This window comes from Panthera leo, chromosome D2 (assembly GCF_018350215.1).
Source record: "Panthera leo isolate Ple1 chromosome D2, P.leo_Ple1_pat1.1, whole genome shotgun sequence".
In the NCBI taxonomy this organism is placed as follows: Eukaryota; Metazoa; Chordata; class Mammalia; order Carnivora; family Felidae; genus Panthera; species Panthera leo.
Window position 1 is genome coordinate 67,043,207 of NC_056689.1, and position 288,358 is coordinate 67,331,564.

Below are 288,358 nucleotides of genomic sequence, written 5' to 3' on the forward strand. Positions count from 1 at the left end.
CTAATGGAGACAGATGGTCAATGCAATTATCACTTGAAAAACAGGTTTGTCCTTCAAAAATGGCAACAGCGGTGGACTCTCAATGGCAGGTGAAATTTGGAAAAGGATTAAGAAAGGATTACCTTAGAGAAAAAGAACAGGTGTATCCAAGGTGTTCCAGTTTGGGGGTGGGAACCTTCAGCTTTTGAATGACACCCTCAAAATGGCCCCTTCACATTTCAATTGCATTTGGCAATGCAATGGTCAGTGTTGGTTACCTTAAATAAGGAAAAAAGATAAAGTGAAAGCAAAAGTTTCCTTCCATTCTTTGAAGGGAAAACATAACTTAAAGGGGAGGGTATGTTGCACTTTTTAGCAAAACAGAAGAGTATACTTACCTGAAGGGAAGAGGAAACCCAAAAGTCTCAAAGCTCTCCACTCTGCATGAACACTGATGTTCCACTTTATAGCCCTGGGAATAGGTGGAAAAAGAATCAATTCTCTGGGGAGAGTGTCTGTGGAGTCAAGGCTGGAATTTCTACAAGTGAGCTGATCACAGAGTATTATGAATAGAAGTGACCGTCTGCCCTATATCCATTTTATAGGTAAAGAAATTTAGCCCAGAGAAGTGGCAATGATCTGCCTAAGATCATGACCGGTTAGTGACAGAGTCACAACTGGAATTTAGTCCATTTCCTTTGTACTATGAGTCATCCTACTTTACAAGACTTGGTCAAGGGCTCAAAGACAGAAAGGTGAGAACAAGGAGGTCTGAGCCCACGTTCTGTCCAACGGAGGGACTCTTTGGGGGGGCTCCAGGTTGTACTGCTGCCCCACCCATGTTGTCTATTTTACTGCCAAGCCTTGGGAGAGGAAGATCTGCAGGGGGGATCTGGGAAAGGTAGCAGCGATGGAATAATAATAACAGCTACTTATTGGATGTGTCGTCCATGCTAGGCACCGTGCTAAGCTCTTTACAGGCATTAATCCATTGGATCCTCGTAATAACCTTGTGAAGTGAGTATTCCAGAGATTCTAATTTAATCGCACTTCATCTCCCAAACTAAAGTTGTCAGATAAATACAGGATGATCATTTAAATTTGCATATCAGATGAACAACAAAAAATTTTTAGCCTAAGTACGTCCCAAATATTACAAGGGTCATACTTATACTAAAACATTATTCCTTGTTTACCTGAAATTCAAATTTAACTGGGCGTCTTGCATTTTCATTTGATAAATCTGGCGATCCCATCCCTAAGGGCACAGGCTGAGACCCTCTGTCGTATGTGACCAACAGTCTTTCCAAATGCACTACATGTTGTTCCCAGCTTCACAACCTTTGGCCAAGGCAGCAGATACATGTGGTTTCTCAGCACCTTCTGTGTGTCCTCTACCTCAGCCATGGAGTTAATTGTGTAAAAGGAAGGACAGAGCATGAGAGGCACTTGGTGTCAACGGTAGATCGGTGATGTCTGATAAATGACACGAAAGGTACTTTTCTATTTTCTGAGTTGGTCCCACCTGCTGAGCTCCAGTTTTCAAACAATGTCTACTGAACAGGTTTTCTGGGCATGGCATTTGTTAGGCCCTGCTGGAGACACCACGGAGGCTCTGGAAGAACTCACAGCCTGGGAAGGGAGGACCCAAGTTTCCTCTATTGGAGAAATTTTCAGTCTATAATCGAATAAGGAATTGGAACAAGCACCCTTGTAATGCACGTAAACCCAATTAGCAAGACCGCATAAACTCATACCCACCAAACGTGCGGCTGGACCGAAGTGAATGAAGGTAAGCGGGTTATGAACAGGAGGAAGGGATGTTCCACTGTGCCAGGCTGGAGGCCTTGGAGTGCCCAGCTCTGCCACTTGCTAGCTGCGCCATCTGGGGCAAGGCACTTATTTTTCCCCAGTCTCCATGTCTTCACCTGTCACATGGGGGTGAGAATAATCGCTCATGGAATGACTGCGAAGCTGAAATAAAATTGTGGTTGGAAAATGGGGCCTGGAATGTTACAAGCATTCTATGAATACTAGCTCTTGTGCCTACCGTGTCTCTAAGATACTCTGGGACTACATCACACGTTTTATAATAAACTCAAAAACCCTCATGCCCAAAGGATGTAAAATTAAAACTAATGGGATGAGAAAACATTTCCCTTAACATCAATTCAGCCTAAGAATTGATAGAGCCCAGTTCTTCCAAGGCTTTAAAAAGTACACAGGAAATGCCTGGGTGGCTCGGTCAGTGAAACGTCCGACTTCACCTCAGGTCATGATCTCCCGTGTCGTGGGTTTGAGCCCCGCGCCAGGCTCTGTGCGGACAGCTGGAAGCCCTTCTTCAGATTTTGTGTCTCCCTCTCTCTCTGCCCCTCCCCCACTCACATTCTGTCTCTCTCTCCCTCTCTCAAAAATAAAATAAATATTAAAAAAAAAATTTTTAAGGACACAGGAAATGCAGACCAATTTCCCAGTTCCAGCGTTTCTGCTGGGGATATTCTACTCAATTCAACTTTAACAATGATGCAATTAAGTATCAAAAGTCTAAGACAGATTCTGGCAACTGTATACCAACATGTCATTCTCCTGTGCTGGCCTGTCTGGGATGGGTGTTTTTAGGGTGTAGTTATATGGAAATAGCCTCTGATTACATTTCTGACTTTTCCAGGTAGGTTATAATTTTAGACAGCTGTTTTGACGTGACTCTTTGGCAGGCCACACATATCTGCGAGAGCTTCAGAACTCTGAAATAGGATGACATAAAATTAAAAAAAAATTAACTCTTCTGAGACATAATGCAGTATTTCTTACTATGTGGAAACATGCAAAGGTTCATTTGTACACAAACAAAAATGAATGTCCAATGTAAGCAAGAAGCTAGAGAAAGGGAGATATGAAGGTAAACCCTTCCTCACTCTCGTTTATGACTGTTTCTTTGATGTGTAGAGGATGTAATAGTCTCTCGGTATGAATCCCATATTCTGGCTCCACCTTAAGGTTTACATTTCATTTTCTGAAAGACACAGGAGTAAAGAGGCCTGTCTCTGCGTGCATGTATGTGACTATATGTATATCTGTATATGTACGACTGGTCCTATGTCTTCTATATTTATACCTGGGGTAAGAGATGAGTCCCGTGTGGGTAGAGGTTTTGGCCCTTTCCTCACTGCTGAGTCCCTATAACCAGAACAAGCCTGACATATGGAAGACTATGTCTTCTGATGGAATGAATTAATCTGCATGTTAAGTATGTGCTCATATATCCATTATCCCTGATAAATGTACCCACTCCTTTGCTCATCAACCTTTTCACCCATGAGAACTGAGTTCTGGAGCAGGAAAGAGAGAGGGCAACTTGCAAGCCTCAGTTAGAGATGGAAAAGGGAGAAAGAGAAAATAGGCTTCAGAAGGAAAGAAGGGGTGAGTAGTGGGCAGGTATCCGGGCGGAAGTTCAGAAACTAAAAGCAGCACCATTCTGGGCTGCTTCCTTCTGTAGATCTTGTATCTTCTTCAGTGTGGGGGTGGGGGTGGGGGGCTGCCTCCTTGATTACTGAGTCCAGTGATTCACAGACCGGGGTCCTGGGCCTTCAGACCTCATTGAAGACAGAAAGGGGCTCCTCTGACTTTTTGTTGATTTGTGTTCAAAACAAAAAACAAAGCAAACAAAAAAAACAAGAAACAAAAAACAGTGGGAAGCAGGCTTTTCTCAGAGATAAGTCGGATTGGGATATCCAAGATTCCAGTTTCTTTGCTTTGGGCTAGAATTTTCCTAGCTTAGTGTGGTCATACTTGTTCTCCCTGCTGACTGCAAACAGGCATCCCAGTAGCATCCCAGTAGATCCCAGTAGGATCCCAGTAGCATCCCAGCATTAATGAACCTGGGGGAGATGAATTAATGATGCTTTTTGGAATGGGGAAGAGCGGAAGACAGTGCCACAGAACTCACCCTTCAGAGGAGAGGACACAGATGCTGCAAATGATGGGATTTTTATCCAAAATTACCTGGTCATGCAGCGGAAGAGCTGGCCCAAAACCCCGGGCTTGTATCTCTTTCTCCCATCTTTTTGTCATTGGTTTTGTTTTCCCTGAAAATCTTCCAGGACTCTTGAGACTAATACTATGCTGACATGTGCACAGCACCTAACAGTTTCCAAAGTCCCTTTATATATATCCCATCAGTAAGGTAAACATCGTTCTTCCCATTGAGCACGTGAAAATACTGAGGTTCTAAAAGGTTAAGCAAATTACACAAGTTCAACCAGCTAATAATCAGAAGGAAGATCCTTCGCTGCCTAAATACTACCTTCTCCTTCCATCTCCTGATGCCTAAGATTTCACCATTGGAACTTTAGTTCTTTAGCTTAAAGCACTGGCCATGTTTTAATTCCAAGTGCCTCTGGGAATGATCCTCTTTAAGCTACTGTCAATCACTGTTACCTTAATGTACGTGAATTTCGAATCTTTGCTGAATGCATTTTTAATTTTTTTTTTAATTTTTTTTTAACGTTTATTTATTTTTGGGACAGAGAGCGACAGAGCATGAACAAGGGAGGGGCAGAGAGAGAGGGAGACACAGAATGGGAAGCAGGCTCCAGGCTCTGAGCCATCAGCCCACAGCCCGACGCGGGGCTCGAACTCATGGACCGCAAGATCGTGACCTGAGCTGAAGTCGGACGCTTAACCGACTGAGCCACCCAGGCGCCCCTGAATGCATTTTTTAAAATATGGGGATGTTAAAGAAAATAGGGGCCGGAAGGACTGCTCTCAGCTAGTAGAAACCCTACAATGAGAATACAATGAAAAAAAAAAAAAAAGCTCCATATGACTCCCACTTTGGTCTCAGGCCATTGCTTTCATCATCTGGTAATGCTTCCATCAGAAGCATCTTATTACAGAGGAGACCCATCTTGTCACAAGAGATATAGAGCAGTAAGGACAGGGGAAAGGGTGATTGAACCTCTGCACTTTTGGGGAAGGGAACCTCAACCATCTGGCTCAATGGTTTTCTGGCTTCTTGACAGACAGTATTTTGATATTTAAACTTTAATACGAGTGACTCAGGAATAGTTTTGCAGACAGTGTCAAATGCCTCTTCTTGCCATGCTGGAGCAAGGAAGCCATGAAGGGCCAGCACCAAGGTTCCAACCGGGCAGGAAGGAGCATTCATGACTTTGACCCTTATGCCTTAAGTGCCTGTCATGTGCCATGTATGTGCTGTGCTAGGTGCCACGGGCTGGGGATGCCAGGGGGAGCAAGGCATGCTCCATGCCCTTAATGAGCTCATAATCTAATGAACCCTGTAAGTACTGGGCGTTGCATAGGAGAAGCCCAGGAGTTGGTTGAGACAGGAAGAGCCTGGCAGCTTGGAGGTCCAGGAGAAGGGAGGGCAGAGTCCAGAAGAGCAGAGATAATGCCCCAGGAGCAGGTGACACCCGGGTGAGCTCCAATGTAGGGTGGAGGCTATTTATCCTCTGTCCTTGTCTACACCCACTGGTGAATGTGTGGGTGGGGGTGGGGGTATGGGGAGTGGTTGATGGAGGCCTGGTCAGCACTTTTAAGGCTGTTCCAGGAGCCAGTGGGAGAGGTAGTCACACAGTTCTCCTTGTTCCTGTCATTCTGCTTGCATCTAACCAGTCCCCAAACCTCTACTCCCGGGCTTTCCTTGAAGCCAGTTCTCCCTCCTAGTAGATGAAGTCTCCTCCCTTCATCTCCCTTCATCACTTCCTAGTAGGTGAGGGCTCCCAAGGAAAGAAGAAGTCAACTCCTCAGGTCTTTGCTGGACAATCCCTTTCCAAAGGGAAAGGTGCTCAGGAAAAACTTGGCTAGGAAAGCTCTGGGGAATTAGGACTCGAGTGACAATATTGGGGACAGGAGATCTCTTGATGGTGTTTATCAAGCCTAAGTACAAAGACCACAGGTCAAAGAACAGGGAAGAACCTGATCTGGCCATGCTGGCAAGGTCCAAGGAAAAGCTAGATGGTGGAGTAGTGGACTTAGGCAGAAAGGTCTAGGGAGGGAAGGATGGATAAAGAGGAAGAGTAAGGCTAAGGAACCTAGGAGAACCAAAATGGCCCAGGACAGGAAAGGGCATCCCATCCACATGTAGAATGGGGAGCTCTGGGGGCCACTCTCCTTGGGTCTTAGTAATTAACCGGCCTCTGTGTACCTGAAGACATAATTAACAAGCAAAACAAACTCCTTTGATGTGAGAATGTAGAATGAGGGGGGGGGGGGGAGGGAGGGGAAAGGGGGCAAATACATGAGAGAGTGATCTGGCTTTAAAATGCAAACAAGGTTGACGGAAAAATATTACCAACAGGCAAATAGGCCAAACAAAGAAACAGAAATTTGGGGAAACAAGACCCTGACTGAATAGGCATCCAAGGTATCTTGGGCCTTTGGGAACATCTTGGCTGGCCTCACTGGGCACTGCAAAAAGCCACTACTTTTCTTTCAAAGGGTTCACATGTTTTTATCAGGCCAGCTGCCTTCTCATCCACTACCTGTTCTCTGCAAAAATTGCCAGCAAGTTTCCAAAGAAGCCGTTTATTTATGGAGTCAAAGCCCCGGAGAAAGTGAGGTGCAAAGGGCTTGAATAGCTCCTCCTGGGAAGCAAAGCTAATCGGGAATGGAGCTGAGCTTGTAACCCAGCATCCTGGATGCCTGTCCTGTGATATAACCCCTGAAACACCACTCTTTCTGTGGGGGCCAATGTTATTAGAGGAGTCTGTGAATTGGGGAATAGTGTGGGAGGAGGGAGAGAGCAGTATGATGCTCTCAATTTAACACTTGATGGGCTCGGGGGAAAAAATAAGGAAGGGGCTTAGAGCTTTAGGTTGGCACATTCATCATTCCACACACATGTTACCAAAATGCATACATGCAACTGTACTATATGTGGGCTAGAGTCTGGGGCACAATAGCACAGACTTTGTGAAACAAAAAGGCATTTCTCCTGCCTCCACTGTGTCTCTTGTGGTGCCATTGTCTGATGCTAAGAACTCACATAATAACAAAAAACAATGCCCCTATGAAGGGGGGGAAACTTGATTTGGCACCAGCAGTGGTGTTTTCCATGGGAATGATGGTGGGGGCTGTGGCGGACTGTGGGAATAGTGCAAATCAGCACTTTTTTGTAGATTTTCTTCAAGCCATTGTTTATTTTGGCTTTGGTCAGATCCGTGGCCCAGCTTGAAGATTCCCACTGGGCTTTCTGAAGCTCGCAGACCTATGAGAGATGAAACAGGGATAAATAAATAATTACAAAACACCCTACCCCTGCCCAGGCACTCATGTGTGGGGTGTGCCTACCTCGGTGGGTGTGGGTAGACAGACATGTAGGTCACAGTACTGCATATGTACACATTTGGCACCCACTGGGGAATTAGAGACTAAGGTTTTCTTGGGGCTTAGCTGGTTCATTGTCTCACTATCATCTTTCAACTGGGGCAAGGGAGATCGGGGCTGTCTTACACACGTGCCAGGTTTTGCAAAATGGCATTAGATAAAAGCTGTTTGAAAATATACCTTCCTAAAGTCCTCAGACACTTAGGGACTTTTAAACATGAGCGACTCAGGTTGTGGTCCCAGCAGGAACAAAAAGTCAGTAGTCAGTCTGATCATGGAAGGTGAACTTTTATTTCACAGCTCCTAGGATCTTCTACTCTCCCCTAGCTAAAGGATGCAAAGACCAATCATGCAAAATTTGTCACAGGATGAAAAATGAACGGACAGTATGTGTAGTATGATTGTATCCAAATGTGAATTGGAAATGTGAATACATTTGCTTTAAAATGCCAATTACTGGGGCGCCTGGGTGGCTCGGTCAGTTAAACGTCCCACTTCAGCTCAAGTCATAATCTGCGGTTTGTGGGTTCGAGCGCCCGTCAGGGTCTGTGCTGACAGCTCAGAGCCTGGAGCCTGCCTCAGATCCTGTGTCTCCCTCTCTCTCCATGCCCCTCCCCCGCTCATGCTCTGTCTCTCTCAAAAATGAATAAACATTAGAAAAAATTAAAATGCCACTGATTGGTGCCATCATCTCAGCAGCAGGTTATTATATTCTAAAAGTACACAAGACTTTAGTGAATGTTTTACAAAGAAATGTACTTTCTCTCCTTTTTAAAAAAAAGTTTCCATTTCCAGTAAGAGTCTTCTGGACAAATGTGCGTGAGGCAACTCTGAGTTTTAGGGTGGCTGGGTTGCTCAACTGCAGGGGGCAGTATTCCATGTGTCTTCTGCCTAAGTGGTTCCCTGGCAGCGGGTGGGGGGGGCTGGAGGGGGGAGGAATTCCAGTTGGCTTTGCAAGGTGACAATATTTGGATGGGTTTGTTGCAGAGATGTTTTCCAACAAAGTGCAGAACAGTCTTGTTTCCTGTAGCTTGTTCCCTCCACCCCTTAGATACAAGTAGGGGACCCAGGTTCTCATCTGGGTCTGGATTGAAAGAAAAAGATCTTACTAGGGGCCAGGTAGTGTGCTAAGTGCAGATATGATTTAATCAGCACAAGAATCTTTATTGGAGTTTCATGGATGGAGAACAGGCCAAGAGAGGTTGGGGGACTTGCCCAAACTCACACAGTCTATGTGCTTCAGAGCTGGACTTGAACTCTTCTCTGTGACACTCCCCAATGGCCTTCAACTATCCCTCTGACTCCCACTGTACCTCCCAGGCCTGGAAAGCATCCATGGTTCCGGCAGACCCTGAGTGGGTGGGTGACAGCAGCAGCAGCAGCAGCAAAGACAACATCGTCGACTTCGACTTCAGTCTTCAGAGCCAAAAGGTGGAGTTCAGCTGGGGTGGGGTGGGGGTCGGTCCTGGGCTGCCATTTTTCTCGGCTCTGTCAAATAAAAGGATGCCAGGTGTGGAGGCACCCTAGTGTGAGCTTTGCACAGCTGGACCAAGGCCGGGAAGAGGAGTGTGGAGAGAGATGCTTACATCTCCTCCCCTTCCTGGAAAATAGCTTTGCATTTGAAGGGAGAAAGAAAGAGTTGAGTAAATTTGTAACTGGGATTTGGTGGCTTGGGGATTTCATTTGACCCGGTGAAGGCACATGCTTATGCCTGTCTGTGTGTGGGGGTGTGTGAACTGGGGGGAGGAAACTCCAGGCTACATATGATGGGTTTTTTGGATTGGGCTTTTATTTTTTTTTAAAAAAGTCACACCAGCTACCATTTATTGGGGATCCACTCACCATGTGCGAGGCATTGTCCTGGACCCTTTACCAGGTATTATTTTTATGTGAAGAAAAAAAATAGCTCACTAGTTTGTTTTCCTGCAGGTGCACTCGGAGGCATCGAGTATTTTTTCCATTTGTGTTAAAATACAGTGCTCTGCTCTGAGGTAAGATTTGGGGAGAGGCGGGGAAGGGTGCAGGGACGGGCAGAGGGCGTCCCTGTCTCGCTTTTCTCCACCTTTTATTTTGACCGGTCCGATGGTGACAGGCTCGCACTAGGACCCAGGCGCCAGAGCGCCTCCGTCTGTCCTGTAGGTTCATTCAATCTCCCATACACACAGACCCACTGCGAGACAGACACACACTCACACACACTCACACACACAACTGCACGCAGCGAGGCTCGGGAAGTCAGGTCGCCTCCTCGCCTCGGCCCCTCCTCCGCTCCGGCCAGCCGGGTCTTCTCCAGGGACCGGAGCTCGGCGGGGCCGCGCAGCCCCAAAAGAGGACGAGCTCGGCGGACCCCGGTTCCTCCATGGGCAAACGCGGGCGGCCGCGCAAGGAAGCGCGCTGTGAGGGCGCGGGGCTGGCCCCCGCCGCGCCCCCGGCGGTGGCCGCGCCCCAGCCCCCGGCCCAGCCCGAGGAGCCCGCGGGGGCCAAGCTCAGGTGCCCCTTCTCGGACATTTTCAACACCAGCGAGAACTCGATGGAGAAGCACATCAACACTTTTCTGCAGAACGTGCAGATTCTGCTCGAGGCCGCCAGCTACCTGGAGCAGATCGAGAAAGAAAACAAAAGTAAGTTTAGGGGCCCCTGCTCCTCCTCGGCGCCCGGCTCTTTCTTCCTCAACCACTTGGGCGACCCCTGTCGCCTGCTCGGCCCGCGCCCCCCTTCCCCCAACACACATCCAGCCCTCGGCAGTAAAGCCGATGACACCGGAGAAAGGACACGCACGCACAAAGCTGCTAAAGATGTAACAAAGACGAGCGGGGGCGGGGGGTGGATGGCGAGGGGGGCCTGTCGGTGCGTCCGTCTGTCCGTCTCCGGGAGGCTGGGAGGACCGCCGGATGGACAAGCGGGGGAGTGTTGTTTGCTGACAACTGAGCCGAGAGCTCATCTCTTCGAGGTCGCCTTTCTTCCTTTTTCTCCCCCCCCCCCCCACCCCGGAGCCTTCTCGGGCAGACAAGTGTTGTTTTTCTGTCGCTCGTTCCTGGGTGGGGTGGGGATTAGAAGCCGAAAGTTGGAAATCGTAGGCAGAGCTCAGCGGCTAGAGAAAAAACACACGCAGACACACACGACAACAATAACAACAACAACCAAACAGCCCTCCACGGCATGGGCTTGGTCTGGCTGGCTCGGCTCTGCTTCTCCCTTCTGTCTACTGTGCTTCTTCCTCCCCTCTCGTAGCAGGGCTCAGGCCATCGCTTCCACGGATACAGTCCCCCAGCACCTCTGTTGCCCTAGGGTGCCACCTCCCCCCCCCCCCCCCCTCCACCAAACAGGCCGGCTGGGCCGGGCAGCGCCAGCAGCTTGCCCCGGACCCGCCGTCCTGCGCCCGGGAAACTTGGCGAGGGGGACACAGCTAAAAGGAAACTTTGGGATCTCGCAGGAAACAATAGTTGGGGAAGAAGGTGTGGGCTGTTGTGTGAGGGTTCTTTATTTTCCGGGAGACGACTTACGAGTGAGCGCGCCTGGCTGGGAAGGCAAACGCCTGCCTTGTCGATTTCTACTGTCGTCTCCCCCCCCCCCCCCCCGGGCCGATTCAGGTGGAGAGCAGTGCTGGGGAGAGGGGTGCTGGGAGCCCCACCCCGGCCTGGCCTCCTTTTTGTATTTGTTTGTTTCATTTTTGCCTCTGCCTGCTGGGTCCCCCAATCCTCCCAGGCAGTCGACTCAGCGTCCTAACGGGGGCACGCGTGTGCGGTGTCTCCAGCCCAGTCCTCACAAATAATAGCTGCGAGAAGGGGGAAAGGGCCAAGGCAGAAAAACCGATAGACTAGGGAAAACCAGGCTGTTTAATCTGTCCGAACAAGTAGGAAGATCAATGAGACGAGAGAGCGAGGGGAAAAAAAAAAAAATGGTCCGATTGCAACGTGTCAGATCTTGCAACCTCCTCCCCCAAAACACAACAACAACAGTCCTCAAACACAAAAACACCTTAGCTGACCAACACCCCAGGCCTCCGTGGTGAAAGTAACCGTGTGTTGCCTGCGCAATTGTGCAGTGGCTGAAGGCAAAAACAAGGATTTGTGTTGGGAGGACGGTTGTGTGCGTTCTTTTCTTTCTCTTCTCTCCTGTTTTCTCGGAGTGCCTGGGTTGCGAGAAAGGCGCATCGCTGGCTGTGTAGCCGAAGCAGTTTGCGATTATTCATCCGGGCGGGAGGCGGGGGGGCGAGGTGCATTTGTCAGGAGGGTAGTTTCTGAAAAGCTAGAGCTGGTAGGGAGCTGGGTGAAGACGTGGTTTTGTTTGGTGTGTTTGCTTTTGTTGGAGGGGGGAGGGGCGCGATTTCTTTAGCTACCCCCCACCCCTGTCCGGGGTTCTCTGGAGTCTGTCCCGTGGTACCGACTCTGGTGGGGGTGCACTAAAAGAGGGCACCTTGGCAGTGTGTGGCAAACCTGGGACCCCCACCCCCAGCATGGTGTACGAAGAAGGCGTTTGGAGCTTCCACCGCGTCCCGCCCCCCCCCTCACCCGCAGACAATCGGAGACCTCCGCCCCCCCTTGCCGCCTCCCCCACCCTCCCCCGCCGCCCTGGCCGCCGCCACCTCCTAGTTTACCCCGTGCCGGGGCTCCGGCGTGGCCACCAGTCACGTAAGCAGAGGGCCGGGCGCGCCGGGCCGGGCTACCCCTCACGGGGCGGGCCAGCGGCAGCCGACTGGGGCTCCTGTGGCGGAGGAAGCCAGGGGGCTTCCTCCTGGTCCCTTTCCCGAGCGTCCGCGCTGCAAGCCCAGCAGCCCCCGAAGAGGGGTTCAGGAACCTCAGCGCCCCAGTCAAAGTCAACTTCGTGTGCGTAATCAGCCCCTCGGCCCCACTGCCCCCCCTCCGGCCGGCTCCCCGCGGGAGTATTTTTAGCTCTGTTGCCTCTATTTGCTGCCGCTGTTTGGCTCTGCATGACGTGATGCCAACGGCCCCCAGATTTCCCCGAGAGCGTGGGGGCGCTGCGCCTTGCCCAGCTTGGCTGCGGGGACCCTGCTCCAGGCCCTCGTCCCTTCCCCAACAGCTCACGCAGGCGAGGGTGACCTCCAGCAAACTAAGGGCTACCATCGCCAGGCCCTTTATTATGTCCCCTGCAAACAGGAGCGGCCCACGGGGGTTGCTTTATCCTCCCCACTTTCGACTCCCCCCCCCCCCAACCTCCCACCGGGGCTGGGTTTCCTAGTACGGAAAACGGCGGGCCCTACATCTGCCTCAATTTATTGGGGGCGCTTCTTCGCGCTGGCGGCGCTCGCCGTTGTTTTCTGTTCGCTGCACACAATGCCCGCGCGTCACGGCGGTCCGCGTGTGCACAGCAATAACGCGAGTTGGGGGGCGGGTCGTGCGTGCGCCGGGCTCGGGCACTGCGGGTCGCTCCGCGCGCGCGGGGCTTGTTTTGCTTCAGAGCCCCGCTTTCCGAAACGCTTACATCATTCAGTCGTTGGGGGAGGGAGGAGGATCTGGGCGTTCCGATAGGACTCCAGCATTTCTCAGGTCCCTGGTTTTTGGAAGGAAGCAGGGATCCTAGCTGTTTATGATGTTCATTATGATAGGAGGGGGCTCAAGTTTTGTTTGTTGGGCAAGTTTTGTGTTTTTTTTTTTTTCTTTTTAGGTCACTACTGCAAAGGGCACTGCTGGCCGGCTCAGGTGCACAACCTCCCCGCCTTCATTTCAGCCAGTTCCCCTGTAATCACTTGATCTCAGTTTCTCCGCCTCCTCCTCCTCCCCCTCCCAGCTAGAGACACATGGTTTCCACATGGAGACAAACTTCTTTCCTCTGACTGGACTTGACCTAGCTGCGTTGTTCAGCCTATCGGCAGCTTCAGCTTTCTCTGACATCACGCGTTGCTGAGGCCTGAAACTGGTGGGTGGAGCCAGGAGGCAAGCCAGGAAATCTCTGGGAGCTGTAGTGTGGCCAGCTGCTACAATCCCTTCTTAAAGGGACGCTCTTCTCCCCTGAGACGGGTGTCAGCTTTGATTCTTCATTTCGGGTTCGGTGAGACCTTCCCGAAATGCTCCAGTAGACCCTGGTCACGAGTTCACACGTTTCGTTTTTACTGTTGTTTGCAAAGTACTTACTTGGCAGCCGCTTGCCTTATTTTCCATTGTTGCCAGAACTGCTTTTCATTGCCTCTTTGAGGTTTCCGTAGTAGGAGGAGTGCTCACCAAGTTGTGGCCACAATGTTGAATTATTCCCAGTAGGTATGGTGAGCCTCCTCAGGAGGAAGGGGTTCAAATTAAGTCACCCAGTATTGACTGTTCTGTGCAAGGCAAGGATTCCCAAGGATATGTGGGTACATTCTCCTGAAGTTCCAACTGATGCGAATCCTTAAGGATCTCAAGTTAAAGGTCTCCAGAAATATTAATCATGGAGACAGTGACCCGTTATCACAAAATCAGAAGTTATATATAAATCATCTCTGGCATCACCTATATCCATTTGGGGTACAGTGAAGGGGTGGCAATTTAGGACCAAGTGATAATTAGAAAAATATTTACTTCCTGTTTTGGAAAAGGTTAAACTGAAAGGGAGGAAGAATGAGATTCACAAAGCAGTGTTATGTGCAGAAAAGCTGTTCCGTGGTCAAGTAAAAGCTACTGTAGTGTAACGTCTAGAGGGTTAGAAATGGGCTTCCCAGTGTCTGGGGAGGGTCACTTTGGGGGCAGTGCTTAAGATAGAGAAGAATGATTACATGGGAGTAGAAGCCATAGATCACCCTCTGGAGTGGATTATCTGGGTTTAGAGTGAGGTGCTTTTCTGGACCAGGCATGGACAGGCCAAGGGGCAGCCTCTTCTTCCTGATGGAGAAAAGCTGCTGCTGTGTGGGCATGGGGCCCCACCCTGCCTTCCCCACGTAATCGCCTCTGCTCCTGTCCAGCAGGTCCACCAGCAAGCAGGCTTCGCAGTCATGCCTCTCTGCTTGACTCAGACTCTTCCTTCTGTCTAGAATGGCCTCATTCTCTTACTCCACTGGGGTTATCTGTTTCTTACTCACCCTTCAAGACCTAGGTAAGTTCCTACCTCCTCTAGGAAGCCTCCTCTGGCTATTTCTTAATTCAGGGTAGTTGATAGAATGAAAACTTTACAGTTACCCAGAGTAGGGCCCAAATTCCTCCGTCGCTGCTTACTGGCTTTGTGACTGTGTGTGCAAGTTACCTAAGCTCTGAGGTTCCATTTCTTTTTTGTAAAATGAGGATAACGATAACACCAGCCTCACATCACTGTTGAACAACTAAATGAGGTACTCCCTTTAAACATTTAAAATACCTGGAATATAGTAGGTGCTCAATAAATAGTCTCTGAGCCTTGAGAATCAGTACTATGCAATTTTCCACTTGCTTCCTGTGTATTAGCTTTATCCTCACAGGGAGATGATTAGCATCCTAAGGGAAAAGATCACCAATAATATTTCAGTATATGTCACCATTGCATATAGCATACCACTGGGCATATAGAAGACATTTAGTGTACATTCTTTGATTGGTTGGATTTGTCATTTACTGGCTATGGCACAGTGATCAGGTTTGAAGGCCAGGGGACACAGAATAGACTTTCTGGAGACTTGGAGAAGAATTGGAAATACTGATCTCTTCCAAGGAGAGGGGAAGTTTCATGTAATCACCATAGAGTGCCCTTGGGCTACAAAGACCAGGGGCTGCAAAGAAATGGTAGTTCAGGCCTGGAGAGCTGAAAGTGCCCACTGTCATCAACTGTGACCCTGAAAATGAATGTTACTAGCTTAGAGAGCAGGAGACTAGGGCAAGTTATGCTAAAATTAAGGGGTTTGATGGCAACTAATGTTCAAGCAGGTCACATTTCTGCATAGCAGGCATCTTACAATTCATTCATTCATTCCGCAAATATGTATTGAACATGTACTATGTGCACTTGCTTTTTTCCTGAAAATTCTGTGGGTTCATTTATGGTGGGAGTGGAATGGGACATTTGGTTTTTGGGGAGTTGTGTAAAGAACACTTTTTTAATGTTTATTTATTTATTGTTGGGGGGGCAGAGAGAGAGAGAGAGAGAGGGAGAGAGAGAGAATCCTGAGCAGGCTTCATGCTGTCAGCGCAGAGCCCAACATGGGCTCTCGAACTCACAAACTGTGAGATCCTGACCTGAGTTGAAATGAAGAGTCGGACACTTAACCAACTGAGCCACCCAGGAGCCCTGTGTAAAGAACATTCGTAAATCAAGTTTTTGTTTTTGCTGTATCCTAAATTATGTTTCTCAGATTCAGCTTTTTTCTTCCAGTTTTAAATATGATCTCTGCCCACTGGTAAATGCCAGAAGTCGACTTTGAGGATAGTTGTGGCTTTCAGAGTCCCAGAGCTCCCAGGGACTAGGCACCCTACAGAGGATGCCCAGGGAAAGGGAACAGAGCCTTCGAATTTCGGAGAAGTTGAATTGAACCATTCCTGGTTTGTGGGGGGAAAGGAAGTTCCTTCCGTCAGCTCCAAGGCAAGACAGCATGTTCACTGACCTTCCCTTGCTGATGAAAATGCTGTACCATTGACATACCCAGAAATGGGAATTTTCATCTGAGGATGGCTGGGCAAAAGTTTGGAGGCAAAACTGAGGGAAATGAAGAAGATTCTAGCATGTCGCAGCAGCAACTAATTGCATTACATGCTGTGAATACTGGTTACCATTTTTTGAGCACTGACTATATACCAAGTATGGGGCTAAACATGCATTATCTCCTCCAGTCTTCACAACAACGCCATGATGTGTGCAATTTTATTGCCCCATTTTATAGAGGGGGTAACCAAGGTGCAGGGATGTTGAGTAACTTGCCCAAAGGTCATATGGTTTAGTAAGTGGCAAAGCTAATTTTTGGAACCTAGGCCTCTGATTCCCGAATGAGCCTGCAGTCTTAACCATATATGCATGTACACGTTTTCCAGTCAAGGAATGAAGTCCAGAGAGGTAAAATGACTTGCCCAAGGTCACCCAGCAACCTAAAGCAGAGCTGGTATTTGAAACACTCTGTTGATTGTTCAAGGTCTTCCTGTACACACCCTGCTTAGAAAAGGCTTAGAAGTAAGGCCGAGGACAGAATAGCCAACCAGAGAGGGTTTTTTGTTTTGTTTTGTTTTTGTTTTTCAGACTTGTTCAACTCTCCTGGCCCTAACTCAAGTTTAGGCTCCTAGGAAACACCACCCCCTCCTGCTGCCTTTCCCAAGTCCGTCCTCTGGGCATATCAGAGGACTTGGGCTGTTGCTATGGTACTGGGGCCAACAGCAGGTTCATCAAAAGCCGGGTCTTTTGCCTTTAAAAAAAGCCTGGCCCTGCAGAAACGAATTGGCCACAAAGATTTGCATCAGTCATTGTGGCTTGTTCTGTTTTAGATCCCCCCTGCCTCCCTACCCCACCCCCTCCTCCCTACCACCACCACTTTCTATAAATACAGTTGGATAAATATTGATTTAAACCGGGTTTCTGGAGGAGAAGCACATGGCTGCCCTGGCCTGGTCTTCACTTAGATACCACCAGCATGCCAGGCCTGACACACCTAACCCCCGACAGCTCTGGCTTCCAAATGACCCGTTTTGGGGAGGTAAGTTGTGGTTTTGTGGCTTTGATTAAAAGAGAGAGAGAGAGAGAGAGAGAGGAGAGAGAGAGAGGAGAGAGAGAGAGAGAGAGAGAGAGAGAGAGAAGGAGTGAAAAAGCAACAACCCAGCAAGAAATGGGAATCTTCTTGCAGAATGAAGAAAGCAATTCTCAGCAGGCAGAAATGGGGAGCGGGAGGCCGTATTGCAGACTGGCCTTCTGAACCATTCTCTTGCCTTTCCCATTCTTCCTTCCACTCCATTTTGGGTTTTGTTTTTAAAGGAGGCAGGTGGTAAGACAGAGTGTCAGGGCCAGAAGGAGCCCCAGAGGTCACAGAGCATCCATCATCCTATTACAGATGGGGAAGCTGAAGCCCAGAGAGGGACAGTGGCTTGCCCAAGATGACACAGCAGAAGCAGAACTAGATTCTTCTGGGCCTCTTGCCTGGTGTGAGAATGGGTTACAAGCAGAGCCCCAAACTGGGCTTTTGTTTTACAGGTCAGGTGCTTATAAAGTCAGCAGTTCTCAAACCTGGTTTACTGATCCTAGGGTGTGGCCGGTTGGTTATTGCAAAGGCCATTGCAACATTCACAATAGTCTTTCAAAATGAAGCTAATTTGAATTTGCCATTTAGAAAAAAAATATTTTCTTTTACACTGGGGCTGGGGGAAGTAGGAGGAGTCCAAAGGCAGTGACAGTGACAGGATGGCTACCCAAGCCTTATCTGAGGAGGAGAAACACAAGTCTTCCCAGAGGGGCCTCCTCTGGGGGCGGTGGGTGGAGCTCTGGGCTCACACTGAAGAGTGGCTTCAATTCCACAGGGACAGACACCTGCTCTCTGGCTCTTCTGCTACTAAAGGGAAGTAATTGTCTCTGATATCATTGTCCCTGAGTGGCCTGGCTGGAGGTGTTAAAGCTGTCAACAGCTGACTTGATCTCTCTGGCCAAAAATAATGGGAATTTGCCACCATCCCCTCCAGAACTTGAGCCTCCTTCTTTGCTTCCTCATCTTTGCAGAGTTGCGCTAGGCCCCTTGCTTGTGAAACATTTTGAAAGTTCAGGTGACCCTTGTTTTGAGCAATACATCTCCAGGAAATATATGTAAATAAGATCTCTTTTTTTAAAACAAATTTAAATTAGAGAAACTCTCTTTAAAAGGCCCTTGTGGCAAATACTTTTATTTGGAATTATGTTTCTTGCCAGGAGTTCTCCCTAAATTTGTTCCCTGAATGTCTTCCTTCCTTCCTTCCTTCCCTCAGACTGATGTTTAAGGAGCACATACTGTTTTATGTCAGGCACTGTGCTAGGTCCTAGAGATAACAGTCCCTGCCCTCATGGAGTGTATACTCTATTCCAGTGCCGGTTTTTAGAAATTCGTTTGTCTTAAACCCCAACAGTGTAGAATTACACCTGACTTGGATTTTGTGTCTTCAGTTCTAGACATCATTACGGACAGAACAAAATTTATCCTCCTCTCCCTGCACCCCCTACCCCCACCTCCATGTTTAAAGTCTTTTGTGTTTGTCCTTGTAATTTTTCCAGATCTGACGTTGTTGTTGTTGTTGTTGTTGTTGTTGTTGTTGTTGTTGTTGTTTTACTACCTGAGCTTAGGAACTAAGTACCCCGTGAGCAGCCTTGTAAATAAACACATTCCACTCTCAGTTCTCTCCAGAACGGGGCATTCTGTACTTGGAGGACTGTCCATACCACTGTTCTTACCAAGTGCACCCTCCTATATAACATGCCCTTGGCTACATATCTCTAGTACCCAACTCCAGCATCTGCTAAGGAAATTTAAACACAGCAAAATTAGAAAGATAAACATAGTGTCCTGAGGGAGATTAGGAAATTCAAACTAAAGCCAATAAAAAGGGATTTGGATTACCTCCTATTTGAGATATTTTACTCTTGTATGTTTAGGGCCATTAGCAAGAATACTTGAATAAAGATGATTTGGGACAGTTTTAATACTGTTGTATTAAAATGGAGGGCATGCCCAGGGCTGCTTTGTTCGTGGCCATGGGTGGCGAAGCGTGAGCTGGGATGGCCTTTGTTTTTCTTTCTACGGTGGCCCAGACTGCCTTATGGCATCCCTGTGTTATCTCCCTCTTACCTCCACCACACCTGACCTCCCATACCATATTTCTTGACTCTTTTAAGGCCCTGAGTGCCTTGCATATGACCCTCTTTCATTCTTTTCACCAGCTGTGAAATGTAGCTCAATTCAACAGATAATTTCTAAGACCTGCCAGGAGCCAAGCACTGTGCTTGGTCCTTTCAAAGTGCAGGAGGTGTGGAACTAGAGAGTTCCAGCTCAGATTCCAGTGCAAATGACAGACAAATAAAGACCAATAAAGAATTCTTGTCTGTCTCCTAGGAGTCTGATAACCTGTCCCCAAGGGGACTGCTGACAGGTGCAATGTTTTCTCTATTTTCCAGAGGAATAGTGATCATGACTCCCTTTACTGAGCAGTTACTATGTACGAGCACAATGCTAAGTGCTTTGTGTTAAATCCTCACAACCACTGAATAGGAGGGTGCTAGGATTATCCTCATTATAAGTGAGGAAAGCCTTAGCCTTAGCAGGGCTAGCTAACTTTCCTAAAGTCACATGTTAACATTGAGCGGAGCTGAGACTCAAACCTAGGTTTTTCTTTCTTCCTAGGAGAACTTAGGCCTCAGGGGGCAAGAGGCAAGAGATGGAATCTGGACTGTTTGAATTCCGAGCTGAGGGTCCCCTTGGGGATGCCTCCCTGGAGTGACTTCCTTTACTTCCCACTCATCCTGGGACAGAGAGAGGGCAGCCAAAACCTTCCAGGGCTCTTTGGGTATTGACAGTAAAGTCTGACTAGGGCCCTTTTCCTGAAGGGCAATGGTCTAGGGTGTTGCTACTTGCATGTGTAGCACCACCTTGCCCAGCACCCCCTGGGGAACTCACCCAACCAGTAGAGCTCCTGTGGTTCTGCACACTAGGGTGGCAAGGGTGTGAATCCATACACTATGAGGCTATACTAGGTTTCCTGAAGCGTTCAAGCTTGTAGGGGAACTGGTCTGGCCATGCTTGGAGCCAAGGGCTTCTGCCACAGAAGCCAGAGGGGCGAGAGGCACGTGTGAGCTGCGGAGATGAGCTATAGACCCTGACTGCCACCGTGACAGTGTGGGCAGGCTGGCTCTGGTCAGTCGGCATAGGTCCAACCTCTTCTCCTCAGTGAAGATTGAGGAAGCAAGAGTGATCTTAAATATAACTGGGTTCATGTCACTTGTTTAAGCCTTTCAAGAGTTTATCTCGCCCTGACTATGTAGAGTGAGTGTGGTCCAAGGATGGACAGCCTTGGCATCTGTTGCGACTTTGTCAGAAATGGGACTCCCAGGCTCCACCCCAGACCTGCTGGATCTGAATCTGTATTTTGCCACAATTTCCGGGTGATTTTTTTTGCTCATTTAAGTTTGAGAAGCCAGCCTAGACAGCCCTTGTGATTGCCCTGATGCTTCTACCCACCTAAAGCAACCCCCCATTTATCATTTATCCTTTATCCTATGTATCACAATTTGCAATGATTTTACTTGTTTATCATCAGTCTCTCCGGCTAGAATACAAGCACCTGGAGCACAGGGACCATTAAGTAGTTTCGTTAATTATTCGATCTTCAGCATCTAGCTTAGTGCCCAACACATAATAGATGCTTAAGGAATATCTGTTGAATGAATGATGAGTTCTCTGTCTTTAATATTCTGACCTAGTGCTTCTCAACAAGGGAGCTAGTTGAGATAGTTCTCAACTATCTCAAGGGAGCAAGGTGAGATAGTTCTTCTTGTGAAGATTAGTGTAGAATAATGCAGGTTGTAACATCCTTGGTTCCCACTCAGTAAATGCCAACAGGACCCTCTAGTCATTGTGACCCTCAAGAAAGCCACTCCTACTTATTTCCAAAGCCTCCTGGGGGTTGGTATTACCCCTGGCTGAGACCATTGCCCTAACCAATTTTGTCTGTTTTGTCTGATTGAACATACCTTGATGAATGCTGTGGGGTCCCAGAATTAGAAAATCTAAGTCTGAATCCAGTCACTACCTAGGTGACATTGAGCAAATCCCTTAAGCTTTCTGGGCCTCATCTGTGAAACAGGGAATCTCAGAGGTGTGCTGAGAATTACATGAACTGACTGTATGAGCAGCACAGTCATGTACACAGTTGGTTCTCATTTCATGCAAGCTGGTATGCAAATGGAGGCATAGTGTTCTAGGGTCTCTGGGGAATCCCAGAATCCCAGAATCAGAATGCTGGGGCTGGGAGAGATGGCGAGATCACTGATGTCCTTGGGCAGGCAAGGGCCTGGTGTTTTTATTCTAAATGGTGCACCCGAGGCTGAGAACTCAGCCCCAAGGCAGCAGGCTAGGTGTGTGATTTAATTAATAGTGTCCAGGGCCTAGCTGAGCCTAAGAGTGACCTCTACAAGTTTCTGCTGCCTGGAAGGGAGTGGTGATGCCAATGGGTGGGGGCAGGGCAGCTCTAGCCAGACTCCTGGCAGAGGAGGGAGGGTTACCCAGGACTGTGGCAAGAATGTGGGGCATCCTCTTAGCAGCAAGGAAGGCCTCTGGCGATCTTTTTTTTTTTAAGGCTTTAAAATCAAGTTGCATCTATGTTTGAAAGAACTGCTCATTGCATCCAAGACCTGATACGTGCAACAAAAAAATAGTATATTCTTGCTTTTGAATACAGATACAAACATTCTAAAGAAAATATTAACTCATGGAATGAGTGCTGTTTCAAAAGAATAACATACTGTGGCTGACCAGGCTATATGCCAGGGATGGCTGAAACTCACAACATCTACCAGTATAGATGATTACAACCACAAACTAAAGGAGAATAATAGGTGACTGAAACAACAAATGATGAAATGTCATTTGAAAAAAGTATTTGGGAGGCATTCCTGATGAAGAAAACTACTTCCATACAATAAAGATTATTTACCTGTGGTGGTCTTTTAATTATAGCAGTGTAATGAGGTTAGGCCCACGGCTCTGTGGTCATCACCAGCAAAGGAGTTGATTCTGAGGCCACCGCTTTCCTTAGAGAACAATGAACCTTAAACAGAAAACAAAAGCAGGCTGTGGATCCCTTTGGAATGTAACTTGATATTTAAAGGTTTGGGGGTCCACAAATTTAAAAGATCACAATACTTATATATTTATTTATTGTTAAGAACACGAATCAACCAAAAAAAAAAAAAAAAAAAAAACCAAAAGAGAATATAAAGATGAGTTGAGAGCACAGGATGAGAGCCTGTAGGTCTGAATCCTAATCCTTGCTCCATCGGATTTGATAGATAGCTCTGTGGCCTTGGGTAAGTTACCCTACCTCTCTGACCCCTCAGTTTTCTCATCTGAAAAATGGAAAATGGGGACTGGATTGAGGAATAAGCTTACTGATATAAACTTCTATGAAATAAACCATGAAATGATATTTGGGGGGGACATTAGTGTGGCATGTCCCTGGCAAGATCCTGTTCCAAAATCCAGAATACTTGATCAGTTGCACCCCAAGTGGGATGTTCCAGGGTCAGCAAGTGGCTTAGATGTGCATATTAACTGAGTCCTGCAATGCAGATTTCTTCTTGGATCCAAGTTAATGCAAAAAAGAAGAAAAAGCACATTCAAGAAATTAACGCATCCATTATAATCACCGAAATAGGCTGCTGTAATAAGGGCCATTTAATAAAATTGTAAAAAGCCCTTTTCTAAGGGGAAAGAGATAGGCCAGGATGGAAGTCAAGTGCAGCTGTTTGAGCCTCTGCCAGTGGCCTGATCTCACCAGAAAACTGAAGTTAAAAAACAACAAACTTCCAGATTCAGCGATCTCAGATGAGCACTGCCTCCCCCTACCGTTTCCTCCCACCCCCATGTCCTTTCTTTCCCTGTCTCCCCAGTTCAGGCACCTGGGTGGCTTGGTGCTTTTCCGTGTGGTTGGGATGTCAGCCGGCAGCCCTGGCGACTGGAGCCCTGGGAGGCGGCAGCTACCTCTCGGGTTTAGCATTACGTCATCCCTTCTAGACCCAAATTTATCTCGGCTGCACACAGACCCGCAGTTCTGAGCTGCCGCTGACTTGAGGAGAGCTTACGCATGAAGTTAGGCAAGGCTGACTCACTGGGCAGAAGGAAAGGTTTTCTGCTGCTCTTCACGTTTTTGGGCCCTGAGGGGAGAGGTAGGAAGGAGGCTGCGGTTGCCATTTCTGGGTGGAGGATGGAAAGATGTATAGCTATTACGGTTTTCATTTAAGAGCTCAGGACTCACCCTTCCTCCATCTTCAACCTTCATTATTTGAAAACTCCCCATCCTTAAAGATAATTGCAGAAAACAGTGCCCTTCACAGTAAGCATGTTGCACTTTCAGGGAAGTACTCTTATTAAGTGCCAGGCGTCACCAACACAGTGACTTTGGACTTGTAGCTTAATCTCATGGTCCCTTCCCTTCTTTCTATCTCTCCTGTCTGCAGAAAAGATACAATACAGACCAGCCTCCTCCATTGTTCATGAATCTGCAATAAGTCATTTGGAAATTTGCACTGAGTAAACTGTGACGGAAAGGACCCCAAAGAACGGAGAGCTTTGCCTGTTTACTCTGAAGGGCAGATTTTCCCCATCTGGGCTGTGTTTGTTACAGGTCTGGGGGATTCAGGGGGACTTTTTCCATCTTCAAATGAGGCTTCCCTTAGAGAGATTATTTTAGGGACAGGACAGAACCAGAGACTGTGGGTAAGATTCCAGGTTCTTTTGTCAGAAGGCAAAAGCCTTCTGGAAGCCTTGCTTTTCCTCAGTTTCCACATTTGCATTTGTAGTGCAAACTGGATTCATCTGAGCAAAAGAAAGGCCATGGCTGCCTTTGGGTTCCTCCAGGCTGGGACTGGTGCTGAGGGATGGTTTGTGGGGAGCATTACTCTCCTGAGGCTAGAGCCCCAAGCTTTGTGCTGTGGGAGGCCCTTGTGGCCAATGTCAAAGCAAGACCTCAGGGAGCCCGAGCAGGGAGAAGGAAATGGCACCTTCAATTGCTATCAGAAAAGACTGAATAATCCTGCACATAAATCCATCCTTAACACTGCCCCACTGCCCACCGTCACCATCACCTCTACTATTCTTTAACATATGCAGGTGGCCTTTTTGGTGACTCTTGCCCTACTTTCCATTTCCTCATCTCCCTCTTGGCCATGGCTCTAAAAGAAGGGCTGGTTAGTTCATCTGGAGGTCAACTGTGAAAGGTCAGGCACGTGCACCAAGTATCTTGCTTTCCCTTAATAACCTGCTAGGGCTTATGATCTATGGATTTAATCCCAAGTGCATTTTCAGTTGGTACTTTTTTTTCTTGACTGCATGTCACATGGTTTACCTCCCATTGGGGAGACTTTTATTTGTCATAAATTTACCTCTTTTAAATCCCGGAGTAGCCCTTAGCAATTTGGGATCTAAAGATTAAGAGTCTACAAGTGGTAGAAACTAACTTTCAACCAATAATTTTTGCCCTCAACCAACAGGTCTTCTTGTTGAATAGCTATTTTCTTTTAAATAATTCCATTCTTCCCCTTACCCAATGTATCCCTTGTTGAGAGTTATTGATATCCGGTGGGAAAGCCCGTATCTGAAGTGACCTAACCAACAGCAGAAGAAGCAAATTCCCTGTTTCAAAGTCTTTGCAAAATTAACTCTCCTGTGGCTTGTGAACACCTTCACTTTTGGGTCTCCATGCATTTGATGGAACACCTATTTGGTTCTTAAATGTGGTGCCAAATGTAATATTTAAAAGGGCCGACATAATTTTGCAGCTTTTGACCTCATTGGGAATCTTGTTCACTTTGAAAAAAAAGAGTGGAAGAGAGAGGGCATTAAAATGCAGCATGAATCTCATAACATTTTTGAGAGTAAGATTTTCATTCTGAGATGGTATTTTCTGCAGTAGCCACTGGAATAACCACAGGGAAGGGGAAATTCTCCCCTCACCAAGAGCTTCCTGTTATTTTGGATGTCCACAAGCAGGTTAAAATAATCAGGGTGGGAAAAAGTTATGGATGTTTACACAATTCCCAGCTTGCTCCTAGAGCATTCAACAGTTTTGACCCTCTTGCCCTTCCTCTCCCTAGACCAATGGTTCTCAACTGGAAGTGATTTTGTGCCCCGGCAGACATTTGGCAATGTCTGGAGACCTTCTTGGTTGGTAGTGTGCTACTGGCATCTAGTGGGTAGAGGCCAGGAATGCTGCTGAACATCCTACAAAGCACAAGTCCACCCCCGCCCCAACCCTCCTGAATTATTTGTCCAAAATGTGAATAATGCAGAGGTTGAGAAACTCTGGTCTAGACTTCGAGGGCTTGTTAGACTGAGGACTTGGAAAGAGAATGACAGTGAGGGTAGCCATTGGCAGTCCTTTATTATGGTACCTGCTCTCCTTAGCCACTGCTTTCAGTTCCCTCTCTATGGAGGAGAACAAGAGTGGAAACAGTCATCACAGCTTCCATTAATTGAGTATTATGTACTAAGTGCTGTAATTTTTTCATTGAATCTTCACAATAAGCCCTACTGGTTATAGACTCCTTGAGAGTAGGATCCATGTCTGTTTCTCTCCTTACACATTATGTCTGGTACAGTGCCTGGCACATGACAGGCCCTCAATGTTTGGATAAATGGAGTAACCGTATCCATTTTATACATGAGTAAATGAGGCCTTAAGGGTCCAGGCAGCTAGTGTAAGTAGCAGAGTCAGGATCTGAACTGAGCCCTGTGTGACTTCGGCACCAAATCACTTACCCACTGAATTATATCCTTCACTTGCAGCACCAGAGAGGCTTTCGAGCCTCTAAAGTCACTAGTGAGGGGTTTGAGGAGAAAGAAGTTTTTAAAAATAAGATTTTAAAAAACCCATGAAAAACAAAACTACTGTGTGGAAACTAAGGGGGGAAGAAGGGCCTTATGGAAGCCCTCTCTGGCTCTGACGGGATCAGATCCCTTGTTTCTGAACAGTGATCTTGGTTTTTCAAATGCTTCTGTATGTGCTGGCCGAACAGCACATTTTGCGATGGGTAAACTGAGGCATGGAAGTTACTGGAAACAGTAGTACTAGACAGAGGGCTGGAACATGGCGCTTCAGATAAAGAATGCTTTAGCTTCTGGGCACCCGCTGGGAGTCGCTAAGAAAGAAGCTTCCTGGGACCTCGCTCAGATTCTTACTTCCCAGAAGTAAAGCCCCATAACTTCTAAGTCCTTACACCCTGAAGACAGAGGCTAAGCGGGACTACGTCTCCCAGCGGCCATTGCGGAATTCGGCAGGGCGCAGGCGCACTGAAGTGGTCGGCATACTACCACTCCCGGCGTGCAGTAAGAGGGGCGGGACTACATTTCCCAGGAGGCAGAGGAAGGGGCGGGACGGGGCGGGCCTCGATGCTGCGCCCGCCCCTCCCCCGTGCTCGCGCGGAGAGGTAAACAAACCGCGCGCGGGCTGCCGGCGGCGGCGGCGGGCGAGGCGGGCGAGGCGGGCGCGGCGGGGGCGGCAAGGGCGGCGGAGAGCGCGCCGAGCCGCGGCCGGGCTGGCCCGCCCGCCCGCCGCACATGTCCCGGGGCGGCACCGGCCTGTAGCCGCCCGCGGCGCCTCCTGTCGGCCGGGGAAGGGAACGCGGAGAGGCCCCGGTCGCCACCAGCGGTGCCCATGGAGCGGGTGCGGATGATCAACGTGCAGCGCCTGCTTGAGGCGGCCGAGTTTTTGGAGCGCCGGGACCGAGGTAACGGCTGGGCGCCGCCGCCGCCTCCGCTACCACCTGAGCCCGCGCTCTCCTCCGAGTGCGGTGCGGCGTGTGAGGGGAGGGAGGGTGGCGTGTGTGAGGACCGGAGTCCGTGCGTGAGGAGTGGAGTGAGTGTGAGGGGAGAGGTGCGTGTGTGAGCAGGGATGTGTGAGGGGAGGAAGGGGTGCGTGTGTAAGGACGGGTGTGTGAGGAGGGGTGCGCGTGTGAGGGGAGGCGGGGGTGGGTGCGTGTGAGGGGAGGCAGGGATGCGTGCGTGAGGGGAGACGGGTTAGAGTGAGGAGGGGTGCGTGCGTGAGGGGTGCGTGCGAGGGGAGGCAGGGGTGTGTGTGAGGAGGGGAGGACGCGTGAGGGGAGGGAGAGGTGCGTGTGAGGGGAAGCAGGGGTGCGTGTGAGGAGGGGAGTGCCTGTGAGAGGAGGCAGGAGTGCATGTGAGGGGAGACGGGGGTGCGTGTGAGGGGAGGCGAGGCAGGGGTGCAATGTGAGCAGGGGTGCGAGGGGAGGGTGCGGTGATGGTAAGCACCTGGAGCCCGTGAGGGGGCGGTGCGGGAGCGGCCGCGCGTGCGTGTGTGTGAGGGTGGCACGTGTGCGCGGGGAGGGTGAGGCGAGGCGGGTGAGGGGGATCTGGGGGCGGGGGGGGGGCGGGAGCAGCGGGAGGGAGTGTGCTGAGAGTGGGCGTGAACCCGAGGACTTGGGGAGGAGAGAGGGCAGGACGCCCTGCAGGGAGGGGGGCGGCAGCAGCGCGGGCAGGGGTAGGGGAGCCCCGGCCCGGGGCGTCGGAAGCGAGGCCAACTGGAGAGCGAGTGGGGAGGAGGCTGGCCACCCGTGGGGGAGGGGCCCCTGAGAAGCTGAGGCTTGAGGAGATGGGACCCCATCAGGGACAGGTGTCAGGACACGGGGGAGGGAAGGGCAGGACCTCTGAAACTGGTGGCAGGAGAGAAAATGTCCTCTGAGACAAGGCGATCGAATTGTTTGAAGTACGTGAAAATGTGGCGCTTGGGGAGGAGACACCTGGGATGGGGAGAGTTAAAGGGGGATTTTGAGGCCAGCGAGATAACTGAAGTGAATGGTAACTAGTCTCCCAAAGCAGCGTGTTTGAGTCAAGAATTCTTGGCGAAGAGGATTTTGGAGGGCATGGAGAATTTACTTGGTTGAGGAGGTGGTATCTGTACACCTTTCAGGTGACGGGCTGGGTCTGTATATAATGCCACAGGTTTGGTGTCCTGGCAAGGACTGAGAATTTTGTCTTCCAAAAACTGGAAAAATTTTTACCTCTTTTCCTGCAGCTGCTTTCAGCAGCGTGTGACTGCAGGGACTTCCGATCTGTGGGTCCATGGATTTGGGTCCATTCCCGTTACATCTTTTTTTCTTGCTGTCTCTTTAGAGTGTGAACATGGCTATGCCTCAACGTTCCCCTCCATGCCGAGCCCGCGGCTGCAGCATTCAAAGCCCCCGAGGAGATTGACCCGGGCACAGAAACACAGCAACGGGAGCAGCAACACCAGCACTGCCAACAGGTAGCAAGCTATGGGAGAAGGTTTAGAAAGGGTTGCTGGTGGGAGGGAGCACACGCTCAGGCAAACATGCAGGCCCTGGTGACCTCAGTTCTCTAATACCAAGTCTCGAGCAGCACTGAATAATAGCCAAATGAGTTCCTTTGCGACCGTCCTTGGAGATTTGGCCCTTTTAAAATAATAGACTCTGGATATCCTAACCTGACTTTGTGTGGAAGGGAAGAAGTGGAATCCGAAAGACCACTAAAGAGTTCTTGCTGGGATTAAGCCAGGGGGTCTGTGACGGATGGAGGGGGACAATAAGTTGAGGGACTTCACAGCATGTGTCCATGCATGCAACCGAGTGCTAAAAGTAATCTTGGGCCAGCCTTAAACTTGGATGATCCAAGAATTTCTAAAGCCCAGAAATAGCTCAGGCAGGATATAAAGCAGAATCAAGGGTTTTGTTAAAGGAATAAAAATATTTAGAGTAGGAAGTTAGCGGGCATGGTCTATTTGTTGTTTATGGATGAAAGGGAAGACCATGCTATGAAAGTGTAGTCTCTTATTGGGTAAGATTGAATTGGTAAGGGAGATTTTAAATTAAAAACAACAAATGACACAAAGAATATGCTTATTTTTCAGTCCAAACAGGTCCCTAGAAAATGCTTGTCTGGGTGTATTCAGACACAGTTGACTTCCATTTTTTGAAAACTTTTGGTAGTGTCTGGCTGTCTCTTCAGTGTTTTGTCCCAGAGGGCCAGCAAATTCTAAGGATTCATCTCATAGGAAGTTTTCAAAAGGCCATCTTAAAATCAACAGATGTTGTCTTTTCCATCAGTAAGAGGGATTAAATGAGACCTTTTTTCCTGATTCCCAAAGAGAATACAAGCATTTTTTTTGGAGAGGTACAGAGCAATCTCTCAGTAACTAAGTTTGCTTGAAGAGTTTGGAGAACTCTGGACAAGTAGTTGGGTTGTCACTTGAAGAAGCAGGTTGGGAAGAGAGCAGGAGTAGGGGCTCTTACTAATTGATGCAGGAAACCTGAGGCTCCTATAGATAATAATTAAGCTTAAAAGGTTGGATCTTCCCACTCTGTATTTTTGACATTGCTGAGGCAAACCTAGGATTCACTCTTCTCCCTTTGACTAATCGTTTAAGCTGTGTTTTCTTTTCTGGCTTCGTCATTAAGACTATTTTGTATCTTTTAAACTTAATTTTTAAAATTGTAAAACTAATTACCCATGAACTTGATATGTTATATTTTTATGTGTGGGCCTAGAGGGTTTGCTATAGTATGATGGGTTTGGGATGAAAATATGTAACATGATATACAGTATTAAAACAATAAATACAAATTTTCTTGTTCACAGTTTCTCTGGTTAATGTCTCAGCAATTAGGATCTATATTCAAGAATTCATGGGTTTTTCAATCCACGTGTAGGTTAAAAAAATTTTTTTTTTTAATTTAGAGATGTGCAGAGAGTACCAGATAGGAAACCAGGCCTGGGTTTTGTTATGCTACAAGTATTTATTGAGTTTTTCCTATTTTATAGAAATCAGGTAAATGATATCGTTACATTTTCTCTTCATCTCTGTTCTCATCCGTAAAATGAAGGGATGGTCTACATATTCACCAAGGTCCCTACCTCCCCTGAAGTTCTATGACACTGATTTATTGATACTTTTAGAGATCAGTTACTATATTATTCAATATACCACTTCCATCATTGCAGATGTGACATTTTTACTAACAATTCAAGGATTATAGAGGCATTAATTAGACATTCATTTCTAGATTTTACCAGTTATGTTGCAGGTCATGAATAAGTCTTTGTCATCTGTTGATTTACACTTTGCTCAGCTTGGAGTTTTGACTCAGTGCTGTTTCTCTTTTGTGGTAGTGTTCCTTTTAGGATTCTGTGATTGTGTGTAGGACCACAGTGCTAATTACCATATGTTTTAACATATCAGAAAAATTTTAAAACTACAGGCATGCCATGTTGTTCTTACAGTACCCATGGGAAAATAATTGTGTATATACTGGACCACCCAAGGCTAAGGAAGATAATTTTTCATGGAAATGTAAGTAATAAGAAGGAAAGAGAAAGAGAAAGAAATAGAGTTCAGAATGTATTAAGGTCCACCCATGGGTAGGGTTTAGGCCGGGCCCTATAGATGAGAACTAGTATGTTAAGTGGAACATTAGAAATTATTTTTCCTTACATTCATTTAAAATTTCTGCTTCATGGACTAGAGGAGCCAAGGATCAATTTCCAGTGCCAGGGTATGTGGAAATGGGGTTGTTAGTCCATTTGAAGGAGACCTTATAGACTTCTGTTAACCTTAAGCCTATTACTGGACTTAAAAGAAATTTTATTATATTGGTTACATAGAGCAGAAAGAATACTTGTAAAAATTTCCACTTGTAGTCATCTGAAACAAGGAAAGGAATAGAGTTATGAGTATATTTGTTTTATTTTCGGGAACAAAAAGCACTTGTGTCGAAGTTGTTACTGTTATGCATCTTGGATGTTGGGTATGTTGTATGTCATACAATGACATTCATTTCTCTGACATTGTAGGATCTTTTAGATATAATGTTGGTTGATTTTTCCCCCCTAATATTGTCAGGTATAATATGGTCTTCCTGATATAAAATGTTATTTTATAAATTTATGGGTGAATGTTAACTCCTAATATTATAAGTCTTGAAATCTTATTTTCACACAAGTACAAAGGAGAGAAAATAAGTGATGTAATGTGGTATTACAAGCATGTACCTTGAAAATCTCAGTAATATCATCTTTTGGTATCCTTCTAACTGACAATTCAGAAGTGGGATCTATAATATGTAATTATTTTTTAAATACCTGGTTGACTTTACTGTAGTCTTGGTCATGGCCTTCTGGCACATTTCTTGAAATTACCCTTCCTGAGATGTTACTGGTATTAGAAAACCTGGCTGCAACTGCTATCTGGCTCATTGAGGAGCATCAGATAAGCTTAAATTCCCATCGTTTTAACTCTTTGGTCTCACAACTGAAACATTTCAAGATCTGTCAGCTTTAGAACTCTACTAACACTAGTCTGCCTGGCTTCACTGTAATGCTGATTTTCTCCTAAATACTTCATGAATTTATCTTCTTTTCTCTTATCTTCATTACGACCCTCCTGATGAGATACCATCCATCTATCTCATTGTAACCTCCTAACTTGTATCTGTGCAACCACTCCTGCCCCATATACAATTCTGATTAATTATATTGGCTAGCTGCCTTTCAGTTCCTTCAGTACACCATGTTTCCTCCTGCTTCACCGTCTTTGCACATATTCTGTTCTTTCCCCTTTTGCCAAATTGTGTCTGTCTAATAACACTCATTTCCACTCAGTCATAACTTCTGGGAAGCTTTTCTTCATCTGCCAAAGTAGATAAGGTAGTCACGTACCTGATGGCACGTTTGTGAATATACAGTTTGTAGATACATACAGTTCTCTGATTGAAGAATTCATGTCTCATTCATTGGACTAGAAGCTATATGAAAGCAGAAATTGAATCTCTACTGCTTAAGGATTTATCCCCAGTAACTATTACAGTGCTTTGTACATCATAGGTATTTCTTAAAGAATGGAAGGTTTTCAAACTCCAGGTAGCCTGCCTTCTTTAGGAATTGAGTTTCTCTTTTGTGCTGAGTATCATATTCAACTCTGGAAGGAAAAATTATGCAATTCCTGCTTTGGCAAACTCTGAATACTTTTTTTTTTTAAGTTATTTATTTATTTTGAGAGAGATAGAGACAGCACAAGTAGGGGAGGGGGGAGAAAGAGAGAGAGAGGGAGGGAGGGAGGGAGAAACCGAATCCCAAGCAGGCTCCATGCTGCCAGGACAGAGCCCAGTGCAGGGCTTGAACTCCCAAAGCCACAAAATCATGACCTGTTCTGAAACCAAGAGTCAGATGCTTAACCAGCTGAGCCACCCAGGCACCCCTGATTACTTTGTATCCTAAAGGACGTTAACAATAATACATCTGGAAGGGAAAATAATATGTAGTATTTGAAGAGTAAAAAACTCAAACTGCTATAATATACTGAGTGTATATTATAGTATACTATAATATAGTCTGTAAGTATATTATAGTAGACTGTAGAATGTTGCACTTAATTTTAAAGAACATTCATTGTCATCTTGTCACGAAAAATATTAAAACTTGTATATGTAAGAACCATAAGTCTATCAAATATTGGCAGTAAATGTTGGTATGAGCTTATGACACATAGCAATTGCATTGTTTTAAGATGATGTAGGAAGTGGTAGTAACTACCAATTTATGCTTGAATTTTAAGTTGAGAAAAATTTATTCTATTTGGTATTTTTTGGATATTAAAGAATCTCACAATAGCAGCTATATTTCAGTTCCACCTGCTTAGGATTGAGGACATCGAAAAACAAAACAACTTTCCTTTTGCTTGTAAGGCTTTAGTTTAACTTTTCTTAAAACTACAGAATAATTAAATATGTCAGTCTTAGAATGATTGTAGTGTTATGTTTTCAGGTTTGTAGCCTTTTGAGCTGCCTTTGTGCATTATTAGTTTTTTGGGGGAATAGTGGTGGATTCTTTTTTTAGGATAGTTGTAGAGGATTTTTTCCAGTAGAAGTAATTTGAAATTTGTTATATCTTCTGTTTTTATTTTTAAACATGTACCTATTTGTTCACTAAATAGTTGAATGAAACTATATAGTTATTGTGAAATTTCTTTTTACTATTCTGTGCTTTTCAAATTTTCTGTATCAAGAAATAGTTTCTGAGTCTCTGTTGAGTAGAAAATTCCCAAAGTTTCAGGACAAAAGTAGAGATTAGTAGCAGTTAAATTCTTTGTGATATTAGTATTGTTCTTCGGTATTTTCCAAACATTGAGTGATTAACACAGCCTATGTAATGTTTTCTGTGATATTCTGTCTTTGACTAAAACCAAGTTTAAATGAAAAATTCTCAAGAATTATTTATATGCCTCACTCTAAACAAACTCAGACTTTCCATTAAATGCTTCATTGAAACAGAAGTTTACTGTTGCAGAGTTTCTAAAGGACATACTCCCTGTGGAAGTATTGTTTCAAGGAGACATGATGATCATGACTTATAAGTCAGTAGGACAGCTGCTTATGTTCCTATTTGATGAGCAGCCTTTTGCCAGAATATTGAATACATGATGTAGAAGATCACAAATTTTAGAAAGGGAATCTAGGATTTCATTTGGTATAGTTCTCTGCTTTATGAAGGTAAGATATTAACACTCATTTTGTGATTAAAACTCATGTGTCCTAGAGATGGTAAGAGATACCTATTTAACTATAAGTGGTGGTTGGTTTAAGATCAGTCTGGATTTTAAGCAGAATATGCATCATTCCAACCAGATGAGACTGTTGGCCTGAAGAAAGCTTTTTCCTTCTAGATTTCTCCTTACAAATGAAACAGTGTTACCTCCTTTTGGGTATAGTATGATATCTTAAGTGAAGCTGTTTTCCAAACAGAAATCTAATCAAACCGGTTTGATGATATGGTTTGACCAAGTATATTTCTGGGTCCCAATTTTGATCAGTAATGCCAATGTAATTTAAGTGTGCATATTTTTTGTTAGATTATTTTTATTTTTCATTTGGCTTCCTACATTTTAAAGTACTGGCAGCCTTCCCCCATCCCCACGCTCTCCCCGCACCCCCCCCCCCCCCCCCCCCCCCCCCCCGCCCCTGGCTGTGTATGTGTGTCTACACACCATCTTCGTTACCGTTTAATGAAGGAAACACATGTTGTCAAGTAAATATATAAATATATTATTTCAAACTGTGATGAATTTAATATGAGGGAAATATAGGATTCCATGGGGGGCATAACAGAGGACCTGATTAAGTTTGATAGATGAAGGCAGGCATCTCAAGAATTGAACCTTTTGCAGTCTTGCTTTCTCTTATCTTGAATGTTTTTTCATGTTCATACACATCTGTTAAATCATTTTTAATCATAGTATGATACTCTGATTCATGTGTATACCATAATTCGTTAACCCAGTCATCCATTGATTATTTTTAGATTATTTTTTTTCATTTGAAACAGGGCACTATGAACAGACAACTTTGTGCAGATACCTCTGTGCATTTGTCCACCTAGATCCTTCAGTAAACATGAAGAATTAGAATTGTTGGGTCAAAGAGTAGAATCCATCTTTAATAATAATGAATAGTAACCCCTTACATTTAATATACTACTTATGCATAAATACCTGTAATGTACATTATTACCTCATTTGAATTTCATAACAGTTCTGTGAGGTAAAATGAAAATATTTTCCCTATTTTTTTGATGAGGAAACTGGACTGGCATGCAATGCAAGGTAACTTGCACAGGTAGAACTAGGAGATGAGACAGATCCCTGGATTTGTTTCTCTAGGATCAGCAAATAATCCTCAGTAATAATTTACTTAAAGGGGTTCCTGAGTGGCTCAGTCTGTTAAGTGTCCGACTTCAGCTCAGGTCATGATCTCACAGTTTGTGAGTTCAAGCCCCGCGTCGGTCTCTGTGCTGACAGCTGACAGCCTGGAGCCTGCTTCAGATTCTGTGTCTCCCTCTCTCTCTGCCCCTCACCTGCTTGCTCACTCGCTCTTTCTCTCTCTCTCTCTCTCAAAAATAAATAAAACATTAAAAAAAAAACAAAACAACTAAGACTCAGTGACTGAACCCTGAAATTTTTGTGTTAGTGCTCTCCTCTTCCGCTCTGCCAAATGCTTGAAACATGTGGTCAGCATCTGCTACTTTAATGCCTTCCCACCAATATTTTTCAACTTTTGTAATTTGCTTCCTTTTTCACTATAGCTACTGAGACTGCTTTCTTAAAGGTAATTAGTAACCAAATGTATTGAGCTGACACTATATATATATATATATATATATATATATATATATATATACACACACATGTTATATATAATATATATATATATATATATATATATATATATATATATATATATATATATATATATATATAACTGTTGCTATACAGCTTCCCTACAATAGAGTTTATGGTATGTTTGGAAATATATGTATATAATAAAATGGTAAATAATACAAGTCAGTAAGATGTCATAAACATGGCTGTTTTTATTTATCAGATGACAGTATACAGATTAAATTATTTAGATTTATAGAAAAGATTACAATAGGTTCTTGTAGAAATGCTGTAGACTCCTAGTATATACTTATTCATTGATTAACATACATTCAGGGAGATATAGGGATTCCATAACTTAATGTAAGTGAAATTCCTTGCATTTTATCTAAGTAACTAATTTCTTAGAAAATATTTGGTTTGCTAGATAATTTTGTTATTAACGTTGTTTCATACATTTCAGGGAAAAGTCTTGTGGATTTTCTTTTTATTTAGTTTTATGACATTGGATAAAAGGGTTTCTGTGCGGTATTTATTTCCTTATGTTTGTTTATCATGGGAAATATTTTTGATAGTCTTTTGAGAACACTATGTAAACACCATTTGTGGAGGCCACATGATGAGAGCTTTGAAGCCATTTGAAATGGGCATTTTTAAATTATAGAAGAATATAATTTTAAATACAGAAGAACATAATTTTTAACATAGAACATAAATTTGTCACATATTTTGACAAAACAACTGATTTTCCTTTATTCTTATTTTGATTAATTAGACATGGACAATTTAGGATTCTCTTTGAGGAACTGTAAAGAACCTTTCTTTTTATGTAATGAGAGACTAGCGGGTAAAAGGTAAGTTTGTTTTGGTATTAGAGGAAATGTAAATTTTGAGGTTTTAAGTTTTGATTACCATAGACTTGTGTGATAGTATCTATCTTCTATATGAATACCAGGAAAAAAGTGATTTTCAGACTCCACAAAACTCTGGGCGATATATTGTTTTTAATATGGAACGTGTTAGGATTGGTTTCTGTAGTCTTTGTTGGTAACAGTCCGCAGAAGTTGCAATTTAAAATTTAAAACTAGTCTGGTTCTAAAACCATTTGATGTTCTTAACATTATCATTTTAACATGTTATCCAGTCCATTGTCCTTTGGAAGGCAGGTTACATTCCTGGAAATAGTACAGTATGCCAAAAAGAAGTATTTGAATCTCATTTTTCTATAGAATCATGGTTTTTTAGGGAGGTTACCAAAAACCCAAAGTCTAATATTTTTATGGAATTTATCACAAATGCCACATTTCATCCATTTAAAGAAACAAAACAATTTATCTACATAAAAGTTAAACATCTTTAAGTATATATAAATTAATTAAATAGAATTACATGGTGGTTACTTAACTATTGTAAGGATATAATGCCAAAGTCATAGTGTATGTTATATAGTTGTAATTTTTTTAATGAATTATGCCTTATTTATTTATTCGCAAAAAGTGGATGATGGAACGTGAATTATACGAGGGCAGAGACTTTGTAATTTTACAGTATTTATATTCCTAGTGTAGGTGCTACTCATTAAATACTAAATGAATAGCTGAATACTTTGAGCATGATCATGTAGCTCTGAAGGTATTTTTGAATGAAATGTTCACATATTTTTGACAAGACTTTTAGAGAGACTTAGGCACAATTGATGGCTTTGTATGAAATATAGGGGTGTTTAATGTCATTATTCTCATTGTAATTTTGTGACAGGTATCCTTATTGCAGACAAAGTTATGTTTGTGTTTTTAACATTGAAGTTGAAGCCCATATTATCAGAATTGCTGAGTAACGTTTCTTTTGTTCTTTAAACAAACATTTAAGTATTAGTAGGAATTTAATATTAACTTACTAAGTACCAGTAAGTGTTTCATACTGTTGGCCTTTTTCATAGATGTGGTAAATAACTTGGATGTTAATGATAGAGTGTAACAAGTGTGAAACACTGTCCTATGAGATGAAGGTCTCCTATTCTACATGTCCACAGGAATACTTGAGTGTGAATGGTCATAGCATTATTCATAATCACCAAAAACTGGAAACAAAATATCCATAAGCTGGTGAATGAATGGACAAACAAAATGCAGTATATTCATACAATGGAAATACTTTGAGCAATAAAAATAAACTACTCATATGTATAACAAAGTGGATGAACCTCAAAAACATTAAATGAAGTCAGATACTTAATAGTACATATTTCACATGATTCCATCATGTGAAATTTATAAAAAAGGGAAAACTATAGAAATTAGAAAGCAGATCAGTGGTGGTCTAGGAAATGGGAGTGGAAATTGACTGCAAATGGGCATGAGGAAACTTTTGGGGGTGATAGAGGTGTCCTAAAACTAGGTTGTGATAAAGGTTATGCAACTGTATAAATTTACTGAATCTCACTGAACTGTATACTTAAAATGGGTGAATTTTATATAGTATGCATATTATACCTCAGTAGAAGTGTAAAAGAAAAAGAAAATTGCCCATTCCTGTTTATTGCACTAAGATGAGTCTTGAACATGTGACAGATGCTAAAAAGAACTAAAGGTGTAGTGAATGAATGAATGAATGCATAAATATTAAGCAATGAAGCCTTCAAAACTTGAAATAAACCAATAAGAGGTTAGAAGTAGGGAGTGTAGCCAGTTGGAAAAAGGTACCTCCATTCTCCTACAGCTACCAAAGCAAGGAGATTCAGCTGTCCTGCCAGCCTCTCTTCTACTACTCTCTTTGAGAATCACTTTTCTGTGTGATGTACTTCTCTTAGTAAGATTCTTTGAAATAGATGCATAACATCTAGTACTATAGAGAAGAATGTAATATATTAACAATAAAATTTAGGATCAATTTAAAAAAAATGGGCTTTATATTATAAGTAATGCTGTTAATTATGGTTCCATTCATTTCTTTTCCCACCAAAGTAACTACTGAATGTCTATTTCACGCCCAACTCTATCCTAAAATATCAAATTACAATTTTGAAGTCAAGGGATTTAGGAAATCACCTATATTTTCTCCATTTTTTTTTTTTAATTTTTTTTTTTTTTTTTTTTTACATTTATTTTTGAGAAACAGAGTGAGACAAAGCGTGAACGGGGGAGGGGCAGAGAGCATAGGAGACAGAATCTGAAGCAGGCTTCAGGCTCTGAGCAAGCAGTCAGCACAGAACCTGATGCGGGGCTCGAACCCACAAACTGTGAGATCATGACCTGAGCCGAAGTCGGACGCTCAACCGACTGAGCCACCCAGGTGCCCCTATTTTCTCCATTTTTTAAATGTTTGTTTATTTTTGAGAAAGACAGAGCACAAGCAGGGGAGGGGCAGAGAGAGAGGGAGACACAGAATCCGAAGCAGACTCCAGGCTCTGAGCTGTCAGCATGGAGCCTGATGTGGGGCTTGAACTCCAGGACCATGAGGTCATGACACAAGCCAAAGTCAGATGCTTAACCGACAGAGCTACCCAAGCCCCCTGATATTTTCTCCATTTTTAAACGTTTTTAGAATGTTGCTCTGTAATAGAATGTGTTATCACATTCTATCCTGTTTTAACTTTTGGAAGTGTGCTTAAGAGCAATAATTTTAATTTCAAAATTCCCTGTGCTTCTTTTAAAAATTAAAAAAAAAATTTTAATTTTATTTTTGAGAGAAACAGATAAGAGTGTGAGCGGAGGAGGGGCAGAGAGAGAGACACACACAGAATCTGAAGCAGGATCCAGGCTCTGAGCATCAGCACGGAGCCTGATGCAGGGTTTGAACCCATGAACTGTGAGATCATGATCTGAGCCCAACTTGGACGCTTAGCCGACTAAGCCATCCAGGCGCTTCTATCTGTAGTTTTTAATATTGCTCTCTCACCTAAGAAGTGATTATTTCATAAATAATGTGTAACTTTAGTATGTATTAGATACTTCTTAATTTCTGTCACTGCTAAGAATAGAAAGTGAGGTAGTTATCTTTTATTTTAAATTCATAACATGTTTAAAAAGTAATAGTTGTATATAGTAGCAATGAGTCCATTAATACCAAGTGGCTTATAAAGAAGAATAACATTTCCCTGCCTTATCTTTCCCCTTCCATTTTCTACTTCCTAGACGCTACCACTTCCAACGATATAACAATTTCTTCGGCTGTTTGCTTTCTTATTTATTTATTTTTTTAAGCTTTCATTTATTAAGTAATCTCTACTCCCAGTGTGGGGCTTGAACTAATAATCCCACCATCAAGAGTTGCATGCTCTTCCAACCAAGCCAGCCAGGTGCCCCTGCTTTATTTCTAAATAAGAAGCAGGGAGCCTAGGTGGCTTAGTCAATTAAGTATCTGACTCTTGACTTCGGGCTTAAGTCATGATCTCAGGGTTCATGAGATCAAACCCCCTTTTGGTTTCTGGGCTCTATGCTGACAGGGGCAGAGCTGGCTTGGGATTCTCTCTCTCCCTCTGTCTGCCACTCCCCTGTGCTATCTCTCAAAAATAAATAAATATTTAAATAAATAAACGAGAAGCTTGTCCTGCTTATTATCTATTGATTTCCTGTTACAGAAGATGAAGACTTGACTGTCTATACTCTTAACTAACAGCAGATTAACTGTATGCCAGAAATGAAAATTTTTTTAAGTGGACATAAATATAGATATTTCCCAAAGGAATGATGTTTTTAAATGATGTACTTTCTAGGAATTTATATTATTAGTCTCCCACAATAAGGAATTAATATTTTACTCTCATTTTTTAGTACTTTGTGGTACATTAGATTATTGCCTCAATTTCTGGATGAGGCTTACTACTTTTTTTAAAAAATAAGTTTTGTTTGGATATAATTTCTATACAATAAAAACCCCCAGTTTTTAGTATATACTTCAGTGGCTTGACATATGTATACAATCATACAATCTCCAGCAAAATTATGATATAGAACATTTTCATCACCTCAAAATATTATCTCATGCTTCTTGACAGTTTCCTATCTGTACCTCTTGTTCCTGGCAACTTCTGAACTGTTCTGTCACTGCAGTTTTGCCATTTTTACAGTTTTATATAAATAAAATCATATACATACTCTTTTGTGTCAGATTTCTTTCACTTAGCATAGGGTTTTGGTTTTTTTTTTTTTTAATGTTTATTTTTGAGAGAGAGGAAGAGCACAAGTAGGGAAGAGGCAGAGAGAGAGAGAGGGAGACACAGAATTCAAAGCAGGCTCCAGGCTCTGAGTTGTCAGTGCAGCGTTCGAAGTGGGGCTTGAACCCATGAACCATGAGGTCATGACCTGAGCTGAAGTCGGACACTTAACTGAGCCACTCAGGCGCGCTTAGCATAGTGTTTTTTGAGATTCATTCATGGTGTTCTGTATTTCAACAGTTCAGTTCTCTATATTGCTGAGTAATAGTCCATTGTATGAATCTACCACAATTTGTTTATCCATTCACCAGTTGATAGACATTTAGGTTGCATATAGTTTTTAGCTATTATAAGTAAAGATGCCATGTACTTTCACGAACAGCTCTTTGTGTATATATGTACCTAGGAGTGAAATTACTGAGTCATGGAGTAAGTGTATATTTAACTTTATAAAGAAATTGCCAAACCATTCTCCAAAGTGTCTGTACCCATTTTACATTCTGACTAGCAGCGTAAGAGACTTTCAGTAGCTCCACAACCTGGATGGCCCTTGGTACTGTCAGTCTTTGTAAATTTTAGCCATTCTAGCAGGTGGGTCATGATAGCTTCTGGTTTACTTTGCATTTTCCTTATAACTGATAATCATGGGCATCTTTATATATGCTTGTTTGGTATTGATATATCTTCTTTGGTGAAGTGTCTGATTATATTTTCTGCATTTCTTCTCTTGAGTTGTTTGTTTTCTTGTTGAGCTGTAAAGTATTCTTTGCGAATTCTGGATACAAGTTCTTTACTGTGTATGTGTTTTGCAAATGTTTTCTCCTACTCAGTGGTTTACCTTTATCATTTTTTTAAAATGCTTATTTATTTTTGAGAGAGAGACAGGGTGCCAGCAGGGAAGGGGCAGAGAGATGGAGACACAGAATCTGAAGCAGGCTCCAGGCTCTGAGCTGTCAGCACAGAGCCCAGTTCAGGGCACAAACTCATAGTGAGATCATGACCTGAGTCAGAGTTGGACACTTAACCGACTAAGCCACCCAGGTGCCCCAGCCTTTATCATTTTCTTAACAGTGTCTTTTGAAGACCAAAGTTGCATATTTTGATGAAGTCCAGTTGATATTTGTCATTTATTGTTCATGCTCCTTATGTCCTAAGAAATCTTTTCATAATCCAAGATCATGAGTATTTTCTCTTGTTTTCTTCTAGCAGTCTTACAGTTTTAGGTTTTACATTTAGATCTAAGCTTTATTTAGAGTTAATTTTTGTAGAAGGTGTGAGGCAAGGGCTAAATACCATTTTTTGGCAAATAGACATCTGGTTGTTCTAGTACTATTTTTTGAAAAGACTATATTTTCTACATTGAATTACCTTAGCATCTTTGTAAAAAATCATTTGACCATATATGTGCAAATCTATGATTGATCCATTGATCAAAATATTTATTTTATTTCAAAACCATAGTGTCTTCATTACTATATATATATTTTTTTTAATAAGTCATGGAATCAGGTAGTGTAAGTCTTCCAATGTGCTCCTTTTTTCAAAAGTTCCTTTGACTATTTTAGGTCTTTTGCAATTTAAGATACATTATAAAATCTGCTTGTCAGTTTCTATAATAAAGCCTACTAGAATTTTGATGGGGATTGCATTGACTCTATAGATTAATTTGGGGAGACCTGACACATGTGAACGATATTGTATCTTTCTATTAATGAATATGGTATGTCTCTTCATTTTGTCAATTATTTAGATGTTTTTTATGTTTTATTTTTTAAATGTTTATTTATTTTTGAGAGAGAGAGCACAAGTGAGAGAGGGGCAGAGAGACAGGGGGAGACACAGAATCCAAAGCAGGCTCCAAGCTCTGAGCTGTCGGCACAGAGCCTGATGCAAGGCTCAAACTCACGAACCATAGATCGTGACCTGAGCCGAAGTCGGGTGCCCCTAGATGTTTTTAAAGTTCAGCAATATTTTGTAGTTTTTCAGAATGTGAGTAATGTATGTATTTGTTAAATTTATCCTTAAGTATTTATTATTCTTTGATGCTATTATTGTAAATGGCAGTTGAATTTGGTATATTTTAATAATTTGTATATTCCTTAGGGTTTTCTAAATAGATGATAAATGATGTTGTTTACAGTAAAGATATTTTTACTTCTTCCTTTCCATTCTATATATTTCTTTTTCCTGCCTTATTTTACTGGTGAGGACCTCTAATACAGTGCTACATAGAAGTAGTGAGAGTGAACATCCTTACCTTGTTCCTCATCTTGAGAAAACATGCATCCTTTCACCATGGAGTATGATAATTTTTTGTAGATGCCTTTTCACAGGTTCAGGAAATTCTTAATTTATGAGGTGTGTGTGTGTGTGTGTGTGTGTGTGTGTGTGTGTGTGTGTTTTAAATCTTTAATAGATGCTGAATTTTGTCAAATGCTTTTTCTTCACTTATTGAGATTATACTATACTGTATTTTTTTATTCTGTTAATGTGGTCAGTTACAGTGATTGATATTTTTGTTGAATCTTAAATCAGTCTTGCATTCCTGGAGTAAACTCTACTTGGTCATGGTGTAGTTTGCAATACTGATGCCAACACCCTGCAGTTAACACAGCGTCCACAAGTCTAAGGTGCAGTCCTCAACATGACTGCCCTCACTACAGATGCCAGCTGTAAGTTCAGGAGTCTCTAGGCCACCTACCCTTCTGACTATCTGGCTACCAATTTGGGGGTTCTCACAATCCCCTCGAGTTTGTTAATTCACTAGAACTACTCAAAGAACTCAAGAGAACACTATACTTATTACAGATTTTATTATAAATGATACAAATCAAGACTAGCCAAATGAAGAGATATATAGGGCAAAGTTTGGGAGAGTTGGGAACATGGAGCTTTTGTGTTTTTTCTCTGTAGAATCAAGATGCATTGCTTTCCTGGCACACGGATGTATTTACCAACCAAGAAGCTCACCTGAGCCTCAGATTTCAGAGTTTTTATTTCATTATGTAGTCATAATTGATTGAATCATTGGCCACATGATTGAACTCAATCTCTAGTGACCATTCTCTCCCTGGAAGTTAGGAGGTCAGGTGATATCAGTGTCTTACAGCCTCAACCCTCTAATCACACAGTTCATCTTTCTGTCAAGACCAGCCCCCGATTTGAGTCATCTCTTCAGCATAAATTCAAGCGTGGTCCAAGGCTCCACCATGAATAATGTAGACACTCCTATAACTTGAAAATTCCAAGGTTTCAGGAAGTCAGAACAAAGGCCAGACACATTTTTTTTATTGTAAAACTCATACTTTCTATTTGCTGTTGGATTCAGTTCGCTAAGAATTTTTGTGTCTATGTTCATAAAGGATAGTAATCTGGTTTTTAGGTTTTTCCCCCCCAGTGTAATTTCTTTGTCAGAGTTTGCTATCAGGATAATACTGGCCTCAAAATGAGTTGGGAAGTGTTTCTTCTTCCTTTATTTTTTGAAAGATTTTATGCTTAGTAACATTTGCCAACGAAAACTTCTGGGCCTAGACTTTTCTTTATGGGAAGGTTTTTTATTATGGATTCAGTTTCTTTAATAGATGCAAGAATATTCAGGGTTTCTAATTATTCTTGAGTCAGTTTTGATAATTTTTATCTTTCAAGAAATTTATCCATTTTATCTAAGTTGTTTGAATATATTGGCATAAAGTTGTTCATCATATTCTCTTACCATTCTTGTAATGTGTGTCATCCATAGTGATGTGTGCTCTTTCATCCTGGTGGCTTTTTGTTTTTTTTTTTTTTATTGGTAGTTTTTGTCTCTTTCATCAGTCTTAGAAGTTTATCAGTTTTGCTGACCTTTTTAAAGTCAGCTTTTAGTTTTGTTTTTTTTTCCCCCCTAAGTTTATTTATGTTGAGAGAGAGAGCAAGAATCCCAAGCAGGCTCTGCACTGTCAGTGCAGAGTCTAATGTGAGATTTGAACTCACCAGTCCTGAGATAATGAAATCAAGAGTTTGGGCCACCCAGGTGCCCCAGTCAGCTTTTGGTTTTATGGCTATTCTCCGTTGTTTCCTGTTTCTTATTTTGGTCATTCTTGTTCTTGTCTTTATTTTTCTCCTGTACTTCATAGTTTATCAGCCTCAGCACTTGACAGTTTGGGCCAGATAATTCTGTTTTGAGCATCATAAGGTGTTTAGCAGCATCCCTGACCTCTCCTTACAAAATGCCAGTGGATCTCCCTAGTTGTAATAACAGAATGTCTCCAGACATTGCCAAATATCTTCTGGTGAGCAAAATAGCCCACACTTGACAACCATTGCCCAACTTCTTTCAGTTTAGTGTGCTTCTTTTTCTAGCTTCTAAATGTGGAATCTCAGATCATTGATTTTGGACTCCACCCCCAACAAAAATATTTAAAGCTAAACATTTGTCTCAAAGCACTGCTTTAGCTGTATTGAGCAAATTTTGATTATGTTGCATTTTCTTTATTATCCAGTTGAAGGGGTGTGTGTGTGTGTGTGTGTGTGTATACATATATACACACACACACACACACGTATATATATATATATATACATATATATATATATATAAACACACACACACATATATATATACACACACACACACCCCTTCAACTGGATACACACACACACACATATATTTTTTAAAAATTTTATTTTTTTAAGTAACGTGGGACTCAAACTTACAACACTGAGATCAAGTGTTGCATGCTCTACCAACTGAGCCAGCTGGGCACCCTTATTTTCTAATTTCTTTGTGATTTGTTCTTTAACCTGTAACTTCTTATTTCCTTCCTCTATTTCTTTGAGTTTAATTTGCTCTTCTTTTCATAGCTTCTTAAGGTAAAAGAATTTACTCTGTATAATTTTAGTAGTGAAAATTATACTTTACAAAGTGTATAACTTAGGGATATTTATGTAGTGAGCTAGAAGATTTATCGGAGGCTTAAATTAGGGTGTTTGCTATATTTGAAATAAGAATTGCTTTTTACTGAATTCATTTCATATGTAATTAAAATTTTTCCCTGTTTATTGAAAGTGAACATGCAGAAAAACAAATCCTAAGTGTACAGTTTGATGAATTTTCACAAAGGTAAAGAAATAAAATATTACAGACTCTCTTAGAAGCCCTTCCCTTTGACTCTTTCCAGTGAGTGTTACCCTCTCCCTGAGGCAACCACTATTCTAACTTTTGATACTTTAATTTGGCCAGGTTTGAGCTTGTATGGGTGGAGTTATACAGTATATGTTTTTGTGTCTGCCTTTTTTCATTCAACATTATGTTGAAATTAGAAGATTCATCCATGTTATTGAATAAAAGGTGTTCATTTTCAATGCTCTGTAGTATTGTATGAGTATTTCACAATTTGTTTATTCTACTATTGATGGACATTTGTTTCTAATTTTTGGCTAGTATGAAAAGAATAAGCATTGCTTTGTATGTTCTTTGATGAACATATATATTATTTTGGTATATGCCTATGTGTGGAGATGCTGAGTCCATGTAAGGATTGCATATATTCAGCTTTCATATGTAAGTTTTAAGGGAAATTTAATTGATTGTAGTTATTGTTACACATTCTTTTTAGACACTTGCTTTTTTTGTGACCTTAGTTATTACGGTAGTTATGCTTTTGTCATTGTTAAGGAAGAAGCAATATGTTTCTTACAAGGCATTTTTCCTAAAAGCCTGCAATATTCAAGTTTTAGTGTTTTTATGGTTTTTAAAATGTAACTTTGATAGGAACAAATATACAAAATTACCTTCTTGAAAGAATTACTTTAATAAATAAGTCCTGGAGGTAAAAAGTATGACATAGGGAATATCGTCCATAAAATTGTAATAACATTGTTTGGTGACAGATGGTGACTACACTTACTAAGTGAGCACTGAGTAATGTATGGAATTGTTGAATCATTATGTTGTGTACCTGAAACTAGTTTAATACTGTATGTTAATTATACTTCAATAAAATTTAATTTAAAAAAGGAATAATTACTTTATCGCCAGTTAGCATGGTTTTCTTCTTTTACAGTGTTTTTCAAACTATCTCAGCACTAATGTGGCTGAAGTTTTGTGTTTTTCTTCTCCTTTAAATATATGTATATGAAATTACAAACCTTAAGATACAATTAGTAGATATTTGTTTAGCTTCAGAGAATGTGTTCTTTTCATTGTGTGGAGGGTAACATCCATAAGACATTTTAGGATTACAAAGCAAATAAAACAAAAATGTTAACAAATTTGGGGTTGGCTCATCAGTTCAACAAAGGTGGTGAGATCTTTCCTTTTGCTAAAAGAGAATATTAATTCTGGGAATGGCTGCTTTTATTTTTTTCCACGGTGGCACTACTCGAGCCAAACTGTTTTGTTCAGTTTCAGTCCTGTGCTTCATTTCATTGACTGCCACCAAACTACAATCTAAAGAATTAAAAGTTTATGTATTAGAGCTCTGTTTTAGTCAATGAAAAGTCACAGATCTGGTTGAGATAATGATTCCCATTCAGACAGGGAATTCATTAGCATGTCTCTCTTAAAGGGATATTATTTGTGAAAAAGATTACCTGTGATTCAATGATAGAATGATAGAAATGTCTTTTCTCTGTCCTTGAAAGTTAAGCATTCAGAGTAAGGGTATCTGAAAGGCATACAATTCATTAGTGTTTGCTTTCAGAGGTGCATTTTATTTGGAGAAGAGAAGTGGGCTAACCCAATGGATTATTAGAACATCTCAGTTTTATAGAGAATTTATCATAATTGAGTATTTCAGTGGCACATTATTGGTAGGATTTGTTTGGACACATAGGCTCAGAGAAGCAAAAAGAGGTTGTTCCTAGTATGTGATACTCATTTCTTGCCAACAGTATTTAGATCATTAGTTTCTCTCTGTACACATAATTAGTCATCTTTCTCTCTGTCATAACCTAAACCTTGTACTATCTTCACAGCTGACTAAATGACCAAAATACTTATATTTTCTTTCAGTTTCTTTTTTCATCATTATGGTTGTTTATTTCCAGGCTCATTCTGAGTATATTGAGAACTTATTGATTTATTGCCCCATGTAGTATACTCAGTTGTTTTAGGTAGTATGTTTTTAGTTTTGTTAAAAATAATAAGTGTAGTTGCAATGGCTGACATTTACTGAATATTTATTATGGTTACATGCTTTTACATATTTTTCTCTAATTCTCACAGTAACCCAGCCAAGCCACGTGTTATTATTCCAGTTTTACAAACGAGGAAACTTAATCAGAGAGGTTAAATAATTTGTTTAAAGTTACACAGCTAGTGTGAATGATCGAGTTAATAGACTCAGGACTTTTGTCCTGTAACACCAGAGGTCTTTATGACCTATTAGTTGCTGTTCTCTGGTTTTGCTTTGGACATTACAGCTCTGCTTATTTTATTATTTTATTTTAATTTTAATTTTAATTTTTTCTTCCAAGTTCTTATTTAAATTCCAGTTAACATACAGTGTAATACTAGTTTCTGGTGTAGGATTTAGTGATTTATCACTTACATACAACACCCAGTGCTCATCACAAGTGCCCTCTTTAATGCCCATCACCCATTTAACCTTCCCCCTGCCATCTTCCCTCCAGCAACCCTCAGTTCTCTATGGTTACGAATCTGTTTTATGGTTTGTGTGTCTGTCTTCACACCGCCCCATACTCATTGTTTTGTTTTTTCCAGTTCCACATATGAGTGAAATCATACAGTATTTGTCTTTCTCTGGCTTATTTCACTTAGCGTAATACTCTCTAGCTCCATCCATGTCACTGCAAATGGCAAGATTTCATTCTTTTTTATTGCTGAGTAATGGTCCATTATATTACATACGACAACTTCTTTATCCATTCATCAGTGGATGGACATTTGGACTCTTTCCGTACTTTGGCTATTGTTGGTGAGGCTGCTATAAACATCGGGGTGCATGTATCTCTTCAAATTAGTATTTTTGTATCCTTTGGGTAAGTACCTAGTAGTATAAATTTCTGGATCATAGAATAGTTCTATTTTTAACTTTTTGAGAAACCTCCATACTGTTTTCCAGAGTGGCTGCACCAGTTTGCATTCCTATCAGCAGTATAAGAGGGTTCCTCTTTCTTTCTCCACATCCTTGCCAACATCTATTGTTTCCTGTGTTGTTAATTTTAGCCATTCTGACAGGTGTGAGGTGATACCTCATTGTAGTTTTGATTTGTATTTCCCTGATGATGAGTGATGTTGAGCATCTTTTCATGTATGTGTTAGCCATCTGTATGTCTTCTTGGAAAAATGTTTATTCATTGCTTCTTGGCCTTTTGGCTAAGATCAAGTGTGGAAAAATGTTTATTTATGTCGTCTGCCCATTTTTAACTGGATTATTTGGGGTTTTTTTGGGTGTTGAGTTTTATAAGTTCCTTATATATTTTAAGTTACTAACGCTTTATCAGATATGTCATTTACAAATATCTTCTGCCATTCTGAAGGTTGCCTTTTAGTTTTATTGATTGTTGCCTTGCTCTGCAGAAGCTTTTATCTTGATGAAGTCCCAATAGTTTATTTTTGCTTTTGTTTCCCTTGCCTCAGGAGACGTAAGAAGTTGCTACGGCCAATGCTGGAGAGGTTTTCCTCTAGGATTATGATGGTTTCCTATCTCACATTTATTTTGAATTTTGAATCCATTTTGAATTTATTTTTGTGTGTGGTATAAAACAGTGGTCTAGTTTCATTCTTTTGCATGTTGCTGTCCAGTTTTCCCAACACCATTTCTTGAAGAAACTCTTTCCTTGGATGTTCTTTCCTGCTTTGTTGAAGATTAGTTAGCCATATAGTTGTGGGACAGCTCTGCTTGTTTACTTATGCTCCTTTCCACTTGGTATGTCCTCTCCCTATCAGGTCCAGCCTCTACTAGTAGCAAATAGTCCATCATTTAAGATCCATACCAAATGCCACCTTTTTCTGAAGTTTACCCTGATAGCCATATTTGGGAAGTAAATTCTGCCTTGTTTGTTTGTGTTTGTTTATTTTGGTGGGGGAGGGTCAGAAGGAGAGGGAGAATCTCAAGCAGACTCCATGCCCAGCACAGCCTGACATAGGACTCCATCTCACAATCATGAGATCATGACCTGAGCCAAAATCAAGAATCAGATGTTTAACCGACAGAGCCACCCAGGCGCCTCAAATCTGCCTACTTTAAACTCCCATAACACTTTGTACCTTTCTTTATATATTTATTTCGCCTTGAGTTATAATTATTAGTATACATGTCTTAAATTTACCAGAGACGGTCTTTGATTCCCTGTAGTCTAAGACAGTCTTAAAGATACACATTATTTGTTTACTTGATATTACAGGCAAAAAAGCCGTGAAAACAGAAGTAACTACTGATAAGATTTTTTTTTTTAAAGTGTAAGAACATGACAATATGGTAAAGATTAGTACACACACAATCATTTTTGTTTCTTGATATTTGGAAATATTGTTAAATGCTACTAGTGTATAACTAGTATGATGTTCATTTCTTGGTTTGATGAAAAAGTTCATATTCTTAGCTGTCATTTTATATTTTTTTAGAAACAAGACAAATAAAAGTCTGAGAGAGGTGGGAAGAACCTGCTGTTTTAATTTTGTTCACAGCAGTGGGTCAGATTATGTTCTTTTGGTGCTAGCTTTGATAATAGGTTCAATACAATATTGGAATTCAACAATTGGTTATCTTTGGGTATATATTATTTTGCATTTATGGCCATATGTGGGATCTCTAGACTGTTTAGATTAAGTTTATGGTAAGTAATCTACTTCTGTCTAAATAGGTTGTTTCCATTTATTATTTACTTTACTATTTCATTGTTTTTATTTTACTTGTTCTAGGTTTTCTTCTCGGATAAAGGCAGTTAAACCAAAACTTACTACAAGGGGGTGGGGAATTTCATTATTGATTACCCATTCAAATTTTGAACAAATTTTTTGTTTTAAATCTCTCTAAAATATGTCTTATTCCTCTTTTGACTTACTGATTCACTTTGACAAAAAACTTAAAACTTTTTGTAAATACTTATTATAGTGATAGAGATTTGGCTATAATTTACTTGTTGGGTTTTGAACTCTTAAGTCTGTTAAACGAAAGGTTCTATGTTTTTATAATTTCTTCCATCTGAATTGTACGTATCCTTGCTGTTAATTTGACTGAACTCTTGAAGCATCTTAAGATTTTTTTTTTAACCTCTTTTGAAGGAGAAGTCCTTTTATTAAGATAATCTTTTGAAAATGAACATTAGTCTTTTTTATCCTGTGTCACTTGGACCTTGTGATACTGCTAAGAAAGCAGAGGGTGGACAGGAGACAGTAACTCAAAAAAGCCTTTGGCTCTTGAACTAAGACAGTGGGTAAAATTTCTACAAATTATGAGATTGACGACAACACTCCTATTTATTTGTTTTATTATTTAGTTAAAAAAATTTTTAACATTTATTCATTTTTGAGAGACAGCATGAGCAGGGGAGGAACAGAGGGAGAGGAAGACAGAGAATCCCAAGCAGGATCCATGCTATCCTGTTAGTGCAGAGCCTGATGTGGAGCTTGAACCCATGAACCATGAGATCACGACCCAAGCTGAAATCAAGAGTTGGATGCTTAACCGACTGAGCTAGCCAGATGCCCCTAAAGTTTAGAAATGTAATTGTTAAATATCCATTGGAATGACAAATCAGATTAAGGTAATCAGTAATATTCTGAAAACAGTTGACATTAACCAGAATATGTTAAATGATTAAAGTATTAGTTTCTGTGACAGGAACTTGAACTCTACTTTATAAAATTCTTGTTATTGCTAATGTTAAATTATTGTAAAAGTAATATATATTCATTCAAGAGAACTAGTAAGAACTAGTATAACATAATTCTAATAATAGCTAACTTTAGAGTTTGTTATATTTTGCTATTCAGTGTAAACTATTTATTCCTCCTAACAATCACATGAGGCAAGTACTGTTACTTTTCCTATTTCATAGATGAGGAAACTGAGCACAAAGAAATGAAGACTTTAACTAGACCAAACAGTACTTGAACCCAGGAGATCTGGCCTAGAGTCTGGCCCTTAACCTCTCTTTCCAGGTAGTTAAGAACTTGAGTTTTGGGATAAGAAAGACCTGGGCTTAAATCCTGGTTACTACTTACACTCTTGGGACGAGAGCATGTCTCTTGACCTGAGGTTCAGTATTCTTGTTTATAAAACAAGGGTATTTGGGGGAGAAAATGAAATAATATATGGACTGCTTAGCACACTGTTTAGCAGACACTGTACTTGTTCAGTAGGTGATAAGTATTATAACAAATATTGGTAAGCAAAATGAAAAAAAAGGCCCAAAAAGAAAACAACCATTGTTAGCATTTTGAGGTATATCCTCCCAGTCTTTTAAAAGTGTGTTTCTTGGGGTGCCTAGTGGCTCAGCTGGTTAAGCATCTTACTTTGGCTCAGGTCATGATCTCAGGGTTTGTGAGTTCAAGCCCCTCATCATACTCACTGCTGTCTGCCCAGAGCCTGCTTCACATCCTCTGTTCCCCTCTCTCTGCCCCTCCCACTCCCTTAAAAATGAATAAACTCTTGAAAAAATAAAATCACTTAGCAGTAAGGCAAACCTTATACAGCTTCTGTGCTAGCCAAAACATTTTTTCTGTGTTTAGGAGTGACTAAGTGGAGATGGAAGAGGACATAGAAGTACATTTTTCTTTTTAAACAAAAATGGATTATATGTGAATTAAAAATCTACAGATCAGGGCTCCTGGGTGGCTTAGTTAAGTGTCTGTCTCTTGATTTTGGCTCAGGTCATCATCTCAGGGTTCGAGGACCCTGTGTCAGCTGTGCTGTCAGCCTTGAGTCTGCTTGGGATTCTTTTTACCCCCCTCTTTCTGCCCCTCCCCCTGACTCATGCACATGCACATTCTCTCTGTCTCAAATAAATAAACTTAAAAAAATTTTTTTTTTCAATCTACAAATCAACAAAATGTAGGATAGGGGTAGGCAAGAAAACACGTGCTAGCATTAATTTTATTAAGATAACAGTGAGGGGCACCTGGGTAGCTCAGTCAGTTAAGCATTTGATTTAGGCTGAGGTCATAATCTCACGTTCTAGAATTTGAGCCCCACATGGGGCTCACTGCTGTCAGTGCATAGCCCACTTTGGAGTCTCTGTATCCCTCTCTCTCTGCTCCTTCCCTGTTCACACTCTCTCCTCTCTCAAATATAAATGAACATTAAAAAAAAGTAACAGTGAAACACCAGTTTCAGAATATTTAGTTGTTAACTGAAGACACTATATCTGAATGAATAATTCTAACGAACGTAGGCTATTTCTTCTTGATGAGTGTGATTGTAGAAGTCTGACTATATATTGCATTGTTAAAGAAATTCTCTGGGTGTGGTACAGCAGTAACTAATCCCCCTTTCCATAACCTTAGCAACAAATGGCTAATGGTCTTTTTTGTTTTCCTTTTAGGTCTACACACAATGAGCTGGAAAAGAACCGGTGAGTCAGTGATGAACGCAGCTTTCATTTTTGTTAAAAAGCAAACTCAGTGTTTTATCTGTGAAAATAATGTAATAGTACATATGTAGTTATAATTTTAAAATGTATAGCATATCATGAATCTGATATGTATGTATTCTTTCCACAAAAAATGACCTTAAGTAGTAAATTTATACCATCTAAACTGGAGGACCTCAGTAAATTTTTAAGCTCATTTGAATTTTGAGTTTATGGTGTAGCCTTCTTTCTTTCTGTTTCTAAAAACAGGTTAATTGTAATAGGCTATGGCTTAAATATGGTCATGCTATAGTATTAGGTTTCTGTAGTGTAGCTAATAAATATTATGACAAATTGTAGGCCATTGAATTTCTCTTTTTTTGCAGTTTGTTTATTTGTTCATTTATTCATGCATTCAGCAATCTTTATCAAGCATGAACTATATGTCAGTGCCAGGCAGGCATAATGCTTTAGATAGAAAATATAAGAATGTGTGAGATAGTTTTTGTCTTTAAAGAACTTACAGCTTTCTGAGGGAAACAGGTAATTAAAATACTGTATAGTGTGGTAAGTATAGTAATGGAGTAGAGCATACTGAAAAATCACTTGGGAAAGTCATCTGATTTTCTTTTGAGGGAGTCTTAGAAGGCTCTAGAGACGATGGTGAGTGAGTACTTTGTGTTGAAGAAACTATAAGAGGTTCAGTATGAGTACTGTATAAAAGATTATAGCAAGAGGCAAGCCAGGCTAGTTATTGACACCTATGCTAAAGAGTTTGGGTATCTTCTGAGAGCAGTAGGGAGCAGTTGGATGATTTTAAGGTGAGTTGTCATGTGATCAGATCTGTGTTTTGGAAAATCACTTTGGCCATAGTGTGAAGAACTGGTTGATTGGAAGAAGGGATCTCAGACAAGAAAACTCTTTTGGAAGCTGTTGGAAGCTTCCAATGTAGGAGATAGAAGTAGCCAGAGTAAAGAGACTATATGGAGTAGAATCAGTAGAAATTGGTGGTTTGTTGACTATGGAAGTATTACTATTTACCAAGAAAAAGAAAGCAGGACGAGGAATTGTTTGGGAGAGAAGATGAGATTGTATGAGCAAAATATTGTTTTTGATACAGAGACTAGATTAATAACAACAAACTGGAATAATCTGCATCAGCCATTTCTGACAAATAAGATTTCCATGACCTTCAACTTTTTGTCCTTTTTTTTTTTTTTTTGTAAATTTTTAAAAATGTTTTTATTTATATTTGACAGAGAGAGAGAGACAGACAGAGCATGAGTGGGGGTGGGGAGCAGAGAGAGGGAGACAGAATCTGAAGCAGGCTCCACGCTCTGAGCTGTCAGCACAGAGCTCGATGCAGGACTAGAACTCATGAACCATGAGATCATGACCGGAGCTGAAGTCTGATGCTTTACCAACTGAGCCACCCAGGCACCCCTTGGTCCTTTTTTTTAAATAGAAGGGGCTTTGTGCTTGCTTCGGCAGCACATATACTAAATAGAAGGGGCTTTATAGATTGACTAACCTAACTGCCTCATTGTAGATGAATTTAAATGTCAAATCCTCTTGAACAGGCTTAGCATAGTCCTCCAGGCTGACTTAGTGGCTTTTACCACTTTGCACAATGCTCTGTTCGTATCTCCTGTTGTAAAACTTAATCAGGTAGTATTGTAATTACCTGTTCATGTCTCTTTCTGCCAAATGACTACAACTGCCTCAAAGGCAGGGATTCTGTTTTGTTCAATTTTGTAACCTCAGTACTTAGTATTTGATGCATTTATAGTAAGTGATGGCTTTAATATTGATGGATAAAACTGGAGCAAAGTTCGGTGGTCTAGTCCAAAACTGCTTTGTGGGAAAGATTTATGGCTAGATTAAACATGACAAAAACACCAAGAAATGACAGCTCTGAGGATTCTAAAATTAAAAACTTATATTGTACTTTAAATTAGAGCATCAAGACTGTATTTTGGATCACATTTTAAAATACTGGTAAACACCTAGGGACATCTCGGTGGCTCAGTCGGTTAAGTGTCCAACTCTTGATCTCGGCTCAGGTCATGATCTCAGGGTTTGTGAGTTCGAGCCCTGCATTGGGCTCTGCACTGCTCAGAGCCTGCTTGGGATTCTCTTTCTTTCTCTCTCTCTCTCTCTCTCTCTCTCTCTCTCTCTCTCTCTCTCTCTCTTTTTCCCCCACTTGTACTCTCTCTCAAAATAAATAAACTTAAAAAAATTAAAAAATAGAATAGTGGTAAGCATCCAAATGTAGTCCTTGGGAGACCTTCATTGGAAACCTGGTAAAAGCCTTTAACACTGAAGTGAAGAGACTCTTTAGTAAACTATTTGAAATGGAGCTTTTTAAACCTTTGAGTAAATTTTGTTTAATGCATTTCATGTACCAATTCTGACTTATTGATAACTTTATCACCCATATTATTACTTTGATGTATCCTAAAGTTGTTTAATCTAGTATCTGTCTGTGGCACTGGTGTAACATGTGTAGCTTTTGATTACCTGGTCCTTATGTGATCTCCAGTATCTCCAGTGAAGGTTTTTGTTTTCATTTTATTTACTTAGGCCTAAGACTCTCTAGCTGATTTCCTACCCTACCTCACTTAAGACATGATTCCCTCATCCTCTATCGTCTTCTTCTTTCTCCCTTCTCTCCTTCTTTTCTTTCTCCTTTCCTCTCTTCCCTGAGGCTTAATTGAAAGGTAATATAAACTTAACCTTTCCAAGATGTATTTGTTCTTTCTTTTTTTAAATTTTTTAAATTTTATTTATTTTTGAGAGAGAGACGAGCATGAGCAGGGGAGGGGCAGAGAGAGAGAGAGAGAGACAGAATCTGAAGCAGGCTCCAGGCTCTGAGCTGTCAGCACAGAGCCCGACGCAGGGCTCGAACCCACAAACCGTGAGATCATGACCTGAGCCAAAGTCAGACGCTTAACTGACTGAGCCACCCAGGCGCCCCTGTATTTGGTGTTTTAGAAAATATTTATTTTTGAGAGAGAAAGAGAGCTGGCAAGCAAAGGAGGGGCAGAGAGAGAGGGAGACAGAGGATCTGAAACAGGCTCCGTGCTGTCAGTGCAGAGCCCAACACAGGGCTTGAACCCATGAAGCATGAGATTATGACCTGAGCTGAAGTCAGATGCCCAACTGACTGAGCAACCCAGGCACCCCAAGATGTATTTGTTTTTAAAAGGGGTAGTTATCAATATAAATAAATCTCTAATTTAATGGATGTGTCAGAGGGTGAGTAATAAAGAAGAATCCATTTTAATCAATCCATTTTAATAATCTATACTCCATTTACGAAAAGTTAGAGGCTGGTGATCTAGTGAAAACCAAAAATATTGGTAAGCACAGGATAATTTAAAGGGAGAGAGGTATTTTAGCCAAATAGCAACAAGGCAACACAAGAATATTTTTAAAATCTAAGCCTGTTTTGTTACTAAGTTTTTAAGCCCTTGCTCATTTTATTTAACAGCTCTTTCTTTTCCCCAAGGCACCATTTTTATTTGATACATTAAAGAAAAAAAGTTAACCTAGCTTTGGCTTCCTTTAAAATAAATAGAATTTTGACTTTGCCTTTCATTTGCTTTTGAGTGTGATTTTACATGAGGAAAGTAATTCACTATCAAAAGGGTAATTTGATTTTGTCTTCATTCTGAGAAGATGTTCCTAAAGTAATTCATATTCTTGAAATTTTTCCACTTTACATGTGATATATTTATGTCAGGAATGGTTTTTTTTTTTTTTTAACGTGGTTTAAAATCTTGCATATAAAGCTTCTCTGAGTTAGTCTTTTTTTTTTTTTTTTTTTTTTTTTTTACTGGGGCAAAGCAGTGAGAATTAATGTAGATGATTTTGAAGTGTTAGCGAATAACAGAGGAATTCCAGATGGCTATCTTGAAGCCCTAAGATTGTTGAAGCTCTGGGTCTGGCCTTGAGGAGACAGTAGCCAGCAAATGTTGAGTTTCATACTCCCATATCTCAGAGGAAAGCCTAATGGTTGACATTTGGAGTCTGGCAGGCCCTGTGTAGTTTGCTCTGACCTGCAGTTACCCCAATATACGGAGCTTGAAGTAGTTTCAAGACTGATAAAGGGATTCAGGTTTTCTGGATAGGTCCTGGGGGCTTATTTCTGCCTAAAACCTGATGGTTACACAGAGCCTACTCTAGACAGTTCAGAGCATTTATTACTTGTATCCTTACCTTGTCTCCCTAGACCTATACATTTATTATTTGTATCCTTACCTTATCCCCCTAGACCTATAATAACTTGTAACTGGCTCCAGAGGTGGAAGTAAAAGGGATGCAAAGTACCTTTAGATGTAGATGTTCTACATTCTTCAGGAATCTATGTGAATCCTCTCATGGTAAAATTAATGAATCTTTGAGATTTAAGAATTAAGAAGTTCACGTTGTCCATTGGCTTATCTTATGAGTTGTAGCCTTAGCAGAGAAAAAAACCCCATCCCGTGCAGATGTTAGATCACTTCATTGCTTTTTCATTTTCTTAATTCAGATTATTGGTGATGTTTTTGAAAGCATCATGAGGCGCTTGGGTGGCTCAGTCGATTGAGCATCTGGCTTTGGCTCAGGTCATGATCTTGCAGTTTGTGGGTTCGAGCCCCGCATCGGGCTCTGTGCTGACAGCTCAGAGCCTGGAGCCTGTTTCTGATTCCATGTCTCCTCCTCTCTCTACCTGCCACCCGCCCCTCCCACCCCCCCCCCCCCCCCGCCCATGCTCATGCTCTGTCTCTCAATAATAAATAAATGTTAAAAAAAAAATTAAAAAAAAGTGTCAACAACTTTAACAGGACTTTAATGGTCAAGAACCTTAGAAGAGGCCATTCAACCCTGATAGCTGTTATTCCTTTGAAACAAAAGGCTTATCTTTATTGCAATTTTGGCAAAGCCTAGTAGGGCCAAATGAGGATACTGGCAGAGCAGAAGTGCCTGAGTATTTGGGATAAAAGAGAAGCAGGTCCAATGAATGGTAATAGGTGTCTTCCATATAGAGACTTCCTCATATTTCTGAGGGAAAGATAAAAATGACATTTATGGAGTACTTACTGTATTCCCCCACTATGCAAGACTGTTATGTAATCTTGTATGGTAGGAAGGCAGAAAGTGTAGGTCAAAGTGTTACTGAAAACTAGCCATTTTGACCATCATAACTACAATTTGAAACAAGATGATGGAAACACAAAAACAGTCCTAACCATGATTCTATCTGATCATAAATATGATAGCTGTATTTCATATCAATCTTCAGTAATGATTAATAAATATTCTTTGTGGCATTGTGGTGGACAAAATGAAGTATAAGATCGTGACTCTATCCTATCTTTAAGATTTAGGTCATTATAGTTTGGTAATTATGGGTTTCATCTTTCAGTACCAGGATCTAGTTTAGTTATCAGTGAATGTCTAGAAAGATGCATTAAAGGTGTTTTTGAAGTTGAAGGTTGAAACCCCCTAGTAGTCTTATGCAATCATTTAGTGAGTCATTTTGAAAAAGAAATAGAAAAGACTAGAAAATACCAAAGTGCGTTGCTTGAAGTAAAGTTAAATGTAGAATTATGAGACTTGTGTATACTGGGTTATGATATAAAATATTGTGGTCATAGTCAAAAAGCCACTGCTCTGGATAGTGAAGGAGAATGTATGCTGAGACATGAAGAAAGACATAGAATTTGAATCTATGGAAAAAAATAGGGAAAGAGGTCAGTGTAAGTAGAGCCATGGAAGCCATGGAAGGTGACATCATAAAGGAAAGACTGAGTAGACTATATTGAATGGAAGAGCAGAGTCTATCGAAATGGGTAATGAAGCTAGAAAGGTGTTTTAGTATTCAGTTGTGGAATGTTATTGAATGTTACGGAATTTGGATTTTATTTTGTTGGTAGTAGTGAGTTTTTGAGGCTTTTGAAGCAAAATGATAGGTGTGATCAAAGTATTTATATAAAAAAAAAAGCACAGACTAGTTTGGATGCTTTTGAAGGACCTCATCTAGTAGTAGGATATAGGAACCAGCACTCAGGTAATGGAATTGGGAACAGAAAGGAAGACAGAGGACTAAGCAACACCATAAAGAAAGAATATTATTTTCTGTTAACTGCTACCATTCATTTTTCCTTATATTTCATTATTTGCATAGCAACAGTGATGTTCCTAAAGGGCATATCAAATCATGTCATTTCTGCTTGAGTCCTCCACAGCTTCCTTTTGCAATTAGGTAAAATCTATGACCTACAAAGTCCTACTACCCTATCTCTTGTCTCCTATGGTCCAGCTGACACTGCTTTCTTTCTTTTCCACATGATAATTTTCATCTTACGGCTTTTGCACTTCTTTCCTCTGCTTGGAAAACCCTTGCTCTACTAGCTCTTGTTATTATTTAGTTGTCAGGTCATCTCCTTAGAGAACAGTAATTGCTCCCCAGTCACTCTCTATCCTATTGCCTTTTCTGTCATCTTAACATTCAATCTGTCTGAATTATTTATGCTTGAGTTATGGGACTTCTTTTATAGAATGTAAGTTTCAGAAAGGCAGGGACTTTGCTTTATTTACCCTTAGCACATAGCAGTCATTCAGTAAATATTCATTGAATGAAAAAATGATTATATGTGTTATTGAGTATACCCATCACAAACAATATATGCACTTGAATTATAATGGCTTCAGTGAAAAATGACAATTACAAAATACTCGAGTTCAACAGACATATTTTCATAATAAAATAATTTTATAGGATGTATATGGAAAACTTAATGAATTCTTAAAACATAAATAAATTATATGAAAAAGCTTCATAATTGGGAACATCTTAAAAGGTTTTTACCATGAAGGACATTATCTTGCTTATAAGAAGAGAATCAGTAACTAATTGATTCTTTCAGTTCATTAGGATATCATATAGTGCACTAAGACAAAGGTAATTTTGTAGAGAAATAGTTTACCTGATGGAATTCATGCTTCACTTGTGAGATCTTCATTTCTTTTTCATTCTATGAGTTGAAAATGGCAAGCATTTTTACAAGGTAAAGATTTATATATACTTGGAGACTAGAATATCATAAATAGTTTCAACTTTTTTGTGTTAGAATTTTTGATGTATTAGTTATCTTTATCCCAATGATTTTTACATGATAAAGAATACAATATTTTTTTCTAGACTATCAACATAGCCAGTCTCCATTTGACATGGACATTTTGACAGAGTGATTATTTTGGTCTACTTTATCTTAGAACAAAACAGAAGACTAAATCTTTGTGACCATGGGTTAAGGCAGTGGTATCTTAGTATATTACCTGACTATTTAGGATTCCTTGGAAGGAGGAGCATATCTTGACTGGTTTTAGCTGCCTGTTTTGGGTGCTTGTATAACATTTGTTTAAAAAGAATATGCACTTTGAAAAAAATATTTTTTAAGTAATCCGTACACCCAAAATGGGGCTTGAACTCACAACTCTGAGATCAAGGGTTGCATGCTCCACTGACTGAGCCAGCCAGGCGCCCCAAGAACATGCATTTTGTTTTAATGTTTCAGGTTTATTTATTTACTTTGAGAGAGACAGAGACAGCACAAGTGGGGAAGGGGTGGAGAGAGAATCCCAAGCAGATTCCCTGCTGCCAGCACAGAGCCCGATGTGCGGCTCAAACTCAAAAAACCATGAGATCATGACCTGAGCTGAACCAAGAGTCGGAGGCTTAACAAACTGAGCCACCCAGGCACCCCAGGAATGTACATTTTTATATATAGTGTGCACATTTTAGAAAAAAATGTACATTTGTTAGGAGGAAAAAATAAATTACAAGATTGGTTTGGCAGAACTTTCACTGAAACTTTTACCTCAACTAATAGCACTCAAAAGATACTTGCTTGCATTAAAGACAAGTTATGGGATTAGTGAAACTAAACTTTTATTGTAGGTTTGAAATATATGACTGTAGCTGGATCAGAAGTCCACAGTTTGGGATTGGTTCAATAATTTTGGGAAGTTTAATCAAAAGCTCTTCCTAGCCTTGGTTCATTACTAAGATGTAAATCTCAGTATGAAAATACCTTATAGTAACTTCCTTAGCCTGATAAAGGGCATTTCTGAAAAATCCACAATTAACATCATACTTAATGGTGAAAGACTAAATGCTTTCCCCTAAAATCAAGACTAAGACAAGGATGTCTGTTCTTATGGCTTCTATTCAACATTGTTCTAGAGGCTCTAGCCAGGGAAATTAGGTGAGAGAAAAATAAAAGGCATCAAGATTGGAAGGCAAGAGGAACCATTTTTACTTGCAGATATTATAGTCTTATGTATAGAAAATCCTTACGAATCCACATATGCAAAAAAAAACCTATTAGAGCATGTAAACAAATTTAGCAAAGTTGCAGAGTTCAGGATTGACACACAAAAACTAGTTGTATTTCTGTACACTAGTCTGAAAATGAATTTATGACAATAATTCCACTTCTGTTGGCATCCAAAAGAATAAAATACCAGGAATAAATTTAACCGAGGCAAAATATTTGAATACTGGAAAGTACTACTTAACATTGTTCAAGTGATAGTACTCTCTATATTGATGTACAGATTCAATGCAAGCCCTGTTAAAATCCCAGCTTCTTTTTTAACAGGAATTGACAACTGATTTTAAAGTTCAGATAAGCAAACCAGATAAGCAAAACAATCTTGAAAAAAAAAATTGAAAGATTCTTACTTCCTAATTTCAAAACTTACTACCAAGCTACATAATCAAGGTAATGTGGTATTGGCCAAAGAATAGACTTACAGATTAATAGAATGAAGTCCAGAGATAATCACTCACATTTGTGTTGTGCCAAAGACATTTTTTCAACAAAGATATCAAGACAGTTCAGTGTCTTTTCAACAAGTGGTAGCTGATACAACTGGATATCTACAATGCAAAATAATGAAGTTAGATTGTTACCTCACACCACGTATAATAATTATCTTAAATGGATCATAGACCTGAATTTAAGAGGAAAACTATAAAATTCTTAGAACATTAGAGTAAATCTTTATGAATTTGTGCTAGGCAATCGTTTCTTACCATATGACACCAAAGTACAAGCAACAAAATAAAAAATTAGATACATTGAACTTTATCAAAATTAAAAACATTTGTGCTTCACAGGATACCATTAAGAAAATGAAGACAAATTACAGAATGGGAGAAAATACTTGTAACATGTATCCACTAATAGCCCTGTATTCAGAATATAGAAAGAACTCTTAGAAGTAAACAATAAAAAGACAACCCAATATAAAAACAGGCAAAAGATTTGAATATCTATTTCTCCAAAGAAAATATACAAATAGCACATGAAAAGATGTTCAACATCAGTGGTCATTAGGGAAATGCAAATCAAAACTATGTGATACTACTTCACACTCACTAACGGCTAACTTAAAAAAAACTCACCAACTTTTGTGGTCATCCATTCATTGTATCAGTCACTATTGATTGCTAGAAATGTCCTAAAAAGTTGACTGACCTCATAGTTTGGCACTTAAAAAGTAGTGATGTCATCATCATCTGATGGCACTACTCAAATGACTCAACACTTTATAGTTACTTAAGACCTGTAATTAAACACAGATAAGTTTCCAATATAATATATAGTGCTACTACCTAATATGGCTTGAGTACTTGATAATGAGTAAAGTTTGAGCTCCATTGCATATAAGAAGGGTATATTTAAGGATCTTTAATAACCTCTAATTAACAGTGAAATCTAACAGAATTAAGACCATAATGCATAATACATTGAAAGGTTGTACTAATTGTGCAAGTTTCTCTTAAGGTGTAATAAAATACAGCCTGATTGTATTTGTTAGGGCTTGAACAACAAAGTTTAAAAGTATAGTTGTGGAGGGAAGGAGAAATATCATTGTCCAGAGACCAGGAAAGAACTACCAATCTAATTTTCTGGTTGACAAATAAAATGAAGCTACTTCCCTTTTTTAGTCTGAAGATGGAGAACTGACACCTTTATTTTTAATTCATGTAAAAGTCCTGAATAAGATAATTTTATTCTTTGTACTTCTTTAGATAATAGGAGTCCAGTTACAGTACTGAGTTACTGAGAGTAACTATAGAACACAAAAAAGTATTTATGCATTGGAAAGTAGAGGATACTTATTTAACAGAGTTTTTCTATTTATAAAGCTATAGAACCAGATAAATGTGGATGCTAACATTATCAAACAGTATGTAGAGTACCATGTTGTTTGTCATGGAGACATATATCTGATACATTTATTCTTGTATGCAAGAAAATGAATATTTTAACAGTATTTTTATAAAGGGATAGGAATGCTGAAAACTGCAGACAAACTAAAAATAACTGTCAGAGTGCAGAGATGGGCACCTGTTAGAATTAAATGTTATATGAGATAGAGATGAAGTAATTGGTGGGTTTTGAAGATAAAATTTATGGTTAATAAAGGAAGCATAGCCAAGATAAAATTACACATCTAAAATGCAGTCTATGCAGTGAAGTCACTGCATTGCTATCTAGATAGATTCACAGTTTCTGAATTGACCTTTGTCAGAAATAGCTCATTAAGGTTAAGCTTTCTACTCCCAGACCCAGGCTGCAAGGTGACAGAGGCAGACTTAGACAAGAATTACATGCTAGAAATCAAGTGTTCTCAGAACTATAGCTGTATAGTTCCTAAAGTTGAAATCACTTCTACAACCAATAAGATGGGAGGAGAGGAGATCAGTAGGTCTTAAAAATAGCCCAGAAATGTTAAAACTTGAAACTCTAAAATTTTGTCTACAAAAAAATAATTGTTAGACTTTAAATAATTGACATGGTGAATATCTTAACATGGTGAAGGTGTAGTATCTTTTTATCCAAGTGATTGCAGAGTGTGTATCTCTGTGCAGCTATAACTTGGTTAAGAAAACACTTCCTCTCAAACTGTGAATTTGTAATTTTAAAAAGGGAATAGTTTAATTACTAGACTTTTCTGATACATTTTAGATGATACAGTGTACTGTATCACTTTTTACTTTATATGCATCTTTGAGGAATATGTTTGATCCATAAAACTAGCCATACTTTTTATACTGATGCTCATAGTAATTGTATAGCAGCAGGATTCTACTAGACTTTTTTTTAAATATTTATTTTGAGAGAGAGAGAGAGAGAGAGAGAGAGAGAGAGCGCACATGCAGGGGCAGGGCATAGAGAGAGAGAGGGAGGGAGGGAGGGAGGGAGGGAGGGGGAGAGAGAGAGAGAGAGAGAGAGAGAGAGAGAGAGAGAGAGAGAGAGAGAGAGAGAATCCCAAGCAGGATCTATGCTCCTGGCACAGAATCTGAGGCAGGGCTCGAACTCATGAACCACACTGTGAGATCAAGACCTAAGCATAAATCAAGAGCCAGACACTGAACAAACTGAGCCAAGCTGGCACCCAGAATTCTAGACTTTAAGGGCAATATGCTATTTTGCTAAATTCCTTTGCCACATATAATACTTAGTATAGTGTAAATGCTCTGATAAATATTGGTTTAATAATAATAACTGCAATTCAAGTACTTTTTCTTAAGCACCTTCTTCATTTAAAGAAATTTCTGTTTTGGTAGAAATTTTGGCAATTAAAGCATGCATGCCAAGAGGTACATCAGTAAGAAATCTTTTTATTACATGAAGAGATTTCTTTGGTATCTTGCATTTTTTAACCTTTAAAAATGAAGAAATTCAGATCTGTTTGATACAGTTTAGCTTTTGCAGAGAAGAGAAGTTCTTTTGTACTTCTATTTTTCTATGTATTCTAGTGAATAATGCCAATTGAAAGTCCCGTGGGTGTTACTAGTGGAAAAACCACAGATCTAAAGGAGAACTCAGTAATGAGAATAGAATTTTCTAATATAGTTACTTGCTAACCAGTTCTTGAAGACAAATTTGCTTAGAAAATAATTAACAGCCCTGGGATAAACACATGACATGTTGCTTATACTCATATTTTCGAACTCAAGAAAAGTTGAAACTTAATAAGCTCATAAGTATATGATTTCCTTGTTTTGTTACTTTGGGGAAAGCTAATGGAGAAAGGTAGACTTTAATACTAAACATGGCTTGAGGGCTAAGTTGTTGAAAAGGATACCTGGAATCCAAAACAGCTTTTTTGTGGATTTGTAATCTGTTAATGTGAGAATTGTACCAGAAGTCAGAAGATATTTTCTTTTCATCTCTACTACTGGTAGGCTGTGGATGTTATATAAATTATCTGGTTTCTTTGAGTCTTGCTTTTCCTTGGCAGTAAAAGGAAGAGACATAGATGATTTCTGAATTCCCTTCCTACATGAAGTTTTAGAGTTCTGTGAATTTTAAGTTCGGTAATCATAGGCATATTAGAAACTTTATTCTTTTTAGAAACTTTATTATTATTCTGTTGTCTGCAAAGCATTTTCCTAATATAAATACATGTGCAACATATGTATTTACAAATACATACATAAATGCAAATGCATGCAACCCCTCCTCCCAACACACACACAAAATGAAAAAAAACAGCTGGAAAAATGAGTTTAGAATCTCTCATCTTTTAACCTTTGGGACTTTGTAAAATATCTAAAGATTATTGTAATACATGGTGCCATAGTTACAATAATAAAAGCCTATTTTGTAAGTAGTTATTTTATAATGATAAAAAAGTACTTATTTTAAAATGATAATATTTTATAATTCTATAAAACTAGAATTTACCTTGGGAAGCATATGTGTCTGTGTGTATATAAATAATATAAACACATTCCTCAAAGCTGTATACATGCACACACACACACACACACAGGTAGATATGAATTCTGAAATTTAAATACTACTGAGTATTTAGGACCTTGTACCTTTTGGAAAAATACTTACCACTGACTTCTAAGGAAATGTAACAAGTTAATCTATAAATATTACTGTGCTAAATCCTAGTCACTTTTTTTTTTTAATTCTGTAACTAGTTTATATTTTCTCAGGCTCCAGAAATTCTGTTTTGTGATTGTAACTGTATTGTATTGCTGTATCAAATCAGTCATTTTAATAGGCCCCTGTGATCACTAGATGAAGTATGTCATACCAGGAGGGAAAAGCACGTTGCTGTTACACAGAACTTTGAGGAAGGATGGTTTAGCTTGTTTGAAACATTTTATCTATAAACAATCTGAAGAGAAAGTAGCTGTAGGTCAATGTATTAGAATCTCTCTTCCTTACCATTTGAAGAATCAAAGTAGTTTTTCAATAATGTCCTCATTACTTTGATAGTCTGCCAAGCCCTAATTTTGGGACATCTCCACTGTCCCTTACCCCCACCCCATTTAGAGTTCTTAAGGCTTCTTGGGAACCAGAGTTGTGCTAAGTCCACTGGAATTTATACTGTCTTTAACTGAAACCTCCTTAGGAGTCAGTCATTCCCATTTATTGTCTCCCTATAGCATTTAGCATTTAGCACTTAGCACAGTGACTGTTCAACTTTTTTTTAAATCCCCCCCAGAGAGTGTGAGGCAAAATCACATTCTAGTTTACGGATACGGCTTCACTTTCTCTAAAATTAAGCATAGAATTGAATGATCCTCAAGATCTCTTCTAGTCCAGAAAATTCTGAGATTTCAAGTACCCAATCCCACTTTTTACTCTCAGATGTAGTTTTTGGACCAAGGGCTAGGATCCATTATCTCCTAACTCTTAAAGGCATTTCTAGTATATTATTATGACTTCCACTTCCTCATTTGCTGAAACTGTGGACACCAGGTTCAAACTTCATCTTCTCTATTTTCTGCTTTTATACTTTTGGCTCAAATTCTTTGACTCTTCCCACCCCAGCTTCTCTTTTGAACATCTAATGCACAGGGTGGTATGAACAAGAATAACGAAAGTTTTTACAATAACCTAAATGAAGAAGTAACCTGAATTTCCACTGATACGGGAATGGTGTAATATAGTCATAACTTGCAGCAGGTAAAAAGAATGATACAGACTTCCATGTGTGTTTATGGAGAGATTTCCAGGCACATTAAGTAGAAAAGCAAATAGAAAAATAGTATTTTCAATATGATCTCATTATGTTAAAAAGTACCACAGTCATCTGTGTAAATACATTAGAAAATTTCTGGAAAGATAAATGTCAGATTGATACACTTGTTACCTCCAGGAAAGGGAGTGGGAGTCAAATAGAAACTATTATGTTGATTTTATTGTTAGAGTTTTTGTAATAAAAGTGTATATAGTGAATATTATATATATTGTGTATATTAAAAAGGTAATACATATGATCCTATTAATACATTTCCATGGATAATAAAGCTGGAAGGGGCCTTAGAAAATCATCTAGTCTGGTATCCTTATTTTATGGATAAGGAAACCTAAGCCCATCTAAGTTATATTCTCCACCAAGTTGATTAATGACAAAGTCAAGATAAGAATCTAGATTTTCTGATACCCAAAACCAGAACTTTTTCCACACTGCCTTCTAGGTACAGCTAAAATAAATGTTTTTCATGAAGTGTTTCCTGATTGTACAAAGGGATATCTTCTCTAAATTCCTATCTGTACATTGTTTGTATCACTTACATGAATTTCACCTACACTACCTTATAATACAACGTCCTTCCCTTCTGGATCATATATATCACGTGAGGGAAAAAACTTTAACTTGCTCGTTTTTATATCTGACACACATTTTTTGGATAACAGGTGCTCAGTGAATTAATAATTAATATTTTTGTTTGATTTTTGTGGCAAGCTGTGCACCTCATGTTAGATTAAGAGGGGAAAGTTAAATGCCAAACCAAATAAACAGCTGTGGGGATTTTTTTGTTTTTGTTTTTTGCTATTTTGTGAAGCCAGCAACTTCAAGATAGAAAGTATTTTAGGAAGGCACATAGTGAGATATTTACTACCCTGCAAATATCTTCCCTTTCCAAGGAAAATACTTTGTTCTCCACTCGTGCTTCAGAGAGAACAGTTTGTCCCCATAGGATATTCTAGGTAATATGACCCACTTAGGAAATATGTGGTGATTGTGCTTCATAATAGGACCTCTGCTAAAGTTGTTGTACCATGGGAAAATGCCTCTTGAGTGTGATGGTTTTACAGATGAAAGTACATTTTTCTCTGTATTTGAATTGGTACAGCAGACCAAGAAACTCAATTATGACTTAAAGTTTTACTATAAATAGCATAGAAGATGTGATAGATCTTTGTGTTGTTGTGAAAACATTTCCTCAAAATGTTTTGGAGTTTATATAAGCATATTGCCCTTGATGTATTGTCACCCTGTTCTGTCTAAATAGCTCTATAACTTGATATTAGCATCTTACTAAATTTCAGCTTGCTTTTTGAGTTATAGTCTTCTTCTATGATTTTTATCTGCAGTTGTTTTGTTTTTGATTTTTTGGTAACTTGGTTTATTCTGTTAGCTGTTTAATTTGACATCATTAAAAGCCTGCAGAATTTTTTAAACAGATTCTTTCATGAAAGTTCCCATTATCAGCTAGAACATTGTGCTTGGGAAGATTCTTAGGAAGACTTTTTTTTTTTTTGAAAGGCTAATGTTTCTCTTAGTTTAGAATTAATAACCTTAGGACAAAATCACAGAATGCTGAATATTTCCATAAATGCTTCTAGCCAAAGAGATTGTTATTGAAGGGGCCAATTGGTGCTCATAGGTTTTCATCTAGTCATGCTTACTATACCAGAATTCAAAAGTGTATGTGTGTGTGTGTGTGCACACGTGTGCCTGTAGTTTTATTTTTATTTATTTATTTATTTATTTAATTTTTTTTAACGTTTATTTATTTTTGAGACAGAGAGAGACAGAGCATGAACGGGGGAGGGTCAGAGAGAGGGAGACACAGAATCTGAAACAGGCTCCAGGCTCTGAGCTGTCAGCACAGAGCCCGACGCGGGGCTCGAACTCACGGACCGCGAGATTGTGACCTGAGCCGAAGTCAGCCGCTCAACCGACTGAGCCACCCAGGCGCCCCTGTAGTTTTATTTTAAAGTGCAGTTATGAGTTTGGCTCATTTGAAAACTATGAAGTAATTAAAATAGAGATAAGCTTTACTAAATAGTTACTAAATCTGTAACTAGTGAATTTCAAATATGGTATATTGAAACTTGTTCTTGCTTTGTTGAGCATTTTATTAGAAATTTTAAAAATTATATTTAGCACATTTTGATCTGCTATGCTTGGAAGAAAAGATTTTAGAGGTTAGTTTTTCACTGTTCTTGTTCATAGTTTTTTTTAACTTTCATAGAAATAAAGATTGTAGATTAATTTACTCATAAAATTAATAGGCCTTTGTCATTTTCTAAGTTTTTAATTGGCTGTAGAATTTGCTATAAGAAAATTCCTTTTATTTTAAAATTGTAGTCAACAGTGCTTAGTTTAGTAATATTTGAATGGAATGGAAAAAATGATTTTTGTTTTTTAATTCAGGTATAATATATAGTGTTATATTAGTTTCAGGTGTACAATATAATGATTCAGCAATTATATATATTAGTGTTTATCATGACATATATACTCTTAACCCTTCACCTGTCTCGCCCATTCTCTCCCCACCCCCCTCTAGCAGCCACTAGTTTGTTCTCTATATTTAAACATCTGTTTTGAAAAAACAGATTTTTAAACATTAGCTTGAGGGCATTTTCTGGTTAGTGCTTTAATTTAAAAACAGGTTTTTTTTCAAATGGTAGTTCTTTATGGAGAAACATTTTTAGAAATGATATAAAGAACTGTATTCTATTTGTGATTTCATAGTTCCAGCATAGCAAAGCTGGAGCTCAAACAGGTGTTTGAACTTGGCAGCTTTAATTTGCAAAGTGGCTCTACCTCTCTTGGTAAACGAAGGTTAATTAGAGGTTTCTCAACCTATTTCATCGAGCTTTTAGTACTGTAGTACAGAGGGGTTGTATGCTAGTACAGGTCCAACAGACAGAGGTTAGAAATAAACAATTGTTAAGAATCATTCATCTTTTAGCTTTAGTTTTACTTTTTCCACCAAAGTACAATTTGACCTCTTTCTCTCTACCCCCTTCCCACCCTTTTGTACTTTTACGTGAGATAACTAGGAAATATGTTGGAAGTTTTGTTTTAGGAATTGTTTCAAATTTCCTTGATCCTTAAAATTTAGCATTTGTTTTGAACACCAATCTAAGATGACTTGAGTATCAGTCTAAGATGACTTCCGCCTGATGGTTAAATGTCTATGCTAATGTCTCTTTAAGAATCTTATACACCATTAACCCCAACATCATGTTTTCTAATTTAAAATCTTTGGTGGAAATGAGAGTTCATTTGAAGTGGCTTCATTTCTGGCACTGACAAAGGACCCCTAAAGAGAATTACAAACAACTGATAAGCACTTACTTACTAGGTATTGACTGTGTGCTAGGTACTGGGGATAGGATAAAAGGAGAAGTTCTGGATTCTGCTTTTGAGGATTTATAGTCTAACTAGATAGAAGACAAAATATATATATTATAAAGCCCCCATAAGCAATATAATAATTAAGTGCTAACTTGTGTGTATCCCAGATGGGAGTTGAGTTAACCTCATAGCAGCAGGTTATCATAGGCTAAAACTAGCATAAACAACTTAGTTACGAGTGCTTGACTTGTGTGCTTCTGTCTAGGCATTTGCCAAAATTGGTTTTATCATATTTTCAATATGTTTGAAAGGGCTTTCAGGAAAAATGCTGCATCTGAAGCTTTTTTGCTCTTTTAATCATTAAAATATAGTTTGTCACTTATTCTGGAATGAAAGTGAACTTTCAGCTATTCAGCATGTATAAGATTCATATAGACCTGGGACTACATTTAAAGACTGTGATAAAGTCTTCTTAATCTATAGTTGCTTTCCTGATATGCTGTGACATATCATGTCACAGCTAAAATACAGAAGTCATTTTTAGTGGCTGTTTTTCTTACTGAGGGGTGTCTACTATGGTTTTCCCTCTTTTGTAGTTGCAGTGTTGGTGAATACCCAAGTGTCTTGTGAAAAAAGCTTTAACTGGGACATGGGACAGTTAAATCTGCTATAGCTCTGGGTAAATAAGGAAAACTGAAAGCCCATTTCCTTAGCTCTCCAGAATCTCTTCTATGTCATTTTGGTTTGGAGTACTATTGAAGATGTTCCTTTTATTTTAGTAAGCCCTATATGATGAAGTCTTAGAAACTTCTGTGATTATGTTTTTCCCTTTGTGACTTACATTTCTTCTGAGTGCTTCACAATTTATCCTTTAATAGATAACCCCAAACAAGATGTTTCTGTGGGAAATATGTGCTTCTGTAAACTTTTTTCTAGTACGTCAACTTTAGATTACTGATTTCTAAAAATTTCAACATGCAGCCTATCTCTTAAGTTTGCATAAAAACTGATACTGGAGGTTTATATGGCATTTTATGCCATTACAAAAAAATCTATTTTTCATAATATGCTTTATTTTCTAATATTTTTACCCAAAAGTAATTAGAACAATATCAACCCTTTAAACTACTCTAAAATTAAACGAGAAAATTTGGGTTTTCTAATTTGAAAAAGAAGGGAGAAATCTGGAAATGAAGAAAGGATACACCAAGATTTTTTTCACCAAAATCATAATGACTAGAATTACGAAGTATAGTCCCTTGAAGCTTAAAAGAGGGATTTTTGAATTTAAAAAAGAAAATGGATAGTCCTGCTTTACACAGTGAAATTCTTACAGGGATTTATTACACTAATAAAAAATGGAAATAAAATCAAACCACTTTAGATCAGTTCTTTAATAAAATATTGCTACTGTTTATATATATATAAATATATATATACTTATATATATATTTATATATATATACTTATATATATATTTATATATATATTTATATATATTAATATATATATATTTATATATATATAGTCATGGAAGACAACCATCATAGTTTTCCTGAGCCATCTGTTGGTGTCACTGACAAATATGTACTCTTTGGTATTTGGATCATTGGTGTGACCAATTACGGCATTTTTCTCTAGGGTTGTAATGTCTGTATGGTTTTTCTTTCTTGATTCACTTTATTCCAGTCTGATTCACAATTATCCCTTTACAGAACAGCTTGTATTTGGCATAGCTGTAAAAAAAAAAAAAAAAAAAAAAAAAAAAAAAAAATCCAGTCTTTTCTAAATAAGGTTCTTTTTCAATCGGAAATTCCATCTTTGTAGTTAAAACATTTGTAAACATAACACAATTTAGATAGAGTTGAATGACTTTGCAAGACTGCTATTTTTGTAATGCAGGAGGCTTTTCCTAAAGAGCAATTTGGTGATACTGGGCTCCTAGAACTCCCTTGAAAGCAGTTGGAATTTACTGCTGTATGTATTGGGTCAGATGAAGGAGGAAACATGCATTTTCTGGCTTGCAATGTTCAGGAAATATTGGTATGTTTAGAAGAAATTACTGAATACGTTTTGGGTGTTATTTTTCATCATTTCAAAGGATCCTTCACATATCTTTTGTCCCCTGAGATTAGAGATGTTGGTGATCCCAAAGATATTTCAGGACTTTCTTCCTGTTATATCTCTAGTATCTGAAAGGAAATACAGCCAAGTTGGGCAAACTTATTCTCCAAATTCTGTCACCTTCTTTGGTTGGAGCAACAATTTTTATATTCTTATTGGAATATACTTAGGCGAGCCATACAAACTGCCCTGCAGAACAGCCAGGATTTTGATTGGCAGTGGTAACAAAATGGAACATGTTCCCTCAGACCGGCTTCTTCTTCTTTTCATATTCATAGAACAGTCTAGATTTGTTCTATAATCAAAGTGTAATGGCACTTGTGCAGCAATCATTCTTGGACAGAAGGCTATGTTGGTATTGAGTTAAGGCTGGAATCATACAAAATAAGTATTAGATTTCTGATTTTTCTCTCATTGAATTTTTTTCCTGGGCTTATCCAGAGGAGAGTCAAACTAAGATTTAGACAGATACAAATAGAAACAAGTCATAAATTTGAACACAGTTTTTTACTGATAAAATTTGTCTTTTAGGAGACATTGTAATTGTTTTTACTCTGCTGAATACTTTTTCCTTTTCAGAAGGGTTTTAAGAAGTAAAGTAGTTCTTATGACATGTTCATATTTTACCTGCTAAAAATGCTCAGTGCCCTAATATAACACTGAAAATATTTCTGTTTATCAGAAGAGAGCATGCCCAGAATTGCAGCCAGGTGTTTTGTGAAGCTGCCTCTGAAAGAAACTTTCAAAAACTACACTTCAGTTGGGCGCTTTGTGATCGGAAAAAAATATGATACAGTATAATAAAAGAGAAAGATGGGAAGGGTTATGTAACTTTGAAATAAAGATAAGCCAAAACATTAATTCTCTGTCATTGTCAGGACTGTGGCATATTTAACATTCTGTGTATCTTATTTTTTTAGGGATTTTCAATGCCCAATAAATACCTCAGGATTATTATTATTTTTTTAATCATACATTAGTCAACAGTTGCTCTTTGTTATTACCCTTTTCCTGCCCTAAATTTCACTCTCCCAAACAAAACAAAACAAAAAACAGCCCCACATTTCAATTTCAGGGAAATTTTTCTAAAATGGGACTTTAAAAATAATCCCTGGCTAACTTGACTGAATTGGCAGATATTCCGCAATGCCAGGCCCATTTGCCCTCTGCCAATAGTAAGCATGGTCGCTATTTTTAATCATTTAGCTTCGTATTTCAGGTTACTTATATTCAGTACAAATTATGGATATTCATCTTCCAGGGATGTGTTCCTTCTTAGGCCAGAGTATTTCTTTTCCATTTAAATAAAATGTGTCTTTCTTCTAAGTGAGTACACTTCCTTAAAATGAACTATTATACTAATCACATCTTGTTATAAAAGCATTGTGCTATTTTCATTTTATAATTCTAAATGAACATTTGTATTCCAAAGCATTCTTCAAGCATGTTGTTTGTGCTGTGTAGAATCATCATTTTATTAAAGATAAGTAACAGTATTTCTTCATTTCCCTCTACAACCCTGGACTATAATTTGGTATAATAAAATAGTTGCACTGGGCTTGTGGGTAGGAGTGGGGCTGTGAGTGTTAGAATTACACTCTTATAGAAGAGTAGACTAATGCTTGCTGTGTACATTTTGTGTGTAAAACTAGGGCAGTATCTTACAGAACGTTATCACTGTGTCTCAAATCTGACTTGCCAGCACGTAGGAAGTTTGTTTTGGTTTCAAAATGTACTTTACCCCATGGTGGCTGGCAGGGTACAATACTATTGACATCACTGTGTTTCAAATAGAAAATTAACAAGTAGCTACTGTTGTGATTGCAGATTGCCTTCCCAGTCCCTGTGAGAGAATGCTTTTTCTTTGGACAGCAACACTTCTCAGCCCCTTGGTACCATTAAATCAGCCAATGGGGGCTGCCAGAATAGGGATGAACACCAACAAAAAGCTGAAGAATAGAAAAACTGTTAATAATGCAAAAATCTTTAATCAGTTTCCAAATTGATGTGAAAGATAAATAATTGTTAAAAATTTCTCTCCCACCCACAGCTAAGTTTTGACAGTAGGCCAGGTTCAGAGCCTGATCTCTCCAGAGAGGAGAATCCTTTCCCTCCACCCAAACCCCTGGAGAGTTGCCAAAGGAAAATAAGCTATTTTGTATTTAGAACAAATTGCCACTGTTTTCTCCAGTGATGTAGCCCTATTTCCCAGACTTTGAAACTTGGAATACAGAAAGTTCTTGTGTGACCAAAGAAGAAATATGGTGAATGAATGATCAAGTTTTTTGTTTTTTTTTATAACCAAATACTCATAAGCAGATAAGGGGGCTAGGGGGATGAGATGTATACATGGAAGCTAAATTCAGTGCAGAATGGATGTCAAATGAACAATTTTTGTTAAATCACTTTGGAGATTTGGTTCCTTGTGGAGGTTTTCAGTGAAGAACATATGCCTCTACAACCAGATTTTAATTATTTTTTTTTCAAATGAGGCTGTCAAAAATCAAGTTTTCCTTATAGATGAATGCAGGACAGTTTTTAAAAATTGTTTATGTGTCTGTACTATAGGCTTTAACTGATCAGCAGTCCTGTGATTTTGTAAAACTGCATTTGCTAGTTTCTCATGTTATCAGATGGGATAAAACTGTTCATTTAATTTTTTTTTCTCTCTTGCATTGTAGAGTATTTCTTTTTAGACTTTTCCCTCTCTTACCTTGGTTTTCTTAGCTTTATGTCTTTTCTGTTTTTTTTTCTTAGTAATTGCCTTCCTGCCATTATACTTGTTGTTGTTACTATTTCTTGAACAACAGCTGGAACAAAGGCCAAACTTAAATTGAATTTTCTGTTTGCTAGGAGGCTTATTAATAAGGTTAGAAAGTTGAAATTGGTGACCAAAAAACTGGATTAAAAAAAAATGATCTGTGGGGGCTCCTGGGTAGCTCAGTCGGTTGAGTGTCCCACTCTTGATCTCAGCTTAGGTCTTGATCTCAGGGTTGTGAGTTCAAGCCCCATATTGGGCTCCACGCTGCTCAGGGAACCTACCAAAAAAAAAAAAAAAAATCTGTGAAGTTCATTTTACATTGTCTTAGTCCCCCATCCCTGTAAATGCATCGATAAATCAGTCTAATGGCTGTAATTCTTAATCCTGTTTCACTATTAAAAGAGATGCTGACCCTAGAGTTAGATTGGAGATTGTCAGGAACTCTACAAGTAGTCATCTTTGGTGGCAACTTCAGTGGCACACAAATTTCTAGTGTACAGTTCTGGCATCCATAAGCAGATCTCTCATGAATGTCGACCTGGCATCTGAATATACTGTTTGGAGGCCCCAGTATTGTTACCTCAACTTTGTGAGTTAGAGAGTCCCAGAAATATCCACTAGAAATTATGTTACGTTCCTCCTTCCCACTGTGTGCCAGTTATTCTGTTTGTTATTGGAAAAACTGAAATGACTAAAAATATGGACTCAGTCTTATCTAGAAAGTAACAAAAATATAGTATGATTAGTATGAAAACCAACTATTAATTTTCTGAGGAAGGATGTAGCAAGGAAGGTGTCATAGAAGAAATAGTAGTTTGGCTGTGGTCTGATAAATGAGTTAGATACGCACTAGGTAGATAGTAAAGAGGAGGACATTCCGGGTAGAGAAATGGGTAAGTATAAAAGCACATTTGGTTTGTGGAAGAGGTTTGCAAGGGTATGGGCAATAGAAAGTGTGGCTAGAAAAGTGGTAGGCAGAAGTCCAAATTATAGCATCTTCAAACAGATAAAAATTACTACTGGCATCACAGCATCTTGGTTCAGTGTCATAATAAGGTGCCACTGATTGTTTACTGATAATCATTGTTATTGACTGAATGGCACTTCGTCCTCTTCATATCTGAGATGTAAAGACTAAATAAAACTTCAACCCATATTGAATCTGTGCAGTTTGAGAAAGAATGTGTCACTATTTTGTCCTCATTAATTTATTGAGTACTCACGTCTCCCCGTCTCTTCTCCCCAACTCTTTTCTCCCTCACTCTCTCAACCTTTGAAAAACATAATCCTAGCTATGATTCAGAAGTGATATTCTGAATTCTAAAGTTCTAATACTGATCTGTAGCAATTTGCTCTAGTAGTTTGAACATAGATTCCTGGAGGTCTTGAGATACAGTGTAAAATAGTGCAAGATTTATTTGAAGTCTTCTTTTGTCTTAAAAGTGTACTTTGCATTTGTGTTTATTTTCCTATAAAATGGTGTTTTCTTCCAAATCTTTGAGGAAAAGTAGGACTTCAGAAGGCATATTACTGTATGTTTAACCTTCTGCCTTTAAATATTCTGGCTTTCTACCCTAAGAACTACTTAGATTTTATTTGGAGAAAGTGATTTTAAAAAGTCTTCCAAGAGTGAATAACATGTATCTCAGCCTTAACTGATTTTATTCAGTTGTATAGAGATGAGCCCTTCAGTACTAAGATGGACAGTGTGACTGTGGAATAATTTATATTAATATAATATTATATAGTATATATAATTTACAGTTTCATTATAACACTTGTTGATATTTCTATCTGGTTATTTGATAAGATATCAATTGAATTACGATGAATATTAAAGCAGCTTTTTTTTTTTTAATAGAGTCCCAGCTATTCAACTAAGTTTTTATTTTGTTGTCATTAAGCCTCACAACACCATCATCAGTTCTGATGCTAGGGAAATGCCATTTACCAAGTTACTACCTGGGAGCACTTAATAGTCTGTTTATTTTTTGTGAGGCAGATAATAAGTAAGTTGTAAGTGAAAACATATAATTAGCACATGCCATTTTATGAGAATCGCTTGTCTAAGTTTTCTTATTTCACAGACAGAATAAGCTGAACAGAATATGATCATATTTGTTTTTGTAAATAAGATCCATGACTTTATATCTGGATCCATTTTTAATGTCATTTTTCATAAGAAAAAGAGGTAGGCAGATTTTTTTTTGTAACTTTAGAGATTTTTGAAGCTTTTCAACACTAAATTTTAGAGAAACATTGAAATAAAAATGTATAGGATAAGCAGCTAGTTGCTGTCATGTGCAGAAGTGTTGTGTAGGGAGTTGGGAAACCTGGCCACAAGCCACTGCAGTTTTGAAGAATGTGGCTCAAGGGAGGACTCTCAGCCCGTTGCGTAACTTTCAGCAGAGAGGAAAGTACAAAAACTGTCCCTATCACTTGACTTGTTTTCCATTTTGATTTAGTTACTTGGCACAGTCTTGGTATCCTGTAGTGGGGGAATGAAAGACAAGCAAGTTCCAATGAAGGACCGTGCCTCCGAGGGCATCAGCCAATGGATGGTTTGTGAGACCTGGCAGGTGTTAAATTTCATATTGTTTTGGGGCAGAAGGATTAGAGTTTCAAGAGACGGCTTGAAAAAACATCATCCTATAGTACTTGCAATTTTTTTTTTCTAAAAGAGAATTCTTTCCTCTCTTTTCCCTCAACACTTGTGCTTCTTGTGTATATACCTCTGCTTTAAAATATCACAGCTACTAGGTAAGAGGGGCCATTTTATAGCAAAATCATTTCTCCTCATGTTCTGTGATATTTCAGTTTGGCAGTAGAGTTTACAAGGTTTGAAATCAAAAGCAGTGTTGGTTCCTTCAGGGAAAAATGATCCCAATCTACCAAAATAAAAGCCAAACAGACTCTAATTGTTCCTTTTCCCGCTGGGGGCTTGTCCTTTTTGAAGGTATGGGTTAGTTTGATAGGACCTTCTCTCTAACAAGGTTAGTCACTGGGAATTGCCTCTTTCCCTGGATAAAACCCACTTTTAAATCTATTTTAAAACAGACCTCAAAGAGTATTTGAAAATAAAAGTACTTTGGTATCTCTCCATTCTCTTGCCCCCTCCCTCAGCAAGGAGACTCCAGTTTTCTTACAGGGCACCCTTGCTGCAGTGTCTAATCCTCATGCTAAATTAGGAAGGATTTATGTTTTCATAGTTTTTATTGAACTATCCATGTGTTGTGAAAACTTAAGTAAATGCTAACCAGGGGGCTAAATTTTTTTCTCATTTTCTGTCAAGGCTAGTTCCATAAATTTTACAATGTCAGGCTTTTTCTGTTGGTTGCTAGTCTGGTGTTCATCAGAATATTCAGAGCAGCAGCCTTAACTTTCCCCAGCCTTCTTAACCTGCTTTGACTAAAGGTGCAGTATATGCCTTTCATGAATCCTATGTCAGCTCTTTCACAACTTGGAGACTTGAAAAATACCATTTTATGTTATGGGCAAATTTTTTTCTCAGTGCATAAGGATTTTCAAATCAAACCAAGGGTTTGTTTTGTTTTTTTTGTTTTTTTGTTTTTTTTTTCCTTCTGTCTCTTGTCCTCTTTCTTCCTCCAGTGTCTTGCAGCCCATGATTTGGCAACCCCTTACAGGAGGCTCCTGAGCCACCAGTCACATGAGAATGAAGGCAAGAAAAGAAAGGACCAGATGGCATCAAAAGATATGCCTTTCTAGGTCGTTGGTGGTTAAGCTTGCAATCTGGTTACCAGCAGGGAGACCGTGGGGGAAAGGGTGAGAACAGCACAGCACCACTGTAAGGGAAGAAGAATTTTGCCGTACGGTTTGTTTCAATAATTTGCTGGAGAAAAAAAATTTATACATGAAGGTGAATGAATTTTCTGATTTAACTTTCCAGTTTACAGTCACAGGGTATCACATTGCTCTTGGAAGGGTGAATTTACCTAAAACTGGCATAACAAGCATGTGGAAGACTGTGTGCAGTATTTGGATGGCAGCTTTGAAAAGTGTGCCTCCCACTTGGTCAGTTGCTGTCCTTCAACTGCCATTAACCTTTTGTTACTTTATTCTCTATAAATTCCTGACTCACAAGTATAAAAACTGAAGGAAATGACATTTGGCTCTCACAGATAGACCTTTCCCCACGGGAGAGCAGAGGACATCATTTACCACTCCTTCATACTCATATCTGTTTTGGAGATTGTATTTACAAGACATGGAAAATGGCATCACTGGCCTTTGTGAGACATGATAACTCAGAGTATCTTTTCTTAAGCTGTAACTTGGAGCACATTTATAATTATTTGAAGAAATGTTCGATAGTGGCTAATAAAAAGTATTTTAGAGGGCAGTCTGACCTCCCTGTTCATCAGCCATCTTACACATTGACTCCCTAGGCCTGGGCAAATTCTGATTTGATAGTGCTATTGCAGCAGACCAGACTGCTGAACTTGGCTGATATTTCCTTACAAAATTCCAACTTAGTTGTTTTCCCCTGAAAGAAAAAAGTTAAGATATTTTTAATTTTAGGTTCAAACTTGATTTCAATATATGAACTTGAGTCCTGTACTCTTTTAATTACCTTGAGAAGTGTTGCTTTCTCATAGATGAATTCAATATCTCTCAAGTCCAAAGTCAAATTTCAGCTTCTCTTGTAAGTCTTCTTTCTCCAATTACAATCTCTCCTTTTATTCAGATTCTGTTGCCCTTGATTTCTGTATGACTCATTTCATTATGAACCAAATGAACAAAACAATATGTTTCATTCTGTAGTTTAGATTATAAACTCTTAAAGTTTCTGTTTCTGCTTCTGCCATTCAAGCAAGTGTGTGGAATATTGCTGAATAAACAAAAGGTAGTAAAAAAAATCCCTCGATAATAAGGAGAAAGAAAAAACATAGATATTTTAATATTATGTTAGTTGATTTCTGCCTAGATTTTAATGTGACTGTAGATTTCACGAAACAGTAAACTGACCCACCCATTTTTTCCTTGACGTAAAAGTAAGGAATCATTCTGAAGTTCCTTAAACTCTGTAAAAGATACTTCCTATGTAGTTCTGGGGTTAAGTAATTTAAACAAAATTGACAAGTTATTCTTATCATTTATGTTAACTTTACTAGTTGCTCTATTAACTTTTTTAGATGACTGAATTCAGAGCCCCCCTTGACAGCCTCTAATTAGCTAGACAACCACCAGTCTTTCTCTCTACCCTCCAGTAATATCATGAGTACAGTTGTTAAGCATATGCTGTAATAATCCTAATGAAGAGGTTAAAGGATTTTTTAGTATGGATTTTTTTGGTGGTTTTTGTTTTTGTTTTTTGCTTGCTTTGGTTTTTTGATGTTTTAGTCTACTCAGCAAGAGCACTTTGTGATCATGTGAATCCTCCCTTAAGAGGTTTCCTAGTTAAAAATGAGAATTTTGCTAAAGGTTCTGTGATTTGGGGTAGCACAGCAGGGGAGCGGAGTGACTTTAAAATTGTTAAATTTGAAATTGAAGTTGGAGCACCTGGGTGGCTCAGTCCGTTAAGCAACCAGGTCATGATCTTGCAGGTCGTGGGTTTGAGCCCTTTATCAGGCTTTATGCTAATAGCTTGGAGCCTGTAGCCTCCTTCAGATTTTTTCTCCCTGTCTCTCTACTCCTCCTCCCTCTTCACACTCTATTTCTCAAAAATAAATACTCATTAAAAAATTTTTAAAAAATTGTTAAATCTCTTTAAGGGGAATCCATTGATATACTTTTAATTTAGGGAAATTTTTAAAATTCCTTTATCTACGTCAGGTATGACAGATTTCATCTTGGAGCCAACTATTAGATTTGAGTTAATGGGCTCAGTAAAGAGATTTGGAATGGAAATACTAATGGACCTCTAACTATAGCCGGGGTAGTGGGTACTGTAAGAATCTTGACAGTTCATCACCAAACCTCTGATCTCATTCCCCTGAATCATCTTGCTTATCTGTGACATAATTGGTTGCTTATTGCCTTCTCCTACCCCTCTTTCAAATTGCTAGCATTTGAGAATTTCACTTGTCATTATATCTTGTGTATTAAGACAGAAGCATAGTTTGGTGGGTGAACTAGTAAAACCATTTTGGCCCTCCTTGAGAAGATGATGTGTTTTGTTCCTGGTGCAACTGAGACAGTTGCTATAAATATTCAGTTATAGCTCTTTAAGGAATAAGGATGAACTGTAAATACATACTTGGATTTTCTTTTCAGATATACTTTTAATTGCTGAATTATATTATGCCTATGAAGCACAGAACCAGAGATTGTTTTAGGGTACAATTATGTACCTAGAACCCTCATCATGGGTCATCATGATCATAGTATCTTAAGGATATGGGGAAGGTAAATCTGTGAGACTCTGTGCTAGCATTTTCAGGAGAAAATTTTCCTAACTTGCCCAAAGGATGGGTGGATTAAATAAATGGAATGACTTTTAGTAAAGAATTTTGTCACCTAGCTTTTTGTCATGTGTAGAAAATTCGAGGTGGGGTAATGAGAGAGAGAGGAGAGGGAGAAAGAAATAAAAATTAAAAACTAATGAGCTGGTACATTTAGATATTAGGAAGTAGGTTGTTGTTTCAGTGGCTGAAACAACCTGTCCCTGTGGGGACAGGTATGTGTGTGGGTGTGTGCAAAAGATGGGAGGGAGGAAATGGAAATTTGTGAGCCTTTTCTACCCCCTGGGGGTACTCCAGCTGAAGACCGCTAGGTCTCTAGCCTGTGGTTCTAGGCATTCGAAATGAAATACAATTAATTGCCCTGTATGCTTTCCTACTTACACATTAATACAGCTGGAGACAGTTGGGAAGGGTTAAAAATTAAATCATCTCTGACAGATTACCATTGGGGATAATAATCTGAAGTGACCATGTCTACAGAGCACAACAGAAATGGCAGAGACTGAAAACCAGTAGTCATGCCTATACTTGCAGATACTAAGAAACTGAAGAATAAGGGGTGTAACATGAGTATAGACTAAATAATGTGTGAATTATTATTTGTCTTAAAATAGATTTTAGGATGTTTCTAGTAGAATATTCAAGCTGTGCTGATTTGATTTTCTTCTTTTTTTTTTTTTTTTTGGTCTTTCTTAGACGAGCTCATCTGCGCCTGTGTTTAGAACGCTTAAAAGTTCTGATTCCACTAGGACCAGACTGTACCAGGCACACAACACTTGGTTTGCTCAACAAAGCCAAAGCACACATCAAGGTGAGAATTTCTGCTTTCATATTTGTACATGTCTCGGCCCTTGTTTCATTATAAGCAGTGATTCCTATTCATAAACATCAGCTAGCCCCCTGTGCCCTCCTTAATCACTGACCTCAAGAGAAATCTTTCTGAAAACCTACCAACTAATCTGATGGGAGCAACATAAACTGATTAAACTAAACTGTTTTGACAGCATGGCCATTTGAGGAGCTGGAAATACTAGGAAAAAACAATTACTCTGCTGATCCCTAGAAGGAAGGCAGTTGTGCCCTCTGGTGGAGCTGAGTTTATTTGGCTCCGTGTCTCAGTATTTTTCCATCAAACTACAGTGCAGAGCAAGTTTCTCTTTCATGGAGATAACTTTACAGACTTTGAGAATTCCATACTGTTCTTGTAATGTAGCATTCATTACACACACAAAAAGTGAAAAAAGAAGTATTCTTGATGTTTAAAAGTATGTATTTATGTATGTTTTTATACGTACACACACACATATATACTTGTATTTTCATATTTTCTCTGCCAAAGAAGAAATGTTTTAAGATATTAGGTAGAAATCAGTTTTATTGTTTGTACTGGACTGTGCACAAACTAAAATATCATTTTATCATTTTATCATTTTAGAAACTTGAAGAAGCTGAAAGGAAGAGCCAGCACCAGCTAGAGAACTTGGAACGAGAACAGAGATTTTTAAAGCGGCGACTGGAACAGCTGCAGGGTCCTCAGGAGATGGAACGAATACGAATGGACAGCATTGGATCAACTATTTCTTCAGATCGTTCTGATTCAGAGCGAGGTAGGCAGTGTACTTCTTCCCTAATGAAATACTAAGCATCCTTGTATCTAAATTTAGGCAGGATAAGTTGGAAAGCACTCTATTTTCTTCTATTTGCTTTCTTCTTTCTTCAGCTAATACTGTAATGTTCTAGATTTTTGTGCAATCACAACGTTGTCTAGCAACCCCTATATGAACTATAGAACTTTTTTCCTTGATTATATACATAATGTATTAACTTTCCACTTTGAAACAATTTTAGACTGACATAAAAGTGTTTTCTATAGAAAATTGTAGAGTTCTCATATGCTCTTCCCCCAGGTTTCCCTAATGTTAACATCTTATGTAGCCATAATATAGTTATTATAACCAGAAAATTAATATTCATGTAATACTTTACTGTAGACCTTATTCAAATTTCATCAGTTTTCCCACTAATGTCCTTTGTCTGATCTAGGATCCTGTGCAGGATCCAACATTGCATTAGATAGTTCCTCAGTCTTTTGTAATCATGACACTTCTTTTTTTTTTTAAATTTTTTTTAAGTTTATTCATTTTTTTGAGAGCATGAGTGGGGGAGGAACAGAGAGAAAGAGACACAGGATCTGAAGCAGGCTCCAGGCTCTAAGCTGTCAGCACAGAGCCTGACTCAGGGCTTGAACCATGAACCACAAGATCATGACCTGAGCCAAATTCAGCCACTTAACTGACTGAACCATTCAGGCGCCCCCCAACCATGACACTTCTGAAGAGTATTGGTCAGTTATTTTAGACAGGGTCTCTCTAGTGTCTTATGTTCTCCCATTATTAAATTGAGGTTATACATTTGGGGGGAAGAAATATCACAGAAGTGATGTGCCCTTCTCAATTCATTCTATCAGGAAGATATGTGATGTTGATATGTTTTGTTACTGGTGATATAAATTTTTATGTCTGTATTTTAAAGCACCACACCCTTCATTTCTCTCTTCCCATCTGTCCCATAACATTTGTCTTTGGCAGAATGAAAGAACAAGAATTAATCAAAAATTTGTTTGAATTTTACTGATCTCTTTATAACTCCCACCTCATCAGGCCTATAGCACATTAAAAGATCCCAGAGGTGAACTTCACCCTCATGATTTTAAGCTTTACATTTGGGAAAACAGCTCATGAGGATTCTAAAACAAAAAAGGAAATGTTTGTAAAATACCTTTTGACTTTTTATTATGGAAATTTTCAAACATACACAAAAGTAAAATCGAATATTGTCATGTACCCATCATCCAATTTGAACAGCTATCAATATTCTGCCATTCTTGTTTCATCTGTTATCCCCTCATCCTCACCATTTTTTCTGGAATATTTTAAATCAAATCCCAGATAACATTAATAATTTTGTCCCTAAATAGTTCAGTATTTATCTTTAATAAATGGCACTTAAAAAAATCATAATGCTATTATAGCCCACAAAATCAGTGAAATCAGATAATCTTATTTAATGTCTGATAATCCAGTTTCTGATAGATTTTCTCAAAGATAGCATTTTACCTTTCATTAGAGCCCCAAATCCATATTGCATTTGTTTTTGCTTTTTAAGATACTTTTAATCTATAATAGTTTTCCCTTCCCCATTTCTTTGTTGTAGAAACTGAGTCATTTTTCTTATAGAATTCCCACATTTTAGATTTGGCTGATGGAATCCTCATGATGTCATTTAACATGTTCTTCTGTCCTTATTTCCTGTAAACTGGTTGGTGGATCTAGTGACTTGATTAAATTCAGGTTCTTTTTTGAGGCAAGAATACTTCATAGGTGATACTGATACATTTATGCAAATGCTCAACCTTTCACTTAATAGTTTTAGTAATCATTAGTGATTGCCCCAATTTGTTATTTTTTTAGATATTACAAATAGTACTTCCTAATTCTACCATTCTTCTTGCATTTATTAAATTTTTTATAAAGAAGAAATTTTGGGGGGTGCCTGAGTGGCTCGGTTTGTTAAGTGTCTGACTTTGGCTCAGGTCATGATCTTGAGGTTCATGAGTTTGAGCCCCATGTTGGGCTCTCTGCTGTCAGCACAGAGCCTCCTTCAAATCCTCTGTTTCCCTCTCTGTCTGCCCCTCCTCACCCTCTTTCTCGCTCTCAAAATAAATAAAAACATTGAAGAAACAAAAGAACGTTTCTTCATCAACTTTTTTGGCTACCCTGAAATAAAGTCCATATAGGGAAAATGGGATAGATTCTTTTTTTAAACTTAGGTGTTTTTGGTTTTTTAGTCAATTTTGTGAATAATGAATCATCAGTGTCTTAGCAACCTCCAGAGGTAACAGGGTTTTTTGTTTTGCCTTTTGTTTTTTATTATCTTATGAATTCCTCATAGGTTTTCATGTATTGAATATGTTCTAATCCATGAAGTCATTCTTTTTGTCCTTTTTTAATTTTTTTATTTTAGAAAGAGCATGAGCAGGGGAGAGGGGCAGAGAGAGTGAGAGACTCTTAAGCAGACTCCACACTCAGTGCAGAGTCCAACACGGGGCTCAATTCCACAACCCCAGGATCATAACCTGAGCCAAAATCAAGAGTCAGACGCTCAACCAGCTGAGCCACCCAGGCGAACCTTTATTCTTTTTAATAATCAAATTTCCCACATTCCATAGAAGCATTTCAAATTGATTTTTGATCCCTTTTAACACAACCCTGGGAGTCCTGGGTTTATTGTTTTTGTTGTTGTTTTGCTGTGTAAGTTTATTTTTACATGGCACTCAGTTTCAGAGAACAAAAGTTTACCAGAGACAACAGCAAGAACCTCAAGGACATGCCACATTTATGAATGACACTGAGGTGTAGCAGAAATAACCCTGAATTAGGAGGCAGACCTTGATGCTAGTCTTTTTTTCTACTGGTTACTAGCTGTGTGACTTTGTCAGGTGTTCAGCTTTAGCTGCCCTTCCTGATGTTCACTCCTCTTTGTACCCATCCCACCTCCAAATTTGACTAATGGTATATCTTCATTATAGTGTTCATTTTTTTTAGTAGTGCTAGTGTAGTACCTCTCTTCCCTATTCTTATCTGGAAGCCCTGTTTCCCAGTATTACAGGGGACTTTTAGTAATATCTCTAGTCCATTTGACTAGAGCAGTCTCTCATTTTACTTTGTTATGATTGAGTGCAGCATGCTCTGTTGGATAGGGTGTCTTGATTTTATTTTCCAGTTGTAGGTTGGATGAGTATTCTGTGATACCGGGAAACACTAAATAGCCTGTGAAGCATTGTGGATGTAAAACAAATAGTTATGAATTCATAGGATTGTTTGGACAGCTTATTTGGATAGATGCCTGCATTTTAGAAACAGATTTCTAAAACTTTTTGAAGCAACAAGTCCTTTTGAAAATTATACTCTTTGAAATAACTTACTCTGTCTTCTTGGGCTCAGCAAGAATCCACTTTTCCTAAAGCAATTGTGATCAGTGTGAACCCTTAGAATCAGTGCCAAATCTAAAACATTAGGCTTTGAGTTTAAAAGAATTGAATAATCCTGAGTTCATTCTAGCTGTTATGGGAGAGAACAATTTTTCAAGTGCTTTTTTTTTTTTTTAAATGTATGTTGCATTTTATGTATTATTGGTGATTGTATATGTAATGCTTAACAAACTACCTGTTGATAGCTGGTCATATATGTATTTAGGGATTTTTTTTTAAATCATGTTTGATATTTGAAGTAAACTTAAATATCACCATTGAAATATCTTTACTATAATCTTTACTGTAGATCTCCCTATAATCCAGAGACCTTTCAGGCTCATACCCTCATTTCAAGCTATGTTTGATGCAAGAAAATTAAATTGAATTGAAGGCAAATCCCTCAGAGTTCACTTTGTAATGACTGGCTTAGTTTGGCTATTGAATACACAGAGGTCTTTATGATGAATTCTAGAAGTCTGTAGATCTGTCTGTAGAATGATATTACCAAAGGCAAGAATTAATGGATAAATTTTCTCGTTCACCTATACTAAGTTTATGCTTTTTTTCCTCTTTAAGGCAACTCTGATTAATAAACAGCACTGAGAATTAGTTTCTAGTTTAATGCAAAACAGATGTTGTTAAACCAGTTGGGGTTGGGATCTTTTAATATTAAGCACTAATTCCCAAATAGGCCAAGTGCTTTTGGTGGGAGGTCCAGACGGACTGGCGTCAAAGGCTTTAGAAAACTTGCTGCCTAAATTGAGACCACCGCTGGATACCAGACATTCCCCTTTGCAAAAATATATCCGTGTCTCTTCACCTTTCATTACTTCTGTCCTCCAGGGTTCACCGATAATAAGCTCGTATAACAATTATTTAAGAAAAATTATTTCATACTACCCAAAGTAATCACTTTTCTTATGCCCTTTCCTCATTAATTTTTGAAAGTGCATGTATACTAGATTACTGATGCTCTTCCTTTTTTCTCTTTGGCAGAGGAGATTGAAGTGGATGTTGAAAGCACAGAGTTCTCCCATGGAGAAGTGGACAATATCAGTACCACCAGCATCAGTGACATTGATGACCACAGCAGCCTGCAGAGTATTGGGAGTGACGAGGGTTACTCCAGTGCCAGTGTCAAACTTTCATTCACTTCCTAGAACCCAGCATGACATAACAGTGCAGGGCAAAATATTCACTGGGCCAATTCAATCCAAACAATCTCTTAAATTGGGTTCATGATGCAGTCTCCTCTTTAAAACTAAACAAAACTATACTTGAACAAAAGGGTCAAAAGACCTCTATTTAAGCAAATACTTAGCAAAAAGTGGGGCAGAGCCTCCCCAGCAGAACAAATACTCATTCGTATTTGAAAATCACAGCTTCTAATGGCAGCAGAAAACTTCTGTGAAATTTTCTTGATTTAGTTTATTTGAAAGAGGACATTGGAGATTCTGTCCTCTATCTTCTCTAGTTTGCTCATACTACAATGAGTAGACACATTTAAGGATGGGGTTATGAACCCTTCCCGAGTTTTAATGGTCCTAAAAAACAAAATCAAACCTATAGTAATGAGAAGACAAGATAATCAGGCATTAATCTTGGATAGCTAAAGAGCTATTAAAACTCAGCCTGGGACAGCTTATCATGAAGCCTGTGGATGATCAATTCTTGAAAAAACAAACAAAAAAACAAAAAAAAAAAGCAAGCTCATTTCATGCTCTGCAAAAGGAGAGACTCCCATGAAGCCTTTTGAAAGGGATCATCATGCAGCTCAGCTTTCTGTTGGATTCCATGCTAAGCAAGCTAACCTTATCCTGCATTGTTAGCAGTAGGGCACCCAACCGCCAGCTCAACAGTCAGCCGCCCTTAGGCCCTTGGGCAGCGTGGGGGCAGTCTGTATGACAGCCTCTACCACACAGGGCCTATAATTCGGATTGAGGGGCCAGAAGGAAAAAGCTCTCCATGCCTCTGTGTCTGCGTAGGCCAGAAGAGTTGTGCAACGCAGATTAGCAGGTCAAGGTCTGAGCCACGGCAGCATTTTTATTTCAGATTTTGATAACTGTTTGTATGTGTTGAAAACCAAAATGACATCTTTTTAAAGCTTGTCCATAAAAAACATAGATGTCTTTTATAGTGGAAAAACACATGGGAAAAAATCATCTATTTTGATGCAGCATTTGATAATGATAAAACACCTCACACCTCACTCTTTATAGTGCACAAAACGAATGAGGTCTGGGCTAGGTAGAAAAAGGTCAATGCTGTTTTTGTTTTCTTTTAGAATCATTACCTTTACCAGCTTTTAACCATCTGATATCTATAGTAGACACATTATAATACTTAACATAGTTAAGTTTGGCACTTGTCTCATTTTATTGTAAAGGTTTGCTTCCATTTTCTTACAGGCAGTCTCTCTCCTTCCTCACAGTCCCACTGTGCAGGTGCTATTGTTGCTCTTCTCAATATTTTCAGAAATGTTTTCTTTTAAGTGAAATTTCTTTTCTAACCTGCACTTTGATGTCATGTGTTCCCTTTGTCTTTCAAAATCCAAGGTTCCCCCTGGCCCTCTCCTTTACCCCAGGAAGCCTTCTTGGACACCTTATCCCTGGCTCTTTGAACTTTGTATACTTTAAATAATTTAACTACCCTTAATTACTTAAAAAAAAAAAAAGCTTTATGATTTTCATAACTTATTGCTGATTTTAATGGGTTGTTAATTTCAGTCCTGTAGTTTTATTTTGTTTAGATAGGGCTGGGCAAGGAAAAAGAAAATAAAGACAACCATATTTAGCAGTGCAGTTGAGTTGTGTGTGTAATGTTAGACTATCCTTTGTAAGTAGCACTTTAACAGCTTTCACTGCTTCTCTGTATGAAGTGTACCATCTTGGCCATACACAAGGCCTCAGCATATACTTACTTGTTTTTTGTGCTTTTCCTGTGCCTCCCAAAATATTTTATCCTTGATTGTGCTATGTTTGAGTGGAAGAAATTCTTTGAAGTAGATGTGTGAAAAACTGCATGCCTTTAGAAGCCCATTATTAGAACTTGCTAATAACTTCAGGTGCTGGGGACTTAATGAAAAACATGGCAAATTCATTTCTCTGGCCCAGGTAAATTACTTCTGGTTTTACTTATAATTACTCCTGGCTGGGTCAAAATGTTGCTCTATATATTTGCTTTCTTTTGACTTTCCCAAGGGAGACAGTTTAAAGACTCTGCTAACTACCATGGAAAGAAAATGGAAGCCAGTGATTCAGCTTCCATTTTGTTACTCCCATGGCATTCACTTACATCACTTGCCTAGGGCTGGAATTTCGGTCTTCATTCAGGAGAACTCGAGGTGCTGCCATTTTGTTGTATATGTACAAGTTGGTGGGCTGGGAAGCCTTTGTCACGAATCTATAATACCTATTTCAACTGCCCCCTAAATTACTCCTTCCCCGGGTTTGTTTTCCTTGCGGGAGGGGAATGGATTGTATGATGAGTGAAAAGTATTAATTTTTTAAAAGACAAATCGACTTTGAAGATATAAAAGTTAATTGCAAGAAATAAAAATTGTGAATGAAGAACACCCGAGTGCTTTTTGTACACCCTTCTCTATGAAGGAAAAAAATATGAATGAGCATCCACACCTTGAAAAGCAACTATCTCCTAAGCTGATACTACTTCAGTAGTCCAGAATTAATGGCAATTTGAATCATTGCCATTTCCTGTTCTGTAATTTAAACAGGTGCCTTCTTGACTGATGTGATAACTCCATGTAACCTAACTGCAGATGGTTTAATGTACCCGATAATCTTAACTGCTTCAGGTAGGACACAAAGCCATTTGTTATTATCTGTTCTTAATAACTTTTTAGAGGAATCACTTTGTACTGTCATTTAAATTGAAAATAAGTCTGGAAGTTATTTAGTCCCCACCCACTAACCTGAGTTAAAGTACCCTTTGTGTAAAATGCCTAAGTAATATATTAATAGATAGAGGTAAAGTCCTGTTTCAGTGCATATTTGTTACCAAAGAAGATTCTGATGAAGTCAAACTGTAGTTTCTGATTAGAATAGGTATGAGAATTCTGGTAGAAATGCCTTTTCCAGTCCCCATGACAGTGATAGCTTTTAGCATTATGAAGGGATTTCAAAAGGCAGGATTATTGAGGCAAATCTTCTAACCTAAGGCCACACTACTTCCTGGGTCATTTCTCATGAGAAAATTGTTTAACCTCTTAGGTAAGTTTCTTTGGGAAGTTTGTTTTCTTCCACTTGAAGCAACTAGCTGCCTTTTCCCTTTCTTCTTTCATTATCCTTCCACCTCAAAAATTCCATACTTCCTACCAACAACAGCATAATGTGGGAAGAATAGAGTTTTTTGGGTCACATTTAAATCTCAGTTCTAATATTTGCTAAGGACTCTGGGCAAGTTACTTAACTTCTTCATGGAGCCTGTTTCCTCCTGAAAAGTTGTAAATACTACCTCTATCTTGAAAGATTGTAAGACTCAGTCTAGGAATTTGTAGCACCAAAAGGAAAGTAAGAGGTATGTACTTCTCAGCTTTCTCTGATGAATGCAACCTTCTAATTTTTTCATCTTTAATCTTGAATTTTAGTTATTCTGACTCTGGGTCTTACAGAAAAAGACTATTTCTATTAAATAAAATGGTTCATTTTCACAAAATTCCATGACAGGCTATACTTTGTAAGAAGTCAATTTTGATGTCCTATAGAATTTTTTAAATAAAGACTTTATAAGATTGATGTATCAGCGGTTTTAGTGATTACCTGGTCTTTCTAAAAAAAAAGACTAACCTGAGCTTGAGTATGTTAAACACTAATAGTAACCATTGCATAATGCCCTAGTTAATATTTAGTGTTGGCCTTGCCAAGAAAAAAATCTTGGCTCATGTACTAGATCTAATAGGAAACTGGTTTTCTTGTGGAATACATCTGAGTCTTTTAAATAATAAGTGTAGCTCAAGATACATGTACTGGCTGACAACCTCACTTCTTGGTTCTGTTTTACCTTTCTATACAGTCATAAATTGTTAGGGGAAATGGCTTAGATGAAGCTCTTTTAAAGTATTGCCAACTAACTTCCTATAATTTTGAAATTTTTTCCATTTCCTCAAGCTCTTAACTCTTTGTTATGGAGGGAATGCTTCAAGTCTTTACTGGTAGGGCAATAACTGCCATATTTATCTTAGATTTTCACATCAGGGCATCAGACAGCATTGTAGAATGTAAAAGCCATAAAATATCTCTAAAATATATGTCAAAAATACAGATTTAAGAGGTCAGTTCCTTCTAAATTAGCACTATCACACTCTGAAAGCTATGTCAACTAAACCTGACAGTGCTTTTTTGGAAGGAAAAACTTGGCAAAAGAACCAAAGGGATATTTACTCCTTCCTGCATACTTCTGAGCAATGAATGAACAATTGGGCAATTACCATCTATTAAAGACTAGCCTAGCTGCAGGTCTCGGGCTTCAACTCTAGTTTTCCCAGGATATAGAATCAAGTGTTTCCTCCAAGCCTGAATTCTTTCTTTGGTTAGAAATGCATCGCATCTTGCTAAAGTCAGTTCAGGGCTTGAAAGGGGAAAAAATAAAAGCACATCCAGTTTCACCAAGAAAAGGAAATCATGAGCCAGCAAAATAATAAATACGACTTTGGGCCTAAGGTTGACACAGTAGCTCTTCAAACAAAAAGCAACCTTTTCTCCTAATGCGTGTTAACTACGGTTTCTTTAGCTGTGATCTTAAATAACTGGGAAAACAAATTACAATTGTAGTAATTGCAGTAGCTTGAGTCTGTACTGGTTTTGTAAAAATGAATGGGTGAAATGCTTGGTGTAAGTAAATTGTCAATTTTTATTTCCTAGGAACTAGAAGATTATCCAAAGTTCGGTATTTTTAGCTAGTTCAGCTGTCAACTACCAAAGGCCCAGTATTATTTTCAGATCTTCTTTACCCCCTCAAGTCCACAAAAGAACCACTTTTATATATACATAAGCTGAAAGGCAGAAAAGGCAATTGAAGAACCTCACAGAACTCTTAACACCTTCATCTTGTTTTCTTTTACTACTTTCTTTTGGCTAGTCCAAAACAAATTCTTAGAATGTCAATATTGGTCTCTGTGCCTCTTAAGGTATTTTTTTAAGAACATGACTGTACACACACAGTATTAGGGGATTCAATTACTTGGGTTTGTGTTTAAACTGTGGTATTACCTATTACATTGTCTGCTATGCTCTTCCTCTCCACTATAGTAAAAATTCAGTTTAACTTGCAACTCAAAAATCCTAGATATAAAGCATGTTTACATTTACTGTTGAACAGGTAAATTACCACTTATAGTAACTGGTTGCTTCATAGTAAAATACAAATATTACGATTCAGCAGATATTTATTGAACTCTTTAAAGATTTTAACAAATATAAAAACTAGTTTTAAGATTTTTTCCCCCCTTCATCTTTCAGTTAATATCCAAGTTGAGGCAAAAAGCCAAACCAGAGCTTTAAAAATATTTTTTGGTTAAACTTGCAGAAGTGAGGTTTTTCACCTTTTGTAATTACAACCTACAGACACATGATTTATAAAACTATGATTTTTGTTGGTTAACCTGACGGTTTTCCCTTATTTTTTTTAAAGTTCATTTATTTTGAGAGGGTGAGAGTGAGCACGCATGAGTGTGGGGGGTGGAGGTGGGGGAGGGGGGACAGATCTCAAGCCGGCTCTGTTCTGTCAGTGCAGATACCTTACAAGGGACCCAAACCCAGGAACCATGAGATCATGACCTGAGCCAAAACCAAGTCTGGACACTTAATAGACTGAGCCAGCCAGGCACCATCCCCCTTGCTATTTTAAAAGGCAGATTCACTCAGCATTAAAACTGCATTGTAATGGAAACACACCCTGTGCACATACACACATGCACACCCTTCATTGTGACAGAGCATTTAAAATAAGGAGTTATAATAAATGAACGCACTTCATTTTGGTTTGATGTCTAATCTTCATACTCTTCAGAAAATTGCCAGTTACTAATGTAACTTTTCCTTCATTTCAAAAATCAAACTTTACATTTAACGTACAACATGGTTATAGGCCAGGGATGCACACCAATCACCTGTGGTGTTTGTCTCGAAACAGATATACTTTGGCCTAAATAGCTCTGGAATAGGACCCAGATCCAGGAATTCCTCTAATTTTAAGCAAGCATTAGAGGTAACTATTATAAACTTGTAACCTCTTCCCATTACAGATATGCGCTAAAATATTCTAACACAAAAACTTCTATAGCATGTACTTAATACAGAACTTTGGTAATTTGATAGCACTTCAGTAATACATTTGTAACTCAAGGCTTCAAATTGTAAGTAATGGGCATTATAATCCATTATAATGTGAATTTTTTTTTTTAATATTTATTATTTAGAGGGTGGGGAGGGGCAGAGAGGGAGAGATAATCCCAAACAGACTTAAGCTGTGAGCGTGGAGCCTGACTGCAGAGGTTGAACCATGAGATCATGACCTAAGCTGAAATCAAGACTCCGATGCTTAACCGAGCCAACCAGGTGCCCCTGAATTGTCATTGTTAAGGTTAGGAAAAAAAAGATCTTCACCATTACTGCTTGCACAGTAATAGCAAACACTTCTACAGTGTTTACCAGATGTCAGGTATTCTAAGCACTTTACACATAATAACTCACTCATCCTTACAACCTAATGAAACACACTCTCATATTCTACAGCTGAGAAAACTAAGGCAAAGAAGAGTTATGCACACAGGTTACAAATGGGCCAGGATTCAATCAGCAGTCTGGCTCCTGAGTCCTCTATGGCCTTTCTACATGTTAATTAAAAAAGCATTTGTTATCTGTGACATTAAAATTTTAAATGTAATTATTTGCGTTTTTCTGGGGGGAGGGGGTCGGGACTGTTCTTTCCTTGAAATAGTCAATAACAAAGTCAAATGTCAAGTTTTGAGAAGATCCATGACAGCTACTTGGGGGCTGTACATGACAAATGGTTTATTCAGTTTCATCAGAGCTTCAAGACTCCTTTCTTGACAGAGGGGAAATTACATTTTATAACAGAGCTCCATACGACAGTGTCATATTTGATTTTAAGAGTATTGAACTTAGCCACCTTCATTTGTAAAATACCACTGGTATCACGCTTCTCATTAAAACCTCACACTAGGAGACAGGTACTCCATGTCCCTAGGGATCCTTTTAGTTTAGTCCAGAAACACTGTTATCATCTTGACACCAGGACTTTCAAAGGGCCGTATCTAGGTCTTTGACACAAAGACTCCTGTGCTATACACTTTTTTTTTTAATGTTTTATATAGTATGGTCACCTTTATTCCTTTTCTCTCCTGCAAAGCCCCTCCAGAATTAAATGTGCAGAAATTAAATGTGACTCTTTGGGTCAAAGGAGATACAAGTCTCAACACAAGAGTCTTGCCTACACAAACACCAGGTGAAATTACTATTCCAACAAACATGCCAAGGTAATCTCACCAAAATCCATTTTGTGTGGTGACACAATTATACCAAATTTCCCTCCAAGTGCTTTTTAGAGTTTCCTTGCAATCCTTCAAAGATACCATTATTAGTTCTTAAGATGCTTGTTACACCGGTTACAAGAACAGTGTATTTTTAGGAATTCTTCAGGCTAAGTAGCCCCTTTCTGTTGTAATTTGTGCCATGTATTTAAGAAAGACTTCACCTTTCATTCTGTCCTACAAGTTCTACCCTGTGGCCATAAATTATAGAAAGGAAAACAGTGATCCTCCTGGGTTGGGAGGGAGGAGAAGGGGCAATATAAATAATTCTACTTCTCACCACTGTCCTCTTAAGTTTCAATTTGCCAAAATAATTAAAATTCATTAAATTAAAATTTTTATTTTCCCCCTTACCAAAAATTTACAAACACCTCTATACACAGCACAAACCCTTAAAATAAAAATAGTTTGTCCTTTAGGATCCAATTTCTTATATCTAATGGAAGAAGTACATAAGGATTTATTGAAACCTTTATCACACACTCAATATTCTCTTTTCTGTGGAAATGATGAATGCACGTACACTGAAGCTTAATCACTAGATCAAAGCTGCCAGCTAGGACTTCACCACCCTTCTGTTAACACATCCTGGAGATTTTAAAAACACTTTATTTAATAAAAGTTAAACATACAAAAAACTGAAATTAACACATATCCTAAAAATCACCATCTTCCAGTAATAGGAAGACATTTTACTATGCATATTATTTGGCTTAAACTCAACTCAGGATAACTGTGATGTTCACTTAAACCAACAAATGCTGACAACTTGATCTAGTTAACAAAAATTACAAACTCAGCTACATGAACATAATATACAGGGAAATTATGGTCAGATTAATGCACAAGAAATACAGTAAATTTTTAATGATGAAACATTCAGTATTCTTGTTCATTAATTTAGCCTTGGTTTTTTTGTTTTTTGTTTTTTTACAAAAATAGTATCTACACTGTATACAGGGCTATACATCAGCTTTTTGTTTTCTTATATAAACATTACACATCCAAAAAATGGTACCACTACCATAAGGGAAAAATCAACACAGGAAAAGAGCAAACATTAAAAAAAAAAAAAACACCACCTTAGAAAAGGTAGCAGGTCCTAAACATGGTTTCTTATTACATAAAATTAAAACTCAGTGGAAAGAATGTAAAAGCTGAATCAATTTTAGAGATAGCCTAATAGGCTTAGCAAACAAATTATTGAAGGAAAAACCTCAAAACAATGTTTGCCATTTACAAATTAACATATTTCTAGGCTTAATTAGGCAATAGCTAGGTTTACATTGAAGATAAAAGAGCTCTTTAACAGGTTGGTATTTTGCCTTGATGTTCCAGTGAATTGCTACAATATGTGGCAAGTTCAAAGATCTGAGTATTCCAAGTTAGGACTTCACAAAATGTATACACCATCCATTAAGTAAGGGCCTGATATTAGGAAGATCAACAATTCATCTAAGTGCTGTATTTATGCAGCATCTATCTAGAAAAGTTGCTTTATTCAACAAACTTTGAGGAAACTGTGGTAGTAGTAACAAAAGTTAAATGAATAGCAGTTATCAAATGCAATTTCTTCAAGTTTCATTCTATTGAAGTCAAACAAGGACGACAATGGTATCTTCCTTACTCATCTAACAAATAATTTACCTTTAGAAAAATATAAGGATAAAAAGGTAAATGTAAAGCCCTGCAGAGATGAAATCCAACAGTTTTTCTGATTATTGAGGCATCAAATGCCTGACATTGTATTTAGAGGTATCTTGATATTGTGTCATAGGTTTATCAGCAATTCCACAAGTTCCTACTCCAACTTTGCCTGTTACACTCTCAGGTGAAGCAAAAATACTCCTTTTAACCTAGTGGAAATAAAACAGAAACCATTTTGATTAGTTTTGGGGGAACAAAATTTCTATGATACACTTAACTACATCAAGAGAACTGGAGTGCTCTTTTAAATAAAATCTACCAGAGATCCCCAGCATATAAAGCAGGTTAACAAACAGGTAGGATTCACCACACTCCCTCTAAGGGTATGTTAGGTACCAAACAGTTTTTCAAATTTTAATTTATAGAAGGGTAAACAATCTAGATCTTTTGTAATTCCTGATATAAACTCTCTCATAGTGTTTCTATTGCAGAGACCATGGCTAATGGAGATATATTGCAATAAGCCAAATGGAAGATTGAAGAGGATGATGATAACAAGACCCAGCTATGATCTTTTGAACCTATGTACCACATTTTTTCATTTATTTTTTAATGTTTATTTATTTTTGAGAGAGAGAGACAGAGCATGAGTGGGGGGGGGAGAGAGAGAGAGGGAGACAGAATCTGAAGCAGGCTCCAGGCTCCAAGCTGTCAGCACACAGCCTGACACAGGGCTCGAACCCACAAACTGTGAGATCATTACCTGAGCCAAAGTTGGATGCTTAACTGACTGAGCCACCGCAGGTGCACCCCCCCCCCCCCCCCCGCCACCTTTTTCATTTTAAAGTTATTTTAATGATAGTTACACTTTTCAAGTTTATGAAGTATGATGAAAGGGTTTACTAACCTGGCCTTTTTTGTTTTTAGAATAGGCTCTATTGTTAAACTGTTGCCATTTCACCTTCTGGTCCTCTCTTTCCTGCTCAAGTTCTTTTATTCTCTGTGCTTTTTTCAAAGCTTTCTTCTTTTTATATTCACGCTGCTGGGCAATCATTTCTTTTCTGTGTGGATATAACAGCTAAATGTCAACTCTTAAGATTTAATAGATGATTTCTTTAGAGATATTTAGCAGTGCAAAAAACAAAAACAAAACCCCAGAACAACAGTAACAACAACAACAACAAAAACCCATAATAAACCTACACATTCCATGAATAGAAGCACTAAACATCAACAGTGCCAATCACCCAGTATTACTACGTAAGGTTATTTGAGATACACAGCATCCTTGGAAGCTTTCAAACCATATCTATAATCTATTACCCATTCAAATCAAATATTTAAACTCGGACTTTCTGAAATTTACATCACTTTTCCCAGATGTGTTTTAGAATGAGTTTTAATGTTAATAGAGGTCTAAACCTTTATCCTTTTCTAAATGGATAGCAAGTTTATGCTGCATTTTGCAAAACTATATAAAGAGATGCAATGCAGATAAAACTATTTCATCTAGACTAGGAGAGTACAGAACAAAGGAAAATGACAGCTTAAAATTCTTAAAAACAAAAACTGGGGTTTTCAAAAACACTCCTCTATCTAGGATCAGAGCCTAAAGCTCTCTCAATAATTTCTGCTCAGTTTACATACTGACTTCTCACCAACAGGATGATGAGGTCTTTAAAAAAGAGGCAATACAATCTAGAGGTCTTTGTATCATGTAATCATCACTATGAAGCTAAGGGTGGCTTTTTTACACAGATGTCAAAGACTAAAAATAGAGCGATGTTACATTGTTCTACGGTCTGATTTTTTACTTTTTTTTAATGTTTGTTTATTTTTGGGAGAGAGAGAAAAGAGTACGAGTGGGGAAGGGGCAGAGAGAGACAGCAACCCAAGCAGGCTCCAGGCTCTGAGCTGTCAGCACAGAGGCCGATGCAGGGCTCGAACCCACAAACCGCAAGATCATGACCTAAGCTGAAGTCGTACGTTTAACTGAATGAGCCACCCAGGCGCCCCTACAGTCTGATTTTCTTATTGGGATACTTAGGTGATCTAGTTTCCCCAAGCTCAAATATATTTACTTATGTAGCAACTTTTTAAAGTCTTGAGGGGCGCCTGGGTGGCTCAGTTAGTTAAGTGTCCAACCCAGGTCTTAAATTTCAGGGCCCTGAGTTCAAGCCTCACGTTGCTCCATGCTGGTCATGGAGCCTACTTAAAACAACAAAACTGTTGAAAAATCCAGAAAGAGAAAACTGTGGAAAATGTGTGTAAGTTTATTAAAATGTTAATTCTACCTCATATACAGGTCAAGCCATACACTTCTCTATCCTCCCACTGCTGCTCCCTGAGTTCAGGACACCATTACCTCACACCTGATCACTGCACTAGCTGCTTTCCCTCGGCTGTCAGGGATTATTTGAAAGCTCAACTATGATATTATCTCCTCTATTTGAAATACATCAGTGGCTGTCAAGCTCTTTGTGATTTGGCCTCAACCTCTAAGCTCTTGTCAAACCACCCATCTTCAAGCCCTATTTTCACTATAGGAATTTGTTTCCGTTACCTCTATGTTCCCACCTTGTTTTCTTTAAGTAAACATTTACTAAACTCTTACTACATTATCAAGAACTGTACCACATGCTTTATTAATGCTAACACTTAATCCTTAGAACCCTACAAAGTAGATATTATCAACCCTGTTTTACAAATGAGGAAAGAAGTTAAAAAGTTTGCCCAAGGTCATACCTTCAAGTTCATTACCTAGCTAACTCCTTTTCTTTTCAAATCTCAGTTTAGATGTCATTTTCTCAAAGAAATTTGCCCTGATGACTGAAGTACAGTTTAGGTATCTTTCCTCTGTTCCCTTAAAGTACCCATTATGTTCCCGTAGTAACTTCTATAATTTACTATTAAAATTCTCCTTTAATTTTGTGTTTTCTTCTCTAGACTATAAACTCAATCAGGACAAGGTCCAAGTTGGTTGGTTGTCTTCACTATGGTATAACTCCAGCACATGGTTCAGTGAGAGGTACATATTATCTTCTTAATAAATGTTTACTGAATGCCTAAGTGGGAACCAAAATGTCTTCACTTTACCTAGGTATACACATACAATGCTGACCCTATACAGTTAATCTTCAAAACAACGATAAGGAGTATTTTAACATTCTCACCCTAATCTAGCCTGCGTGAATTCCACAGACTACCTCAAATACCAAAATGGGGAAGATTACATTTAAACTGCTAAAGTCAAAGTCACTTACTTTGACATGGGCTTGTTGCCACTGTCCTCCTTTGCCTTCCTTCCTTCTTCTACAGGTTTGAGGTTCAACAGTGGAGTCACTTCAGCATTGCCATAGCCAGCAAAGGTGATTGCAGCGGTGCCATTTTCTTCATCTATCTCCTCAATCTCGGCTTCATAACACCTGTAAAGATATCATGACTGTAAGCAGGTGAGTAAAGGTTTAGTACTCAACCTATAAGACTTACACTGCAGTGATTCAACTATTACATGTGTCTAAAATGGAACTTCTGTAATCAGTTGGCTCTTTGGTAAAGATAATACAAACAGTAGTTGGAGTTAGCCATCTACTATCAAAAAAAAAAGGGGTTCCTAATCAAAATATTGTCAGGAAAGTCTCCTACATGTCTATTAAATGTGCTTTAGTCTATCTCTTTGAGAAAAGATATTTTGTATAGGAATAACTTCAGTGTATGTGCTTCACGTAAGTCTAAGATAGCCAACCATTCACTCAATTTTCAATCTGAGGAAGAAATGAGGATTATTTTTTAACTATCCATTCATTTTCCTCTGCTTTGATTTTTCTGTCCTTTAGGATCCAAGCCCACCACTGCCCCAAAATTTATTCTAAAGCTAAAAACTAAACTGTATTATAGTGGTAACCACCCAAGAATCAAATTGACTTTACAAATCATATTGGCTATACAGAAAGATTAAAACAGGGTAGTTCAAACTGAATAAAAACTTCTTACCATTGTATTTTATTATTTCATGTTATAGTTAGAGTTTTTTTCTACACTTACTGTCCATCTTCACTCCAGATTGCCATACACTTGTCTCCTACTTTCCATGAATGAGTGGGCTGAGTAGAAGCAAAACTGTCTGAACTTGCAAGAGTTTCAGAAGGCTGAGTTGACAGAAGGTCTTTGGTTAGTTCTATAACTTCCTAAAAAGAAAAAACAAAAACCATAGCATTATTTTTATAATTTGCTTATCACCTTTCAACAGGTTTTTATTTTGATGACTTTAGCTCTCCACCATAAAGCACTTATTAAGTACACTACATAAATCTACTTGCAGTTCGTAACGATACTATGATGTAGGTACTACGATTATCCTCATGTAGAAACTAAGATACAATATTTTATACAGTGGTGGAACTGGGATTTAAACCCACAGTTGCCTTTCAATTAACCTCAAAAACTAACAGAAAGCGGCAGACTTGAGCTTATACCATTCTTCCTTTCTTTCTTCCTCTCTCTTTCTCTTTTCTTTTTTTAAGTAAGCTCTACACCCAACATGGGGTTTGAACTCCTGACCCTATTATCAGGAGTCACTTGTTCTACTGACTAAGCCAGCAAGGTGCCCCTACCATGGCATTATTTCTAAGTGCCTATTTTAGCTAAAGACATCTAATATGAGAAACAATCAATTATGAGGGACTGAACTAGATTCAAGATCACTTTTATCTTCTATCTTTTTCACATGTATTTCATGCAACTGGATTGTTTTACAGGGCATTATTGGCAGTAGTATTAACTCTCTAGCCAACATGTTCCCCACCCCCATCAAAAAAAAAAAAAAAAACCAAACCCAAAACACTTGAAGCAACCTTATTAGTAATACATATTTCTACTAAAGTATTATAGGCATATAGAAAAAGCCAGTAGTCTTCCTAGTCACTTATTATAAAACTTACCCCATCCAGATAAGCAAATTACCAGGTCAGATTTAAAATATTCTAAAAAGCACATTAGCACAGCTTCATTTAAAAGGAAAAAATAAATGTAACACACATAGGCAGGCAATACCTGCCTGTGTGGCAAATGTTTTCTCTATTTCAGGCTTACACTTATTGGCTTCATTCAAGGGTGTTTGGTAGGGTTAGTTAAAAAACTTAAAAGATACAGTACAAATGGCCAGATTTTGCTACCTATCTGCTTTTTTCACTCCAATGAAGATCTAGGTTATGTATTACCTTATATGATTTATTTTAAAAACTTACATACCTGTTCCCCCACTGTTGCATATAAAATACCTTAAAACATCACAGTGTTTTGGGAGAAAAAGTAGCAAAGTTAAACTCTATACTGAGTTTATGTCTCCCACTGAAGTTTTATAATAGTAGCTCTGGTTCAGTAGCCAAGAAGTTATATATTACCTCTTTCCTAAAGATTCTAAATCTTCCTGGCTATTTCTGAAAAACTAATATTTGAGCCTTCAAAAAAAAGGGGGGGGGGGGAGTAAGCCCTTGGAGAAAGGCCTGTTTTGTAAATAGAAAAACTAGGCTAACTCAGATTTGAATTAAAAATTCAGTACAGTATCTTAAATGACATTTTATTAGGTACCAAATAGCCATTCAGATGCCTTTTAATTAGATAATCCTTTGCAAATAAGGCAAAGAATTTCCAAATAAATAGATCAGGTACCATACAAAGAAGAATAAACTGTCCAGTCTTGTTTTTAATCAATTACTATTAAGGCCAGGAATATAATCCTTGACTCAAGAGCCAATACAATCCTTATCACTAAATAATTCCACTTAACTAAAACACAAACATGATTTCTGCATTTGTAGGTCTCTGATTTAGATTCTACCTCTCTTAAGACAGAGCATCTTGCCATTTTATTTTCCTAAGGAAATTACAGTTTCACCAAAGGGTCCTGAAAAGCTGTGCATGTTACAATAATTTTCAGAGCCCTGCACTGAAGTGACACTTTAAAAAAAATCCAGGGCTTATCCCTAGTTGTCCTTTCATTTTGCCATGTTTTACATACCCCTCCCAACAAACTATGAAGACCCTTTCAATGTTTTCTTTACATGTGCATATGGACCAAAGTATTAGAGAAACTATTTTATGTATGAGGGGGTTCTTAAAGGTACATACCATTAATTACTTTTCCTCCCCCAAGTCTGAGTTCTGAAACTGCTCCTTCATCGACAGATGGGCAGCAGTTACAGTAATCGGCAATTCCAGGAAGCATCAGATGTTGTGATCTACATATCAGCAGGTCAAAGGGTGCACTCAAGCACTCTGCTTACTGAAGGAAGGCGTTTCGGGGATGCAGAGAGCCACTGTAATATATGAGACAAGTGACTTGACCCCTGCCTCCTTTAGAACCAGTTTATTCAGCAAAACAGCCTAATAAATTGACTATTTTTGTGATTATCACAGACTGCCTCGGGAGCTAGTAAAAGCTAGCCTAGATTTTACTATACCTACTTTTTTAAGTGAAAAAAGGCAATTAGGACTTCAGTAGATTAATGTGCTGCCTGCTGAGTAACTGTATTCTATATGAAAGACAGTACATATAAATGTGGAAGCCTTACTGGCAAAATGAAGTCAATGAAAAAATGTAGGAAAGCACTTTGTCATAAATGAAAGGGGAAACAAATTCAAAACCAGGATAAAGACATTCCACTAAAGGAACACAAAATAAAGAAGGCCACAAACTCAGTCATCAGTCTGAACAACTTTTCAGCAAATATAAAAGGCAGAATTAAATATCCAAGGTATGAGGTATGGGATATCCCAGAAAATAGAGAAGAGAAAGAAAGGAAAATTATTTTTAAAAAACCCACGACAAAACAGGAGCTATAACTATAGTCAGTGGAGACAATTACTAGGTGGAAGCAGATATGTAAACACTTTTCAGAACTTTAATCTTCAATGACGCCTTCCATCTCTGAGTAATTTTCAGTTCAAAACAGACCTGTATCTAGTAAACCAAAATGAAAAATTTGTTTTCATGACAAAATAAGAGCAAAAGAAATCGTGATCACATCTGGACAGGAAAAATGTACTATATTCCTACTATCTGAAGTTTTAGAACTTAAGCTTCTAAATCTGTGCTAGCCAATATGGTACTCACATGTGGCTACTAAAATAAAATTAAGAATTCAGTTCTTCAGCTATCCTAGCTACAGTTCAAATATTTAATTGTCCCTAGTGGCTCCAGTACTACAGTAGATATAGAACGTTTCCATCATCACAGAAAGTTCTACTGTAAACAGTGCTGTTCTAAATGGGTATTTTACGGATAAATAACCATTACTAACTGAACCCTACATAAGCCATTTATGTGCTTACCACAATGCCTACCACAATGGTCTCTCTCCCTATAATACTTCCACTATAGATCATGTCATAGCAAGGCAATTCTGCCTGGACCCTGACAATTCATTCCAGAAACATTAAAAAGACCTCACAATAATGTTGTTTCAACCTTCACTCCCAACTCCCCCTCCACCAGTTCCACATATATCCCTCCTCCAACTGCCCAGGAAGCAATACACACAATATTGACAATAGTTTATTTTCTTCAAAGAAAAAAAGGACTGCTTTTAAGTTGGTAAAACAAGATGCATGCCAGGATTCTTCTTTGAAGCAAGCAGAAAGCTGGCCTAGGAATGGGAGAAACTGCTCCCAAAACATCTTTTTATTATTGACTGGCACTCTGAAATTCAGTGGCCTGACTTCTACATACTGAAGATGGGTCTTGTTTTCTGTGTTTTTAAAAACCACATACTATTGCAACTCAGGCAAGTTTATCCTAAATCTACAATTTAAACCTGAAAATATTCAACTCATTTTAATTATGTCCAGATAAATCCTTTCAAAGTCCTGTATCTGGACACCATTTCAAATAAGTTTCATTCATTTGCAGTTCTAATATCCCTAAAATATTAATTTTAATGGGCAAGAGGATGATAAAGGGAGGGAAAGAATTTAGATAGGATAAAGATGATTCAAGTTTTGTACTGAATCAGTAAAGACCATCTAACCAAAATACCTTTTAAAATTTTCAAAATAATCAGGTTCAAAATTTTAAGTTCTCAAAATTTTTTAAAATGAATACACATGTACATACATACAGTATTTTTATTAATCAACATAATGTTCTAAAAAACAACAGATATTTACTATAATGGTTTTGTCTGTCTTGAAACCCCAGTGCAAATTTTAAAAAGCAAGTTTCATACCTACGGAACTCTTCCATGACAAAACAAATTAAGATATCCCTTCCACATCAATTTAACCTCAACAAGCGCCAACAACTACACTGTAAAATCTACCCTTAAATTCAAGCATTATGTAACATTTATGCAGAAAACAAGTATCTCCTTAAATATTTTTATAATGTGTTTTCAATATAAGATGTTTACCTGCTAGCTTTGAAACGCACATACCCTCTTATTTCATGTTCAAGAACCTTGTGACATTAAAAAGAGCCCTAATCATATTACATTTTTCTCATTTTTTTAGTCATTTATAAAATTCTTCCACATTTGTTTTCATTCCAGTACAATTAACATTTTTAATTCCACATTATTTTTGTCCTTTTAGTTACCTTTGGAACTAAATTTCTTTTGCCAGATCTTTAAAAATAAAAGTACTTTCCACTGTAAAGTTAAATCAACTCTGATTTTCAAAAAATTATATGAGCATATAAAATTTACACAACAAAGAACAATGCTTTACTCATTTCGCTGTATACAACTGAGGAAGCGGCAACCCTACTTCTGTGAGCAATATACACCTATGTGCATATACACGTTTACACACAAGGGAGGATAGCGGGAGAAACACTCCGAGTTGTGCTTTGGATTCTATACAAGAAATCATCTGAAAAACACAAATACTTTTTTTCAAACAATATAACTATTAGCGTCCTCTGATACTTACTTGTAAATCTTTCTTTAATTTCAGCAAATCTTCATTTTCTCCATTTCCAGACAATGCAGCTTCAACTTGCTGGAGTTGAGCTTTGTAGCTTGCCAGCTGTTTTGCTAGATCCTCTGACATCTAGAGAAAGTAAAAAGGGTAAGACCGTGAAAACTGAACAAAAAACACCATAAAAAATAACTTCCCTGTCTGCCTGACTTAATCTTTACCAGTTTTGCTCCCAACTCCTTCATAGAAGTCATTGCTGCAGCTCCTCACCATTACCTTTACACTTAGTTCTGAGAAAAGCTGTGAGCCAAACCCAAACATCAAGGCAATGAATTCTGCAGAGTATAAACTTGTCAGATAAGTTCCACACAGAAACAGAAAATAAGAGCTAAGATAAAAGGGAAAAGGAGAATTTCTATTTTTTAAACTTGTGTTAACAAGGAAGACACTGTATTTGGCTGAGTTGTTACAGCTTCACCAAAAAAAAAAGGGGGGGGGCAGCACTAATCGGTTGGAAGAGTCAAAGACTGCCGACAAAAATATTTTGAAGCACTAGAGAAAACTTCCAGAACAAAATACAAATAGCTTTTGGATTAACTACATAAAAAATTCTCTGTACACGAGCTCTTCAGTTAGCGTGTTTAGAACCTCTTCCCCACAGCAAACCAACCAACCAACCCCCCAAAAAAACCCAAGTCACTTAAATACTGTCGATGCAGCGTCTCCATCAGAGAAACCGCACAAATACTATCCCAGTTAGGCATTCTAAGGAGCGTGCCTTTCACCAAATCTGGCTCATTCTTCTCCGGAAAGTAAGATAAAAGAATCCTTTCTCGATTTACAAAGCAAACACGCCGGGTTTCCGAGGATCCTCCTCTGTGTTTACGATTCCCGTCCAACGACAGCCTGGAAGCTTGGAAGGGCTCCAAGGGGGCTACGGCGAGCCTGCCTGCTCTCCTCCCAGTCACCCAACACCTCGGGGCCCGCCACAACTGGTCCATTATTTCAGACCTCGACATGCAAACACAATCTCCAGGGAAACCGAAAACACAAACGGAGCGGACCCCAGCGGGGCCAGAGCCTCACACCCCCCCCCCCCACACCCCAAACACGCTTGGCACAGAACGGCCGAGGGCGTCCTAAAGAGGCCTCCCGCGTCCCCACCCCACCCGACGACGGGTTTCCGGGGTTAGCCTCGTTCGCCGCCACGACACCGAGGCCCGAGCCCCACCCGGGGCAGCTCAGGGCCCAAAACCCTGGCTGGGAGAGGTGGCCGGGCTCCCAACGTCCCTGCCGGCGCCCAGGCCTCTCCAGGGCGGCCCACTCCTCGGCCTCAGGCCTCCGCTTCAACTCGAGAGAGGCCGAGGCCTAGCGAGGCCCTGCGGTCTGCCTCACCCGGTTCGTTACCTTGTGTGGGGTTGGGGGCAGGGCGGCAAGAAGGGGTCGGGACGGCGACAGCGGCGGCAGCAAAAGGAAAAAAAAAAATCTCCGCGGCAACAACAGGGCGACTAGATCTGAAACAGAACTTGCTCGGCGATGAGGGGGAGGGGAAAAAAGCTGGAGACTGGAAGGAGGAAAAGACAGAAGCGGGTGAAATCTCGCGAACGTTGAAAGCCTCGCGAAAGGTCGCCCTACTCACGCGATTCCCAGCGTTCTCTGGGCGGCCCAGCCTTACTGGCGTTAGGGACGCGGACTGGGCGGAGCTTCGTTGGAAGGAAATGGCGTAGGTGGGCCGCGCCAGGCGCCGGATGTAGGTCTGGCTTATCTCAATTTCTGCTCAGAGTCGAGAGACGTTACCTTTCGTAGGAGTTGGTGCTTTTGGGCCATTCCTTAAGTTCCCGAGGGAGTAATCGCGTGTGCCTTCTTAGACTAGTGGTGCTGGGAGTTGGGAGGAACGGCGTTTAGTGCAGCGTTTATACTAGTGTTGGTTCGCAAAATGTGGTCCCGGCAACCTAGTTCCTGGTAATTTATTACAAATGCAAATTCTCAGCACCCATCCCACACCTACTGAATCAGAATCTCGAGGTGGCTCAGCAGCCTAGTTTAACGAGCGCTCCAGGTGATACCAATGTCAGCCCAAATTTGACAGCCATCGCTTTACCAAAAGCCAATTAAATTGTAGCAGAACCTGTTGGAGAAGAGGTTGATTTATTTAAAACCTATTTTGTTACAACCTACTTGGTTTTAATAAAGTAAATTGTATATAGGTTAATCTCGCCTGATAGGGAACAATCTCCAAGTTACAGCCTTAAATGATGAGCAGAATGATGTGAATACTTGCATTTATGTTTAAAAAGAAATGCGTATTGTCTATGTTTCTAATAATATATACTCTTTCTAGACGGATACATAAACCTATCTAGAGGTTTGGAATGGAAGCCAAATATTTTCACTGATTATCTTTTTTACTGTTTATCCTTTTAAAATTTTTTCCATACGTATACCGTTTGTTTGTTTTTTTCCAGTTAAAAAGAAAATCCTGTGACAAAGAGGCTATATGAATGTCAGGAAGGAACCTTCCCAGGCGAATTGGGGTCTTTTGCTGGACAGTTCAAGAAGGTCCTCCTCTCAGATGGGCTCTTTTGGACTGTGACATCTTGCTTTAATGCCTTCTTGCTTTTTTGAAGGGGTCTTCTCTTTTCTTCTCTACATACACAGACATTTATCCCTCTTATTTAGTCAGATAACCTTATAGAGATGGAAACTAGATTTGTGATAATTGAGTGGCAATTTGTAAGAATTGAAAATGCTGCAGAGGGCAGCAGTGTGTTGCTAGAATTAAGAGGGAAGACGAGAAAGGATGTAATTCCTTAACATAATAGAAATTTGTTTAAAATATAATGTAGTTTTTAACAACTGCTTTTATTCTAATTGTGTACTTTAAGAACTAATGCCAGGAGGATCTTCCCAGAGTATAAAGTAAACTTTACAGTTGTGTAAAAATCTCTCAAATAAGAGAACTCTTAATGGAAACCACCCCCCCCCCCCCCATCAGAAAATAGGAAAGTATTTATTAGAAGGTCCTATATGGATTTCTGGATCATCTTGATAGCTTTTGTTTTCAGTATTGTTTTTAATCTCTCCCTCCTCTGTGCAACATAGATTATATTTCGGCGGGGGGAGCAATATAGTTTTAATTTTAGTTCCCACAAAGAGATAGCAGTTGTATGTACCAGGCGTCATTCTAAGCACTTTACATGTACCCATTTAATTTTCACAATGGTTCAATAGAAACAAAACTGGAGCAAATATAAACTTTGACTAAGAGTGATACTTCAAATAAGGGTTCAGAATTACCATCTCAATTGAAGTGTGAAATCTACTTTCCTTATCTAACGTTCTCATTCAAATCTGATCATGTTTATTCTTCAAAAACAGCTGTATCTAAAACTTCTAGTTCTTTATTTTTTTCTTTTTAATTTTCATTTAACTTATTTTTTAAATTTATATCTAAGTTAGCATATAGTGCATCAATGATTTCAGGAGTAGATTCCTTAATGCCCCTTACCCATTTAGCCCATCCCCCCTCCTACAACCCCTCCAGTAACCCTCTGTTTGTTCTCCATATTAAAGAGTCTCTTATGGTTTTGTCCTCCTCCCTGTTTTTATATTATTTTTGCTTCCCTTCCCTTATGTTCATCTGTTTTGTATCTTAAAGTCCTCATATGAGTGAAGTCCTATGATATTTGTCTTTCTCTAATTTCACTTAGCGTAATATTAACCCTCTACTTCCATCCGCATAGTTGTGAATGGCAAGATTTCTTTCTTTTTGATTGCCGAGTAATACTCCTTTGTGTATATATATACCACATCTTCTTTATCCATTCATCCGTCTATGGACATTTGGGCTCTTTCCATATTTTGGCTATTGTTGATAGTACTGCTATAAACATTGGGGTGCATGTGCCCCTTCGAAACAGCACACCTGTATCCCTTGGATAAATACCTAGTAGTGTAATTGCTGGGTTGTAGGTTCTATTTTTAATTTTTTGAGGAACCTCCATACTGTTTTCCTGAGTGGCTGCACCAGTTTTCATTCCCACCAGCAGTGCAAAAGAGATCCGTTTTCTCTGCATCCTCACCAACATCTGTTGTTGCTTGAATTGTTAATGTTAGTCATTCTGACAGGTGTGAGGTGGTATCTCATTGTGGTTTTGATTTGTATTTCCCTGATGATGAGTGATGTTGAGCATTTTTTCATGTGTCAGTTGGCCATCTGGATGTATTCTTTGGAGAAGTTCTATTCATGTCTTTTGTCCATTTCTTCACTGGATTATTTGTTTTTTGGGTGTTGAATTTGAGAAGTTCTTTATAGATTTTGGATTCCAACCCTTTATCTGATATGTCATTTACAAATATCTTCTCCCATTCTGTCGGTTGCCTTTTAGTTTTGCTGATTGTTTCCTTTGCTGTGCAGAAGTTTTTATTTTGATGAGGTCCCAATAGTTCATTTTTGCTTTTGTTTCCCTTGCCTCCGGAAACGTGTTGAGTAAGAAGTTGCTGCGGCCAAGGTCAAAGAGGTCTTTGCTTTCTCCTGGAGGATTTTGATGGCTTCCTGTCTTACATTTAGGTCTTTCATCCATTTTGAGTTTATTTTTGTGTATGGTGTAAGAAGGTGGTCCAGGTTCATTTTTCTGCATGTCGCTGTCCAGTTTTCCCAGCACCACTTGCTAAAGAGACTGTCTTTATTCCATTGGATATTCTTTCCTGCTTTGTCGAAGATTAATTGGCCATATGTTTGTGGGTCTGTTTCTGGGTTCTCTATTCTGTTTCATTGACCTGAGTGTCTATTCTTGTGCCAGTACCATACTGTCTTGATGATTACAGCTTTGTAATACAGCTTGAAGTCTGTAAAACTTCCAGTTCTTTAAACCTGATATTTATTTTATTGAAACCTAGTAAGTAGGAGCACCTGGGTATTTCAGCTGGTTAATTGTTCAACTCTTGATTTCGTCTTAGGTCATGAACTTTTGGTTGGTGAGTTGGAGCCCCCTCATCAGGCTCCGCACTGACAGTGTGGAAATCTGCTTGGGATTCTCTCTTCCTCTCTCTCTGCCCCTCTCCCACGTGGGATGACAAAATAGACATTAAAAAAATAGATATTAAAAAAAAACTTAGGGGGCGCCTGGGTGGCTCAGTCGGTTGGGCATCCGACTTCTGCTCAGGTCATGATCTCGCGGTCCGTGAGTTCGAGCCCCGCGTCGGGCTCTGTGCTGACAGCTCAGAGCCTGGAGCCTATTTCAGATTCTGCGTCTCCCTCTCTCTCTGACCCTCCCCCGTTCATGCTCTGTCTCTCTCTGTCTCAAAAATAAATAAAAACGTTAAAAAAAATTTTTTTTTAAAACTTAGTAGGTAGATAACATTTGAAGACTCCAAATTGTCATTAGAATATACAACTATTTCCTTTCACTACTAAAGAAAATTAAAGTATAGCAGCTGCCTTTGGAAATGTACCAACCCACTGCAGAGCACAAGAGTATGCAACAAACTGTTGGTTAACTGAGAGACTGTATTCTTTAGCTTAGCTTTTACTGCATCCCTCCCTGACAAAAGGTAGCCTCAGATTTGCTCACATTTTTTACTATCTTGACAAATGCCTAAAGGGATGAAGTAGAGACATGTACATAGACATAATAGCTGCTTGTGCCCTTTGCCTTCTTTAGTCATAATAGATGTTTTGAATGTTTGCCTGGAGATTTGCTGCAGGGCAAGCTACTGGCTTGCCTATTATGTATATATATATATATATATAATGGATATATTGATATATATATCTATATATACATGACATATATATTATATATATCTGTATATATTATACATATCTATTATATGTATCTTCTTAGAAGTATGTATTATATGTATATAAGTACTTCTTAGAAGTACTTAGTAAGTACTTCTTAGGAGTATGTATTATATGTATATATTATATATATCTCTCTATATATTATACATATCTATTATATATATCATCTTAGAAGTATACATAGGGGTACCTGGGTGGCTCAGTCGGTTAGAGCTGAACTCTTGATTTCAGCTCAGGTCATGATCTCACAGGTCGTGAGTTCTAGCCCCAAGTCAGGCTCTGCACTCTCTGTGCAGAACCTGCTTGGGATTCTCTCTCTTTCTGCCCCTCCCCTGCTCATTCTATCTCTACCAGTCTGTCTGACTCTCTCTCTCTCTCTCTCTCAAAATAAAATTTAAAAACCTTTTAAAAATACTAATTTTTGGGGCGCCTGGGTGGCGCAGTCGGTTAAGCGTCCGACTTCAGCCAGGTCACGATCTCGCGGTCCGTGAGTTCGAGCCCCGCGTCAGGCTCTGGGCTGATGGCTCGGAGCCTGGAGCCTGTTTCCGATTCTGTGTCTCCCTCTCTCTCTGCCCCTCCCCCGTTCATGCTCTGTCTCTCTCTGTCCCAAAAATAAATAAAAAAAAATGTAAAAAAAAAAAAATACTAATTTTTAAAAAAAGGGATATAATTTCTCCCAGTGGAGAGTGCCCGTATCTTGACATCTAGATACATTTATCCATAAAGAGACAGCATTCCTTGGAAAAATGGCTGTTTTTAGGTCTCAGGCACAGAAAGTACAAAAGTATTTAGGTGAGCCTAGAGCACCTTGCCAGAAAGCGAGGAAGTATCCCAAAACTAATAAGATCACGTCAAAAGCTCATAGAACCCAATTTGACTCCAGTGGCCAAATGTGAGTCAAGTTGGGCTAAACAGAATAATGACTGTGATAGATTATCAGAGCACTGAATGCATTTTTAGAATCCCTGAGTCAGGCACCTGGGTGGCTCAGTTGGTTAAGCATCTGACTTTGGCTCAGGTCATGATCTCATGGTTGGTGAGTTCAAGCCCCACATCTGACTCTGTACTGACAACTCAGAGCCTGGAGCCTGCTTTGGATCTGTGTCCCTCTCTCTATACACCTCTCCCACTCACGTTTCTCTCTCTCTCTCTCTCTCTCTCTCTCTCTCTCTCTCAAAAATAAATAAACATTAAAATCCCTAAGTCTAGAGTGATACTCAGAATCAAGGGTGAGGGAAGGGCCTTTTTTCTTTGTAGGAGAATGCTGGCCAATACCTATAGATGGAATAATAGAATTGGAAAAATCGTTATGTGCAGTCCCCAATAATTGAGGCAAAGATCATCAATAGAAGCTAAAACCCATCTTGTAAAGAAGTAGGAGAAAGGGGGATGTTTGCAAAGTGGCAGAATATCACGCCATAGATTACTTAATTACAAAGGGAGAGTAAGGAAATTCAGCAGTCACCAACTTAACCTAGTGATCACATTGAGCATGACCAATGGTGGGACAACCTGACTTTATAGTCCTCTTGACTTGATGCAACATGAAATAACAGCATCACCAATGAAAAGTCTGCCAAAAATGCTTAACCTGACTATAATCAATCCTTTTGACCCAAATTTCAATTTACAGGAAATATGGAGTTAGAGGAACCGATAAAATGACCCTGATGGAAGAATCAGATCCAGAATGTGAGACATTCCATAAGAAAACGCCTAAATTCTTCAAAAGGTCAGTGTCGTTAAAAAGAGTGTGGAACTGTTCTAGATTAAGATACAAAAGACCTAACAATAAATGCAATGGATAAATCTTGATTGGGTCTTGGTTTGAAAAAGCTATAACAGAAATTTTAGGGTACTTTGGGAAATTTGAATATGGACTGGGTATTAGATGATATTGAATTACTATTAACTGAGTGTGAAATTTACTTTGGTTACTTAGGAAAATGGCCCATTCAGATATTTAGGGATGAAATACCATAACATCTGTAATTTATCTTTAAATGGTTCAGCAAAAAAAAATTGTATGGAATTTCATAAAATCATGTGGGTGTGTGCATGAATATATGTATACTTGTGTGTATTTACACAGTAGTAGCCACTTATCCACGGGCAATATGTTCCAAGACCCCCAGAGGATGCCTGAAACCATAAATAATGCCAAACCCTATATATACTGTGTTTTTTCCCATACATAACATACTTATAATAAGGTTTAATTTATAAATGAGGCACAGTAAGAGATTAACAATAATAAATAATAAAATAGAACAATTATAACAATATTATAACAATATACTGTAACAAAAGTTATGTGACTGTGGTCTCTCTCTCTCAAAATATCTTCTTGTACTGTACTCACCCTTCTTGTGATGATGTGAGATGATAAAATGCCTATGCAATGAGATGAAGTGAGGTGAATGACGTAGGTGTTGTGACATAGTGTCAGGTTTCTATTGACTTTCTGACTGTATATCAGAAGAGGATTATCTGCTTGTAGACTGCAGTTGACCATGGGTAACTGAAACCGTGGAAAGTGAAACTGCAGATAAGGGGGGACTACTGTGTGTGTGTGTGTGTGTGTGTGTGTGTGTGTGTGTGTACACATATATGTATACGTGTATGAATATAGAGAGAGAGAGAGAGGAAGAAAGAATTAAAATGTGTTAGATGTTAAGATGTTAATGGTTATTGTGGAGGATATGTGACTTCATTGTACTAATCTTTCAACTTTTCTGTATGTTTCAAATTTTTCAAAATAAAAAGAGAAAAGTATTTGTAAACTAGCTAGTATGGTTTTAGGTGATCTTTGTCTGTGTGTGTGTGTGTGTGTGTGTGTGTGTGTGTGTGTGTGTGTGTTTAGGGAATGGTGGGGGAATCTCAGCAGATTGAGAAGATCTCTAGGAGCTAGAAGTAGTTTAACAAGCTTAGAAGTAATATGAGAGATTACAAAAGCTTATGTGATTGTCAGAAACAAAAGGCCATAGAAAGCCTATGGGTCAAGGTCTAGCAGGAAGATGTGGGCAGTGGAGGCTGAAGCAGTCACAGGAGCTCTTTGAAGGCCAGGAAGGAAAGCATGAGAATGAATTACTTTGACTTCCCCACATGCAGGAGAGAGTCCAATGGGCCTTGCCCTCTGATGTGGTGATAGGAATTTTTTTTTTTTTTTTTTGGCCCTATCTGGCTTTCTCATATAACAGCCTCCAGAGGTAGTCTTAAGATGGTCTTTTAAACTCGGGAGTTAATTGGATTCATCTGCATCACAGCCCTTGAAAATACCCTCTTTATCTGAGTGTTTCCCACCCCCATGTTCATGTTGACTATTTATTTAACTTAGAAAATTTATTTAACTTAGAAAATAACTTAGTTATTGCAGAAACAGCCTGGAACATTCCATATCACTATTATTGTACAATGAATAATAGAGCATAATAGAGCAACCTTTTTTTTTTTTTTTTTTTTAGGATACTTACACCAGACAACCTGAGTAGCCGGGGATATATGTACCCAAATGTAAAGAGGAAAAAGGAGACAGTGAACACAACTTCTTTCCAGAAGCCAAAATAAGCCCCAGATTTTTGCCCCATGAAAACTAATGCACATAGTTTGATACGGTCACATTTAACCATTTTATTGATAATAGTGTCGGCAGTTGCAAAGAACTGTACAATGGAGGCCTCAATGCTCAAAGAACCCATCAGGTGGCAGTGGGGACACAGGCATCTTTTGATGTCTGATTACAGCCCGCCCCCGCCCATGCTTCCTCCAGTTATGGAGCCTTAGGGAAGTGACATCGTGAGGCAGCTTTTCAGGGGAGGAGATAGGGGAGGCAAACAACCAGAGAAAACAAAACAAACAAAAGTTATGGCCTATAGTATCCAACAGACGAGGAACTGTTGGTCATCTGGACTCAACTCCTGTTCTTGATTTTAACATGTTTTTATTTGTCCTTGTTATGATTCTTTCAGTAAAATAACTTTATACCTAAGTTCTTTAGATGACTTGTGTGCTGTTTACAATATCTCTGTGTTGTCAGTTTTTGAACATAAGCTAGAACGTGAGTAGGGAGTATGGCTCATTTTGCTTGGGACACAGTACATTTAATACGTACATTTACAGTGACACTCTCATTCTCTGTAATGAGTGCTCATGAAAGGCTTTTTGTGGTCCTGGTACATGCTGTACATTGAGATTCCTGGGAAAAGGACTCTGACATTTCTTTGCAAGAAGTTTATTGGGGAGTGCCTTTAGGAACATCCCCTGTGAGAGTGACAGGAGCAGGGCTGGGCGGAGGGAGAAGAAGCTGCCACACGTGTGCAGCCCATCCTGTAGGAGCTCCAGAGCTGGATGGCTCCTCAGAGACCCCCTTGGGACTTTATACCTACCCAACCCCAAATGATCAGCCAATACATGTGGGCTGCCCCTGTGAAGGGGGCAGAAAAATAATTCGGCTGGACACTGTCAGCCACCAACACTCCCTCATTATGGGTGAATGAGCACCTCAGTCCCAAAAGAGGAATCTGGGCCACACACCAGAGTATCTACAGCAGGGGAGAAGGCCTACTTTCTCTGCATCACCCTTATTTTTAGGTCCCTCTGATGCTGCCTCTCCCACAGACGCTACCTGTATTAGAAACTGTGAAACAGGGGCACCTGGGTGGCTCAGTCGGTTAAGCGGCTGACTTTGGCTCAGGTCATGATCTCGCGGTCCGTGAGTTCGAGCCCCGCGTCGGGCTCTGCGCTGACAGCTCAGAGCCTGGAGCCTGTTTCAGATTCTGTGTCTCCCTCTCTCTCTGACCCTCCCCTGTTCATGCTCTGTCTCTCCCTGTCTCAAAAATAAATAAAAAAAACGTTAAAAAAATTAAAAAAAAAAAAAAAGAAACTATGAAACAGGCAGGCCCGAGTGCCGGAGTCCATCTGGGCACCCTCTGGAGGGATGCAGTGCAGGGTCACCATGGCAGACCTGCAGCAGCTCCAGGTGCAGAAGGCAGTAGACTCTGCGGTGAAGAGTCTGGAGAGAGAGAACATCCAGAAGATGCTCATGTTCTGGTACAGCTGTTGTGAGGATAGTCGGGAGGCCATGCGGCAGGTGCACCAATGCATTGAGCGCTGCCATGCGCCTCTGGCTCAAACCCAGTTGAAGAAATTCCAGGGCTGCCTGGCCCAGTGCACCATGCACTGCAGTGACAAAGCCAAAGATTCAATAGATGCAGGAAATAGAGGGTTTCAGGTGAAGTGGCAGCTGGAGACTTGTGTGACCAAGTATGTGGATGACCACATGCACCTCATCCCAACCATGACTGAGAAGATCTCTTATCCACTGGGAAATTGAAGTCTTTGTAATTGGCCATCAAGGCTGACAGCAGTAATCCATTTAATTTTTTTAAATGTTTATTTTACTTTTGAGAGATACAGAGCATGAGTGGAGGTAGGGCAGAGAGCAAGAGGGAGACACAGAATCTGAAGCAGGCTCCAGGTTCCAAACTGTCAGCATAGAACCCGACATGGGACTCGAATCCATGAATCCTCAGATGGTGACCTGAGCCGATGCGGGAGGCTTAACCGACTGAGCCACCCAGTGCTCCAGCAGGAATCCATTTAAAAAGCAAAATGAATTTTGGTCTTTGAAGTTTATGAAGAAATTAAGGATAGCAGGCAAGTTTGAGGCATGTGTCACTTGCCTCTACACACTGGTTCCTTTGTGTTTCAACCCTAGAAAGTGAAATGGAAAAAACTGGTGCTAAAATTTGGGTCTGAGATAGCACAGGAGAATTTTTGGTAACCTAAATTTCACATGCACTGGCACTAGGGATCTCCCTTGTACCAAGCCAGAGGCTTTAAGGTACAAGATTCTTCTTAGTATACAGGTACAAACAGGTTGCTAGGTTCCCCTAACCTGCCTATGATCTGGTGGAGTACAAGCAGAGATGTTTCTGTTGTTGCCAACCTCCTGTTTACCAGAAGGATCACCAAATCATTTTCTATAAGCTGTAAAGCAAAGTCCATGAGGTCGCTAATTTAGAAGGGAAAAAAGCTTTCTGGGTCTTCGTTTTGCTTGGTTTTGTTTTATATACAATGTTTTGTTTTATATATATGAAGTTGATTTAAGGTGCGGAGGTGGGAGAGGTAGTTTGGGTAAGAACTTTGAACAGTTCCTCGTGGGTATCTATTTCTGGCCATCAAGATGTGGATATGCATTTCTTGAAATACGTATTACATCTTTCAGCTAAGAGACCCTGCAGAAACAAGAGAAGGGATGTTACACTGGGTATGGGAAGCAGATCTCCCCTCTCACTGGCTGTCATGATGGGCCCTGAGCCTATCTGCAGCAGAACAACTGAACAATCTTGCTGTAACACTTTCCCTTGAAGGGAAAGGGGGTTTTGATTGCACTATGTACCAGTATCCAGGAGTGAACATTGAAGGAGAAACTGTTGCCTTCTTAATTAAGAGAGTTATTAGGTACTGAATTTGGAAAAACCTGGTTTTTATAGAAGAGAAGGAATGAAAGCCTAAACTCAGTATTGCTTATTTAGCCCCCTGAAATAAAAGAGCCCTATTGAGACAATCCCTTGGCAACAGGAAGGCTGAAGGAGAAAAAGTAAGCAACTCGGGTGAGCTGTGATTCCTTTAAAGCAAAAGATGGACAGCCACCCCCTCATTACCAAATAACACTTTTGCCTGTGGCCGTTGCAGTAAACAGTGTTCTGCCCTTTATCATTTCATTATTTTTTTTTCACCAATTTATTATTTGAAATGATAACATAGCCAATATTTGGTGTTTCAAGGTTGTAATATATGTTCCTAGTGGTTCAGCTTAAAAAAAAAAAGGTATAGTTTTTCCTCAAAAAAGAAAAAAAGAAACTGTGAAACAATGTCACCTTCTCATTTTGTTTTCCCAACATTAAAAGCTAATAGAAAATGTCTTGGTACTTCCTGCAGATGATGTCATGTTTGTTTTAAATCGATTTCTGAGTGTGTGTGTGTGTGTGTGTGTGTGTAGAGAAATTAATATATAAATGCTAATATATATATATATATAATATATATATATATAATGCTATAGGAGAGCTTGCTTATGCATAAGCAACTCAGATATACAGATTAAGTATTTCTTCCGTTGAAAAATTTTCCAAAAAATTTTGGCACAATTGGTAATTATTTACTCCAGCACATCAAAATCCAATAGGGTAAAATTTATAAACAGAAAAGCCATTAGGGTAAATTTTATTTTTTACAAAAAAGGAATACGTAATTTTTTCCCTTAAAATAGCCTCTTCATGGGTAGAAAACGATCAACTATTTATATAGAAGTTTTAAAATCTTTTAAATTTTATATTTTTGCCTGATTTTGTCTTCTTTTGTATTCTATGACACTGATGCTTACTAACTTTTTTCCAGTTTCAGCTAGAAGAATTACTTTCTTTCCCTTATAGTCATTTGACTAATTTGACCCCCAAATGTCTTTTGGATGTATTTCCCTTTCTCCATCCTAGTGCTATACAGACCAAGCTGTCATCATTTTCTCTCCTAGCCTGATGTAATAGTCCCTAAGAATGGGGTTCCTTCCCTGAGATTCATCTTCCACACTTGGCTCCCAGATTGATCTTCTGGAAACACCAGTCTAAGCATACCCACACCTACTTGTGAAATCCCAACCTGTTAGCCCACCATATAAGGCCACTGGTGATATGGTCACAGCCTGCTTCACGTCCTGAGCACTGACCACACGTTCCAGGTACAAACTTACCTTGCTCTTTCATGCCTTACTGCTTTGCTCCTAGGTTCTGTTCTATGTCGCATGCTTTTCCTCACTTCCCTGTTTGGAAGAATATCTTTTTTTTTTTTTAATTTTTTTAATGTTTATCCTTGAGAGAGAGACAGAGCACGAGCAGGGGAGGGGCAGAGAGAAAGGGAGACACAGAATCCAAAAGTAGGCTCCAAGCTCTGGGTGGCTCAGCTGGTTGAGCGTCTGACCTCCGCTCAAGTCATGATCTCTCAGTCCATGAGTTTGAGCCCCATGTCAGGCTCTGTGCTGACAGCTCAGAACCTGGAGCCTGCTTCAGATTCTGTATTTCCCCCTCTGTCTGCTCCTCCCCCACTCGTGCTCTGTCTCTCTCTGACTCTCAAAAATAAATAAGCATTAAAAAAATTATATATATAAAAAAAGATCCAGTTTCGAAGGGGCATTGTGACTGCTCACCACCTTTCTCAGACAGGGCTTCTTGCTTCCCTCATCTGCTTCCTTTAGTATTTTTACATATAGTAAGAACACCCTAGACTACTGGTGTTTAGAGTAGAGCTCCTTGGGGCATCTGGGTGGCTCAGTTGATTAAACATCCGACTCTTAGTTTCTGTTCAGGTCATGATCTCGCAGATCTGTGGGTTCAAGCTCCGCATTGGGCTCTATGCTGACTGCGCAGAGGCTGCTTGGGATTCTCTGTCTCACTCTCTATCTCTCTAACCCTTCCCTACTTGTGCTGTCTCTGTCTCTCTCAAAATAGATAAATAAATAAAACTTAAAAAAAAAAAAAAGAACAGCTCCTTTAGGAATCATATGGAAGGGGCAAGGTGTGTCTGGCACTAATAGAATTCCATCTCCTTGAGAACATAGAAGAAGCAAACTTTTGACAGCAGTGAACATTATATTTGACTTTGGAGAATATTCTAAAGATTTCTTGTAATTAGCATTATGATATTTCTCTGACATGGGCATATAACCACATGACACTAGTTTCTTCATAAGGCTATTACTACTAAGGAATCAAGGTTTTGAAGCATTTTCTGGTTGGAGAGAACTTTTAATTGATCCTAATTAATGGTGTGTCTGCAGGCAATTGAAAGTGATTTTTACATTCACGTTTGCTGATAAGGATATAGATAGGAAAAAACAGGACTGTAATAGCTTGATGATGAGCAATTTAATCCATGTATCTCTGGTTTATTTTTTTAGCGTTACTGATTAGCTGCCTAATTTGTTGCTTTCTCCACAGGCAGAGGGAATTAGAACCAGTTAACCTGATAGTCAATGGAAGAATAAAACTAATGTAAGTATGACAAGAAAGGGACTATAATTTACAGATATATGTGGCCATTCATCTTGTGGTTTAGGAAGGCAGAAGTATTGAATGTGGAGCCCATGTTTTTTGACTTTCTTTTGCTATGACTTGTAAAGTGCCCAGGTTAGGTCACTTTTTCTGTCCCAACGTAAAAAAAAAAAAAAAAAAAAAAAAGGATACATAGCTCCCTGCATCATCATGAGACAAACAAGTTGTGTGACTATAATAGCTGCCTGTAACAGTTTGTGAGCCCAGATTAAATGGTCTTGGGCCTCTTCTGGCTGTAATTGAATTTGTTTCGTTTTACTTGGCTTTTGCTTTGCATCACTCTCCGACCCCTGTTTTATGATCCAAAGAAGGCATGTCAACATGCTTGACTGGCAGGTGGAATAGTACATTGGACCCAGGATCTGTAGTTCTAGTGTGCATTCTGCCTCTCACTAGCTCAGAGACCTTAACTTGGGTCAGCCTGCATTTCCTTATCTATGTTTCCTTGTGGCCCTGAGACTTTGTGCTTCTTAGGTTTATGGGGAGTCAAGAAAGTTGACATATATGGGATGCCTGGGTGGATCAGTCAGTTCAGAGTCCGACTTCGGCTTGGGTCATGATCAAACAGTTCATGTGTTCAAGCCCTGCGTCAGGCTGTGGGCTGATAGTTCAGAGCCTAGAGCCTGCTTCAGATTCTGGGCCTCCCTCTCTGCCCCTTCCCAACTCACACTCTGTCTCTGTCTCTGTCTCTCTCTTTCTCAAAAATAAATGTTAAAAAAAAAAAAGAAAGAAAGTTGACATATGGTCTTTCCTGATTAATCCAGTCCATAGACAATTAACTTGATCCTACCCCCATCTCTCCTTTCTCTGAGTTTTTAAGGAAGTATACCTGGGTTACACAGTCTAACCTGTATTAGTCCTCTGATGGTAAGCTCCTGTAAAGCAGAATTCCATGCATGAAATCCCATCTCATCCCCTCTCCCCACCCCCCCTCAGTCAACTCCTAGATCTAGGCATTTGTTGTGGATTCAATTAATACATGTCAGCTATAGGAGGAACCTCAGGGACTCCAGTTTTATCTCTTCAAAATTGACTTCTTTTACTTTGCAGAGAAAAGAAAGGTCATCTAGCATAAATTTCCTTTGATAGCTCCCCCCTCCAGCACATACACCTAAAAATTATTTGTGTTGACTCATCCTTGGAAAGATTGAAAAAATATGACTGTATTAAAATATAAATAATGTATATAACCAAAAAATTAGGCAAGCCACAAAGCACAAGAAGATATTTGCATTTAAGAATCCGTAACCAGATGGGGCGCCTGAGTGGCTCAGTCGGTTGAGCGTCCGACTTCGGCTCAGGTCACGATCTCGCGGTCCGTGAGTTCGAGCCCCGAGTCAGGCTCTGGGCTGATGGCTCAGAGCCTGGAGCCTGTTTCAGATTCTGTGTCTCCCTCTCTCTCTGCCCCTCCCCCGTTCATGCTCTGTCTCTCTCTGTCTCAAAAATAAATAAATGTTAAAAAAAAATTTTTTTTAAATAAAATAAATAAATAAATAAAAGAATCAGTAACCAGAATTTAAAAAACAAAACAAAAACAAAAACCACACTATACATGATACATAATCATTAAGAAAACAGCCTAATGGAATGGTGAAAATAATGAGGAGAAGAAGATAGAGGAAAAGATACGAACAAACAATTTACAAAAGAAAGAATCCCAAATTACCAATAAACATATGGGAGATACTCAAACTTATGCATAATCAGGGTCAGGCGTATGTCAACAACAACTGTAACCCATTAAGTGGGAGAAAATTTAAAAGACTGGAAAAAGCCCAGACAGTGGTAACACTATGCACAGCTGATGGGAGTACATGTGGTTCTATCCATGTGGAGAGTGAATGGGCACCTCTCCCAAGCCAGCGATTCCACTCCCTGAGAAGCTCTCGATATGTAATAAGGAGACACATAAAATGTATTACAGCTTTGATTTTAAAAACAGAAACCTTAAACATAACAATCTGAATGTCCACTAACAAAGAAATGGAGAAAAAAAATTAGGGGATGAATAAATATTCATGAAATTAGTAAAAACAAACTAGAGGTACATGTATCAACATGGATAAATGTCAAAAACAATGTTCAGCAAAAATAAATTACAGAGTAATATGTATAGCAGGAGGCCACTTACACAAATTTTAAAGTCATGCAAAAATATGTTGTTTACGGGAACACATGTATAGTAAAAGTGTAAGACCATGCATGGGAATGAAAACTACCAAATTCAGGATGGTGTTTTTATCTGGGGAAGAAGAAAGGGCCATTGGGATCAGAGAGTAGTACGCAGGAGGCTTTCCACTACATCTGTAATATTTAACATATACATTTATTTATTTTAAAATATGTAAGTTCTCTCAAGGCCTCCTTTGTAAACCTTAGGAAAATGTACCCAACACCTCACAGGTGTGGCTTGGATACCACATTACTAGAAGATGCCAACACAGCCCCACATCAGGGCTTATAACTTTGGAGCCAAATGCCCCCCTTCAGTCAGTGGTCCTCATACGGGACATAATCTGTATGACTGTGGGTGTATGTACCAGCCTGACAACATCAAACAAACAAACCCATCTTCTCCTCCTTCCTTGCATCTCAGAGTCAAAGGGTGAGATCTTTCTTCTGCCGGAGGCAAATCCCTCCAGCTGGGCTGAGCTGGGCTCATTTCTCCTCAGCTTCCCTCTGTCATTTAACCCCTCATCCCTGCAGCTCCAGCCTTGCTTCCCTACATGCTCTTTCTCCCAGCCTTTGACCCTGTGTTTCTATTTGCTGCTACTCCATCCCACTGTGGTCTGGTTTTCTCTTTCACCACATCACTGAAATCACTCTTATCCATAAAGTCACCAAGGCCCTGTAATCCTCAAAGAGAGGGAGCCACTCAGCAGTTCTTGCCTCACTTGATCTTTGCAATATTTGGCACCTTCCTTGGAAAACTCCTCTTTTGCCTTCTGTGACATTATTGTCTCTTGCATTTCCTTCCTTTGGCTGCTAGTCTGTTTTCATGGCTCTTGTTCTACCTCCCAGCTTGTGAATGCTAGTGTTCCTAATTCACCTCTGCTTCTTCTCAGTCTCAACATTTACTTAACAAATATTTATTGAACCCCTACTGGATGCTAGGCGCTTTTCTCAGTGCTAGGGATTCAGCAGTGATAAGGCCTTGCCCTCACGGAGCTAACATTCCCGTGAGGGGAGACTGACAGCAACGGTTTAAAAAATAGAACTAGGGATGCCTGGGTGGCTCAGTCGGTTAAGCGGCCGACTTCAGCTCAGGTCATGATCTTGCGGTCCGTGAGTTCGAGCCCCGCGTCGGGCTCTGTGCTGACAGCTCAAAGCCTGGAGCCTGTTTCAGATTCTGTGTCTCCCTCTCTCTTTGACCCTCCCCCATTCATGCTCTGTCTCTCTCTGTCTCAAAAATAAATAAACGTTAAAAAATTTAAAATAATAATAATAATAAAAATAAAAAATAGAACTATAATATTTACATGGTGATAAATTCCATGGAGGAAAATAAAGGAAAGTAAGGGGATACATGTGCCAAAGGAAGGGACCAGTTGTATTTGTTGTATAGCGAAAGGTCAGGAGAGCCTCAATTAAAAATTGACTTTGGGGCTGACACATGAAGGGAGTAAGAATTGTGAGCCTGTGGATATTTGGTGGAAGATCATTACATGCAGAAGGAACAGCAAGTGCAGAGGCTCTGGAGTGAGAGTGTTCCAGTTTGGGACATATTGAGTTTGAAAGGCCTATTATACATTTAAGTGGAAATGCCAGGAAGGATATAGATATAGATATAGATATAGATATAGATATAGATATAGATATAGATATATCCTTTCTAGAACATAAGCTCCATTCGAACAAGAGCTTGTAAAATAGACCAAGGTCCCACCAGCTAAAGGGAGGAAATCCAAGAGAAAATAATGTCATAAGGAAGGTGTCAAATGTTGCAAAGATTGAGTAGAGGGACTGCAGAGTGGCTCTGTCTTTAAAATTTAGAGGACCTTTCTGACTTTATGGATGATAGTCATTTCATATATATATATATATATATATATATATATATATATATATATACATATATATATGCACATATATACATATATATACCTATGTGTATACATATATATATATATATATATATATATATATATATATATATACACACATTTGTATACATATATATAAAATAAAGTAGCTTTGGGCAGGAGCAGGTTTGTTAGAAGTGTGAGAGAGTGAACCAAGAGTTTAATTTGGACTAGGTTAAGTGATAGTATTTTAAAGATCAACATGGAGATGTAAGTAGGGACTTGAATTTATTTAAGAAATTGTTTTGTTTTGAGAGAGGGCACAAGTAAGCAAGGGGCAGAGAGAAAGGGTGAGAGAGAATTCCACAAGTTGCAGAGAGAGAGAGAGAGATAAGCGGGGCTTACCTGAAGCGGGGCTTGTGCTCACCCGAAATGGGGCTCGGGCTCACCTGATTCTGAACTTGAGCTCACCCAAAGCAGGGCTCAAACTCACAAACTGTTAAATCATGGCCTGAGCAGGGCTCAAGCCCATGCAATGTGGGGCTTGTGCTCACCCAAAGTGGGGCTTGAGCTCACCTGACGTGGGGCTCGAACTCACAAACCTTGAGATCATGACCTGAACGAAAGTCCGATGCTTAATTGAGTGAGCCACGCTGCTGCCCCTATTTAAGAAATATTTGTTGGGCACCTGGAATTTCACGTCTGTTAATAGCAGAATAGTTTATATTGGATTAACCCTTTTGCAAATAGGAATTATAAACTCTGGATGAAAAAAAATTACCTAAAGGCATTAAAGAGAAACCAAACTAGAAACTAGAGAAGAGTTGACACTTAGGAGAAGAGAATGGCACTAGATGAGTTACTGTTTGTTTGTTTTTTAAATAGCTTTTTGCCTCAGGGCAAGCACCAGAAAATGTCATGCTGGGGCACTTAGAATATGGATAGAAACCCACAGTTTTGATGAATTTATTTGAGGAATTAGCAGACAGAGTTTGAGGCTATCACAGCAACTGGAAAATGGCAGTGGTAGTGGAATACCCTAGAAAGGAGAGAATTGCAGAGGAGAGGTTCCAGATTCTGTGCATTAAGTTTTCCCAAGCTCTGGCTGATCTCTGAACTACACACATGTGGGGGCAGACTTCAGTCAGTCCAACAAATGACGAAAGAACTGAATGGAAATTTTAATCATAGAGGAGAAAATTTAGTAACCAAGTTAGCACTTTAGTAAAATAAAAAATTCAAAGCTTAGCATAACAAAAACCATAGTCTCTATAATGTGCCATTTACAATGTGCAAGCACAATACAAAATTACTAGATAAGCAAAAAAGCAGAAAAATGTGACCCATAATCAAGAGAAAAGACAATAGATGGAAATTGATCCTAAGATGAGCAGAAATCAGAATTAGGACACAGTTCTTTTAAACTAGCTATTATAAGGGATAAAAACTGGTGCAGCCACTCTGGAAAACAGTATGGAGTTTCCTCAAAAAATTAAAAATAAAACTACCCTATGACCCAGCAATTGCACTACCAAGTATCCAAAAAATACAGAAGTGCTGTCTCAAAGGGGCATGTTCATCCCAATATTTATAGCAGCCCTATCAACAATGGCCAAAGTATGGGAAGAACCCAAAGTATGTCCATCGACTGATGAATGAATAAAGAAGATGTTGTATATATATACAATGGAGTATTATTCGGCAATCAAAAAGAATGAAATCGTGCCATTTTCAACAACGTGGATGTAACTAGAGTGTATTATGCTAAGTGAAATAAGTCAGTCAGAGAAAGACAAATATATGATTTCACTCATATGTGGAATTTAAGATACAAAACAGATGAACATAAGGGAAGGGAAGCAAAAATAATATAAAAACAGAGAAGAAGACAAACTATAAGAGACTCTTAAATACAGAGAACAAACAGGGTTGCTGGAGGGGTGTTGGATGAGGGGAAGGACTAAAGGGGTGAGGGGCACTAAGCAGGACACTTGTTGGGATGAGCACTGGGTATGATCAGTGCTCTTGTATGATCATTAGCACTTGGGTAGACCAGCTGGCTTAAATTGGGAGGGCAGTCTTTTTCAGTGAAATTATTTTTGGATTCTTTTCAACTGTAGGTGGTAGACTACCCTTATTTGCTTTTTATACCACTTTTTATGGAATAGTACTCATGCCCACCATTCATATTCCTAGGGCCTTTGCTTCTGAGCTAGATTTAGTAGGCCCTTTTATGAGTCTATCTAAAATGGGTTTTAGCAACTCATTTGCCAAAACAAGGTCTAAATTTCTCCAAAATATTATCTTTTGTTTGCAGTCCTTTTCAGCTCATCAGCAGTTACTGATTTCAGATCCACCATGTAGGGAGATGGTTCTCTCTGAACATAGAGACCAGCTCAAACTGGGAAAGCCAGGACCCACAGAATGGTTGGACTCTCACAGCTGTACAGGTGTGAGTCACCCGTAACTTTGTAGAGAGGCCTTTGCTCCTGCCACACCCCTACATCAGCTGCTCTTTGCTTCTGCTCACCTTCCATTTGCCAGAGCTGGCTGGGTAAAGGACTGGAAAGTGGGCAAGCCAGAACTCACCTCTGCTCTTGCTGCTTTATACCAGTCCTCTTCTCGGTGGCCTACTGTTCTCCTAGGAGCTTCCAGAAAAAATTATTCTCTTACAAAGTTTATAGTATGTCCCCTACTTGAAAAATATGCACATATTTTGGGTGTTTTCATTGCTGAAGCTAATGACCAGATTAGTATTTTCTGTAGACACCTCTTGATTTACTTAGTGTTCTTGCTCTGAACACACTTAACAGATAACATAGGGAGGGTTCTTGAAACCTGGGAGAGGCAATATTCCTCCAGAATGTCCAACCCAAGCCACACACAGCAAGTCTGTTGCCAACTCTCTACCTCTCAGAAACTCCTTTAGGATGACAGAGATCCCTTTAAAGTTCACTAAAAAGCAATTCAGATGCAGCAGAAGTATCAACAACAAAGATATACCAAAGAAGGAAAATAAGTTGTCAAGAACAGTGAGTAATGGTAGAGTTAAAAAAAATCAATATCTTTCCACATATTTCTATGCATGGGGTGCATCCATCAAAGTGAGTGGGTGACATTTGTCCCAGCCTAGCTGAGCCAGCCAGTGCTGCATGACTCACCTTCTGTGCTATCAGCAAACCACCAAGCCTCTTGCCTGGGAGTTAACAGACTCACTAAAAGGAAACTCTATTCTGAATCTGTCATTAATTGCATCTTTAAATGTAATCCACCTGCCAGCCAATTTACAAATTTCCTCCATATTCTCCAGGTTATTTCTAACTTTCCTCCCGATCACTTTTGCAGCCTAGCTGGATTTGATTGGGTTTATCTTAGTTTGCTTTGAGGAGGAATTGATATATCTCCCGTCTCTAAGAAGATCATTGTTTCTCCCTCACAGAGGTCAGGTAGAGCAGAGAGGTGATCTCATAGGGTTTTTCCACCCAGTGATTCTGATTTTTAAAACAAATATGTGAAAGCCCCAATCATTGCCTCTTAAAATCCCCTTTGTGCTCAAAGAGGAAGCTTGGTGAATAGTTCCAGCAAAGTATCAGGAATATCTGATAGCACTGATTCACCGTGTTTTGGAAACAAACCTCAGTTTCTCCAATTATGGGTTCAAGATGAGAAAACTTCCCTTTCTCACGTACCAACGAGGCAGCAATGAAGAGATCAGCCTGTCCTCTGACAAACATGAGACATGAATTGACACGTGTACCAGCTTTTTCCACCCCAGCTCATGCTGTGCCCTTCTGACTACATGGTTTCCCTGGGTTCTCTATTCAAGTCTTATTCATCCTTGGAGGTCCCCCTTTCTCTCAGGAACTTTTCCCAACTTACTGGCTCAGAGGGAGCTTTTCTTCCCCTGAACTGCTCTGGCACATATGCCAAAATCTCTTATACAACATTTGGTGTAGGCTTTCCAGGGTAGGGACTGTGCTGTATTCTTATTTGTACACTTATGGGATGGAAGTGCTTAGCTTACAGCACTGGTGTGCAATGTAGGCTGGGTATCAGAATCGCCCGTGCAGCTTTTAAGACATTACCAATGTTCAGGCCCCATAACAGACCTTCTGAATCAGAATTGCTACTTAGGTGAAATTACAGATCTTCCTCAAGTTATGGTGGCGTTACATCCCAGTAAATCCATTGTAAGTTGAAAATATCGCAAGTGGAAAATGCATTTAATATACCTAACCTACAGAACATCACCGCTTAGTCTAGTCTATCTTAAACACGCTCAGAACACCTACATTAGCCTATTGTTGGGCAAAATCATCTAACACAAGTGTATTTTATAATGAAGTGTTGAATATCTCATGTCATTTATTGAATACCATACTGAAAGTGAAAAAAAGAATGGTTGTATGGGTACAGATTGATTACAAGTGTAGCAGCTGTTTATTTTCATCACCACATGGCTGAAGGCATCATGAGAGATGGTATGGTATATGGCTAACCTGGGAAAAGATCAAAATTCAAAGTATGGTTTCTACAGAATGCATGTTGCTTTCACACCGTTGAAAAGTTGAAAAATCATAAGTCACACCATCGTAACTTGGGGGCTGTCTGTATATAGACTCTAGATTTGCATCAGAAATCTTGTGATGGCTGCCCCTGACCCCATCTCCAGGTCACTAGCTCCTACCCCCTTTATTTCTTACAGAACCTCCTTGTGCTCAGAGTCACCCTTCCTCAACATAGTTCCCTTGCTTCAGAGGAAGCCCCCATCACCTTAAGTGTGAGGTCAGGGGCTGAATAATCTGAAGCTAAATCCATGATTCAGGAATAGGCATGTGACCCAACTGTAGCCTCTGAGAGAAGCAAGAGGAAGGCTGAAGACTTCTGGGAAGGGTCTTTCTCTTGTAGGAAGCTTTACTTTTTCCTGCTGTTACACTAGTTGTTACTGGCAGCCACTCTGTGCTCTTTCTCACTCTCCTCTCCCTCTCCTCCAGAGGGAACAAGTCTTAGGATGAAGCTGTGAAAAAACCTGGATCCTTGGCGGTAGATCAAGCAAACCTGAGTTCATTGAAATTTGGACTGCCACTTATGTGCACTAATAAGTGCCTCACTGTTTAAGACAGTTCTGTTACTTGTGGCTGAAATACTCTCCTAGATACTCTTGTTTGTATTCCTTCAATCCCAGGTATCACCTGGCACAATGTCCTCTTTAGTAAATGCTCAATAAGCACTTGTTGAATGAATGAATTCACAGTCATTGAGCACCTATATATGCCAAGTACTGGAGATGAAGTAGTAACTAAATAAAGTCCCTGTCATCATGGATTTTATACTCTGGTGGAAATAAAACTGCCTTTTGTGGATCAGGTTAGCAGCCTCTGTAGAGAAATAAACTTTGTTTCTGTTTGTGCAAGTAGATGGGTTCAACCAACATAAGTGGTTAGAATGGGAACACTTGTGCCAAAGGCTCACTGCTTAGGAATTCACCTGACCACCAGAGTGACTTTCTGCAGTTAAAGAAAAAGGAAATAACAAGTGGGATCATGAAGAATGCTTTGTCCCCAAGTTCATGACTCAGACGAAAAACTACAGTGCTCTTATTACCATATCTCAGCCACAGAGCATAAGACACGTAATTGCAGAGGACCAAATGGGAGTAACAATCTGAAAGGGTTAGGAAAACTCTATTTTACTAAATAAATGGAATTCGAAGAAGGGAAAACATGACCTACTGAGTATCAGTCTGTGAGTGTATGAAAGGTAATCACAAGGTAGGTGAGGATCAACTCACATCTAGCTCTTCCCTCTGTGTGATGCCCATTGCTGAAGATTAAGGGAGGAATCACCCGCTGAGGGAAATGCCTGATGTGAAGGCAGACTTTGGGTAGCAACAGGCTTGGTCAGAAGGCAAATTCAGAGGGGTGGGTAGGAAGGAGCAATCCAACAAAATGAGTTGAGGGGCAAAATCCGGAAGACTTAACAGTGACGCAAGGCAAAGAGAAACATTAGACCTAGAAAGATGAAGGCTTCATGGACCAGGGCTCAGGAACTTTGAGGCCAGAGTCAAGGACATTGACCCTCCTGTCCTGAGGTCAGGCCTTCATAGTAAACTCAGTACCAGCTGACAGGAGACTGACAAAGCATGACCCCTTCCAGGGTAGGAGGTGTCACAAAGGCCTTGTGAGATAAGGTACTCAGTGTAGTGTAAATATTCAGTGAATGAATGAGCTCATCAGGCTGCCCTGTAAGATGGCAGCAGCCAGACCATTCTTCTTCCTTAAGCATTGAAAGTACAGTTTCTTCTGGAACTGGCAAAATTTCAGCTCTGTGAAACAAAAAGAATTGTGATGGACATCTTTTTTTTTTTTTTTCCTCCCACAACTTTCATCTCTGCCCCCTGGTGATAGCCCTGAAGTTTTTTGGGGGAGGCCAATCCTCCTCTTCCCCCAAACCATGGGGCCCAGGTGATGCCAATTCCCAATCACACTCTCCCATCTAGGAGTGGGTTACTTGACTAATTAGCATATTACTTCCCTCTAGACACAGTGATTGGTTCAGGGATGGGCATACAATCCAGGTTGGTCCAATGGAAGTCAATTCTGAGATCTTTGCTGGAAAGGCTGGAAGAGGCAGCTGTCTTTCTGCTGGGGCTGCTGAACTGTACAATGTAGAACCTAAGCATAGAGCTGGCAGGAGCCACTGCATGAAGAGGGCTTGCCAAGTGGAACCAATCCAAAGGAGAGCAGGGCTAAGAGAGAGGTAAGGAGAGATTGAAAGGCAATAATTCTGGCAATATAATTTTGAGTCTCTGGTACCAGCTATGCCTAAAGACAGGCCTACTCCTAGTCTTCTCTTTTACTATTGCTTAAGATAGTCTAAACTAGGTTTCTGTTACTTGCAACTTGGTGTCCTGAAATGATAAATAATGGAGACCATATTATGATAACTTGCTTTCCCATCTTCTCAGATAAATTGATGAGATCCAGCCAATCAACTTATATAGTGCTTTCTATTGCCAAATATTGTTCCAAGCACTGGGGATAAAACCATGAATACAACTGAGACCTTGCCTTTGAGGAACTTAACTTCCAGCAGGAATAGACCACTATTCCACTGGGGAAGCCAGGGAAAGTCTCTTGAAGGAGGTGGTGACATTTGAGATGAGGTCATAATAATAAGAGGCAGCCATTCAAAGACTAGGAAAGAATGCTACCACATAAAGAAGAGTGGGGGAGCTGGGCAGCTCAGTCGGCTAAGCATCCCACTCTTGATTTCAGCTCATGTCATGATCTCACGGTTCTTGAGTTTGAGGCCCACGTCAGCTGTGCTGTCAGCACAGAGCCTGATTGGGATTCTGTCTTCCTCTCTCTCTGCCCCTCCCCCACTTGCTCTCTCTCAAAAATAAACATTAAAAAAAAAAGAGCAAATGTAAAGTCCCTGAGATATGAATAAGACTGGCCTATTCGGGAGACAGGCAGTGAGTATGGCTGGAGTGTCCTGAGTGAGGGACAAGTGAAGAAAGAAGAGACTGGACAGGTAAGCTGAGGCAGTTCCTTAACCTGAGAGTTTGGGTTTTATTCTGAATGCAGTGGTCACTCACTGGAGTGTTAAGAGGATCGAATTTACCATTGTTGGGTGAAGGTTGGACTAAGGGAAGACAAGAGGGAAGGAAGAAAGGCCTATTGGGAGATAACACAGTAGTCCAGGCAAGAAATAAAGGAGGGACCCTGGACCAGGGTTGGAGTATCCAAGATGGAAATGGAGACAGGTGGTGGATTTAGGATACATTTTGGAGGCAGAGCCAGTAGGATATACTGATGGGTTACAAGTGAGGTGTGAGGAAAGGGATGATGCTAGCAGAATGATCAAGTTTTAGTCCAAGCAGTTAAGTGGATGATGGTGTCATTTACAAAAAGGAGAAATCTGAATTGGGGTAGAAAAGAATCCATACTTCTGTCTTAACTGTGTGGGACATTCAAGTAGAGGTCAAGTGGGCAGTTGGTTAGCCACACCTCGAATTCAGCAGAGATGTTTAGGCTAGAGATAGTTATTTGCGTGTCATAGACATATGGATGGACTGGGGGAGGACACTCAACTAAAGAGGAAAAGATTGATGATCAAAAACAGCCCTGGGCCTGCACCAATGGGAGAAGGAGCAAAGGGAAATGAGAAACGGCTGGTGAAGTAAGAAGAAAACCAGACAAACATGATGACACAGAAGCTTAGACAAGTGTTTGGAGAACAAGAGAGTTGTCATCTAGGTTGAATGCTGACACTGAGATTAAGTAAGAGGAGGACAGAGAACTGGCCATTGGCTTGGGCCAGATGACCCAGATATGGGACTGTTTAGTGGAGAGATGAGGGCAAAAGTCACATTGCACTGCAACGAAGAGAAGAGAGCCAAAGGAGAACACCAAGGTGGTAACTTAAGGCTTGTAGGGCAGACACATGGAATGTATTGATAAGCCTTTGTTAGGGAGATGCTGTCTTTAAGAGTCAAGATATTTTTACAATTTAGTTTAAATTTACATACAGTGAAATGTATATGCCCTAAGTGATGAGGTCTTTTTATTGAGGTAAAATTCACATCACGTTTTCATCACTCCCAAGGGAGACCCCATACTCCTTAATGGTATGGGGTTTTGAAACTTTTGGCATATACTTTCTTAATATATCATTTAATATGCTCCAAGTAAACATTTATTTTTTAGGCCTGAGTAGCTAAACGCCACATAATAAAACAGCTCTTTATTGAAAGAACAAGGGCCAAGCCAAAGTAATCTGTGATGTTAGAAGTCAGCATCATGATTATCTTTGGGGAGGAGAGAGTTTGTAGTGAATGGAAGGAGAACACCAGGGGGGCTTCTGAGGTGGTCTGTTTCTGGACTTGGGTGGTTGTTTCATGGATGTGTTCACTTCAAGATACTTGAATTCAAGTTGTATATTCATGATAGATATACTTCTCTGTTAGTATGCTTCAATTTAAATGTTTTAAAAAATAGCTAAGGAATCAGGAGGCCTGGGCTTCAGTTCCAGTGCAGGAGGTGGGTAGCTGTGTAATCCTGTGCAAGTCACTTAACCTCTCTGGACCTCAAATTGACTCAACTGTAAATGCATTGAGCCACATGCCCTTCAAGGTTCCTTCCACCCAACATGGTTCCACATGCAGTTTCCTTGATTTGAAGTCGGGCACTTGTGTTACTGAAATCAGCCTGCAGCCCTCACTGACCTTGACAGAGGGAGAGTCAAGCCTTTTTCATGTTCTTCCTTTCAGAAACTAAGTGTTGCAGCTGATGTCTCTGTGGTATCACTTGTCACTGGCAAGGCAGCTGTGAAGTTAATGATAGTGCAAATAAAAAGCTGCTAGTAATTAGACGGCTGGATGTTCAAGCATTATTGTTATTTTTAAAAAAATCAATTAGCTGAATAAGAAAATGCCATTGAGACAAACATTTATTTTTCTCCCTAGCACAGCTCCAGCTGGGTAGGAGGATAATGTGGTCAATTCCAGAAGCGGAAAGTATGGTTCTGATATATTGGAAATTAATATATGTTTTTAGAGCTGCATAGAGGAAGATAGAGGCTTTCAGGTTTTTTTCTTTTTAAGTTTTTGTAAGGGAGGAAGAAGCTTCACGTAATTACCTGTGATTTGTACCCACTACTGCTTTATTAGCAAGCCTCTAGCTCTGGCAATGACCACATCTCCATTTCCTCCTTTTAGAAGGCCTTTTGTAAGAAAAAATGCTTTTAGGACATCTGGGGTTATTGATCAGTATTCCAGTCTCTGGGATAAGACCTGGAGACTCTATGAAACAAATAAATGAAGCAACAGAATTTTTTTCCTCTACTTCTCTTGTTCATTGTTCAAATAACTGCATTTAGCCAAGCAGGTAATGTAATATGGTTGTGTTTGTTTAGAGCTTTCTTCTCTTCTGAAGACTGCCTGGGTCTGTGTCCTGCATTAACCAGGTAATTCTGGGGCCAATTGTGGAAATTTACTGTAAAAGGAGATTCTGTTAGTACCCACCTCAGGGTGTATGTGTTCGTATATGTATGCACACATGTGTGCACACACACACATGAATTAGTTTGCATAACCCAAGGAAAATACTTTGCTCAGTGCCTGACATGCAACAGGCAATCAGTAAATAGTAGCTATTTTTACTCTGGGGGAAAAAGAGGTAGTTCTTATGCCTGTGGGGAAGGGGCAGGGAAGCATCAAGCAGCAGAAAGTGGATCCAACTGTTTTCTTTTTGTGTGGCCTTGTGGACTCCTGCATATAAAGGCTCTCATGAGATCCTCAGTAGGGCTTTTAGACTTCTCTGCCGATCAGTTTTTAGTCCCTGCTTGTTGCACTTTTAGAACCACAAATAGCCCTGGAGAGAGGGAGTTAGAAGATGTGACAGTTCCCCAGCAATGGATGGTGACCACACCCCCTGCCGCAGCAGCTGGTGACACAGGCCTTTAGCATAATGGAAAGCGTTTGGGGATCTATTTTTCTCTGGCTGCGTAGAGGATTACTCACCTCACTCCTCTGTGTCACAAGGAAGGGGGGGCACAATAAATTGCCAAGGATGAGTCAGGCTTTAATAGAGCATCTCTGCTCTGACTGCTACTTCTTATGCACTCCTGAGATTCAAATGGCAAAGCAAAGTCTTAAACTCACGCTCTTTTTCTTCTTTCTTTTTGGGGAACGGTGGCAACTGGAGCTATACTTTTTTTCTTCTTTTCTTTTCTTTTTCTTTCTTTCTTTCTTTCTTTTCTTTCTCTTTTTTGGAACTGTATTTTGATTGTGTTCTTTCTGGGTTAGAGAATGAAGGAAAGTAATACTCCCAGAGCTGGCTCCTCTAGGGCCTCTGTGAGTCTTGATCATGAACCCTGGCTGGTTTGGCCACTTCAGCTCTTACCTTCTAAAATGTCCACCCCCACCCGAGCATTTCTGCCTTCCTTTCCAGGAATGGCCATGGTCAGCTGGCTCTGGATTAAAAATGAGTGTGGACGGTTTCTCCTTCCCTGACCAGTACACTGCTGTGGCTTCTTGGTGGATTTTCCCCCTATCTGCTGCTAGGTTTAGCTCAGTCAGGAAGCTGCTTAATTCCCACATGAGTGTATGTGCCACTGTCTATGGCTCTGACCTCCCTATAAAGCTCTCTCCTCAGGGTGGCATGGAGTCTTTCCCCTGAGTTGTCAAGGGAGAGGGATGCTAATGAGAGAAGAGACGTGATCGGTTTTATGATCATTCAGTGTTTAAGGTAAACACCATGTGTTTGCATATATGTTCTTATCCCATGTATGAAGCAGTGGAAAGATCAGAAAGAAATAGGTAGGGTCAGGTTTAGGGTACGGGGCAGGAGAAGAGAACAGACGACATTGTTGAGTTGATTAGCCGACTGGCAGGAGGCATATTTTGAACATCTCCAAAGACCGTAGGAAACAACACTGCAGAAAACATTGATTTTAACTGAACCTAGTGTGCTTGAGGTGAGCAGTTCCCAAACTTAGCCGAGCATTAGAGTCACGGGGAGCTTTCCGATGATACATGTTCTGGGCTGTGTGCCGGGGAATTCTGAGTCCCTGGTCTTGGATGAGAATCTTCATTTTAGAAGTTTTCCCAGGTGGTTTCGATGACCAGGTTTTTTAATTACTGACTTGGGCCACATTTTGAGGGGAGATAGTCACATGTTATCAACCATCAACAAGGCAGCTCAGGCTTCCTTCTAAACCTTTTGTTGTGAAATGTAACACACAAACAGAAAAGCATATGAAATGGAAATGTGGCTCAAAGCAAACACCCAAGCATCAACATAGAACATTGCAAACAGATACGTTTTGGGTTTTTTTGTTTTGGGGTTTTTTTTTGTTTTCTTTTGTTTTTTTGCAATATACAAAGTCTTGAAAATCTCCATGTTTATAAACCACTGGAGCTGTTCCATTTCTCCAGGATCTGAATTGCAAGCCTTGGGTTTTAGGTGTATCCCTGTTGACTCTCGAGCTTCTCTCTGACTTTTCACCCTCCATACTCTTGCACTTGGATCCTGTGATAAACCAGGGGTCAGAATGTTGTGTCACGTCACCATTAGCTCCTGTACCTGCCTGAATATGACCTTGGACAAGGTATTTCACACTGCTGGCCCTTAGATTTCCTATCTATGAAATAAGAAAAACAACAGAATCTACCCCATAGGATTTTTGTGAGCATTAAATTTATTGAGCAAACTCAATATTGCCTGACAATCTGCAATTTTCCCATCCTATCAGACCCTGTTTTCACTTGGCTCCTCTCCAAAACGTCTCTTCCCAGAAATTATCCCTGTGTACCAGAGGCTTGTGCCATTTCCATCCATATAGAGGCACACTCTCTTATCTCTTGTTTTAAAAGGAAACAAACAAACAAACAAAAAACCCTCCTTGACCCCACATCACTCTCCTGACATTACCTTATTTTTCTGCCTCTGTTCACGGCATTTTTGTAATTACCATCTCTACTTGTTCACTCTATGTGGTCTCTGTGCTCTGCAGTTGGGGCTTCTGTTGTCCCTAAGCCACCGAGACCACACCTGTCAAGACAACCCGAGAGTGTCTGCTTTGCCCCAGTCCAGCAATTACTGCTGTGTTCTGAACTTGGTTGGTCTTTCAGCAGCATTTGACAGAGTCGACCATGCTGAGGGTTGGAGAGAGAAGCTTCCAGGTAGAGGGAACTGCAAGCCCAGAGGCTCTCAGAGGGGGAAAAGCTTAGTGGGCTCAAGAACTAAACAAAGGCTGGTGTGACTGGAGCCCAGAGAGGGAGGAGTATGAGCTGAGAAGGCAAAGTCTTCTTCGCCAAAGCATATGGCCCCTTGTCGACTGCAGTGAAGCTTCCGCATGGCACTTGGCACAGAGCAGGTGCTCAGTGTTAGCTATTATCACTGTTATTATTAAGATCTTCACAGTGCCGAGTGTGAGAAAGAGGGGGAGGGGGCTGGATAGGGAGGCAAATTAAAAGTCGCAGGTCTTGAAGAGCTTTCAGCCTATTGAGCATCTAGATTATACCCGTCACATAGGTAACTGAATAAGAGCCCACAAACCGATTTCTTAATGGTATATTTGTTGTCATCACCCCTCCCTCTACCCCCCCCCCCACTTTCTTGGTGGATTGCATCCCATTCTGTGATTCTCTCTAGATAATTAAGGATTAGCTTTTCACTTGAAAGGGAGAAGTGGGCTGTAAGTCCCACTGAAGAAAGAGATGACTAAGAAGCTTCCAACCATGAGATTACCATGTGGGCTGAGGACAGACACTGGCCCTATGTCCTCCATGCCTTTCCAGACTACTGAAAGTAATCCCCTCCAAATAAATAATAGCTGCTCTGTTGTTTCATTTGGGCCAAGTTGCAAATTACACAAAAGAAATCAGTCTCTGGAAGCAGCCCTTTGGTTTTCTGATGCGATACATGTGACCTAAAGCAGGTGTGTTTTTCTCCTCCTGGTGTCCTTGCCACACACCTTCCTACTGTGGGCACACCTGCAGGCATGCACACACACACTCAACACACATTCAACATATAAACACACTTACACACCATACTCAACTCACCCCCAGATATTTAATACATAGACTCAACACAAACACATCTTTTTCACATCTAAAATTAATTTGCTTTCATTTCCAAACTCTGACGCTAGCAGAGTTCTTCCTCAAAATGATAAACCCCTAGAACATTCTTGGTAATGGCATGTAAATGAGTTAGATCACTATGTTCCCTGTTTTTGATTCTGGTAGACCATTCATATGGCAAGAAATATGCTAGGGAAGAATGTACTCCATTCTTAATCCAATTGTTTTGAGACTTTTGTGCTTGAGGACATTTTGTCATTATATTGGTTTTTTTGTGTTCCTCTTTGTCACGTCTGGAAGTTCAATATTCTTTTCTGTCACATGCCATTTCCAGCATCCCTAGCCTGTGAGATGTCTTTATCCTCTCCACCTTAGATTTGAAAGCATCTGTTGAGTGTCTGAATGTGTCTGGCTCAATATAGGTGCTTCACTTGAAGAAAACCTAATAAGGAGTATTAAAAGTCAAAGTATTTTTCTTATTTTTAAAAAATTTTCCTCTACATTAATAATCAGACTTTATTTCAGAACCTATCAATCTGCCACTGATGGAAATGGGGGGAAAAATTGTTCCATCACCCACAAGTAGTTTGAGAAACAATTAAATAAACAACACTGAAGCCAAGAAATTCTATTCATGAAAAGACACGCAAAGGATGAAAAAACAAGCCACATGATGGTGGGGCGGGGGCGGGGGGGATGTTTGCAGCCTACTAATGGTTAAGGGAGCTTTAAGAATCAATTCAAATAAAAATGGGCCAAGAAATGAATACATTACATGAGAAATCCCAATGCCTGGTGAACAACTGAGGTGTGCCCCCACCTCACTATCAGCAGGGAAATGAATATTAAAACCACAGCAAAAGCCACAGATTATTAATAGAGAGTAAAATTTCTGATTGACAGAAGTGTCATAATCCCAAATGTTGGTGAGGACACCAAGCATCAGGGGCTTTCTGGTGTGAAGACAAACTCCTCAGAGCCTTGCCTTTGGAACACTGACAGCATCCTCTGAAGCTGAACATAAAAAGCTTGACCCATGAACAGCAATTCTACTCCAAGCCCCAGTCCTAGGAACTGAAAACATGGTACAAACCCAATGAAGAAAGCAGCATGATTTGTAATGGTTGTAAAGTGAAAATAAGCCAGATGACCACCAATAGTGGACTGGATAAACAGATGGTGTGCCATTCACACTATGGAATAGTTGACAGCAGCAAAGACCATTGAGCCACAGCTTCTGACAATGACATCGATGAGGCTCACAGACTGTACCATCCATCCATTCGGACATAAGACACTCCAGGGTCAGACTCTCCTGTAAATTCAGTAGCTTCCTAGTGCTGGAGTTAGTCCTGTCTGCAGAGCCCATGTCTACTTGATTCCCAGACATCTTGGGAGTGAGAGAGGGTCCCTGAAAGGGTCTTGGATGAGAGGAGTCCTGCACTCCTCTGGGCATTGCTGTGATTGTTCTTGTTGATGCTGTTGAGAACATTTGGCCTGCTGGTTCTTGAATCATCATAGGTGCTTGTTTGGTTGATTGATACATCCCTCCTGCTCCTCATAGGCTGAGTACCTGCCCCTCTCAAAGTGTTTCCCCAGCTCCTGGTCCCTATTGTGGACCCTGTGTTCCTGGTGCCACCTCCTTGGGGGTCTGGGGAAGGCACAAGGCCCATGAAATGCCTAGGTTCTTACAGCCTTCACTCCTCTGTTCCTGCCCCTTGAGCTTGGTACATTTTTTAAAAGATTTTTATTTTTAAGTAATCTCTATACTCAGCATGGTGCTTGAAGCCAGAACCCTGAGAACACATGCTCCACCAACTGAGTCAGCCAGGTGCCTCGAGCTTGGTGTATTTTTCATTGTTTTTTCTCACATGGGGTTTCAAGCCATATACCCATTGTGCAAAATAAGGTTAATCCCAGAAGCATTAGAGAATGAGGCCATCCTGGCCCTGGCCTCCGCAGACATAGCCCAGATCGATGACTGGGTAGAAAACACGTAATGAAAATGTTAAGACATTGAGAGAATGCAGAGAACCAGGGATCTGCCTTTTCCTCCAGAAGACAAGCAGTCACCTCGTTTCCTTCCCAGCTGTAGGTTCCTACAATGCCACTCCTTAACCACATCTTCCAGCACCCCCAAAATCAACTCCCTCTCAGCAATTTTTTAAAACCTCAAACATGGCATACTATGCACAAAGTTGGCCTTGTCACCTGTATTTTTTTGGCAATTGGACATGTAGGTCTGCCTTGTCAAAGGTTTCTTACTACTCATGATATAGAGGTGCTAATGGCTGGACACTTGGGATTTTTCCTGGGATTTGTCTATTATGAGACTGCGGTGAAAAAGAACCTCCTGTTTAATCACCCTTTCCAAGCCTGGGTTTCCTTGGGTAGTTATTAAAATGTTTAACTTTTTCTTTCAAGAAAAGAGGATGTGGGCAGAGAGGATCTTCTGTGGGCCTACGGGGAAATCGGGGCTCTTCTTTGTACTAGCAGATCATCTTGGGGGAGAGGCTTAGTATATGGAGGTGATGTGGGAAAATTCCCATAAGGATGGCCTGGATGAAATGCAATAACACATTGGTCAAGATGCTTCAAGAAGTTGAAAGCATTATACAGCAACAATAAGATGTGACTATAAAGTAATGGGACAGATTTCACTGGAATCATATACTGGAACCAGCCACATTGCTTTATGTTTGGACAGATGATACCCAGAAGACTGAGAAGACCTGATTCAGACAGACTCCAGGAAAAACTGAAAATGTACTGTATCGTGTAGAAGTCTGTGGGGTAGGCTGGCTTCAGGCACTATGAGATTCAAATGCTCAAGCGATGTCACAAGGACAGGATTTCTTTTCCTGGCTCTGCCTTCTGACATATTGGCTCTCATAAGTCTTGTTGTGGAGACAAGATGTCCATGGCAGCTCACGCCTCATGTCTTTTCAGGGTTTGGTACAGCAGGAAAGGGAAAGAATCTTCCTCCCTCATGGCTGAAACCTGTCCCAAATTGAGTCTTCTTGACCCTAATTGGCCAGTCTTTGGTCAGGTGGCCATCCCTGAACCAGCCAGAGAATGTGATTCTCTGGTTGTCTCAGCCCAGATGTAACAATTTGGGGGGACTTAAGACAAAGTCAACTCCACTAGAATCCTATGGACTGAGAAAAAGTAAATCCCTGAACATAAACTCAGTGCTATTCTGGCATTAAGTGAAATGAACATTGGGCCATCAAGAAGCCACAAATTTTCACTGCCTTTAGCGACTTGCTGTTCATGAACCTGTCATTTCAAAATTCTGGCTCGGCTGAGTTTCCTTCAGGGAATGTCTCTGCATTTTGTTTTAGAAACAAGCAATTAGATGCATGTGTGTGGCGAGAGAAATGTTTGCATATTGAAATGGCCTTTAAAAGTGTTTCTTTTTCAGTGAGATAGCTCTTCCTCCTGTCTTGTAAAGAGGTTTGCCTCACAAAGGTCTAGCAACATTAAAGTAGTTCTTAATCAGAATTGTAGGGAAAGCAAACACAAAGGCTGAGCATCTTTCCTCTGCACACCTGAGAAGAGATTAAATGCAGAAAAAAACCCCAATACATGCAAGGTCATTGAAATCAGAGCAAAGAAGGGGAAAACCAATCATTGTGGGGGGTTTTTTGATCAAACGTGATTACATTTAAAATAAGCTCAGCCATGCTTCTCCTGTCACAAAGGGAAAGTGGAGGAGGTTGCCAAATAAGCTCCCTGCCTTCAAGTTTTGAAAGAGCCAATTATGAGATGCAAATGACCCAAAATTGGGCTAGGAAATTAATGGTAGAATAACTGATAAGTGTGTAAGTTCTCTGGTCTTATCTTCTCAGGTGATACATCTGCTACAACTCCTTTCTGCATCATCTGTTTTTTTTCCCTTCTCTACCTCACCCTCAAATCTTCATGCCGTAGCTTGCCAGTCTCACTAAGCCCAGGGGAACCCAGTAGGGCTTGTAACCCATAGCCAGGCCCTCCTGAGCTACGGATAGCTGCTCGGAGCCCTTTCCCCACCCCACCATTCATAAGTCAATGGTACTATCCCACCCTCGACCCTGCTTCTGGAGAGAATGGGGTCACTGTGGAATAGGTGAGCCCTGGGAGGCAAGCCGGAGGGGCCACAAGGAGCGTGGGCACAGAGAAGACCATCTGACAGCCACAGGGGAGTCACAGGACCAGAGGGGCTCTTTTGGCTCTTTTTCTAGCTCTTGGACAAGCAGTTCCCAGCTCCCTTCTCCACATTCCTTATTTCCAGCCAACGTGCACCCAAAACTGTGCTGACCCTCAGATTTTGCTTTGTTTGGCCAGTAACAGGTTTTAACATATTTTAAATGTAAATGCCTTTGAGTACAGTCTATGTGTATATATGTGTATGTATGTAATCCTGGAGTTTTCCACAGTCCCTACTACTCCCTGTTGCCTTTCACAGGCCTCTGAATGACCTTCAGCTAGTGGGTAACACATTAACCCTTTCACTCTTATCACCTTAATTCTCTCCTTTCTCTTTCTGAAATAAGCAGTCACTGAGGAATGAGTCAGTCTTGAGTGTATGCCCCCTCCCATGCTTCTCCTGCTTCCCTGAGCCACACACAGACTCCCACTCTCCCAGTCTGTGTTCCATGTCCCCAAATAAGCAACCCTCCTCTGAGTCTGCACACACTTTGGCTCCTCTTCCAGCCATGACTTCCAGCTCCCTCCTAGTTAACTCACACTCTACCTCCAGAGCTCGGCCCAAATGTGAATTCCTCAGGAAAGCCCTGAGGCTGCCTGACAGCCCCAGACTAAGATGGATCCCATCACATGCTCAGAACACCCTGTATGTCTTTTTAAAAAACTTTTAAAAAACTATTTATTTTTGAGAGAGCACAGCGGGCCATGGGCAGAGAGAGAGGAGCACAGAAGATCCGAAGTGGGCTCCCTGCTGACAGCAAGACAGTCCGATATGGGGCTTGAACCCACAACCATGAGATCATGACCTGAGCCGAAGTCGGACACTTAACTGACTGAGCCCCAAACACCCTGTATTTCTGCTTCACGGCATTTGCCTTGATTGTCTTGCAGTAATTACCTGTCTGTGTTCCTCCCTCACCCCAACACCTGCCCAACTCCACCACCTCCCAAACGTGAGCTCAGGGAGGACAGTTATTCAGTTTGTTGTGTTCATAGTTTATCTCCAGCTCCAAAGGAGCACAATTTGAGTGCTCATTACATGTTGATCAGTGAGTGCGTGAATGAATGAAAAGACTGAGATGGCAGGGAGACGAATTTCAGGGGAAAGACCGCACAGACACAGGGTCCAAGGGAATACTGCAAGGGGCGCATGACAGTACCATGGGGAGTCTCGTTCATTCATAAATCCCAGCCTCCGAGAATGTGCTGGCTTCCCAAAGTCACCTCGGAACAGGTTCTTTCCCTAGCACTGGGTCCCAACAGCCTACTGTGTGGGGGTGGAAGAGGATTTCCCAGCTTCTGTGGGCCCTTTTACTTGACCCCAGTAAGTCCCCTTTTGCATTCCCTCTGGTAAGCTTTCCTCACCTTCCCTGCTCTGTGCAAACCCCTCACTCTATTCCCTCTTGGAATGAAAGCCATTTAGTGACATCTTCCTTGGGTTCTCTCTTTTTTGTATCTCAACTCTGGCCTTCAGCAGCACTTCTATTTAATGGTATAGGGTGAGCAGTCTTCCCAGGAAAAGTTTTTCTAAATGTTTCTGGTTTTACCTGAATTGTTTTTGTTTGAGGTTTAAATGCATCTATAGATTTTCTGACCCATTCAGGAACTTTGCTATTTTTAAATAAAAGAGGGATGTGCCAAGTAATAGCAAATCTAAACCATCTCCATTGGTGCAAATCACCTTCAAGAAGGACAGACCACCTTTTGGAAGCCTAACATAGTGGGGGAGGGGCTCCTTTCTGGGTGCTGAGCCTGCTCTGACCCCAGCCCCTCATTGGTGGCCCTGTGCCAACTCTGCATTCTGAGGGGGTCAAACCCCTCTAACTGTGATGACTCACCAGGCTCCCTGAGCTCAGGGTCAGTGGATGTCACTCTTTCCCCCTGCACTGAAGCCCAGGAAAGCCCCAGGGCATGGGTCACCAGGTGGCAGCCTCTGATGGGCCTATCTGTGTCCCAGGACAGCCGCTGTGCCTGTCTGGGTAGGGAGTGTGTTGTGAGGTCCCATTTACAAAAATGGGAAGAGATTAGAGAAACAGCTTTTTCTGTGTTCTGTGAAGACTTTAAATGAACCAACCTCTTACTTCTACCCCCTGAGCCTGTGACACAGGAGTGTGCCTCATGGTTGGTGTTAAAGGATAGCATGTTTGTGTCTCCTCACCCAAATTCATATGTTGAAATCCTAACCCCCAATGTGATGGTTTTAGGAGGTGGGGCTTTTGTGAAGTAATTAGGTCATGAGAGTGAACGAATGAAAAGACTGAGATGGCAGGGAGGAGAATTTCAGGGGAAAGACCACACAGACACAGGGTCCAAGGGCATACCACAAGGGGTGCATGAATAGGATCAGTGCCCTTGTAAAAGAGATCCCAGAGTGCTAGCTCACTCTCTTTCCACCATGTGAGGATTCAATGAGAAGTTGGATGTTTGCAGCATGGAAAAGGGTTTTCACCAGAACCTGACCATGCTGGCCTCTGCTTTTGAGTTTCTGGCCTCTAGAAACTTGAGAAATAAACATGTGTTGTTTAAGCCCCCTAGTCCATGGTAATCTGTTATAGCAGCCTGAACTATGAGTTGTTGGGTTGGAAGAAGTGTTCTCTGCTTACACAGAAGTCTCCCCACAGTCCCTTCCGGGTCCTTCATATACTTTTCCCTCCTTCAGTTCCTGCCACCATGGACTAGAGTATGTCAGTGTGGTCAGGCCCAAAGTGTGAGGAGGTCTCCTCCTCCTGCATACCCCTATCCTGACCAGAGAGGCATATTAATCACCAAAGGGGACATAGAGCTGGTCAGTCATCAAGTATTTTCCCTCACCTGGGGAGGACATCATAGTGGAAGAGAAGAAATTCCTGGAAGAGTCACTGGTTCAAAGACACTTACGGCCTGGACAGTTAATAATAAAATATCAGGTTAATACCTCCCAGAACCATAGCAACTAGGAGCCATTCATCCCAGAGCCCCAGGAAATGATGGCAGCCGCTCAAAGAAGCTTGGAGCTTCTTGAAGATTCGGTGTTGGACATTTGGAGGAGATGGTGGCTGGAGGCTCAGAACTCCATGTGCTAAGTAGCGTGAGCCCTGCCACCAAGTCATGCTACCATATCTTGCTTCTGACACAGGATAAGATTTATAGCTCCAATTGTGGCTGGCCTTTTGGCTCCAGGCTTAATCCATCTAGACCCTTGTACTCTTTCTAAATGCCTTTCATTAGCCTTTCCCTGCTCAAAAATTTTTATGAATTTCTAGTTTTCTAAAGCAAAAGAAAAAAAAAATGTGACCTCCCTTGCCAGGCCAGTGCTCAAGACTGTCCTAGTCTTTCACAGTGGAGTCTCCCCAGCCTTTTCCACTTCTGCCCTTCATGAGACACCTGAGAGCAGTGAGGTGCAAGCCTCCATGCCCGACTACTACTTCTCCTCTAGTACTTGCTCCTTTTTCAAGGTCCACTTCTGGGAAGACGCTCCTTCTTGAAGCATCCCCTGCCCACCTTATCCCTGTGGGTCCCTTAACCCTGGGTCCATAACAGGTGCTTGTAAAATTCTTGTCCATTGATTTAGCCAGCCATCACAGTCCAGAGAGAGTAGTTACCGTGTAGGATTAGGTAAGGCTGAGTGTCTTTGCAGATGCTTTTTCTGGAATGCAATTTGACAATGTGAACCAAGAGTCTTAAAAATGTCTACATCCCTTGACTTGGGAATCGTACTTCTATAAATCCATCCTAAGTAAATTAACTGACATGCCATCAATATGAATAAAACAAAAGTGTCTGCAATTTACTAAACTGCTAAGCACTTGTATGTGCCAAACCTCGACTGCTGGCCACTTTATATACATTCATTCCTATGATCCTCTGAGTCACCCCATGAGATAACTATTATGATCTTCATTTCACAAATGAGACACTGAGGCCAGAAAATTTTATGGAACTTGACTATTATTACATCCTTGGTAAATGAAAGAATCAGAATCTGACTCCAAGGCCCATGCACTGCATCCTTATTATGCCAGTGGAAAATCATGAGCAATATAAACGTCTAGCAAGAGGAAATGAACTAATTTTGCTATACCCACATTATGGGATCTTATCAGCCATCAAAATAATGTTTTTGGAAGACTGTTCAATGACATGGGAAATACTTCAGATAAAAAGTTGAGTGAAAATAATAAGATTCTATAGTGGGTTGAATGGTGACCCTAAAAGATATGTCACATTGAACTCCTTGGAGCTTATGAGTGTGACCTCATTTAGAAAAAAAAAACAAAAAAAAAAAAACAAACCCTTTGCAGATGTAATTAAGGATCTTGAGGTAAGATCATTCTGGATTATCCAGGCAGGTTCTAAATCAAGTAACAAGCATCCTTATAAGAGACAGGAGAAATAAAAGACACAAAGAAGCATGGAAGGCAATGTGAAGATGGAAGCAAAGATTGGAGTAATGTGTCTATAAGCCAAGGAATGTCAGCAACCACGAGAAACCAGAAGAAGCAAGAAACAAATTCTTCCCTACAACCTTTGAAAGGAGCACGGCTCTGCGAACACGTGGATTTCAGACTTCTGGCTTCCAGCGCTGTGAGAAAATATATTTCTGTTGCTTTAAGCCACCAAGCTTGTGGTAATTTGTTGCATCAGCCCCAAGACGCTAATACAGGTTTCTAGCCATAGATGCCTTTAGAAGCCTTCCTCCCTTTCCAGCCTGTCATGGCAATCTAGACCTGCTGCACTCGACCCCAACCTATATCTCAAGTTGACAAGCATTCTGTAGCTTCTACCCAAGAATGCTGTCCTCTCTCTCCTGGGCCTGTGTCCCCTGAGTTCTCCATCTGCCTGAGAAGATCAATACAGATATAGACACATACCAATATGTGTGTTATAAAAATCTGTACTTAATACCACTGCTGGGATCTGGTGCAGCACTGTCCTAAGCATAAGGGACACATGCAGACCCGCTTCCATTATGTAGTGTTTTACCGTTTGCAAATCACATCCATGCGCACTATTTGGTCTTCACGCCACACTGTAAGGTGTGCAAAATATTTTATGTTTTATATTTTAATATTATTTATATTATATTTACATATTTTATACCTGTTTTGCAGGTGAGTAAACTGAGGCTTCACAGATATTAAGTGCCTCGCTTACTCAAAGTCATGCAGTAGGGCAGAGCTTAAACCCAGATTTCCTACTTATTCTTTCCATGATAGTAAGCTCCCTTCAGACCCAATGTTTTGGAAATTCAGGGAGAGGAAGGTGAAATCTCATAGCAGGGATCCAGGCAGTTTTCTTAGAAAAGGTAGAATTCATTTTACAGTTTCTTGTAAAATGATAGAATCCCAGTAGATTGGGGGTTGGCAATTTGTGGTCTGTGGGCTAAATCTGGCCTGCCTTCTATTTTTGTAAATAAAGTTTTATTAGAACACAGCCTTGCTTATTCATTTACATATTGTCTATGGCTGTTTCTATGCTACAACAGCACAGGTGAGTAGTTGTGACATAAACTGTGTGACCTGCGAAGTCTAAACTACTGTTTGACCCTTTACAGAAGAAGCTTGCCGACCCTTGCAATATATGGTTCCATGTGTGGGGGAGGAGCTTGCGGGGGCAGAGATTGCCTGCAAGATAAGGAAATCCATAGCTTCTGGTTAAAGTAATATTCGGGACACCTGCTTAGGATTCCTCTCTCCCTCTTTCTCTGCCCCTTACCCCCCCAAAATAAATAAACTTTTAAAAAAAATTTTTTAAAGCAAAAGTAACATTCAATTCCTTGGAATAACTACATTTCTAGTCTTAATAATAATAGCAAACACTTATCTGGTACCTGTTATGAGCCAGGCAGTGTTTTAACTGCTTTACACCTAACAACAGTTATTATTGTTATCATCATCATCATCATCATCATTATCACCATAATCCCCATTTTATAGATGAGGAAATAGGACAGAGAGATCAAGTAGCATGCCCAAGCATGCCCAGCTAGCATGGGGGCAGAACTAGGGCTCAGTGCTGGGTAGTACCTGCCAGAGGCCGTGTGTAAAACCTCCCCCATATTGCTTCCCACACCCTTAGGAATCCTTAATTCATTTGACAAGAATGTATGGAGCCCCACCGTGATGTAGGCCTGGTGCTCGGTAAGAGCCCGCTGTTTCTTTCTGCTTGGGCATATCTGACAATTTTCCTGACAGCCTACACACCTTGCCACTCACCTAGGAGCAGAAACACTATGGTGACTCTCTCTTGATGCATTGGCCTGGGGAGGTCAAGGAAGCTATGACAGGGCAAATGTAAAGGTTTTTCCGGAACAAAGACAAAGTGCTAAAGCCATGATGCAGTGATCAAAGACAGAGTCACCAGCTGAGTAAGGAAAGGAGGGAGGCTGCAGGCCCTGTCGTGACGCCCAGAGACTAGTCATCTTGGCCTTGAGGATGTCTTACATCCACCAAAGCTTCAGGACTCCGCTGCAAGCTGCATCGTGATTAACTGGAGAAGGACGGCAAGTCAGCTAGCTCCAACACTGCACCCCGACCCATCCTCACCAATCAGCTTTGCTCAGCGGCCTAAACATCCTATTGTGGCTTATTTCTCACCCCCTGCAAAGGTGATTGGTGCAAGAAAATGGAAGTATCTGGCATCTTATCAGGAGACACAAATTTTCATACCGATTATTTCATCAGAGATGGGGGGAAGGAGAAAGCTGCTCTGTTGGGGTGTGTTTAAGAGCAAGCAAGGGGCACACTGGAGCAGGTTCCCATCTGCAGAGGTGAATGCATCTGTCCCTGACCTCCTGCCGTTCCGCCCCCAATGGGTGGGGAGATGGGAGTGGGAAGAGAAACTGTCTAGAGTCAGTACCCGCCCTCTCCCCCCACAACCCCTGCTCTCCAGGCAGCAAGACTGGTAGAAGAAGACCAGTTTGGGCCTCAGTGCCTCTCTGTCACATGAATCCCTCCCCTCCTCACCCCACAGCCCCATACTGAGAAGAAGACAGAATTGGTCAAGACTCCCAGCCCTTGGGAAGTATTGCACACAGCATCAGTCATGGACTCATAGGTGTCAAGTTGAAAAAAAAAAAAAAAAAAAAAAGAATACACTCAAAATACACTCAACCCCAAACGAAATGGAATGAAGGAAAAAATACTTGAGTTATGAATAACAGGCTGCCCTCTCAAGATAGCTCCATTATCTGGAGGCGAGCCCAGAAGGCAGGAGAGAAAACTGTTTCTGAGTTCCTTAATCATTCCCAGAGCAGTGAAGCCCTCAGGGGATGTCATTCCCAGCCATCTGCCCATGACCTCTGCTGACGGTCCTTGGCACAACTGTGGGTGAGCTGGCTGGCTGAGGATCAGGGGACCCTCAGTGTTAGAACAGGTGGGCCCTTGAGCAAAAGGCAGAGGACCAGGACCCACTTTGGAGACACACAGAGCCTGGCTTGTATGTCAGCTCCCCCGTGCGCCTCTGCTTGGCTGGTGCCTCTGCTGTGAGGAGCTGGGCACCACTCACGGTACGGACTGCCTGCTCTTGTTCCCTTTGTGCCTGGAGCTGAAGCTTCCAGCTGCGTGCCGGCTTGGTCAGGATCTCAGGAATGAGCTGCCCCACAGGCATCTGTTGCAGATGCCCAGGTCCAAACGGCAGATGCACCACCACCATTGAAATCAGCATGTGATTACGGAGAGCCTTCATATGCTGTGCCCAGGGTCCAGACCCTGTGCCCTCAGAGCTTAATGACTGGTTGTGGGGGGGGGGGGGGGGGGGACACAGCCCCGAAGCAGATAAATACAGAACCGTAAAGGCCACTATGTGCTCTGAAAGAGGTGAACCAGGTGCAGAGAGGGGAGGTGCTGAGAGACCTAAGTTAGCTGGGGGCTCAGAGGAAGTGTCAGTGGTGACTGGCAGAGAGGAGAGTGACGCAGGGGGAAGAAACCACCCCTGCAAAGCACAGAGCTCAGGCCACCAAGAAGCCACCGATGACCCAAGTTGAGTACAAGGGGAGAGAGCAGCACAGGAAGGGGATGGGGCTCAGGCAGGGCCCAGTCTGATGTGACTCCTGCTGGGACCTCCCCCCAGGGCTCGGGTCTCCAGGCACCAAACATAGCAGCACAGACGGTGCTCTCTCGGGAGATTCAGGAGTTGTTTACTTACTGTTTCTCCCTCTCTCCCAACTTTCAATTCCTCACTGCGTTTAAACCCAGACCACACAACATTTTTCCTCCTGTCCGTGTTTGTTTCAACGCCATCACTCCTGCCCTGTCTGAACTACACTGGGCAAAAATACATGTCTAGGATAGACACCAAAGACAAGGAAAGGACACTTCCCTGGAGGCCCCATTCTCCGTCCAGCCCTGGGAGCAAGGCTGTGGCAGTGCAGGAGGGGATGGAGTTGGGGGGGGGGGAGTTGGATTTGAGTCCTGACTCTGTCCCCCGCCCCCCACTGACTGTGTGTGACCTTTGAGCAAGTCACTCCCCACTCTGGGAATTCATTGCCCCACCTGTTGAATGGATGGGTTGCACTAGGTCAGGGGATCCCTACCTGGGGTAAGCTTTAAGGGGGTCCAAGAATCCCTGGAATTAGATGCAAAATTTAGTGGGCGTGAGTATTATGCATTTTTCTGGGGAAGGTCCACAGCTGTCATTTAATTCGCAAAGGAAACCAGGACACCCAAAACGGTCAGGAACACCTGTGCTGGGGGAGGTCTGTGCGCCCACAGCTCTTAAAATCCTCAGATTGTCGACTGAGGTCTCATTAGAGGTGCGCTTACTGTAAAGCTGACAAGACACTGGCTTCTGGGGCCCCCAGACCGGGGAGAGGCTGGGAGGGTTCCAGGCAGGGAAGGCGTGCAGGTTACAAACAGGAAGCGTTTCTACGTCTGCATTTCTGGTAACCTAGCGAAGGAGGTCTCTGAGGACACAGACCCGAATCTGTGGAGTGTCAGCAGTTTCCCGTGCTCCCCGGCCCTCCCATCTAAATAAATACTCACTTTTGTACTTTGTTTTCAGAATTTTGTATTCTTTTTAGTAAGCAATGACCCCAAACTTTAAGTCTTTGGACGCCACACAACCGAGATTGGCTCCTGGGCCCCCAGTGTGACCCAGGCTAAGAGGACCCAGGGCGTGGTGGGGTCCCACCCTTGGGGGCGGATCTGACTGTCCAGCTCTCCTCTTCCTCGGCCTGCTTCACCAGTCCTGGTTTCTGCTTCTTTTCCTTTCCTTCTCTTTCCTTTAATGTGATTCCAGGGAGTGGGTCGGAAATGACCTGCGTGAGGGGCCGAGCTCCCCGGGACAATGGCCCGGTATTTTTGACGTGGGAGTGGCGTCTGCTGTGACTCAGCCCCTTACCGGGATGGGGACGACACCTCCTTCAGAGCAGCCGCTGCGTTGGGTTTCAGGCAGCCCAGCTGCGTTCTGCGTGACCGAATCGGACACCTCTCACTTCCTCTGTGAACGGAACTCGGTGTTTGGATGATGTGCAGGCAAGTTGGTTGTGCAAAACAGCACATCTCCACCTTCGGTCTCCCGCCCCAGCCCCCGAGGTCTAAAGAAAAGGCGGGGGCGGGGGGAGGAGACAAAAACACCCCTTGAGAAGAATCGGGCTTCAAACAAATAAAGACTTGGCTAAGAGGCCCAAGCACCGCTGTCGCTGTCGCTGTCGGGACTGAGTGACGGGTGTGAGACGCTGTGACCTCCAGTAGGTCACTGGAGGAGCACTGCTCTCAAGCTGCCTGGCAAGTAGCACTTGCTCTGCGCCCCTGCCTCCCCATCCTTACAGTGACAGCGACTTGCGTGTTCTGTGGGGTGTACCCTGTGTGGGACAGGGGGCAGCACCCTGCAGCCGCCTGCGCCTGGGGTGGCCGGACGACCTGGGAATATGGCGCACCACCGGTGCTGGGAATATGGCGCACCACCGGTGCTGCCGTAGGGCCGAGCTGCCGAAGCACTTTCCTGCCGTGGCTTACCTCCCGCCAGCCCTTCTCCCACCCCAGACGAAGGGCAGCCAAGGGCCGAGGGGCTCCCCGCTCCCCACCTTGACAAGACGCGTAGGGGACGGATGTTTGGGCCTCTGAACCTGCCCCTTTCCTTCTCGCTCATGGCCTCAGTCGCTAGACCGTGACACATCGATGAACAAATCCTCCAGGAATGATGCTCCCTTGAAGTTCTGGGCTGAGTTAAAATAAGCAAATCCATGAAAATATGTACAAGTCATGTGAGGCGGCGTCTGTCTGCATCGTGTCACCCTGCAGGGGAGCCTCTGCAAGGCTGCGCTCGCACCGAAAAGGCACGGGGCTCTCCTCCTGCTTGGCCCAGGGATAGGCAGGCAGGGCCGGGGGATGGTTGGAGACTTGCAGCCCCAGAACCGGGGCGAGTCACAGATGCCCTCTGGGCCTCACCCTCCTGTTTGGGGAGGGGGTACTCTAATACCCAGCTTGGAGAGATGTTTGCAGGATTAAAGGAACGCTCCTCAGCAGGGTGTCTGGCTAAGGTGCCCAGGGCATATTCAGCGCATCCCTCCACGTTCCCTTCTTTCTGGGCCCTTCCTCTTCCTCTGGCTTCACTGTCTCCCCTCTGGGTCCTGCCAGTTCCCCGTCACCGTCATGTTCAGCAGCCTCAGAGGCCCGTGGCTCATCCTGCTTTTGCGTGCCACTCCCCTGTTTCTTCCCCAGACCTACCGCCCTCCCAGGTCCTGTGTCTCTGGGCCACGCTTCAGCAACCACGTCCCACCTGCTTGGCGTGGCTCGGCGCCTGTGGGCGTGATGCCATTCTGTCAGCTCGTGGACTTTTTCTGCCGTGTTCACATGCCTGCCCCCCTCCCCTTGCACTGTGAGCTCCCGTGGGGTCCTTCTCAGCTGGGGACAGGAAACCTAGCATGGGGTCCGGCCCACAACAGGGACCAAAGTCCCCAAATGAAGGATCCAGCCTCCGCCCACCTGCCCATCACAACACGGAGGCCCCAGGAATTCTCATTGTCCCAGGACAGGACGACGAGGGCCAGAAAGGTCAGCTGAGCCCACCCCCCCCCACAAGTGACTTCTCCTAAGAGGGAGGAGGAGGAGCTGGAGGAAGAAGTCAGAGCTTCAGGAGGCCCATTCTTGCGGGCAGGAACCAGAATTCCGTCTTCAGAGGCTTTGTGCAAAGCCTGACGTGGAGTGGGGTCATGGTCAGCCTCAATCCTGGGGCCCCTCTTTCCCCACATGCCCTCTGCTTCGAGGAGGCCAGGCAATAGTCCAGGCTTCTCATAGCGCTCCATATTGTCATCAGCTGCTCTGGATCATAAGCCTTGGGTTTGACATCCTGGAATGCCTTCCGAATCTGTCTGAGTAATATCTTCCTCTGGTTTTGAAGTTTCTGCCAAGGAGGAACGTCGCTGGAATGCAGCCTCTGCTGACACCTGGGCTGCCGGTCCTCAGCCACGAGGCTGACCCAGCTGGCTCACCCATCATCCAGCGGATGACACGGCTTGCCAGGTGTGGGCCAGGGGTGCTCTGGTGAACCAGTCACCCTCTCCCAGTGAGCATGTCTCCAACTCAGGCAGCCCCAGGAAAGGGCACAGTCTGTGGCTACGAGTGATCACAACAACCTCCAAAACGAACAATAATAGCTAGCCTATTAAAGCATGTCCTATGCACAAGGCTCAGCCAAGCACAACCCATGTAGGATCGAATTTAATTATCCCAGGCAACCCAATCAGGTATTGATATCCCCATTTTACAGCTAAGAAAACCGAGGCTCTAAAATTAAACAACTTGCTTGAGACCACACGGTGGCAGAGCCTGTGTGCCAGGCCGCCTGGAGATTGTTCCTCTCACCACTGTGCTCTCCTGTCTCATGGGAATGGAGTGAAGCTGATTCTGAGCCCACATGGAGGTTTAAACAGGAGGTTTCATCAGTGCCAGTGACTGAGCAAGGCTACCAGCAGCCACAGAGGGATTCCCCTCCACAGGGGCTCCAGGTGGAAAAACAAACAGGAGGGAATGGGCCACTCCTTGCCTATCCCTCCCAACCTCCCCAATCCAACCCACTTTCCTTTCCCACACGTATTCCAGCCACCCTCCCACCACCCTCTGCTGTATACCAGAAAGGAAGAGAGAGATTTTTGAGCGTGTACAACACAGCAGTTTGTTTTTGTCATCCAATTAATCTTCATTCCAGCCTGCTGAAGCTAGGCATCATTCTTTCCATTTTATAGATGGAGAAGCTGAGGCCCCAAGAAGACAAGTGATTTATACAAGCTCACTTTGTTGGCCGAAAAGCCCACCCTGATCTCGAGCCTGTACTTGGTCTGCCATACCATGAAAGCAAAGAAACCCTCAGAAGTAGCAGAAACAACCGGAAGCTTGAGAGGAGGGCTGAGAAGGAGGAGGGGATGGCCAGGGAGGGAGAGGTGTGCCACCCTCTGATAGAGCTCAACCCCAGACCTCCCCTGCTCGGACTAGCTGGTCAGCCCCCTGACAAAGGGAAAGTGGACACCAGCCCTCCAGCAGACAGGTATCTGCAGGGCAAGCCACCCATCGCCAGCCTCCTGTGTAGTGCACTTAGCACAAAGCATCAGGAAATGCTAGACTTCCGGATGCCACCAGCTCAGCCTCCTGGGAGCTCGGATTGCACTCGAGCTGTCCACCAGGCTCCCTAGCAGCTCACCTTGCCACCAGCCTGAGGTTCCCACGGCCAAGGAGCTGGGTTGGGCTGCATAACTTCTCTTTAGGGAGACGCCTTGCCTGGAGCCACCACCCAGACCACAGGCACTGATGCACCCACCTGCCGCCTCTCCCTGTAAAAACAGAGGCGGGCAGGAGCAGGCCTATTGCATAGGACTTGAGAAACCTCGAGAAGGTGCCCATAGCTGTGGAGCCGAGTGGCCCTGGGTTAAATCCCAGTGCCTCCTCCGGGCAGCCGGGTGACCTTGGGCAAACTATAATGCCTTGCTAAGCCTTAGCATATACATTTGTAAAAAGGTGTCAACAATACCTCTTCCATGGCTTAGGTGGAATCAGAAATTTACACAAGCATCTATCCCAATGCCTGAAACATAGTAGGGACTCCTTACGTTAGAGCTCTGGATTTTTATTACAATACTAAATGTCTCCAAGATTCATGCAGTTGGAAAGAAGAGCTCCAGAATAATTCCAAATGATGGAGCAACAAAAGCCACTGATTGATATGTTCTCAGTGACTAAGAACCAAGGATGGTTATTTAGTCTGGAAGTAAGAGGACGGTGATGTCAGGAGAAGAAAGAGGACAGATCCATGTTAGGTGATATTCTTGGACCACATTGTGTGTGTGTGTGTGTGTGTGTGTGTGCGCACGCACAAATGGGAAGGGGACATACACTCAGTAGACTAAAATTTAGTCCCCACCCTCAAGGCATTTACAGAGAACTGAAATACCAAACAGCAACAGCAAGAATAACAAAACTCAAAATGTCAAAATCAATGTTTGTGAGATGTGTAGAGACAGGAGAATTCACTTCCGGCTTGGGTGGGGTCCTAAGTGGCACACCGTGCTTCCCAGAGGAGGTTTGAATATGATTTCAACAGTGGGGGTTGGAGAGAGGGCAAAGAGGATTGTTGAGAAAAGCCACAAGAGAGGAGAAATCAGAGTGTGCTCAGTGAATCTCGGGTAATATGGAAAAAATACCAAGTATCAGAACATGCTTACTATTTACCTCTATGTGGTGGGATTGACTTATATTTTTCTTGTACCTTCCTGAATACTCTAAAAGGAGCATGGATGATTTTTACATGCAGGAAAGTCATTATTTTTAAAAATAAGCATCAAGAGCAAAATCAGAAAAAGGTAGTTCCTTTGAGGCTAAAAACAAGGAAGCGAGAATTTTTAAAACCCCGGGGCAGGTGGCAATAGAGAAAGGAGCGGGTGTCCAGCTGGGGCTTCAGTCTCAGCACTAATGACATTTTGGGCCAGATCATTCCCTGTCCTGTGCTGGTGGCAGCCTGGACTCTACCCACTAGATGTCCCTTCACCCTGTCCCCCAAAATGTCTCCAGAAATTTGCCCAATGTCCCCTATGGGGAAAATGGTCCCTGGATGAGAACCGCTCCTTTAAGCCCTGGAATCTTTGATGTGAAGGAAACGTCATCCTTCTGTAGCTGCCTACATGTACAAAGGATGGAATCCCTTCATCGTGTCTTTGCTCTCCTAAATGCTTCTTTTTTTCATCCAGCCCCAGCCCAGTTCAGGAGACAGAAAGCCTGAACTGAGGTCTCAAGTCTTAACATGACTGTGGGTGAGTCGAATGGCCAATCGGTGCCTCCGTTTACCTCTCCGTAAAATGAGAGGTAGACTAGGGGAGCTCTAAGATGCCATGAGCCAATGCCAATGCCTTATTTTATACGTGAAGAAAGTGACGTTTGGAAATGTTTTGCTCCAGATGACATACCTAACCATTGGCAGAGCCGTTGCTAACAGCCAAGTCTCCCGACCCCCTTCGCCCCATGCTCCTCCTTCCATGTCCTCTGTGCATTACCAATATTGCTTCCTTGTGCCAAAAAAGAAAGACGGAGAGTGACTAAGCCAGGTCCCTTCTATGCACCACTGAGTGAGCGAGGCCGCAGAGAAACCTCCTCTCCTTTAGTAACAACAGCAGCAATGACATGACTTTCTGAATGTGCCAAAGCAACACGCAGAAACACAGGACTAATTGGCTCTTTCAAGACAGCACAGAGTCTGGGGGTGATGAATTGCGCGCTACTCAATGGGGCTGCTGTGACAGAGGGCTGCAAATGCCACGCTGGGGATGTGTTAATGAAGGCTCTGCATGCACAACATGAGAGGCAATTATTCTGTTCTCCCTGGCACGGGCTCCTCCCGGCAGGACAGCTGCCGATAGGGTTGGAAGGCGTTCAGCAGAAAGTTCGGCGACGAAGCCAGATGGAGAAGGAGGAGGACTTGCTGTCTGGACCAGCCATCGTCAAACAGACGGAGTGCTTGTCCATCTGCGCTGCCCTTCTCCTGGAGGACGTGCAGAGGAGGCGGCACGGAGGGAGGACGGGGAGGAGGCTCAGGTGGCAGAAGGAAAGAGGTCCGGGCCGCTGCTGGCCTGCCCAGCAGCCTCCATCTCTGGTCGTTCTGCAGCCTGTGGGGTTGCTGTCCACCCTGGCCTGGATGTACCTACCCAAGGGGTGCCAGGAGCCGCTCCAGGACAAAACACGGCTGGGCAGGGAGGCCGGTCAGTTTGCAGGTGGACTGCATGGCAGCTGCTTCCAGGGCGGAGGTTCTTCCAAGTGCTAGAAGGGGGGGGGGGGGGTTGTCATCTTTCTCTGCTGCCCCACTGGTGGAATCGTCCAGGCAAATCTGGTCCCCACCCCACCCAGGTGAAGTCGGGTTAAAAATAACATCCAGAGCAGCTGCGGAGACCAGCTGAGTCACGAGGGTTCAGAGGAAGTAGGTCCCACACATTTCCCAGGGTGATGTGAGGGGCAGGAGCAGGTTATGGAGTCTGTGGACGGGCATGTGACCCCCGGGTATTAGCAGCAGCCTCTCCCTCCCCTACCTGCTGGCATTCCCAGGCCAGGACAGATCGTTCTGTTTCACTGTGTTCCTGTCACATGCTGCCGCCTCTGTGAGTCAGGAAGGCCTGCCTGGCTTAGCATATGTGACTTAGCATTGGCCACATGCCTCCCCTCTTTATTTCTTTTCCTTTTTTGCGGGGGGCGGGGGGAGAAGGACAGAGGGAGAGGGAGAGAGGGAATCGCAAGCAGCCTCCATGCCCATGCAGAGCCTGACGCAGGGCTCGAACTCACGACTGTGAGATCATGACCTGAGCCAAAATCAAGAGTTGGACACTCAACCGACTAAGCCACCCAGGCACCCCTCCTGTCTCTGTTTCTAACCAAGCTTCAGAAGATGGCTGTACCACCGAACAACCCCACCAGGAAATCACTGTCTCTAACTCTGGTAATTGTCATTCTAGAGAAGATCATCCTGGGCTAGTGACCTCTTTGGAAGAGTAGGACAGATGGCACAGGCTGGTGGAGGTGAGGTTTGCAGGAAGCGAGAGAAAGGAGCCTTCTGGGGGCAGCGTCTCGTAATGGAAGGATTTAGGGGGGTTGGAAGCTGAATTATCCTTGAGATGAGTTGGCCACAGTCCTGGCAAGAACTTGGGTGAAAATAATGGGAACACCATGCAGGTCTCTCCTCCTGCAGACCCGCAGAGCTCAGGCCTGGGGCTGGGAGTTAACCAGCTAGGCCCCAGCGAATGCAGGTGCAGAGAGAAGACAGCCCCCAGGGGCTGGGGGGCTCTCCAACACATGTTCCTGTCACTGAACTAACCCCAAACCGCTTGGTGCATCATGCAGGACCCTCTGCTGCTCGGGACCTTCTTACCTCCCACCCCCCACCCCCATGTCCCCACTGAGTGGACATTGGAGCCCAGCACACAGGGGGTTTCAGACTTCACATGTATCAGAATGCCTGATGGAAAGATTGTCAAAGTCACAGCCTCCAGGCTCTATTCCCTGAGGTTCTGATCCAGTAAACCGGGGCAAGACTCAGGACACCGCATTTTTATCAAGCATCCTGGGAAATCCCCAGGCAGGTGGTTTCCGGACTCCACTGTGAGAATCCTGGTTCCATGGCTAGGAACTCAGACTCTGAAGTCAGACCAGAATCCAAATCCCAGCTCTGCTGCTCACAGCTATAGGACCTCCGAGCCTCAGCTTCCTCCTCCATAAAATGGGAAGATGACAATACCTTCTTTGTGTCGAAGGATTAAATGAGATGGTTGATACAAAGGTTCAACAGACTTCCTGGAAAGCAGTGAGCACTTAATAGATATTAGCCCTTCTTGCTGGTGGCCTCCTGGCTCTTCCCTGCCCCCCACACCTCCCTCCCACACAGGTGCTCAATGTACAATGACATGTTTGTGGCTGTGACTCAAAGCTGTCCTCTTCTTTAGGGGAAATGATGCAGGGCCTGTGGGGGTGACCTGTTCCCTGTTTAGGGAACTGTGTCTTTTTGACACCCCTGAGGGAGGACCCCACTTTTCCACCTCAAGGGTGAATTTCAATCCTGCGTTTGGTCATTTCCCCACGGCACAAAGAAACAAAAGACTCTCTCCGAGCACCCCCAACCAGCCAGAATGTTGGAAAAGCCTCTTTTTTGACAGCTTGATGTCTTTTTTGGCTTTGAAAAGAAAACAGAAGTCAGCTTGTGAATAGTACCACGACTGCACGAGGAGCCCAAGGGAGCGGGTGTGGGCTGGGCAGAGCCAGCGCTGATGCAGGAAACAGGGGAAGGATGAGGCTCCCTGCACGGAGGCTGTTGGCCCTGAGCCTTCTCCTCGCCCTCCTGGGCCCCCCTAGCCAAGCGGACCCCCAAGGGCACAGCCAGGTCTCCCCTCCCCACTGCTGGCTGTGCTCACACCTCCTTCTTCTCTCTGGCCGCTCCTTGTGGCCACACCTCAGGGGCCAATCTTCTGTGCTTTTCTTTTCCTCCCAGGCTGCTCACACCTTGCGCAAGGTGAGCCAAGGTCCAGAGACAGCAGCTTGTACACAGGCCGGGACACAGTAGGCCTCTGCAGCAGCCAGGCCCAGAGGCAGGGCTCAGCAGGCCGAGGGCTCCGAAGCTGGCAGTTCTAGAGGAGGACCATTTCCTCAAGGATCAGGGCATCTGGAAAGGTCGCTCTAGACAGGGCAGGGGCCAGAGCAACGGAGGAAGGTGGGCTGGCTCACCAAGCCTGCTCAGAATTACCCCCTGGCAGCCAGACCACACCCAAGTTTTCTGCCGCTTCTGAGTCTCCGGTGAGGTCTAAGCTGTGAGGCCTGCGTGTGGCGATGACCCCGCGGCCTAGAAGCCACCGTCCCGTCTGACGTTTGAAATTGTACCATTGGAGGGCGCTGGCTCCTGTGGGCTTTGGGTCCCACTTACCTTCTCATGATAACACCATAAACTCCTGTATACAGTAAGCACTTACTAGTTGAAAGCTAAAAGCAGAAGCAGTAAGTAGTGGTCCTCATTCATCTTTAACACTTTAGTATTACTGAACTTACAGTTCTGCGCCAAGAACACTTTTGAAAACAGACAAAAGAAGACAGGCTTTTGTTCAACAGGGAGGAAGAATCCTGCTAGAGAGCCCGCTAACCCGTGTGGGCAAAGTCAGCCACACGTCCTGTGCCTCGGTTTCCCTCCCGATATAGTACTTATACTGGTTCTCTTGTCCTCTAGCTCTTGAAACTTTTCTTTCTTTTTTTTTTTTTTAAGACAAAATGAGGTAATAGCTTTCTGTGGGTCCTGGAAGCATATTCACCCTTAGACGTAAGTGCAAGGGAGTGAGACTCAGCACAGGTGGTCAGCACACCGATTCTGCCATCGGCTCCACAGCCTGTGGACACAGAGGAGGGCAGCGTGTGAAGACCACCGGCTACACATGGCAAGGGGCAAGGAGGCCCTGTCCAGACTCTATGTCCTGCTTGCAAGTCCTAACTCCTGCCAGTGACTGAGGTCATCCGCCACCTGCAAAGCTGAAAGAGAAGTCACAGAGGGAGGCGTCTCGTGGCAGTGTGGTGGGCAGCTAGGGGCACAGGCTCTCGGGGCACAGCGTTCTGGGGTCAGGTCTCCACTCCACCCCTAACCAGCAGGGTGACCTAGGGCAAGCCCCTTACTACCTCTGAGCCTCTGGAAGATGGGGATCCTAACTGGCTGTGGCCCGGTTTCAAGGAAGGCCTGCACGGACAGCGTTTAGCTCAGTGCCTGACTGTGTCCCTGGGAGGAAAAAACCATAATGCTCCTGAAAGGCTTTCAAGAGAAGAGATTTGGTTTCTCAGCATTTCGTGGGGAACAATGAGAAGTTCCTGGTGGGGAGGGTGGGGGGGAGAGCTGACATTTGCCCTGAAGGAAGCAAGGGAGAGTTTCTTCTTTGAAGAAGGGCTGCTCTCAGTGTTTTCTTTTCTTGCACCCTCGGGGTCGGGGAAGTGGATGAAGCAGCTGCCCAGTTTCCCGGGACAGTCCAGGGGTCCTGTCATCGCTGGTCCCTCAGGGCGGAGTGCTCTTCCCATCCCTGGGCTGACTCACGTCCACAGAGCAGGCGCTGTGCCCCGGAGACAGCTGCCCTTTCGAAGAAAACCCCCTCCTGGTGCAGGGAGAAGGGAAATAGAAACTCACTTGACCTTTACCTAGAAACTCCCTGCTTACGATGTGATGAGTTATTTAATGCCTCTCTCCCCTCTAGGCTCTTGAAGGTCACTTTGTTCACCCCCTTAGTGCCCCGGGCAGCAGGTGCTCCAGTAAATGGATGGATGGATCAATAGCCAGATGGATGGATGGGGAATTATGAGGCCACCTTGTCCTGAGCACCTCACAGGCCAGCTGAGACGTCAAGATTCACCTGACGCAATTCGCAAGTGCAGAAAACAACCTTTGCTTGAGTTTCAAATTGAGAGTATGGTGTTAGAGCACAGTGCTTTGGGGAGGCCAGTGAGAATGAGGCTCACAGACCTCCAGCTTCAGGGAGTGCAGGTTCTAGCTGCTGGGTTCTAAAATCCACTGCTGCTGAGGCCACGTTGCCCCGGGCAGCAGGGGTAACTTGGCAGGCCCGTCCCTGGAGACACAGACTCCTCTGACTGCTAAGGACCCCCCAGCAGCCTAGCCAGGCCTTCCTTAACCTGCATGCCAGTCTAGGATGCTTTTGCACCACCTGACTTCCCTCAGTCCTTCACTCGGGGTGAGACTCACACAGAGGTCAGACAGCGCTCCGAACCTCTCTGGCTCCCTCTCCTTCTCTCATGTAGGGATTTCTCCAAGGAAAACCCTAGCATGGCCAGTCCTGTCTTGGCGTCTGTTTATCAGAGGACCCAGACGAACATAGCCTTAGAAGTTTAACGTGTTCTGTGGGCCAGGGAGTCAGAACAGGCTTAATGAGGAGGCAGCACACCGTAGACTTGGCTAGCAGAATGCAGACGGCTGGGAGGGCAGATTCCTGGTTCGGGCAGCGGGGGCACAGGCTGCGGTGCCAGCCCTCTGGGGACAGAGGCCGTGTCTGCCTCATTCACTGTCAACCTCCTGAACGTAACACAGCACCAGGCTCATAGTGGTCCCTCACTGAACTCCTGTTGAATCAATGAATGAACAGACTCCTTCTCCCTCCTCTTAGCACCGCAATCCCTTGTGCTTACCTATGTTCTAGAAGCCATCACATTAAAAGAAATTTTTTTTAAGGTTTATTCATTTTTCAGAGACAGAGTGTGAGGGGGGAGGAGGAGACAGAGAGGGAGACACAGAATCGGAAGCAGGCTTCAGGCTCTGAGCTGTCAGCACAGAATCTGATGTGGGCTGGAACTCACGGACCATGAGATCATGACCTGAGGGGAAGTCGGATGCTCGACCGATTGAGCCACCCAGGCGCCCTGAAGCCATCACATTTTACATTATAGAAATAGTTACTCATTTATGTCTGTCCCTAGGCAGTTTGCTTCTTGAAGGCAAGGAGGTCTTATTCTAGAGCCCCACAGACCTGGCTTACAGTTGGTGTCCAAAGAAGGAATTAATAGGGTAAAAACCCATGACTGAGGGAGAAGTTGGTCTTGAGGTTACTGCTCAATTAGTTACCGTATGTGAGAGGCAGCTTCTGGTTAAGGGGGGCGGGGGGGCGGACACTTCTGAGTGCTGGTCAGGGCGTCTCCGTGTGTAAAGTGTTCCGAGGAAGATCTGGCGGCATCCTGACACCAAGGTCAGCTCCTTTCATCCCAGCTAACGTTCTGTGGTCTCAAGAGGATCGTCTGTTGAGGGTCTCTCATATTTTTCCAAGTCCCACCAGACACATGATTTTGTGGGAGCCATACAACTCCATGGCATGGAGAAGTTAGCTATTATTCTCAATTTGACAGCCTGTGGTTTTAAGCTGCCCTCACCCACCAACACTTCTGCAGGCAACAGCACCCCAGTTTTGCTTTGAGGAACACCCTTCTCCCAACAGATTGTCCTGAGGGCCTGTCTACCAAAGTGTCCCACCCTTTCCTGCCCAAGGGGTGTTCACATGACTTGAGTAAGGCCATCAGAGGCGCTTTTTAGAATTTGAATCTTGTGCGGTGAGACACAGGGATTCATAACAGTTGAGGCATAACTACGTGACCCAGAAATTCTACTTCCCCTTGTATCTGATTCCTAGACAGCCTCCCATCCCTTCACTCATGAGAACCTAGTTTCTGAAGATGCTCTGAGCTGACAAGTAGCTACAGGGATGGGTAACAGGGAGGAAATCCGCCCCCAGCCCCTCTGGAGGGAAAGTCGGGAGTCTAGAGTTCTCAGCTGGAGACCCCAACCATTTCTGGGCCCCTGGGCTCTCTATACCCCGGTGTCCTGGCCATTCCACATTTACTAAGCACCTGGCAGGAACACCAAGATGGAAAGGACACCGTTCTGCCCTCCAGGGATTCTGCACAGGCGCCTCACACACCCGGCAGAGCCCCTCTGCTTCCAGCCAGGGCTGTGCAGGACAGTGCCCAGCAAGCCAACAGCATCCCATCTTGCCTTTTCGGTTCCTGCCCCAGGGCTCCCTTGGGCCACAGGGGCCTGCTGGGTCTACAAGAGAGTATGCAGAAGTTCATTCCCCCAGGGAACCCACCACCAGTGGGGGACAGAGCCAGGGGGTAAATGCAGCAGCCTCCCTCCCTTAAGGAGTTAATTCTGGCTGGCCTTCTGAAGACTTCCCCAGTGTTTCCTTGGGAAGCTGAGCCCCCATTTCCTACAGAGACCACCTGGACAACACATCCTCCGTGGGCTTTTCCTTCTTCCCCATGTTACATTCACCATCCTTTACTCCTAGGGTCACTTTTCACACAAATTACCCACACCCAGGTCCTTATTCAGGCTCTATTTGGGGGAAATCTAAGATAGGCTCCTCATCTATTATCAGGATATCAGTCCTGAAATCAAGATAAGAGCGGGGAGCACAGAGGAGGAAGCAACAGCCACGTGGGGACAAGGAGGGCTCCCAAGAGTGGTGACATTTGGTCTGAGTCTTGAAGGATGAGGACGCATTGGCCTCAAACAATGGGTAGAAGGCATTCATCCCAGGCAGGGGCCAGCCCATGCAGAGACCGTAGACAGGGAACGTGAGGAAACTTCAAATATTTCAACCTGCTGGTGTCCAGTATCCGTGCAGGTGGGGCCCGAGCCGGGAAGGGGCCACACACAGACCAGTGGTGAGGGCCCAAGGGAGGAACGGACAAGAACCATCCATGGAGTGGCCACGGGTACAGGAGCGCCTGCAGCCAGGTCCAGCGAGTCCGCCGAGGCTCCCAGAGCTGGCAGGAGACGCCGCAGTGCTGGTGGTAGGTAGCCTGGCTCCTACTACAGGGCACAGGGAAGCCTCGCCCACTTCCTGGCAGTGATAAAGAGGTGGCGGATGGCCGTGACTTGAACCTCGGAGGCAGGTTCATCTTGCAAAACCCTCCTAGGAAATCACCCCAACGCCCCTTCCACCAGCAAGCCCCTGTGGCGGCTCAGGCTTCTTCCTTCACCCACACACCCCCCCCCCCCAACCCCCGGCCAGCCACGCCCACCTGGCCACCCTCCCCCACCTGGCCACCCTCCCCCACCTGCCACCTGCCACCTTCCACCTGCCGCCTCACCGCCACAGAGGGCTCCTTGGAAGGCACCTCTTCCCTGAAAAAGAACAATCTCCAGTGCTCTTTTCCCCAAAGGACACCTACCCTGATGCCCGACAGCACTTCCTGATGTTTATATGGTTCTTAAGATAGCACAGAGGGGCCCAGGCAGGTTTTTTAATTGCCTCTTTGTCTTCTGCTTTAGGGAGCGAGAAGGATCCCCAGGGGCTTGTTATCTGGAGAGGTCGCCCTGCTCCAGGAGATGAGGGATCCGCCAAGGAGGGATTGGGAGGAGTGGCCGCGGTCTCCCTTTCCCTCTCTTGCCAACCCGGAGCTGGGACTCGATCCACCTTTGAAGGGAGTCCTGGTGCCACTCTGCCTCCGGGCTCAGTGACAGCCGGTGTTACCTCCACTGTCAGCCCCACGGGAAGACACAGACAGGCTGCCTGAGGCACCACAGCCCAGCCTGACAGGTTCCCGCACAGGCAACCTCACCTCGGAGCAAAATCTCGAACAATCTTCCCCTACCGAGATCTTACAGACAGCAAGGGGTGGAAGGGTCCCTTAGGCCCTGTGAACCCAGGACAGCAAGTTGAATGTTCCCATAACTGGGGGTGCTATGGTTCCAGTAATTAGGGAGAGAGGAGGTACGCGTGTGAGTGGAGTATGCGCGAGGAAAGAGGAAAGGCTGGAGTCAGAAGATGACGCCAGAGGCATTTGCTGCGCGCTGTGTCCGGGACCTGGTGCTTTACCTAGACTTTCTCACCAACGCTGTGATGAGATAGGTACTGCTGGTGCCATTATTTGTGGAGGTCCTCCCACCCTTTCTCCCTCCCTCCCTTCCTTCCTTCCTTCCTTCCTTCCTTCCTTCCTTCCTTCTTTCTTCATTCATTCATTCATTCACTCATCACTCCTTGAACCCCCACAGGAAAGTTGTCCCCAAACTATGGCCCAGATGCCCAGCAAGAATGGCCCTGATCTGGCCTAAGTCTCCAATAAAGAGAATTTCCGCTCGCTGTGCTCAGCGGATGTGACCTCAGTTGCCCGGTGCCCCACACGCACATGCAGAGCATCTCTGTCCCCCATCTGTGCCCTCCTGGCCCAGCCCCTCGGCTCCTCATGGCCTCCTGGGCTCCTCCTCCCATGCAGGCTCTCAAGCCTGGCCCCTGCTCACCCAGCACCCCTGTCAGCTCCTACCGCACCTGCCAGGCCAGCTCTCCGTAGTGGGAGAAAGGGGGCCAGCACACATCCCCTGCTTCAGCCAGCCGGGCTGCCCAGCAGAGTCAAGGGCAAGTGGGAAGTTACCGAGGGCTGCGGCCTCTGGCTCAGCCCTGCACCCAGCTTGAGTCCCTGAGGGCATGCTCTGTTCAGACTTTATCCAAGGTCCTGGCCAACGGCCTGGGGAGATCCCACTGCCCCAGCAACACCACGGTCCCCACCCTGCCCTCTTCCCCAGGGCTCAGCATCCGAGTGTCCATCCGGGAAGTTTGTCCTTCCTCCCGGGCAACCTGGCCTTGGCTAGGGAACATCTCAGAGTGTGATTTCCGTCCAGCTCTGTCCCATGACTGCTGTGCCATGGAAACACCACCCTCTGCTCCCCTCCCGGCGCCACCTCAAGGCCACTTCCCGTGCAACTTTCCTGCTCCTGGGATCAGAGTCATTCCCACACTGGCCCGGGCTTGGGTCAGCCCCCTCTTCTCCCTTCCTCCCTCACTCCTCTGTCCCTCCCACTCTCCGGAAGGGTAGAAGGTCTGTCACCAGGCCCCACAATTGATTAATTGCCCAGCTTTCACTGATAATTCCACCCCTGAGGGCTGCGGCCCAAAGCTTCGAGTAAACATAGTGATTTTCCTTAAATAAACATCCTCTGCACAAAGTAAAGTTGGTGGCCCGGCCAGCTGACCCTGCCACTGTTTTCACCTCTGTGCTTTGCCTCCCCCTGCTCTCCCCTCCCCCTCTCACAAGCCTATGGGAACAGACTGGGAATCAATCCACAAGGGGCCCCTGGCTTTACTTTAGTCACGGCCTTCTTGACCCTCTCTTCCGCCTGAGGAATCTCCCCTTCCCAGCACCACACCCGTACCTGCCACCTGCAGTCTTGAGCTGTTCATTAAGCTGACAGCTCTTGCTCCCTGCGACCTGTGACCCTTTCAGTGGCTCCGGCCACGCAACCCAACAAGGGGCAAAGGGAACCAAGGCCGGCTCTGGGCCCTTCCATCTTAATCCCACTTTCCTGCCTCTGCCCTCACGGCTTCAGTTTTGCAACCTCCCCTCCAATTCCATGCCCTACTGCGGGGGGGCGGGGGGGGGAGGGTGGAGGCCCCGGGGACCTGCATGCTCTGTAAGAAAGAATAGATCAGGATCAGGGAACCGCAGAGGACAGAGCTCCCCGCACCAGCTTGTGACAGACGGTGGTGAGTGCGGGTCACACGACTGAGTGGTGGAGTGATCCCGGGCCTCTGCTTCTCAGGGGGACCCTGGAGTGAGACCTTCACCCTGTGGCCTTAATGACCCCTCAGACGCTCTGGTCACTTACCACCTGGATATTTTGGAATATTAGTTTCTCTTTTTTTTCTCTGTGTGGTATCTCCCTTTCCTTCCTTCCATTCAAGCAGGACCGATTTGACAGTCTTGCTGAGTCTTTGCTCAAAAATTGAGGACAGTTTAGGGAGTTAGCAGAGGCGATAAACAGAGAAAATTTCCTGGGATAGACAGACGTCCCAGGGGAGCCGTGGAGGGCAGATTCTCCTTAATCACCTGCTCTAAGACCAGAGAGAGAATCTTCCAGCGGGAGATGGGGAGGGTCTCCAGCACCAGGAGCACCAGCCATGCTTCATGGCAAGGTGTGCAGACAGTAAGACTCCAGGGAGGGGTGCCCCCCGCCCCCAACAGTGCATCAGGCATGTGGAGCCACCAGAACTGACCAACCTTTGGCACAGACGTAGCACAGAGCCACGGAAGCCAAAGACAAGCAGGACAGCATTTCTGGGCTAAATCACGGAGACCGGTGTTTGGCCCCATGTCTTGGTGCAGTATAGGATCTTGGAACATCTCACAAACCTAGATGCACCAGAACTGACAGAGGCGACACTTTCTGCAGCCTGGGAGAATGGGGCTCAGAGTCAGAAATGAGTTCCATTTACAACACATGACTTCTGAGTTTGTGCACCAAGGTTCGTATCAGTAAAGACCAGAGGACTTGAAGTTACCAGTTACGCTATTTCCTGTCTTCATGCTGGGCCTTTGCACATGCTGTTCCCTCCGCCTAGAAAGCCCTTCTTTCCTGCAGTCTGTTTGGTGAATCCTATTGGCCCTTTAAAACCAGGATCAGATGGTTTCTTCTCTCTGGGAAGCCTTCCCACGGAGGCATAAATGTCTGGACCCTGCTTCCCTTTCTCTGCATTACTTTCCTATTACATATGTGTCTTTATTTCTTTTTACTGGTATATAATTCACACGCCATAACATTCATTCTCCTGAAGTACACAGTTCAGTATTTTTAGCATTCTCCCCAAATTGTGTGACCATCACCACTATCTAATTCCAGAACATTTTCATCACTTCCAAAATAAACTCCACACCCGTTACCAGGTATTCCTTTCTCCTCTCTCCCTAGTCCCTGGCAACCACTAATCTATTTTCTCTCTCCATGGGTTCGCCTATTCTCGATGTGTCATATAAATGGAATCATCCTATATTTGTCCTCTAGTGTCTGGCTTCTTTCAATTAGCATAATGTTTTCAAGGTTCATCCATGTTGTGACATGTAGATGTACTTCCTTTTTTTTTTTTAAGATAACAATATATTTTATTATTTGACCAAGCTATTTTTCAATATCAGGTAGTTATTACACAATAGAAAAAGAATAGCTTCCTATTCAAAATGAATTACTGTAGATTTATTTAGCAAGTCTTATTTTATAAATAAATTAAGTATCGAGTTTAAACAAATTTTACATCCATTTCACAATGTTTTATCCTTTCCTGCCTGGTGATGATTCACTTTCCAAATAGTTTTTTCACTGTATATAAAGACTGGTAAAATTGTAAATAAGCATTACAACTTGAATTCACAGAAAATATTTATAATCTGGAGAGACCAGAATCTGTTTTGAACACACGCTCCTCTTTTTGTAAATATTAATTCACCATCACATTTTTCCGTGGGTTTCTGTACCTACGTTTTCTTGGAACTTAGGGGCAGGAAATGGTAGAAGGCAGGAAAAGGATACTTCAAAGGCGTTTTTTGGAGGACTGCATTTCCTAGGACTAATCAGATAGATGACTTCCACTGTAACTCTTTGGTTATCAAAGGAATAGGAAGGATAATAAATTCTCAGTATATTTATTAACCTCATGCAATATCATCAGAGAAGTAAATGAAAAAATTTATGTGAAAGGTTCAAGTTACGGGGTGCCTGGGTGGCTCACTTGGTTAAGTGTAAGACTCTCGGTTTCAGCTCAGGTCGTGATCTCGAGGTTTGTGAGCTCAAGCCCGGCATTGGGCTCTCGGCTGGTGCGCAGAGCCTGCCTGGGATTCTCTCTCTCTCCCTCTCTCTCTGCCCTTCCCCCTCTTGCATTCTTTCTCTCTCTCTCCCTCCCTCTCTCAAAATAAATAAACTTAAAAAAAAAAAGAAAGAGATTCAGGTTACAAGAGTAAAAAGGCAAAAAAAGAAAAGCCCCCAAAACCAAAAAAGAAATAAAGAATAAAAAGGCATCTTCATAGACAATCCTCTGATATTCCTAGCGCTCTCGTTTATTTACCTGTGTGAGTTTCTTCTTCTTAAGATAAACTGGAAGTACAATAAAAACAATCCAGAGAAAAGTTGACATGCATACAAATAGAAATTGGATAAACATATATTTTAAATATTAAACTCCATTTTTTTCTGTTCTGAAGGAAAACATGAATACATTTTTTTTAATGTTTATTTTTGAGAGAAACAGAGTGTGTTGGGGCACCTGGGTGGTTCAGTCGGTTGAGCAGCCAACTTGGCTCAGGTCATGATCTCACCGTTTGTGGGTTTGAGCCCCACTTCGGGCTCTGTGCTGACAGCTGAGAGCTTGGAGCTTGCTTCGGATTCTGGGTCTCCCTCTCTCTTGGTCCCTTACCCACTCGTGCTCTGTCTCGCTCTCTCAAAAATTAAACACACACACACACACACATTAAAAAAAAGAGAGAGAAAGAGAGTGTGTGTGTGGGTGGGAGAGGGGTGGAGAGAGAGGGAGACAGAGGATCTGAAGCAGGCTCCACGCTGATAGATGAGAGCCCAATGCAGGACTTGAACTGACAAACGTTGAGATCATGACCTGAGCGGAAGCCGGGACGCCCAACCCACTGAGCCACCCAGGTGCCCAGAGAATACTTTTTCAACTTAAAATTCTGAGTTCTGTTTCTTTTTAGAAATTTCACTTACTCATAACTTTTACTTTTGTAACTTTTGTAACTTTAATTTTTTTAAAGATTAACTGCTTTACATTTCCCACTGTGGCAAAAAAAAGAAAACCTTACTGCACTGAATAGCTTCACTGTTATCAGTTGAATGTACTCTATTCGCTTTTATGGCCGAATAACATTCTGTTGTGTGGATGGACCATTTGTTACTTACCCGTGGTCGTTCAATGGGCATGTGGGTTGTTTTCATTTGGGGGTTATTCTGAATAACTTCCATGTTTAACATTTTGAGGAACCGACCATTGTTTTCCAAAGCGGCTGCACTGATTTATATTCCCACCAGCAATGCACAAGGACTCTGATTCTCCTCACCCTTTCCAGCTCTTGTTACTATCTTCCCTTTTGATTATAGTCATCCCAGTGTGAAGTGGTATTTCACTGTGGCTTTGATTTGCATCTCTCAAATGACTAATGATGTTTGAGCATCTTTTTATGTACTGTTTGGCCATTTGTATAGCTTCTTTGGAGAAATGTCTATTTGAATCCTTTGCCCATCTTTAAATTTAGTTATGTCTTTACTGCTGAGTTGTACATGGACACATTTCTACTTGAGCATTTACCATACGATTTACATTTTACATGTCTGTAATTTACGTTTTACATGTCTGAGTACCCTGTGGCCAAATGTGGGCAGGGCCTGAGTCTGATTCAAATCTGTGCTTTCCTCAGGGGCAGAATGCAGGGCATACATAATGGGCCCTCTTTAAATGTTTTGGGACTGGAGACCCAAGCTCTTCATGAAGCTGCTGTGGTTTCATCCAAGGTTTTTCCTTCTCAAAGTACTTACATTTCTAGGTTACCTGTATGTGGAGGCCCATGTAGGTCTGGGGTCCTTTCCTGGCAAGTAGAGGTAGAGCTCAGGGCTCTGAGTTCTAGGACACACTCCCACACTGCCTACGGAAGGGCCCCACCCAACTCCCAGCCTTCCTTCTGCCTTTACTCTGGTGGAAGTGATGAGGAGAAATGATTGCTTTTGAGCCAAGGTTGATACAGGTTGAATCTTCTTCTTCTTTTCCTTCTCCTCCTCCCCCTCCCCCTCCTCCTTCTTCTTCTTTGAGACAGAGAGAGAAAGAGAGAGAGAGAGCAGATGAGCAGGGGAAAGGGACAGAGGGAGAGAAAGAGACTATCTAGCAGCCTCCACACTCAGCGTGAAGCCTGACGCAGGACCCAATTCTACAACCCTGGAATCATGACCTGAGCCAAAATCAGGGCGTCCCCAAAGGACGCTCAACCAACGAGCCACCCGGGTGCTCCCAGGGTTGAATCTTAAATAAGGGAAGAAAATCTTCATCTCTGTGTGTACCACATAGATCCCAAGATACGTTGGTCCTGTAACCCCGCCTTTGTGAGTCTGTTCATCCTACCTGACTCATGTGCTGGGGACCTTTGGTTTGCTGCCCTGACAGGGGTGCTGCACTCCCCGTGGTGGCTCCCCCAGACTCTGCTCGTATCCTTGTACAGGGTCCCTTTGTTCACCCTCCTCAACTACCCAATTTGACTAGGTCCTGTTTCCTGCTGGGCTCTGGCTGATACAGCTGGCCACGGTCAAGTGCAATGACTATGAGTCAGGGTTTTGGTTTCAGACCTGCCACACTTTAGCTGCATTGACATGGGCTCTCAAGCCTCCACTTCGTCGTCTGCAAAACGGAGACAACCCCAGTTGTGTCTGTTTTATTGATCTTTAATTGACATATTATATTAGTTTCAGGTATCAATGTGATGACAATATTTGCATTTATTGCAAAATGATCACCACAATGAGTCTAGTTAACATCCGTCACCACACAGTTACAAATTTTTTTTCTGGTGATGAGAAGTTTTGAGATCTCCAGTCTCTGCAACTTTCAAATACGCGATGCAGTATTAGTTAACTAAAGTCACCATCCCCATAACTTATTTATTACATAACTGGAAATTTGTACCTGTTGACCCCCTTCACCTCTTTCACTCACTCCCACCTCCTGCCTTTGGCAACCACCAAGATGATGTGAGAAGGAAATGAGGCAGTGGCCATTAGGACAGTGCCTGTCACTCACCCCAGAGCCAGCAATGAGAGATGCCATTGTTAGGATGACTCTAGCCTTGGGGAACAGATAAGGGAACTGATTTACTCCTTTCTCTTGCCTACGTGGCTCCATTTCATTGGAAAGCAACAGCTGAAGGGCAAGTGACTGAAACAGGAGCAAAAGAGATGTTTGGTCAGCACTTGCTCCATGGTGGGGGTTAGTGGGAGGACAGGGAAGTCTGAGACGATCCTGCTCTTAGGGAGTCGACCGCAGAGTGGAGAAGTCAAGACGGAGCCCCAGGGAACCAGGGGACAAGAGGGTCTACTGAACCTGTCAGCTGCAGCCTTGGCCACTCAAGGCGCGTGAACCTACTGCTCAAGAGGGGATTTATTCTGTGTGCTTCTGGGGGCATCAGGAAATGAACATTCTTCTCAGCTCTAGATCCTGTGCAACTCCCACTTGCTAACAAGTGAGCCTCCTTCAGATTTATCACGGAAGCTGCTGGAGTATAACAGGAAGGGCAGCAGGCTTGGGGGCTGTGGAGACCTTGGTGTGACCGCCCTTCTGCTGCCCGCTGGCTGGGACCCTGGGCAAGCCCCGTGACCTCTCTGCCCCTCAGCCTGTTCCTCTGTATTGCACACACATGATAGCATTTTCAAAGGGGATAACGGCCATTCAAACTTTTTAAAAAAGGAAATAAGAAAGTATACAATGTAAGAATAAGGGCTCTGGGAGTGCCCTAAGGGATCAGAGCCAGAGAGGGCCTGGGCTGGGTTGAGGGTTGAAGGCCCAGTGGGTCTGGCCTGGTGTCTGGGGATCCCTGGGCAGGGGTCTGGGGGGATCCAGACAAAAGGTTGCCCTTCAGAGGGTGGGGTGAAGCGACATGCTGTAAGCAGCTGAGAATGCGATTGGAGACACTAGCAGCTTCCAGTCCCTTGTGGCGGGGGCAGCGGTCAGGCACAGGCGAGTGGATGGGGTATTGGCAAGTGTGGGCCACAGAGTGCCGACAGCTGCAGGTAGGCTCCCATACGCCCATCCATTCTTTCACTGGCTCAACAACATTCAGACCCATAGCAGCTACAGGGACATAGCAGGAAAGAGAGCCACATCCTGGTCTTGCAAAGATCACAGACTTTTACACACCTTGCACAGTTAAGCCAGGTTCACTTGAAGGCCTAGGGCTGTCTCGTGAGCTCAGTGATGGTGGGAAAGGACAAATGACTTGAGTTTTCTGGACCTTTCCCTCATCTGTGGAGATAGCTCACAGGGTTGACTGGAGGAATAACAGCACGTGAGATCATGATGGAAAATATTTACCATTCCCTGAGTGCCAGTAAATGGCAACTATTTTATTGACATTCATTCATGTATGCTTGAAATTTTAATAACTCAATACAAGTTTTTCTAAAGAAACACTTCTGTGTACGCACGAAGAGAAATGTATGCCTAATTGTCTATAATAGTCAAATACTGAAAACAGCCCAAGTGCCCAACAGCAGGGGAACGTTTAACTGTAACGTGTGCATTAAAGGACACACAGCACAGCACCTCACAAGAATGAGGTAGCTAGGGGCGCCTGGGTGGCTCAGTCGGTTGAGCGACCGACTCTTGATTTCGGCTCCGGTTGTGATCTCACGGTTCGTGGGATCGAGCCCCTATGTGGGGCTGCGCGTTGAGAGTGCTAAGTCTGCCTGGGATTCTCTCTGTCCCTCCCGCACTCATCCTCCCTGTCTCTCAAAATAAATAAACTTAAAAAAAAAAAAAGAATGAGGTACCTTACATGAACTGACATGGAAAGATCTGCAAGAAATGGCATGAAGTGTAAAGGGCAAGTTGCAAAATAGAACAGAACGGTTCCATTTCTGTAAGCCTACCAAAGACGATCTAGCAGAATTCACACAAAGTGATTTCACTGTGGTTACCCCCGGAGGAGGGGATGTGGTTAAGGAAGGTGGCCCAAGGGGGGTTTACTTTGTCTACATCATTTAAGTTCAAGAATACCCGTTACCCTTCAGATAGCAAAAATGATTTGAAACGAATGGCTTTATTTTATTTTATTTTTTGCACCTCTCTGGGCCTCCGTTTATTTTTCCACAGAATGAGGGCTTTGCACTAGGAAATAGTTGATGTTCCTGCCGTTCAAATTTTGTCATTGTGGTAAAATACACAGCATACAATTTACCGTGTTAGCCGTTTCTAGGTTTACAGGTCAGCGGCATTAAGCACTTTCGTGCCGTTTGCTGTGTGACCGTCACCATTGCCCATCCTCAGAACTTTTACCTCACCCCCAACTGAAATTCTGTGCCCAGTAAATACTAGCTCCCTATTCCCTTCTCCCGCCAGCCCCTGGCAACCACTATTCTACTTTCTGTCTCTATGAATTTGTTCCAGGTATCTCTTAAAATTTTTTAATGTTTTGGGAATGCAAGCTGGTGCAGCCACTCTGGAAAACAGGATGGAGTTTCCTCAAAAAACTAAAAATAGAACTACCCTACGACCCAGAAATTGCACTACTAGGCATTTATCCACGGGATACAGATGTGCTGTTTTGAAGGGACACATTCACCCCCATGTTTATTTATTATTTTATTTTATTTTTTTTAATATATGAAATTTATTGTCAGATTGGTTTCCATACAACACCCAGTGCTCATCCCAAAATCACCCCCATGTTTATAGCAGCACTATCGACAATAGCCAAAGTATGGAAAGAGCCCAAATGTCCATCGATGGATGAATGGATGAAGATGTGGTATATATATACAATGGAGTATTACTCGGCAATCAAAAAGAATGACATCTTGCCATTTGCAATTATGTGGATGGAACTGGAGGGTTTTATGCTAAGTGAAATTAGTCAGTCGGAGAAAGACAAAAATCATATGACTTCACTCATATGAGGACTTTAAGAGACAAAACAGATGAACATAAGGGAAGGGAAACAAAAATAATATAAAACAGGGAGGGGGACAAAACAGAAGAGACTCATAAATATGGAGAACAAACTGAGGGTTATGGGAGGGGTTGTGGGAGGAGGGATGGGCTAAATGGGTAAGGGGCACTAGGGAATCTACTCCTGAAATCATTGGTGCACTATATGCTAATTTGGATGTAAGTTTAAAAAGATAAAAAAATAAAATTAAAAAAAATTTTAATGTTTATTTATTTTTGAGAGGGAGTGATGCGGGAAGGGACAGAGAGAGGCTGAGACACAGAATCCAAAGCAGGCTCCAGGTTCTGAGCTGTCAGCACAGAGCCTGGCGCCGGGTTCGAACTCCCAGATCACGAGATCATGACCTGAGCCGAAGTCGGGTGCTTAACCAATGGAGCCACCCAGGTGCCCCCAGTATCTCTTATAAATGGAAACATATTTGTCCTTTTTTGTCTGGCTTATTTCCCCTAGCATAATATCTTTAAGGTTTGCCTATGTTGTAGCAGGTGTCAGAGTTTCATTTCTCCAGTAGTGCTGCCGTGCACCCTGGGATACAGATATTCTGTATTCTTTCAAGTCTTTTGTGCATACACCCAGATGTGAAATTGCTGGATCATATGATAATTCTATCGTTAATTTTCCGAGGAGTCTCCATACTGTTTTCCGTAGAGGCTACATTCCCACCAACAGTGCACAGGGTTTCAATTTCTCCACGTCCTTATCAACACTTGTCATTTTCTGCTTCGTAAAGAATTTCTCCCACCCTGTGAGCTGTCTCTTTGCTCTGTGATAGTGTCCTCTGACGCACAACGTTTTAAGTTTTGATAAAGCCCAATGTACCTGAAGGAACGATTTTTAAAATACCAACAATAAAAAGAGAAGAAAAGAAAGAAAGAAAAGGAAAGAACAGGAAGACGAGGCAGAGACGGTGGAACAAAACACAGACTCCGTGGGTCTTAGCTGTTCTTCCTTGGGCTACATCACCGGCCTGTCGGACGCCCCGGCCCAGGGCCACAGCCCAGGAGAGCAGCCCAGGAGGGCGAGGCCGGGTGGGCTCCGGGAAGCCCCAGCTCAGCCGGGCCTGATCGCAGGGAGTGGGCGTGTGTGGATGAGCCTGTTGTTGCCCTGGGGTTTCCCTGAAACCGATGCGTAGGGGACAGGTGGGTGGGCTCAAAGGCAGGAAGTCCTCAGTCAGGAAACCTGTGGGCGTGCCCACCTGCCTCTCTCAGCCTTGTTAACTGAAACTTAAATTCCAGGCCCCAGAGCCGTGGTTCCTAAAGAGCATGTATCTCTCTGCCCTTTGCTCCCCGCCATAATTCCCCACCTATCACTCACGGCCTTTCTTTGGTTTCAGGAGGGTTTTTTTGTTTTGTTTTGTTTTTGTTTTTTTCAGATTCTAAAAATACTATGCCTCTAGCAAACGGACCAGAGTACAAAAGCTAAAAACTAACCACAAGGCCGGCACCCTGTGGTGATAATTGTTCCTTGACACTGAATGCAAACCTCATGCCAGGAACCGTGCCTGGACTCCCCCAGCACCCCCTCCAGCCCCCAGCCCTTCCGGTAGACAAGAGCCCCGTTTGAGGACAGAAGGAACTGAGCCATCAGTGAAGGGCTAGTGTGAGCAGAGTGGGGCTCACCTCGGTTTTTCTGGTTTGAAAGCACATTTCTACGTTAGCTTCTATCCTGTTGCTGCTAATATTGGGGCTTATTGTTTTCTAGCCTTAAAAAATAATTGTTTTGGGGCATCTGGATGGCTCAGTCAGTTAAGCATCCAACTTTGGCTGAGGTCATGATCTCGTGGTTCATGAGTTTGAGCCCCACGTCTGGCTCTGTGCTGACAGCCTGCTTCGGATTCTGTCTCCTTCTCTCTCTGCCCCTCCCCCACTTGCACACACGCATGTGCGCTCTCTCTCTCTCTCTCTCTCTCAAAAATAAATAGACATTAAAAAAAATTTTAATTAAAAAAAATAATAATTATTTTACATTTCAAAACTCCCCTTGGACATATAGGGTCGTTTAGGTATTTTTGGAACAATAAGACATGCTATTTATAACATTTCCTCATAAAATGATCACATCAAATGTTATTTAAAGTTGTTTTTAAAAAATCGGGTGCTGTTTGCTCCTGCCCCAACCCTGCTGTACTGGGCCTTGTGGGCAGTTTTCTTCTTCCTGCAGGTCTCAAGGGGGCAGCTCAGCCAGGTCTGAGGACCTTCATGTTCTCTAGATGCCAACCACTAGGTAAAGTGTCCTCACCCTTCCACGTTCTGGAAAGGGGTGGAAGTATGGGTTTCCCAGAGGCTGCTGGGAAGGTGCCCCATTGGTCTCTTATGGGTCTATTCCAACTTCCAACTCTAGACAAGGCTTAGAGACACCCCAAACACACTGGAGTCCCTACCTGGTCACCCGGGCTTGAAACAGGGCTGAAGATACCACACGTCCAAGACCGTAGGACCGGAGATGGCAGCCAGTTTTTTTCTCATCACATCAATAACGTAACATGAAGCTGCAGGGAAGCAAAAGTAAAATAAAATTCATCTGCAATCTCATGACCTAGGAAGGATGACTAACATATATTTTGTGATACATATATATGTGAGGGGGTGGTGGTAATGCCTGTGTTTTTAAACAAACAAAAAAACGCAATTATACGAACTGTACTGTGTTCTTACCTTTCTTCTCTTAGCAATATGTCATGAACATCTTACTGGCTGTGTGACCTTGCGAAAGTTAATCAAACTCTCTGTGCCTCAGTTTCCTCATATGTGAAATGGGGATGCTCTGAGGATTAGAGAAGTTATGTCAAGTTCAGAATTGAGCCTGATACACAGTGTGCTCTCAATAAGTGTAGTTGCAATTTTTCTATTGTTAGTCATTCTTAACGGCTGCATAGAATTCCGTCATATAGACCAGTGGATTTGGTTCTCAACTGGGTGGATTGTAACGTCTAGAGACATTTTTGGTTTGTCACACCGGGGTGGAAAGTGCTATTGGCATCTAGTGGGTGGAGACCAGGATGCTTCTAAATATCCTACAGGGCGCAGGACAGCCCCCAACAAGAAATCAGTAGTGCCGAGGTTGAGAAACCCTAGTCTGGATGATTCCTGGTTTGCATAACCCTCTCCCTATTGTTGGACATGTACTTCAGACTGATCTCGCTTATTCTGCACCACACTGCAATGAACATGCCAGTGGAGGCTTTAGGCAGGAGGGAGAAGTGAGCCTGGCCTGCCTCGTGGGGAGTAATTTGGTGCTTAGGGAAGGGTACAGAGTGGCTGTGCCCGTATCCAGCCCACGACAGTGGGTGGGAAGGAAGTCTGATATGCATGGCCCTCAAGACCTCATGCACCTCCTGTGACCCCACTAACAATGACTGATGGATCATGTCAGTGGCAACAGAGGGACAGAACTCACCAAGAGCTGTCTGGCTGAGATAAGGGAGAGAAATGCAGGGCTCATATATGTTACGCTTCTGGGTGAGCTGTGGCGGGTGGGGGCAGGGAGGACGAGTTGGGGATGTCTTCCTTGTCTCCAGACTATGAACTAAAATTTATAAACTTTGGACACCAAAAAAACCCCACATTTTAAAAAGCACTTCTCTGCTATTAGTTCTCATAAGGGGCTCCCTGGGTCCCAGAGGTTTTGACAGGCTGAATGCCGGGCTTCCCGGGCTATAGCACTAAGTCCCTTCCTCTGATTAGGCTGCTGCCTGCCTCCCTCCTGAAGGATCCCAATCTCGCCCTCCTGAGTCCTCCCCACGCCGGCAGCCCCCCGGTGGCTCCCCAGTCTTTATTTTTGCAGCCTTCTCTCCACCAGGCACTGGGACCAAATGAACAACACAGACAGGGCCCCTGCCTTCACAGGAACAGACCACACACATGGAAACGAGTCAGTAAGCAGGTGATTCTGAAAGATGGGTTGACACACGGAGCATCTTCTCTGAGGAGACCACTGGGCTGCTGTGACCTGATGATGAGAAGCCTGTGAAGATCTGGAGGAAGAAGTTTGTGGCAGAGGGAGCAGCAAGTTCAAGGACCTGTGCTCAGTCGGGGAATAGACACATTTTTTTTTTTTATGAAAAAAAATTTTAATTATTTATTTATTTATTTAGAGAGGGGGGAGAGAGCGCGCGAGCAGGCAAGGGGCAGAGAGAGAGGGAGAGAGAGAATCGCAAGCAGGTTCTGCGCTGTCGGCCCGGAGCCCGACGCAGGGGTGGATCCCTCGAACTGTGAGATCATAACTGAGCCAAGATCAAGACTCGACCGCCCAATAGACTGAGCCACCCAGGCACGCCGGAATAGACACATTTTATAGCAGAAAGTCTCAACTGCCTTACCCAAAGCTGCCATTTTTGGACAAGCAGGCCGGGGCCAGAGGAGCTAGTAGGTAGATGATTCCTCTCCCCACTGGGCCAGGCAAGTCTGCAGCCCCCCCCCTCCAGCTTCAGCACACCCACCCTGGAGGCATAGAACACAGTCCTGGGAGGATCCTCTCTGGCTGGGTCCTCTCCCTCCTCTGTCTCAGCTGGAAAATGTGTATAGACGTGGGTAGGTGAGGGCAGTGTTTCGAGAGACCCTGGAGCCCTTTCTCCTTGTCTGTCCGTGGGGCACCTTAACAATCACCAGCTGAGAAAACAAACTTGGGGGCAGCTCACCTCACAGCAGGTGCAGAGATGCCAAGGCCTGTGAGGGTCACATGGGCCCCGATTCTCCTCTCAGGGAGACAAGCAAGCGTGACCTGGAAGAATAAAAGCATTTGTGGTTCTGATTGCCCCGTGTCCCAGTTTCCACATTAAAACCCCAACATTCTGGGGCGCCTGGGTGGCTCAGTCGGTTAAGCGTCCAATTTCCGTCCAGGTCATGATCTCTCAGTTTGAGGTTTTGAGCCCCGCGTCGAGCTCTGTGCTGACAGCTCAGAGCCTGGAGCCTGCTTTGGATTCTGTGTCTCTCTATCTCTCTGCTCCTCTCCCAGGCACTGTCTGTTTTTCTCTCTCTCTCTCAAAAAAAAAAAAAGTAAAAAAAAATTAAAAACCCAACAAACTAAAATCTTTTAGGTCCTCATCTGGTCCTTAAGGAACCAGAATTCTAATTAACCAGTTTAAAGGTGCGATGACAATGCTTTCACCCAATGGTTAGGCAGGTTAAACAAGAAAATTCCTTAAAGGGGCAAGTGGAAATCCCGCACAAAACACCATTGGGTCTTAAACAGAGAAACGGTGTGCATCCATCTCCTGTTAAGACAAATGGAGAGTAAAACTGCTCTGAAACACCAGGCTTCCCCTGTCCATTTGGGAAAGACTGAAATGTGCTAACATGGGAGGGTGGGGTGTAGCCTGTACAAACTTGATGGAGGGCCAGTTGGCTTTATGTTGTAAATGTATGAAAGTTTGTACTCTGACCTGGTGACTACTTCCAGGAATTTATCCCCCAGCTAGACCCACAGGTGTCTTGTTTGTAAAAGCAGATGGCAACTTAAACGTCCTAGTGTGAGATTGGCTAAGACATCATGGGATGTCCACACATCAGAGGACCACGCGGCTGTGAAAATCATGAGGAGTCTGGTCAGCTCTTCCTCCAAAGACTGGTCTTGGAGACCAGAGCCCGCGAGGGCCCCCATCCGCAGCGTGCTCTCTAGCATAGCCCCACACCGCTGGTTAGAATGCCGGATTTGCCTACAGAGCAAGCGACACTGGTGCCCCAGTGACAGACCACGGGGACCTCAGCCCGATTTAGCTCTGCAGAGGGCGGCTGTTCCAGGGTACTCCCTCACTGGCCAACCCCAGGCCCTGAACCCTCAGGCCGCTGGTCCTTCCCCCGCTCATCCATCCTGACTTGTATCCTCAGGCTAAGCCAAGACTTTGCTCCTTCCCTCGAGGGGTATCCGCTCGGGACACAGCTCTTCCAAAATCCGGGCTCTGCAGGGCGCAGGGAGGCCACCCTGGGGTGGAACTAATTCCCCAGGAACACTTGCCCTGTGGCTCAGCTTCCCTGGGATGAATCACCCAGGCCCCTGAGAGGCTCCTCTGTCCCCTCCTCCCTGCATTTCACAAACCTACATTTTCTTGAGAAGCTGGGTGGCCTGGTGGTGAAGTGCAAACGCTCTGCTAATTAACTTCCTGGGCTCCAATTTGGGCCCCAGGATTTCCTAGTATGTGTGCGCTTAGTAGAGTCACCTACGCTCTCTGTTCTTAGCAATGGAGCTGCTAATAGCTTCTCTTGAAGAGCTCCTTAATAGCACTTGGCACAAAACACATACCCAATAAATGTTACTATTATTTTATGGGCCACTGGGAAGCTAGCTGGAGTCAATCCACAGCGTATTGAGAGGAAATTTGTTTCCTCACTGTTTCCCTCAACGGAACTCAGGAGGAGAAAGTCATTGGGCAATGCTCCGCCCAGCAACCAGCAACTGTTGGGGGAGGTGGCCCTGGCTGCCATGTTGGCCTTTGTGTTTTAAGAGGTGTGGCTGGAATCCAGATAAGGCACAGCAGGCACTCCCTCCCCCCCGGTGTGAGCCAGCCCTCCTGGATGGCCAAGGAGCGTGGGGACCATTCTCTGCTGGGGTCTCTGACAGATGATGGAGGAATTAGGAGGAGGTGGGGCTGGTAAGGTCCCAGCAGCTTGTGTCACCCAGTGGGGCCTTTTAATTCTAGCCTTACAACCTCCACGCAGGTAAGAGCACCTGAGAGGGACTTGAGTGGGAGAGGAAGCCCTCTCCCCTGTCCTCTCCCACTCCCGCTTCTTGATTGAGCATACAGGACCCCTCAACCCTTCACCCAACCCCAGGCTTCTGCTCCCCTGCTCCGGGCCCAGAGCACCCCTGGGCCAGCCTCTCCCATTCACCAGCTTCACCTCTGCTCCTTCCCCTCGCCTCCCCCTGCCTCGCTTCCTCCCAGCCTCACACAAAGGCACAGGCCCTCTCAGCCATATGGCTCCATTATCTAATATTCCCCAGATTTATGACAACAATGCTGAGAAGTCAGCTGCCCCAAGGCACCGTCCTAGGCTTGAGGACACATCCGTGATGGAAGCCGCTCTCTGGAAGCCAGGGATGGAAATCTCAGCAGCAATCTTCCTTGTAAAAAAGTGGCAACTCCACTCAGGGGATGTGTGCTACCAAGCCCTCTGCAGATTCCTTTGCTCTGAAAAGGCCTAAGGGGTGGCACCTTCAGCACCCCCAGGCTGAGGCATTAAACAAGTAGTGACTGGGCATGAACTGAGGACAATGAGCCCTGGGACGGGAACTCCTGCTCTCGGGGCAGTCGTGAGCACCTGACTCCGAGCACGGCCTGACCCTGAGCGGACACACTTTGCCCATCCGCTCAATGGGCCCGCGCGCAACACGCTTCTTTCACATCACTGTGGGGACTTGCCTGCCCAACCCACAGGGCGTCGACACACGCTGGATGCACACATCCCGCAGATAACCCACCTATTCACACACGCTCACCACTCACATCTGACAAAGCCACTTCAAGCTGACACTCAAAACTGCTCCCTTGGGCAACAGATAATTCTCCACTCACACCTCCCACGTTCTCACTTCCACCCACACCTGCACGCTCCCCCTCGCAGATGCAGAGCTGACTCCCAGCCCCCACTCTCGAGTACACCCGCCACTTTCAGAGCCTGCCCTGACCCACATTTTCAGACCCAGACCATGACTCACAGCTTCACGTCAGACACTCTGCCACACACACACACACACACACACACACACACGGAGCCATCCCCATGTAGCCACACACAGACACACTCCTGCCCTCCCTCTCAGCACTCCGAGTGCAAGCCCTGCAGGGGTGAGGACGGTCTGGGCTTCTAGGAAATGAGCTCCCACCCTCCTTGGAGGCAGGGGGATTCTGATCCTGATCTTGCACCTGCTTTCTTATCCCACAACCACTGCCAGTCCCAGGGTGAGCTCTGGAAACCTCAGGGAATAGGTGACCATCCCACTCTGATCTGCCAGTGTCCCAGGAACCCTTTCTGCCCTGAGGAAACCCGCAGGGTTAGTTACTGTCTGTGGGAACCCAGTTTGGGCCTGGCTCGGAAAAGGAATACCTGACCATCAGCTTGTGCCTGAAGGCCGCTCATTTCCCCTGAGTTTGCCCCCCATTTACAAGCCTATAAAATGTCGCAAGGCTTTTCCTCAACAAGTGGCCTTGGGTCCCAGCTCGTTTCCTCCACCCCTCCATTCCTCTCTGCCGAGGCCTCCAGCCTGGAGGCAGGGACATGCTCAGGCAATCCCATACCGAGCTGATCCCCCGTCCCCCAGGTTGATGGAGCCCAGAGCTTTCAGCAAGAAGCCTGGAGGCACAGCAGGCCTGACTCCAGGAGCAGGACACTGCTCCCTGGATATGCTTTGAGGGGACCATTTAAGCTGGATTCCTTGCCCAAAATACCACCTACTACCCGTCATCCCACAGTTAAACCTCCAGTCCTTTGGGTTTTGAAGACATCACCTGCCTGGTCAGACATCCCCTCAACTTCCCCCTGCACAGGTCTTCACATCCCTGGGCTGCCTCCACCCTGATCTTCAGGCCTAGGGAAGGTGAGATGACTAGACGGGAGAGGCAGGAAGGAGCCAGAAAAGAAATCCTCCCTCTCCCCCGTTTTGCTGAAAGTGTTGAACATTTTCATGGCAACCCTGTGGCTCACAGGACAGAGCCAGGCTCTAGGCCTTGCCTTGCCACTTGGTAGCCGTGGTACCTTGGGCAGGTGTCTTTATCTCTTTGCACCACTCTTCATCTTTAAAACGGGGATACTGTGCGGTACACGGTACGTTTGAGTGCATGTTCAGGTGGTAACTGGCCCACGCAGGAAGTACTCGGTAGCATCTGTGGTTCTAGGCATCCTTGAGGTTCAGGGTGGGAAGCCCCAGCCCTGGCCTTTTTCCAGAGCTTCAGGGACGCTGGGTTTCCACCCAGAGCCCAGGCTGGGAGTGCCAGCCCAGGCCTGAGAGCAGAAGGCGGGGCCTGAGGGCAGCTTCAGAATTGGCCAACTAGAGCCAGGTGGAGACTAAGCCCCTGGAGGCGTGACCCCTCTGTTGGAGACCAGATTCCCGTAAGTAGGGCTGGGAAGGCATGGAAACCAGGGGGTCCTATCTGCAGGGAGGCTTCCCTATACCTCACCTCCAGGGCCTTAGCCTGCAGGGATCTATCTCCTCTCGACCGGGAGGCTGCAGATTTCCCTGTTTTGCAGATTTAAAGGGATTTTCTATCCACTGTCTCCCCCAATTCTCACTGCAGCCCTTTGGAGGTAGGAATTTTGAAGCTCCCATTTTTTACAGATGAGGACCAGAAAAGCGAAGGGACTCACCAAGATCACACAAATCTTAGTGATCGCACAAGTGAGATTCCAACCTGGATCTTCTGGCTATGATGCTAACCCCCTGCCCATCATGCCAGGGTGTCCCCAGAGTTCCCAAGGGCAGGGAGCTCAGCATGGGTATGATTTGTCCCTCAGGAATGGCAACCTTGGATATCAGCCTTATTCAGTAAAAAGATGCTCCCCCAGACGCCCTGGCCCGTCCCTTTCACCGTCAGTTCCTTTGGGCCCACACAGGGAAGAGGCTGGCCATGGGGTGCCAGCTTCGCATCATTGTCACCCACCAAGTCGTCCACTTTCTTTACCACCCGGCCTCTCCCATGCCTTGTGCTTCCTGAGAATGTCTATAGGACCGTGGGCCCTTCACGTTGCTTCCTGCCTCCCTGCCTTGGCTCATATGCTTCCCTCTGCCTGGAATACTCTCACCTGCACTGCTCGCATGGCTAACTCCATTGTCCTTCAGAGTCAGCTCAAGTGCCACCTTCTCCAGGGAGCCCTCCCTGACTTCTCTCCCCCAACGAGCCTCACTCTATTGGGGCATTACCCACTCACCATCATAATGGCCCTTCTTGTCTTCCCCTGGAGTCCACAAGGATGCAAATCTTGCCTTGCCCTCAGCTCAACAGCACCACGGAAAGGAAAGCTCTAAGTGTCAGCAACCCATTACACACTGGCTTAGGTAAAAGGGAATTAGTTGGCTTACATGGACTGAAAAGCCAAGAGGAGTTGAGTTGGCTTTGAACAAAGCTAGAGATTCAAAAGATGTGATCAAGAATCTTCCTCTCATAAGAGACTCTTAAAAACTGAGAATAAACTGAGGGTTGATGGGGTGTGGGAGGGAGGGGAAAGTGGGTGATGGGCATTGAGGAGGGCACCTGTTGGGATGAGCACTGGGTGTTGTATGGAAACCAATTTGACAATGCATTTCATACTAAAAAAAAAAAAAAAAGAATCTTCCTCTTTGGAGCACCTGGGTGGCTCAGTCAGCTGCACATCCAACTTCGGCTCAGGTCATGATCTCACAGTTCGTGAGTTCAAGCCCCTCAACAGGCTCTCTGCTGTCGGTACGGAGCCTGCTTCAGATCCTCTGTCCCCTTCTCTATCTGCCCCTCTGCTGCTCATGTTCTTAAAAATAAATAAACATTAAAAACATAATAATAATAATAATAATAATAATGAGCCTGGGTGGCTCAGTTGGTTAAGCGTCTGACTTCCGCTCAGGTCATGATCTCACAGTATGTGAGTTTGAGCCCCACGTCGGGTTCTGCACTGTCAGCTCAGAGCTTGGAGCCTGCTTCAGATTCTGTGTCTCCCTCTCTCTCTGCCCCTTGCCCGCTCACTCTCTCTCTCTCTCTCTCTCTCTCTCAAAAGTAAACATTAAAAAATTGTAATAATAATAAAATACAAACAAAAAAGAATCTTCCTCTCTGTCACCAGCCCCCCACCCCCACCCCACGCACACCTGCTCCTCTCTGTGGGGCCTCCGTTCTTAGATTCCCCACAGTGGTGACTACGATGGCGACACCCAGCTCCAGGTTTCCATCCTGCAGATGAATAAAGGCGTTCACAGAGAGCTCCTCTTTGCCAAGAGTTCAGGCAAAATCCCAGGATTGGTTTTGACTGGCCAGGACTAGCTTTCATGCCCCCTCAAGTATCTGGAAAGCAGATAAACCCCACTGAAGCATTTACAACTGGGGAAGAGGGGGAGTGGGGCATGATTCTCCCAAAGAAAGTAAGATCACTTTTACCAGAAGAAGAGAGAATGGACCCAGGCCACACAAAAACAATGTCTATCAAAGCAGGGCTTTTTAAACTTCAAGGAGCAGACGGATCTCTTGGGGATTTTGTCTGAAAAAATTTTGTTCATGTTTATTTATTTTTGAGAGAGGGAGACGGACTGCGAGCAGGGGAGGGGCAGAAAGAGGGAGTCACAGAATCCGAAGCAGGCTCCAGGCTCTGAGCTGTCAGCACCAAGCCCGACACGGGGCTTGAACCCATGAACCATGAGATCATGACCTGAGCTGAAGTAGGTTCAACCCACTGAGCACCCAGGCACCCCTTTTGGGGATCTTGTTAAAATGCAATTTCTGCTGCAGAAGGTCTGGCGTGGGGCCTACGAGTCTGCATTTCTGCCAAGCTCCCGGGCTGCTGCTGCCGCTCCACTGGGAAGGCAGAGACCTCTTCTGAGTGGCGAGAGCCCTCGTGCACCTGACACCCGCCTGAATAGACAACACACAACACGTGAGGGGCACTGATAGGACTTGGCGCCCATCCTGGTCCTTCCTGCACCCCAGGCCGAGCTGTGTCTCTCAGATTGCCCCTCACCATAACCCAGCGAGGCGAGCAGGACAAGTCTTCCTTCTCATTCCTGTTCTGCAGACAAGAAAACAGAGGCTCCAATAAATTCTGCGACTCTCCGAAGTCACAACTGTGGCAAGGAGTTGGGCTGGTCCCAGCTGCCTGTCTCTCTGAAGGACTCACCACACAACCCCACGAGCAGAAAATTGTGTCACCTACAGAGGTGCCAAGGTTTTTATAGCCAACACACACCTGGGTGACCTCCTGGCTCTGCTGTTTGTAAATCAACGTTGCAAAGGGCAAAGGTCATATGGGCAGCCCCTCCCCACCTCCGTGCCTTGGTTATTTTTAATCTTCTCTCCTTTATCAGTTTTCTCCTTCCTGCTCTCCAGTTGTTATCATTACATAACAGATACAGTCTCACCCGGGGTGGGGCCGGTCTCACCTGGGCTCCAAGGAACGAAATGCGTGTGTCCCTGGCTTCTGATGCCACCAGGGTTGGGCTGGGCATTTGCAAGTGATTTGAAGAAGGAATCTTCAGCAGATCTATAGGCTGGCACCAGTTAGGGTGATCGTATTCAGAATGAGCTATCGCAGAGGAAGAGAGTGCCCTGTCTGTTATAGGTTGAATTGTGTGCCCCCAAAATCATCTCTTGAAATCCTCACTGCCAGCACTTTGGGCGACCTTAATTAGAAAAAGGATCTTCAGGGGGAGCCAGGTGGCTCCGTCGGTTAAGCATCCAACTTCAGCTCAGGTCATGATCTCATGGATCGTGAGTTCGAGCCCACGTCACGCTCTGTCCTGACAGCTCGAGCCAGGATCCTGCTTCAGAATCTGTGTCTCCCTCTCTCTTTGCCCCTCCCCCGCTCACACTCTGTCTCTGTCTCTGTCTCTCTTTCTCTCTCTCTGTCTCAATAATAAATAAAAATTTAAAAATAATAAAAGAAAGAAAAAGGATCTTTACAGATGTAGTTAGTTATTAAGATGCGGTCATAGGAGACTGGGGTGGGCACCTAATCCAGTATGACTGCTGTCCTTAAACAAAGGGGACATTTGGACACAGACACACACAAGGAGGACGCCACGTGAAGATAGAGGCAGAGATGAGGTGATGTAGCAGAAGCTAAAGAACTCAAGGATCACCAGCAAACCTCCGGAAGCCAGGAGAGAGGCCTGGAAAAGAGTCCCTCTCGGCCTCAGGAGGAATCTGCCCTGCTGACGACACCTTGACCTCAAGCTTCTAGCCCCCAGAACTGTGGCAACGAATTTCTGTTGTTTAAGCCACTGCGTTGGTGGCACTTTGTTAGGGCTAACCTAGGACACGAATACACCATCTCTAGAGGTGCTCAAGCAGGGCTGACTTGGCAGGGTATTGTCCCCTGGAAATATTATGCACACCACCTACATAATTTTAAATTTTCTAGTAGCCACAGTAAAAAACAACAACAGCAACAACAAAAAAAAGAAAGAAAGACCACAGATGAAATTAATTTCATGTTTTATTTCATACAATATATACAAAATACCATTTCCATAGGCAGTAAGTCCTAAAAAGAGCTATTAATGAGATGTTTTAGGATTTTTTTTTTGGGGGGGGGTTAAATGTTTATTTATTTTGAGAGAGAGAGAGAGAGAGAGAGAGCGAGCGCACACGTGTGTGTGCTAGCAGAGGAAAAGGCAGAGAAAGTTGAAGAGAGAGAATCCCAAGCAAGTTCCAAGCTGTCAGTGCAGAACCTGACTCAGGACTCCATCTTATGACCCGAGAGATCATGACCTGAGCTGAAATCAAGAGTCGGTCACTTACACAACTGAGCCCCTCAGGGGCCCCTACTAATGAGATGTTTTAGATTTTTTGTCTTGTGGGAAGTCTTTGCAATCTAGTGTGTTATGTTCCACTTAAAGCACAGCTCAACTGAGATTAGCCTCATTTCAAGGGCTCAACAGCCACCCGTAGCTGGCAGCCTCTATATTGGATAACGTCGGTCCGGGTCTTTCTCTCCTCCGTATCTGTGCAGCTTTAGGCATTTTACTGATCCTGTTAGAGCCCGTTTCTTCACTATAAAAATGGGAACAATCCTGAGACCTCCACCACAGGCTGGTATGAGGATTAAGAAGAACGTGTCTATGTTTAGCGGGTTCCTGGCGCTGGGTAAACTTCTAGCCACGCACCGTTAGAAACTTGGCGTCAGACCCAATATTTAAGGACCTTCCCACTCCAGAGGCTCAGACGATCACTGCATTTCTTGCCAGGTTCTTCCTGAGCCCCCTCCACACTCACACCCCACCCCAGGCTCCCCACTGGGACCAACATGAGTCCACGTCCTCGGGGGAGGGTCCCAGCTCCCATTTTAAACTCTCAGAGCACCCAGGGAGAGCTCGCGATTTAACACTTAAGCGTTCTGTTACTGGTGTTCTTACACGTGAGTCAAGGTTTAAGTCCCTTGAAGGCAGGGATATGCCTTCTCTGGTTTCTGGTCTGGCCGCTGAGTTCTGGGCCTGTTCCATCACTCCACCAGGCAACAAACCTTCACTGAGTGAGCACCCACCCCACGTCAGCCACTGGTCCCTGCCAGGCCTAGAGTGGGTGTCCATCACGACCCAGAACCCAGTGTAGAGTAGCTGTACCTCTGGGCCACCCCAGGGAGCAGAGGTCCTGGCGCTGCCCAGGAAAAAGAGGTCAGAGGCGCCAGCAGCGATGCTGTGCACCATGCCTCCTTGCTCACGGGCAGGGAAAGGCTCCCTGCCCTGGGCGGGGGTGGGCCTCACGCAGGGGCTCAGGGTGGCCGAGCTCGTCAGGCCCAGGAGGAGACTCTCGGGTCTGGTGGGAGACCTAGGGCTGCCCTTTGAGCCACTGCCCTCCCTGTCTCTCTCTCGCCCGATGGCACGGGGCTTGTTGACTACAAGTCGCACCCTGGCAGAGGCACAGCTGACCGGGAAGGGTGAATGAATCACCAGCACGTCCAGGAGATGCTGATGTGGGGGAGAGTCACAATCACGGCAGCCCAGCCCAGCCCCTCCTAGCCCACTGCTCCCACCCTCAACACACACAAACAGTGCTGTCGGCTGAGTGATCACGCTTGGGCCGTGCCTGGAACGGGACAGGGAAAGACCGGCTGGCACCACAAGGCCGGTGGGTGTGTGAGGCCTCGCCCACTTGCCCTTATGTGAGCACCTCTCTTTGCTGTCAGGGCTCTGACACAGCCATCCTCCTTACAGATTACAGGGGGGGCCTCTGTCCCCCCACCCCGAGCCAGTCCTGTAGGTCCATCCCACCCCAGTCTTCCCTGCCGGTTCCTGTCTTATTCCACCGAGGTGAAAGCCCCGGGGGTAAAATCAGACAATGCCACCCACTAGCTGTGTGGCCTTGGTGAAGTTATCCAACTTCTCTGAGCTCCAGATTCCTCAACCATAAAACGAGGATAGCAATAATGTCTACCTCATTGGGTTGTTGTGACGCTTAAATGAGACAATTTCCATCACGTACGTGGTGTAGTGAGTGGCACATTAGCAAGCATACAGGCTAAATGTTCTTATCTGGGGACGCCTGGGTGGCTTAGTTCAGCGTCTGACTTCAACTCTGGTCATGATCTTGTGGTTCATGAGTTCGAGCCCCGCATCAGGCTCACCCTGACAGTGTGGCCCCTGCTTGGGATTCTCTCTTTCTCCCGCTCTCTCTGCCCCTCCCCCACTTGTGCACGTGCTCTCTCTCTCTCTCTCTGTCTCTCTCAAAGAAATAAACTTAAAAAAATAAATGCTCTTCTCTGATCACAGCAGTGATTATCATTTGCTTGTAGAGCATGGCACAAACCTCATTCTGCTACCGGATTGCACATTCCAATCCAGGGCTAAGCTAGCAAACACAATGTCAATTTCACCTGCTTTTCTGGGATTTCACGCCTATGACTTTCTGTTGAGGAATTTGCACTGATAGAAGCAACTCATTCATTCCGCAAATATGTACCGAGCACCCACTAGGAAGTGACGTGTTCTTGGCGGTCCCAAGAGCAGAACTGGGGGATGTGGACAAGAGGCAGCTGCCCAGACCCACATCATGAAAGTTCCTTTCATGCTTTGTTGAGGTGACAGCAGGTTCTTCGCCTGTGTCTCCGAATATAGGTCCCAACATGGCCTGGAGCTGATGTCTAAGGAGATGAGGCAAGAGGGACCCATGCTCAGAGATTTGGACCAGCTTTGGTGTTGGGGTCCCTGCTCCACCTAACTCTCATGATTGTGGGAAAGTCAATTAGTCTCACAGAGCCTCAGTTTCTTCCTCTATTGAATGGGCATAACAAGGGGCGCCTGGGTGGCTCCGTCGGTTGTGTCCAACTCTTGATTTTGGTTCAGGTCATGATCTCATGGTTCGCCAAATGGAGCCCCCTGTCGGGCTCTGCACAGAGTACGGAGCCTGCTTGGGATTCTCTCTCTCCCTCTCTCTTCCCCTCCCTGGCTCATGCTTGCGCCCACATGTGTGTGCATGCTCTCTCTCTCTCCCTCTCTCTCTCTCAAAATAAATAAAATAAACTTAAAAACACCCAGGCATAACAATACCTAGCCTGTGACCTCACAGGAGGACTGTCAGCTCATGTGTGCGGAAGCCTCTTAGTAACCATATTCTCCCTTCCTTCTTCACTCCCTCCACCCGTCATCCCTCCACTCACCCATCCAATCTTTCTGTTTTTAATTACCAACTCCCTTCCAGCCATGTGGAGGAGCTAGGAGTAGAGGGGAACAGACTCAGGGAAGTACTGAGCACCAGGTTCAACAGTGAGGAGCGCCGGTCCATCGTCCACCTCCACGCGCTGATGTTGGGACACCCGGACAAGTTCTTGGGGGGCTGACCCTTCTTCTGTCCAGCCCAGGTGACTGGTAGCCCCTCTGGGCCCAAACCTGGTCTAGATGAGAAGCAGTCCATGCTCCTGGGCGGATGGCGAGAATGGACCTCCCCTCGGCTTGGACCCCAGCCAGCCCTCCCCACTGGGCTCGTGTCCCTCTGTTTCCTGTTGCTTGGCAGGAAATGAGCTCTGAAGGAAAAGGACTGGGTGGGCTCCAGACAGCACACCCCCACTTCAGGCGGAAAGTAGGAAAAAGGGGAGGTCCCAGCCATGTCTACCCCCTTCCCTCAGAAAAGCAATGCTTTTAAACAAACGTCCCCAGCAGATTTCTGCTTAGTACTCAGGAAAGAACTGGAACATGGGGCCATTCCTGGCTTCAAGAAAGCCTGGGGAGAAAGGGAGCAGGATTATGATGATTGGTTTAGACCAGGGGTCGGCAACAATTTCTGCAAAGGGCCAGAGAGGAAATATTTTAGGCTTTGGGGGCCACATAATCGCTGCTACAACTACTCAGCTCTGCCTGGCAACGTGAAAGCAGCAGGCACATGAGAGTGTGGGTAAGGCTGTCGCCCCAGCACAACTTCACGGACGCTGACACTCGAATATCATGTAACTTTCAGGTGTCACAAAATGTTTTTCTTTTGATTGTTCTCAACCACTTAACAGATATCAAAAACCATTTTAGCCTGTGGGCCGTACAAAACCAGGGGGCAGTCAGATTTGGCCTTCGGGTCATAGGTTGCCCATCCTTGGCTCAGGCCAGTCGGAACCCATTGCCTGGGCTGGGCACACCGTCACTCCAGGGAAGGATGCGTGTGTTTGGTATGTGGTGTGTGTATGTGTGTTTACTGGCACCACTTGGGGATGATGGGAGTAGCAGCAACTAATAACATTACCCCCAGGCCATATTGTCGCTGCACAGGAAGAACAGTAGGATTTGAACCCAAACCATCCAAACTTGAGAGCCTACCCTCTTCGCCTCCGCGCTAACATTCTCTGCTCAGAGACCTCACCTCACAGTGAAGGTAAGGCTGGGGGAGGAGGCATGTGATCAGGCATCAGGATCAGGATGTTACCAAGAAGGCTTCTGCAGGGCCACATGCCTATACACTCCCAAGGCTTTCCAGTGGCCTCTTGGGAGGACCCAGACAGGAGATCAGAGGAGCTCCCACCTCCCTCCCTCCCCCACGTGAATGCACATCCCCTGGTGGGGATGGGGTGGGGGCTTCCCTCCGGCCCTGGAGCAGGATTTCCGTTTCCCTTGACATTGACAGACCGGAAATTGGGTCTTATTCTCATGGTAGGATGCGAAGCCCTCCCCCGTCTCCCTGACTCCCTTTTTCTCAGAGTTTCCCTTCTGCCTGCCCCAGCATGGAGGAAATTCAGGGAAGTATCTAACCACTGAGGTGGCCTCAAAGAATATGTAAGCTCAGAGATGTCATCCTTTCAGCCATTAAAAATTCTCTTTTCAGCTCCCACTGGATGATTTATTTTTAAAAATCCATTCAGTTCTCGGGGTGCCTGGGTGGCTCAGTCAGTTGAGCATCCGACTTTGGCTTGGGTCATGATCTTGCAGTTCATGAGTTCGAGCCCCGCATTGGGCTCTGTGCTGACAGCTCAAAGCCTGGAACCTGCTTCGGATTCCGTGTCTCCCTCTCTCTCTGCAAACCCCTGCCTGCCTTGCTTGCCCTCTGTCTGTCTGTCTCTCTCTTTCTCAAAAATAAATAAACATTAAAAAAATTTTTTCTTCATTCAGTTCTCACTGAGCATGAGCTAGGCTCTCTCCCGGGGAGTTCTACATCCTGTAAAAGGATTCATGTAATCCTCCCAATAACCCTGTGAGGTAGGCATCATTAGACCCATTTCACAAAAGTGGAAACTGAGGCCCAGAGAGTTTATTTACATAATGGCAGAGCCAGGATTTAACCCAGGTTCGACCGACCCCAGAGCCCCTCTCTCTGCTGCCACACGCTGCCTCTGCCCCACAGGAGGCCCAGGAAAGGAAGCCCTGGAGAATCAGAGATCAGAGCTCAGGTGCTGGAGTCAAAGAGACTTGAATTGAAATTCTGGATGCAGATGTATACTAACTGCTTTTTGGGCAAGTCATTTACTATCTCTTAACCTCAGTTTCCCCTCCTGTGTGTGGGGGGGATCTATTCTCTTTTCCTCCACTGCCATGGTTTCTCCAAAACCACTGTTCTCCATTCTTCCCCATTCTTATGGTTCTCCTGGCAATGATCTCACTTGCCAGCTGCAGGAGTGAGCACAGCACAGGAAGAGGCTGCCTGAGAATAAAGCAAAAGCAAAAAAAAAAAAAAAAAAAAAAAAAAAAAAAAGGCAGAAATGAGAGACCCTCATAGGAGAAGATTGTCAAAGACTTCACCTGAGCTCCTGGCTCCCACTCTGCCTAAGATCTACCCTGTGTTGTCCTAGTTATAGAAACCTACCGGTGTTTGTCTAGGCCAGTCTGAGATAGTTTTCTGACACTTGCAATCAATAGAACGAAAGCCTCAAGAAGGCAAGGATATTTGTCTGTTAAGTTAATGCTGTATCTCCAGCTTTGGGCACCTAGAAGGTCCTCAATCAATCTTTGTTAAATAGACCCAAAGAGCTTCAGATACGACATCCCACTTCATGGGATGTTGTGAGGATAAAGTGGGGCTGGATGAACATGCAAGGCTTGGCCCCCGTGCCTGGCATGGTGAGCCTCAGCGACCATGACTCTGAGCCAGAACCCCGGCCCTCCTGCAGCTTCCAGTCTGGTGGACTCTCCTCCCCACTGTCCGTAGGTGGGTGGGGGTGGGGCTAAGTCAGGAGCGATGATTGAAGACCACGAGTGGAAACTCAAGCTGTAAGGAACACAGAAAACACTGCAGACCTGGTCCCTACCCTCCAGGACTCAATTTGGCACCCTCCAGTCTCCGTGGCTCCCCGCCACGTGGCTCCCCACCACCCTGAGCTGGAACCACCACGCTGCTGTCGGTAAACAGCAGACCACAACCTCCATACCCTGTTTCCGGCCACTCCCACAGGCCTCCAAAGCCAGGAGTGGACACTACCTCCCCTGCCCCATGCTCCCTGCCGCAGCCTGCTGGATGTGTCGCGTTTCTAGTGCCCCCTGATCTCTCTGGGCCCCCCAAAAGTCTCATTGCTGACCTGCCTCACTTGCACCTTATTTCCTGCTGAGCACTCCTTTGTACTGTGACCAGGGAGATTAGTCTAAAATCCAGGAAGCCCTACAAAGGCTGCTGATGGCTCACCGGGACAGAGTTGCTAGGAGCCCTCTGGGATCTGTCCCTTGCCCTCTCCTCCAACACCGTCACCTCCAGGGCCAGATGAGATGCCTAGGACATAACACCGAAGGGGGTGCTCACTCTCAGGCTTGTGCAAGTGCCCCGGTTGTCTCCCTTGCCTCCCCCCGTGTGCTGGCCCAGACACCCCCCGGAGTCGCTCCAGCGGGGTCCTCAGAAGACCCCAGACTATCGCGGGTTGCCCTGCTTCTGTTCATGGGGATCTTTGGCCTGAAATGCCTCTTCCACCACCTTTGCTGCCTACCTTCCTTTCCTTTAAACATCACCTCCTCCAAGAAGCCCTCCCTGAACACTCCTGGTCCAGTTTGGTCACCCTCAGCTCACCACACCTACCACACCACGTTGTCTGCCACTCAACTGTAGCCCCTTGAGAGCAGGATCCAAGTCGTAATTTGTATTTGTTGAGTGTCTCTCCCTTGAGTGTATTTGTTGAGTGTCTAAGTCTCCCTTAAAATGCCCTGGGCTACAAGGAACAGAAAACCTTCCTCAAGATGACTGCAGCCACATAGACTCTATTAACACAGCTAACAAAAGGGTCTTGGGTAGGGTGTTCCGTATTGGCTCATTCAGGAGCATAACTGAAAACCCAGGTTCTTCAGGCTCTGCCATCCTCAGAATATCAGCCACATTCTCGAGGGGATCTCCTCATGGTGAAACAATGGCTGCCCAGATCCACGTTTTAAATCCTCACACCAAGATACAATACCTAGTAGAAGAGGGGGGCATCTCTTGTGTGTCTCATTTTGAGAACCAAAAAAACACCTTTTCCAGAACCTGCCCCCTCACTTTTTCCCACAACTCATCGGTCAAGATGGCATCACATGCCCACACCTACACCAATCTCTGTAAGGAAAATTGGATGGCACCTGGTCCTAGGGCAGGTGCCCTAGGCAAGATTACCCATGCCCAAACAGGAAAGGGGAAGGGCCATCTGGGGCAACCATATCGACTCTCAGTTGCTACTGGCTTCTGGACTTGGACAGACACGGTGACATAGCATAAAGAGTGGGTTGCGTGAGTTGATGAACAGCCTTCCTTCTACCACCGAGAACTTGAGGAAAGAAGGTCCAGGACTGGGTCCTACTTCTGAGTTTTGTGCTTGGGCTTCTCCAGTGATCACATTTTCTACTTCCTCTCACCCCGAACCCTACTGCACCCCTACTGCAGAGCTAGGTCTACTGTGGGCTTGCTGGACGGCCAAGACGTGCCCCCCAACGGCCTTCGGAAAATACATATGCTCCCCCTTCCCAAGAAGCACCCTGAGAAGTTACCCTCTGAATCCTGTTCTCCTTGTCATTTTCAATCTGGGTAATTAAACTCAACACCTCCAGGGTGATTAAAAATTAATTCTGCGTTCAACAGGCCCGGAAATGAAATGCAGTGGGAAACATACTTGGCGTTCCCAGCTAGATGTAATTAGAAAATCGTCCTGCCGGGGGGAAGGAAGGGAAGGAAGGCACTGTTGCAGCCACAGAAGGTGCTGCTTACACGGTAACAAGCCTCTTCTCAGCCTCTAATTGACGAGGCTGTTGCTGACAGTTGCAGGGTACAGGCAGTTGGCTTACACCAGGGGTCTTCTAAATCGACAAGGGACTTAGAAGTGAGTACTGCTCCTGCCCAAGCCTGTTCAAGTCCCCACTGTCTCTGCGGCACCCCCACCCCACTGCCAACAGCTGCTGCCAGCCCTCGGTCCCCCTCAGCAGTGCCATCTGCAGCAGGCAAACCCTGGCACCGTCCCAGCATCTCCTCGCCTGCTGTCCCCCGATGCCCCATCCAGCCTGCTTTGGTCCTCTCCTCAACCCTCCCTTTGCTTCCAGCTACTCTCCCCCAGGGGTGGTCCCTCTGCAGGCCGGCCGCCCCTGGGAAGTCTCTGGTGCTCTTTGTCTCCCAGGCAACAGCCTGTTGCTTGGGATGCCAGCCATTCCGGGATGCCACAAAAGGGCATTTCCTTTCCCCATCCCAGAAGCCACTAGGGGCCTTCACACCTCCCACACCATCCAACTTTCCCATCTGGTGCCTCTGAACACCGTGGGCAGCAGGAAATATCTATTTAACCCTCAAGGGCTAGAATGCCTTACTATTTTGAGGAGCTCAGTAGCCTGTGGCAAAAACCGTGTTTTGTTCAAGATGATCCTGCCCCTAACTATGAACCATGTAACTGCAACAAGGCATGAGGAGAAGTTCTGGGTCTTTCTTGACCTTCTGGAAGGAAATAGGACAGTGCTGTCCAGCATGGTGGCCACCACCCACATGTGGCTATTAAATTTAAATTAAGTTATGGGACTCCTGGGTGGCTTAGTCGGTTAAGCGTCCAACTTCAGCTCGGGTCATGATCTCGCAGTCCGTGAGTTGAAGTCCCACATCAGGCTCTGTGCTGACAGTTCAGAGCCTGGAGCCCGTTTGGATTCTGTGTCTACCTCTCTGCCCCTGCCCTGCTCGTGCTCTGTCTCTCAAAAATATAATAAACATTTTTTTTTTAATTTTTAGAAAAATTTTAATTAAGTTAAATAGAATAAGATTAAAAATTTGGTTCCTCATCTGCCTATGTGGCTTGTGGCTACCCCATTGAGCAGTGCAAAAAAGCATTCCATCATCACAGAAAGTTCTTTTGGACAGCTCTGCCCTAGCACATACACTTCTGAGCATGGGCACAGAAGTTGGGCAGACCCTTGGCCATTTACTCCATAATCCTGGGCAACCTGCTTAATTTCCTGAAGCCTCCCCCGTTTCTTCCTCTGTAACAGTAGCTATCTCAGAGGATCATGAGGTCCAAAAAAGAGAATCCAGGTACCTGCTCCAGCATAGCATCTGACAATAGGAAGAGTTGATACATAGAAGCTATTGACTCTTGGAGTAAGAGAGTAGAGCCTGGTGAAGCAGAAAGATTCGGGATAAAGGAGACTGAGTTCTAGCCCCAACTCCATCACCACCTGTAAGCCATACATGAAGGCTGTGGCCCATACAGCCTAAATTAAATTTTTTTTAAAAATATTTATTTACTTTAGAGAGAGAGACAGAGTATGAGCAGGGTAGAGGCAGAGAGAGGGAGACACAGAATCTGAAGCAGGCTCCAGGCTCTGAGTTGTCTGCACAGAGCCCGATGCAGGGCTCGAACTCACAAACTGTGAGATCATGACGTGAGCCAAAGTTGGACACCTAACCAACTAAGCCACCTAGGCGCCCCGTACGGCCTCAACTTAAAAGAATGGATCACAAAAAGTGTAAATGAAATGGAAAATCCAGCACAGATTTTTCTATGGAGCCTAGGACCCAGCATCCAACTGCCTGCTGAGCAGCTCCAGGAAGATGCCTTACACGGGGTCCTTAGAATGAAGAATCCCAGATGGGATAGAGCGTCCTCCACCCCAAACCCACCTGCTCCTCCTGTACTCCCTAGTTCAGGAGTAGCATCTGGTGCTCCTCCTTTCCAGGAAGCTAGAAACTATACTTGCTCTGTCTCCTCAATTTATAATCCTATGATGTAAAATTATTACCACCATTTTACAGACAAGGAAACTAAGGTCTTGCTACATAGTGGTAGAATCAGGTTCCAGAGTCTGTGCTCTTTTCTTTCTTTCTTTTCTTTTAAGTAATGGGGAACTTCGAGTGCCCAATGGGGGACTCGAACTCATGACCCGAAGATCAGGAGTCAGATGCTCTATCAACTGAGCCAGTCAGGGGCCCCTTAGAGTCTGTGCTCCTGAGCACACCAATAAAACACTTTGACATTACGTCTTCAGATCTGGACCCATGGCCAGCACCCTCTTCTGGAAACCAAGGCCTCCTACAGGGCTCAGAGATACAGTCCTCTCACTGGTCCTCAGTCCCCAGCCCCCATGCCCAACTACAGTCCTATATATAAGCTGAATATCTGGTGACATCACTTTCTTGATAAGAGTCCCTCATCATCTTGTTCACCATTGGGTCCCCAGAGTCTGGCGCTTAATGAATGTACCAATACTTGATTGAATGTATGAATCTTTTGAAACAGTCCAGTCTAAGAGACTGTTGGGATTATGTGATTGAAATGGTTTTGAAACACCCAGGACTCTGAACAGGGCAATCTGGGTGGGGCCTCAGAGATGATGTGATGGACGAGTAAGTATAACTCAGAAGGCACAACAAATTATACAGTATCCATTCTGAGAAAGAATGGGCCAAAGAGGATAAGAGAGAGGGACTGGTGTGCAGGGGGTAGAGGAAATGAATTCAAAGAACAGAAACGTGACACTGTGCCTCCTGGAAGGAAGGTGTGTCAAGCAGCCCCCAGGGAATGATGAAATTGATTCACTGGACTGTTTCATTGCCACTGCCATTGGTACAATGGACTCTAGACTTTGGTCTCCAGAATTTGGCTTAATGTCTGCCAGGGCCAGGGTGGCAGTCACCTCTGGGTGTCCTCAACAAACCTAGTTTCTGCTTCTGGGAACTGAGGAGCGGACCCTGACACATGGGATATGTTCAAGTGCTGTGTCCCTTCCCCACCCGCGCCGCCTCCACGAGACCTTCCTAGGCAGCCAGCCTGACCCTCCCTGGCAGGCATTTCAAGTTTGTGAGTCCTCAGACAGGTCATTTCATTACTGTGGGGCCTCAGAATCCTCTTTGGAAGATTGGGGTTGAACTAGATGCCTCCTAGAGTTCGCGTCATCTCAATGTTTGGGGCCTGGTGTCCATGGAGCATAGCCATGGCCCCTCGCGCACTCTATCCCATGGTGTTTCATTCCTACTCCTAGTCAGAAACAGACTCTTAGGCTGAGAACTTGCCAAGAAATACAGACCCTCGCCCAACGAAGGCTCAAGGACGAGCCCTTCTCAGCATTTGCTCAGACACGGTCAAAGGCAGGGCCTGGGGTGGGCACTGAGCTGGGTGGGCATCAGGACGACCTGGGTTCGGGCCAGCCTCAGCCCTGCCACTGACTTTCAGGGCATTTCAGGTATTTCTCTACACTCTACTGTCTTCACCCATAAAATGGACATTAAACACTTGGACACTAGGTCGGCGATTCCCAACCTAGGGTCCCCAGAGACTTCCAAAGGGGAACAAGATATTTAAAATGGAGAAATCTGGTGGACAGCACCACCTATGCAAACTCAGCACCAATCATGGACCAAACCGGGATTCTGTGCCTTCTGATACGATGCGATGGGAATATCACGCATGCAGTATTCTTGCCCCCAGACATGTTTCATCCAGTTCTAACCATGAGACAGTCGGATCCAAATTAAAGGCTAGTCTCTAGAACAAGTGACAATGATTCCTCAAAAATGTCACTGTCATGAGAGAAAGAAAAGGCAGAGGATAACTAGTCGACCTGATGTATGCCTCTTGTTAAGATTCTAGATTAAAAAGGGGCGCCTGGGTGGCTCCGACGGTTAAGCGTCCGACTTCGGCTCAGGTCATGATCTCGCGGTTTGTGGATTTGAGCCCCACGTCGGGCTCTGTGCTGGCAGCTGGAGCCTGGAGTCTGCTTTCGGACTGTGTGTCCCCCTCTCTCTCTGCCCCTCCCATGCTCATGCTCTGTCTCTGTCTCTCAATAATAAATAAACGTTAAAAAAATTAAAAAAAAAAGATTCTAGATTAAAAAGAACACGGAGAGAGTTTAATATGGAATATATATTAGGCAATATTGCATCAATTTAAATTTATTGAGTGTGATAATAGTGATAATAGAGGAGAACGTCCTTGCTTTTGTGAGATAATAGCTCATCTGGTCAGAGGAAATCGTCAGCAAACTTGCAACTAACTTCCTGTAAGAGAGAGGGAAAGAAAGCAAATGTGGCAAAATGTCAATGGTTGACGAATCTAGGTGAAACGTTCATAGGTGTTCATTGTATTCCTCTTCTAATGTTTCAGGAGGTTGAAATTTTCTGGAAAAAAAAAAAAAAAAAGGTGAGAGGGAAAAAAGCTTAACAGAAATTGCACCCAGGATATGGTTGCTTTGAGTTGATCACTAAGCAGAGCAAACATTTGAGCTTTTACCGCATGCCACACACTGTCAAGAGCTTTATGTGAATTATTTCACTTACTCCTCATATCATTCTTATGAGGAGGGACTATTAATAGAAAAGAAGATACTAGGGCACAGAGGGGTGAAGTAATTTGCTCAAGGTCACACAGCTAGGAAGCAGCTGATCCAAGAAATAGTGGCTTTAGGCCTGTTCCCTTTTATTTATTTTTTAATGTTTATTTATTTATTTCTGAGAGAGGGAGACAGAGAGAAACACACAAGCGGAGGAGGGGAAGAAAGAGAGAGGGAGACACAGAATTCAAAGCAGGCTCCAGGCTCCGAACTGTCGGCACAGAGCCCAATGCAGGGCGCAGGGCTCCGCCTCCCAGACCGTGAGATCATGACCCAAGCCGAAGTCGGGCGCTTAACCGACGGAGCCACCCAGGCACCGCAGGCCTGTTCCCTTTACTACCTTCTCCTAAATTAAGTCTCTCAAAACATGGATTCTCCAGGATGAAAATAATAAAGTTCTGGGAGAAGAAAAAAGGATCAGTGATTGTCAGAGGTTAGTGGGGAGGTGGGAACGAATGGGCAGAGCACAAAGGATTTTGAGGGCAGTGAAAATACTCTGTATGATACTATATTAGTGGATACATGTCCTTATGCATTTGTCAAAACTCATAGAATGTGCACACTGAGAGTGAGCTCCGATGTGAGCTAGGGACTTCGGGTGACTGTGATGTGTCTGTGGGGGTGCATCAGTTGTAACAAGTGGACCTCTCTAGCGGGGGAAGCTGACAGTGGAAGAGGCTGTGCAGTGTGGGGCCAAGGACGGTACAGGAACGCTGTGCTTTCTGCTCAGCTTTGCTATGAATCTAAAACTGCTCTAAAAAATACTCTGTTTTAAAAACACAGCTACTGGGGCGCCTGGGTGGCTCAGTCGGTTGAGCGTCCGACTTCGGCTCAAGTCATGATCTCGCACTCCGTGAGTTCAAGCCCCGCATCGGGCTCTGTGCTGACAACTCAGAGCCTGGAGCCTGTTTCAGATTCTGTGTCTCCCTCTCTCTCTGGCCCTCCCCCTGTTCATGCTCTGACTCTCTCTATCTCAAAAATAAATAAATGTTTAAAAAAAAAAAACACAGCTACTAGGGCGCCTGGATGGCTGTCAGTTGAAGCATCTGACTTCAGCTCAGGTCATGATCTCACGGTTCGTGAGTTCGAGCCCCGCGTCGGGCTCTGTGCTGACAGCTCAGAGCCTGGAGCCTGCTTTGGATTCTGGGTCTCCCTCTCCCTCTGCCCCTCCCTTGCTTATGCTTTGTCTCTCGCTCGCTCTCAAAAATAAACATTAAAATTTTTTTTCCACAAAAATAAAATAAATAAGTAAATCTACACTCTCCTAGATTCCAGACACAGTTCAGGTCCGCCCACACAACTCACATGAGGTTTGAAAGTGGAAGGATGGTGGGGGCTAAACGTCTAACTACCTCTCCTTTGGTTGGCAAGTCTGCTTTTACCTCAATGGTGTCAGCAAAACTCAAGGGTCCAGGTGCTGGCTTGGTGGGTGTTGAGAGGAAGGACGTGGGCACCCAGTGTACCTGGATCATGTCAGGCACACCGTGCTTCAGGAGCTGCTGGAAGAGCGGTTTCACGACTGGGGTGTCTCCTGAATGCATTGTTGGCAGTGCCTTCTGATTGCAGAAGACACAGCCGCTCTCTTGGTGGCCCAGTTCCTCAGTGTGACTTACGGGGACGCTTAAAAGCTCAACCTAGAGCCTCGACTTCCGCAGTGATTCTGTAAGTCAGGTAATATCCAGTCAGAAAGCCCTTCCTCTTTATTTATTTCTTTTTTTAATGTTTATTTATTTTTGAGAGACAGAGACAGAGACAAAGTGGAGCAGGGGAGGGGCAGACAGAGGCGGACACAGAATCCGAAGCGGGCTCCAGGCTCTGAGCTGTCAGCACAGAGCTCAATGTGGGGCTCAGACCCACGAACCGTGGGGTCATGACCCGAGCCAAAGTCGGACGCTTAACTGATTAGGCCGTGTGGGCGCCCCTCACCCCCTCTTCTTTAAGATGCCTAGAATGGTTCTCTTCTCCTCAGGTCAATCCTGACTGATAGAACTAACACCATGCTAGATGCATCAAGTTCTGAATAAACATGTCAGTCAAATGAAAAGCATATCCTTGGCACCCATTCTTTTCCAGGGGCTTTAGCAAGCACTCAGGGTCACACAGAGGGCCCTTGGCCTCAAGGAATTTGCTGCCCAGCAGAGATGCCCAGGAGAGAGAAAAAAAAGGAATGCAGGAATTCAGAAAAGGGGAAAAGTAACAATAGCTCGAGGACGTCCGCAGTTTTGTCATCAGCATCCATTCACCTGTCTCCCAGTAAGCATGCCTCTGTTTCCCGCTAGAGGAGTGTGGAGCCCATCCATCTGCATATCCAAAGATTCAAATGATTTAGGTCTAAGCTAAGCCATGGACTCTGGCCCTCTGGACATAAGACTGGTTCAGGAATGGGCACCTGACCCATGTCAAGCCGATCAGGGACAACGTGTCTCGATTTCAGGACTAAATTTGGGCTTTGGAGAAATTAAGACTCGTTCTTTCACCATGCCTGAAACTTGTAAGAATGTTAGAGCTGGAACTACCATGTGGTGCCTGACATTTCAGCCTTCATAAAAGAAGGCAGAGCCAAGATTTAGACAAAAGGAAAATACTGACATTAGTTGAGCTATTACTTAACCTTCCCGTAAATAAGATCACCTGGCCTTTTGGGTTACGAACCAAAACTTCCATTTTTTTTTTTTTTCATAAGCCTGTTGGGGATGGAATTTCTTACCACACGCAACCACAAGTGTCCTCACTGATTCGGAAGGTGTTCTGGAGGCAACAGAAGGAATGAGAGCCTGAATGACTGATGGAATCCAGAAAAGAGAAGAGGTGGGAGGACATTCCAGGCAGAGAAACCGTCCATGGAAGCCCGTGGAATGGGGTTCCCATTAGTTCTTGAAGACCCAGCATCAACTCCTGGCTCTACCGGCTGGTAGCCTTCTAACCCTTACTCTCTCTCCAAGCCACAGTGGCCTCTTGAATCAAATGAGCTTAAAGGCATCAACTTCCCAGGGCTGTGGAGATAAAGGTCACGGTGCCTGGTGCAAAGTAGACTCTCAGCACATGACTGCTGAACAAACTGATCATTTTGGCCAGAGAGGAGATTGGAACAGAAAAGTCATATGTGATAAGGTGTGCGAGGGCAAGAAGGTTTGTCTATTGACCCCTGCTAGGAGCTTTGATACTTATCCCCAGTCCTCATGACAACCCCATAGGGCACTGCCATACTATTTCCAGATAAGGAAACTCCGTCTCCGAGAAGTAAGTTAGTTTGTCCAAAATCACATAGCTGACAAGCCCAGGAGCTATAATCCAGTCTGACTCCACACCCATGCCTTTCCCCCCATAGTAACCGCTGCCTGTGGACAGGGTCTGAGACCCCCAGGGGCCTCCAGTACCAGCCAAACAGAGTGGCCTTTCCTCGGCAAGTAAGAGCAAGCTGCCCAGCCTGGGCAAATACGGGAAGGAGTGTTTCCATCCAATAGTAGTTGATTCACAGGTGGACCGAAAGGCCGAGCGTGGCAGAGAGAAGACATTCCAACTAGCCAGCTCTCCAGGGGTGGTGTGGACACTAGCTTGGGAAGAGTATAGAGGGAACCCAGAACTTGGGGAAGGGATGATCTGAGCTACCCAGAGGCCTGGGTCCCTGCGACCAGCTGCATTCTGGGAAACATGCCATCCCCAGAGGGCTCTGCTGGCTGGCTTTAGGGAGAGGCCAGGAGGAAGTGCAGATTGGGGCCCAAGAGCACCCCCACCCAGTGCCAGTGCCGAAGAGGAAGATTTGCATCTGTCTGGGAGGAGGTTGTTTGTATTCTCTTTTCCCTCTCTCTCTAGCCCTCCCCTTCGCCCCGGCCAACAACTGGTAAAACCTGCAGGGCTGATGCCCAGCCTAGGTCCCTTCCTCTGACTCAGTGGCAGGGAAGGGGAGTGTCCCAGAGAGCCACCCACATCCCTAGCTGGCAGCCTGGCCCCCAGGGTCTCTGTGTCCACCAACTTCCCCTGGGCACACTTGTTCTTCTTGGCTTCCCCTCAAGATACAAAGGCCTCCAGGCACAAACGCACCCAAACAATCGGCTCCCTCAGGCCTCTGGCAATCAGGATGGAGGGTGTTAGCAGGCCCTGACCGTCCGCAGCACTTTAGCTTTTGCCCATTTCATCTGCCCCGGCTCGCCGGATTCCTACATCTACTCTTGAGGTTGGTAACACACCCATTTTACAGAGGAGTAAACTGAGGCCAAGAAAGGGAGAAGGATTTGCCTGAGGTCACAGAGCTAACAAATGGTGACCAGAATCCAAAGCTTTTGACTCCCAGCCTAAAGGGTCATATCCAGCAAAGGTACACATACTGAGGATGCTGCCCTGCTCACCAATATGAAAGCTTGTATACTTGCCACCCCACCCCCACCGTCTCTGGAAGTTCCCTGGGTGTCATGTAGGTGCCCACGGCCGGTCTGCCGATGTTTCTTCTGTTGACCCCCTGGCTGATGTCTGCTGGGTACTGGGCAACTGAGGCAGGGACCTCATCTCACTGTCTGGGGTACCCCACGAGATCCCTGCTTCTCTACGAAGGCTGTGATGCCTGGAGCTGGCCGAGGCGACAGGCCCTCAGTCCTCACCAGCAGAAAACGGTTCTTTGCTCTGAGCCAAAATAGGCAGAAGGCCCCTCTCTCTGACTCATGTCCCAGTTTGCAGCCTGGACCCCAAAGAACCCTCTTAGCTGTTCCCTGCAGCCCTCTCTCTATGGAGAGTAAGGGGTCAGTGTTTCTTGTCAGCTTGTCCCCATTCACTCACTCACAGTAACAGCTCCTACTCAGGTTATGATTCCAGGACAACCACCTCCTTCGCCATCATGACCGCGCTCCCTGTGAAGATCCTGGTCCCACACACCCACATCCGGATCCCGAGGAGACTGTGTCCCACCCCCTCTTAGTATACTCCATCCCCCTGGTTGTCACCAGTTAAGGGATGGGTACACGACCAAAGTCAGACCAATCAGAGCCAGTGAAACTCAGTTCCGGCATTTTGAGCTCTCAGCAAAGCAGACTGGTTCTTTGCCCTGGGGGGAGAGGGCGTGAGGCTTAAAGCTTCTGCAGGCATCTTGCCCCCAAGGTGTGGAACTTGTCCTGGCTTGAGCTGTTACCTGGAGAAGAGCTGAGGCCAAAGACAACAGGGAACACCGGGTCTTGATGACATCATTTAGAGTTCCTGATGAAGCCTTATCTGAAGCCAGCCACACCACTTGGACTTCATTTCCAAGGCCAGCATTAAGCAAAAAATAGGATTTGCTTTTACTTCCAACCAAAATTCTCGTGATACAGAAGGTCAGGCCTGTGCCCCTTTCTTCTCTCCCTGCCCCACCCCTACTACTCACCAAACTTCCTCCTCAGAGGCCTACCTACCTACCCCCATGTAAATAACGCACACAAATTGATACCCAGGATCACCACTACTGGTCCATAAGTTCCTCTGTGCTATTTAGGACTGTTTGTGCCATATAGAAAAAGCTGTCCCATTAACAGTCCCCTGTTGGCTTGGTGAGGTGGGGACGAGTAGAGAGGAGACTAGAGGGTAGAGAGAACAAGACGTGATGGCAAACACTGGCTCTGCCCAAGTGGATCTGGAACCCCAAGTCTGCCTGCCTTCTGGGGGATGGTACCCACAGCAGGACTCCGCCCAGGGCTCAGGAAAGGCATCCTGCCTGACCTGGCCAGTGGGGCCTCCTACCACCACTTCCATTGGGAAGGATGGCTCAGAAGAAAGCAGAGACCACTGATAGAGTTGTGTTTTTAAACGGGCCCTTCCCAGGATGATTTATCCCCGAGCTAAGAGGCCTTAAGCACCCTCGTTTTTCACTGCGTCCTCCGGTTTGGCTCCCTTCCAGCCACACCCCCAAGTAAATCCTTTCCTTCTGAGAGCAGAAGCCTGAGGATGAGTCAGAGCCTCATTCTCGTCATTCCTTCCTCAGTGGTCAGGCCTCACCCCTTCTCCCTGCCAGCCCCTCCTCTGGGCAGCCATCTGCCCCGTGTAAGTGCTCGCTGTGTCCACAGAGCCGCTCAGAGGGGCCTCTGAGTGTGAGGCCAGGTGGGCAGGGCTGACCTCTCAGCTCCTGGAGTCTCTTAGGAGATCTGGGGCCTCCAGGGATGGGCTATGGCGACTAGAGTCTGTCCCAGCCCCTCCAGGACCTTCCCTGGGGTCTCTGCCAACAGGCCCTGTCTTCCTCACCAGTGTCAAGTTCATTTCTGTGTCTGTCCCAAAGAAGAGGAACCAAAACCCCTTTAGAGAGTTCCTCCTGTGCCCAGGCCCTGCTGTGAACTCTGAGTTCTCATACCCACCCTCAGCACTGAGAGCGCTAGCCACACTTCTGAATGAGGAAACAAGGTTCTCGGGTGGCAGAGCTCACACCTGTGTCGTCAGCACATCATCTCTGCTTGTTCAGGCTACGCTGCACGCTCCCCAGGGGCTGCAGTTCCAGGCCCCTTCCATTCCCTCTCTGCCCTCACCTCCAGCAAGCTTCCTCCGGGCCTGAGGCTGGTAGGCCCCAAGCCCAGAGTGGATTCTTTCATACCCTTTGGTGTGAATCAAGCATGAGCAACCCCCAGGGGCCTTCCTGCCTTATGTGGAAGAAGGGTGAGAAACCAGATAAGAAATTGTCTGTGTACCAGCACGTCTCTTCTCATGGCCACACCACAGACGCCATCATTGTCCTCACAGGGGGGGATCTATGCCCAAGAGGTCCTGGAGCTGGGGTGTCAGACGAAGAGAATAAAACCGAGAGGCTGCCTTGCCTGCCTACAGGAGGGTGACGTTTGTGGGAAGAAGCAACTTCTCCCAGCAGTTAAAGGAATGCTCTACTTTAAAACAAATAATTAAGGGGGACTTGGAAGCCATGGGGAGCCCCTGCAGGGGCCCTGGGAAAGTTATCTGGGAGGGGGGGGTGGTCTGTGAGGAAGGGTCCGTTCAACCTGGGGTGAGTCTCTGAGCAAGGGTTTACCTCAGGCTCAGTTCAAGCCCTCCCTCCACAGTATTAAGTCACTGAAAGAACAGTTTAATAAGCACCAGGTAATCCTGATAGCTCAAAAGAGATATAGAAAAACAGTCTGGGATGGGGCCCCTGGGTGGCTCAGTCATCTGAGCGTCCGACTTCAGCTCAGGTCATGATCTCATGGCTCCTGAGTTCGAGCTCCCGCATCAGCTTCCATGGTGTCAGTGCAGAGCCCGCTTGGGATCCTCTGTCCCCATCTCTCTCTGCCTCTCCCCTGCTCATGGTCTCTCTCTCTCTCAAAAAGAAATAATTTTAAAAAAAAAGAAAGAAAGAAAGAAAATCAGTCTGGGACCTTGTGGAATCTTCTAGAATTAGATCCAAGCCTGCTGCACATTAGAATCACCTGAGGAGCTTTTAAAGGTGATTTTTTTTAAAGGAGCTTCCGGGTTTACTCTAGACCAACTGAGTTATAATCTCAGGATGGGGGCTGGGCAGCTATGTTTTTTAATCTCCTCAGGTTGACTCTACTGAGCTGTGTTTCTCAAATTTCTCTGATGAGAAAAATCATCCAGGGGGCACATAAAGAAAAAAAAAAAAAAGATGGCCAGGCACCCAACCAACCAGTGAGGCCCAGGAATATGCATTTCTCACAGAGGCACCTGGGTTCCAGGGCAAACCCTTCGGCCCAGCCTCCCTCAGCTCATTGCCCCTTCTATCCTCTGTGCTTCACAGAACGCTTCCCTGACAAGTGGGCTTCCCTGGGACTAAACACAGCACCCGTCTTCTTCCTAGTACTCACCACTCTTTGTGTGTCCGTGCCTTTCTATGTGTGTTTCATGTCAGTCTCCCTCCAGACCGTAAACTCCACGAGGGCAAGAACCACGTCTGTTTGGGGCTAACAGTGGGGGATCTGAAGCCTGGCCTGCCTGGCCTCCAACCCCAGCTCCACGACTCACCTGTTCTCCCATCTTGGTCAAGTTCCTTCTCTTTCTTGTGCTCTCATCTATAAAGTGGAGATTCCGATGACAATGCCTGCCACGCAAGGTTGATGTGAAAAATAAAGGAGATTATAAACGTAAAATGAGTTTTTTTTTAATTTAAAATGTTTAAATGTTTATTTTTGAGACAGAGAGAGAAAATCGAGCAGGGGAGGGGCAGGGAGAGAGAGGGAGAGAGAAAGAGAATCCCAAGCAGGCCCCACACTGTTATCGGCACAGAGCCCCAGTCGGGACTCGAGCCCCAGAACCTTGAGATCCTGACCTGAGCCGAAATCTAGAGTCGGACATTTAACCCAAATGTAAAATATTTAATATAGTTGCTGGCGCATAGGCAGTGGTCAATAAATGTTAATTACGTTGATTATCGTTGGCTACAGAAGAAACACTCCAAAACAGTGGCTGGAAACTATCGCCATTGAACGGCTCACAATTCTCTGGATTGGCGACTTGGACAAGGCCTGGCTGGGATGGCTCGGCTCCGCTACCAGTGGTTTGGGCTGGACCCATGCTAGCATTTGCAGTCAGTGTGCAGCAATTTCATGGCTTTTGATCAGTGAGTTTGGGGGAGGGGAGCAGGGACAACATCAGCTTGCCCAGGAGGAGTCAGGAAATGTATACTACGTTTCTGTCCCTGTCCACCAGCCTTCCTGTTGCCTGCGGGGGAAACCAAGGCCTCCAGGCCTCACGTCTTCTCTGCCCAGGAGCTTTCCTAGGGCCTGCTGAGTCACCCACCTGCTGCAGAGAAGGCACCTATTTTTAGCCTGAGGTAAATGAGCTCACAGTCACCCAGACCACATTCCCTTGTGTCTCTTTGTCACAGCTGTTGCGACTGGATGACTGGACGGGGACTGCGTCACAGGGGACCCCCCCCCCCCCCATCAAGGTACCTCCATCTCCTTCCTTTCCTTCCTCCGAGATACCGCACTGCACGGCAGTCTCTCCCGTAACCGAGTGTGGCACCAAGGGGGACGTAGCCAGAGCGGCCTGCTCCTGGGTGGGGGGAGTATCTCATCACTGGCACCGTTAAGAATTCCTGTGCATCACTGTCAGTGGGTTTTATTATCGTTTTTAACTCTTCTGTGCACAATACACCCCCTTCTTCTGCCCACGCGGCCACTCCCACGACCCCACCCTCGGAGCTGCCACTGCATGGAAGCTAGGACTGTGGGGCCTGGAGGCCAGTGGACTGATGAAGCTCCACCCCACTAGCTGTCCGACCCGAGCAGGACCCACAACCACTCCGACCCCTGACCTCTCCCAGGTCACCCAGGCTGGCAATCAGTCACAGGATGTCAGAACAGAAAGGGCACCGAGATGTCATCAAGTGCAGCCTCCCTCTTTACCGGCAGGAAAACGGAAGTGAAAGAGCGGCGGCTTGCCTGTGTGCCAGGTGCCAGAGACCCCTCTCCGACCTCGTTCAACCACAGCCACCTCATGGATAAAAAGCCAGTAAAAAGTCAGTGCTTATGAGAAGGCCACTGCTGGTCAGAAATATTAGCTCCTGAGTCCAGAAGCCCAGCACCTGGAACGCGGTGCAAAGTAGAGTATTTCTCTGTGGGTCACCTGAGACACCTGAGTGCTTATCAAAAGTGCAGGTCCCTGGGCTCCACTCCGGATTGGGGTTTGAGTCCTAGCACTCCTGCTCATTCGCCGCAGCACTTGGAGGATGTAAACCATCTCTGCCTCAGTTTCCTCACCTGTAAAATGAGGCTAGCCCTCCTCATGTAGATGTGAGAGACAATGCACTCACGTGGGGGGGTGCGGGCAGCACAGTGCCCGGCATATTGGACCTGTGCTCTGGAGTTATTAGCATTTATTTCTCTGACCCCAGGCCTGGGGGCCTGAGCCATGGCTCCAGGCAGCGCCCGGGAAGTTCTGTTCCCCCCACCAAGGCACTGAAAGCAGGCCCTACCTCTTCCAGATCAGCGTAGCTGGGAGCTAGCAACTCCCAGAACTGACTGCAAACCTCTGCCGATCTGTGGCACTGCTCTGACTAGGGTCTCAAGACCGGTCCACAATCGATTGGCTGAGGAGCCCCCCAACCTGTCCCCCAACACAGGGGATAGACGCCGATGGCATTCCGCAGGAAAGCACTCCTTTGATCTCCTCTCCTCCTGTCCCCCTCTGGTGACAGAGCCTGAGGTCTGTCAGACCTTTTTAGGAACAAAACTCTTTTCCCAGACAAAACCTGACAGCACACAGGTCCCCAGGCAATTGACAAAATCTGCTCTCCATGAGTTGAAGTTGATGTTCTAAGTTCGAATTGCCGACATATTACTGTGCTAATGAAACCGGTGTGAATGCAACTGGGCTCTGATGTGTGACAATCACGTATCACTTCTAAATCTATGTGTTGATGCCTAGTACAAAGATTCGAGTTGTTTAAAATACACTTTGGAAATTATATTTGAATTGAGCATTGGCAAAAGCCACGAAGGTCCCTGAAAAAATGCCAGGGTTTTGGTTAGCACACTTTGCAGCCCTGGAAGATTCCAAAGGCCTTTAATTGGTCAGGAGACTGAGGCCCAGGTGGGAAAAGGGATGTGCTCTGTAGGTGGCCACAGCAATGAGAACCCAGGTCCACCGAGTGCCAGGCCACTGCTCCGTGGCCACACCACATTCCCAGCCTAAGCAGCGGGGTGGGCTGCCCACAGCTTAGGAAGCTGGCATGGGTGGCTTTAGCTATTGGCCAAATTGTCTTAAGTGACAAAGGCTCTCTATGACTCAGTATCTGTGGCTGATAGGGGCTCATGGGGACTGGGGTGAGGAAGGTGGTAGGTGTGTGGGGGCCCCACCAGGGAGGAGGAGGGATGATACAAAAAGGGTCTACATTGCCTCCCCTTTGTGGCTAAACCTTTGGTCCAGCCAGATTCTCACTCGGCAAACAATACCTGAGGTTTGCAGGGCTTTGAGATGCTGGATCCTTAAAGGCTCCAAAGAAATGTGAATTATTTCCATCATCGATGACAATTTCCTCCCTGACCTGCACGCAGCCCTCTGTGCTGGAGGAGACAAAGGATTTCCAGGCCCAGGGAGTCCTGCCTGACCTGGGGACCAGCCAGGGACTCAGCTGCCTTTTCTACCACCCCGCCCACCATGCAGAATATGGCTTCTTCCTGCGGGAGAGCCGCCGCCAGAGTGCCCCTGGCGCCATGCTCCCTGCCCTGAGAAGAGTGCTCTGGGAGGGTAGGCAAAGCACCTCGTGCAAACAGGCCTGTGGTGACCTGCCCTGGGTGGGTGGGTGAGGAGGCTGTATCCAGGAAGGAGGGGTGCATGGCCGGCGGGGGTGGGGGGGAATCTCTCCCCAACACTCAGCCTCTGCTCCCTATGGAGAACATCTCCTGGAGCCTCAGCGCACAGGATCCTTGTTGGAAGGGAAGGACGGAAGGAGGCACAAAGTACTTGAGAGTCCTCCCACTTACTTAATAGCTGTGGGCTCTGGATGGTACTTCCATTTTGTTTTGTCTGTTGTCCTTTGCTTTTTCAAAGGCACATGCAAACAATTTTTTAACAGCAAACAGAAACAACACTCACAACTCCTCTGATCCTTTTACCCAGTTCTCCAAGGCTCCTGTTTCCCTTCCCTGAAGGGACCGCTGTTACCAGTTTGGGGACATCCTTCTAAAGATACTCTCTGTATATATAAGTGTGTGTGTGTGTGTGTGTGTGTGTGTGTGAATCTATCCTTTTATTTTTTACATAAATGTGAACAAACTACATACATTTTTCTGGAAATTTTATCTTATTTTTCGTATAAGGACAAATTTTGGAAATGAGTTCATAATGGCAGCTGGAATCTATGTATGTCCTTCCTAATGGCTACCAACAAGGCCCTCGATTTACCATAAACTATCTAACCAGCTCCCCCCTCCGTCCCTCCCCACCCACCATAGACATTTAATGAGTCCTCAATGTTTTGCTCCTTTGATGAACACTCTTGTGACTGTGTCTATTTTAACTCTGCTCCTCCTACATTTCTAGGGGGTCTGGAACATTCTGAGCATTGGGTAGGGGGCTACAGGGGACAAGGGGGATCACACCGCAGGAGAGACCCCCTGGCTCTGACCTTTAGGGAGCCCTCAGGTGAACAAAGAAACAAAAGAGGTTTAAAGAGGAAAGAGGAAGTGGGCAGGGTGTATGAATAAGGTTCTTTTTTTGAAATTATTTTAACAAGTTCTTTTCTGATTACACAGTAAAACATACTCACTATAGGAAATTTGGAAAACATTGAACAAATGTAAAAATAAAAGTCACGAGGTGACACAGCTAAGAGCCAGGATGGTACCTGGCACACAGGAAGCACCTAATAATTGTTGAGTACAGAATGAGAGCAACAAAAGAGGTAAGGTTAAAACTGTGGCAGAGGATGCGGGGAGAAAGGGAAGCCATTAAAGTTTCCAGAAGAGAACATTCTTCTGGACAGGAAGACAGTGGCGCTCCCCACCCCTGCCCCCAGAGCAAAGCAGGGCCTCAGGGGTTTTATGAGGAAGCCTTGGTGTCAATACCAAACACTGCCTGGGGCCCAGGAAGGGCTCAGGGCCCAAAGGTCCCCGGTGAGTGACAACCTCACAGCAGTTGCCATGGTGATGCGGGTGGAAGGCAGAGGCTGAGAGGTCAGGAGGCGGCAGGAGAAGAGGAAGTCCAGAGGGTGAGTTTACAAGTCTTTCAAGAAGTCTAGCAGCAAAAGGAACGAGAGGAGTCCCAGCTCAGGGAGAAGGTTGTAGGGAAGGGGGAAAGAAAGGTTTTGTTTTGTTTGGGTTGGGTTGGAAGGTATTTCAACACATTTATAGGCTGAGGAGAAGAAATCAACAGAAGTGATCAAAGAGAGGAAGTGATGAAAGATGTGCTCCGCTTCCGTGGACTTCAGCTTCCTCATTTGAAAAATCAGAATGTGGATAAAGGATCTCTGAGGCCCTGCTTGCTTTTCAGTTCCCTGATTCATCCATCCATCCATCCATCCATCTTCCTTTAACACACATTATAGACCTTGCCCTGGGCTAGGTGGGGGGAGGGGCAGAGGACGGGTGCAGGGAGGCCCTGGAGGGAAGTAGAAGCAAGGTCCCTCTCTCCAGGGTCCTGTGGTTGAATGGGAAGAACAGAGAAGACAATCAGGCAATGTAACTATATCACAAAGCAACTTCAGAACCCACACCCTTATAGTCCTTTGAAACATTCTAGCACTTACCAAACCCCTGCCTCCCCCATCCCTGGTGTGCCTGCCCATCGCTCCGCCTTTGAGACCCTGCCATCCACTTACTGTTTCACTGAGTATCCCCCCCACCCAGCAGTGTGCCGGATCCATGTAAGCAACTGGTGAACTGGTATTTTCACGCCCACTTATTCAGTTACGTTCATTGATCCTGTGCCATGTGCCAGACATGAGGAGACAATAGTGAGCAAAAGAGATCCCTGATCTCCTTGAATTGGTTGGGGACCAAGACCATCAAATAGTTACACACGAACTTATAATTCCAGCTGTGATGGGAGAGAACAGTGCTTTTCCATGGGTAGGAAGATCAGAAAAGGCCTCTCTGAAGACGTAACTCGGGATCTGAAAGAACAGGTAGGTGTTCACTAGGTGAATCGCCTTCCAGGTGGGGACAAGGTCAGGACACAGCCTGCTGCAAAGGTAGTAAAGCATAGAGAGGGGGAGGGAAGGAGGGAAACAGAGAGGAGGGGAAGGGGTGGGGGAGGACAAGGGTCTGACAGAAAGGCAGTGTGGCTGGGTGTCCCTAGACCAGACAGGAAAGACAGCAGGGCCTGTATGTAGCCAAGGGAGGGGATGTTCTTTATCTGGGAGCGGTGGGAAGCCGTGCCGTGGTTGCAGCATGGAGACAACATGACGGGTTTGGGTTTCAAAGAATTGTCCCGGAAGAAGTTGCCAGTGAGAACACTTAGTGTGAGCCCATCACACATACTCTCTATCGGGGTGGGGATGGGGGCTGGCTTTCACCCTGTACTTTAAACCAGTCCGTAATATTTTTTAATAATGAGCCTGTTCTGCTTTGGTTATCAGGGAAAAAAAAAATATTGAAACCGTAGAACAGCTTGGGGAAGGAGTGGATGCCTCAAGGCCACTGAGAAGGCCCTGCCACCCCAGGATGGTGTGAATTGTACCCGGACCAGACAGGCGGGGTGGGGAGGGGCTGGGCTTTGTCACCGGAGTCAGCTGGCCTTGGTATCCACCAGACCGGCTTCTGCTCAGAGAGCTCATCCAGAGTGCTTGGGGAAACAGGCCCAAAGGGGGCTCAGTCTCTGCCTGGGGTGCCCGCCCTCCCAAGAGGCGTGAGGGGAGGAAGGAGGTGTATAGACCTGAGGAGGAGACCGCATCTCCTGAAGACCGGTCCCAACACCAAGGCAGCGGGAGCTGGTTCCAGCTAGCCCCGCTTCTCCCTCTGAACTAGCCTTGGAAATGGGGCTGCTCCCCAGAGACCCTTGTTCTCAACCTCCAGCAAGGACTCGGCCTACAGGGAGTGTTTTGTTGATGGTGCCCAGCAACCAGGGCTGCTGTTTCAGCAGGAGGTTGGAGCCCCAGGGAGGAATGCCCTGCCCAAGGAGTGCCCAGCTTCCATGGAACAGAGGGCAAGCTGACAGAGCCCAGGTGGGGGTTCCCTTTGCTCCCTGCCCTTAATGCAGAATCCTTGAGAGCAGGCTGACCTGCTGAACAAGGTCAAGGGAAGGGGAAGGAGGAAATGAGAATTCTTCCCACCAGTTGGATTCTACTTTGCTATGTGATGTTTGAGAAGTCACCAGGAGCGCTCACCAAGTGTTGGGGAAGCGAGGGACCCCTGTGAGCGGTGGGGGGCAGTCAGGCTGCCCCGACAGTTTCACTGGCTGTGTGTGAAGGGGAGATGAGGCTTCCAGCAGCCTGGCTGGGACACTACGGGTTCATCCCCTCCTGGGAAGAGAGTGGGTGTCTTACTAAAGCCAAACTCTGTGGGGAGGAACACCTAGAAGGGCTGTTGGTTATCTCCAACCTGAAAGCTGCAGCCCAGATCTCAGACCGTGGAGGCTGAGGGAAGAAGGACAGGGGAGGTTCTGTCGTCGGACAGATCTAATTTGACACCCTGATCTGCCTCGGTTTCCTTACCTGGGAAAAGGGAATGACAACTGCCTCCATCTCATGGCATGGTGACTGGGGCTGACCAGGATAGCTTGGTAAAGGGCCTGGCACACAGCTCCCCTCCCCGCCTCCATACTTGCACCTGCATTCTCCCGTGTGTCCTCAGACCCAGGTTATGACCTGGTGGCCAGGGGGAGGCCTTGCACAGGCCACTTCCTCTCTAGGTTTCAGTTTCTTCAGTTTATGAAACTGGGAGCTCTGTGGAAAGACCAAAGACAGGACGGGTCGTCCTTTCTGACCTGCAAGTCGTTTTTGCCTCATTGGAGGTACAGGGACGATACGGGCTCAGGCGTGGGCTGTGTCCAGATGCCCCCTAAATCCCAAATGGCTGATGCCCTTTTGTTTTCCACAAGAACTGATAGCAAAGGAGGATTTGATGATTTCAGCCACACAGAGGAGACACTCCAATTGTCTCAGCCTGGCTCAGATTAGACGTTCTCTGGAAAAGTGGTGGGTTGGTGGAGGGAGGTGAGGTGGGAGATAAGGAAGCCGGAGAGAGTCATCGCGCAGGTGGGTAAGGAAATCACCAATGAATCATTCCTGAACTGTTTTCATCTGCACTCTGTAGAAACCTACCTTGTAGGACTCTGGTCTAAAAATACTAGCACAAGGGGCGTCTTTGTGGCTCAGTCGGTTAAGCATCCAACTCTTGGTTTCGGTCATGATCTCATGGTTTCGTGAGTTTGATCCCCACATCAGGCTTTGTACTGACCGCACAGAGCCTACTTGGGATTCTCTCCCTCCCCCTCTCTCTGTGACCCTCCCCTGTTCACACTGTCTCTGTGTGTCTCAAAAAGTAATTAATTAATGAAAAAAATAAAAATACTAGCACAAATACAGAAAGATATACCTAAGAGCATGTTCATTACAAGATTGCTTGTCTTGGTAAAAATGGGAAGCAACGCCCCCCGCCTTGCCAAAAGTACACAGCATTCTGGCAAAGCTATCTAGATCAGCCTGGAAAGTGTTCCATGATACGGTATTATGTGAGAAAGCAAGTAACAGAATTGAATGTATGGCGGGATCTCAATTTTATTACTGTACAGGCCTTGTAATATATACACGAGTATAGTTTATGAACCAATTCTACACACACACACAGACACACACACACACACACACACACACACACACACACATTTTAAAGAACAGAAAAGAAAATCCTAGAGTACACAGTAAACTGTTAACAGCAGCCACCCCCAGGGTGGAAAAAAGATATTTAATTTTTATGTGATACACTTTTCCACAGCACTGTTTGAATCTCTTAAAATTAGCACGTATTAGATCTGATTTAACACCGTCCCCTCAATAAACAAGAAAGGAACCGGAGAGGGTCAGAGGGCCAAACTTCTCCTAGGAGTGAGCAGAGGAATGAGACTACAGGAGTGAGGCCCACGTTGAGGAGTGCTGCTCCAACAGTGAAGCGGGGTCCATGAAAACGGGGCGGTGGCGGGAGAGACAATTCCTCTCCCTGGTGACCAGGTATCCTACACCTCTCTCCCCCAGCACCTGGCTAGGGCCCCACGTAGCACTCAGGGACTGTACTCCTTCGAGAAGCCCCTCAGCTCTCAGGGAGACAAGGTGCATGACCATTAACCATTCTGCAAGTCCTGGGGAGAACTGAAGCATGCTGTTTCTTCATTCTGGGATCCCCACTAAAGGAGCCCCTGCTAATAACCAACCTGCAATAATAATGCTCACCATTTGGTAGGCTTTCCATGTGCTCGGTAGCTGTATGGCGAGTATCGTCTCATTTTATCCCAGTCAGGATCCTCTAAAGTGGGCAGTTCCAACTTTTATTTCCATTTTATGAATAAAGAGACTGAAACTCAGAGGGCAGGTATGACTTACTGAAGGTCTCATAGCCATAGAGGGCAAATGCTGAGTCCAAAGTGGGTTTGGGCTCTGACTCGGAAACGTACTTCAAAGCCACCATTCAGTGATTTCTTAGTGATGCGCAAAGCAAGTAAGTAGACCCCGGTGGTTTTTTGGAACCATGCCTTCTTCATAAAGTCACCATTATCTTGACTGCAGATGAGTCACAAGAATCTGGGGTTGGATTGGTGATTGATGTCAGTGGCTGGGGTCAGCTGAGGCAAATTATCCCTAGGCTGTGATGCCTGACACTGCCCATGAGCTGGTTATGACCCAAATTTAAAGAAAAGGTGGGAGAAAAAGAATCTTTGTCTACTCCATGGCTCAGCTAGCCATTGTGTTTACATGGTTATAAAAGGCCAACTATGAATAATGACATAAACCAAAATTGCCGTTTATTACTCTATTGGGAAGACAGAGGTAAGAGAGAGGAGATGGTGCATGAAGGAGATGAAAGAACTCGTCTCCCCAGGCAAGAAATCAAAAAATTTTCCCCAAGCCCCAAAAGTCAGGAAGAAACTATATGAGGTGTTATTGAGAGACAGAAAAACAGATGACCCACAGAATTAGTTTTAAGCATTGAAGGTGGCTAATGCCAGAGATGGATCAAAGCTGCAGTTTTTCATGACTGTGTAGGAACCTTTGACTCTCATTATATTCTTGGGTCACTTTGATTCTTAAAAAAAAAAATAATAATAATAATGTTAATGAGGAAAAAAAGAAAAAAGAAATTAAATAAAATCCAAAGGAGAAGCCAGAAGGACAATTCTAGCCCCAGATGGGGTGGGACAGAGAGGAATGGGCTTGGGTCAGAGAACGGGGGTCTGGGAGACAGGGTCTCCCTTGTCAATGGAGCAAAGGAAAGGCGAGGCAATGAATGGCCTTGGCAGGGAGATTGTGAGAATGGATGCTTCACATGGAACAGGTAAGGATTTGGGAAGGCAAGAGGGTTAAAAAAAAGAAGAAGAACCAAGGAAACAAAGAAAAGAAAGTCTGGTCATTCCACAGACAAAGTCATGCACCTCTGAACTCTCCTGCCCTTTGTTGGGAGGGAAATGACCCAATGGGCCTTTTGGTCACACAAATGTAAAACACACCAGTGGTCTTCCCCCCAAACAGGGACGTTTCCACCATGAAGCCAGTGTGTCATTGAGCGATATGAACATGAATGGTTGGACTCAGACATCAAGGGTTAGGCCCACACGTTGGACTCTGGGGATGTTGCAGCCTGAGGCACTGAGGATGTGAATGTGGCCTCAGGCGATTCTGAGAACAAGGGGACTATATACGTAGGTATCGAAGGTGTCGGGATAGTGTGTGCTCTTCCAGACTCCTGAGGACTGAACACCCACAGACCCAGAAGAAATCCAGGTAGGAGGAATCAACAGGCCTCGGTCAGGGCTGTGTCCCTCTGGAAAGACAGCTCCCCTGCCCCTGAGGGAACCAAGCAAGCCCAGAGCTTGCGCCCAGAGAGGCCAAGGCCTCCAGACTGGCCCACCAGGTCCCTCCTCCAGAATTGTACTTCCTTCTCCAGGAAGCATTTTCTGATGAGCTCACTAACTCACACTTTGCCCTGACGTAACTGACTTCTTAGTGTTCTCACCTCCGGATGTGGGGTGTGCAGAGGACAGCTCAGCCCGTTTCTAAGAGGTTAGGTGCATGAAACAGTGGGAGAAAGCCCAGCCCTTAGCATCTGAGACCTAGGTTTGAGTCCCAGCTTTCCCACATTTCCACATGCTGGCTGTGTGGACTTCTTGATGTTATATTTTCCCTGGGAAAATTAAGATTGACAAACTCACTTCCTGGAGTTGTGAGGCTTCAAGCTCCTGACATGAGTTGAGCAATGGCCCCGAGTGGAGCTGGGAAAATGACTGAGACCCAGGGGCTGAGAAGGGTTGGAGTGAGGTGGGTGTGGGTAGCCCCCTCGGGGAACGCTGCAGGAGTGATTCCTGCCAAGGCAAGGAGTTGGACCGGACGTCCTCAGATGTCCAGGTCAAGCTCACGTCACTCTTGCCTCAGGGACTCCGAGCGCCTCTGGCTGCAGTGTCTCCCACCATCTTCTCCATGCTGGAGAAGAGCCTGGTGCTGGTCCAGACTTCCATGAGAGGCTGGCTCCAGGCAGCTGCCCCTGCAGCTCTCTAGGAAACAAAATTCTGACCATTGGGTTCTATCCGGATGGAGAAACAGGCCTGTTGGCAGTCCTGTTTCAGATGAGCCTTTGAACTCTTCCTCTCTCTGTGTCTGTGTCTCTGTCTCTCTCTCCCTCTTTCTCTCTGTGGATTCAGATGGCACATGCTTCCTCCTATGCATGTTCTGTATCTTCTTTGGATGCCCCTGTGTCTTGTGGCTATGCCACTGGGGTCTCCAGCCAAAGTATATCGTTGTACACATGGCTCCCACCCTCTGATTCTGACTTCCTCTATCCCAACGGTCTCACCAACACCCTTTCCCGTCTTCCATTTTCTTCCATCTTCACAACAAGCCTGAGACAAATGTCAGGGAGGGACAATTATTTCCATTTCCACTGGCCATTTCCCAGTGCTCATCAAGTAAAGAGGCCTTGGTGGACCTTTCCTGTGTCATCTTTCCCTCATGCACCTTACACTGGGACCCAACAGACCACCCCCTGTGCCACATAGTAATGGGTTTCCCGACCTCAGTGATTTCACTCACGTTGTATTCTCCGCCTGGTATTTCCCCCTCCTTCTTTGAATATCAGAATTGAATTCATCTACCAAGATCCAGCTCTAAGGCCGCCACCTCCTTTGGGGCCTCTGCCCAGCACTCCCCAATGGGCTTCAACTGCATCTTTCTCTGCACGTGCTTTGTATTTACCTCCCTTGGCACGCTGACTTCATTCTGCTTGGAGCTGCTGGTGGTTTGTACAAGTTAGTCTCTCCCAGGGTCTGTGAGCAACCTGAGAGTCAGAACTCCAGTTTAGTTCTCGTTGCTCTGTGACCTTGAAAAGTCCCTTGACCTTTTATGGTCTGTAAATTAGGGATGACACCAGCTTATCCTGGTGGGGGTGAGGATTAATCAAGTCGTGCAGCCCAGTGCCCCCAGGACCCACTTGGAGAATGTTGGGGTATGGTAATGCAAGTTAGTCAGAGCCAGGTGGGGCCGGGCCCCCAGCCACTATTCACCTACTTCCTTCCCCAAAATGCATCAACCAACCTGGGGTGGGGGTGGGGGTAAAATTGCCGTGGTGCTTAAAGGCAGCTGCACATTGAAATCCCCAGTGACCTGTTCCATTAGAATCCCTTGGGGAGCCTGCTGGAAATGCAGAGCACGGGGCCTCACCCCAGACCTTCTGATCAGATTTCTAGAGCTGGGGCCCAGGAACCTGTGTTTTTAACAAGTTTCCCAGGAGCCTCAGACGCAACCGTTCTAGTCACGCTGGGCCATAGTAAACATGGAGGGCAGCAGGGGTGAGGACATGATGCCCACAGCTTTCTCTTCGCTCAGATGATAGTGGAAGTGGATTTGGAGACTAAGGTGCCAACAGCTAGAGCCCCCGCCCAGGGCCGGATATGGTGGTGGTGATACTCAGTCAGACGCGGTTACCGGATTCACCTCTGTCTCCCCAGCCAGTCAGCAAAGTACCTGGCCCAGCCTGGGAGCTCGGCAAATATTTGTTGAACCAACTGAACTTCCCGGGAGCCAGCTCTGGCAGGAGACGGAGGTCCTGGTCTCCTGGGCTCGACCCCAGCCCCTGTGCTTCCCCGGGGCCTGGCTCTCTCCCCATAAATCCAATGGCAGGCTGCCGACTGGCTCCACTGGGGAGGGCGTATATGGGGTAGGCAGACGGGGGTGGGCAGAGGGGGAAACTTTGGTCCTCGGCCCAGTTTGCCATTCCTCAAGGAAGGGAATATGAGGGTAGAGAGGTAAATGTCTGAGGACACACTTCCCCGTCCCACCCCCCGCCCCCAGCAAAGAGTAGTAGGAATGGATACCAGTCAGCAAGAATTTACTGAGGTGAGACCATGCCCTTGGATTTAAAGCTCACCCAGGGCCTCTAGGTTCCAGCTGCACATGAGAATATCTGAAGAAGCTTAACAAAATATTTTTAATGTTTATTTATTTTTGAGAGAGAGAGAGAAAACAAGCAGGGGAGGGGCAGAGAGAGAGGGAGACGTGGAATCTGAAGCAGGCTCCAGGCTCTGAGCTGTCAGCACAGAGCCCAACCTGGGGCTCGAACTCATGAGCTGTGAGATCATGACCTGAGCTGAAGTCGGAGGCTTAACTGACTGAGCCACCCAGGTGCCCCAGAACATCTGAAGAAGTTTAAAACTACCCATCTGCGTGGTCTCACCTGCGATCCAAAGAATCAAAATCTCTGGAGTGGTGCCTGGGCATCAATATTTCTGTAAAGCAATTCTGTTGTGTGGCTGGAAGTGAAAGACTGCTGGGCTGACCCGTCCTTTCCTCTCTTTTCTCCTCCCAGCACTTGCATCTGGCATGACCCAGACATTTGTAATAATGGCTGCAAATCGTAATTAGTGAGCTCCTTGTGTGTCCACAGTGGTTACTGTATATCTAGCAGGGATCGTGCTAGACTTGGCCCCTGCCCTCGTAGGGCCTCAGCCTCTGAAGATTGGCAGGGATGAAGGGAGGCTTTCTGAAGGACATGGAGGCTATACAAAGGTCTGATGGACGATAGGACAGGTAGGGGTTAGCCAGGGAGGGCAGGGTGGCAGGAGGGAGGCGCCCGGGGGGGGTGGGGGGGAGACAGCACATGCAAAGCCCTGAAGCAAGAAAGAGCTTGGCTCATGGAAGGAGTGAAGGAAGTTCAGGTCCACTGTATGGTGGATGGAGGGATTCCCATGGGAGGAAGTAGAAGCGGGAGAGGCAGACAGGCCTAGATCGTAAAGAAGTTTGTAAGCCATGTTAAGGAAGCCAATTTTGATCCTAAAAATAAGAAGCCAGTGACGGATCTGTAAGATGGGAGGGTAGAGGTTGATATGCACAGATTCATGTTTTGTGTGCTGCTGGGGCAGAATGCACTGGAGATGGAGGCCATGAGGCAGGGCGGCCAGTAAGCAGCTGACGCGGCCGCTGGTGGGAGATGACAGCTGCCTGGATGCAGGCAGTGGTAGCCATGGAAGGAGGTGGGCAAAGTCAAGAGCTACAAAGGAGGTGGCATGAACAGGGCTTAGTGACTGATGGGACAAGGGCAAGAAGGAGTGCCCGGGATGATGCTTAGGTTTCTGGTTCACCAGCTGGGTGGATGGGCTACCATGTCTTGAGCTGTAGAACCAGGTAGAATTGCAGGTTAGAGAGGGAAGATGATGGGTCTAGCTTGAAGCCTGTTGAGTTTGAGGATCAAAATTGTTCTGGCAACAACTGTTCCTCTCCCAACAGGCAGAGGAAGGTAACCAGGTAGGCATGGAGGGATAGGACTGAGATGTCCAGAGACCATGGTCTAGGTTTCCCTTCAGTACGACTCCCCTTGTGACATTGGACAACCCCTCGCCTTCTCGGGGGCCCTCTTGTAATAGAAGGGATTGGTCTTCCGTGTTTGGCACCACTGGGGCCTTAGAGGCCCCTCCCCGCCAGCAGTGCTCCTGGGATTGCGTGTCAACGCCCCTCGGGGGAAAGGGCTGTTGTTCTTGGTCCTCACATCCAGGATGTTCACCAGGAAGGGGGCCTGTGCCCGAGGGAGCTGGTGAAGTGCAAACAACTCGGAGTTGGCTGCAGCTCCCCGTTCCTCCAGCAGAGCCTCCCTCTGGGAGGACGGGAGGACGGCTCCAGAAGATCCCCAGGCAACCTCACCTGAGCCCCAGGAGGCCCGGAGTGGAGCCCAGGTGCCAGGGCTGCTAAGTGCAGGGCCCAGCCAAGTCCTGTTCCTGCTCCTTCAAACACTCGGGCCTTCCCTCCCCCTCATTTCACCCTCCCGCATGCCCCAGAGTCTCAACTGCCAGACTTAGGGGGTAAAAAAGGGACACCCATCTAAATTTGAATTTCAGACAAATACAAATACTTTTTTAATAGAAGTATGCCTAGGCGTGCCTGGGTGGCTCCGTTGGCTAACCATCCGACTTTGGCTCACGCCATGATCTCGCGGTCTGCGAGTTCAAGTCCCGAGTCAGGCTCTGTGCGAACAGCTCAAGCCTGGAGACTGCTTCGGATTCTGTGTCTCCCTCTGCCCCTCCGCCGCCCACACTCTGTCTCTCTCTCAAAAATAAATAAACATTAAAAAAAATTTTTTTAAAGGAGAGCCTGGGTGGCTCACTTGGTTAAGCATCAGACTTTAGCTCAGGTCATGATCTCTCATTTTGTGAGTTCGAGCCCTGCGTCGGGCTCTGTGCTAACAGCTCAAGCCTGGAGCCTGCTTCTTGTTCTGTGTCTCCTTCTCTCTCTGCCCCTCCCCTGCTTGCACTCTGTCTCTCTCTCAAAAGTAAATAAACGTTAAAAAAATTTTTTTAATTAAAAAATAGAAGTATGCCTGGGCAATATTTGGGACTTTTTTATATTAAGATATAAATTTGGTATTTATGTAAAATTCAAATTTAACTGGGCATCTGTATTTTACCTGGCAATCAATCCTACCCAAAGACTCCAGGAGCCAGCCCATAATCCCTAAAGAGGAAGAAACAGTTCCCCCAGTCCCTGCAGTCCCTCCCCCCACCCTGCCTTACTTGCTCTCACTAGAGGCCCGTGAGAACGTGTCATTCCCCAGATCCTTGGCCCCACCAGATGTTAGGTCCTCGCTTTGGAGCCAGGGGTATCTTTAGAAAGGTGTCGCATCTAATTAACCTAATAAGTAGGTTGTAAGCTCTGACCGGAACCGGCGGAGGATTCACTGTGACAGATGGGGAGGAGTGGGTCATGCCTGCTGCAGGCGTGCTGGCTGTGGCCTGCGGAAGGGCTAATAGGAGGCCTTGACTTCACATCAGATACAGGGCAAGCAGCAGTCACACCAACACCATATTAACAGTGATAATAACTGCTATTTATGGAGCCCTTACTGTGTGCCAAGCTCTGAGCAAGCATTATCTCACCGAATTCTCACATCAACTCAGAAGGCAAAAACTATTATTATCCCCATTTAACAGACAACAACATGACAAAACTGAGGCCCTCAGAGGTTGAGTAAGCTGTTCTAGTTCACACAGCTAGAAAAGGGTAGGGATGAAGATTTGAACCCAGCCATTTGGACTCTGGAGCCCCCACTGGTTCCTTTCCCCGGAACCTCCCCCCCCACCCCGCCTCCTAATTTCTAAGCCATTTGGTGGATGACATGTATACAGTGAGATGGAAGGAAATTCATTCATTCATTCTACCAACTGTGAATCATTTACTGAGTTTGAGACATACCTCCCTCCACTGGCCTCAGGGAAGTGGCAGTCTGGTGGGAGAAACAGATGTCAGTAAGTGATTGTCAAATAAATGAAACAAAAAATATTCAGTGAAATAGCATAATTGCTTTGATATGATGTTGCTGTCAGGGAAGGCAGTGGGAGAAGGGCAGTCAAAAGCCTGGGCCCCAGAGCCGGGCTGCTTGAGCGCAAAGCCTCCCGTCACTGGGTGTGTGTGCCTTTTTGGGTAGGTTATTTTGCTTCTCTGTGCCTCAGTTTCCCTGTACGCAAAATGGAAATAATGCCATCAATATCACAACGTTGTAAAGAGTCAGTGAATTGATATTTGAAAGGTACTTAGATAGGGCTTAGCACGTAGCAAGCACTTTATTCAACAAACACCTACTGTGTGCCTGCAATGTGCCAAACACTGGTCTAGGCTATCGGGACACATGGGTGAGCAAAATAGATAAAGATACCTGTCTTTGTAGTTTATATCGTTGCTTACATTCTAATGGCAGGTATTATCATTTTTAAGTGAACTATTATTGTGTAAATAATGTTAACTGTTAGTGGTTTTAAGTTGATATTTTTAAATGATCTGTTAAATCATTATTTTGAAAACTTTTTAAAAAACATTTATTTATTTTTGAGAGACAGAGACAGAGAGAGAGGGAGATACAGAATCTGAAGCAGGGTCCAGGCTCTGAGCTGTCAGCACAGAGCTCAATGCGGGGCTCAAACCCACAAACCATGAGATCATGACCTGAGCTAAAGTTGGACGCTTAACTGACTGAGTCACCCAGGTGGCCCCTGATATATTTTTTCAGTTTATTTATTTTGAGAGAGACAGAGAGAGAGCACAAGTCAGGGAGGAGTGGGGGGGGGGGGGGCGGCGGGTACAGAGGATCTGAAGCGGGCTCTGTGCTGCCTGCATGCGGGGCTCAAAATCGCAAACCACAAGATCATGACCTGAGCCGAAGTCAGACGCTTAACCGACTGAGCCACCCAGGCGTCCCAAACCAGGTAGAAATTTAGTTCTCTGAGTTGGCACAGACATTTCGTATGGTTTCAGAGATGGATGGGTGACTTTATTTCAAACCCCCACTGGGTCTGGGGTTGAGGCTACTGATAACCTGCCAGCCTCAAGGCAGACAGGTTGAAAAGCTGGAGATCGGCTGGGCCTGCCAGCACCTAAGTCTGCCGGCAGCTGCTGGGTGGGCAGAAAAGCAGGGGGCTGGAGGGGAGGGGTGGTCTGTCCCACTGGGGCTGGAGGATGAGAACTGGGCTTTTTCTGAGAATCTCTTGTGATACTCTGGTCTGAGAAGAAAGCCTGGCCCTAAGTAGGTGGCTAAGTTCATAAAAGCTAATGGGTAAGGTGAACGTGGCATTGAGGCGGGGGGGGGGGGGGGGGGGGGGGGGGGAGGGGGCAAGGGGGTGGAATCAGCCACTGCTCCTGGCAGTTCTGACTGATTGCTAAAAACAGGGTTCTGGACACGGACCCATGACACTCCAGGGCCCCACAGCCTTCTAGGAACTCCCACCCCAAGCGTGGCCTCCTGCCCTGCCCCCTAGGCCTGGTACACACCTGCTCAGGAGAATGACTTGTGATTTGTCACCTGTCCAGCCGCCTGCCTGCTCCAGGGGGTGGGGAGGGCGCCGGAAGCCCTGTGGGAAAGGTGAAGCTGTCGGGAGGATTCCAAGGGGGCAGAGGGGGAGAGGCAGGTGTGCCCAGGGAGCGCCAAGAACAGGTGCTGCCTTCTCACGTTCTCATTGTTCCAAGAGAAGCAGCCTCTGGCTGAGAGCAGAGTGTCACATGTGCAGCCCGTGACCACCTCCCCCAGCCCATGTGCAGGGTGTGGGGGCTGGGGGCACTGCAGGGTGTTTGGTTTGCAGCCAGTGAGGGCCAGGGAGGCCCCTAGGACTATTTTTGTTTGGAAACACACAATTTAAACTTAGGCTAATGGAAGGCTTCTGGTTTAGGAAGACAAGGGGGCCTTCTGGCCACTGGTAGCTGGTGATTGCACATGTGTAGATACGGTCATGCGCCCGCACCCAGGGGGCCACATCTGCTTTATGCGTTAGGGTGTCCGTGTCTGTGCCCCCTTCTCCGGGTGGATCTGCCTGTGCGTGTCTGGGTGCCTGCCGTATGTGAGTCCACGTACATACACGAGAACGGCTTGTATGTTGACTTGCGGTGGGCAGGAAGGAACTCTACCAAGCAAGCCAGAAAACGTGAATTCTCTGGCGTCTCATCCCAGCTGGGCCTCCCTTGGAGCGGGCCCTTGGGGTCTGTCCCTTTGGTCAAGCTACATTGGCCGGTGCCGGTGACCCTGGGCGTGTTGGAGTCCCGGTGCCATGGCCTGCAGTGGGAGAGGATCTGGGGCTCAGGGAGCCTCCGAGCATTGGCAGCAGGGTCATGGGATTCACCCCATGACTGGCTAATTGGTCCCTTAGCACCAAGCTCAGGCATCATCATCCTGGCACTTCTGCCCCTGCTGCTGCCACACCCTCTCTGCCAGACTGCACTGGGGACAGGAAGAGAAGCTCTGTCAGCCCAGGGACCCACCCAACCACCAGCCAAGCCAAGGAATAAATCAGTATTCAGTGCTCAGCCTGGCCCCGTGGCCTTGGCCTGCTCTGGCCACTTCCTGCTGGAGGCAGCCCTCGTGCTCCCTGATCTCACAGTGAGAACATGTTGTTTCTGGAGAAGCTGCCCAGCGTGGCTATTAGCAGGAAGTCAAAGGTGGTGGCCATCCTTGAATCTGGTCAGCAAACAGTGTCTGCAAAACAAACATAAAACTCCATGCCACCCTCCCATCTCTGCTCAGACTTCCTTGTTCTTCATCCCTCCCTCTCCTTCCCACTGGTCATCCTTTTGTGGAAACCCTAGTGCAATGCTGTCCAGTGGAACTTTCTGCATCGAGGCAAATATTTTCTATCTGTGCTCTCCAATATGGTAGCTGTCAGCCACACGTGGCTATCGAGTGCTTGAAATGGGGCTAGTGTGATTCAGGAACTGGGTTTTTAATTTTATTTACTTTGGGATGGCACAGCTCTAGGGAACCAATTCCAACCGAAGGGGCTAAAAATGACATCCTCCAGGTTCATGCTTGAATCTATGCTAGTGGTAAAGTTCTTCCATGTCCGTGGGTCCCCATGAACGTCACAGCAACTCTGCCAGGCCAGGGCAGGAACTGCTAGCCCCACTGCACAGAGGGTCAAGTGACATGCCCAAGGTCTCCCAGCCAGCAGGCAGAGGGGCGGGCTGGAGCCCAGGTCTCCTAATTCTGAAAGGGAGGCTTGCTCCATCACTGGCCTCATCCCAGCAGACCTGCAACATGGCACTGACAGTTCAGCCACAAACAATGACTTATGCTGGAATTGCAGACCCAGCCTTGACCTGTGGAGAAGAGGCTGAAGGGGTGGTGTATGGAATGGTCATTGGAACCTAAAATTTCTCCCTTCATTTATAGATAAAGAGAGAGGAATATGGATACGTATGGGGGCCACTTATATGCCAGGCTCTGTGTAAGGCTCTTTACAAATGCTATCTCATTTACTTTCACAAGGTCAGGTGTTATTCTCCCCATTTTACAGATAAGGAGACAGAGGCTCAGAGGCGTGGCTTGACTTGTCCAAGATCATACAACAAACAAGTGGCAGAGCTGGGTTTTGAACCAGGCACTTGGGCTCTAAAGGTTTCTCTTCTGCCAGGCCCTGGCTCTGGATGAAGGCCTGACGTAGAAGAAGCTGCTGGTGGGAATCAGACAGCTCTCTGAACTGCACCCTCACTATTTGCAGAACTCTTGCGGGTGGTGGGGGGGTGGCGGGGAGGGGATGGGGCTGGGGGGGGTGGGGAAGAACCACAGGGAATCCCTTGGCCCTGGCCCCAGGGAACCTGCTGCCAGGGCTCAGGAAACCTACACAAGTGAGTTAATTACAAAGACAGAACAAAGAAGGGTGACTGGGATGGCCTGGGTGAGCCACTCCAATCCACGGGGACAAGGAGAAAAACATCTTTGTTGGTGATTCACACACATTTGATGCTTTCGTTCAGCACTTCCAAGGCCAGGTGCCTGACCAATTTCTGTTTCAAATATCTGTTGTAAGTCACAAAGCATCCCAGACTTCATGGCTTAGGACACCAGTCACTGATTTGTTCATGATGCTGCAGCCTGGGTAGGGCCTGGTGGAGACACCTCATCTCTGTTCTGCTAGGGTATCAGCTGGGCCACGTCTTCTACTCATCTTGACAGGGATCCTACGTGTGGTCCCATCCGGCCGGCTGGGGGGCCAGCCGAGGCCTGGGATGGACACCAGGATGACTGGGCTTCTCTCCCTTGCCATCAGGCTCACCTCCTCTCCATGCAGCCTCTCCAGCAGGAGCTGGGCTTCTTACCTGGAAGCTCAGGGCTCGTAGGAAGCTACCAGGCCTCACTGATGAAGGCCCGGTCTCATGGGGTGTTGTGAGGGCGTGGGGGCAGAGCGTGTGTGCCCCACATATCCTGGGGTCTGGCTACCACGACCATTGGCTAGCCCTGAGGCTGCAGCGCCCAGAACCTGTCTCAGCCTCCACACCTGGATGAGTGATGAAGCCCTAATGCTCTGTGTGGGCGCCTTCTAGTTTTATCTTTCAAAGCTCATGCCCTTTACGCCCCGCTCTCTACCTAACTGAACTGTCCTCTACCACACACCACGTGCCTCAGGGCCTCTCCAAGCTCTGCTCTCGGCCCAGAGGACCCTTCCTCCCGTTGTCCATCTGGCCAATTCTCCACCAGCTCTCCTCCTCCCCAGGGCCCTTCTGGACCATCCCCACCCCCGGCGCTGGCTTTCTCTGTTTCTCCCCCAGTTGCTCAGAGGTGACCACGGCTCACCTAGATGGTAGAGGCAGGTGGGGCCCAGATGCTTATGGAGTGCTTCTTAGAAGCTGGAGAAAGCAGCTCTGTGGGGAAGTTTTCTCAGAGGCCTAACCTTGACCCTGACAGTGGGTCCTGATGATCAGACACAAGGGAGGCCAAACCCAACTCTGGAGCCGTCTCTGAAGCTCAAATCCCACTTACAGCCTAATTTTTCCGTGCCTCTGTTTTCTCAGCGGCACAATTAAGATACAATAGTACTTAGCCCCTAAGTGTTTGTAAAGGAGAAAATTACACGAAAGGCCCCTGTGTCCCATGCGTGGTGAACGCTCCTCAATTTCTGCTCTTACTGTTAATATGTGTTCCTTGTAGGCCAGGCTGTGGGCGTCTGACTCCCTTGTGAGCTGGGACGGCACCTCAGCAGGACAGAACCAAGGCTGACTCCCCTGTGACCTTCAGCCCACTCTGGCCTCCCTCTCCCAGCCCTGGGAGGCCAGCTGGAGCCAGTGTGACCTGACACGCTCTTGCTAAGCACCCCATCCCCACCCCTCTCGTCAGTGCCTCTCTGCCTGGACCTGAGTCTGGGGATGTCAGCAGGAGGCCATGGTCCTCCAGCAGCCTGGGCTTTGGTACCCCACAGCCCTCACTGCATGTCACAGAGAAGGAAGGGTCTGACACTGAAGGCAAAGGGGCTACTGAAGAGAGTAGGGATCGCGCCCCTTTCCAAAATCTGGCTGGTGGCTCAGTGTTAAGCTCACACCATTTGTCACGGAGCCCCGAGACAAGTTTAGGGAGCATCAGCCTTGGAGTATTGGGGCTTCATCTAGTTAGAGAACCAGCCATTTTTGCTGTCCATTCTTTTCTTTATTCCACAGAGATTTCCTGAGCATGTACTATGTGCCAGGCGCTGTTCGAGACACTGAGGACACTGAGAGAACAGGACTAATAAAAGCAGACCCCAAGAGAAGGATGCCTATGCTTGTGAGTGGGCAGCACTTTTGTGGCCTTGAGTTCCGGGGGCCCTGTTTGGTCCCCACCCATGCCTGGCATAGGGGCCGAACAGAAACTCTGAACTCTGCAGTCAGACTCCAGTCCTGGCTCTGCCTCTTACTCACTGAACAGCAAACTGGCTCAACTCTCTGAGCCTCAGTTGCTCATCTGCAAAGTGGGAGTGCATTTGGGAGAGCCAAGGAAGCAACACCTGCCAAGGACCAGCCCTGTGGCAGATGCTTCCTAGCACAGGACAAATGGCCTCCATCCACCCTCTGCCATCCTCAGCCCACCCACAGCCCACCTGCTTGGGCTGGAACCTTGCCCTCCTTTCTGATTTCCCGGGGCTGCACGTGGTTTTGCTGACAATAGCCAAGTCACCTTCTGGACCTCGGAGGACGCTAAAGACCTTTCTTGTGAGCCATTTGCCCTCTGAGGCCGGGGTCACGGAGGTCTTACAACCTGAGATCAGAGAAAGAAGAGGGGGAGGTGACAGGGGCCATATATCAGGGGCCTGTCCCAGCTGTTAGCAGGGATTCCTTCCCAACCCAGGACAGATGGGTCCAGCCTTCCAGAGTCGGATCGATTGAGCACCTGGGGTGGGAGCCAACACTGAGGGTGAGGAATTCGTGTGACCCCGTCATCTCCTGTCAGGAGACTCCCACGCTCCTCTTCCTGCAGCCGGGAAACGAAGTGACAGGTCATTCTGAGAGGCAACTGCTGACAGGCCCTTCTGTAACATTTATTTAGAACTGGCGCCCCTGCCTCCTTCCGAAAGGGGCTGAGGGAATGCTCTGACTTTTGTGGAACGCCTACCAGCTAACCAGGCCTTGCTGCAGTCACATTATCATTGCACCCCCACCAGAATCCCTGCTTTTACGATGAGGAAATTGAGGCCCAGAGAGGTGAAATAACCTGCTGCTGTCACCCAGCTGGTATAAGGCCGGGGAGCACAAGAAACCTGGTTCCTCTATTTTTTAAATGCAGATATGAGAGGACAGGGGGAAAAAACATAAAAATCAAAGGGCAGAGAGAGCAACTTTTCTTAACTTCTGGGAGAACCTTCTAAGAATAGGATATACAGGGGTGCCTGGGTGGCTCAGTCGGTTAAGTGTCTGACTTCAGCTTAGGTCATAATCTTGCAGTTTGTGGGTTTGAGACCCAAGCGGGGTTCTGTGCCGAAGGCTCGGAGCCTGGAGCCTGCTTCGGAGTCTGTGTCTCCCTCTCGCTCTGCACCTTCCCCGCTTGCACTCTGTCTCTCTCAAAAAAAAAAAAAAAAAAAAATTAAATGTTTAAAAAAGAATAGGATATATAGAATGCATTTATAATGCTGATGAATGCATTAAACTTTTTCTGGAGACATGGTTACAGAACCCTTAACAGCACAAACCTTTAGGAAGAGAAACTGGTTAATGGGGGAGGGAGGAATGAGAGAGTTTTACTTCTTGTTCTGTGTCTTTCTATAGCATTTAAACTCTTTGCTGTATGCATTTAAGAAGAAACAAGGGTCGGGGCGCCTGGGTGGCTCGGTCGGTTGAGCGTCCGACTTCGGCTCAGGTCATGATCTCACAGCTCGTGAGTTCGAGCCCCGCGTCGGGCTCTGTGCTGACAGCCCGGAGCCTGGAACCTGCTTCTGCTTCTGTGTCTCCCTCTCTCTCTGCCCCTAACCCACTCACATTCTGTCTCTGTCTCTCTCAAAAATAAATAAACATTAAAAAATAATTAAAAAAAAAAAAAAAGAAGAAGAAACAAGGGTCATCTGAGTAGCAACGGTATGGGTCATTGAAAATTTTCTTCTTGATGCTTTCCTGAAATAAAGAAGAAATAGAGGCACCTGGATGACTCAGTAGGTTAAGCATCTGACCTTGGCTCAAGTCATGATCTCACGGTTCATGAGTTCGACACCCGTGTCAGGGTCAGGCTCTGTGCTGACAGCTCGGAGCCTGGAGCCTCCTGCTTCAGGTTCTGTGTCTCCCTCTCTCTCTCCCCCTCTCCCACTTGCACTCCGTCTCTCTCAAAAATAAATAAACATTAAAAAATTTTTAAATAAAAATAAATAAAATCTTGTTTTTTAGGTTTATTTATTTTGAGAGAGACAGAGCCAGTGTGAGTGGGGGAGGGGCAGAGAGAGAGGGAGAGAGAGAATCCCAAGCAGGCTCTGTACTGACAGTGCAGAGCCTGACATGGGGTTTAAACTCACGAACCATGAGATCATGACCTAAGCCGAAAGCAAGGGTTGAACGCTTCACCTACTCAGCCAGCCGGGTGCCCCAAAAATAAAATCTTAAAAAAAAAAAAAAAAAAAGAACTCTTTGTAGGGAGGGTCGGAGGGAATAATTATAGTTAAAAGCCAGGTCAAACCAAGATTTTCATGACTGAGAGCAGGAAGCAGCTCTCTGATATCTGTATTGAAGCTGCTGTCATCAATAATTAAAAATGGAAAAACAAAAACCTAGGCTAATGTGGTTTCTGGAACCAAGCATTTCATTTTACTTTGGCCTTATAAGAGGCCTTGAACACAGTAATAGATGCTCAAAAAAAAAAAAAAAAATCCATTGGTAAATGGATAACTTGCTTGTTGCGTTCACTGGGTCCTGAGCAGGTACCCCGTCATTACTCGTTCATGGAAACCAGTAATAAAATACCGTGGATCGCAAGCAGTATTCCTAGACCCCAGATACAACTCTAACTTAGGTGGGGGCAGGGGATGAGTGGCCAGCGTTGGGCTGGGTTGCGAGACTGAGCTCCCCTCCCCGACAAAGGACCTGGGTAACCAGGGGGACTGACCCCATCACCATCCAGTGTCTGGGAGTGGTGAGCACAGTCAAGGTCTTCCTGACCCGACTGCCGTTTCAATGTAGTGCACAGAAGATGTGCACACTTCCCTAACCACCTACCCTCCAGCCTGAGGTCAGCCACACCTCCCCTTACTTCCCCTCAGCCCTCACCCACGTGCTCTTGTCCACAGACTGGATTGCCACACCTCTTGCGGAGTCCAAAAAGATGCTATCTTCTCAGTTCCTCGAGGGCAAAGGGCGAACATGTTGCAATTCTCACATACCTCTCATTCTAGCTGGGGAAACTGGCGAGACTGCACCAGTGAGGCAGGGAGGGTTTGGGGGCTTCCTGGAGGAGGTGAACAGGCCTAGACCCCTGGGGCCTTGCAAGTGGAGAAGGGAGGGCCCTAAGGACTGGCCCCTGCCTGCCCCTCCCGCTTCGTGATCTCCCCGTAGCCCTTCTCCCAAAGGCACACTGGCCTCCTCCTTCCTGTCCTAGAGGGTGTGAGACCTCAGCTGATGGTCATTTTGCCACCCTGTGGGACGAAGAGCAGGGCCAGCCAGCATCGAGTGTGTGTTGAGCCGAAAACCTGATGGTGCCATCGAAATGACGGGTTCGGCCGTGTCTGACACCAGCTCAGTTCAGTCTGTCAGCGGTCACAGCGGTTCCAATAAGAGTTTTCTGTCACTTGGAACCAGAAGAGTTCTGAGTGGGATGTCACCGTCCCATCTGCCCCAGCGGTACCTCAGAGCATCATGTGCTCTGGATGGAGGCAACAGAGAGACACCTCCCGGCGTCCCGGATGACCCGGAACCAGGATGACCCGGATGGCCAGGAACACCGGGCACCATCAACAGTCAGAGAGAAGTCTGGAGAGATGGTGGGCTTGCCCACGGTGGGCTGAGCTCTGGCAGGATGCCCAGATGGACATGCCCAGGAGACAGGGGAAGCAGTGTGGGTACATCTCTGGAGGGCATGGGAGCCTCTGATCCAGATACGGGAGGTGTGGCACGACCCAAGATCGTGCAGGGGTGGGCGTGGGGACAGGGTTGGAAAGAGGACAGAGGAGACAAAGGAGGTCAGAACCTGGGGACCAGGAATCTTAACTGCAGGGAAAGGAACAGTTAGGAACGAAGGGCAGTCAAGGCGTGGATGGGGGTGGGGGGAGGGGAACTGCTGAGTCACTCTCTCCCTCAGTTTCTTTTTCTGTTAAATGGGTTCACAGTCTCTCTGTGTTGTGTTATGATGAGGATGGAGAAGGCATGGCAAGCCCTTCTCTGAGAGTCAGAACTCAAGAAACATGAGCTGGCATCAGTCAAATGGGATAATAGAGACAGAGCTCACAGTGCGGATACGGAAGGAGAGGCTTTCCGCAGACATGGCTCTCACAGCCTGTTGTGCTGGGCTGCCTGTGGCCACCTCTCTCTGCCCACACCGCTGGGAACCCCTCCAGTAGGAGCCAAGACTCATTCCCTTTGCACCCAGAGCCCGGCACAGTGCGGGCCAGAGCGAGCATGGGGTGAGTGGTAGGGGAGTGAACGGAGGGCTGGCCTGGGCTGACCTCTGCAGAGGAGGAGGGGGAGCAGAGGAGCCGTGGAATTGGTCTCCTGAGAAGTCACTATTGGCTGTTGGGCCTTACAACGTTGACCTCACATCGGCAGCTGCTCCGTGTGTCCCTGTCCCTCCACAGGTCACTATCCACAATCACCTGCCCACCAGCAGGTGCAAGGAAATGGGAGGCGGGCGTATGAGGCTGCACCCCTCACTCAGTCTCCCAAGGGGCAGACCTGACGGCCGTTTCTGCGGCCCAGCTGGCAGGCAGCCGAGGCCTCTGCCCTTCTACTTGGTAAGGGCGCTTATCTCTGCCTCTGCTGGGATTTGGCACCGGGGCAGCCCAGCAGACAAACACTCCAAACAACAGCTGAGTTCGTCTCCAGGAGCGCCTCTCACACACAGGGCCCCCTCAGTGGGGACACCAAGGACACTTCCCACAAAGCAGGCCTCTGGGGAAACTGCACCTTGATCACTCCCCCTGAGGCCTGAAGAGATTCCAGAGGGCTAATCTGATGTGGACTGGGGCGGAGAGGCCTTCAGGAACCCACTGCTCCAGAATCCTGACCTTGTACAACGACAGCAGCCCCGAGGCCCCAAATTCCATCCTTGGGGTTTAATTCACTGGGGTGGGTGGTGAGTCCTCCCTTAAACTGAATATACCCCCAGGGTGGGATACATTCACAGTAGGGAAAAAAAAAAAAAAACCCCACAGCTGCTCCCACAGACAGAGGGAGAACTGGGACTTGCCAGAGGGCAGGATGCAGAAAAGGAAGGAGTGGAAAAGTACCTTAGAGAACCTTCTCCTCCTTCCAGCTTTGGGTCCAGCCTGGGGGTTGGGGCTGAGCTCCCACCTGTCTGTCCTTGCCTGCACATTCACAGGGCGCTGACTCCGTGCCAGTTGCTGGGCCGGGTGCCAGGGACATGGATTCGCTCAATCAAGTTCCTTGAGGGGAGGGTGGGGTAAGACCCTCTCTCTCAATATGTGAGAACCTCAGAGCCTGGAAGAGAGTAAAGGGAAGCTCAGAGGCTCTCTTACCTTTTGCTCCTCCTGCCCTTGCCTTTGCAGTCCTACTTTCTGTCTCAGGGCAGAGGAGAGGCACCGGCTGATGGGAGAAGCAGAGCTCTGGGCGAGATGGTCTCTTCTACAATGACGTCTTCCAGTGCAAGCACTTAGCCCCAACCCCTAAGAGCAGAAAACTCCTCCCCCCCCCAATCCCTGCCCCCAAGCGATTCCCAGGGATACTGTCCTTTCTCCTCACCTCCACACAGGAGAGGGGACAAGCCTTTGTTCCCCACTGGAGCCCCGTTCAGATTCCAGGTGAACCCTAAAAGGCACAAGTAATGCCCTTTACCTAGAGCAGTGGTTCTCAAAGTCTAGCAGGAGGATCCATCATATCAAATTACCTGGACACTCGTTAGGAAAGGAAATCTCAGGGGCGCCTGGGTGGCTCAGTCGGTGAAGTGTCCAACTTCGGCTCAGGTCATGATCTCGCTGTTCCTGAGTTCAAGCCCTGCATCAGGCTCTGTGCTGAAAGCTCAGAGCCTGGACCCTGTTTCAGATTCTGCGTGTGTCTCTCTCTGCCCCTCCCCGCTTGCACGCCCTCTCTCTCTCTCTCAAAAATAAATAAACATTAAAAAAAAAAGAAAAGAAAAGAAAACTCAGACCCCACTTTAGGTGCAGGGTTGTTCCAGCAATCCACCTTAACAAGCCCCTTAGGTGATTCTGATGCCACCAGTTTGAGAACCACTGGCCCGGAGGACAGTTAGGCTGGAATTTACTGGGGGCTGGGTATGCGTTGGGGAGAGGGGAAAAGCAAATCACAGTGGCCCAGATGGAAAAGGAGGTGGGCTTCTGTGAGGGAAGGAGCGAGATCAGTTTCAGGGATCTGGTTCTCCCTCCAGCTGGGGATTCTTCTAGCAGGCAGGGGCGCAGGTGGGGAGCAGGTCCATGGTTTTCAAAAGCTTTTCAAAGGGGTCTGAAACCCCAACATATCGAGAGCCTTTCTTTGAAAAGCGGTTACCTTATTTAATACACAATCAACACATTGTTACTGAAAAAAGTCAAACCATACTAACACATGGGGAGCACCAAAGACCCCAGCCGTTGTTTTCTGTTTATCTTCTGGGAGCTCCCTGTACAGGTACGTTCATACGCCTAAGTACACAGTTGGGTGTTTTTACGTCAACAGGATAATGGTGGGTGTGTAATGCTTCAACTCCCCACCCCCTCCCGTTTCATGACACATCTTAGCCACCCCAGGTCTGGGCCTCTTGGCAACAGCATCTCCAGTGTGGTGGCTACTGGGGCAAGAGGAAAAATACACGTTCACACCACATCAGGCATCCCGCTTTTCCTGGGCCCTCCAGGAAATGCCTACCCAGTCATCCCCCCAGTCATGCCTACCTCCCCGCCCCAGCGTGCAAGCATGTGCACGTGCACGTGTGTGCATACACGCACACACTGATACTGATCCAGTTTGTGGAAGCCCAGTGTGATAACCCCTGAACTCCCAAGCTTTAGGGTGCTGAGGAGTTGGGGCCTCCGTGGGCTCCGGGGAAGGCATTCTTCAGCCCTGAGAAGGCCCTCCCTGGAACCTGTGGGCAGACAGGCATCGGAAGGCTGTGTCACCACTGAAAGAGGGGTGTTTGTACACACATTTATCCTGGGCGGGAGTCCAAAGCTTTCCCCCCAGATTCCCCAAAGCCTCGGAAACCCCGAAAAGGATCAAAAGTCACAACTGTAAGTTGGTTGTCTCTTAATGGGGAAGGACCTATTAGTAAAAATAATTCCTGCCTCTCTAGACTACTTTTTCTCTAAGTAGTGACTTAGAAGTAGTGACTGACCCCAGGGTCAGGTCTGGGAAAGCAGCAGCCTTCCCCTCTCTGCCAGCTTGGGCCTGGGCACAGGGAAGTGGCAAAGTGAGAGGGAGGAAAAGTTAAAGATGGGAGGGTGAGTGGGGGGAGCACCCCTCGTGTGCTGGGTTGAACAGTGAGTGTCCTCCTTGGAACCCCAGGATGTGGCTTTATGTGGTCCTAAATAGGGTCATTACGGATGCAGTTAAGTCAAGGTCACCCTGGAGTAGGGTGGGCTCTGAATCCAATAACTGGTGTCCTTACAGAAGAGGACGAACACAGGGGCCAAGGAGGGGAGGACACCAAGTGAGCATGGAGGTGGGGGATTGCATGATGTATCTACAAGCCAGGAACCCCCAGGAGCCAGGAGAGAGGCGTGGAACAACGTTTCCCTTGGACATCAACCCTGCCCACCCTTCATTTGGGACTCCCCGGCCCCCAGAACTGTGAGAGAGTACATCTCTGTTGTTTGTGGTGCTTTGTTCTGACAGCCTTGGGGAACTAATACAGCAAAGATAGAGGTGGCAGAAAGCAGAACTCAACGACGGCTTCGGGGGAGACCCTGAAGCTCCCTCCCCAGACTGTCCAGCTCTCAACAACTAGAAGCACCCAGCGTGTTTGGGTCAACGAGTCTGCACTGTGTCCCACACCGGCTGGGGCTGTGCTCCCTCAGGTGTGCAGGCAGTTCTCAGCCTGGAGAGACCTCCCCTCATAAACAGCCAAACCAAACACATGTTCCCCTCCAGGCCCCCGAGTCACCTGCCACTTGGCAATGAGAGGACGTCAGCCCAGTTCTTGGCTGGCGGCACTGACAGGCGCCCATCTGCTCCGGAAGCGCCAGCCTGGATAAACACAGCCGGGCTCTGCCTCCCACGGGTGGACCAGCCGGGCCAGGCCGGCAGTGCGGAAGCCCTGGGTCTCAGGCCCCAGGCCCCCGGGGTCACTTTCCACCCCTACCTGGCCAGGCTGGCTGCCCCCAGGAGCAACAGCATCCCTGGAAAATGGGAGGAAAAGACACACAGGAAAGGAAAGCTCATTGCAGGACTCAGCCCACCTCCCGGGTCACTTCCTCGAATCCCTCCCTGCTGGGCCCAGGGTCACTGCCCCCTCCCATCCGCCCTCCCCTCACTCACGCCCACATCAAGCCATCTGCCACCCTGGCCCCCCCTGGCAGGCACCACAGCCTTGTGACTCAGCGCCCAGCCCTGAGGCTGCTCTGTGGGTGGCCACTCCGGAACCTTGGTGGGGAGGGAGGTAACTGGGAAGGGGGCCTGTGCTAGGGGTGGGGGTGGGGAGGGAGAAGACACGTGCAGACCCCAGGCGGCCTTTCCCAGAGCACCAAACCCTGACAGCACTGCCTTCATCCGGTTTTTAAAGCAGACCAACTCTCCAGCGGAGGTGTTGCCCAAAATGTAGCGGTCTCATTAGAAAGCACCTAATTCAGTTCCTGTTTTGCCTCCAGGGTTCACCACCTGTTCTACTGGCCCTGACCCCAGGCCAGATTGGGACCCGTTTCTCTGGTGTATTCCCCCATGACCTCTTCATGGACCACTCCCAATCCCTTCCTGCTCCTGAACAGCATATTCGTTCCCGCACACTCCTGAGTGGATACGTTCCCAAGAAGGTATGAGACATTTCACGTCCGCTTCCTGCAGACTTTGAGCAAAAGGGTTTGACTTCAAGTGCTTATCCCAAAGGACTAGCAGTAATGGCCAGATTGTAGGTGTCCTTCTGGGGAAAGGAGCGAGTCAGGGTGGAGAATGTTACCCCTACAGTGTGGCAGGACAAGGGGCCGGCCCTCGCCCTGCACATCTTGGGAAGGTGGTTCCAAGTGTGGTTCTCAGTCAGGCTTGGCCCCTAGGACTCGGCTCTGGAGGCAAAACCCACGGGCTGGGCCTGTCCCATGGCCGGAAGGTTGTGATTTGAGGCCCGGCCCCACCCCCAGAGGGTCAGGATTGGGCTGGAGAAGCGAGGCCCAGAAGGCCTGTGGGAGCCTGTTTGGGGCACTGCTCTGCTCACTGGGCCGAGCCCCTTCCAAGGGTCCGGCTTCCTCCAAGGCCCTTGTAAGCCGCGTGGAGATTTGCCGCCTCACCTCAAAGCTTGAAGGGAGGTCCTCGGGGTTTGGCCCCGGTTCTCTCCCTCACCTAGCGGCTCCTGGGGTCCACCTCGGGATCGTTTTGCAGAGCCAGCCACTGGGGCTCCCTCTTCTTCCAAGCCCCATTCCCTCCGAAACAAGCCGACAGCCCCCTTCATTTCAGAGTGGCAGTTCTCCTGCTGGTAACTGCAAGGAAACAGATCATCCCGGCAAAAGCAGAGAAGGCTGGGAAGTTCCAAGAAACTTCAAGATCGTAGCAGGAAGAGTCTGCATGGGTTTGATCCTGGCTCTGCAGCAAGACTCCTTCTCCGCCTCAGTTTCCTCGACTCCAAGCAGGCCTAACAAGCCTGCCCCAAAGGCTGTTGAGAGGGCGAGATGAGGCAGAGAAGTGTGCAAACGCGATCTGTCTGCTTCCTTCCTTCGTGGAAGTGCTTGCGGCCTCGTAACAGTAATAATGTATAATAGTCACGTTCCTCTTCTTTCTGCGTCGACACAGGGTGTATCAGACACCGTCTGCGGGTTCAGCCCACACTACCTCCCTTACGTCTGAGTTCCTTTACCCCAGTCTTTCTTCCCACACTCTTTTCCAAGAGACAGTTCAACACCCCCAGAGATGCCTCTCCCCTTCCCCTGGGCATTGGGATATTTTCCAGGCCAACCCTCCCTCCCCCTCGGGACAGTCTTCCAGGCCCATGTGCTGCTTCCCAGAGCAGGAAGGTGGGCAGAAAACGGCCCCAGCTGGAAAATCAGAGGCTGTGTTTCTGTGCAACTTCTTTAGAATAATAGACTCAGAGACAAAACCAGAAAGCTCCATTCAGAGGGGTTCTCTGTTTGCCTGGGTAATCCCAGCCTGCCTCATTTCACAGCTGCAGAGGCTGTGATTTTCCCGAGGCCACACAGCAAGTGAGCAGAGACATTCCATCGACACTGAGCACCTGCAGTGTGCCAGGTACTGCATCCATCCACTTAGTAAACACTCAAGGCAGCCCCACGGTGCTCCAGGCACTGGTTGGAGCACTGGGGACGTACAGGCAGGAAATGGCATTGAAATTCTGTGGAGAAAGAACAGGCCCCAAACAAGTCAAAAGATCACCCCAGACACTGATAGATACTACACGAAAATAAATCTGGGTATGGGATGGAGCGGTGTGTGCATTTAGGGGAGGGGGTGCCTCTTTACCTAGAGTAGCAGAAAAGTGACACCAAGCAGAGAACTAAACTTTAAGACACGAGTATGCAAAGAGCTAAAGGGGTGTCCAGTTAGAGAGAACAGTATATGCAAATGCCCTGGGGCAGAAAATATGCTTGGGGTCTTCAAGGAACAGGAAGAAGGCCAGTGTGGCTGGAGCAGGGAGAGTGAGGGGCAGTGGGAGAGGCAAGGAAAAGAGAGAGGCAAGGGCCAGGTCATGCTGGGCCTCATGGCCATGGTAACATGTCTGGACTGTATTCTAATGGCAAGAGGAAGCCACAGGAAGGTTTTTAAGCACAGCAAAAACTGTTACGACATTGTTTAGAAAGATCACTCAGGCAGCTGTGTGAAGGACGGATGGAAGCAGTGTGAGCAGCTGAGGAAGCTGCGGAAGCCTGGATCACCATGCCGGCTGTGGGGATGGGGGCAAGTAGAAGACAAATGCCTTGATACTAACCTGTAGGAAGCACTGAGCTCGAGGCCTGGCATCCACCACGTGATAGTCAACATAGGGTTGGGAGCCTGAGAAGTGGGTGCTGGCGTCCAGGTGAGTGGCCAGGGTCAGGAGACAAGGTGGGCTCAATGCCACAGGAGACCAGCAGCCATGGGGTGGCAGTGGCCAAGGGCAAACTTTGGGGATCCCACATCCTTCTTTCGGTTCCCTCACGTGTATAATGTCCTTCTATTCTCAAAAGATCATTAGCAGAACCACTATCTGTGCCATATAAGTGTTCCAGAAATAAAAACCTGAGAGTAATTAGAATAAAAATAGCTTAGGGGCACCTGGGTGGCTCCGTCGGTTCAGCATCTGACTTCCACTCGGGTCATGATCTCGCGGTCCGTGAGTTCAAGCCCCGCGTCGGGCTCTGTGCTGACAGCTCAGAGCCTAGAGCCCGCTTCGGATTCTGAGTCTCCTCCTCTCTCTGCCCCTCCCATGCTCATGCTCCGCCTCTCTCTGTCTCTTAATAATAAATAAATGTTAAAAAAATTTTTTTTAAATTTAGAACAAAAATAGCTTATATTCATTTTTATATTTCAAAATTTTGTTTCACTTACACACGCACATGACAAAGATTTCAGAGCGCAAGAGCACACAAGAAATAACTCCCCCTCCACCCCATTCCATCCCTAGAAAATATTCTCTGTTATCTGTTCATTTTTAATTTGTCTAGAAATGTTGTCAGCATATACAGACATATATATTCCATATCCTATTTTTAAACACGGAAATCAGATGGTATACAATTTTGTACCTTTTCATCAAACAATATTTCACAAAGATCATTTAATAGAAGTCCATCCATGAATACTGTTTCATGCTTTCTTACTGGCTGCATAGTATAGCATTGCACAGCTAGATCCTATAGAAAAATAAGTATTCAGGGCCGCCTGGGTGGCTCAGTCAATTGAGTGTCTGAATTTGGCTCAGGTCATGATCTCACAGTTCATGAGTTTTGAGCCCCACATTGGGCTGTCTGTCAGCACAGAGCCCGCTTCAGATCCTCTGTTCCCCCTCTGCCTCTCCCCTGCTGGTGCATGCTCTCTCTCTCTCTCTCTCTCTCTCTCGAAAACAAATAAACATTTACAAAAAGAAAGAAAAATAGGTGTTTAGATTATCTCCAGGTTTGGGCTAATATAAACATGTCACAACAAACGCTTTCATAGATAGGTCTTTGGTATTTCCATCAGATAAAATCCTAGAAGTGAAATTTCTAGCTCAAAAGACAGATACATTTTTTTTTTTTTTAAGATTTTTTTTTTTTCTGTTTAGAATAATATTGACAAGTTGTTTTTTGGAGCAGTTGAACCAATTCACTCCCCAGTCACACCCCCTAGCTGACCCTGATAGCACCCTCTTCACAATGTCAACACAAGGCATTGTCCAAATGATTCTTCACCAATTTCATGACACCTGACAATTTGTATGCATTAAGTGTAAGCCCACCTTCACTGGCGTAATGGATGTTTTCACTTGCATTCTGTCAATCAGAGAGCTCAGTTCACTGGCCTCAGGACAAAGCCAGTGTTCCTGTACTGCTTTGAACCACAGAGAGGCCAGAGACCGTAGCCAGGAATAGTATAGGCAGAGCCAGCAGCGAGGAAGCAGGGGCCAGGTAAAGCTGTTGTTGCCTCCACAGACACTCAGGCTCTGGCAATCAAGATCGGGGAAGGAAACACACAAGTCAGAAGCCAAGAGACCAGTCAATGGTCAGGTCTATAAACCCACGGCTTCTTCTGCACTCCTGCCTGGGCCAGCCTGAGGCCCGGATGTGGGTGTCACTGAGCCATATTAGGGCCATGGGAAGTAGGTCACTTGCTGGAGGACTAGGGAATTTAGGGGCAGAGATAAGAGTGGATGTTGACATGTGGGACTAAAGTGCCAAGTTTCCTTTGTTCCCACTATGAACAGATTGGTGGCTGTAAAGCAGGAAAATGCAGGCTCCATTAAAATTGAGAGAGAGAGAGAGAGAGAGAGAGAGTGTGCTCTTTGTCAATAAACCGCAGTAGCCAAATGAACCTAAGTTTAGCATCTCTCAGCCTGTTTAGGAGCCTCTTGACTGCCAACTCTTCTAATGGGCTCCACTTCCGTGAACTCCAAGGTAATGGAATCAGCTTCAGCAAAAACAATGCGCTAAATAAAGAAATGCAATCAGAGCTGCTGACCTTCAACAGAAAACTCTTTTGGCAGGTCTTGGACTTGAAGTGAGGAATGGATGCTTGGAGAAGGCATGTGTGTGTACACGCTCACACGTGTGTGTGAAGATTAAGCATTTCAGGTGTGGCTGAAAACGAGGAGAAAGTTCTACCATATTCTTAACACTTGCCTATGGAAAAAAAAAGTTTTTAAGAAAAAAGAGTAAGGAGGGCAAGGAAAACTGACTGCTGTGAAATGGACATTAGGGCCCATCTGGATGTAGGGAGTATTTATTATTCATAGATAGACTCCCCAAGGGGGTGGGTTTTCAAAGTCCTCTCCCAGGCTCACAGCACATGCCTGCACAGGCATATGAAACGCTCCCTCCGGAATGCTCTAAGGTGCTTATGCCAGGCATGAGTTTCCCCAGAGCAGGCCCATACTGGAAGTTTGTGTCTAGAAAGAGCTTGAGCACTGACGGTCAGAATCAGACAATCATGAAGGCCTCTGAGGAGGTCCCAGGGCCCGGAGAAGCCCAGAGTGCAATCTGTGCTCAGCACCGACCATCTGAGATACCGGGGTTGCCAGTTTTTCACCTTTCTGGATGAAGATGGTCTCTACGTCTCTAACCTTCTGATAGTCCGTCTTTCAGGTCACCTACCCATCCACTCCACTGTCTCAGGCAACAAGCAAATGAACCATTTTTGATCCTACAAATCTGAAACCCTTGTAGGTACCGTGGGGGATACAGAAGTAGGGCACCAAGTTGGTGGGGTGTTGGCAGTGGGGCCTCTTACACAGGTGTTGGGGAGGAAAAGTAGGTACAGTTACTTTAGAAAATAATTTGGAACTACCTTGTATGGTTGAACTTGCACACGCCAATAACCCAGCGATGAATTCCTCTCCTAGGTACATACCCTGAGAACTGTCGCACCTGTGTGAAAGACATGTGCAAAGATGTTCAAAGAGGCATTGTTTAGGGGCGCCTGGGTGGCTCAGACGGTTAAGGGTCCGACCGTGGCTCAGGTCATGAACTCACAGTTTGTGGGTTCGAGCCCCATGTTGGGCTCCGTGTTGACAGCTCAGAGCCTGGAGCCTGCTTCGGATTCTGTGTCTCCCTCTCTCTCTCTGCCCCTCCCTGACTTGTGCTTTGTCTCTCTCTGTCTCTCAAAAATAAATAAACGTTAAAAAAATTAAAAAAAAAAAAAAGAGGCATTGTTTTAATAGTAAACTTATGAAAAAGCCAGATATCCATTTCCAGGAGAAGGAAAACATTTGTGAATTATGGTCCACTCCCACAATGTACTATTACACAGCAGTGAAAAGAAATGAGCTATAGTTACGTGCAAGAAGATGGATGAATCTTAGAAAGAAATGGTGTGTAAAAAAAGCGAGTTGCAGAAGACTACGTACACTAAACCATTTCTTCTAAAGTAGAAAATTAATCAAAGCTAAATAACTTTCCTAAGGAGATCATACAAATGTGTCTTAAAATTGTTTTTAGAGCAAGAGAATACTAAGCATAAAATTTAGGATAGTTGTTACCCCTGGGGGCAGACAGGTTACAGATGGGGAGCAGCCCACAGCCAGGGTCACATCTCAGTCATGTTCTAGTTCTTAGACCACATAGCAGGTTGCGAGTGCTCATTTTATTATCATGCTTTATTTGTTACATATGTTCTTTAAAAAAAAAATTTTTTTTTATTTGAAAGAGAGATTGTGCATGTGATGGGAAGAGAGGGGCAGAGGGAGAGAGAAAGAGAATCTTAAGCAGACTCCACACTCAGCACAGAGCCCTACCTGGGGTTCCGTCCCACAACCCAGGGGTCACGACCTGAGCCGAAACCAAGAGTTGGACTCTCGACCAACTGCACCATCCAGGCACCCCGCATAGTCCTTTTTTATCAAAAATATACAATAAACATGTTTAAAGAAAGAAATAACACCTGCTCTGAAGGAGATTACCATCTACATGAGAAGACAGAAGCATAGACCCCAAAAAAGGCATTTTGTATGTGATAGTATCAGGCCTTATGAATGACTGTACTTGTTTGGACTTTTGGTTGCAAGTGCCAGAAACCAAATTCAACCTAGTTCAAGCAAAAGTAAGTAGTAAGTAAATAATAAGCAAATAAGTAAATCCAGCTCATTAAATGAGGTGGGGCCAGTTCCAGGAACTCTAAAAATAATGAGCAACTCGTCTTCACTCTCTCTGCTTCTCTCTGTGTGTTGGCCTCGTTTTCTCCCACTACAGACAGGTAGCTTCCATCTTGTAAGGGGAGAAGGGATGCACGTAGATAATACCAGCGTGGCTTGCATCATGCCAGTTTAGCAAACCCAAAGGAAAGAGAGACGTTTTTCTCCCCATGTTCCTTGTACAAAAATCCCAGGCAAGGATTCTGATTGGCCTGGTTTGGGTCACATGCCCATCCCTGGGCCAATCTCCATGGCCAGGAGAAAGGCCATTATGTGTGTAGAGGCCTACACATCTAATCTCAGGGAGTGGTGGAGGGGTGGCTCCCTAGAGAAGAGGGAGTGCTGTCATCAGAGGAAGGAGCAGAAAAGATGACAGACAGACAAACACCACAGATGTCCAGTCCCAGGGCTCGGACGGCAAGGAGAATAGGAGCTCAGGAAGTGGAGACAGCAGTGAGGCTCTTTGGAAGAGAAGGTCCTAATGGTGGAGGCTGAAGAAGGAGGAGAACTGGAGACCTTGGGTCGGGAGGCAAGGAAGCTCCTGCCAGACCCAGGAGACAGATTGCGTAATGAAGGAATGGCTTCAGGTCACCCTGGGGGAGCCATTTTAATTGTTCTGTGACTGGTCAGCCCCAGGGTGTAAAAACAAACCCTAATGGGAGGGATTCCCTGGAAACGGAAAATAGGTACGCAGAAAGCAGAACACAGGATGTTGCAGAAGCCCAGCGGACGCCCCCACACAGGCCTCAGGCTGACTCAAGCGGACGTCTGGGGCCATGGAGGGGGCAGGCTGGGAAGAGAACACAGCTCTGGGCCAGGAACTCTTCCTTCTAGAAGGAGTTGCCTAGAAGGATCGTTTCCAGCCAGCTGATCTGGCTTACCACCGCCAGACCATAGCCCTCAGCTAGTTATGTGCCAGAGGGGCAGCTCTCAATATGGGGACCAGTGCCCAGAAGGCTCTGGGGACCATTTTAATGGCCTAATGAGAGGCAGGGACCACTAGACCCAAAAGTTCCTGCTTTAGAGAGGGGGTGGAGTGAGGTACCAAATTACATCAAATCAAAAACGCCACACGTCCATTATGAGTCCGGGGCTATAGAGTTTGTCCGGGATTCGAATCCCCATTCTTCCACTTGACAAGGAAGTGACCTGAACAACTTGCTTTGGAGTCTGAGTCTCAAATAGGTAAAATGCCCAAAATACAGTAGTTGTTTATACCTCCCTGAGGAGATTGTGAGGCTCAGATGAGAAACCCCTGGCATGAGGGGTTTATGCCTGGCATGAGGGTCTCCATCAGTGTTTGCCATAGGTACGGCCATGACTTAATAACTTAAGAGATGAGAGTTGTGAGCCCTTGGACAGTACAGACAGCCATTCAGAGGCCAAATGACCCCTTGCTGAGGACACTGTAGAGGACACTGTGTGTTACATTTGAAGTACTTTCCCAGCTCAGGGCCTTTGCATTTGCTGTCTCCTACACTTGAATATGCTTCCCTTGGACTCTGCATGGCTGGCTCCCCATCACCTGGGCTTAGGATATATGTCACCTCTTCAGAGAAGCCTTCTCTGATCGCCCTATCTAAAAAAGCCCTCTGTGCTATTACTCTCTTTTATGGTCTTCCTACCATTATTACCCTCTGATTTTAATTTATATATTTTACTTGCTTATTATCTAATTCCCCTCCAGAATATAACTTCACCAAGGACAGACACTTATTTCACTCCATGTCTCTAGCCTAGCATGGCAGATGACAGGGGCGTAAATATTTACAAAATGAATAAATGAAGAATCCCCTGGTAACGCTCAGACCCTGCATTTCAACCGAGGCTCAGAGAGGTTCACGCACATCTCCATGGACTTATTTGCATCTGGCTTCCCAAGGTTCCCGGCTGTGAGGTCCTGGTTCAAGTCAAGCAATGGAGACACCAGAGCTGGGCTCCTACCTCCTGGACCCCCATACCAACCTGGCCCTCCCTGGAGTTCATGTGGTGCATCCAGAACCTCTGTGTGGGGTTTAGGCTAGCCAGCTGGGGCTTAGCTGGAAAATCCATTCATGCACATTTTGCAAAGTGCTTCAGTATCTGCCCTTGGGGAGTGTCCTAGGCTGATCTGGGGAGACAGGGCCTGTTGGATATCCTCCTTGGCCACTGTCCTGAAGCCATCTGCATAGCACCTACTGGGTGGTATTATGTCTAAATGTCTAACTCTGAATGACAATTTACGGTTTGACACTGATAAATGTCACTGTGGTGCAGACCTGACACTCCAGTTTGCTAATCGGCTTGACCTTATTTCCCTGAAAGCCACTGTTGTTGTTGTCGTTTAAGTTTATTTATTTATTTTGAGAGAGAAAGAGAAAGAGAGCATGAACACGGGAGGGGCAGAAAGAGAGGGAGAGAGAGAGTCCCAAGAAGGCTCTGTGCTGGCAGCGGGGCTTGATCTCATGACACGGAGATCATGACCTGAGCCAAAATCAAGAGTCAGACACTCAACCTACCAGGCACCCCAAAGCCACTGCTCTTTAAGGCATAGTCCATGGGCCATCTACAATAAATCCTGAGATGTTTGTAGAAAACAAAACAAAACAAAACAAAACATACAGATTCTTGACCAGTCTGGACCTGCTAGATCAGAATCTCTCCAGTGGGTTTTAAAAGCTGCATTTTTCTCAAGATTAAATAACTGGGCAAGATCACGCAACTGGCGAGTGGTAGAGGAGGATTCACGCTCAAACAGTTGGGTTCTAGAGCCCGTGCTCCTAACTTATGCCCAGTGGTGGTTCTCCACTCCCTGCAGCCACCTGCCCCACCAGGGACTCCGTAACAAGTGTGTCCCTAACTTTCACCCTTACCCTTCCCCTTCCCCTTCCAAAAAGCAGGTCTAGTCCCCTTGCTCATGGCGACCTTCCCTCTCTGGTTGCATGCAGTGAAACCTATTGGGAGTCTATGGGTCTGTCTGTTTCCCCTGTAGACTCAGAGGGCACTATGGGTCACTTCTGCATCCCTGGAAGCCAGGACAGGGCCTGGTCCGGACCAACTCCGGGGTCTGTGGGTGGCTAGAAGGATATAGTCAGCCAACCAGTATTCTTCTGTCTACCATGTGCCAGGTCCTTTTTAGGCGCTTAGGATTCAGCAGTATAAAACCAAATACAAATCTCTTTCCCTCAAGGAGCTTACATGCTATGGGTGAAATGTACCTGGGAAATGACACTGGCTTCCGCAAAGCCTGCTGAGAAGTAAACGAAATGAACTGTAGGGGCGCCTGGGTGGCTTAGTAAATTAAGTGTCCAACTTCAGCTCAGGTCATGATCTCATGGTCAGTGAGTTTGAGCCTCACGTTGGGCTCTGTGCTGACAGCTCAGAGCCTGGAGCCCACGTTGGATTCTGTGTCTCCCTCTCTCTCTGCCCCTCCTCCACTCAAGCTCTGTGTCTCTCCCTCTCTCTCTCTCAAAAATGAATAAACATTAAAAAAAAATTTTTAATGAACTGTAAGTGTGGAGAGAAAGGTAGAGCTCTGTGGGCTGAAGAAATCCAGGAGGACTTCTTGCAAGAGGCTTCACTGGCACCACTTTCCTTGCTGTTGAAATCACCTAAGACAAGCTCTCTTGAAGACTTCGGTTTTCTCCCTAGACCCTCACTCCCAGAGGCCAATGCTAAGGCCCAGGTATATCAGGCACTGTTCCTATAGTTCACAGCACCTTGCCAAGGGTCTTCAGGAAAGGTGTAGCATACACGGGTAGAGGGGCAGAGGGACAGTTGTCAGTGATAATGTTACTTCAAGTTAAATCATTTTTGGAATCCAAACCTGACCTGCTCCTCTTGGGTTGTTTTAGGATTAAATGCCTAACTCAGGCAAAGGAGGAGAGTCAATTAATGGAAAGCATATTGTTGCTGTCTTGGGTAGAAAATAGTCTCTAATAGTCTCAGGTCATCTCTTACCTTAGTGGTCAAGAGAGAGAGGTAGGAGATAATCTGGGAGCCTCCCGGATTATGCGGGACCTTGCAAACCGCATAGTGAGAAGACTGGATTTAATTGTGAGATGGAAAGCATTGGAGGGTTTTAAGCAGGGTGACGGTGAAAGATCACTAGCTGCTGTGAGAATGGACTATAGGGAGGATAGAGCAGAAGCAGAGATCAGTTAGAAGGTCAGGTCCAGATGGGGTACGGTGGTAGCTTGGACCAACAGCAGGAGAGGAAGCTGAGAGAAGCGGACAGACACGACTTTTGGATGCACTGGATATGTCAGGGGTGGGACACAAGGGAAGGAGGAATCAAGGATGTCCCTCGGGTTTGGGTAGATAAAGGCAGGTGCCATGTTCTGAGATAGGGAAGGTGGAGGAAGAGCGGGTTTAGGGGGCAAAATCAAGAGTCCCGTTGTGCTCACGTGGGTGGTGGTAAGCTGAATAATGCCCCTTTAAAGATGGAGCCTGGAAACATGGAATTAATGGCAAAAGGAATTTTGCAGATATGATTAAGTCAAGAATTTTGAGATGAGGAGATTATCCTAAATCCAATGCCAACACAAGGAGCCTTATAAGTGAAAGAGGGAGGCCAGAGTCAGAGCTATTCAGTGTAAGAAGGACTCAGCCCCCCATTGCTGGCTTTGAAGATGGAGGAAGGAAGCCATGAATCAAGGAAGGCAGACAGACTCTAGGAGCTGGAGAAGGTGAGGAAATGGCTTCTCTCCTAGAGCTTCCAGAGGGAACACAGTCCTGCTGACAATTTACTTTTAGCCCAGTAAGACAAAACCCATTTTGAACTTCCAGACAAGTTCTGTTCTGCCTCTCTCTCTTGCCCACGGATCTCCAGCCATAGCAGCAACAGTGAATACTCACTCAAACAGGCCGCATCGGTCCTGGCCTTCGGACCTGGAGTGTTCACACCCTGATTCATGCATGGCCGGCTCATTTGATCATTCCATCATCAGCTCAAATGATGGCTCCTCAGAAAGGCCCGTTTGGCTTCTGCTTTGATTGCTCTCCCTTCTCCCTAACCCCTGCCACAGAGGCTGGCTCTGCTGAGTTTGTGTATCGTCTGTATTCCCTACTACAGGAAGGTCCATGACAGCAGGGAACTCATTTATCTTGTTTACTAATGAATTCCTAGTACCTGAGCCAGTGCCTAGAATATGGTAGGTGCTCAATAAATTAAGCAAAAACAAATGTGATTTAGTGGCGCCTGGGTGGCTCAGTCAGTTAAGCCTCTGACTCTTGATTTCAGCTCAGGTCTTGATCTCACAGTTCGTGAGATCGAGCCTTGCATTGGGTTCTGCGGTGACCGTGTGGAGCCCTCTCTCTCTCTACCTCTCCCCTCCCTCTCTCTCTCAAAATAAATAGATAAACTTTAAAAAAAAAAAGTGATTTAAAGAAGAAGAAGGGGCACCTGGCTGGTTCAGTAGGTAGAACATGTAACTCTTAACCTTGGGATTGTGAGTTTGAGTCCCGCGTTGGGTGTAGAGATTACGTATAAATAAAATCTTTAAAAAAAATAAAAATGAAGAAGGAGGAGGTAGAGGAGAAGACGGAGAGGGGGGAGGAAGGGGAGAAGGGGGAGGGGAAGAAGAGGAGGAGGAGTAGGAAAGACAGTCCTTGGTTTATGTCTCCAGAAATCTAGAATCTGAATGCTTTCAATCAGCTCCCCTTGAATTCCCTGAGCCTACTCTGTGCTGCTGTTTCTGGGAAAGATGGGCAGAAGCCGGCCTTGCTACTTCCAGGAGCTCACAGCCCAGGAGGAACACATCACAAGGAAAGGAAGACTGAGAACTCAGATCCAAGACCCTTCTGGCAAGTGCTGCAGAGCAGAGGAGCTCAGGCCCTGGGAGCCCAGAGAGGGCTGACTCCGCCTGGGAAGAGAAAGGAGGAGATGCTATTTGAGGAGGCTTGAGGCCCGTGGGCTGGGAGGAAGGTCCAGAGAAAGCTCTCTTAGCTCCTTCCGAAATCCTTGGTAATTTAAGAAAATTCTGAGGAATACAAGCAGCCTAAGATCCAACTTTTGCCCTGAGTAGTTTGCAACCTAGCTGTGCAGCCAGGGCAACAGAAGCTTCCCAGCAGAGCATAGGGAGGGAGGAGGTGCAGGGGACTTGAGAGCTCGGGTTTGGGCTCGGGGGTGTCTACGCGACATCCTCTCCCACTTCGTCTCTGACTGCTGTGCCTCTGTTTCTTATGAGAATTTTACCTCCTCCACTGGGTTCTTGTAAGACTTGGAGGAAGATAATAAATGTAAAGTGCCCAGCACAGAGCCCTGCACTTCGAAAGTACTCAATAAAAGGCAATCACTGTTATTAAAAGTACATGGGACACTGTGTGGGACTCTCTTCATGTTTTTGAGATTCAGGGGTAAGAGAGGAGGGCTACGGCGGCCGAGAGATGAATGTCTGGGTTTCAGATACTGTGCTGGCCTTCGTATCTCGAGGTGGGGACCACTCTAAGAGACTGAGGCAAAGGGTCTGTGACAGGATCCAGAAATCTGCAGTTTCACAAGCTCCCCCGTGCCCCCCCACCCATCAGTGACGCTTAGGCTGCTTGAGGCTGGGGACCCTTGCCCTCAATGTGGCCGCGCTCAGCAGGCCAGACGCTTCTGGTTTTGCCCTTCAAAGCAGCAGCAATTGGATGCCTTTCTCTTGGAGGTCAGATACCTTAACTCTGCCTTTCAAAGTGCAGTCGTGGGAGAAACACCTGATTCACAGCTCCCTGGGCGCTGTGTAAAACGCACGCTGTGGGACCTGAGCCTCAGGAGACCCGAATAAGAATCTTCAAGGATGAGCCCCAGAAATCTGCACAGAACGGGGTTCCTGAAAACACTGGCTCACCCTGCCCTCTGCTTGGGGCGCCTGTCCCCCATAATTCCTCCTCCTGGGCTCCTTGGTCTTCCAAGGCCTAAACGCCACCTGTCCTGTGCCACTCACACACACCCAGGGTTGAGCCCAGTCCTCCGGCCAGTGCCCACGCTCACCTGTGACTGTTGCAGGGTGCGGGTACATCATCCCCTGGCCCAAACTCCCTCCCCCCCCCCCCCCACAGGCTCCTTCACCCCCCTCATTTCTGCTCCCTGCAAGCGGTGAGCACTCAGCAGGGCCTTCATGAATCTTCCAGGTGTCAACCCGGGGGTGGGGGGGGGGGGGGTGTGTGTTAATCTTTCTCCCTTCCCCCCATACCTCAGCACATGAAAGATTTTAGAAGGTAGGTTTACATCCCAACAGCGGCCTTGCACACTAGCCGCAGGAAGGCTCACTTCCTTCTCAGGGTTCCTAGCAACTAAGGCTGGGCTATTCTCTTATAATCAAGATTAACAACTTCCTAGCAAAACCAGGTTTTTACATGCTGATCAAGTCTCCCTTAATGACAGGAGATTACCTGTCTTCTGATTTCTAGCCCCTGAGGTGTGGCCACACGGAGGAAGCCAAAGGGAACAAGCACCTGGAACCAAGATCAACGACCACTGGCTACATGTTGTCATTATGTTTAAGCTACAACCAATGGCTTCCCATCTGGCTCAGTCAAGTCTTTATATGCCTGTAGGGCTCTAGGTGATCTCCGTCCCCACCACCATCCTCTGATCCTTTGCTTCTTATTTCTCGGACAGGATCTCCTGCAACTTGTCTAGACCAGCATTTCTCATAGTTGGCACTAGCGATGTTGGGGTTGGATAATTCTTGGAGGGGGGCGGCAGGGGAGGCTGTCGCCTGCACTGTAGGATGCCAGACAGCATCCGGGGACACTAGTAGTGCCCAAACACAAGCTGTGACAATAAATAACATCTTCAGAACTGCCAACTGTCCCCTGGGGGCAACTTGGGGGGGGGGCAAAAATCCCCCACCCCCTTGAGGCCCGCTGGTCTCAACTATTGCATTCCAGCCCCATAACCCTCCTTGCTGTTCTCCTGGGTCCCAGCTCAAGGTCTTTGAATTTGCTCTTCTCTGCCTGGATAGTTTCAGGGCTCTCTCTTGCACTTCCCGATCTTGACTCAAAATTTATCTGCTCATCTGAGATCTTCTCTATCTAAAATTGCAACCATCCCAATAAACCCTAAAGCCCTTCTTGGCTAAATTTTTTCCATGGCATTTATCACTATCCCACATACCACAGGTCTTACTTATTTTGCTTAGTTATCTACCACCGACCTCCAGGAGAATGCAGCCCTCAGATTATGAGATTTCCTTTGTCTGTTTGCTGTTGTGTTTGGGTCTTCTCTGGCCACTGTTGTATCCTTGGTGTTAGGGCTGGGACTGTCACATAGCAAGCCCCCACGAAATAGCCATTGCATGAATGAATGAATTGGACAGCTCCGATTCCTTCCTGTCCCAGAAGCTCCTAGGTCAAGAGACAGGACAAATCCAGGTCACTTGTCCAGCTCTCTCACCATCTAACCCCCGGGCCAATGTTAGGATGGGGGTGGGCTCTGCGCTGGGCCTGTTAACATTTTACCTTCTCCCACATCAGCGTTTCCTTTAACTGCCCTACTTTTGAAGATACAGAAGATCACATGGGACAAGGGCTTTCAGAGCTGGCTGTTAACAAGCAGACATTCCCTTTTCTTTTCTCACTTCCGTTTTTATGGCTGTATATGTCACAGGAATGCATGTGCAGCCTCACAGTACCCCTGCCCTTGGGCCCAAGCCATACCATATATAGATAAATATTTACGGTATATACATAGGATACCCATACACACACGTTATCCAAGTAATAATAACAGCCAACCTTTTCTGAGTGCTTCCTGAATGCCAGGCATCATGCCAGACATATGCATCTCCTTGTTTAACCCTCTGAACATCTCTGTGAGTCGGTTTTGTGATTCTTGCCATCCTGCTTTCACAGATGAACCGAACTGAGTATGAAGCCAAACAAGACGGTCTGACTCCAGTGTCCCCTCATTTCTAACCGCTACAACAACTGCCTCTCTCAAAAGATGCACTCATTGTCAGAAAGGCAAACAGTAAGCAGGGAGAGCCCGCTGTGTTCCCCAGAAGGAACTGCTCTTAGCTGATAACTTCTGTTAGCTGATAATCTTTTGTACCAGCACAATGTACAGAAGTATATAAAAAGGTCTATAGTATATAAACACACACACCAGGGGCGCTTGGGTGGCTCAGTCGGTTAAGCGTCCGACTTCGGCTCAGGTCACGATCTCACAGTCCGTGAGTTTGAGCCCCGCGTCGGGCTCTGGGCTGACGGCTCAGAGCCTGGAGCCTGTTTCCAATTCTGTGTCTCCCTCTCTCTCTGCCCCTCCCCCGTTCATGCTCTGTCTCTCTCTGTCTCAAAAATAAATAAACTTAAAAAAAAAAAAAAATTAAACACACACACCAGTCTCGGTAAGTGGGTTTTTCCTTTTCCTACAGTATTAGTGCCAGACTTTTTGTTCCACTTAGTTTTTTTACTCTCTAATAAAACATTTCAGACCAGACTTTTATTTTTTTTTCAGTTATTTATTTATGAGGGGGAGAGAGAGAGAGGGAGACCACAGCGGGGGGAGGGCAGAGAGAGAAGGAGACACAGAATCTGAAGCAGGCTCCAGGCCCTGAGCTGTCACACAGAGCCCGACACAGGGCTCCAACTCACGGACCGTGAGATCGTGACCTGAGCCGAAGTCGGATGCTTAATCGACCGAGCCACCCAGGCACCTGGGACCAGATCTTTAAACCTCTCCTCTCATGAGCTTTAGGTTGATGTGCTAGCTGCTAGGCTAAGGATGAAGTGATGTAGTGAAGCCAACTCAAAGACGAAGGAAGAGGTGGTATATTAATAACTGCTCGCCGGACAGCATCTATAGGGGTTTGGACTCTTAACTAGTCTCAGAGATGCCTTTAGAAACGGTTTGGTTGTTATTGCTCTTGCTCTCAGCTTAAGTGGCTCAGGGTACCACCACATTCGCCGAGGAATGACGAGCCTTCCCTGCCCGGACCAGAGGTTCTCAAAGACCAGCTCTCCTAAGCAGCCCCAGGTAACCCCCTGGGGTCGGGGCTAAAGGGTGCCAAGGGTTTCTTCCATCCTTCGGATCCTTAAGGATTAGAAGCATGACTCACTGCTCAGCTGCCAGGCGTAGCTACTGTGCTTGCTAGGTGCCAAACACATGGCAGTTAGTTCATTTAATCTGCACGATCCTATTGGGTAGGTCTCGCCACCGCCATCTTAAAGATGAGAAACTAACGCTCAGGGAAGCTAATAATTCACCCAGGAACACACAGCTAGTAGGATGCAGTACTGTGTCTGTACTGCAGACACAGGCCTCAAAGAACCACAGCAGAACGCTGGAGTTGTTTGAAATCTCCGAACTCCAGCCCCCCCCCCCCTTCCTTAATGCAGGAATGAAGCACACAGCCCCGGGCCCTGACACAGCCGGCTGCAGGCTCCACAGCCAGTAAAAGGAATTGGCTAAGGTTTCCGTTTTTCAAACTACATTTGCTGTAAAAACCCTCCAGGGAAGTTGGTGGAATTGAATGAAAGAATCAGCTCTGCATCCTGGTGGCCCACAGGCACTGGAATAACTGACTTCCTAAAGAGGATTTGCCCAAAGCTAAACAGAATTCCCTTCCTGTCAATATGAATCAAGGGTGGGGGTGGGGGTGGGGATCCTAATCTGTAACTTCCCCCAAAGAGAAAAGCCCTGCACCTGCCAAGGAGGGTCAGCTGATAGAGCTGCCCCTGCGGGAGCGTGGGGTGTAGGGATATTATTTCCGGAAACTTAAGACTCCAGAGAAACTGATCCTTCAAATATACCCACTCACTCCAGCAGGCCACTTACCAACAAGGACAGTCCTTGAATCTGGATCAGGAACGCCAATCTGCCAAAACCACACATGTAGCCACTTGGACATACTTCTTTTTTTCAACCCATTCTTCTCTGTTACAAACACACGCAACCCTCTGTACAAAGGGCTGCAGGGAAAGATGTCCTTCAATAGGAGACCCAGGTAAATAAACCATGCTAAATCTGTACCGTGAAATCATCTGAGCCCACCCCCTGCCCCCGCCAAAGAATAAAGGACAAAATGACAAGATCATGACTTGTAAAATGGGGGAAATGACTGGCAAATGGGGGGAAAAATGAGTTGCAGAATCATGAGCAGAATAAATATCTGAAAATTAGGAAGAGATACAAAAAGAGTATCACAACGTCGCAAGGAAAAATTTGGAAAACACAAAAGTAGGGGCGATCACCCCTCCCCTGCCTCTCACCCTGAAAAAGAACAGTTGTAACGTTTGATAAATTTCGCCCCAGTCTCCTTGCCAGATGTGGTTGCATCATATAAGGTGGTGGTCAGCAGGCACTGGAGTGGGACCAGGGCTCGGATCCCAGAGCTTCCACCCCCTACCTGGGTGAGCCTCAGTCTCCAAATCTATTCCAAGGGAGTAACCTCACCCACTCAGGGTTGTTTTACTGATTAAATGAGGCTGAATAGGAAAGCACCTAGGAACTAGCTTTAGGAAATAGCACTCAATAAAGGCAGCTATTGTTATTATGTGTCACCTGCCATTTCCCTTAACATTTAAACATAATTGATTCTGAATGTTATTCAGAGGCTTTGAAAACATCACATTTAATGGCTGCTGGATATACCAATTTCTTCGCCATTCTCATGAGAGATGTTTTGGCTGCTTCCATTTTTACCTTCTTATAAATAGCTCCGCGATGAACACTGTTGTGAATATAGCTTTACCTCCCCCGGATTTTGGAGATTTTCCTTAAGATCATTTCCCAGAAGTGGCGTTACTAGGTCAAAGGGTAATAAACATTTCAGACTCTATATACATAATGCCCGATTGCTTGAAGCAGGTGTGATTTCCTAGACCTGACCTCCCCCACCTTCTCTCGGGTCCCACCCAGAACCTCCCTGCCCCCCACGGGGGTGATCTCTCTGGAGATCTCTGCCTCCTTATCCCACTCCTGTGCTGCCTCCCATTCTGTCTCCCTCAGCCACAGAGCCTTTCTCCCCTCTGCCTGAGTAAATCCTCCCCTGTTTTCCCTTCTTACACCTTTCCTTGGCCTGCTCTGACTGCTTGGGCCCTCGACCATCTCCCCTCCCTCTGATTTCACCTGCCCCTTGAATCTATAACCAAGCCCAGCCTCACTTGTGGACTGTCTTTCTCTTTCATGGGTCAGGTCCATAACGACTGACGTCAGTAAGCTCCTAACTTCAGGAATGAAGTCTTGAGCTTCTCCTACCTTCCCCACTCAGCAGTAGGGTGCTAGGACCACACCTCATTTCACGTATTCATTGGGCAAAGTGTCCTGCTAGGGTTGGCTGAGGAACAGGCTAGGGACTATGGCTGCAAGGGCCTTAGGGGCTGACTCCTTCTTGGTCAGAGCGAGAGAGAGACCTAAATAATCAAGTGTAACCATGAAGGACAGGGGCTCTGATGCAAGTTTGTAACAGAGGAAAGAGAAGGGAGGGGTCAGCTCAACCTGATGGGCTTTGCTCAGGGGATGATACTTGAATGCCTTGCTGGGTGACCTTAAACAAGTTATTTACCCTCTCTGAACCAGGGTGCTCCTATCTGTATTCTCCTTCACTAGGATGTAATGCACAGGTTAAATAAGTTATTCAGGTGAACTTGCCTAGCCAGAGGCATGCAGCAGATGCTCAATAGATGTTTTCTCAGAGCGAGGTCTCAGCACAGATTGTGGGCTGTCTGGGGCAGCACTGGCAAGGTGCTTGAGGCCATGGATTCATGCATGTTGGCTGGCCTGTTCTCACTAGGGGACTAGGTTGCTGGGTGCCCATTTCTTCCACCAAGAAGCAAGTTTCTTGCAGGGTCTAGCTGCCTGGGTCTCAAGTCCAGAGTCTGGAGGGACATTTGTAAGGGCTGGCATCTGCCAGGTGTGATATATGTTTACAAGGAGTTTGGCCGTGAATCATCTTTGCCTCTAGTGCGGTGAAGCAGTGGGATAAAATGTCAAAAATGCCTCCTTTTACATCCTTTTTCTGGGCACACAGCAAACTCGTTCCCACTTAGGCTGCAAATCATTCCTGCCTAATAGAACTTCAGACGAGCCAGCTGAGGAATGGAGGTTTCCGGGGGGTGATGTCACCCAAGGCTCGAGGAACGCCAAGGGCACCAGGCTTAGCTCTTTAGTTGTTCATCTTCCTTGTAATCAAGGCAAGCTCAGAGCAGGCCCATCCCTGCCACACAGGCAGCTCAAGGTTATGGCCAAAGTCAGGCCTGTTAGCAGTGTCTTTTGGTGGTGGGGTAGAGAAGGGATTACTGGTCTCACATTTTGATTGAAAGCTAAGAGAATCCTTAGACACCATCTAATTCAACTCCCCTTCCCTTTTGTGGAGGGGAAAACCAAGGCTCAGAAAGGTCAAGAGATTTGCCAAAACTCACACAGCTATGGCAGGAGTTATAAGCTAGGACTCGAACCTGGGTCTCCTGACTCCTGGTACCTTGCTCTTTCCAAACCCCACAGATGCAAGAAGACTCATCATTCTCTGCTCTATCTGGGGTTGCCTCTCAACCCACCCCACCCCCCATATACACTAATCACTATAATATTGACAATAGCTATTGGAGAAGTTCTATCTATTGGAGAAGTTCCTGAAGTAAGCACCAGGCTAAATGGTTAGGATGTATTGTCTAATTTAAGCCGTTCAACACCTCTAAGGGGTAAGAAGTATAGCACTTTACTACTCAAAGTGTGGTCTGTGGACCAGTAGCACCAGCATCCCCTGGGAGCTGGTTGGAAATGCAGAATCTCAGGCCCTACAATGATAATTTGCATTTCAACACTCTTGTGGTTTTATGCACTTTAGGTTTGAGAAGAGCTGCCAAAACTAATCCCGCTTTGGAGGCCAGGAAACAGATGCACAGAGAGGGAAAGTGGCTCTCTCGGTGTCCCACAGTAGGTCAGGTGGCAGAGCTCAGGTAGAACCTTGGATAAAGGCCTCGCTCTGAATGCTTAAGGTGTGGGAATGTTTTCCACTAGTTCTGGGCCAGGGGAGATAGGATTCCTGACCCCACTTCTCCCAAGGGCAAGGAAATTACTGATGAAAAGGAACATCCGAAGCCCTTTACAAGGCACTTTCATGTCTATTATTTTGTTTCTACTTTGCGACTTATTAATTATCCCAACTTGACTCAAGAAGATACTGTAGCTCAGAATTTCCCACCATGTGTTCAAGGCTCCATGGTGGCCATTTCCAGAGCCTAGGCCTGATGCTGGTTGAGAACCCAATCACTGTTTCCCCAAGCACCGGGCAAGAGAGGTGCATGACTGCAGGCAGCACACAGATGAGAACCTCCCATTTGAATTGTCATATATTTGGGGGCGCCTGGGTGGCTCAGTCGGTTAAGTGTCTGACTTTGGCTCAGGTCATGATCTCACAGTCCTTGGGTTCGAGACCTGCGTCAGGTTCTGTGCTGACAGCTCAGAGCCTGGAGCCTGCTTCAGATTCTCTCTCTCTCTCTCTCTCTCTCTCTCTCTCTCTCTTTCTCTCTCTCCCTCTCTCTCTCTCTGCCCCTCCCCCCACTCATGCTCTGTCTCTGTCTCTCAAAAATGAATAAACGTTAAAAAAGTTTTGAATTGTTATATATTTTTATTTCTACTACAAAAATAGAATTAGATTATTAAACTCCAGATCCTCTTAAGACAGAATAAGGTGGTTTTTGTTTCGTTTTGTTTGGGTTCGGTTTTTAATGAGTCTCTGTAAAGTCAATTTCAGGAACGACAGAGGAGGTAGTATTCAGATATTACAAAATCCATGAAGGTGGAAAAAGACTGGAGTCTGGGAAACGTCTTTAAACACCTCACCACACAAACACAGGGAGGGGGGAAAGGGAGAGGGAGGGAGAGAGAGGAGGGGGAACCAGGAGCCAAGCAGAACTCTACACAGAAGCCGTTAACATTTCAAGTAAGGGTGGTTTCTCCCATCCTGCTTGCCCCCAGGGTCTTACTGTGGAGGTAAAATAAGCCTCACTCTTGGGCACACACTCACCACTAGGAAAAAAAAAATTCCAAAACCAAAAACCAGTTTGCAGCAGCCATTTATCTTTCTGTCTAGAATCTCTAGAGTGAAGCTGGGGAGACCATAAACTTGCTCCTTCTAACCTCTTCCCACCCCATCCCACTTCCTATAGCATTCAAAAATGCCCCCACATTATCAAGACCAGACATGAACAGCAGAATAGGAAGTGGGGTAAGGCTGGACCTGGGGGATAAAATCCCTCTCCCACCCCTCAGGCATAGCCTATGTCTCCTCAGTGGAGGGGGAACAACTTCTTCTCTTTGCTTTTAGGTGTTTGCTCTCACCTCTTCCCTTCTCTAATTATGTCCAGGGATTTTTTTTTTTTTTTTTTTTTTTTTTTAGAACCCAGGAACTTTGAGTAAATGGATGTTCTCTGCTGAATCCTGGTGTCATTCAGGGATCACAAGTAAAGAGTTTTGGCAAATAAACAAAAAGTCTTCTAGGAGTCTGGAAAACAGTTATTGTGAGGAATGACTGTTGTCTTAGAAAAGAGATGGTGGGGAAAGGACAAGATGATTTTCTTCAAATATTTCAAACTTATACCGTGTACTTCTCCAGAAGCAAAGGACGGAAGATACAGGGAAGTCGGCTTCAGCCATGTGACCTGGGTCAACTGTAAAATGGAGGCAATGGAGCTTACATCATAGGGTGGTTGTAAGAATAAGTGAAGTGCTCAGGACATCCCTGGCATCTCATAAGATCCCAGAATATGCTTATTTCCTTTTTTAGCCTCATTCAAAAATATCTCCTGAGGCAGTAAGCTCCCTTTCTGGAAAATTTCAAGGTAGAATAATTCCTTACTGCCAAGATTCTGTGCCTCCGTGCTGCTCCTCATTTTTCATAAAGAAAAATAATGGCTCACATGGAGCCCTCACCATGCTCCAGGCAGGCCGAGATGGGGTTTTGTAGATACTTTATTTAATCTTCTCATCAGCCCTATGAGGTAGGTACTATTATTACCCCCCCAACACGCCGCTTTTATTTTTTTTCCTGAATAAGAGAATTGTGGCCTAGAGGGTGAAGTAACTTGCCCAAAGTCACACAACTAGTAAGAGGCAGACTGGGACTTGAACTTCAGGGTGTCACTCCAAAGTCCTTGCTCTTAGAATTGGAGGGGTTATTTTATCATATCTAAACTCTCCTAGGCTCACCTGCTCTAATACTCCAGGCTTTAGTGACCTCTTTCTGTAAAATGTCTTCATCTCTCAGCATCAAAACCACCCAGGGGTGCCTGGGAGGTTCGGTGGGTTAAGCATCCAACTCTTGGTTTCGGCTCAGGTCATGACCTCACAGTTCATGGATTCGAGCCCCACGTTGGGCTCCACACTGACAGTGCAGAGCCTGCTTGGGATTCTCTCTCTCTCCCTCTCATTCTCTGCCCTTCCTGTGCACTCATTTTCTCTCTCTCTCTCTCTCTCTCTCCTCTCTCAAAATAAATAAGCTTTAAAAAAAAAAAACCAGAAACCACCCAATTTCACACTTATTATTATGTGGACAGCTTCTGGTCTCTCCTACCTTACTGTAAGTGGGCCTGGGGATTTTTACTCTTAAATATCTCCCTGGACTCAGTAGACTTTCAGAAGAACAAGTTCATAGGTTTCTTTGATTGCCAGCTGAATCAGATAGCAAGTCACTACCTCTTCCCTGCCATGCTTACCCCCATCTTTTTTTCCTGTGCCGTTAGAAAAGTCTTTTCTTGGCTGGAACAAATACTACAGTCTGTTCAACTAGCTACTATTTGTGGAGTTCTCAATAGGTACCAGGAACTGTTCTAAATACTTTACATGTATTAACTCACTGAATCCTGACAGTAACCTATGAGCTAAGTCCCATCTTCACTCCCATTTTATGGAAGAGGAAACTGAAGGTACCAGTGCATCAGAATTTGACCAAGTAATTGAGCAAATGTTTTGTTGATGGATATTATTAGCAACAACAGCCGTAGAAATATCTTATGCTTGCATCATGCAATACAGCTTTATGTACATTGTATCATCATCAGTCACCATTAGCAAATAGACACTAATGTCTCTATGTCCCTATTTTATAGAAGAGGAAACCATGGCTCTAAGGGTGAGTGATTCTCAACAGTCACACAGCAATGCTGTCTGTACCCATGAGGAAGCATCATATTTACTCCATTCCAAGACCCTGGGGGCAAGGGCGGTAGAGGGCCATGGGGAGAAAAACACCTGTACACACGAAAGGCATTCGACAAATATTAACTCAAGAATAAAAGCTGGTCACAAAAGAGATTGGATGGGAATCCAGATCTTTGACTCCTAGTCCAGTGCTCTTTCCTTTATCCAAGATGGTGGGAAGCAAGTCTAAGGTCCAGACCTGGCTAGCAGCCTTGATTTGGGATCATAAGCCTGAGAAAGCAGTGTTCTTATTAAGAAGGAAAAAAAGGGGTGAGCCTGGGTGGCTCAGTCAGTTAAGCATCAGACTCTTGATTTCAGCTCTGGTCATGACCTCCTGGTCATGGGATCAAGCCTCAAATCAAGCTCTGCATGGAACATCCATGTGGGGCACGAAGCCTGCTTGAGAGTTTCTCTCTCTCCACCCCTACACACACTCTCTCTCTACAAATGAATAAACATTAAAAAGAAAGAAGGAAAAAAGCACATCAATTTTCCACAATGAGCATGTGCTTGCTACCTGCATAATCAGAAACAAATAAATGAAAAGGGGGGCAAAATTCATCCTTCTGAGAGGTCCCTTGGGCTGGCCTTAGGGTTGCCCTGGGCCCCTCCCTGGCATTTTTGGGCATTCTCTGATCCATCCCTAGAGGCCATCTGGCTCCACCTTACGATGGGGAAGCAGGGCTGGGGAGGAATCCCAGAAGCCCCCACTGAGGCTGTGGTGAGCAGAGACAGACACAGGAGTTCCCAATTCCATGAAACTCCCTGACGTTGGAAGCTGAATGCTGTAGGCCCACAACTTTTTTAAAAGGGGCATCCAGGACCCTCCAAAGGGTAAGAATCCCAGATCACAATGACAAACCAGGGCCTGAGGGTTAGGATGACTGACTGGTCAAACGAGCATCAAGAAACCTAAAAAACCTTCTGTCTTCCTCTGAGTATAACTGGCAGGGGGAAGAGAATTAGGAATGGAATAAGGTCCCAACTCATGGATTCACAATGTTAATTTAAATTTTGCTTTTTTTCCCTGAACCCATCACCCCCATTCAAAGCAGCAGGGGGACAGGCATGATTATTTGCACAATTCCAATCTCAGTGGCACCTGGGTGGCTTAGTTGGTTAAGCGTCTGACTCTTGGTTTCGGCTCAGGTCATGATCTTACAGTTTTGTGAGTTCGAGCCCTTGTGTCAGGCTATGCACTGCCAGTGCAGAGCCTGGATGGGATTCTCCCTCTCCCTCTCTCTGCCCCTCCCCCACTCCTGCCGTCTCTGACTCTCTCAAAATAAATAAATAAACTTAAAAAAAAAAAAAAAGAAGTCCAATCTCAGACACCCTCTTCTTCCTCCTAGGCCTGTGGCCGATGAAATCCAGTTCCTGATCCTAGTGACTGTGTGTCCACAGCTTCGTACCTCACCTCCTTACCTAGAGTCTAAAGCTGTGATGTATATACTGTGGCCAACTTTCTTCCCAGGTGCCTCCTAAAAAGCTAGCTGCAAGTTTCAGCAAGCACTAAATTCCATTCTGCCACATTGATCGAGCTCCTCCATGTGCTGGATGTTATGATGGAGTCATAGATGGTGGGATAAATCCTGAGTGTGGCCTGGGAGGCCGCAGGTTAATGGTGGGACAGAAAACACTCACGTATCAGGTTAGGGGAGGGAGAAACCACACAAAGGTGAGAACCCCCAGGAGGGCAACTGATTAACAGGCTGGGGATTAAGGGGTAGTTTCTTAGAGGTGCAACCATAGCTCTGGAGCCGTGCATGAAGGTGAAAGATTCCTATACAAAGGAACGGAGGCATCGCAGTCCTGTAGAAAGGGTGGAGGCAGTAAAATGCTGGGCAAGTTTAGGAAACGGGCAGCAGCTAGAGCCTGGGTGGGGGGAGGGAGTGGAAAGGAAGGAGAGAAACAAGGTTAGAGGTGGGTTATGGCCAATTGGCCAGAAACGAGGAGGATCTCGGTGTTCCACTAAGGAATTTGGACTTTATCAGTGTGTAGGTGTCACCGAGGGTTTTTGAGCAGAGCAGGTGGGCTCTGTGCTCAGATCTAGGCTTAAAGAGATCACACTGCAGAGGATGAGAGAGTAAGGAGAGGGCTTGGAGATTGGGAAACAGGATACTGTTAAAAGGCCCACTATGGGGGATAACAGGGCCCTTTAACTACAGCGATGGGCAGGACCAGCTGCATAATGTATGGGACCCGGTACAAAAATAAAATGCAGAATTCCCTGTCCGAAAATTATTCAGAATTTCAAGAGAGTGACAGCAGAGCATTCAACCAGGCATGGGGCCCTGTGTAGCTGTACAGGGGAGACACCCATGAAGCCAGCCTGGCCCCAGGACCAGAAAGGTCAGAAGAGAAATCTGGAAGGCGGAGAGAGTCCTGGGACTTGGTCATCTGTTGGACCTGGAAAGTGAGGGTGGGAGACTTTCCTGCACTGATTGCCAGGCCACCCCACTGCTTACTGGGTACCCCCTTGAGCAGTCCATGATCACCTCTAACCTATTAATCTCTCTGAACTTCATCCCCTCCTTCTTCTGCTGCTGCTCACCCAGACCTGTTCCTGTAGGTTCCCTATCTAAAGGCGTCACCATTCACCCAACCACCCCAGTTAAAAACCTTGGCATCACCCTCTACTGTCTCCCCATCCCATCCCTTCCGGCCATTTACTTCCTAAATGTTTCTCCCATCTGTGTGGCCTCTTCAATCGCCGCTATCACTGCCAAGTTCCGGCAGGCCCTTATCAGCTCAGGCCTGGATTACCCACAAAAGCCTCCTATCTATCTCCCTGACTCCAGTCTGGACCCCTACCCCCTCTCTCAAATAAAACATCCATCCTCCACCGTGCTGCCGCGTGAAGTTCCCAAAGGTCACCTGACCAGGTCACGGAGTAAGACCCTTCGTCCAGGGCTGCTCCAGCCAAAGGATAAGATCCAAATGCCTTAAATGGCACACAAGACCCTCCATCAGCTGACCCTGCTTGATTTTCTAGTAAATGCCAGAAGTGCCTTAGTCTTCAGCACATACCATGCCAGCATTTTGTTTTGTTTTGTTTTTTTCTTTACCTCTAGCAGATCCCTCTGCCTGGAATGCCTTCCACCCTCCCCTTCCGTGGCCTGGCTAACTTCAGTTCATCCTTTGGAACTCCCTTTGACTCTCCTCTGCCCTGGGAGGTCCTCTCCGAGTCCCCATTCCCCACACTGTGGATGCTCTTCCATACTGACTACAGGACCTTAAAGAGGCCTGTGGCTGGGCCGAGCCTTCTCTCTGGGCTGGGGAAAACCAGGGAGAGCAAGTCACGTCACTTTGGTGTCCAGCCCCCAATCCAGAGCCTGGCCATGTGGGTGCTCCAGACACGTGTGGCTCTGGGCTGAAACGTCTGGTGGTGACCCTGGAGGAGGAGCAAATTACCGGGAAGGCTGGTATGAATAACCCCAGAGAAAACCCCCACATCACATTTTCCTTGGCAGGGCCAGGACGGCGCCTCTGACTGAATGCAGCTGTGACCCGATAACCAACTATCTGGCGTCTGGTTTGATTGCATTTGATTTCAGAATTTGATTTCTGCCTCCTTCTAAAAACCTCATTCTCCTATGTCTGTGGTAACCAAGAACCTCTCTAGTGGAGGCAGGCTGTTCTCCACGGAGCAGCCTCCACCCGCCTCCTCAGGGCAACAATAAAATGGTTGGTCATGAGCTGGAGGGTAGGGGCGTGTTTCCCCTACACCTGCCCCTGCAGCTTGCAGAGCCCCTGGCGCGAAGCTGGCCCTCCAGAATACTTGCTGAATGGGTGAATGCGTCCAGTTCACCAAGATTGGGGACGGGAAGCCTGAAGCTGCTGGGGACCAGTGGGGGCAGACAGCCTGGGATTAGACTTGATCCGCAGATAATCCCCCAAATCCAGAAGCCACCTGGACAGCAGCCTGGGACTGAGCTCCATCAACGGATGCATGTTGATGCCGCAGCTGATTCCGTGACAGGATTTTCCAGGGGCCACAAAACGGCTCCTCAGAAAACAACTATTCTAATTATTATTGGAGTGCGACGGAGAAAAGGCCTGTCAATCCTTTAAGGGCAGAATCCATATGGGGAGATTAACAGCTGGCTCTCTTCTCCATTTTTACTTTTCAGCACTTTTATTACGGAAATTTTCAAGCAAAGAGAAGAGTGGAGAACACAGTAAAAAGGACCCCCCCACCCCGTACCCATCCCTGAATTTTAACGATTACCAACACAAACCCAATCCCGAGTCATCGGTATAGTCCACCCCTTGTGAAGCAAATCCCAGCTATCATCTCATGTGCCGCCGTCAAGGCTTGGGTGAAGACCAATGCTCATTTCCGATTCATGGGGGGGCACCGGCCGCGGGCTCCCGTAGCCCTTCCTAGCTCGGTGTCTGGCACAGCCCCCAGCAGGTTCTGAACCTACGTCTCTGAAACTCGAAGCCGGACTGATTATGCGGCGCCGGGCCCTGCCTCCTCCGCTTCCTCCTCTTCCCGCACAGCGTGGGTCACCTCGGCCTCGTAACGCTCCTGACACCCCACCGGCAGCCCCCGGTGATGCGCGAGTGAGTGTCTCCGCGCAATGCCACAGAAAGCAGAGGGAGGCGCCTGTCACTTCCTCTTTCTCCGGCTGACTAACGCAGGGCGCCCGCCCCGCGCCTCCGGCTCCCCGGGGGTGTGGTCACAGCCCGAAGGGGGCGGGGAAATACCCATATTTGGCCTTATATGGGCAGCCACGTCACAGGCCGCACACTCATTCACATAAAACGCCGCGCTGCCGGCGGAATCCCCGGCTTCTGGGGCGGCGAGTGGCCCGGCCGGGTGCCGAGCGTTCGGGGCGGGAAAGAAGAGTTGAGCGGCCGCTCCGGCGCCGGGCTCGGTCGGCCGGCCGCAGCCTCGCGGGCCGCCCTCCCGTGCCTCGCCAGCGGGCACCCTGGCCGTGGGCACCTGCGGGGCGCGCGGCGCGCGACCGCTGGGCGGCGGCGGCATGAAGGTCACGTCGCTCGACGGGCGCCAGCTGCGCAAGATGCTCCGCAAGGAGGCGGCGGCGCGCTGCGTGGTGCTCGACTGCCGGCCCTACCTGGCCTTCGCCGCCTCGAGCGTGCGCGGCTCGCTCAACGTCAACCTCAACTCGGTGGTGCTGCGGCGGGCCCGCGGCGGCGCGGTGTCTGCGCGCTACGTGCTGCCCGACGAGGCGGCGCGCGCGCGGCTGCTGCAGGAGGGCGGCGGCGGCGTGGCGGCCGTGGTCGTGCTCGACCAGGGCAGCCGCCACTGGCAGAAGCTGCGCGAGGAGAGCGCCGCGCGGGTCGTGCTCACCTCGCTGCTCGCTTGCCTGCCCGCCGGCCCGCGGGTCTACTTCCTCAAAGGTGAGCGCATCGGGGCCGCCGATTCCCTGTCACCAACCACCAATCTGCCACCGCGCCGGAGAGTCCGGGGCTCTGGGGGTCCCCTCCTTGTGCGGGGCGCCGTCTTCGACCCCGGACCCGGTAGTCTCCACTTGCCGGAGCCTGCACGCTGGGGCTTGACGTGCGCTGGGGAGGGCACCGCCACTGTCAGCGCTCAGAACTTCCCCCTCCCCACTCGAGTTCCTCGAAAGCTCCCGGCGGCAGGTCCGCCGGGGTGGGTGCGGTTGGTTACGCTGCCGGGGGCGCCCCTTCTCGGAGGCAGGGGCCGTCGGCCAGGACTGGCGCGGGTCCCCGTTTCCCCGCGCCGGCTTAGCCGCCCTCGCTGGGGCCTGGGCTCTGAGTCTTTCTGATAGACAGATCTGGCGGGATCAGCAGGTCGCCACCCCCCGGAGCGTGGCGCCGCGGTGTCCCCTTTCCTCCCGCCTGGAAAATAAGCGTACGTTGGGTTGTCTTCACCGACCCCTCTTGCCTTTTTGACCCTGGCGAGTCCCTCCCCTTCCTTTCCATTTTATTTTACTGCTTTTTATTGTTTTCTTCCGGCCTTCCTTTCTCCCCTCCCAGACCTTTTTCTCTAGCTCAATTTGGAGCTGACAGCCTTCCCACCCTTTTCACCCCTTCGCTCTACCGCCCGGAGAAAACCCCCGCAGGGCTGGCCTCCTGCTGTCTCCCCGGGGTGAGGGGCGGTTGGCAGTCGTGCCAGGACTCCGGAGAGGTGCAGCCAGGACTCAGGACCTTAGCGGTGGAGGGGATTCCGTCGCCTTTGGTTTGGGATGCCCCAGAAGCTGCCCCACCAGTCAGCCCATTACACCTGCTGGAGAAAGGACTTGGACTTCCTGGTGGTGTGGTGGGTGATTGACAAACTACAGAGCAATGATTCTTGGGCCAACTCCTGTGACTTTTCCCGCCTTGTATTTGAGTCCTTTGTAACCTCGAATGTTTGAAAGACCTAGCCCACAGTGCAGAGATGAGGCTTCAGCCCAAGCTGTGCCCCAAGGCCCTGCCAACCCTGTTGCAGACGCCTTGAGATACAACAGTGATGTGGTTCAGAACTCGGGGGCAGTGAATGGAGGGTGAAGTCCTTGTTTTAAAACCATGCAATTTGGGGAATTTCACACAGTCCAGGCCAGGAGATCACATGGGCAGCCCCCCCCCCTCCCCTCGTATTAGCACTTCTTGTAGACTGTCCCTGGTTGATTCCTCTTAAGGAGGAGACAGGCAGAAGATGCTCTTCCTTGTCCATCATCCTCAGCCCTCAGGGGATGGAGGGATGCCCTCCAAGCTCTGCAGAAGTTTCACACTTAGCCCCGGATTTTTTTTCTCTTCCTGATGTGGTTTTTGTCTCCTGTTCTTAGCAATGAATACAGGAAAAGCTACCGCCTCCCCAAGTATCATGAAAGATATGTTCCAGGAAACTCCTCCTGGTACTACCTCGGCTCCCCACCCCTCTTCAGCACTGGGTGGGAGGAGGGGGGGCATGCTGATGGTTTAGAAGTTACTGCCACAGGAAGTAAGCAGCTCTGTAGACTCACATCTCCGGAAAATTCATGTTTAAAAAAAATTTTTTTTTTTTTTTTTAATGAGAGTAACATACACAAGTAAAATTTTTAAAGCACAAAGGCTCTACAATGAAAAGTGGGTTTTCTGCACCCCCTAGAACCTACTTCCACTCTCCGGAGACAGTCACCCACTATTTCTCTTGTTCGTCTTTAGGCAAGTTAATTTGCCATGAGTATCTTTAAAACATAGAATGGTTTTGTGTATTTTCTATTCATGCCTCTTCCACTTAACTCGATCTTGGGATATTTGTCCATATCAGAGCATACATGTCCACTTTACTTTTTTTAAAATTTTTTAAAATGTTTTTATTTTGAGAGACAGAGCACAAGTGGGGGAGGGGCAGAGAGAGAGGGAGACACAGGATCTGAAGCAGGCTTCAGGCTCTGAGCTGTCAGCACAGAGTCCGATTTGGGGCCCAAACCTGCGAACCATGAGATCATGACCTGAGCTGAAGTTGGACATTTAACCAACTGAGCCACCCAGGAGCCCCAATTTTACTTTTTAAACAAATCCCCTGGTGGCAGCTGGCTGGTTACTTTCAGCCTCACTATTTGAGGCAGTGTGGTAAAGTAGATCTTTGTCCAGATGCTTTGCATGTGCACTATCTTTCAGTAAAATTGCCAGGTTGATATTGTGTGTGTTTTAATTTTCAGTATAAGTTGCTTGATACTTACGTTACAACATTACTAAAATCTTAAGTTGTTGCCAAAGAAAATTTTTTTTCCTTATCTAACTCATGTCCAGATGTGAGTTCAGGTTTTATTTATTTATTTTTTTAAGCTTATTTGTCTTGAGAGAGAGTGCACACAAATGGGGGAATGGCAGAGAGAGAGGGGGAGAGAGAGAATCCCAAACAGGCTCCATGCTGTCAGTGCAGAGTTGGATGTGGGGCTCCAGCTCACAAACTGTGAGATCATGACCTGAACCAAACTCAGGAGCCGGACACTTAACTGACTGAGCCACCCAGGCACGCCTGAATTCAGGTTTTAATCTAGTGGCGTTTCAGATCTTGGGAGCAATGCCTTTTACGCTTCCCTTAATCCTCCTCTCACTGCCCCCCCCCCAAAAAAAAAACCCCGCTAAAATGAGGTGATGACCTAATGGCATTGTCAGTGTGTATTTATACGCAGTGTGCATGCACCTTCTCTGCTCCCCTGGTAATGCAATGGTGATCAAAAGCAGAATCACTCTGAAGAGGGTTGAGGCAGCCAAAAGAATTGCCTCGGCTCTTGCAACTCAAGTGAGGCACCAGAGAAGAATGTTCTGTCTCTCCATGCCTCTGAAAGGAGTGGGTGAAAGACAGAGACCCTCTAATCTGAAGGACTCCTGACCCCAGCTTGAAGAGACAGGACGCTGTTTATCTGGCCCTCAGAGCTACGCTGAGAATCTGTGTTGCTTGCCTTATTTTGTCAGTGGGCAGGCAGGACCCAACCCACACCCGCACCTCCTGTCTGTCCTCCTAACAGCCAACTCTTAAGTGCGCTATTTACAGACAAGAGATGGGGTGGCCTGAAGGCTTGCTTCTCTTTCCCAAGCCTCATTCTTGGGAAAGCTTGGGAACGCCTGGGCCACTCTTACTCCAGATTCCTGTTCCGTATCACTCAGTTTGTCTCCTGGAACCCAAAATGTTGGAGGCCCAGGCACAGGAAGTGATTTACTAGCTAGGGACACCTCTTCCAGCGAAGCTGTGTGTCTGTGTGTCCGTGTAAGTCTGACATTCTTTCTGCCTCCTAGGAGGGCAAGGGCCTAGGGGCTATGGTTGGGAGGAAGGGGAAACTAAACCACAAACACCGCCACCTTCCACCTCCATTGCTCTCTGGCGTGGTCTTTTGTCCTGACTGACCTAGAGGTCCAGAAGCTCATCTGGGGAGGCCCAATGGGCTTTTTGTTAAAGTGACCACAGAGGAGATTTGAGTGTACTCACTGGGGGCGGGGGCAGTTCCAGCAAGCTGGGAGGAAGCAGTAATGGCAAGATGACTCATTCTAGGAATTGGCTGCAGCTTCTGGGAGGGAGCTGGAGACCGCCATGGTATCCATTAACCATTTGTCTACTGCAGGGGGTTAGAACCACCACATGCTTCACTGTGGGGCTGTAATAACACCAAGAAACAGAAGAAAGAGGGGACTTTGTAGAAAATACATGGCCTCTACAATGTGTATCTAATTGATGATTTGACCCCAAGTGAATTTTCTGGGTCAGAAAAAAATTAGAAGCAGGTTTTCTGGAGGCTCTTGGAAGGGCCTTAAGTCCTCTTGGATTGGGAGCAAGGATGTCCCCAAGTAAAGCTGGCCTATTCATTGAGGCTTCTGAGGCCAGTTTTTCATTTGGTTCTTAACCACTGAGCGCTGGGCCTTAGCCTTTTTTTTTTTTTTTTTTTTTTTTGCATTAAAAAAATTTTTTTATGAATATAATTTGTTGTCAAATTGGCTTACATACAACACCCAGGGCCCATCCCAACAAGTGCCCTCCTCGATGCCCATCACCCATTTTCCCCTCTCCCTCAATCCCCCATCCACCCTCAGTTTGTTCTCTGTATGTAGTAGCTGAGACTTCTTTGTATACCCAAGTTTCTATGACTTGGTCACAGATAGGTTTTACCTTAAGTGACCCATCTGGAGAAGTTTATCATTTGAGGATATGTAGTCGTGGAGAAAGGTCAGGGAGGTGAGGTGATCTTCAAGGGGAGAGAGACAGTTCTTACTTACTGGGACTGAGAATTAAGTTCCAAAGGCCGTGGGTCTCCAGTTTGGTTTGGAAGTTAATTAACTAGATTGATTACTCAAAATCGGACCTATAGAGAGGATTGTCAGCAGTGTTCTGAGCACCTTGGGAGTGCGAAAGGGCAGGGTTGTTTTATTGCACTGTGTTTAAACCTCATATTGGCCCCCATTCCCTTATGAATAGAGAGGGTTCCGTCTATAATTCAGTTCAGAGCTAATGGGCTAAGGATGAAGCAAACCAATTTAGGAGTCTCTTCTTGCAAATGAATGAAATTCTGTATAATCACACCTGCATTTTAGACAAACAAGTGAAAATAGCTTTTGTTTTCTGGAGGGATTTGGTTAATATTTGCCAGATGTCGGATACATTTCCTTTCACAGTTTAAGCTGCTTCTGATAGATGCAAAAAGTTAATCATTGCCTCTCTGAACTGTAGCTTGTTAGAAGAGAGGGGAAAAAAGTGTGGGGGGGGGCGGGGAGGGGGGGTGCGGGGAGAGGGGGGTGTAGCCCATTTCTATTCCAAAGCTATTAGTTGGCTTGGTTCAATTTTTCTGTAAGACCGGAATCTGTGTTAGCATAATATTCTTGACTCTTCCACACTTGGGGTATTGACTAATTGGGGGCATTTTCTGAAAGCCTGAGAAATCAATGCTAACATCTCTCTTCCTTTTTTGTTTTCTTTGCAGGAGGATATGACAACTTCTACTCGGAATATCCTGAGTGTTGCGTGGATGTACAACCCATTTCACAAGAGAAGGTTGAAACCGAGAAAGCCCTCATGAACCAGTGTGGGAAACCAGTGCTCAGCATCAGCTACAGGCCGGCTTATGACCAGGTACGTGGTGTGGTCTTGGCTGCTGACTCTGTTCCTTCCTCGGCACCCCAGCTCTTCCTCTCCCCGCTCAGCAGCACCGGTTCATTCTTTTGTGGATCAGTGTTTTGGGCAGAGCCCTCGAGCTTCAGAGAGCTGTTACTTGCCAACTTGAGTTTCCATCCAAGAGTAAATGGGCTTCTTTCCAGCAAACAAGCTGACAAGAGCAAACGAGCCACAGGATGCTTGACAGCTTCTGGAGAAAAGGGGAAGTGAAAGATACATTATTATTAGCTGGCCTAGGGAGTGCAGAGAAGCTTCAAAATATCAGTTTAGGTTTCCTGAAGGTGTTTCAGAGCCGACTTTCAGGCTTCCTGTGTTGATCTTTCCTGATCTTTTCCTGAATTGTTCATGCTCTGCAGTTTCTACAAACCAGCCTAGTACCTGTCAAAGTGTGTCTTGTTATTTTTAACTGAAATGGGGCTGGGGGAGAGGTTGAGGGAGGGTCGTGGAGAAACAACCCTTGGGATGGCTAAGCAGTCTCTAAGGGTTTGTGGTGCTTACAATTCCATAAATTCAGAAACCAGAGCAGATCAAGAGATATTATAGAGGATTTCACACTCATTCAAAAGGGGGGGGGGGGGTGGTTTCCTTCAAAGAATTTATACCTTCTGACAACTCACTAAAGGATGAAAATGTGGAAGGCTCAGTCTTCCACAGGGGTTACCTACAATGTTGGAGGATGGGCAAAAGGTGGGCAAGGTCCCAAATCTGGCAGAAACCAGAGATCAAAGCCCACCTTCCCCTTTTACAGAGGGAAAAAACTTGTCTCACAGCTGGTGAAATGATCTATCTGCAAAGAATCCTGGCAACAGTAGGCCCAGACCTCCTCCCTTCTCTCAACTCTGGTTCTTTGCGAGACCTTGTTCTGTTTTCTACATGCCTTCTTTTAGAAAGGGGCCATCCTAGCCTCCTGACCTGGTATGAGGAGCTTCTCAAGGTTTTCCCACAAAATAAGAATATATCCAGATCATAAAAAGGAAGACGTCTGACTGTTGTTTAAAGTGCCAGCTGCCTAGCATGAGCAGAGCTTTGCCCCTGCGAATCAACTTCCCAGTAAAGCCAAGTGACTTCCCTTGAATGGGATCCTGGGTCAGGGAGCCCATTAGCTTGGCAAGGTGCCACGGTTATTATTTTGTTTTTCTTTATTGAAAATACAGCCTATGATGAACCCTCAAGCTTTCAAGCCATGGGCATGCGGCTTAGCTGGATTCCTATTTTTGTTTGTTTGGGTGGTGTTTTCCCCTCACTTCTCAGAAAGTGAAAGAGAAACAAGAATTGGCAGGATATCATGAAAGCACAACAGACCTTTGGCCGAGAGGACTGGGGAGGCCCTGATGTGTCTCCAGGGTTCATCTGGGGAACCCCCTCGTGCTATTTCTTAGAAGCGCTTCTGCCTTGAGAGAAGCCAAGCCAAGGTCGTGTTAACCTTTGGGGTTTCTTCCTCTTGAGTCTAAACAGGATTCAGAAAAACAAAGAAACGTGGTTTCAGGAGTGTGTTGATCTAGGCTATATAAGTAACTGGATGAGATCCCAGGCCTGGTTTGTCAGTGTTTTCCAGGCACTAAAAGGAGAGAGAGATCTATGTAGGTGCGTATAAAGTATTAAGTCCAGGGCCAGCTATTGTAGGTGCTAATAAAATAACTAGTTGTTACTTTTACTATCCTTTGTAAAATCCTCCATAACTTTCTTCTGATTAGCCAAACTGACCTTTGCCCAAACACTTGATTTCTCTGGAAAGAAAAAGCACACACTGCATGATGGGTAATTTGAGAATTGCCTGCTGCTGTCCCTCATCCTATGCCTCTTTCCCTACTGTGGATCTGGCTGAGTTTCCATTCTACTTTATTCCAGGACAGGAAGTGGAAACACGGGAAGCAGATGGATGATATGGGAGAGGCTCCCAAAGACGCAGCCACTGTCCCCCCTCAAGCACAGTGTTTCCCTCTAAATCGGGGAGGGGGGGCTCCCATTGTTCCAGTTTTGACTGGCTTGTCTTGCCACCCTGGAGTGCTAAGACTGCCACAGTCTAGCTGTTCCTTTTAACTGTGCCTCAGGGGAGATGGTCTCTGGTTCTAACTGGGATCCTCCTTAACGGGAATCCTGGTGTGTGGGTGGCCTTCCAAAAGGCTGATGTAAGCATCTTTCACAAACCCTCAGCGCTACCTGACAAAGATCAGGTGTGGGAGAAGCCCCTCTGCCCATGGCTTAACAGCTTTTCTTTAAGGATCCTGGGTAAACAGTGGTTGTTTTCACTTCTAAGAAGCATCCTTTTGGGGGCACATTTTAACATCGCTAAAACCACATGCACCTTAGGATCAGTGTCCTAGGTTTGATAAGATACACTATAGAATATCAGGACTGCAAAGCAGGGTTCTCATCTTGTTGAGTTTTATCTGCTTCCCTGAGAGAAAAAACAGGGCTTGCCCCAAGGTTAAAAGGCTTGCCCTGGTTCTGTCAGGGCAGCTAGAACTTGGGACATTAGCCTCTCGATTCTTCCCATTACTTCTCGTCCCCATCAGCACAGGGAAGCTGCTAGCATTTCCTGCCTCCTCAATCAATATGTGTAAGAAAACGAAAATCTTCACCGCGTGGGCTTTGCCGTCACTGAGTCACAAGGTAGCAATGTAGGGTAGAGAGTTGGCCGGGGTGGTGGCTCCACCCACACTGCTGGTTGAACTACCCTGGCTCTGAACTCTCTACCTGGAAACCAGAAAGGGAACCTCCCACCCTACAAGTAGGTCAGGCTTGTTTTGTTTCCTCTCCTAAATGAGCAAGCTAATCCGATATTCCCTGGCTATCCTTTGCCCCTGCTTCCAGGGCGGCCCAGTTGAAATCCTCCCTTTCCTCTACCTTGGAAGTGCCTACCATGCATCCAAGTGCGAGCTCCTCGCCAGCCTGCACATCACGGCCCTGCTGAATGTCTCACGGCGGATTTCCGAGTCCTGCACGACCCACCTACACTACAAATGGATCCCCGTGGAAGACAGCCACACAGCTGACATTAGCTCCCACTTTCAAGAAGCAATAGACTTCATTGGTAGGTTCAGTCATTCGCCCTCCGTTGTTTGGGGAGCCACCTAGGGCACCTGTTCTGGTTCTGACGTACTGATGGAGGCTACCTTTGCCAAGAAGAAAAACAAGCGTCTTGTCTGTGCAACCACCAGGAGTTGGAGCCGGGAAGGTTTGCAGCCACCAAAGACGCAGAGGGGAGGATTGGAGTTGCTATTAATAGGAGCTTTAATTTGCAAGATAAATGAATTAATATTTTATGGCAGTACTCACTGCCGCTCGTGTTATTTTTTCAAGCTGGGTGGGATGCGGTGTGTCCGTGCGTAATGCCCCACAGCAGGGAAGCAAGGGAAGGATAGAACCATCCCAACTGTGCTCCTACGTAGGTTGGGGTATTTTTAAAAAGCAAACAGAAGGATTGAGAGAGCACTGCTTAACACGCTGAGCCCCGAGGGCCCTGGCAGCTTTTCATGGTTTTTGGCAGACTGCTTTAGGGGCAATTTGTTTTGCATTTTCAGCTAATTTTGGATTAAAGATAGCATTTGATCAAGCTTCATGCTTTGCGCACAGAAAAGTTGTCATCTTTTGTACGTTGTGTTAGGCAGTTATCATTTCCTCCCCTGTGCAGGCCTGGAAGCCTCTGGCCCCTCTGCCCGGAGAGGGCTTTGGGCCCTGGGTCCCCACCTCTTCAGCATAACCTTGATTTTTCTCTCATTTGACATCTTCCCTTTCCCCCATCCCTCTTCCTCGGCTGCAAGGCTGACTTTTTGCTGTCTCAGACTTGCAAACACCACTCCCCAACCTCGTGGTTTTGCCTTCTTTCCCAGAGTCCTTCTTTCCCTTGAATATGCATAGCTGTTGAAGCTGAGATGTGATTTTCCTTATCTTGTTTGGAGGGCTTTTGGAGGGGGAAAGGCAGATGTTGGCCACAGCAATAACTACTTAGTGCGGGTAGCAATTAAAGCCCCCCCACCCCCCACCCCGCCTAGCTTTGGCCACCTGGTGCGCCCAGTGCTCATCGCACATGGTTTCTCCTCTACAGGAAACCCACTGGAAAACTCACCAGAGGCAAAAAGACCATGTCCTGGTCCCCTGAGCCTCTGGGCTGAGATGATTCCTTTGGCTCTCTGAGAGGCAGCCCAAATGATGGGTTGCGAGTGGGAAACCCTTGGCTTTGTCTCCCTGACCCTGGGAATGCCTTGCCCTTCTCTGCCAGTTATTTAATTACCTAGATAGCTACTCGGTGAGGTCATGAAACCCGCCCCCGTCCATTTCTCAGAACCCTCCTTCTCCATCCTGTGTGTTGTGTACATAACCGCACAAACTGACAGCATTTTGAAAGCACAGGATGCTTTTCCCCAGACTTCTTGCCCTCCTGGTAAAAGGAGGGACTGAGGCCATACCCTGTGTTGACCTCCTTCCCAGGGGAAGGCCCTGGGAAGGTCACATGGAACATCAGCCCTGAGGGGTAGAGCGGAAGCAACACGCTCTAAGCCCTTTGTTTTCTTGGATACGGCACCGGTCAACTAAAAGCTAGCCTACAAGGAGCAAAAGAAAATCAGGAGTCATGACCCTGCAATCCTAGGGGTTGGGGTCCCCTTTGAACTAACTTACCGGGGCTTTATTTCTTTTGAGTCAGACTAAATTGGGGGTACCTCCAATGAGCTACACTGAGCGCGTCCTTTGGGATTTTCGTTCTGCTGGGAAAACTCCAGGGTTCCTCCCTGCGTCCTCAGAAACTTGATGTTTTAGATCTTGCGGATTCATTTACAAACGTCTCCAACTTGAGGAGGGAGGCGGGTAAGGGAGCTGACTTGATTTTCCCTTCAAAACCTTCAGTGTTTTTGTGTACTGTGGCCTTACATAGTGCCAGGTACATCATCGAACTTCCCGTGTCGTAATGTAATCATTTCCTCATTAGCAAGAGAGGGAATTGGAACGGCTGTTTTTCGTGGTTTTTAATTGGTGTGTGTATGTGCGTAACCTTTTGCCCCTCATTTTTAACTATCGTAGTTCTTTGGGGGAGAGGAGTGGAACAGGAAAGGAGGGCACCCCCTAGTCATATTGAGCTAAAGAATGCTGACTGATGGTGGTAGCTTTATGGCAGTGACTCCCATTGTTGTGCAAGATGGAGTTTGCGAAAGCCATTTATATCCTCCGGTCTAGTAAGCGTCACTTAGCCAGGGCTATAATTAGTGGCTGTGCACTACTTATTGTATGTTTGGTGGTGGGAACCCTGGGAGCTGAGCCAAGCATCCCGCCCCTGGCACAGCCAGAGACGGTGCCCAGCGAGGCTGACAAGCCTCTAGCAGGAGAGGACTACTGGGTCATCACCATAAGACTCAGATCCTGAGAGACAGGAATTGCTTTTCCAAGTCAGTCTTTGTACCTGGGACCCTCTCAGAAAAATGCGCCTACCCAATAAATTTGCACGCAATGTCAAGGATTTCCCAATGCCCTCTCGAAACCCATCCACGGGACCCGAGTTAAGATGGCATCTCCAGGAAGGGATGTGAGACTGCTGCACTCCAGGTCTGGCCTGCTCAGGGGCAGAATCTATGCAAGTATCCTGGCGAACAAGGAGGCACCTCTAAGGATAGAAAGGTCCTAAGTGGGGATAGACCTTGGTGGGACCCCAAAAGCTCCGTCCTCGCCAAGGGGCATCAGAGACTGTGTAGGAACCTCAGCTGTCGAACAGACGTGATGTTTTGATAACCAGGTCACTTTTGTGTTTAATGCTTGTATCTTGGCATTGCCTTTTGGGTTCCAGTCCCAACTCATCCTCACTGTCTTTTCTTCCTTCCAGACTGTGTCAGGGAAAAGGGAGGCAAGGTCCTGGTCCACTGTGAGGCTGGGATCTCCCGCTCGCCCACCATCTGCATGGCTTACCTCATGAAAACCAAGCAGTTCCGCCTGAAGGATGCCTTCGATTACATCAAGCAGCGGAGGAGTGTGGTCTCGCCCAACTTCGGCTTCATGGGCCAGCTCCTGCAGTATGAGTCTGAGATCCTGCCTTCCACGCCACAGGCTCCCTCCTGCCAAGGGGAGGCAGCCAGCTCTTCATTCATAGCCCATTTGCAGACATTGAGCCCTGACATGCAAGGTTCCTACTGCACATTCCCTACCTCGGTGCTGGTGCCAGTGCCCACCCACTCGACAGTCTCAGAGCTCAGCAGGAGCCCCGTGGCCACGGCCACATCCTGCTAAAACCGGGATGGGGAAACAGCCCAGTCCCAAGAACAACTGTGATTCTGCTTTCTAAACTCGTGGACATTTCATACCTGTGCAATACCGAAGACCTCACTCTGTCCCACTGCCCCACTGGGAGAGTGAGCACCAGGCTTGCAAAGGAACTTCACACTGACATCGGGGATAGGTTTTCGGGACCGAAGGAAGGCCAAGCCATCATGAGAGCACAGCGCGTGCCAACTACTGTACTTCCAGACCCCGTGCCCTCTCAGGACCGCCCAGTCCCTGTACCTCCAAGTTTGCCTTCTCATTTCAAGCGTAAGGCAATAAATCCCTGCAGCAGCATGGGAGAAAGCAGTTGCTAGACCGGGAGAAAAGGCAGTTACGAAGCCAATTCGTTTTGAAGGAAGCACAATTTCCACCTTACTTTTTTAACTTTGGCAGTCTCAGTATCTGTCTCTGTTGCTTCAGGGCATAAGCTGATCACCACCCAGTCGGGAAAGTAACCCTGCAGGGTTTGGAGGGACACGATCTGTGTGCTGCTTTGAACCCTCAGATGTTTTTGAGGCTCCCTCTTGGGGCCAGTAGAGACAGGCGGTTGAAGTAGGGAGACACTGACCTATCTGGGTGTCCTCTCCACTGTGGGTTCTTCCTGACTTCGGACTTCGCATGATTCTTACTCATACTTGAACCTTTCTCATTGCACCTCTCCTCAAAGCAACTCTTCTTCAGACCTTAGACCAAAAATCACCCCTTCGAGGTGGTAGCGGTGGGTGCCAAGGGAAATAGGGCACCCGCTGTCTGGGTCAGTGGCATTGAAATGGTCGTTTTCCCCAGTTTGCCGTCCTTCGTGTGTGCTTGTCTCGTCTCCGGTGACACACGTCTTCATCCCTGCCCCTGGGGGTTGTCTTCAAGCTGTGGACTTCTGGGGTTTACAGATTTTGTAATGTGGTACTTCTTTTTTGTCTGTAGGTTCTTTCTCCAGGGGAAAAGGCAATAATTTCCTAAAATCCATGTGAATGTGAAGAAAAGCAGTATGTTACTGGTTGTTGTTGTTGTTGTTGTTGTTCATATTGTTGTTTTTTTATAGTGCAAAATAAAAAGAGTAAAAAGAAAAAAAAACACTTGTTCGTCGTTGGTGAGTTGGGGTAAGGTAGGAATACATTTAGGTGGGGACCCAGCCTGTCTCCCTGGATCCAAACGAGTGCTATTTCCAAATGAGCACCAGGGCAGTGGTGATGCATGTGCTGCTGGAGGCGTGAGGCTGTGCGTCCGCCCATGAGCTGGTGATCTTAACGATACAGAATATTGCTTTCCGACCGAGAAGCTTCCCTGAGCTCACTTGCAAGTCCTTAGGTGAAAGCCACATGGAGAGGAGGTCAGAGCATTCATCCACTCAGGGCTCTTCGCTCCCGTGAGTCCAGGCAAAGACTTCGCCTTGAACCTCAGATGCTTCATCAATGAAATGAGCGAACCGAGCTAGATGATCCTGAAGGTCCCTTAAAGCTCAAGGGCCCTTGGTTGCAGCAAACCAAGGCCAAGCTTGTGGTCAGCCTCCTAGTGTCTGGTACATGGGACACACTCAGAAAAGGTTGAAAAAATGGCCAAGTGAATTAGGTGACTGTTCACCATAAGTGCCTACTCCCCTTTTTTACCCTTGGAACTAAATCTTCCAGGTAATTCCTTCAATAAGTAGGTTTACAGCCAAGGCTGGATTGCCTTGCCTGTTGAGTTATTTCCTCTGTTGGTGGAGGAAGGAAGGAGCAATAGTGACTTCTCCCCACGCCTGAGAAGGCTTCTGCCCCAGCCTAACTCTTCGGGCCTGTTTCCTAGCCAGCACCTGAGATAGAAATTCCCCTGGTACTTAGTGGGAGTTCCAAACATACCCCTCAGGGGCACAAAGAGGCCACCAGCTCCCCCCTCAGGCACCATGTCTACAAATAGCGAGATGGCAGCCTAGCCCGGGGTAGCCCAGCCCAGCTCTTTGTAAACGTCTCAATTCAAAGGCTTTGCTTGAGGCCTTGCTCTCCACAAGCCTTTCCTTTTCCAGACTCCCTCTCCACAGTTTCCTTGGAAAGTCCTCAGGTAGGAATGCCACCCAGACTAGAGAGACTGCATTTCTTTCCTTCACCCCATGCCCCTCATCTGCATAATCCAAGCACGGCTTCCACACAAAGAAAGCAGAGTGAAGAACATTGGACAGGGAAGGGGGGGGGGGGGGCTGGCTCTCACCCCGCCCCTAACTCCAGCACTGTGGAGCTAATCTCCAGCAATCTCGCTGGACCAAACTTGTCCAGGGCTTGGTCTAGTTGATGCCTGAGTTCCTTCCCAGGCTTCAAATCCCTGAGGTTCTGCTCAACCTTGGAACGTGACCCAGAAGCCTGCCCATCGTGCAGGCCTGTCAAGGTGCTGAGTGGCTGAAGGGTCTCAGGCAGGGAGCGCGGGGGGCCGGGAAGCTGGGTGCAGGCTAGGGTGGTGCGCTAAGCTGCATCGAACTTGCTGACATTTGCTTTATTGCACTAAAGTCTTTCTCTGAAGGTTAAGTCCTCCAAATCAGGCATATGAGGATTGCACCTAAGCTAATGAGTCACCGGAGGGTAAGCCAAGTGAAGCCCCACAGCTGGGGATGGCTTTTGACTCTCACTCCCTTAATAATCTCATTAATTACACCTCCATTTGTGTCAAAACCAACTTCACACTGGTTTCCAGGGCCGGGTGGGGAATTAACGCTGCTGGTGTCCGGTTCCTTCATCCCCAGAGTTTGAAGAAACACCCTTCTTGGTCTCTAGCAATGGTCCAGGTAGAGATGTGTCTGGGAGGATAGAGACGTTAGTTCTCCCCTATTCTGTTCCCCAGCTGGGTCTGTGGGTAAGCCTCCTGAGTCCACTCTGGCTCCTGAGCTGGGCCTGATGGGGGCAGAAAACGTGTGAGCAGTCGCACACCAGTGTGCTGGCAGAAGCCCCGTGTCCCCACGGGTCTCCTTTGTGTGGCGACCCCGGGGAACACGCTGCCCAGGTTTCAATACCCTCAAAGGCTTTCTCTCTCTGAACTGCGGTGGTTTATCTTCGGAACACCGTAAATGAGCCCATCACCGCCCCGTTTCCCTCCTTGCTTAGGCCACTAGGCGGCTCAGAACAAAATGTTTAGCTCACTTCTTGACAATTATACAATTGTCTACAACAACTTTATGGCGTGCCTTTTGGGTATTGCCTCCACCCTGTTTCCTGGAAATAAAAATTTCCCAACATTCTTTTTCTTTTACTTCCATTTCCACAGTGGCTTAACAAGCAAACAAAAACAACCGCTGGGTAGGAAAGATTAAACATCCCACGATGCATGTACAGAATGAGGTGGTCAGTTGATACGTGTGAAGAGAAGCCTGTGTATCTCCAGGGCTCTGCCACCATCTCCTTCTGAGGATTCATCCACGGGACTGGGATCCCTTGCCTTTTCAGTAACCCTGCCCAGTTCTATACTCTTTCTGGAATAAGTCCTGTCCAGAACCCAAGCCCGATGGCTAGGCCCCTCATTCCTTGTCTCTGCCTCTCTGGCACTGCCCTCCACTTTAGCCCTGTATGCTGCTGCTGGTAACTTCTTATGGGAAGAACCCTGGAACAGATGGACAGATTGCTCAAAGCCGCAATACAGCCCCTCCTGACCTCCTCACACCGGAGGTGAGGGATGTGACTCCAAGCCTAGATAACCATCATTGGTCCATCCACTTAACACCGAGCACCTGCTAGAACCTGGGATTCAGCGGAGGAACGAGAGCCGAGCGGCCCCACCCTCATGGAGTTCACGAGTACTAATGACTTTCACTGGACTTTCTGTCCCAGACTGGAGCTGGCCTCTGAAGTTGGACCGATGTCTCCGGCCCCACACGATCCCCTTGCCCAGCTCCCCTCTTCTGGGCTCCAGCTTTATCTTCTCCCATCTGGCCCCAGCATACTCCATGCCCAAGCTCCCTGGATATGGCATCCTGTACACCTGGCTGTGTTGACCCGTGCTAATAACGGAGCCCTGCCTCGGTGCATCCCTTAGTTTCTCTTGTATTGTTTAACTTGTTTTGAACACTGCATTCGTCTTGGCCCCACCTCCACCCTCACTGGAGTAAAAAAAAGAAGAGAGTTTTTAAATTAACAGATATTTAAATATTTAAATATGGGGGTGCCTGGGTGGCTTAGTTGGTTAAGCGTCTGACTCTTCAGATGGCTCAGGTCATGATCTCGGGGTTTTGTGAGTTTGAGCCCCGCATGGGCTCTCCACTGACAATCACAGAGCCGGCTTGAGATTCTCCCTCTTTCTCTGCTCCTCCCCCACTTGCACTCTCTGTCTCAAGATAAATAAATAAACTTTGGGGAAAAAAAAAAAAAAGAAGAAGAAGAATAGAGTTTCTATTGAGCCCTAGTCCTTTCTCAGTGATTTGGCTAATAGCAGAGGTATGTAGTAAGCACCTACTATGCACCACAAACCAAGCGAGGCGGGCACACAGGCATCATCAAATGTAATCCTCACTGCAGCTCTGGACAAATGTTTTTTGTTATCTTCATTTCCAGATGCACAAACTGAGCCTCAGGTATTAGGTCACACAGCTGATAAATGGTAGAGCGAAGATGAAGCTATTTCACTGCTCTTGTACCCCTCTGCGCACCTGGAATATGCAGGAGATGCTTTTATCCATTGGGCTTTTGTTTGCAAGGAAAGGTCCCTTCAGGCCACATTAAGGAAAAGTGTTTGTGGATAGATGTAAATAGCATCTACCTGCTCTTGACACACTGGCTTTCTGACGGTCACTAAACACGCCACATTCCCTCCTGCCTCAGGACCTTTACACATGCTGTTCACCCTTCCTGGAACACATTTCTCCCCTAAATTCACCCTTCAACTAAATAACTCCCACTGGTCTTCATGTCTCAGCACAACGTTCTCCTTCCCAGGGAGGGTCTCTCAGGCTCCCAGACTAGGTCAGATGTCTCTGTTCATGTCTCCTGGCTCCCTATCTATATTTTTTCTTCATATTTCACCAAAGTTTAAAAATTATTCATTTATCTGTGATTATTCTATTAATGGCTCTCTTCTCCAGACTAGAAGCACCGGGAGAGCAAAGATTATCTTTCATTTCAAGAGGGACCCAGCAAGGGCCTGATTTATAGTGGATATTCAGTAAGTACTGGTTGAATGAAGCGGTGAATAAACAGAAAACCGGGAAGGAAAAGCCCTTAGAACCCGAAGCTGGGCTCTCCATTTCCCTCAAAGGCTGTGCTATCCTCTACACATAAGCTCCTTGACCCCATGCCATTTGCCAAATCCTCCCCAGACCTAGAGGAAACAAGTTTCCTACATTCAATGACTGCTACCCTATTGGTCAGAGTTTATGTCACCACATCACCCCAGTGGTCACTGCTCAGTTACTCTAGGGTCAGGTGCCCATCCTGGGACCAATCAGTTTCCTCTACGTTCAGAAACCTGTCTAGACCAGACTCCCTGAGTTGGGCTGTAGATAGGGCAGTTTTGGCTAGAAGGGGCAGGGATCCTGCCATGCACTTGGCTAACTTGCCATGTAAAGTACTCAATTAATGCCAGTAGACTGAGTATTGCATAAGAAGACTGCCATATAGCTTGGGCACAATGAAATTCAACCCTACCGGTCTTGTCTGACTGCCAGTGAGCACCCCAAGGTGATCAATTATGATACCTAAATTTTATACTATGGTAGTATTTATTTATAGTGGTAAATCAAATCACTTCCCACCTACATACTTACCACCATTCACTTATAAAGTTTACAGAAACTGAGAAGCCACTAGGTGGGAGTTCAAAATAGACCCTTGAAGCATCTGTACAGTTTTCATTCTGGGCTTCTCCGGCAGCCAAAAGAAAATGTACTGCTTGAGAGGAAAAACCTCTAAGATAGCAAAGCCTCGAATATATCTCTATGATAGGACGATGAAAAAAATGTATTTCCAGCCTATGAGTAAAAGGACAATAGACTTAGAATCAGGAAGCTAGCTGCCAGATCCAGGGAACCTAACTACCCAGAACCTTTAAAAAGATCTTTGAAGGGCACCTGGGTGACTCGGTTGCTTAAGCACCTGACTTGGGCTCAGATCATCATCTCAGGGTTCGTGAGTTCTCATCAGGCCTCGCACTGGCAGTTTGGAGCCTGCTTAAGATTCTCTCTCTCTCTCTCTCTCTCTCTCTCTCTCTCTCTCTCCTCTCTGCCCCTCCCCTGCTCACTCTTTCTCTCTTTCAGAACAAATAAATAAAAATATTTTTGAAAAAGCACTTACAATTGGCAGGCTGCATGCTGGGTATTTTGGGTACTTTCTCTCTCCAAAAGGCCACAAGACCCCAGCAGAGTAGACTTTGTTAGCCCTGTGTACAGATGATAAAATGGAGAGATCACAAACCCAGCCTAAGGTTACATAGAGCCCGTGGATGTCAGAGCCAGGATACCCAACCTGCATTGGGCCCCCAAAGCCATACTCTTTCCTCTGCACTGCTCTGTGCTCCAGAAAAGGAAATTCAAAAGCATCTCAGTTGTGTGTCCATATCTACGTACCTTAAACGTGGTCATGAAATCCGTTTGTTCTTGAGCACAGGGTTTCTAGAGATCTCATTGTAAGAGCTCATTCACTTGACAACCCTCTCTTCCAACATCACTGAACTGTTAGATTTGGGAGTTGAATTTCAGGAAGGACGTGGACAAACTGGTGTGTTAACAGATAACGGACAATGAAGGGATTGGAAACTGTGTTATATGAAGAAGAGTAAGGAAAGGTAGTGATGCGTGACCTGCAGAGGGGAGCCAATGAATTGTCTCACTGAAGCTGTATAGAGTGGTGTCTGGGAACTCAGGGGCTGGAGTGTCATAAGCCTGAATGTGAATTCCGGCTCTGGCATTTGCTAAATGTGTGGACATGGACAAGTTACCTCATGGCTCTAAGTCTTGAAGTTCTTATCCATAAAAGGGGTGGACTAATTGAGTCTACCTTGTGGGTACAGTTTGAAAGAGTAAATGCGATGAGGAATAATTGTCTACTATGAAGTCAAAGACACAGTAAATCTTCAATGAATAGTGGTCATGGTTATTAATTACAATAATTACAGCATTGAACTACCCACTGGTGTGAAGGCTGGGCAAGCAGAAGTGGGATTTCTATTGGACAGGTTGCCATGAGAGGATTCAAGACTCAGGGCCTTTGCACATGTTCCTTCCTCTGCTTCCTTCCTTTCCTTCTTCACCTACTCATTTATGAATCTCTGCAGTGCATGATTTCATTTTTTCAGGGAAATCTACCCAGATTTCAGGATTCTGTATTAAATGTTCCCCTGGTATCTATACCTTCCCTTCAGAGTGCTATCACAATGGGAATTAAATAAGGATGTTCATTCTTTTTAAGTTTATTTTATTTTGAGAGAGAAAGAGAGCATGTGTGCAAGAGGGAGGTGGGGGGAGCAGGGAGAGGGAGAGAGAGAATCCCAAGGAGACTCCAATGTGGGACTCGAACCCATGAACCATGACCTGAGCTAAAATCAGGAGTTAGATGCTTAACCGCCTGAGCCACCCAAGCACCCTTGATGTTCATTATTTTTAAAAATCAACTTTATTAAGGTATAATTTACATAGTATGAAATTCTCTCATTTAAATGTTATAATTAAATGACTCTTGACAACTGTATATATACAGCAATGTTAACACCACTGCAGTCAAGATATAGGCTATTTTCTTCACCTCCAAAATTTCCTTGTGCCCCTTTGTATTTACTCCTTTTTCCCTACCCCAGCCTCTAGCAATTACTAGTATTTTCCTTCACTATAACTGTGCCTTTTCTAGAATTTCATATAAATGGGATCAGATAGGATGCAGGTTTTTGAGTCTGCATTATTAACCTGAGCATAATGCATTTAAGGTTCATCTATGTTATCATGACTACTA

The 288,358-nt window shown here is 45.2% G+C and overlaps 4 protein-coding genes and 3 long non-coding RNA genes across 13 annotated transcripts; 5 read left to right on the forward strand and 2 right to left on the reverse strand.

Moving 5' to 3' along the window:
* Window positions 1–5,330: 5,330 nt before the first annotated feature.
* Window positions 5,331–9,317, forward strand: LOC122201936. The gene is made up of 3 exons (XR_006194383.1): window positions 5,331–5,415; window positions 8,647–8,757; window positions 9,256–9,317. It is a non-coding gene; the product is annotated as an uncharacterized LOC122201936 (long non-coding RNA).
* Window positions 9,318–9,559: 242 nt separating this feature from the next.
* Window positions 9,560–115,456, forward strand: MXI1 (MAX interactor 1, dimerization protein). 3 transcript variants are annotated; one of them, XM_042907974.1, is made up of 12 exons: window positions 9,560–9,947; window positions 28,058–28,190; window positions 52,753–52,782; window positions 82,195–82,309; window positions 82,934–83,105; window positions 87,527–90,344; window positions 97,224–97,331; window positions 99,693–99,774; window positions 100,065–100,198; window positions 105,699–105,812; window positions 113,102–113,200; window positions 114,933–115,456. In XM_042907974.1, the coding sequence occupies exons 1-6, from the start codon at window positions 9,686–9,688 to the stop codon at window positions 87,688–87,690; spliced, it is 876 nt and encodes a 291-aa protein (XP_042763908.1). In that variant the 5' UTR covers window positions 9,560–9,685; the 3' UTR covers window positions 87,691–90,344; window positions 97,224–97,331; window positions 99,693–99,774; window positions 100,065–100,198; window positions 105,699–105,812; window positions 113,102–113,200; window positions 114,933–115,456. The 3 variants fall into 3 exon arrangements, with proteins under 3 accessions (XP_042763908.1, XP_042763909.1, XP_042763910.1); XM_042907975.1 differs by lacking the exons at window positions 9,560–9,947; window positions 97,224–97,331; window positions 99,693–99,774; ... (2 more) ...; window positions 113,102–113,200; window positions 114,933–115,456 and adding an exon at window positions 16,756–16,900 and having other exon boundaries at window positions 87,527–90,099; XM_042907976.1 differs by lacking the exons at window positions 9,560–9,947; window positions 97,224–97,331; window positions 99,693–99,774; ... (2 more) ...; window positions 113,102–113,200; window positions 114,933–115,456 and adding an exon at window positions 26,434–26,655 and having other exon boundaries at window positions 87,527–90,099.
* LOC122201935 lies at window positions 12,162–23,417 on the reverse strand. The gene is made up of 3 exons (XR_006194382.1): window positions 22,831–23,417; window positions 21,867–21,980; window positions 12,162–12,837 (listed from the first exon to the last, which is right to left on the reverse strand). It is a non-coding gene; the product is annotated as an uncharacterized LOC122201935 (long non-coding RNA).
* On the reverse strand, window positions 94,506–107,372 carry SMNDC1 (survival motor neuron domain containing 1). Of its 5 annotated transcripts, none has more exons than XM_042907979.1 (6): window positions 107,302–107,372; window positions 105,675–105,794; window positions 100,791–100,933; window positions 100,010–100,171; window positions 97,654–97,807; window positions 94,506–96,955 (listed from the first exon to the last, which is right to left on the reverse strand). In XM_042907979.1, the coding sequence occupies exons 2-6, from the start codon at window positions 105,792–105,794 to the stop codon at window positions 96,818–96,820; spliced, it is 717 nt and encodes a 238-aa protein (XP_042763913.1). In that variant the 5' UTR covers window positions 107,302–107,372; the 3' UTR covers window positions 94,506–96,817. The 5 variants fall into 5 exon arrangements, with proteins under 5 accessions (XP_042763913.1, XP_042763911.1, XP_042763912.1 ...); XM_042907977.1 differs by lacking the exon at window positions 107,302–107,372 and adding an exon at window positions 107,070–107,152; XM_042907978.1 differs by lacking the exon at window positions 107,302–107,372 and adding an exon at window positions 106,441–106,518.
* A 902-nt stretch (window positions 115,457–116,358) lies between the features above and the next one.
* LOC122201933 (protein FAM136A-like) lies at window positions 116,359–116,890 on the forward strand. The gene has a single exon (XM_042907982.1). The coding sequence runs from the start codon at window positions 116,405–116,407 to the stop codon at window positions 116,798–116,800; it is 396 nt and encodes a 131-aa protein (XP_042763916.1). The 5' UTR covers window positions 116,359–116,404; the 3' UTR covers window positions 116,801–116,890.
* A 13,751-nt stretch (window positions 116,891–130,641) lies between these two features.
* On the forward strand, window positions 130,642–142,556 carry LOC122201934. Its single transcript, XR_006194381.1, has 3 exons — window positions 130,642–131,061; window positions 131,138–131,356; window positions 140,899–142,556. It is a non-coding gene; the product is annotated as an uncharacterized LOC122201934 (long non-coding RNA).
* Window positions 142,557–268,492: 125,936 nt separating this feature from the next.
* Window positions 268,493–281,531, forward strand: DUSP5 (dual specificity phosphatase 5). The gene is made up of 4 exons (XM_042908542.1): window positions 268,493–269,029; window positions 274,033–274,181; window positions 277,038–277,257; window positions 280,036–281,531. The coding sequence occupies exons 1-4, from the start codon at window positions 268,651–268,653 to the stop codon at window positions 280,434–280,436; spliced, it is 1,149 nt and encodes a 382-aa protein (XP_042764476.1). The 5' UTR covers window positions 268,493–268,650; the 3' UTR covers window positions 280,437–281,531.
* The last annotated feature ends 6,827 nt before the right edge of the window (window positions 281,532–288,358 follow it).

Coding starts and splice junctions, on each gene's coding strand:
- MXI1 (XM_042907974.1), top strand. CDS start 9,686: ATGGGCAAACGCGGGCGGCCGCGCAAGGAAGCGCGCTGTGAGGGCGCG. Junction 52,783..82,194: donor AATGAGCTGGAAAAGAACCG/GTGAGTCAGTGA, acceptor GGTCTTTCTTAG/ACGAGCTCATCTGCGCCTGT. Junction 83,106..87,526: donor TCGTTCTGATTCAGAGCGAG/GTAGGCAGTGTA, acceptor TCTCTTTGGCAG/AGGAGATTGAAGTGGATGTT.
- SMNDC1 (XM_042907979.1), bottom strand. CDS start 105,794: ATGTCAGAGGATCTAGCAAAACAGCTGGCAAGCTACAAAGCTCAACTC. Junction 100,934..105,674: donor AATTAAAGAAAGATTTACAA/GTAAGTATCAGA, acceptor TTTTCTTTTTAG/GAAGTTATAGAACTAACCAA. Junction 96,956..97,653: donor CTAAAAACAAAAAAGGCCAG/GTTAGTAAACCC, acceptor TATTTCCACTAG/GTTAAAAGGAGTATTTTTGC.
- LOC122201933 (XM_042907982.1), top strand. CDS start 116,405: ATGCAGTGCAGGGTCACCATGGCAGACCTGCAGCAGCTCCAGGTGCAG.
- DUSP5 (XM_042908542.1), top strand. CDS start 268,651: ATGAAGGTCACGTCGCTCGACGGGCGCCAGCTGCGCAAGATGCTCCGC. Junction 269,030..274,032: donor GCGGGTCTACTTCCTCAAAG/GTGAGCGCATCG, acceptor TTTTCTTTGCAG/GAGGATATGACAACTTCTAC. Junction 277,258..280,035: donor AGAAGCAATAGACTTCATTG/GTAGGTTCAGTC, acceptor TCTTCCTTCCAG/ACTGTGTCAGGGAAAAGGGA.